The following is a 283,253-nucleotide window of genomic DNA, read 5'->3' as shown; positions in this document are numbered from 1 at the left end:
GAGCACCAGGAGAGGAAAAATGAGGTGCATTTTAGACACATCTCCCGATCACATGGTATACAGTCCTCTGGGTTTTCCATGCATGTTTTAGCTGTAGGAAGATCCCTTGAACCTGCAGATTTGGGACCCATTGAATGGGTACCAGGTAGTATTACTTTAAAGGGTGTGCATTTCCTCATCCAACCTCACATTTCTCTTAGCACGAACAGTTTCCAGCCTTATGTCTCATCCTGCTGTGGGTCTAGATGTGTTCAATCCATGTTGCATCACCATCCCTGAGGAAAAGTTGTAAGAGGTTTTCTCTGTCTCTCTGTTGTTTATTTTTTTCAATTTATTATTATATTGGTTACAGCTGATTTTCAAAGCTCTGTTTCTTGCTGCTGTCCATCCTCTTGATTCACGTACAGAGAGACATCGATAAATCCTTTTTCAGATTCTTACCAGTCGTATATATTCTTTTCCGGTGACTTGAGTGTGCTGAGTGCAGTTCTTTTAGCTACCCTGTAGGCCTTGTTGATTATCAATTTGGTATTTGGAATGGTATCTTTGCTAATTTCAACCTCCTGGATAATGCCTCACCGCTCCCCACCTTTCCCGTTTAGCAGCCTTATGCATGTTTTCTACATATTTGACTATGTTTTTGTTTTGTAAGTTATTTCATGTGTAGCCGTTTTGGATTCCATCTTTAAGTGATATCTTATGATATGTGTCTTTTTCTTTTTGAATTATGTCACTTAGAATGATCATACGTAACTCCTCCAGAGTTGTTACAACTGGCCATATTTCATTGATTTCCAGGCTGAGTAATATTCCTCTCTACATAAGTACCACATCTCTATCCATTTGTTCCCTCCAGAGACATTTAAGTTATATCTTAGTCGAGGATCTTTTAAACAGAGAGGCAGTAAACATTGGGCTACCTGTGTCCTCTCGATTTTTGTTTTTCCCAAGATATACGCCCATGAGTGCAAGTGCCCTATGCTCTGTAGCTCATTTTTTAGATGCTTTAGTAAACACAATACACTTCTCCAGAGTGGCTGTTGGCAATATACATTTCCACTATAAGCCTCACAGGGCTCCATTTTCTCTTGCCCTGTCCTGCATTTCTGGTGTTTACACTTTATGAGGACGGCTCTTCTGACTGATGCGAAGTGATGTCTTTTTTAGTATTGATTTCCAGTGCCCACCTGTTTGGTTGGCCAAAAAGTGTATGCCCTTTCCTTGAATATATACAGAAAAGACACATACACACTTTTTGGCCAACTGCAATGTTGGTAATGTTCAGCCCCTTTTCTTGTGCTTAATGGCGAGTCCTTTCTACCTCTTCAAATCCCTTTCCTGCCATTCTCCCTTGCTTACAAGTCCTTTACTCTGACTTTCCTCAAGACATTTTTCAGTGATAGATATTTTCAACTCTGCAGTTTCGTGAATTTTAGTGCCCCTGAGTTCTATTTTTCAACTTGTGTTTATGAGAACTGGCCAGAAAGCAGCGGGGTTTCCTCAAGCCCTATTCTGTTTCCATGGGCAACCCTAGCCTTTGGTCAATTCGTTTTCCTGATTGGAAATTAGAGTGACATGTGCCTGTCCGAACACCTAGGACTTGTCTCTCATTGCTCCTTTTCCTTCCGCTTCATCCTCTGGACAAATTCCAAACTGTATGCAACAGGATGTTGACAGTGCTGACATCTCCGAGTGGGGAGACTGTTAGTAAAGACGCTGGAGGGGTGAACCCGAGCACCAGGAGATGAGGAGATGAGATGCCTTTTCCAAACTCTTCCCGATCAGACGGTATACCATCCTCTGGGTTTGACAGGCATGTTTTAGCAGTAGAAAGGGTCCCATTCATGTAAGGAGAACACCAGGGCTTTTTCAAAATCAGTGTCTCCCCGAAACCCAAACTGGGGAATTTTTTAAGCTACGGCTACACATATGTTCATTAAGGGACTTGGGAAGTAGGCAGAGTCCAAACGTTAGACGATTGGAGTCCTCAGGTTCAGAAGCACTCACCACCGGTTTCCCTTAGGTTACATTTTAACTGTCATTGATAGATGATGTCAGTAAAAATATCTATTCTTTTTCAGATTATTTCCCCTTATAGGTTATTGCAAAATATTGAGCGTAGTTCCCTGTGCTACACAGTTGATACTTGTTGATGATCAATTTTATACATAGCAGTGTGTATGTGTTAATCCCAAACTGTTAATTAATCCCTCCTCCCACCTTTCCCCTTTGGTAATAATAAATTATAAGATTTTATACTTCTCAGAAATGGGGGAGCTGCAAGAGAGGTATCATTTTCAATGGAAAAGCATTGAAAAGAAGATTGAAGCTTTAACCGAGATTATTAGATGTACATCCTTGGAAAGAAATCACTTCGTTTCTCTAATATTGACCTGACAAATAAGACAAACCTTTTCACTGAACTTGCTTATAATAATAAAGTGATGGAAATATCAAATGGAAGTGTTAGAAACATCTTATTTTACCCGAGCCTTATACACTGTTCTATGTTAATTACAGTTTGGCTCACACATCTGTTCATTGAAGTTACAATATGCTCAATTTCTGTTACTGATCCTCCAGAGTGGACCCCAACAAGTGTTCCCCTGCCCAGTGTCTTTGGAGCCAACAGGTCGAGACTGAGATTGGTTCAGAAGCAAAGGAAACTTTATATTTTGATCAGAGAATGGAGAGGTGAGAGCATGCTCTACCCCGCGGGCTGTGGCCTGGGCTGCTGTGGAGAGATCCTGTCAGAGTCAGTGGGAGGGAGGGGGCGGAGCTCTCAAGAGCCAGGTTGGCTGCAGCTCAGGCTCTATATCGCAGAGTCTGCACTGGGCCCCAGGAGCTGAGGTGTTGAGCGGGTCATTCTGCACTAGGAAATCTGGTCTGAAGTGCCGGGTGTGGAACCTCTGCATGCGGGACCCTAGGAGCACGTGAAATTAGACAAAGCACAAAGGATAAAAAAGGTTAGACTTTATTTTATTGCCCAGATTCTATTTTTATCTCCCAGGGGTTTTTAATGGTCTTTGCCAGGGACAAACCCCTCCTCTGCCTTTTGTCCCGTTCCTCATTCTTGGAGTGCTGAGGGTGCAGACCCTTCTTCTCTATCTGCTGAGTGCTGAGTTGGGGGCCCGCATACCCGGGGGCGAGGGTCAGAACTTCTGCCCAGCAGCCTCCAGGTGACGTTGATTGTCCCCAGGCCCCGTGCCTCCCTGCTCGTCCGCCTGAGCACCAGCATTGGAAGTGTTATAGATTCTAATGGCTTTTAAGGGTTCAGGAAAGAGATGTGCAGAGACGCTGTGGGGACCGGTTTCACACCGCCCCACATTTGTTCGGCCATCTTAGGCTGACCGTTTCTGCCAGCCAAGATGCTCTGACCAGTAGTCTGTGCTTTCTTCTATTAGGCCCCTGAATTAACGTAAAAACAGCACCATGTGTCAGAGCCCTGCCTGCTCAGCTCCCAGACAGTCCAGGGTCAGTGGTGATCAAGGACCATGATGGCCACTGAGTCAACAGCCTTTTGAAGTAAACAGGAGTTCAGCCGGTCTTATTGGCCACCATCATCATGGTGTCTAGGCTTTTCTGTGGTGACAGCGTGATATACGGTTCCCCCGCCAAGTTTATTAGCGCCCTTCTGGGTGCAGTAAGTCCTGCAAGCAGTAGTCTACTCTTTTGGGACACACTCTTGTTGTTTCATGAGAGAAACTCCAGGTCAAGTGATGGTCACACGAGTCGTCATGGTGCCCCGTTGTCCCCGGTTATCTCTCTGGGGGTTGGAGTTGGAGGGCCTCCTCACTCGAGGTCAGTGTGCCCACGGAGCGACCCCTGCAATTTCAGGGCATGTTTGGTGGTTAGGATCACTACGTGGGGTCCTTTTCCCTTAGGAGGGAGGTGGCCTTTTGGGCTGCTGATTTCCAGGTTTTTAGTTACCGCCAATATCTTGGCCAGATATGGCGGTGGGCCAAGCCCCTTGGTGACCGTAGTTTATCCTACCTGGATGGCATTCTTGCGTTGTTTCATTTCAAGTGGCCCCAGTTTTTGCACTAATACTCCAATGGCGATTCACCTTTCACCGGGAGTGTAAAGGTCAAAGGGTTTAGCTAAATTAGGAAGTTCCAGGACAAGGGTCTGAATTGACTGCTCTTTCCATTCTTGAAAGGCCACTTCTGGATTCTATTTAAGAGGATCATCATCTTTTCCTTTCAGTGTTTCATATAGGGCCCAACTAGTAGACAGTAGTTAGGGATCCAGAAGCAGCAAACCCTGGTCTCTACAGGAACCCCTAAGCTGTCTTCTAGTTTTAGAAAGGGGTAAGGCTGCAAATGGTTTCTTCCCTTTCCTGGGATGGGCTTCTCCGACCTTCTGTGAGAATGAAGCCCAGGCAGGTCACCGTAGTCTGTGATATTTGAGCTTTTTCTTGGACAGCTTCTATCCTTTATTGGCTTGGTAGTTTAGAGGCCTCCTTAGTAGGGCTGGTGATCAGAATGTCGTCTGCATATTGAAGGAGGGTTTCCTTTTCCAGAGGTAGAACTTTTAGGTGTTTAGCTAACGTTTCCCCAAAGATGGTGTGGGAATTTTTGAACCCTTGTGGCAAGACGGCTCGGAAGTATTGTTTTAGTTGTATGTTGAGTTCTGCCACTCACAAGCCAAAATTTCTTGCGACTCTGGCACTAATGGAATACAAAAGAAGGCATCATTGAAGACTAATACAGAATACCATGTCCTGGTGGTTGGTAGGATGACCAGCAGTGTGTAGGAATTAGGAACTACTGGAGGTATATCCTCAGTGGCTTTACTGACTGTCCTGACATCCTTTACCAGGTCCCCAGCAGCCCATGGGGCTCTCGTTGTCTGGCCCCTCCCAGGATACAGAGCTACCCTTGCAGGTACCGTGGCAGGGCTGGGCACACAGGAACCATGCACATAGCTCTCATTGCAGAGCACCCCCAGCTCACCTGTCCCTCAGAGTTGACACAGAGCACCTCAGAGCATGACTTGAACTAACAAACAGCAGCTCCGACAGGTCTGTGACCCTGGGCATCACTCTGTGCGGCCTCCCTCCACCTGGTCTTCCAGAGACTTCCACTGCACCCGGGGCACCAGGCCTCTGTCTCCACCCACCACCCACCACCCACCCCTCCTCTCCCTGACTCCTGGTTTCCTCTCATTAGGAGAGGGTTTTCGTGAAGTTGTCTCCCACTCATGGGCCAGATAAAATGTTTAGAAAACAAACCAGAGCTGCTGCTCCTTGTGTATCCTGACTCTCAGGAGCCCACACCTATTCCTTGGACCTGGCCGGTTCAGCAAGTTCCATTTTCTGCAACTGTGAGCCCCTGAGGGGTGATGATTGGCTGACCTGGGCAGCCTTACCATGCCGGCCAGCCCTCCCCAGGTGTGCCTGGGTTGAGATCAATATAAACACCACTCCAGGCAGTAAGAGCCCCTCAAGCTGTGCCTGACGCCATTTCCTCTGTCCTGTCAGCAGTCTCGGGGCTGGGCTGGTGGGAGGGAGAGGCCATGGCTTTGTGGGTGACCAACTGTGAGTGGGCTCTCCTGGAATTTCTGCAGCAGTTGCCAGGCTGCCACCTGCTAAAGAAGAGGATGTGTCACCCATACCTGCTGCCGAATTTCTCCCTGGGCAGAGGTGAGGAAGGAAGAAAGCAGTGGGGGCCGGGACAGGAGGGGTATCTCAGGCAGGGAAATGGCAATCTTCCAGAAGAGCACCCAGTGCCAGGACCATCCTGGCTGGCCTGCAGGCACCAAGTCAGATGGCGTGCTGTCGCTCGTGTGGCTCCATGGCCCTTCCTCTAGGCTTTCAAGTCCTTGTACATATTCAGGTGTTTTACCTGGGAAAGGTGGGAACAGTTCAGCAGCAGCTGGTCTGGGGCTCAGCTCACGTTTACTCACAGCTGTCTCGGCACGGTACCCCAGCTTTGCAATGAGGACGCTTGTTGCGTGGGGGCTGCTGGCTGAATGGGAGACGATTTCCCACCACTGATGAACTTCAGAATTGTTTCCAACTGGAGCAAGTACCCTGATACGGTTTTCCTCTGTGTAACTGGTGGGTTCTGTTTTTTTTTTCTTGTTTTCGTTTTTGGTTCAAGGTAGATTTTATTCCTCTTTTTTGTATTTACAGATATAAGCATGGAAATAATTTATTCATATAAATACATGTATGTGAAGGGAAGAATTTTTTTGTTTTACTTTCTCTAAATTTATTTTTTAAAAGTTTGAATTTTATTTTATTTTTTTATACAGCAGGTTCTTATTGGTTATCTATCTTATACATATAAATGTATACCTGCCAATCCCAATCTCTCAACTCCTCCCACCACCACCCCACCAACAGCTTTCCCCCCTTGGTGTCCATACGATTGTTGTCTACATGTGTTGCTCTATTTCTGCCTTGCAAAACGGTTCATCCGTACAATTTTTCTAGGTTCCACATATATGCATTAATATACAAGATTTGTTTTCCTCTTTCTGACTTACTTCACTCTGTATGACAGTCTCTAGATCCTTCGACGTCTCTACAAATGACCCAATTTCATTCCTTTTTATGGCTTAGTACTATTGCATTTTATATATGTACCACATCTTTATGCATTCGTCTGTCTGTGGGCATTTAGGTTGCTTCCATTACCTGGATATTGTAAACAGTGAAGCAATGAACATTGCGGTGAATATCTCTTTTTGATTTATGGTTTTGTCTGGGTATATGCCCAGTAGTGGGATTGCTGTATCATATGGTAATTCTATTGTTAGTTTTTTGAGAAACTCCATATTGTTCTCCATAGTGACTGTATCTATTTACATTCCCAACAATAGTGGAAGAGGGTTCCTTCTCTCCACACCCTTTCCAGCATTAGTTGTTTGTAGATTTTCTGATGATACCCATTCTAACAGATGTAAGGTGATACCTCATTGTTGAGTCTATTTCTTGGAGCAAGGAGTAGGTGTTGTCTATTACGTATTTGGCTTATGGAACGGTATCTGTGCTAATCTCAATCTCTGGTTTTATACAGCACCCAAACTCAACTTTCCCCTTAAGCAAGCATAAGTTTTTTATCTAAATGTGAGACTCTGTTGGTTTTGTAATTCGGTTCATGTGTAGCCAAGTTTACACTCCCTCTATTAGTGATATCTTATGATAATTTTCTTTCTCTGTGTGACATATTTCTCTTAGAATCATCATACTTAAATCAACTCAATTTGCTGCTACAGGCCTGATGACATTGATTTCATTGCTGAGTGATATTCTATTTTACGAACGTAGCACAACTTCTTTTTCCATTTTTTCCTTTCTGGAATATTTAAGTTGTACTGGACTCGAGGCTCTTGTAAACACAGCAGCCCTAAATTTTGGGTTGGCGGTGTCTTGTTGATTTTAATTTTCCTAAGTTATAGGGCCATAAGTGGAAGTGCCCTAGGCGCTGTAGCTTTGTTTTTTAGACGTTTCAGGATACACCATACACTTCTCCAGAGTGGCTGTTGGCAATTTACATCCAGCCCATCAGCATAACAAGACTTTCTGTTCTCCATGACCTGTTCTGCATTTCTGGTTTTTACACTCTTTTAGATGGCCCTTTTGACCAATGGGAAATGAGACTTCACTGTAGTGCGGATTTCTATTGCATGCTTGCCTGGTTGGCCACAAAGGGCGTATGCGGTTTTTCCTGAATATATTCAGGAAAAACCGCATACGCCCTATTTGGCCAAGTGCATCGTTGTCCATGTTCTGCCTCTTTTCATATGCTTTAAATGCAATTCTAGTGTGCCTCCTGAAAGCGGTTTCCTGCAATTCTGCCCCGCTTTCAAGTCCTCTTCGCAGGCTTACTTCAATATATTTTTGGACGATAGCTGTCATTTATAACTCTTCAGGTTTGTGAATTACAGTGCCTCTGAGCTCCTTTCTTCAACTCCCTTTCTTGTGAGTTGGCCACAAAACCGCAGGATTGCTTCAGACCCTAATCTTGTTCCGGCAAGGCATGCGGAACCTTTGGTTAATTTCTATTCCTGGTGGGAAATGAGAGTTAAATTTGCCCGTGCAGAAACCTACAGCTAGTTTCTCATTGGTTCTCCCTATTCCTGTTCATCTGCAGAAATTGCAAACTGTCCCAAACAGGAGATTAAAGGCACTGACTCTCCGAATGAGGAGAGTGTTAGTAAAGCGTCTGGAATGGCGAACCCAAGTACCAGGGGACGAGCACTGAGGTGCATTTAAAAACGTTTCCTGATCACATGGTGCACTATACCCTGGGTTCCCCATGCATGTTTTAGCTGAAGGAAGAATGCCTTAAACCTGGAGAGTTGGGACCTATGGAATGGGGACCACCCTGTATGACTTCAGAGGGTCTGCATTTGCTCACCGAACCTCATCAGTCCTATCAGCCCCAAGTGTCCAGCCTAATGTCTCACCCAGCTCTGGGTGTAGATATGGTAAATCCAGGTTGCATCACAAGCCCAGAATGAATTATTTAAGAATTGCTCTGTATTTCACTGTCATTGTGTTTTGTTTTTGAAATTTATTTTTATAATGGGATTTTCTGATTTTCACTGCTGCGTTTATGCCACTGTACACACAATTGATTCTCTTACGGAGACATATATATCCATAGGTTTTAATGTCGTACTAGTCAGGTATATTCCTAGGCGTTGAATATTGGGTGTTGAGTCCATATCGCTGAGCAAGGAGTAGGTCTCTTCTAGTATATATTTGGGTAATGGAACGGTATCTGTGCTAATTTCAATCTGTGGTTTTATGCAGCACCACAACTCACCTCTACCCTTCAGCAAGCATAAGTTTTTTTTCTAAATTTGAGACCCTGTTCTGTTTTTTAACTTAGTTCATGTGTAGCCAGATTTACATTCCATGTATTAGTGATATCTTACGATGTTTCTTTTTCTGTGTGACTTATTTCACTTAGAATCATCGTACCTGAATCCACTCATTATGGTTCTACGGGCCTGATGACATAGATTTCATTGCTGCGTGATATTCCATTGTACCTATGTACCACAATTTCTTTATCCATTTTTTGCTTTCTGGGATATTTAACTTGTACCGTAGAGGAAGTTCTTGTAAACAGAGTCGTCCCAAACTTTTGGGTGGCTGTGTCTTTTTGATTTTAATTTCCCTAAGCTCTTGGACCATAAGTGGAAGTGCCCTAGGCTCTGTATCTTTGTTTTTTAGATGTTTCAGGAAACACCATACACTTCTCCAGCACGGCTGTTGGCAAATTACATCCCACCCATCAGCATAACATGGCTCCCTGTTCTCCATGGCCTGTTCTCCGTTTCTGGATTTTACACATTTTTCAGATGGCCCTTTTGACCGGCGGGAAGTGAGACTTCGTTGTAGTGCGGATTTCCATTGCACGCTTGCTTGGTTGGACAAAAAGGGCCTATGCGTTTTTTCCTGAATATATTCAGGAAAGAACGCATAGGTCCTTTTTGGCCAAGTGCATCATTTTCGACGTTCTGCCTCTTTTCCTATGCTTTAAATGCAATTGCAGTCTACTTCCTGAAATCGGTTTCCTGCAATTCTGTCCCGCTTTCAAGTCCTCTTCGCAGCCTTACTTCAGTATATTTTTGGACGATAGCTGTCATTTATAACTCTGCAGTTTTGTGATTTATAGTGCCTTAAGTTCCTTTCTTCAACTAGCTTTCTTGTGAGCTGGCCGCAAAACCACAGGATTGCTTCAGGCCCTAAAGTTTTTCCAGCATGGCACGCTGAGCCTTTGGTGAATTCCTCTTCCTGCTGGGAAATTAGAGTTAAATGTGCCCGTCCAGGCACCTACAGCTACTCTCTCATTGGTTTTCCCTATTCCTTTTCATCTTCCGCAGAAATTGCAAACTGTGCCCAACAGGAGGTTCAACGCACTGACTCTCCAAGTGGCGAGAGTGTTATTAAAGCGACTGGAATGGCGAACACGAGTACCAGGGGACGAAAACTGAGATGCATTTAAAATAGTTCCCCGATCACACGGTGGACCATACTCTGGGTTCTGCATGCATGTTTCAGGTGAAGGAGGAATCCCTTAAACCTGGAGAGTTGGGACTCATGGAATGGGTACAATGCAGTATGACTACAAAGGGTCTGCATTTGCTCACCGAACCTCACCAATCCTATCAGCCCCAAGTGTCCAGCCTTATGTCTCACCAAGCTGTGGGTTTAGATGTGGTAAATCCAGGTTTCATCACAAGCCCTGAATGAATTATCTAAGATTTGCTCTCTATTTCACTGTCATTGTGTTTTGTTTTTGAAAATAATTTTTATAATGGGATTTAGCTGATATTCACTGCTGCGTTTATGCTGCTGTACACACTCTTGATTCTCCTATGGAGACATATAAATACATAGGTTTTAAGATTCTTATAGGTCAGGTGTATTCCTAGTCGTTGAATATGGGGTGTTGAGTCCATTTCGTTGAGTAAGGAGTAGGTCTTTTCTATTACGTATTTGTCTTATGGAATGGTATTTGTGCTAATTTCAATCTCTGGTTTTATGCAGCACCCCAACTCACCCTTCCCCTTAAGCAAGCATAAGTTGGTTTTGTAAATTTGAGACCCTGTTCTGTTTTGTAATTCAGTTCATGTGTAGCCAAGTTTACACTCCGTGTATTAGTGATATCTTATGATGTTTCTTTTTCTGTGTGACTTATTTCACTTAGAATCATCGTACGTGAATCCACTTATTATGCTGCTATGAGCCTGATGGCATAGATTTCAATGCTGAGTGATATTCCATTGTACGTAAGTACCACAACTTCTTTATCCATTTTTCGCTTTCTGGGATATTTAACTTGTACCATAGATGAGGTTCTTGTCAACAGAGCCATCCCAAATTTTTGGGTGGCTGTGTCTTTCTGATTTTAAATTCCCTAAGCTCTAGGACCATAACTGGAAGTGCCCTAGGCTCTGTAGCTTTATTTTTTAGATGTTTCAGGAAACACCATACACTTCTCCAGAGTGGCTGTTGACAATTTACATCCCGCCCATCAGCATAACTAGGCTCCGTGTTCTCCCTGGCCTGTCCTGCCTTTCTAGATTTTACACTTTTTTCGGATGGCCCTTTTGACCGGGGGGAAGTGAGACTTCATTGTAGTGCGGATTTCCATTGCAGGCTTGCTTGGTTGGCCAAAAAGTGCCTATGCGTTTTTTCCTGAATATATTCAGGAAAAAACGCATACGCTCTTTTTGCCAAGTGCATCATTGTTGCCGTTCTGCCCCTTTTCATATACTTTAAATGCAATTGCAATCTACCTCCTGAAATTGGTTTCCTGCAATTCTGACCCGCTTTCAAGTGCTCTTCGCAGCTTTAGTTCAATATATTTTTGGACGATAGCTGTCATTTATAACTCTGCAGGTTTGTGAATTACAGTGCCCCTGAGCTCCTTTCTTGAGCTCACTTTCTTGTGAGCTGGCCGCAAAACTGTAGGATTGCTTCAGGCCCTTATCTGGTTCTGGCACGGCATGCTGAGCCTTTGGTTAATTCCTCTTCCTGGTGGGAAATTAGAGTTTAATATGCCCATTCACACACCTACAGCTAGTCTCTCATTGGTTCTCCCTATTCCTGCTCATTTTCCGCAGAATTTGCACTGTGCCAAACAGCAGGTTAAAGGCAATGACTGTCCAAGTGGGGAGAGTGTTAGTAAAGCGTCTGGAATGGCAAACCCGAGTACCAGTGGGCGAAAACTGAGATGCATTTAAATACGTTTCCTGATCACACGGTGGACCATACTCTGGGTTCCTCATGCATGTTTTAGCTGAAGGAGGAATCCCTTAAACCTGGAGAGTTGGGAGCCTTTGAATTTCTCCACAACCCCTTCAGCATTCATAGTTCGCAGCATTTTTGCTAAATGCCATTCAGACTGCTGTGACCTGATAGGTTTTTGTAATTTGTGTTTTCATGTCTTAAAAAATACCAAAAAATCATCATTTTCCACACCTTTTTCTTTTCTGTTGAAAATAAAATATGAGTACAATATATCCGTTGAAATTGTCTTCTTGGAAGTTTGCCCTCTTTTGTATTTTTAGTCGATATTCGACCCCAGGATTTTTTTGGAGGGTAGGTATCATTACAGAACTGCAGCTCTGTTGCATATTTAACGGCCGTTAGCACTGTGTTTAAAGCTGCTGTTGTAGGAAACGGCCAAAAGGAGGCAGCATTTCTCCATTCCCAAATTTGGTTACTCTGGCAGGACAGCCTTTCTGGAAGTCATGCTCCCATGTTGTAAATTAGAATGGAATGTGCCAGGGAAAATCCCCGTAATTATATATCCCATTATTTTTTGTTCGTCTTTTAATTTATTTAAATCGGGGTAATGATTAGAATATTGTTTATCTTATGTGTATACAATCTGGTTCATTTGTACATTACATATGTATGTATGTATGTGTGTGTGTATATATATATATATAATATATTTATGTACAGATACTCTTCTCATATAAATTATTGCAGAGTGTTCCGTTGGCCTCCCTTGCTATATGGCCGGTCTTTTTGATATACGTATTTAATGGGTATTTGTACACGTATGGTAACCTTAATCTTAATTTTCCATTTCCCCCACCTATCCTTTTAGATAAGAATAGTTTGTTTTCTAAGTATGTGAGTTTATTTCCTGTGAAAATACCATCATTTTTGTCAGTTGTTAGATAACGCCTATAAGTGATATCATAGTATATGTCTTTTACTTTCCGACTTACATCATGTTCTGTGATTATGTCTAGGTTCATATGTGGTGCCTGAAAGAGCAGTGTTTCACTGTTTTCCATGGCTAATAACCCATTGTGTACATGGAGCACTTCTTCTTTATCCATTCATCCATTGATGGACATTTTGGTTGCTTCCGTGTCCTGGGTATTGTGAAAACTCCTGCAATGAAGCTGTTGCAGCCTGTGCCTCCTTGACTCTGGTCTTCTGAGGTGAGAGGCTCAGCAGGGGGCCTGCTGAATGGAATGCTGGCTCAAATTTTACTTTTAAACGCAGCTCTTTTCTGTTCTCATTATTGGCTCTTACCACATTACATCTCACCAGCAGCTAGAGGGTACAAGGTTCTCTAAAACCCCATCAGCATTTATTGCTTGTAGACTTTTGGCTGATGGTCCTTTACTTGCGTGAGTTGAAACCTTTTTGTAGGCTAGATTTGCATGAGTCTAATCGTTCCTGATGTTGAGCTTTTACCCATTTTCCTTTTTTTTAAAAATAGTGAGTAAAAGTTGGCTCTTCATACTACCTCCTTGAAAAATTTTCCAGTTTTGAATTTTTTGGCCATTCCATACCTCTGCACCGTTCTTGAGGGCAATTGTCCTTTACAGTCCTGCGTCCTTGTGAATGTTAAGTGACCATTAGCTGTGGTTTTAAAGCCGCTCTTCCGGGAAACGGCCACAAGGCGGCAGTGTGTCTACATTTCCATCTCTGATATTTTGGGCAACAGAGCTTTCCTGGAAATCGTGTTTGTAGGCTGAAAATTAAAGTGGAATGTGCCAGGGAAAACCCCCAAGAGCTTATATCTGCTTACTTCTAGTTTGCTTTTTAAATATAATTTTTATTATTTATCAGAGCAAATTTGCGAAAAATGTGTGTGTTCTAGGTGTACAGAATCTGGTTCATTATATCTATGTATTGATCTATTTATCTTTGGATCCTTTCCCGTGTAGGTTATTACAGAGTTTTGAGTAGACCTCTCTTGGTATTCCATAGCTATTTTGTGATTATATATTTCATATATATTAGTACATGTCTGTTAACCCCCATATCCTAATTCATACATTCCTTACACCTTTCCATTTGGTTAAACATAATTTGGTTTTCTGAATCTGTGAGTGTCCTTCTGTTGGAAATTATTTCATGGGTATCAATTTTTATGTAACACCTGTAAGTGATGTAATAGGATATGTTTTTTTCGGTTTCTTTCTTACTTCAAGTTGGGTGACTATCTCTAGATTCTTCTATGGTGGTGCCAGTGGCACTGTTCCATGCTTTTCCATGGCTAATATTCCATTGTGTACATGGACGACTTCTTGGTGCCTATTTCTGTTGATGGACATTTTGGTTTCTTTCAGGTCTTGGCTCTGGTACATGTAGCTGCAGTGCAGGTTTGCCAGTCTGTGCCTTTTTGATTCAGGTCTACTCAGGTGATAGGCCCATTAATTGGCCTATCAGATCACATGGTATCTCAATTTTTACCTTTTAACAAACCTCCATTGTCCTTTCAGTACTGGCTTTTACCAGGTTCCATCCCACCAGCAGCTAGAGGGTACACATTTCTCTAAAACCCCTTCAGCATTTATATTTTGTAGCCTCTTTTTGCTGATGATCATTCTGACGACTGTGAGGTGAAAGTTTTTGTAGACTGGATTTGCATGGTTTTATTAATTCCTGGTGTTAAGCATTTTCCCATGCCGTTTTTTTTATAACAAAAGAAAAGAAAGAGAATACAAAATGTGCATAAAATAATGGCTCTTGAAATTGCCGTTTTAATATATGCACATCTTTGAGATTTTTGCTCGATTTACGACCCAAGGATTTGTTTTGAGGGTATGTGTCATTTACAGGCCTGCAATTATTTTGACTATCAAGTAACCATTAGCGCTGGGTTTAGAGCTGCTATTGTGTGAAACGGCCACAAGGCGGCAACAGTTCTCCTTTACCTATTCTGGTTACTAGAGCAAGAGTGCCTCAATGGAAGTCATGTTCTAGGTTCTAAATTAGAATGGAATGTGCCAGGAAAAAAACCCTTAAGTTTATATCTGACTACTTCTTGTCCGCTTTTTTAATTTAATTTTTTATCACAGCAAGGGTGATTACAATTTTTTGCTACTTTTAGGTGTGCAAGATGTTGTTTTACATATATACATATATCTATTGTTCTTTGGAGCCTTTTCCCATTGTAGGTTATGACACAATGTTGAGTAGTCTTCTCGTGGTATTCTGTAGGTCTATGGTGATTTTATACTTCACCTGTGTTTGTATATCTCTGTTTAACCCGGCATCCTAATGTATCCAATCCTCACACCTTTCCATTGGTTAACCATAAGTTTGTTTAATGAATCTATGATTGCCTTTCTCTGGAAATATCTTCACTGGTATCAATTTTTTGGTAACACCTCTAAGTGATATCATAGGATATGTGTCTTTCACTTTCTGACTTACTACAAGTTGTGTGATTACTTCTGGACTCATCTACTGTGCTGCAAATTGCATTGTGTCATTTTTTTCCTTGGCTAATATTCCATCTGTACGTGAACCAGTTCTTCTTTGTCCACTCATCTGTTGGTGGACTTTTTGGTTGCTTCTATGTCTTGGCTATTGTAGTAATGCTGCAACGCACACTTGCCTGTCTGTGTCTTTGCAATTCTGTCTTCTTCGGTTATACGTGCAGGAATGAGCCTGCTGGATCATATGGCAGACAAACGTTTACCTTGTAAAGGCACCTCCATTCTGTTCTCATTAGAGGTTTATACCAGGTTACGTCCCACTTAAAGATGAGGGTATGCACTTTTCCACAACCCATTCAGCATTTATTTTTTGTGGGTTTTCTGCTTATGTTTATTCTGACTGGTGTGAGCTGATACGTCTTTGTGGTTGGATTTGCATGCATCTCATAATCCCTTGAAATTGACCTTTCAGGCCTGTCCTGTTTTTCTTCAAACTGTGAGTACAGCTTACCTCTTCAAATGGTTTTCTTGAAGTATTTGCCTCATTTTGAAATATTTTGGCCATTACCTCCCTGTAGACATTTTGAGGGCAGGTTTCATTTACAGCCCTCCAGTACTTGTGCATAGGAAGTGATCATAAGCACAGGTTTTAAAGCTGCTGTGGCAGGTAACGGCCATTGGGTGGCAGCATGTGTGTTTTCCCACTCTGGTAACAAAGGAAACAGACCTTTTTGCCAGTGGTGTTCCTCGGTTATACATTAGAGTGGAATGTGCCCCGATCACTCCGCAAAAGTTGATTTTTCCTTACTTATGTTTGATTTCTAAATTGAATTTATATATTTTTAATTGGAGTAATATTCCATTGTGTACATGGACCACTACTTTGTGCATTCCTCAGTTGACGGACGTTTTTGTTGCTTCCAAGTGTTGGCTGTGGTAAATATTGCTGGAGTGCAGGATCACCAGCCTGTATCTTTTTGATTCTCATCCTCTCAGTCGATAGGCAGAGCAGTGGGTATAATTGATTGAATGGTAGCTCAATATCTACCTTTCCAAGGCACCTCGTTTGTGTTTTCATTACTGGCTCTTACCATGTCCCACTTTGAAGCGAGGGTACACATTTCTCCACAACCCCTTCAGCATTTATTTTTTGCAGAAGTTTTGCTGGTGGCCATTCTGACTAGTGTGAGCTGATAGGTTTTTGTAATTTGGATTTGCATGTCTTTAATAATTTCTAATGTGCAGCATTTTTCCATGTCTTGTTTTATTTCTGTTAAACAAAAACAGAAAAAAAACTGTGACTACAATAAACCTCTTAAAATTGTCTTCTGGGAAGGCAGCCCTCTTTTGAATTTTTTTGTTGATTTTCGACCCCAGGATTTTTTTGGGAGCAGGTGTCATTTACAGGCTTGCAATGAGTGTGAATATTTAGTGACCATTAGCACAGGCTTTAAAGTTGCTGTAGTGGGAAACGGCCACAAGGCAGCAGCATTTCTCCATTCCCAAATCTGGTTACTAGAGCGGCAAAGCCATCCTGGAAGTCGTGTTCCCAGGTTGTGAATTAGAATGGAATGTGCCAGGAATGTGCCAGGAATAAAACCTTAAGTTTATATCCCATTATTTCTTGTTCTTTTTAAAAAAATTTTTTTAAATCAGGGTAATGATTAGAATATTGTTTGTCCTAGGTATACACAATCTGGTTCATTTGTATATTACATATATATATATATAAATATATATATATACAAATATATAATATATTCATGTACAGAAATACTTCCCATGTAAATTCACATGTAAATTACTGTAGAGTGCTCTGTTGACCTCCAGTGCTATATGGTCAGTCTTTTTGATATATGTATTCAATAGGTATTTGTACACGTATGGTAAACCTAATCTTAATTTTCCATTCCCAGCACCCTTACATTTAGATAAGAATAGTGTGTTTTCTAACTCTGTGAAAATACAATCATGTGTGTTAGTTGTTAGCGTACGTGTTAGTGTACGGTTTAGTGGTAGTGTACGGGGTAGGATTGGGGACAGGTTACAGTAAGGATTCGGGTAAGGGTTAGGAACGGGGATGGTTTAGGGTACAGGTTAGGTACGACAATGGGTTAGGGTTACGTTGCGTTTTAGGTTACGGGCTAGCGTCAGTGTACGGGTTAGTATTTGGGTACAGCATAGGGCAAGGGTTAGGGTTAGTATTAGAGAACGGGTACGGTTTAGGGTACAGGTAAGGGTACAACAACGGGTTAGGGTACGGGTTAGGATGAGAGTAGGGGTTAGCGTAAGGTTTGGGTGGGGGGGCGGCACTTTGCTGAACATGCAAAGAACACATTGAAATAACAGTTTGGGCCTCATGTTCTGTTAAAGGTGTTTGACCAGAGTGCACTTTCAACTGGAGCTAAAGAAGAAATGTACAAACTGTATCCTAATGCCCGGAGGGCTCACCTGAAAAGAGGAGGCAATTTCCCTTACCTGTGCAGAAGTGCAGAGGTCAATCTCTATGTACAGGTAGGTCCGAGGTTGGATCCCAGGGCACTTTGAACACAGCGTCTGGTTGGAAACGTAAAGGTTTTTTGATTTTTTGGTCGTCGAGTAAGAGAACTACAGAATTCTCTGTAGGAATGAAGCACTGACTTGATCAATTGGTCCACATTAGTAACTTACAGGAGAATGCAAGCATATTAGAGCCACCTGAGGGACTCTATGCCCACTATCCCTTTTCTAAGAACCACAGGCCTGAACTCACACACTGAAGCAGCCGTTAGGTACAATGGGACCTCTGCTCCTGGACGCGATGAATTCAGCCAGAGCAGGACACCAGACTTAAATGGAGTCAAACTGAATCCCACGAAGTGACTTCTTGGTCTAATTTTAATGCATTAAAACACACGCACACAAACAAACACTACTTCTTCTAATACCTGCCTAAATGTATATTAGAATAGTGGTGAGAAATGGTTGCTTTGCAATTTGGCAAGTAGTACCAAGAGCCTTAAAAAAACAGGAAGCGTTGGTGGTAGTGTACGTGTTAGGATTAGGGGACGGGTTAGGGTAAGGCTTCGGGTGAGGGTTAGGAATGGGGACGGTTTAGGGTACGGGTTAGTGTATGGGTTAAGATTGGAGACCGGTTAGTGCAAGGCTTCGGGTTAGGGTGAGGGTTAGGAAAGGTGACGGTTCAGGGTACGGTGTAGTGTACAGGTTAGGATTAGGGTATAATTTGGGTAAGAGTTAGGGTAAGGGTTTTTGGTTAGGTTTAGGGTACAAGTTAGGGTACGACAACGAGTTAGGCTAAGAGTACTTGTAAGGGTACGGTTTAGCGTTAGTGTAAGGATTAGGATTACGGTTAGTGTTTAGGATACAGGTTAGTGTACGGCATGGCTTAGGGTTAGGGTATGTGTTAGGGTACGGGTTAGTTTTGGTGTACAGATTAGGATTAGTGCACGGGTAAGGGTTAGGAATCTGGTACGGTTTAGGTACGGGTTAGGCTTAGGGTATGGTTCGGGTAAGGGTAAGGGTTACAGTTAGTGTACGTATTAGGGTACGGGTTAGTGTTACCACACAGGTTAGTATTAGGTTATGGGTTAGAGTAAGGGTTAGGGCACGGGTGAGGTTTAGGTACGGGTTAGTGTACGCCAACAGCTTAGGGTTAGGGTATGTGTTAGGGTACGGGTTAGAAACGGGGACGCTTTAGCGTACGACAATGGTTTAGGGTTAGCGTACGTGTTAGGGTACGGGTTAGTGTTAGCGTGCGGGCTATTATTAGGGGACAGGTTAGGGTAAGGCTTCGGGTTAGGGTTAGGGGACGGGGACGGTTTACGGTACAGGTTAGGGTACGACAACGATTTAGGGTGAGCGTACGTGTTAGGGTACGGGTTATTGTTAGCCTACGGGTTAGGATTAGGGGACGGGTTAGGGTAAGGCTTTGGGTAAGGGTTAAGGTTAGGGGACGGGGACGGTTTAGGGTACAGGTTAGGGTACGACAAGGGTTTAGGGTGAGCGTACGTGTTAGGGTACGGGTTAGTGTTAGCGAACGGGTTAGGATTAGGGGACGGGTTAGGCTAAGGCTACGGGTAAGTGTTAGGGGACGGGGACGGGGATGGGTAGGGTACACGTTAGGGTACGACAACGGTTTAGGGTCAGCGTATGTGTTAGGGTATGGGTTAGTGTTAGCGTACGAGTTAGGATTAGGGGACGTGTTAGGGTAAGGCTTCGGGTAAAGGTTAGTGTTAGGGTTAGGGGACGGGGACGGGGACGGTTTAGGGTACAGATTAGAGTACAACAAAGGTTGAGGGTGAGCGTACGTGTTAGGGTACGGGTTAATGTTAGCGTACGGTTTAGGATTAGGGGACGGGTTAGGGTAAGGCTTCGGGTAAGGGTTAGGGTTAGGGTTAGGGTTAGGGGACGGGGACGGATTAGGGTACAGGTTAGGGTACGACAACGGTGTAGGGTGAGCGTACATGTTAGGGTACGGGTTAGTGTTAGCGTACGGGTTAGGATTAGGGGAAGGGTTAGGGTAAGGCTTCGGGTAAGGTTTAGAGTTAGGGTTAGGGTTAACGTTAGGGTTAGGGGATGGGGACGGTTTAGGGTACAGGTTAGGGTACGACAACGGTTTAGGGTGAGCGTACGTGTTAGGGTATGGTTTAGTGTTAGCGTACGGGTTAGGAATAGGTGACGGGTTAGAGTAAGGCTTCGGGTAAGGGTTAGGGTTAGTGTTAGGGTTAGCGTTAGAGTTAGGGGATGGGGACGGTTTAGGGTACAGGTTAGGGTACGACAACGGTTTAGGGTGAGCGTACGTATTAGGGTACGGGTTAGTGTTAGCGTACGGGTTAGGATTAGGGGACAGGTTGGGGTAAAGCGTCGGTTAATGGTTAGGGTTAGGGTTAGGGGACGGGGACGGGGACGGGGACGGGTACGGTTTAGTATTCAGGTTAGGGCACGACAACGGTTTAGGGTGAGCGTATGTGTTCGGGTAAGGGTTAGTGTTAGCGTACGGGTAAGAACTAGGGGACGGGTTAGGGTAAGGCTTCGGGTAAGGGGTAGGGTTAGGCTTAGGGTTACGGTTAGGGGACGGGGACGGTTTAGGGTACAGGTAAGGGTACAACAACGGTTTAGGGTGAGCGTACGTGTTAGGATACGGGTTAGTGTTAGCGTACGGGTTAGGATTATGGGACGGGTAGGGTAAGGCTTCGGGTAAGGGTTAGGGTTAGGGTTACGGTTAGGGGACGGGGACGGGGACGGTTTAGGGTACAGGTTAGAGTATGACAATGGTTTAGGATGAGCGTACGTGTTAGGGTACGGGTTAGTGTTAGCGTACGGGTTAGGATTAGGGGACGGGTTAGGGTAAGGCTTCGGGTAAGGGTTAGGGTTAGGGTTAGGGTTAGGGGATGGGGACGGTATAGGGTACAGGTTAGTGTACCACAACGGTGTAGGGTGAGCGTACGTGTTAGGGTACGGGTGTTAGCGTACGGGTTAGGATTGTGGATGGGTTAGGGTAAGGCTTCGGGTAACGGTTAGGGTTAGGGTTAGGGTTAGGGGACGGGGACGGTTTAGGGTACAGGTTAGAGTATGACAATGGTTTAGGGTGAGCGTACGTTTTAGGGTATGGGTTAGTGTTAGCGTACGGGTTAGGATTAGGGGACGGGTTAGGGTAAGGCTTCGTGTAAGGGTTAGGGTTAGGGTTAGGGTTAGGGTTAGGGGACGGGGACGGGGACGGTTTAGGGTACAGGTTAGGGTACGACAATGGTTTATGGTGAGCGTACGTGTTAGGGTATGGTTTAGTGTTAGCGTACGGGTTAGGATTAGGGGACGGGTTAGGGTAAGCCTTCGGGTAAGTGTTAGGGTTAGGGTTAAGGTTAGGGTTAGGGTTAGGGGACGGGGATGGTTTAGGATACGGTTTAGGGTACGACAACGGTTTAGGGTGAGCGTACGTGTTAGGGCATTGGTTAGGGTTAGCGTATGGTTTAGGATTAGGGGACGGGTTAGGTTAAGGCTTCGGGTAAGGGTTAGGGTTAGGGTTAGGGTTAGGGGACGGGGACGGTTTAGGGTACAGTTTAGGGTAAGGCAAAGGTTTAGGGTGAGCGTATATGTTAGGGTACGGTTCAGTGATAGCGTACCGTTTAGGATTAGGGGACGGTTTAGGGTAAGGCTTCGGATAGGGGTTAGGGTTAGGGTTAGGGTTAGGGGACGGGGACGGTTTAGGGTACAGGTTAGTGTACGACAACGGTTTAGGGTGAGCGTACGTGTTAGGGTACGGTTTAGTGTTAGCGTACGGGTTAGGATTAGGGGACGGGTTAGAGTAAGGCTTCGGGTAAGTGTTAGGGTTAGGGTTAGGGTTAGCGTTAGAGTTAGGGGACGGGGATGGTTTAGTGTATAGGTTAGGGTACGACAACGGTTTAGGGTGAGCGTACGTGTTAGGGTACAGATTAGTGTTAGCGTATGGGTTAGGATTAGGGGACGGGTTAGGGTAAGACTTCGGGTAAGTGTTAGGGTTAGGGTTAGGGGACGGGGACGGTTTAGTGTACAGGTTAGGGTAAGAAAACGGTTCAGGGTGCGCGTACGTGTTAGGGTATGGGTTAGTGTTAGGGTACGGGTTAGGATTAGGGGACGTGTTAGGGTAAGGCTTCGGGTAAGGGTTACCGTAAGGCTTAGGGTAAGGGTTAGGGGACAGGGACGGTTTAAGGTACAGGTTAGGGGACGACAACGGTTTAGGGTGAGCGTACATGTTAGGGTACGGGTTAGTGTTAGCGTACAGGTTAGGATTAGGGGACGGGTTAGGGTAAGGCTTCGGGTAAGGGTTACTGTTAGGGTTAGGGTTATGGTTAGGGGACGGGGACGGTTTAGGGTACAGGTTAGGGTACGACAACGGTTTAGGGTGAGCGTACGTGTTAGGGAACAGGATAGTGTTAGCGTACGGGTTAGGATTAGGGGACGGGTTAGGGTAAGGCTTCGGGTAAGGGTTAGGGTTAGGGTTAGGGTTAGGGTTAGGTGACGGGGACGGTTTAGGGTACAGGTTAGGGTACGTCAACGGTTTAGGGTGATCGTACGTGTTAGGGTACAGATTAGTGTTAGCGTACGGTTTAGGATTAGGGGGCGGGGTAGGGTAAGACTTCGGGCAAGTGTTAGGGTTACGGTTAGGGTTAGGGGACGGGGATGGTTTAGTGTATAGCTTAGGGTATGAAAAAGCTTCAGGGTGCGCGTACGTGTTAAGGTATGGGTTAGTGTTAGGGTACGGGTTAGGTTTAGGGGACGGGTTAGGGTAAGGCTTCGGGTAAGGGTTAGGCTTAGCTTTAGGTTTAGCGTTAGGCTTAGGGGACGGGGACGGTTTAGGGTACAGGTTAGTGTACGACAACAGTTTAGGGTGAGCGTATGTGTTAGGTTACGGGTTAGTGTTAGCGTACGGGTTAGGATTAGGGGACGGTTTAGGGTAAGGCTTCGGGTAAGGGTTAGGGTTAGGTTTGGGTTTAGCGTTAGGGTTAGGGGACGGGGACCGTTTAGGTTACAGGTTAGGGTACTACAACGGTTTAGGGTGAGCGTACGTGTTAGGGTACGGGTTAGGATTAGGGGCGGGTTAGGCTAAGGCTTCGGGTAAGGGTTAGGGTTAGGGTTAGGGTTAGGATTAGGGGACGAGACGGTTTAGGGTACAGGTTAGGGTACGACAACATTTTAGGGTGAGCGTATGTGTTAGGGTACGGGTTAGTGTTAGCGTACGGGTTAGGATTAGGGGACGGGTTAGGGTAAGGCTTCGGGTAAGTGTTAGGGTTAGGGTTAGGGTTAGGGTTTGGGTTAGGGGACGGGGAAGGTTTAGGGTACAGGTAAGCGTACGACAACAGTTTAGGGTGAGCCTACGTGTTAGGGTACGGGTTAGTGTTAGCGTACATGTTAGGATTAGGGGACAGGTTAGAGTAAGGCTTCGGGTAAGGGTTAGGGTTAGGGTTAGGGAACGGGGACGGTTTACGGTACAAGTTAGGGTTCGACAACGGTTTAGGGTGAGCGTACGTGTTAGGGTACAGATTAGTGTTAGCGTACGGGTTAGGATTAGGGGACGGGTTAGGGTAAGACTTCGGGTAAGTGTTAGGGTTAGGGTTAGGTTTAGGGGACGGGGACGGTTTAGTGTACAGGTTAGGGTAAGAAAACGGTTCAGGGTGCGCGTACGTGTTAGGGTATGGGTTAGTGTTAGGGTACGGTTTAGGATTAGGGGACAGGTTAGGGTAAGGCTTCGGGTAAGGGTTACCGTAAGGCTTAGGGTAAGGGTCAGGGGACAGGGACGGTTTAAGGTACAGGTTAGGGGATGACAACGGTTTAGGGTGAGCGTACATGTTAGGGTACGGGTTAGTGTTAGCGTACAGGTTAGGATTAGGGGACGGGTTAGGGTAAGGCTTCGGGTAAGGGTTACTGTTAGGGTTAGGGTTATGGTTAGGGGACGGGGACGGTTTACGGTACAGGTTAGGGTACGACAAAGGTTTATCATGTGCGTACGTGTTAGGGTACGGGTTAGTGTTAATGTACGGGTTAGGATTAGGGGACGGGTTAGGGTAAGGCTTCGGGTAGGGGTTAGGTTTAGGGTTAGGGTTAGGGGACGGGGATGGTTTAGGGTACAGTTTAGGGTACGACAAAGGTTTAGGGTGAGCGTACGTGTTAGGGTACGGGTTAGTGTTAGTGTACGGGTTAGGATTAGGGGACGGGTTAGGGTAAGACTTCGGGTAAGGGTCAGGGTTAGGGGACGGGGATGGGGATGGGGACGGTTTAGTGTTCAGGTTAGGGTACGAAAAATGTTTAGGGTGAGCGTACGTGTTAGGTTATAGGTTTGTGGTAGCGTATGGGTTAGGATTAGGGGACGGGTTAGGGTAAGGCTTTGGGTAAGGTTTAGTGTTAGGGTTAGGGTTATGGTTAGGGGACGGGGACGGTTTACGGTACACGTTAGGGTACGACAATGGTTTATCGTGTGCGTATGTATTAGGGTACGGGTTAGTGTTAACGTAGGGGTTAGGATTAGGGGACGGGTTAGGATAAGGCTTCGGGTAAGGGTTAGGCTTAGGCTTAGGGTTAGCATTAGGGTTAGGGGATGGGGACGGTTTAGGGTACAGGTTAGGGTACGAAAACGGTTTAGGGTGAGCGTAAGTGTTAGGTTATGGGTTAGTGTTAGTGTACGGGTTAGGATTAGGGGATGGGTAAGGGTAAGGCTTTGGGTAAGGCTTAGGTTTAGGGTTAGGGTTAGGGGACGGGGACGGTTTAGGGTACAGATTAGGGTACGACAACGGTTTAGGGTGAGCGTGTGTGTTAGGGCACGGGTTAGTGTTAGGTTACGGGTTAGGTTTAGGGGACGGGATAGGGTAAGGTTTCGGGTAAGGGTTAGGGTTAGGGTTAGCGTTAGCGTTAGGGTTACGGGACGGGGACGATTTAGGGTACAGGTTAGGGTAACAACGGTGTAGTGTGAGCGTACGTGTTAGGGTACGGGTTAGTGTTAGCGTACGGGTTAGGATTAGTGGACGGGTTAGAGGAAGGCTTCGGGTAAGGGTTAGGGTTAGGGTTAGGTTTAGCGTTAGGATTAGGGGACGGGGACTGTTTATGGTACAGGTTAGGGTAAGACAACGGCTTACGTTGAGCGTACGTGTTAGGGTACTGGTTAGTGTTAGCGTACGGTTTAGAATTATGGGAGGGTTTGGGTAAGGCTTCGGTACGGGTTAGGGTTAGGGTTAGGGGACGGGGACGGGGATGGGGACGGGGACGATTTAGTGTTCAGGTTAGGGTACGAAAACGGTTTAGGGTGAGCATACGTGTTAGGGTATGGGTTTGTGGTAGCGTACGGGTTAGGATTAGGGGACGGGTTAGGGTAAGGCTTCGGGTAAGGTTTAGTGTTAGGGTTATGGTTATGGTTAGGGGACGGGGACGGTTTACGGTACAGGTTAGGGTACGACAACGTTTTATCGTGTGCGTACGTATTAGTGTACGGGTTAGTGTAAACGTACGGGTTAGTATTAGGGGACGGTTTAGGGTAAGGCTTCTGGTAAGGGTTAGGGTTAGGGTTAGAGTTAGGGTTAGGGGACGGGGATGGTTTAGGGTACAGGTTAGGGTACGACAACGGTTTGGGGTGAGCGTACTTTTTAGGGTACGGGTTATGTTAGCGTACGGGTTAGGATTAGGGGACGGGTTAGGCTAAGGCTTCGGGTAAGGGTTAGGGTACGGGGACGGGGATGGGTAGGGTACACGTTAGGGTACGACAACGGTTTAGGGTCAGCGTACGTGTTAGGGTATGGGTTAGTGTTAGCGTACGAGTTAGGATTAGGGGACGTGTTAGGGTAAGGCTTCGGGTAAGGGTTAGGGTTAGGGTTAGGGTTAGGGTTAGGGGACAGGGACGGATTAGGGTACAGGTTAGGGTACGACAACGGTGTAAGGTGAGCGTACATGTTAGGGTACGGGTTAGTGTTAGTGTACGGGTTAGGATTAGGGGACAGGTTAGGTTAAGGCTTCGGGTAAGGGTTAGGGTTATTGTTAGGGTTAGGGTTAGGGGACGGGGACGGTTTAGGGTACAAGTTAGGGTACGACAGAGGTTTAGGGTGAGTGTACGTGTTAGGGTACGGGTTAGTGTTAGCGTACGTGTTAGGATTAGGGGATGGGTTAGGGTAAGGCTTCGGGTAAGGTTTAGAGTTAGGGTTAGGGTTAACGTTAGGGTTAGGGGATGGGGACGGTTTAGGGTACAGGTTAGGGTACGACAACGGTTTAGGGTGAGCGTACGTGTTAGGGTATGGTTTAGTGTTAGCGTACGGGTTAGGAATAGGTGACGGGTTAGAGTAAGGCTTCGGGTAAGGGTTAGGGATAGTGTTAGGGTTAGCGTTAGAGTTAGGGGATGGGGACGGTTTAGGGTACAGGTTAGGGTACGACAACGGTTTAGGGTGAGCATACGTATTAGGGTACGGGTTAGTGTTAGCGTACGGGTTAGGATTAGGGGACAGGTTGGGGTAAAGCTTCGGTTAATGGTTAGGGTTAGGGTTAGGGGACGGGGACGGGGACGGGGACGGGTACGGTTTAGTATTCAGGTTAGGGCACGACAACGGTTTAGGGTGAGCGTACGTGTTAGGGTATGGGTTAGTTTTAGCGTACGGGTTAGAACTAGGGGACGGGTTAGGGTAAGGCTTCGGGTAAGGGTTAGGGTTAGGCTTAGGGTTACGGTTAGGGGACGGGGACGGTTTAGGGTACAGGTAAGGGTACGACAACGGTTTAGGGTGAGCGTACGTGTTAGGATACGGGTTAGTGTTAGCGTACGGGTTAGGATTAGGGGACGGGTAGGGTAAGGCTTCGGGTAAGGGTTAGGGTTAGGGTTAGGGTTAGGGGACGGGGACGGGGACGGTTTAGGGTACAGGTTAGAGTATGACAATGGTTTAGGGTGAGCGTACGTGTTAGGGTACGGGTTAGTGTTAGCGTACGGGTTAGGATTAGGGGACGGGTTAGGGTAAGCCTTCGGGTAAGTGTTAGGGTTAGGGTTAAGGTTAGGGTTAGGGTTCGGGGACGGGGAAGGTTTAGGGTACAGGTTAGGGTACGACAACAGTTTAGTGTGAGCGTACGTGTTAGGGAACCGGATAGTGTTAGCGTACGGTTTAGGATTAGGGGACGGGTTAGGGTCAGGCTTTGGGTAAGGGTTAGGGTTAGGTTTAGGGTTAGGGTTAGGGGACGGGGACGGTTTAGGGTACAGTTTAGGTTAAGGCAACGGTTTAGGGTGAGCGTATATGTTAGGGTACGGTTTAGTGTAGGCGTACCGTTTAGGATTAGGGGACGGTTTAGGGTAAGGCTTCGGGTAGGGGTTAGGTTTAGGGTTAGGGTTAGGGGACGGGGACGGTTTAGGGTACAGGTTAGGGTACGACAACTGTTTAGGGTGAGCGTACATGTTAGGGTACAGGTTAGTGTTAGCGTATGGCTTAGGATTAGGCGACGGGTTAGGGTAAGGCTTCGGGTAAGGGTTAGGGTTAGGGTTAGGGTTAGCGTTAGGGTTAGAGGACGGGGACGGTTTAGGGTACAGTTTAGGGTACGACAACGGTTTAGGGTGAGCGTACGTGTTAGGATACAGCTTAGTGTTAGTGTACGGGTTAGGATTACGGGACCGGTTAGGGTAAGGCTTCGGGTAAGGGTTAGGGTTAGGGTTAAGGTTAGGTTTAGGGTTAGGTGACGGGGGCGGTTTAGGGTACAGGTTAGGGTACGACAACGGTTTAGGGTGAGCGTACGTGTTAGGGTACAGATTAGTGTTAGCGTACGGGTTAGGATTAGGGGACGGGTTAGGGTAAGACTTCGGGTAAGTGTTAGGGTTAGGGTTAGGGTTAGGGGACGGGGACGGTTTAGTGTACAGGTTAGGGTAAGAAAACGGTTCAGGTTGCGCGTACGTGTTAGGGTATGGGTTAGTGTTAGGGTACGGGTTAGGATTAGGGGACAGGTTAGGGTAAGGCTTCGGGTAAGGGTTACCGTAAGGCTTAGGGTTAGGGTTAGGGGACAGGGACGGTTTAAGGTACAGGTTAGGGGACGACAACCGTTTAGGGTGAGCGTACATGTTAGGGTATCGGTTAGTGTTAGCGTACAGGTTAGGATTAGGGGACGGGTTAGGGTAAGGCTTCGGGTAAGGGTTACTGTTAGGGTTAGGGTTATGGTTAGGGGACGGGGACGGTTTACGGTACAGGTTAGGGTACGACAAAGGTTTATCGTGTGCGTACGTGTTAGGGTACGGTTTAGTGTTAATGTACGGGTTAGGATTAGGGGACGGGTTAGGGTAAGGCTTCGGGTAGGGGTTAGGGTTAGGGTTAGGGTTAGGGTTAGGGTATGGGGACGGTTTAGGGTACAGATTAGGGTACGACAACGGTTTAGGGTGAGCGTACGCGTTAGGGTACGGGTTAGTGTTAGGTTACGGTTTAGGATTAGGGAACGGGTTAGGGTAAGGCTTCGGGTAAGGGTTAGGGTTAGGGTTAGCGTTAGCGTTAGTGTTACGGGACGGCGACGATTTAGGGTACAGGTTAGGGTAACAACGGTTTAGTGTGAGCGTACGTGTTAGGGTATGGGTTAGTGTTAGCATACGGGTTAGGATTAGCGGACGGGTTAGAGGAAGGCTTCGGGTAAGGGTTAGGGTTAGGGTTAGGGTTAGCGTTAGGATTAGGGGACGGGGACTGTTTATGGTACAGTTTAGGGTAAAACAACGGTTTAGGTTGAGCGTACGTGTTAGGGTACTGGTTAGTGTTAGCGTACGGGTTAGGATTAGGGGAGGGTTTGGGTAAGGCTTCGGGTATGGGTTAGGGTTAAGGTTAGGGTTAGGGGACGGGGACGGGGACGGGCGCGATTTAGTGTTCAGGTTAGGGTACGAAAACCTTTTAGGGTGAGCGTACGTGTTAGGGAATGGGTTTGTGGTAGCGTACGGGTTAGGATTAGGGGACGGGTTAGGGTAAGGCTTCGGGTAAGGTTTAGTGTTAGGGTTATGGTTATGGTTAGGGGATGCGGATGGTTTACCTTACAGGTTAGGGTACGACCACGGTTTATCGTGTGCTTACGTATTGGGGTATGGGTTAGTGTTAACCTACGGGTTAGGATTAGGGGACGGTTTAGTGTAAGGCTTCGTGTAAGTGTTAGGGTTTCCGTTAGGTTTAGGGTTAGGGTTAGGGGATGGTTTAGGGTACAGGTTAAGGTACGACAATGGTTTAGGGTGAGCGTACGTGTTAGGGTACGGGTTAGTGTTAGCGTACGGGTTAGGATTAGGGGACGGGTTACGATAAGGCTTCGGGTAAGGTTTAGGGTTAGGGTTAGGGTTAGCATTAGGGTTAGGGGACGGGGACGGTTTAGGGTACAGGTTAGGGTACGACAACGGTTTAGTGTGAGTGTACGTGTTAGGGTACGGGTTAGTGTTAGCCTACAGGTTAGGATTAGGGGACGGGTTAGTGTAAGGCTTCGGGTAAGGTTTAGGGTAAGGGTTAGGGTAAGCGTTAGGGTTAGGTGATGGGGACATTTTAGGGTACAGGTTAGGGTACGACAATGGTTTAGGGTGAGCGTACGTATTAGGGTACGGGTTAGTGTTAGCGTATGGCTTAGGATTAGGGGACAGGTTGGGGTAAAGCTTCGGTTAATGGTTAGGGATAGGGTTAGGGTTAGGGGACGGGGATGGGGACGGGTACAGTTTAGTATTCATGTTAGGGCACGACAACTGTTTAGGGTGAGCGTACGTGTTAGGGTATGGGTTAGTGTTAGCGTACGGGTTAGAACTAGGGGACGGGTTAGGGTAAGGCTTCGGGTAAGGGGTATGGTTAGGCTTAGGGTTAGGGTTAGGGGACGGGGACGGTTTAGGGTACAGGTAAGTGTACGCCAACGGTTTAGGGTGAGCGTACGTGTTAGGGTACGGGTTAGTGTAAGCGTACGGGTTAGGATTAGGGTACGGGTAGGGTAAGGCTTCGGGTAAGGTTTAGGGTTAGGGTTAGGGTTAGGGTTAGGGGACGGGGACGGTTTAGGGTAAAGGTTAGGGTAAGACAACGGTTTAGGGTGAGCGTACATGTTAGGGTATGGTTTAGTGTTAGCGTACGGGTTAGGATTAGGGGACGGTTTAGTGTAAGGCTTCAGGTAAGGGTTAGGTTTTGGGTTAGGTTTAGTGTTAGGGTTAGGGGACGGGGACGCTTTAGTGTACAGGTTAGGGTACGACAACGGTTTAGGGTGAGCGTACGTGTTAGGGTACGGGTTAGTGTTAGCGTACGGGTTAGGATTAGGGGACGGGTTAGGGTAAGGCTTCGGGTAAGAGTTAGGGTTAGGGTTAGGGGACGGGGACAGTTTAGGGTACAGATTAGGGTACGACAACGTTTTAGGGTGAGCGTACGTGTTAGGGTACGGGTTAGTGTTAGCGTACGGGTTAGGATTAGGGGACGGGTTAGGGTAAGGCTTCGGGAGAGGGTTAGGGTTAGGGGTAGGGTTAGGGTTAGGGTTAGTGGACGGGGACGGTTTAGGGTACAGTTTAGGATACGACAACGGTTTAGGGTGAGCGTACGTGTTAGGGTACGGGTTAGTGTTAGCGTACGGGTTAGGATTAGGTGACGGGTTAGGTTAAGGCTTCGGGTAGGGGTTAGGGTTAGGTTTAGGGTTAGGGTTAGGGGACGGGGACGGTTTAGGGTACAGGTTAGGGTACGACAATGGTTTAGGGTGAGCGTACGTGTTAGGGAACGGGATAGTGTTAGCGTACGGGTTAGGATTAGGGGACGGGTTAGGGTAAGGCTTCGGGTAAGGGTTAGGGTTTGGGTTAGGGTTAGGGTTAGGGTTAGTGTTAGGGGACGGTTTAGGGTACAGGTTAGGGTACGACAACGGTTTAGGGTGAGCGTACGTGTTAGGGTACGGCTTAGTGTTAGCGTACGGGTTAGGATTAGGGGACAGGTTAGGGTAAGGCTTCGGGTAAGGGTTATAGTTAGGGTTAGGGTTAGGGGACGGAGACGGTTTAGGGTACAGGTTAGGGTACGACAAAGTTTTAGGGAGAGCGTACGTGTTAGGATACGGGTTTGTGTTAGTGTACGGGTTAGGGTTAGGGGACGGGATAGGGTAAGGCTTCGGGTAAGTGTTAGTGTTATTGTTAGGGTTAGGGTTAGGGTTAGGGGACGGGGACAGTTTAGGGTACAGTTTAGGGTACGACAACGGTTTATGGTGAGCGTACGTGTTAGGGTATGGGTTAGTGTTAGCGTACGGATTAGGATTAGGCGACGGGTTAGGGTAAGACTTCGGGTAAGGGTTAGGGTTAGGGTTAGGGTTAGGGGACGGGGACGGTTTAGGGTACAGGTTAGGGTACAACGGTTTAGGGTGAGCGTACGTGTTAGGGTACGGGTTAGTGTTAGCGTATGTGTTAGGATTGGGGACGGCTTAGGGTAAGGCTTCGGGTCTGGGTTAGGGTTAGGGTTAGGGTTAGGGTTCGGGGACGGGGACGGTTTAGGGTATAGGTTAGGGTACAACAACGGTTTAGGGTGAGCATACGTGTTAGGGTACGGGTTAGTTTTAGCGTACGTGTTAGGAATAGGGGACGGGTTAGGGTAAGGCTTCGGGTAGGGTTAGGGTTAGCGTTAGGGTTAACATTAGGGTTAGGGGACGGGGACGGTTTAGGGTACAGGTTAGGGTACGACAATGGTTTAGGGTGAGCGTATATATTAGGGCACGGGTTAGTGTTAGCGTACGGGTTAAGATTAGGGGACAGGTTAGTGTATAGCTTCGGTTAATGGTTAGGGTTAGGGTTAGGGTTAGGGGACGGGGACGGTTTAGGGTACAGGTTAGGGTAAGACAACGGTTTAGTGTGAGTGTACGTGTTAGGGTACAGGTTAGTGTTAGCCTACAGGTTAGGATTAGGGGACGGGTTAGGATAAGGCTTCGGGTAAGGGTTAGGGTAAGGGTTAGGGTAAGCGTTAGGGTTAGGGGATGGGGACATTTTAGGGTACAGGTTAGGGTACGACAATGGTTTAGGGTGAGCGTACGTGTTAGGGTATGGTTTAGTGTTAGCGTACGGGTTAGGATTAGGGGACGGTTTAGTGTAAGGCTTCAGGTAAGGGTTAGTTTATGGGTTAGGTTTAGTGTTAGGGTTAGGGGACGGGGACGCTTTAGTGTACAGGTTAGGGTACAACAACGGTTTAGGGTGAGCGTACGTGTTAGGGTACGGGTTAGTGTTAGCGTACGGGTTAGGATTAGGGGACGGGTTAGGGTAAGGCTTCGGGTAAGAGTTAGGGTTAGGGTTAGGGTTAGGGGACGGGGACAGTTTAGGGTACAGATTAGGGTACGACAACGTTTTAGGGTGAGCGTATGTGTTAGGGTACGGGTTAGTGTTAGCGTACGGGTTAGGATTAGGGGACAGGTTAGGGTAAGGCTTCGGGAGAGGGTTAGGGTTAGGGGTAGGGGTAGGGTTAGGGTTAGTGGACGGGGACGGTTTAGGGTACAGTTTAGGATACGACAACGGTTTAGGGTGAGCGTACGTGTTAGGGTACGGGTTAGTGTTAGCGTACGGGTTAGGATTAGGTGACAGTTTAGGTTAAGGTTTCGGGTAGGGGTTAGGGTTAGGTTTTGGTTAGGGTTAGGGGACGGGGACGGTTTAGGGTACAGGTTAGGGTACGACAACGGTTTAGGTTGAGCATACGTGTTAGGGTAAGGGTTAGTGTTAGCGTACGGGTTAGGATTAGGGGACGGGTTAGGGTAAGCCTTCGGGTAAGTGTTAGGGTTTGGGTTAAGGTTAGGTTTAGGGTTAGGGGACGGGGATGGTTTAGGATACGGTTTAGGGTACGACAACGGTTTAGGGTGAGCGTAGGTGTTAGGGCATTGGTTAGGGTTAGCGTATGGTTTAGGATTAGGGGACGGGTTAGGTTAAGGCTTCGGGTAAGGGTTTGGGTTAGGGTTAGGGTTAGGGTTCGGGGACGGGGAAGGTTTAGGGTACAGGTTAGGGTACGACAACGGTTTAGGGTGAGCGTACGTGTTAGGGAACGGGATAGTGTTAGCGTACGGGTAAGGATTAGGGGATGGGTTAGGGTAAGGCTTCGGGTAAGAGTTAGGGTTAGGTTTAGGGTTAGGGTTAAGGGACGGGCACGGTTTAGGGTACAGGTTAGAGTACGACAACGGTTTAGGGTGACCGTACGTGTTAGGCTACGGGTTAATGTTAGCGTACGGGTTAGGATTAGGGGACGGGTTAGGGTATGGCTTCGGGTAAGTGTTAGGTTTAGGGTAAGGGTTTGGGTTAGGGTTAGGGGATGGGGCCGTTTTCGGGTACAGGTAAGCGTACGACAACGGTTTAGGGTGAGCGTACGTGATAGGGTATGGGTTAGTGTTAGCGTACGTGTTAGGATTAGGGGACGGGTTAGAGTAAGGCTTCGGGTAAGGGTTAGGGTTAGGGTTAGGGTTAGGGGACGGGGACGGTTTACGGTACAGGTTAGGGTACGAGAACGGTTTAGGGAGAGCGTACGTGTTAGGATACGGGTTAGTGTTAGCGTACGGGTTAGGATTACGGGACGGGTTATTGTAAGGCTTCGGGTAAGGGTTAGGGTTAGGGTTAGGGTTAGGGGACGGGGACGGTTTACGGTACAGGTTAGGGTACGACCACGGTTTAGGGTGAGCGTACGTGTTAGGATACTGGTTAGTGTTAGCGTATGGGTTAAGATTCGGCGACGGTTTAGGGTAAGGCTTCGGGTAAGGGTTAGGGTTAGGGTTAAGGTTAGGGTTAGGGGACGGGGACGGTTTAGGGTACAGGTTAGGGTATGACAACGTTTAGGGTGAGCGTACGTGTTAGGGTACAGTTTAGTGTTAGCGTATGGTTTAGGATTAGGGGACGGGTTAGGGTAAGGATTCGGGTAAGGGTTAGGGTTAGGGTTAAGGTTAGCGTTAGGGTTAGGGAACGGGGACGGTTTAGGGTACACGTTAGGGTACGACAATGGTTTAGGATGAGCGTACGTGTTAGGGTACGGTTTAGTGTTAGCGTACGGGTTAGGATTAGGGGATGGATTAGAGTAAGACTTCGTGTAAGGGTTAATATTAGGGTTAGGGTTAGCGTTAGAGTTAGGGGACGGGGACGGTTTAGGGTAAAGTTTAGTGTACGACAACGGTTTAGGGTAAGCGTACGTATTAGGGTATGGGTTAGTGTTAGCGTACGGGTTAGGATTAGGGGACGTGTTAGGGTTAGGGTTAGGGTTAGGGGACGGGGACGGGTACGGGGACGGTTTAGTATTCAGGTTAGCGTACGACAACGTTTTAGGGTGAGTGTACGTGTTAGGGTATGGGTTAGTGTTAGCGTACGGCTAGGATTAGGGGACGCGTTAGGGCAAGGCTTCGGGTAAGGGTTAGGGTTAGGGTTAGGGTTAGGGGACAGGGATGGTTTAGGGTACATGTTAGGGTAGGACAACCGTTTAGGGTGAGCGCACGTGTTAGGGTACAAGTTAGTGTTAGCGTACGGGTTAGGATTAGGGGACGGGTTAGGGTAAGGCTTCGGGTAAGGGTTAGGCTTAGGGTTAGGGTTAGGGGATGGGTACGGTTTAGGGTACAGGTTAGGGTACGACAACGGTTTAGGGTGAGCGTACGTGTTAGGGTACGGGTTAGTGTTAGCGTACGGGTTAGAATTAGGGGATGGTTTAGGGTAAGGATTCGGGTAAGCGTTAGGCTTAGGGTTAGGGTTAGGTTTAGAGTTAGGGGACGGGAAGGTTTAGGGTACAGGTTAGGATACGACAATGGTTTAAGGTGAGCGTACGTGTTAGGGTACGGGTTAGTGTTAGCGTACGGGTTAGGATTAGGGGACGGGTTAGGGTAAGTCTTCGGGTAGGGGTTAGGGTTAGGGTTAGGGTTAGCGTTAGGGGACGGGGACGGTTTAGGGTACAGGTTAGGGTACGACAACGGTTTAGGGTGAGCGTACGTGTTAGGGTATGGGTTAGTGTTAGGTTACGGGTTAGGATTAGGGGACGGGTTAGGGTAAGGCTTCGGGTAAGGGTTAGGGTTAGGGTTAGGGTTAGCGTTAGGGTTACGGGACGGGGACGATTTAGGGTACAGGTTAGGGTAACAACGGTTTAGTGTCAGCGTACGTGTTAGGGCATGGGTTAGTGTTAGTGTACGGGTTAGGATTAGCGGACGGGTTAGAGGAAGGCTTCGGGTAAGGGTTAGGGTTAGGGTTAGGGTTAGCGTTAGGATTAGGGGATGGGGACTGTTTATGGTACAGGTTAGGGTACGACAACGGTTTAGGTTGAGCATACGTGCTAGGGTACTGGTTAGTGTTAGCGTACGGGTTAGGATTAGGGGAGGGTCAGGGTAAGGCTTCGGGTAAGGGTTAGGGTTAGGGTTAGGGGACGGGGATGGGGACGGGGACGGTTTAGTGTTCAGGTTAGGGTACGAAAAGGGTTTAGGTGAGCGTACGTGTTAGGGTATGGGTTTGTGGTAGCGTATGGGTTAGGATTAGGGGACGGGTTAGGGTAAGGCTTCGGGTAAGGTTTAGTGTTAGGGTTAGGATTATGGTTAGGGGACGGGGACGGTTTACGGTACAGGTTAGGGTACGACAAAATTTTATGGTGAGCGTACGTGTTAGGATACGGGTTAGTGTTAGCGTACGGGTTAGGATTACGGGACGGGTTAGGGTAAGGCTTCGGGTAAGGGTTAGGGTTAGGGTTAGGGTTAGGGTTAGGGTTAGGCGACGGGGACAGTTTAGGGTACAGGTTAGGGTACGACAACGGTTTAGGGTGAGCGTACGTGTTAGGGTACAGATTAGTGTTAGCGTACGGGTTAGGATTAGGGGACGGGTTAGGGTAAGACTTTGGTAAGTGTTAGGGTTAGGGTTAGGGGACGGGGACGGTTTAGTGTACAGGTTAGGGTATGAAAACGGTTCAGGGTGCGCTTACGTGTTAGGTTATGGGTTAGTGTTAGCGTACGGGTTAGGATTAGGGGACTGGTAAGGGTAAGGCTTCGGGTAAGGGTTAGGCTTAGGGTTAGGGTTAGGGGACGGGTACGGTTTAGGGTACAGGTTAGGGTACGACAACTGTTTAGGGTGAGCGTACGTGTTAGGGTATGGGTTAGTGTTAGCGTACGGATTAGGATTAGGCGACGGGTTAGGGTAAGGCTTCGGGTAAGGGTTAGAGTTAGGGTTAGGGTTAGGGGACGGGGACGGTTTAGGGTACAGGTTAGGGTACAACGGTTTAGGGTGAGCGTACGTGTTAGGGTACGGGTTAGTGTTAGCGTATGTGTTAGGATTAGGGTACGGGTTAGGGTAAGGCTTCGGGTAAGGGTTAGGGTTAGGGTTAGGGTTAGGGGACGGGGACGTTTTAGGGTAAAGGTTAGGGTACAACAACGGTTTAGGGTGAGCATACGTGTTAGGGTACGGGTTAGTTTTAGCGTACGTGTTAGGATTAGGGGACGGGTTATTGTAAGGATTCGGGTAAGGGTTAGGGTTAGCGTTAGGGTTCACGTTAGGGTTAGGGGACGGGGACATTTTAGGGTACAGGTTAGGGTACGACAATGGTTTAGGGTGAGCGTATATATTAGGGCACGGGTTAGTGTTCGCGTACGGGTTAAGATTAGGGGACAGGTTAGTGTATAGCTTCGGTTAATGCTTAGGGTTAGGGTTAGGGTTAGGGGACGGGGACGGTTTAGGGTACAGGTTAGGGTAAGACAACGGTTTAGGGTGAGCGTACGTGTGAGGGTACGGTTTAGTGTTAGCGTACGGGTTAGGATTAGGGGACGGTTTAGTGTAAGGCTTCGGGTAAGTGTTAGGGTTTGGGTTAGGTTTAGGGTTAGGATTAGGGGATGGTTTAGGGTACAGGTTAAGGTACGACAATGGTTTAGGGTGAGCGTACGTGTTAGGGTACGGGTTAGTGTTAGCGTACGGGTTAGGATTAGGGGACGGGTTACGATAAGGCTTCGGGTAAGGTTTATGGTTAGGGTTAGGGTTAGCATTAGGGTTAGGGGACGGGGACGGTTTAGGGTACAGGTTAGGGTACGACAACGGTTCAGTGTGAGTGTACGTGTTAGGGTACGGGTTAGTGTTAGCCTACAGGTTAGGATTAGGGGACGGGTTAAGGTAAGGCTTCGGGTAAGGGTTAGGGTAAGCGTTAGGGTTAGGGGATGGTGACATTTTAGGGTACAGGTTAGGGTACGACAATGTTTTAGGGTGAGCGTACGTATTAGGGTACGGGTTAGTGTTAGCGTATGGCTTAGGATTAGGGGACAGGTTGGGGTAAAGCTTCGGTTAATGGTTAGGGATAGGGTTAGGGCTAGGGGACGGGGATGGGGACGGGTACGGTTTAGTATTCAGGTTAGGGCACAACAACTGTTTAGGGTGAGCGTACGTGTTAGGGTATGGGTTAGTGTTAGCGTACGGGTTAGAACTAGGGGACGGGTTAGGGTAAGGCTTCGGGTAAGGGGTACGGTTAGGCTTAGGGTTAGGGTTAGGGGACGGGGCCGGTTTAGGGTACAGGTAAGTGTACGCCAACGGTTTAGGGTGAGCGTACGTGTTAGGGTACGGGTTAGTGTAAGCGTACGGTTTAGGATTAGGGTACGGGTAGGGTAAGGCTTCGGGTAAGGTTTAGGGTAAGGGTTAGGTGTAGGGTTAGGGTTAGGGGACGGGGACGGTTTAGGGTAAAGGTTAGGGTAAGACAACGGTTTAGGGTGAGCATACATGTTAGGGTATGGTTTAGTGTTAGCGTACGGGTAAGGATTAGGGGACGGTTTAGTGTAAGGCTTCAGGTAAGGGTTAGGTTTTGGGTTAGGTTTAGTGTTAGGGTTAGGGGACGGGGACGCTTTAGTGTACAGGTTAGGATACGACAACGGTTTAGGGTGAGCGTACGTGTTAGGGTACGGGTTAGTGTTAGCGTACGGGTTAGGATTAGGGGACGGGTTAGGGTAAGGCTTCGGGTAGGGGTTAGGGTTAGGTTTAGGGTTAGGGTTAGGGGACGGGGACAGTTTAGGGTACAGGTTAGGGTACGACAACGTTTTAGGGTGAGCGTACGTGTTAGGGTACGGGTTAGTGTTAGCGTACGGGTTAGAATTAGGTGACGGGTTAGGGTAAGGCTTCGGGTAAGGATTAGTGTTAGGGTTAGGGTTAGGGTTAGGGATAGGTGACGGGGACGGTTTAGGGTACAGTTTAGGGTACGACAACGGTTTAGGGTGAGTGTACGTGTTAGGGTACGGGTTAGTGTTAGCGTACAGGTTAGGATTACTGGACGGTTTAGGGTAAGGCTTCGGGTAAGGGTTAGGGTTAGGGTTAGGGGACGGGGATGGTTTAGGTTACAGGTTAGGGTACGACAACGGTTTAGGATGAGCGTACGTTTTAGGGTACGGTTTAGTGTTAGCGTACGGGTTAGCATTACGGGACGGGTTAGGGTAAGGTTTCGGGTAAGGGTTAGGGTTAGGGTTAGGGTTAGGGTTAGGGGACGGGGACGGTTTAGGGTACATGTTAGGGTACGACAACGGTTTAGGGTGAGCGTTCGTGTTAGGGTATGGGTTAGTGTTAGCGTACGGGTTAGGATTATGGGACGGGTTAGGGTAAGGCTATGGATAAGGATTAGGGTTAGGGTTAGGGTTAGGGTTAGGGGACGGGGCCGGTTTAGGGTACAGGTAAGTGTACGCCAACGGTTTAGGGTGAGCGTACGTGTTAGGGTACGGGTTAGTGTAAGCGTACGGTTTAGGATTAGGGTACGGGTAGGGTAAGGCTTCGGGTAAGGTTTAGGGTAAGGGTTAGGTGTAGGGTTAGGGTTAGGGGACGGGGACGGTTTAGGGTAAAGGTTAGGGTAAGACAACGGTTTAGGGTGAGCATACATGTTAGGGTATGGTTTAGTGTTAGCGTACGGGTAAGGATTAGGGGACGGTTTAGTGTAAGGCTTCAGGTAAGGGTTAGGTTTTGGGTTAGGTTTAGTGTTAGGGTTAGGGGACGGGGACGCTTTAGTGTACAGGTTAGGATACGACAACGGTTTAGGGTGAGCGTACGTGTTAGGGTACGGGTTAGTGTTAGCGTACGGGTTAGGATTAGGGGACGGGTTAGGGTAAGGCTTCGGGTAGGGGTTAGGGTTAGGTTTAGGGTTAGGGTTAGGGGACGGGGACAGTTTAGGGTACAGGTTAGGGTACGACAACGTTTTAGGGTGAGCGTACGTGTTAGGGTACGGGTTAGTGTTAGCGTACGGGTTAGAATTAGGTGACGGGTTAGGGTAAGGCTTCGGGTAAGGATTAGTGTTAGGGTTAGGGTTAGGGTTAGGGATAGGTGACGGGGACGGTTTAGGGTACAGTTTAGGGTACGACAACGGTTTAGGGTGAGTGTACGTGTTAGGGTACGGGTTAGTGTTAGCGTACAGGTTAGGATTACTGGACGGTTTAGGGTAAGGCTTCGGGTAAGGGTTAGGGTTAGGGTTAGGGGACGGGGATGGTTTAGGTTACAGGTTAGGGTACGACAACGGTTTAGGATGAGCGTACGTTTTAGGGTACGGTTTAGTGTTAGCGTACGGGTTAGCATTACGGGACGGGTTAGGGTAAGGTTTCGGGTAAGGGTTAGGGTTAGGGTTAGGGTTAGGGTTAGGGGACGGGGACGGTTTAGGGTACATGTTAGGGTACGACAACGGTTTAGGGTGAGCGTTCGTGTTAGGGTATGGGTTAGTGTTAGCGTACGGGTTAGGATTATGGGACGGGTTAGGGTAAGGCTATGGATAAGGATTAGGGTTAGGGTTAGGGTTAGGGTTAGGGGACGGGGACGGTTTTGGGTACAGGTTAGGGTACGACAACGGTTTAGGGTGAGCGTACGTGTTAGGGTATGGGTTAGTGTTAGCGTACGTGTTAGGATTAGGGGACGGCTTAGGGTAAGGCTTCGGGTAACCGTTAGGGATAGGGTTAGGGTTAGGGGACGGGGACGGTTTAGGGTACAGGTAAGGGTACGACAACGGTTTAGGGTGAGCGTACGTGTTAGGGTTTGGGTTAGTGTTAGCGTACGTGTTAGGATTAGGGGAAGGGTTAGGGTAAGGCTTCGGGTAAGGGTTAGGGTTAGGGTTAGGGTTAGGAGACGGGGACGGTTTAGGGTAGAGGTTAGGGTAGACAACGATGAAGGGTGAGCGTACATGTTAGGGTACGGTTTAATTTTAGCGTACGTGTTAGGATTAGGGGACGGGTTAGGGTAAGGCTTCGGGTAAGGGTTAGGGTTTGGGTTAGGTTTAGGGTTAGGGTTAGGGACGGGGACGGTTTAGGGAACAGGTTAGGGTACAACAACGGTTTAGGGTGAGCATACGTGTTAGGGTACGTGTTAGTGTTAGCGTCCGGGTTAGGATTAGGGGACAGGTTAGGGGAAGGCTTCCGTTAAGGGTTAGGGTTAGGGTTAGGGTTAGTGTTAGGGGACAGGGACGGTTTAGGGTACAGTTTAGGGTATGACAACGGTTTAGGGTGAGCGTACGTGTTAGGGTATGGGTTAGTGTTAGCGTACGGGTTAGGATTAGGGGACGGGTTAGGGTAAGTCTTCGGGTAAGGGTTAGGGTTAGCGTTAGGGTTAGGGTAAGGGGACGGGGACGGTTTAGGGTACAGGTTTGTGTACGACAACGGTTTAGGGTGAGCGTACGTGTTAGGGTACATATTAGTGTTAGCGTAAGGGTTAGGAGTAGGGGACGGGTTAAGGTAAGGCTTCGGGTAAGGGTAAGGGTTAGGGTTATTTTTAGCGTTACGGTTAGGGGACGGGGACGGTTTAGGTTACAGGTTAGGGTTCAACAACGGTTTAGGGTGAGCGTACGTGTTAGGGTAGGGTTTAGTGTTAGCGTACGGGTTAGGATTAGGGGACGGGTTAGAGTAAGGCTTCGGGTAAGGGTTAGGGTTAGGGTTAGGGGACGGCGATGGGGAAGGTTTAGTATTCAGGTTCGCGTACGACAATGGTTTAGGGTGAGCGTACGTGTTAGGGTACGGGTTAGTGTTTAGCGTACGGGTTAGGATTAGGTGACGGGTTAGGTTAAGGCTTCGGGTAGGGGTTAGGGTTAGGGTTAGGGTTAGGGTTAGGGGACGGGGACGGTTTAGGGTACAGGTTAGGGTACGACAATGGTTTAGGATGAGCGTACGTGTTAGGGTATGTGTTAGTGTTAGCGTACGGGTTAGGATTAGGTGACGGGTTAGGGTAAGCCTTTTGGTAAGTGTAAGGGTTAGGGTTAAGGTTAGGGTTAGGGTTAGGGGTCGGGGATGGTTTAGGATATGGTTTAGGGTACGACAACAGTTTAGGATGAGCGTACGTGTTAGGGCATTGGTTAGGGTTAGCGTATGGTTTAGGATTAGGGGACGGGTTAGGTTAAGGCTTCGGGTAAGGGTTAGGGTTAGGGTTAGGGGACGGGGACGGTTTAGGGTACAGTTTAGGGTACGACAACGGTTTAGGGAGAGCGTATGTGTTAGGTTACGTGTTAGTGTTAGCGTAAGGGTTAGGAGTAGGGGATGGGTTAGGGTAAGGCTTCGGGTAAGAGTAAGGGTTAGGGTTAGGGTTAGCCTTAGGGTTAGGGGATGGGGAAGGTTTAGGGTACAGGTTAGGGTACGACAATGGTCTATGGTGAGCGTACGTGTTAGGGTACGGTTTAGTGTTAGCGTACGGTTTGAGATTAGGGGACGGGTTAGAGTAAGGCTTCGGGTAAGTGTTAGGGTTAGGGTTAGGGTTAGCGTTAGAGTTAGGGGACGGGGATGGTTTAGGGTATAGGTTAGGGTACGACAACGGTTTAGGGTGAGCGTACGTGTTAGAGTACGGGTTAGTGTTAGCGTACGGGTTAGGAATAGGGGACGGGTTAGGGTAAGGCTTCGGGTAAGGGTTAGGGTTAGGGTTAGGGTTAGCGTTAGGGTTAGAGGACGGGGACGGTTTAGAGTACAGATTAGGGTACGACAACGGTTTAGGATGAGCGTACGTGTTAGGGTACGGCTTAGTGTTAGCATACGGGTTAGGATTAGGGGACGGGTTAGGGTAAGGCTTCGGGTAAGGGTTAGGGTTAGGGTTAGGGTTAGTGGACCGAGACGGTTTAGGGTACAGGTTAGGGTACGACAAAGTTTTATGGTGAGCATACGTGTTAGGATAGGGGTTAGTGTTAGCGTACGGGTTAGGATTACGGGACGGGTTTGGGTAAGGCTTCGGGTAAGGGTTAGGGTTAGGGTTAGGGTTAGGGTTAGGGTTAGGCGACGGGGACGGTTTAGGGTACAGGTTAGGGTACGACAACGGTTTAGGGTGAGCGTACGTGTTAGGGTACAGATTAGTGTTAGCGTACGGGTTAGGATTAAGGGACGGGTTAGGGTAAGACTTTGGGTAAGTGTTAGGGTTAGGGTTAGGGGACGGGGACGGTTTAGTGTACAGGTTAGGGTATGAAAACGGTTCAGGGTGCGCTTACGTGTTAGGTTATGGGTTAGTGTTAGCGTACGGGTTAGGATTAGGGGACGGGTAAGGGTAAGGCTTCGGGTAAGGGTTAGGCTTAGGGTTAGGGTTAGGGGACGGGTACGGTTTAGGGTACAGGTTAGGGTACGACAACGGTTTAGAGTGAGCGTACGTGTTAGGGTATGGGTTAGTGTTAGCGTACGGATTAGGATTAGGCGACGGGTTAGGGTAAGGCTTCGGGTAAGGGTTAGGGTTAGGGTTAGGGGACGGGGACGGTTTAGGGTACAGGTTAGGGTACAACGGTTTCGGGTGAGCGTACGTGTTAGGGTACGGGTTAGTGTTAGCGTATGTGTTAGGATTAGGGGACGGGTTAGGGTAAGGCTTCGGGTAAGGGTTAGGGTTAGGGTTAGGGTTAGGGTTAGGGGACGGGGACGGTTCAGGGTATATGTTAGGGTACAACAACGGTTTAGGGTGAGCATACGTGTTAGGGTACGGGTTAGTTTTAGCGTACATGTTAGGATTAGGGGACGGGTTAGGGTAAGGCTTCGGGTAAGGGTTAGGTTTAGGGTTAGGGTTAGGGGACGGGGACAGTTTAGGGTACAGGTTAGGGTACGACAATGGTTTAGGGTGAGCGTATATATTAGGGTACGGGTTAGTGTTAGCGTACGGATTAAGATTAGGGGACAGGTTAGTGTATAGCTTCGGTTAATGGTTAGGGTTAGGGTTAGGGGACGGGGACGGTTTAGGGTACAGGTTAGGGTTAGACAACGGTTTAGGGTGAGCGTACGTGTTAGGGTACGGTTTAGTGTTAGCGTACGGGTTAGGATTAGGGGACGGTTTAGTGTAAGGCTTCGGGTAAGTGTTAGGGTTTGGGTTAGGTTTAGGGTTAGGGTTAGGGGATGTTTTAGGGTACAGGTTAAGGTACGACAATGGTTTAGGGTGAGCGTACATGTTAGGGTACGGGTTAGTGTTAGCGTACGGGTTAGGATTAGGGGACGGGTTACGATAAGGCTTCGGGTAAGGTTTAGGGTTAGGGTTAGGGTTAGCATTAGGGTTAGGGGACAGGGACGGTATAGGGTACAGGTTAGGGTACGACAACGGTTTAGAGTGAGTGTACGTGTTAGGGTACGGGTTAGTGTTAGCCTACAGGTTAGATTAGGGGACTTGTTAGGGTAAGGCTTCGGGTAAGGGTTAGGGTAAGGGTTAGGGTAAGCGTTACGGTTAGGGGATGGGGACATTTTAGGGTACATATTAGGGTACGACAATGGTTTAGGGTGAGCGTACGTATTAGGGTACGGGTTAGTGCTAGCGTATGGCTTAGGATTAGGGGACAGGTTGGGGTAAAGCTTCGGTTAATGGATCGGGATAGGGTTAGGGATAGGGGACGGGGATGGGGACGGGTACGGTTTAGTATTCAGGTTAGGGCACGACAACTGTTTAGGGTGAGCGTACGTGTTAGGGTATGGGTTAGTGTTAGCGTACGGGTTAGAACTAGGGGACGGGTTAGGGTAAGGCTTCGGGTAAGGGGTACGGTTAGGCTTAGGGTTAGGGGACGGGGCCGGTTTAGGGTACAGGTAAGTGTACGCCAACGGTTTAGGGTGAGCGTACGTGTTAGGGTACGGGTTAGTGTAAGCGTACGGGTTAGGATTAGGGTACGGGTAGGGTAAGGCTTCGGGTAAGGTTTAGGGTTAGGGTTAGGGTTAGGGTTAGGGTTAGGGGACGGGGACGGTTTAGGGTAAAGGTTAGGGTAAGACAACGGTTTAGGGTGAGCGTACATGTTAGGGTATGGTTTAGTGTTAGCGTACGGGTTAGGATTAGGGGACGGTTTAGTGTAAGGCTTCAGGTAAGGGTTAGGTTTTGGGTTAGGTTTAGTGTTAGGGTTGGGGACGGGGACGCTTTAGTGTACAGGTTAGGGTACGACAACGGTTTAGGGTGAGCGTACGTGTTAGGGTACGGGTTAGTGTTAGCGTACGGGTTAGGATTAGGGGACGGGTTAGGGTAAGGCTTCGGGTAAGAGTTAGGGTTAGGGTTAGGGTTAGGGGACGGGGACAGTTTAGGGTACAGATTAAGGTACGACAACGTTTTAGGGTGAGCGTATGTGTTAGGGTACGGGTTAGTGTTAGCGTACGGGTTAGGATTAGGGGACGGGTTAGGGTAAGGCTTCGGGAGAGGGTTAGGGTTAGGGGTAGGGTTAGGGTTAGGGTTAGTGGACGGGGACGGTTTAGGGTACAGTTTAGGATACGACAACGGTTTAGGGTGAGCGTACGTGTTAGGGTACGGGTTAGTGTTAGCGTACGGGTTAGGATTAGGTGACGGGTTAGATTAAGGCTTCGGGTAGGGGTTAGGGTTAGGTTTAGGGTTAGGGTTAGGGGACGGGGACGGTTTAGGGTACAGGTTACGGTACGACAACGGTTTAGGGTGAGCGTACGTGTTAGGGTATGGGTTAGTGTTAGCGTACGGGTTAGGATTAGGGGACGGGTTAGGGTAAGCCTTCGGGTAAGAATTAGGGTTAGGGTTAAGGTTAGGTTTAGGGTTAGGGGACGGGGATGGTTTAGGATACGGTTTAGGGTACGACAACGGTTTAGGGTGAGCGTACGTGTTAGGGCATTGGTTATGGTTAGCGTTTGGTTTAGGATTAGGGGACGGGTTAGGTTAAGGCTTCGGGTAAGGGTTAGGGTTAGGGTTAGGGTTAGGGGATGGGGACGGGGACGGGGACGGGGACGGGGACGGTTTATTATTCAGCTTAGCGTACGACAACTGTTTAGGGTGAGCGTACGTGTTAGGGTACGGGTTAGTGTTAGCGTACGGGTTAGGATTAGGGGACGGTTTAGGGTAAGGCTTCGGGTAAGGGTTAGGGTTAGGGTTAGGGTTAGGGGACGGGGATGGTTTAGGTTACAGGTTAGGGTACGACAACGGTTTAGGGTGAGCGTACGTTTTAGGGTACGGTTTAGTGTTAACGTACGGGTTAGCATTACGGGACGGGTTAGGGTAAGGTTTCGAGTAAGGGTTAGGGTTAGGGTTAGGGTTAGGGTTAGGGGACGGGGACAGTTTAGGGTACAGATTAGGGTACGACAACGTTTTAGGGTGAGCGTATGTGTTAGGGTACGGGTTAGTGTTAGCGTACGGGTTAGCATTAGGGGACGGGTTAGGGTAAGGCTTCGGGAGAGGGTTAGGGTTAGGGGTAGGGTTAGGGTTAGGGTTAGTGGACGGGGACGGTTTAGGGTACAGCTAAGGATACGATAACGGTTTAGGGTGAGCGTACGTGTTAGGGTACGGGTTAGTGTTAGCGTACGGGTTAGGATTAGGTGACGGGTTAGATTAAGGCTTCGGGTAGGGGTTAGGGTTAGGTTTAGGGTTAGGGTTAGGGGACGGGGACGGTTTAGGGTACAGGTTACGGTACGACAACTGTTTAGGGTGAGCGTACGTGTTAGGGTATGGGTTAGTGTTAGCGTACGGGTTAGGATTAGGGGACGGGTTAGTGTAAGCCTTCGGGTAAGAGTTAGGGTTAGGGTTAAGGTTAGGTTTAGGGTTAGGGGACGGGGATGGTTTAGGATACGGTTTAGGGTACGACAACGGTTTAGGGTGAGCGTACGTGTTAGGGCATTGGTTAGGGTTAGCGTATGGTTTAGGATTAGGGGACGGGTTAGGTTAAGGCTTCGGGTAAGGGTTTGGGTTAGGGTTAGGGTTAGGGTTCGGGGACGGGGAAGGTTTAGGGTACAGGTTAGGGTACGACAACGGTTTAGGGTGAGCGTACGTGTTAGGGAACGGGATAGTGTTAGCGTACGGGTTAGGATTAGGGGACGGGTTAGGGTAAGGCTTCGGGTAAGGGTTAGGGTTAGGGTTAGGGTTAGGGTTAGGTGACGGGGACGGTTTAGGGTACAGGTTAGGGTACGTCAACGGTTTAGGGTGAGCGTACGTGTTAGGGTACAGATTAGTGTTAGCGTACGGTTTAGGATTAGGGGGCGGGTTAGGGTAAGACTTCGGGCAAGTGTTAGGGTTACGGTTAGGGTTAGGGGACGGGGATGGTTTAGTGTATAGCTTAGGGTATGAAAAAGCTTCAGGGTGCGCGTACGTGTTAGGGTATGGGTTAGTGTTAGGGTACGGGTTAGGTTTAGGGGACGGGTTAGGGTAAGGCTTCGGGTAAGGGTTAGGCTTAGCTTTAGGTTTAGCGTTAGGCTTAGGGGACGGGGACGGTTTAGGGTACAGGTTAGTGTACGACAACAGTTTACGGTGAGCGTATGTGTTAGGTTACGGGTTAGTGTTAGCGTACGGGTTAGGATTAGGGGACGGTTTAGGGTAAGGCTTCGGGTAAGGGTTAGGGTTAGGTTTGGGTTTAGCGTTAGGGTTAGGGGACGGGGACGGTTTAGGTTACAGGTTAGGGTACTACAACGGTTTAGGGTGAGCGTACGTGTTAGGGTACGGGTTAGGATTAGGGGCGGGTTAGGCTAAGGCTTCGGGTAAGGGTTAGGGTTAGGGTTAGGGTTAGGATTAGGGGACGAGACGGTTTAGGGTACAGGTTAGGGTACGACAACATTTTAGGGTGAGCGTATGTGTTAGGGTACGGGTTAGTGTTAGCGTACGGGTTAGGATTAGGGGACGGGTTAGGGTAAGGCTTCGGGTAAGTGTTAGGGTTAGGGTTAGGGTTAGGGTTTGGGTTAGGGGACGGGGAAGGTTTAGGGTACAGGTAAGCGTACGACAACGGTTTAGGGTGAGCGTACGTGTTAGGGTACGGGTTAGTGTTAGCGTACGTGTTAGGATTAGGGGACGGGTTAGAGTAAGGCTTCGGGTAAGGGTTAGGGTTAGGGTTAGGGGACGGGGACGGTTTACGGTACAAGTTAGGGTTCGACAACGGTTTAGGGTGAGCGTACGTGATAGGATACGGTTTAGTGTTAGCGTACGGGTTAGGATTACGGGACGTGTTAGTGTAAGGCTTCGGGTAAGGTTTAGGGTTAGGGTTAGGGGACGGGGACGGGGACGGGGACGGTTTAGGGTACAGGTTAGGGTACGACAACGGTTTAGGGTGAGCGTACGTGTTAGGGTACAGGTTAGTGTTAGCGTATGGCTTAGGATTAGGCGACGGGTTAGGGTAAGGCTTCGGGTAAGGCTTAGGGTTAGGGTTAAGGTTAGCATTAGGGTTAGGGAACGGGGACGGTTTAGGGTACAGTTTAGTGTACGACAACGGTTTAGGATGAGCGTACGTGTTATGGTACTGGTTAGTGTTAGCGTACGGGTTAGGAATAGGGAAGGGTTAGGGTAAGGCTTCGGGTAAGGTTTAGGGTTAGGGTTAGGGTTAGGGGACGGGGACGGGGACGGGCACGATTTAGTGTTCAGGTTAGGGTACGAAAACGGTTTAGGGTGAGCGTACTTGTTATGGAATGGGTTTGTTGTAGCGTACGGGTTAGGATTAGGGGACGGGTTAGGGTAAGGCTTCGGGTAAGGTTTAGTGTTAGGGTTATGGTTATGGTTAGGGGACGGGGACGGTTTACGTTACAGGTTAGGGTACGACAACGGTTTATCGTGTGCTTACGTATTGGGTTACGGGTTAGTGTTAACGTACGGGTTAGTATTAGGGGACGGTTTAGGGTAAGGCTTCTGGTAAGGGTTAGGGTTAGGGTAGGGTTAGGGTTAGGGGACGCAGACTGTTTAGGGTACCGGTTAGGGTACGACAACGGTTTAGGGTGACCGTAAGTGTTAGGATACGGTTTAGTGTTAGCGTACGGGTTAAGATTAGGGGTCGGGTTACTGTAAGGCTTCGGGTAAGGGTTAGGGTTAGGGTTAGGGTTAGCGGACAGGGACGGTTTAGGGTACAGGTAAGTGTAGGACAATGGTTTAGGGTGAGCGTACGTGTTAGGGTACGGTTTAGTGTTAGCGTACGGGTTAGCATTAGGGGACGGGTTACGGTAAGCCTTCTGGTAAGTGTTAGGGTTTGGGTTAGGGTTAGGGTTAGTGTTAGGGGACGGTTTAGGGTACAGGTTAGGGTACGACAACGGTTTAGAGTGAGTGTACGTGTTAGGGTACGGGTTAGTGTTAGCCTACAGGTTAGATTAGGGGACTTGTTAGGGTAAGGCTTCGGGTAAGGGTTAGGGTAAGGGTTAGGGTAAGCGTTACGGTTAGGGGATGGGGACATTTTAGGGTACATATTAGGGTACGACAATGGTTTAGGGTGAGCGTACGTATTAGGGTACGGGTTAGTGCTAGCGTATGGCTTAGGATTAGGGGACAGGTTGGGGTAAAGCTTCGGTTAATGGATCGGGATAGGGTTAGGGATAGGGGACGGGGATGGGGACGGGTACGGTTTAGTATTCAGGTTAGGGCACGACAACTGTTTAGGGTGAGCGTACGTGTTAGGGTATGGGTTAGTGTTAGCGTACGGGTTAGAACTAGGGGACGGGTTAGGGTAAGGCTTCGGGTAAGGGGTACGGTTAGGCTTAGGGTTAGGGGACGGGGCCGGTTTAGGGTACAGGTAAGTGTACGCCAACGGTTTAGGGTGAGCGTACGTGTTAGGGTACGGGTTAGTGTAAGCGTACGGGTTAGGATTAGGGTACGGGTAGGGTAAGGCTTCGGGTAAGGTTTAGGGTTAGGGTTAGGGTTAGGGTTAGGGTTAGGGGATGGGGACGATTTAGGGTAAAGGTTAGGGTAAGACAACGGTTTAGGGTGAGCGTACATGTTAGGGTATGGTTTAGTGTTAGCGTACGGGTTAGGATTAGGGGACGGTTTAGTGTAAGGCTTCAGGTAAGGGTTAGGTTTTGGGTTAGGTTTAGTGTTAGGGTTGGGGACGGGGACGCTTTAGTGTACAGGTTAGCGTACGACAACGGTTTAGGGTGAGCGTACGTGTTAGGGTACGGGTTAGTGTTAGCGTACGGGTTAGGATTAGGGGACGGGATAGGGTAAGGCTTCGGGTAAGAGTTAGGGTTAGGGTTAGGGTTAGGGGACGGGGACAGTTTAGGGTACAGATTAGGGTACGACAACGTTTTAGGGTGAGCGTATGTGTTAGGGTACGGGTTAGTGTTAGCGTACGGGTTAGGATTAGGGGACGGGTTAGGGTAAGGCTTCGGGAGAGGGTTAGGGTTAGGGGTAGGGTTAGGGTTAGGGTTAGTGGACGGGGACGGTTTAGGGTACAGTTTAGGATACGACAACGGTTTAGGGTGAGCGTACGTGTTAGGGTACGGGTTAGTGTTAGCGTACGGGTTAGGATTAGGTGACGGGTTAGATTAAGGCTTCGGGTAGGGGTTAGGGTTAGGTTTAGGGTTAGGGTTAGGGGACGGGGACGGTTTAGGGTACAGGTTACGGTACGACAACGGTTTAGGGTGAGCGTACGTGTTAGGGTATGGGTTAGTGTTAGCGTACGGGTTAGGATTAGGGGACGGGTTAGGGTAAGCCTTCGGGTAAGAATTAGGGTTAGGGTTAAGGTTAGGTTTAGGGTTAGGGGACGGGGATGGTTTAGGATACGGTTTAGGGTACGACAACGGTTTAGGGTGAGCGTACGTGTTAGGGCATTGGTTATGGTTAGCGTTTGGTTTAGGATTAGGGGACGGGTTAGGTTAAGGCTTCGGGTAAGGGTTAGGGTTAGGGTTAGGGTTAGGGGATGGGGACGGGGACGGGGACGGGGACGGGGACGGTTTATTATTCAGCTTAGCGTACGACAACTGTTTAGGGTGAGCGTACGTGTTAGGGTACGGGTTAGTGTTAGCGTACGGGTTAGGATTAGGGGACGGTTTAGGGTAAGGCTTCGGGTAAGGGTTAGGGTTAGGGTTAGGGTTAGGGGACGGGGATGGTTTAGGTTACAGGTTAGGGTACGACAACGGTTTAGGGTGAGCGTACGTTTTAGGGTACGGTTTAGTGTTAACGTACGGGTTAGCATTACGGGACGGGTTAGGGTAAGGTTTCGAGTAAGGGTTAGGGTTAGGGTTAGGGTTAGGGTTAGGGGACGGGGACAGTTTAGGGTACAGATTAGGGTACGACAACGTTTTAGGGTGAGCGTATGTGTTAGGGTACGGGTTAGTGTTAGCGTACGGGTTAGCATTAGGGGACGGGTTAGGGTAAGGCTTCGGGAGAGGGTTAGGGTTAGGGGTAGGGTTAGGGTTAGGGTTAGTGGACGGGGACGGTTTAGGGTACAGCTAAGGATACGATAACGGTTTAGGGTGAGCGTACGTGTTAGGGTACGGGTTAGTGTTAGCGTACGGGTTAGGATTAGGTGACGGGTTAGATTAAGGCTTCGGGTAGGGGTTAGGGTTAGGTTTAGGGTTAGGGTTAGGGGACGGGGACGGTTTAGGGTACAGGTTACGGTACGACAACTGTTTAGGGTGAGCGTACGTGTTAGGGTATGGGTTAGTGTTAGCGTACGGGTTAGGATTAGGGGACGGGTTAGTGTAAGCCTTCGGGTAAGAGTTAGGGTTAGGGTTAAGGTTAGGTTTAGGGTTAGGGGACGGGGATGGTTTAGGATACGGTTTAGGGTACGACAACGGTTTAGGGTGAGCGTACGTGTTAGGGCATTGGTTAGGGTTAGCGTATGGTTTAGGATTAGGGGACGGGTTAGGTTAATGCTTCGGGTAAGGGTTTGGGTTAGGGTTAGGGTTAGGGTTCGGGGACGGGGAAGGTTTAGGGTACAGGTTAGGGTACGACAACGGTTTAGGGTGAGCGTACGTGTTAGGGAACGGGATAGTGTTAGCGTACGGGTTAGGATTAGGGGACGGGTTAGGGTAAGGCTTCGGGTAAGGGTTAGGGTTAGGGTTAGGGTTAGGGTTAGGGTTAGGTGACGGGGACGGTTTAGGGTACAGGTTAGGGTACGTCAACGGTTTAGGGTGAGCGTACGTGTTAGGGTACAGATTAGTGTTAGCGTACGGTTTAGGATTAGGGGGCGGGTTAGGGTAAGACTTCGGGCAAGTGTTAGGGTTACGGTTAGGGTTAGGGGACGGGGATGGTTTAGTGTATAGCTTAGGGTATGAAAAAGCTTCAGGGTGCGCGTACGTGTTAGGGTATGGGTTAGTGTTAGGGTACGGGTTAGGTTTAGGGGACGGGTTAGGGTAAGGCTTCGGGTAAGGGTTAGGCTTAGCTTTAGGTTTAGCGTTAGGCTTAGGGGACGGGGACGGTTTAGGGTACAGGTTAGTGTACGACAACAGTTTACGGTGAGCGTATGTGTTAGGTTACGGGTTAGTGTTAGCGTACGGGTTAGGATTAGGGGACGGTTTAGGGTAAGGCTTCGGGTAAGGGTTAGGGTTAGGTTTGGGTTTAGCGTTAGGGTTAGGGGACGGGGACGGTTTAGGTTACAGGTTAGGGTACTACAACGGTTTAGGGTGAGCGTACGTGTTAGGGTACGGGTTAGGATTAGGGGCGGGTTAGGCTAAGGCTTCGGGTAAGGGTTAGGGTTAGGGTTAGGGTTAGGATTAGGGGACGAGACGGTTTAGGGTACAGGTTAGGGTACGACAACATTTTAGGGTGAGCGTATGTGTTAGGGTACGGGTTAGTGTTAGCGTACGGGTTAGGATTAGGGGACGGGTTAGGGTAAGGCTTCGGGTAAGTGTTAGGGTTAGGGTTAGGGTTAGGGTTTGGGTTAGGGGACGGGGAAGGTTTAGGGTACAGGTAAGCGTACGACAACGGTTTAGGGTGAGCGTACGTGTTAGGGTACGGGTTAGTGTTAGCGTACGTGTTAGGATTAGGGGACGGGTTAGAGTAAGGCTTCGGGTAAGGGTTAGGGTTAGGGTTAGGGGACGGGGACGGTTTACGGTACAAGTTAGGGTTCGACAACGGTTTAGGGTGAGCGTACGTGATAGGATACGGTTTAGTGTTAGCGTACGGGTTAGGATTACGGGACGTGTTAGTGTAAGGCTTCGGGTAAGGTTTAGGGTTAGGGTTAGGGGACGGGGACGGGGACGGGGACGGTTTAGGGTACAGGTTAGGGTACGACAACGGTTTAGGGTGAGCGTACGTGTTAGGGTACAGGTTAGTGTTAGCGTATGGCTTAGGATTAGGCGACGGGTTAGGGTAAGGCTTCGGGTAAGGCTTAGGGTTAGGGTTAAGGTTAGCATTAGGGTTAGGGAACGGGGACGGTTTAGGGTACAGTTTAGTGTACGACAACGGTTTAGGATGAGCGTACGTGTTATGGTACTGGTTAGTGTTAGCGTACGGGTTAGGAATAGGGAAGGGTTAGGGTAAGGCTTCGGGTAAGGTTTAGGGTTAGGGTTAGGGTTAGGGGACGGGGACGGGGACGGGCACGATTTAGTGTTCAGGTTAGGGTACGAAAACGGTTTAGGGTGAGCGTACTTGTTATGGAATGGGTTTGTTGTAGCGTACGGGTTAGGATTAGGGAACGGGTTAGGGTAAGGCTTCGGGTAAGGTTTAGTGTTAGGGTTATGGTTATGGTTAGGGGACGGGGACGGTTTACGTTACAGGTTAGGGTACGACAACGGTTTATCGTGTGCTTACGTATTGGGGTACGGGTTAGTGTTAACGTACGGGTTAGTATTAGGGGACGGTTTAGGGTAAGGCTTCTGGTAAGGGTTAGGGTTAGGGTAGGGTTAGGGTTAGGGGACGCAGACTGTTTAGGGTACCGGTTAGGGTACGACAACGGTTTAGGGTGACCGTAAGTGTTAGGATACGGTTTAGTGTTAGCGTACGGGTTAAGATTAGGGGTCGGGTTACTGTAAGGCTTCGGGTAAGGGTTAGGGTTAGGGTTAGGGTTAGCGGACAGGGACGGTTTAGGGTACAGGTAAGTGTAGGACAATGGTTTAGGGTGAGCGTACGTGTTAGGGTACGGTTTAGTGTTAGCGTACGGGTTAGCATTAGGGGACGGGTTACGGTAAGCCTTCTGGTAAGTGTTAGGGTTTGGGTTAGGGTTAGGGTTAGTGTTAGGGGACGGTTTAGGGTACAGGTTAGGGTACGACAACGGTTTAGGGTGAGCGTACGTGTTAGGGTACGGCTTAGTGTTAGCGTACGGGTTAGGATTAGGAGACAGGTTAGGGTAAGGCTTCGGGTAAGGGTTATAGTTAGGGTTAGGGTTAGGGGACGGAGACGGTTTAGGGTACAGGTTAGGGTACGACAACGGTTTAGGGTGAGCGTACATGTTAGGATACGGGTTTGTGTTAGTGTACGGGTTAGGATTAGGGGACGGGATAGGGTAAGGCTTCGGGTAAGGGTTAGGGTTATTGTTAGGGTTAGGGTTAGGGTTAGGGGACGGGAACAGTTTAGGGTACAGGTTAGGTTACGACAACGGTTCATGGTGAGCGTACGTGTTAGGGTATGGGTTAGTGTTAGCGTACGGATTAGGATTAGGCGACGGGTTAGGGTAAGGCTTCGGGTAAGGGTTAGGTTTAGGGTTAGGGTTAGGGGACGTGGACGGTTTAGGATACATGTTAGGGTACAACGGTTTAGGGTGAGCGTACGTGTTAGGGTACGGGTTAGTGTTAGGTTACGGGTTAGGATTAGGGGACGAGTTAGGGTAAGGCTTCGGGTAAGGGTTAGGGTTAGGGTTAGGGATAGCGTTAGGGTTACGGGACGGGGACGATTTAGGGTACAGGTTAGGGTAACAACGGTTTAGTGTCAGCGTACGTGTTAGGGCACGGGCTAGTGTTAGTGTACGGGTTAGGATTAGCGGACGGGTTAGAGGAAGGCTTCGGGTAAGGGTTAGGGTTAGGGTTAGCGTTAGGATTAGGGGATGGGGACTGTTTATTGTACAGGTTAGGGTACGACAACGGTTTAGGTTGAGCATACGTGCTAGGGTACTGGTTAGTGTTAGCGTACGGGTTAGGATTAGGGGAGGGTCAGGGTAAGGCTTCGGGTAAGGGTTAGGGTTAGGGTTAGGGGACGGGGATGGGGACAGGGACGGTTTAGTGTTCAGGTTAGGGTACGAAAAGGGTTTAGGGTGAGCGTACGTGTTAGGGTATGTGTTTGTGGTAGCGTATGGGTTAGGATTAGGGGACGGGTTAGGGTAAGGCTTCGGGTAAGGTTTAGTGTTAGGGTTAGGGTTATGGTTAGGGGACGGGGACGGTTTACGGTACAGGTTAGGGTACGACAATGGTTTATCGTGTGCGTATGTATTAGGGTACGGGTTAGTGTTAAAGTACGGGTTAGGATTAGGGGACGGGTTAGGGTAAGGCTTCGGGTAAGGGTTAGGCTTAGGCTTAGGTTTAGCGTTAGGGTTAGGGGATGGGGACGGTTTAGGGTACAGGTTAGGGTTCGACAACGGTTTAGGGTGAGCGTACGTGTTAGGTTACGGGTTAGTGTTAGCGTACGGGTTAGGATTAGGGGATGGGTTAGGTTAAGGCTTTGGGTAAGGGTTAGGGTTAGGGTTAGGGTTAGGGTTAGGGTTAGGGTTATGGGACGGGGACGGTTTAGGGTACAGGCTAGGGTACGACAACGGTTTAGCGTGAGTGTACTTGTTAGAGTACGGGTTAGTGTTAATGTACGGGTTAGGATTAGGGGAAGGTTTAGGGTAAGGCTTCGGGTAGGGATTAGGGTAAGGGTTAGGGTTACGGTTAGGGGACGGGGACGGTTTAGGGTACAGGTTAGGGTACAACAAACGTTTAGGTGAGCGTACCTGTTAGGGTACGGGTTAGTGTTAGTGTACGGGTTAGGATTAGGGGACGGGTTAGGGTAAGGTTTCGGGGAAGGGTTAGGGTTAGGGTTAGGGTTAGGGTTAGGGTTATGGACGGGGACGGTTTAGGGTACAGGTTAGGGTACGACAACGGTTTAGGGTGAGCGTACGTGTTAGGGTACGGGTTAGTGTTAGCGTACGGATTAGGATTAGGCGACGGGTTAGCGTAAGGCTTCGGGTAAGGGTTAGGGTTAGGGTTAGGGTTAGGGGACGGGGACGGTTTAGGGTACAGGTTAGGGTACAACGGTTTAGGGTGAGCGTACGTGTTAAGGTACGGGTTAGTGTTAGCGTATGGGTTAGGATTAGGGGACGGGTTAGGGTAAGGCTTCGGGTAAGGGTTAGGGTTAGGGTTAGGGTTAGGGGACGGGGACGGTTTAGGGTACAGGTTAGGGTAGGACAACGGTTTAGGTTGATCATACGTGTTAGGGTATGTGTTAGTTTTAGCGTACGTGTTAGGATTAGGGGACGGGTTATGTTAAGGCTTCGGTTAAGGGTTAGGTTTAGCGTTAGGGTTAACGTTAGGGTTAGGGGACAGGGACGGTTTAGGGTACAGGTTAGGGTACGACAATGGTTTAGGGTGAGCGTATGTATTATGGTATGGGTTAGTGTTAGCGTACGGGTTAAGATTAGGGGACAGGTTAGTGTAAAGCTTCGGTTAATAGTTAGGGTTAGGGTTAGGGTTAGGGGACGGGGCAGTTTAGGGTACAGGTTAGGGTAAGACAACGGTTTAGGGTGAGCGTACGTGTTAGGGTACGGTTTAGTGTTAGCGTACGGGTTAGGATTAGGGGACGGTTTAGGGTACAGTTTAGGGTAAGACAATGGTTTAGGGTGAGCGTACGTGTTAGGGTACGGTTTAGTGTTAGCGTACGGGTTAGAACTAGGGGACGGGTTAGGGTAAGGCTTCGGGTAAGGGGTACGGTTAGGCTTAGGGTTAGTGTTAGGGGACGGGAATGGTTTAGGGTACAGGTAAGGGTACGACAACGGTTTAGGGTGAGCGTACGTGTTAGGGTACGGGTTACTGTTAGCGTACGGGTAAGGATTAGTGGACGGGTTAGGGTAAGGCTTCGGGAGAGGGTTATGGTTAGGGGTAGGGTTAGGGTTAGGGTTAGGGGACGGTTTAGGGTACAGGTTATGGTACGACAACGGTTTAGGGTGAGCGTACGTGTTAGTGTACGGGTTAGTGGTAGCGTACGAGTTAGGATTAGGGGACGGGTTAGGGTAAGGCTTCGGGTAAGGGTTAGGGTTAGGGTTAGGGTTAGGGGACGGGGACGGTTTAGGGTACAGGTTAGGGTACGACAATGGTTTAGGGTGAGCGTACGTGTTAGGGTACAGATTAGTGTTAGCGTACGGGTTAGGATTAGGGGATGGGTTAGCGTAAGGCTTTGGGTAAGGGTTAGGTTTAGGGTTAGGGTTAGCGTTAGGGTTAGGGGATGGGGACGATTTAGGGTACAGGTTAGGATTTGAAAACGGTTTCGGGTGAGTGTACGTGTTAGGGTACGGATTAGTGTTAGCGTACATGTTAGGATTAGGGGACGGGTTAGGGTAAGGCTTCGGGTAAGGGTTAGGGTTAGGGTTAGGGTTAGGGGACGGAGAGGGTTTAGGGTACAGGTTAGGGTACGACAACGGTTTAGGGTGAGCGTACGTGTTAGGATACGGGTTAGTGTTAGCGTACGGGTTAGGATTAAGGGACGGGTTAGGGTAAGGCTTCGGGTAAGGGTTAGCGTTAGGGTTAGGTTTAGGGTTAGGGTTAGGGTACGGGGACGCTTTAGGGTACAGGTTAGGGTATGACAATGGTATAGGGTGAGCGTACGAGTTAGGGTACGGGTTAGAGTTAGCGTACGGGTTAGGATTAGTGGACGGTTAAGGGTAAGGCTTCGGGTAAGGGTTAGGGTTAGGGTTAGGTTTAGGGTTAGGGTTCGGGGACGGGGACGCTTTAGGGTACAGGTTAGGTTACGACAACGGTTTAGTGTGAGCGTACGTGTTAGGGTACGGGTTAGTGTTAGCGTACGGGTTAAGATTACGGAACAGTTTAGGTTAAAGCTTCGGGTAATGTTTAGGGTTAGCGTTAGGGTTAGGGTTAGGGTTAGGGGACGGGGACAGGGACGGTTTAGGGTACAGGTTAGTGTATGACAACGGTGTAGGGTGAGCGTACGTGTTAGGGTACGGGTTAGTGTTAGCGTAAGGGTTAGGTTTAGGGGATGGGTTAGTGTAAGGCTATGGGTAAGTTTTAGGGTTAGAGCTAGGATTAGGGTTAGGGGACGGGGACGGTTTAGGGTACAGTTTAGGTTACGAAAACGGTTTAGAGTGAGCGTACGTGTTAGGGTACGGGTTAGTGTTAGCGTACGGTTTAGGATTAGGGAACAGGTTAGGGTAAGACTTCGGGTAAGGGTTAGGGTTAGGGTTAGGGTTAGTGTTAGGGGACGGGGACGGTTTAGGGTACAGGTTAGGGTATGAAAACGGTTTAGGGTTAGCGTACGTGTTAGGTTACGGGTTACTGTTAGCGTACGGGTTAGGATTAGGGGAGGGGTTAGGGTAAGGCTTCGGGTAAGGTTTCTGCTTACGGTTAGGGTTAGCGTAAGGGTTAGGGGACGGGGACGGTTTAGGGTACAGGTTAGGGTACGACAACGGTTTCGGGTGAGCGTACGTGTTAGGGTACGTGTTAGTGTTAACGTACGGGTTAGGATTAGGGGACGGGTTAGGGTAAGGCTTCGGATAGGGGTTAGTGTTAGGGTTAGGGTAAGCGTTAGGGTTAGGGGATGGGGACGGTTTAGGGTACAGGTTAGAGTACGACAACGGATTTGTGTGAGCGTACGTGTTAGGGTATGGGTTAGTATTAGCGTACGGGTTAGGATTAGGGGACGGGTTAGGGTAAGACTTCGTGTAAGTGTTAGGTTTAGGGTTAGGGTTAGGGTTAGGTTTAGGGTTAGGGGACGGGGATGCTTTAGGGTACGGGTTAGGGTAAGACAACGTTTTACGTTTAGCCTACGTGTTAGGGTACGGGTTAGGGTTAGCGTATGGTTTTGCATTAGGGGACGGGTTAGGGTAAGGCTTCGGGTAAGGGTTATAGTTAGGGTTAGGGTTAGGGGACGGGGACGGTTTAGGGTACAGGTTAGGGTATGACAACGTTTTATGTTGAGCGTACGTGTTAGGGTATGGGTTAGTGTTAGCATACGAGTTAGGATTAGGGGACGGGTTACGGTAAGGCTTCGGGTAAGGATTAGTGTTAGGGTTAGGGTTAGGGATAGGTGATGGGGACGGTTTAGGGTACAGGTTAGGGTACGACAACGGTTTCAGGTGCGTGTACGTATTAGGGTATGGGTTAGTGTTAGCGTACGGGTTAGGATTAGGGGACGGGTTAGGGTAAGGCTTCGGGTAAGGGTTAGGGTCAGAGTTAGGGTTAGCGTTAGGGTTCGGGGACGGGGAAGCTTTAGGGTACAGGATAGGGTACGACAAAGGTTTAGGGTGAGCGTACGTGTTAGGCTACGGGTTAGTGTTAGCGTACGGTTTAGGATTACGGGACAGGTTAGGGTAATGCTTCCGGTAAGGTTTAGGGTTAGGTTAGGGTTAGGGTTAGTTTTAGGTTTAGGGTTAGGTGACGGTGACGGTTTAGGATACAGTTTAGTGTACGACAACGGTGTAGGGTGAGCGTACGTGTTAGGGTACGGGTTAGTGTTAGCGTACGGGTTAGGATTAGGGGATGGGTTAGGGTAAGGCTATGGGTAAGGGTTAGGGTTAGGGTTAGGGTTAGGGTTAGGGGACGGGGACCGTTAGGGTACAGGTTAGGGTACGACAACGGTTTAGGGTGAGCGTACGTGTTTGGGTACGGGTTAGTGTTAGCGTACGGGTTAGGATTAGGGGACAGGTAAGGGTAAGACTTCGGGTAAGGGTTAGGGTTAGTGTTAGGGTTAGGGTTAGTGTTAGGGGACGGGGACGGTTTAGGGTACAGGTTAGGGTATAACAACGGTTTAGGGTGAGCGTACGTGTTAGGGTACGGGTTAGTGTTAGCGTACGGGTTAGGATTAGGGGAGGGTAAGGGTAAGGCTACGGGTAAGGGTTAGGCTTAGGGTTAAGGTTAGCGTTAGGGTTAGGGGACGGGGAGGGTTTCGGGTACAGGTTAGGGTACGACAACTGTTTCGGGTGAGCGTACGTGTTAGGGTACGGGTTAGTGTTAGCGTACGGGTTAGGATTAGGGGACGGGTTAGGGTAAGGCTTCGGGTAAGGGTTAGGGTTAGGGTTAGGGTTAGCGTTAGGGTTAGGGGATGGGGACGGTTTATGGTACAGGTTAGAGTACAACAACGATTTTGGGTGAGCGTACGTGTTACGGTATGGGTTAGTGTTAGCGTACGTGTTAGGATTAGCGGACGGGTTAGGGTAAGGCTTCGGGTAAGTTTTAGGGTTAGGGTTAGGGTTAGGGTTAGTGTTAGGGTTAGGGGACGGGGATGGTTTAGGGTACGGGTTAGGGTACTACTACGGTTTAGGGTGAGCGTACGTGTTATGGTACGGGTTAGGGTTAGCGTATGGTTTAGGATTAGGGGACGGGTTAGGTTACGGCTTTGGGTAAGGGTTAGGTTTAGGGTTAGGGTTAGGGTTCGGGGACGGGGACGCTTTAGGGTACAGATTAGGGTACGACAATGGTGTAGGGTGAGCGTACGTGTTAGGGTACGTGTTAGTGTTAGCGTACGGGTTAGGATTAGGGGTTGTTTTAGGGTAAGGCTATGGGTAAGGATTAGGGTTAGGGTTAGGCTTAGGGGACGGGGACGGTTTAGGGTAGAGGTTAGGGTACGACAACGGTGAAGGGTGAGCGTACATGTTAGGGTACGGTTTAGTGTTAGCGTACGTGTTAGGATTAGGGGACGGGTTAGGGCAAGGCTTCGGGTAAGGGTTAGGGTTTGGGTTAGGTTTAGGGTTAGGGTTAGGGGACAGGGACGGATTAGGGAACAGGTTAGGGTACAACAACGGTTTAGGGTGAGCGTACGTGTTAGGGTACGTGTTAGTGTTAGCGTACGGGTTAGGATTAGGGGACAGGTTAGGGGAAGGCTTCCGGTAAGGGTTAGGGTTACGGTTAGGGTTAGTGTTAGGGGACAGGGACAGTTTAGGGTACAGTTTAGGGTATGACAACGGTTTAGGGTGAGCGTACGTGTTAGGGTACGGGTTAGTGTTAGCGTACGGGTTAGGATTAGGGGACGGGTTAGGGTAAGTCTTCGGGTAAGGGTTAGGGTTAGCGTTAGGTTTAGGGTAAGGGGACGGGGACGGTTTAGGGTACAGGTTTGTGTAGGACAACGGTTTAGGGTGAGCGTACGTGTTAGGGTACATATTAGTGTTAGCGTAAGGGTTAGGAGTAGGGGACGGGTTAAGGTAAGGCTTCGGGTAAGGGTAAGGGTTAGGGTTATTGTTAGCGTTACGATTAGGGGACGGGGACGGTTTAGGGTACATGTTAGGGTACAACAACGGTTTAGGGTGAGCGTACGTGTTAGGGTAGGGTTTAGTGTTAGCGTACGGGTTAGGATTAGGGGACGTGTTAGAGTAAGGCTTCGGGTAAGGGTTAGGGTTAGGGTTAGGGGACGGGGACGGGGAAGCTTTAGTATTCAGGTTCGCGTACGACAATGGTTTAGGGTGAGCGTACATGTTAGGGTACGGGTTCGTGTTAGAGTACGGGTTAGGATTAGGTGACGGGTTAGGTTAAGGCTTCGGGTAGGGGTTAGGGTTAGGCTTAGGGGACGGGGACGCTTTAGGGTACAGGTTAGGGTACGACAACGGTTTAGGGTGAGCGTACGTGTTAGGGTATGTGTTAGTGTTAGCGTACGGGTTAGGATTAGGTGACGGGTTAGGGTAAGCCTTTGGGTAAGTGTTAGGGTTAGGGTTAAGGTTAGGGTTAGGGTTAGGGGACGGGGATGGTTTAGGGTATGGTTTAGGGTACGACAACAGTTTAGGGTGAGCGTACGTGTTAGGGCATTGGTTAGGGTTAGCGTATGGTTTAGGATTAGGGGACGGGTTAGGTTAAGGCTTCAGGTAAGGGTTAGGGTTTGGGTTAGGGATAGGGGACGGGGACGGTTTAGGGTACAGATTAGGGTACGACAACGGTTTAGGGAGAGCGTACGTGTTAGGTTACGTGTTAGTGTTAGCATAAGGGTTAGGAGTAGGGGACGGGTTAGGGTAAGGCTTCGGGTAAGAGTAAGGGTTAGGGTTAGGGTTAGCCTTAGGGTTAGGGGATGGGGACGGTTTAGGGTACAGGTTAGGGTACGACAACGGTTTATGGTGAGCGTACGTGTTAGGGTACGGTTTAGTGTTAGTGTACGGGTTAGGATTAGGGGACGGGTTAGAGTAAGGCTTCGGGTAAGTTTTAGGCTTAGGGTTAGGGTTAGCGTTAGAATTAGGGGATGGGGATGGTTTAGGGTATAGGTTAGGGTACGACAACGGTTTAGGGTGAGCGTACGTGTTAGAGTACGGGTTAGTGTTAGCGTACGGGTTAGGATTAGGGGACGGGTTAGGGTAAGGCTTCGGGTAAGGGTTAGGGTTAGGGTTAGGGTTAGTGGACGGAGACGGTTTAGGGTACAGGTTAGGGTACGACAAAGTTTTATGGTGAGCGTACGTGTTAGGATACGGTTTAGTGTTAGCGTACGGGTTAGGATTACGGGACGGGTTAGGGTAAGGCTTCGGGTAAGGGTTAGGGTTAGGGTTAGGGTTAGGGTTAGGGTTAGGCGACGGGGACGGTTTAGGGTACAGGTTAGGGTACGACAACGGTTTAGGGTGAGCGTACATGTTAGGGTACAGATTAGTGTTAGCGTACGGTTTAGGATTAGGGGACGGGTTAGGGTAAGACTTTGGGTAAGTGTTAGGGTTAGGGTTAGGGGACGGGGACTCTTTAGCGTACAGGTTAGGGTATGAAAACGGTTCAGGGTGCGCTTACGTGTTAGGTTATGGGTTAGTGTTAGCGTACGGGTTAGGATTAGGGGACGGGTAAGTGTAAGGCTTCGGGTAAGGGTTAGGCTTAGGTTTACGTTTAGCGTTAAGCTTAGGGGACGGGGACAGTTTAGGGTAGAGGTTAGGGTACGACAACAGTTTAGGTTGAGCCTATGTGTTAGGTTACGGGTTAGTGTTAGCGTACGGGTTAGGATTAGGGGACGGTTTAGGGTAAGGCTTCGGGTAAGGGTTAGGGTTAGGGTTAGGTTTAGGGTTAGCGGACGGGGACGGTTTAGGGTACAGGTAAGTGTACGACAATGGTTTAGGGTAAGCGTATGTGTTAGGGTACGGTTTAGTGTTAGCGTACGGGTTAGGATTAGGGGACGGGTTACGGTAAGCCTTGGGGTAAGTGTTAGGGTTTGGGTTAGGGTTAGGGTTAGGGTTAGTGTTAGGGAACGGTTTAGGGTACAGGTTAGGGTACGACAACGGTTTAGTGTGAGTGTACGTGTTAGGGTATGGGTTAGTGTTAGCCTACAGGTTAGGATTAGGGGACGGGTTAGGGTAAGGCTTCGGGTAAGTGTTAGGGTAAGGGTTAGGGTAAGCGTTAGGGTTAGGGGATGGGGACATTTTAGGGTACAGGTTAGGGTACGACAATGGTTTAGGGTGAGCGTACGTATTAGGGTACGGGTTAGTGTTAGCGTATGGCTTAGGATTAGGGGACAGGTTGGGGTAAAGCTTCGGTTAATGGTTAGGGATAGGGTTAGGGTTAGGGGACGGGGATGGGGACGGGTACGGTTTAGTATTCAGGTTAGGGCACGACAACTGTTTACGGTGAGCGTACGTGTTAGGGTATGGGTTAGTGTTAGCGTACGGGTTAGAACTAGGGGACGGGTTAGGGTAAGGCTTCGGGTAAGGGGTACGGTTAGGCTTAGTGTTAGGGTTAGGGGACGGGGCCGGTTTAGGGTACAGGTAAGTGTACGCCAACGGTTTAGGGTGAGCGTACGTGTTAGGGTATGGGTTAGTGTAAGCGTACGGATTAGGATTAGGGTACGGGTAGGGTAAGGCTTCGGGTAAGGTTTAGGGTTAGGGTTAGGGTTAGGGTTAGGGTTAGGGGACGGGGACGGTTTAGGGTAAAGGTTAGGGTAAGACAACGGTTTAGGGTGAGCGTACATGTTAGGGTATGGTTTAGTGTTAGCGTACGGGTTAGGATTAGGGGACGGTTTAGTGTAAGGCTTCAGGTAAGGGTTAGGTTTTGGGTTAGGTTTAGTGTTAGTGTTAGGGGACGGGGACGCTTTAGTGTACAGGTTAAGGTACGACAACGGTTTAGGGTGAGCGTACGTGTTAGGGTACTGGTTAGTGTTAGCGTACGGGTTAGGATTAGGGGACGGGTTAGGGTAAGGCTTCGGGTAAGAGTTAGGGTTAGGGTTAGGGGACGGGGACAGTTTAGGGTACGACAACGTTTTAGGGTGAGCGTACGTGTTAGGGTACGGGTTAGTGTTAGCGTACGGGTTAGGATTAGGGGACGCGTTAGGGTAAGGCTTCGGGAGAGCGTTAGGGTTAGGGGTAGGGTTAGGGTTAGGGTTAGTGGACGGGGACGGTTTAGGGTACAGTTTAGGATACGACAACGGTTTAGGGTGAGCGTACGTGTTAGGGTACGGGTTAGTGTTAGCGTACGGGTTAGGATTAGGTGACGGGTTAGGTTAAGGCTTCGGGTAGGGGTTAGGGTTAGGTTTTGGGTTAGGGTTAGGGGACGGGGACGGTTTAGGGTACAGGTTAGGGTACGACAACGGTTTAGGGTGAGCATACGTGTTAGGGTAAGGGTTAGTGTTAGCGTACGGGTTAGGATTAGGGGATGGGTTAGGGTAAGCCTTCGGGTAAGTGTTAGGGTTTGGGTTAAGGTTAGGTTTAGGGTTAGGGGATGGGGATGGTTTAGGATACGGTTTAGGGTACGACAACGGTTTAGGGTGAGCGTACGTGTTAGGGCATTGGTTAGGGTTAGCGTATGGTTTAGGATTAGGGGACGGGTTAGGTTACGGCTTCGGGTAAGGGTTTGGGTTAGGGTTAGGGTTAGGGTTCGGGGACGGGGAAGGTTTAGGGTACAGGTTAGGGTACGACAACGGTTTAGGGTGAGTGTACATGTTAGGGTACGGGTTAATGTTAGCGTACGGGTTAGGATTAGGGGACGGGTTAGGGTAAGGCTTCGGTTAAGGGTTATAGTTAGGGTTAGGGTTAGGGGACGGGGACGGTTTAGGGTACAGGTTAGGGTATGACAACGTTTTATGTTGAGCGTACGTGTTAGGGTATGGGTTAGTGTTAGCGTACGAGTTAGGATTAGGGGACGGGTTAGGGTAAGGCTTCGGGTAAGGATTAGTGTTAGGTTTAGGGTTAGGGATAGGTGATGGGGACGGTTTAGGGTACAGGTTAGGGTACGACAACGGTTTAAGGTGAGTGTACGTATTAGGGTACGGGTTAGTGTTAGCGTACGGGTTAGGATTAGGGGACGGGTTAGGGTAAGGCTTCGGGTAAGGGTTAGGGTTAGAGTTAGGGTTAGCGTTAGGGTTCGGGGACGGGGACGCTTTAGGGTACAGGTTAGGGTACGACAAAGGTTTAGGGTGAGCGTACGTGTTAGGGTACGGGTTAGTGTTAGCGTACGGTTTAGGATTATGGGACAGGTTAGGGTAAGGCTTCCGGTAAGGTTTAGGGTTAGGTTAGGGTTAGGGTTAGTTTTAGGTTTAGGGTTAGGGGACGGTGACGGTTTAGGATACAGGTTAGTGTACGACAACGGTGTAGGGTGAGCGTACGTGTTAGGGTACGGGTTAGTGTTAGCGTACGGGTTAGGATTAGGGGATGGGTTAGGGTAAGGCTATGGGTAAGGGTTAGGGTTAGGGTTAGGGTTAGGGGACGGGGACCGTTAGGGTACAGGTTAGGGTACGACAACGGTTTAGGGTGAGCGTACGTGTTTGGGTACGGGTTAGTGTTAGCGTACGGGTTAGGATTAGGGGACAGGTAAGGGTAAGACTTCGGGTAAGGGTTAGGGTTAGTGTTAGGGTTAGGGTTAGTGTTAGGGGACGGGGACGGTTTAGGGTACAGGTTAGGGTATAACAACGGTTTAGGGTGAGCGTATGTGTTAGGGTACGGGTTAGTGTTAGCGTACGGGTTAGGATTAGGGGAGGATAAGGGTAAGGCTACGGGTAAGGGTTAGGCTTAGGGTTAAGGTTAGCGTTAGGGTTAGGGGACGGGGAGGGTTTAGGGTACAGGTTAGGGTACGACAACGGTTTAGGGTGAGCGTACGTGTTAGGGTAAGGGTTAGTGTTAGCGTACGGGTTAGGATTAGGGGACGGGTTAGGGTAAGCCTTCGGGTAAGTGTTAGGGTTTGGGTTAAGGTTAGGTTTAGGGTTAGGGGACGGGGATGGTTTAGGATACGGTTTAGGGTACGACAACGGTTTAGGGTGAGCGTACGTGTTAGGGCATTGGTTAGGGTTAGCGTATGGTTTAGGATTAGGGGACGGGTTAGGTTAAGGCTTCGGGTAAGGGTTTGGGTTAGGGTTAGGGTTAGGGTTCGGGGACGGGGAAGGTTTAGCGTACAGGTTAGGGTACGACAACGGTTTAGGGTGAGCGTATGTGTTAGGGTACAGATTAGTGTTAGCGTACGGTTTAGGATTAGGGGACGGGTTAGGGTAAGACTTCGGGTAAGTGTTAGGGTTACGGTTAGGGTTAGGGGACGGGGACGGTTTAGTGTACAGGTTAGGGTATGAAAACGGTTCAGGGTGCGCGTACGTGTTAGGGTATGGGTTAGTGTTAGGTTACGGGTTAGGATTAGGGGACGGGTTAGGGTAAGGCTTCGGGTAAGAGTTAGACATAGGTTTAGGTTTAGCGTTATGCTTAGGGGACGGGGACGGTTTAGGGTACAGGTTAATGTACGACAACAGTTTAGGGTGAGCGTATGTGTTAGGTTACGGGTTAGTGTTAGCGTACGGGTTAGGATTAGGGGACGGTTTAGGGTAAGGCTTCGGGTAAGGGTTAGGGTTAGGTTTGGGTTTAGGGTTAGGGTTAGCGGATGGGGATGGTTTAGGTTACAGGTTAGGGTACTACAACGGTTTAGGGTGAGCGTACGTGTTAGGGTACGGGTTAGTGTTAGCGTACGGGTTAGGATTAGGGGCGGGTTAGGCTAAGGCTTCGGGTAAGGGTTACGGTAAGGGTTAGGGTTAGGGTTAGGGGGCAGGGATGGTTTAGGGTACAGGTTAGGGTACGACAACGGTTTAGGGTGAGCGTACATGTTAGGGTACGGGTTAGTGTTAGCGTATGGTTTAGGATTAGGGGACGGGTTAGGGTTAGGGTTAGGGTTAGGGGACGGGGACGGTTTAGTATTCAGGTTAGCGTACGACAACGGTTTAGGGTGAGCGTACGTGTTAGGGTATGGGTTAGTGTTAGCGTACGGGTAGGATTAGGGGACGCGTTAGGGCAAGGCTTCGGGTAAGGGTTAGGGTTAGGGTTAGGGTTAGGGGACAGGGATGGTTTAGGGTACATGTTAGGGTAGGACAACAGTTTAGGGTGAGCGCACGTGTTAGGGTACGAGTTAGTGTTAGCGTACGGGTTAGGATTAGGGGACGGGTTAGGGTAAGGCTTCGGGTAAGGGTTAGGCTTAGGGTTAGGGTTAGGGGACGGGTACGGTTTAGGGTACAGGTTAGGGTACGACAACGGTTTAGGGTGAGCGTACGTGTCAGGGTACGGGTTAGTGTTAGCGTACGGGTTAGAATTAGGGGATGGTTTAGGGTAAGGCTTCGGGTAAGGGTTAGGCTTAGGGTTAGGGTTAGGTTTAGGGTTAGGGGACGGGGACGGTTTAGGGTACAGGTTAGGATACGACAATGGTTTAAGGTGAGCGTACGTGTTAGGGTACGGGTTAGTGTTAGCGTACGGGTTAGGATTAGGGGACGGGTTAGGGTAAGTCTTCAGGTAGGGTTTAGGGTTAGGGTTAGGGTTAGCGTTAGGGGACGGGGACGGTTTAGGGTACAGGTTAGGGTACGACAACGGTTTAGGGTGAGCGTACGTGTTAGGGTACGGGTTAGTGTTAGGTTACGGGTTAGGATTAGGGGACGGGTTAGGGTAAGGCTTCGGGTAAGGGTTAGGGTTAGGGTTAAGGTTAGCGTTAGGGTTACGGGACGGGGACGATTTAGGGTACAGGTTAGGGTAACAACGGTTTAGTGTCAGCGTACGTGTTAGGGCACGGGTTAGTGCTGGTGTACGGGTTAGGATTAGCGGACGGGTTAGAGGAAGGCTTCGGGTAAGGGTTAGGGTTAGGGTTAGGGTTAGCGTTAGGATTAAGGGATGGGGACTGTTTATGGTACAGGTTAGGGTACGACAACGGTTTAGGTTGAGCATACGTGCTAGGGTACTGGTTAGTGTTAGCGTACGGGCTAGGATTAGGGGAGGGTCAGGGTAAGGCTTCGGGTAAGGGTTAGGGTTAGGGGACGGGGATGGGGACGGGGACGGTTTAGTGTTCAGGTTAGGGTACGAAAAGTGTTTAGGGTGAGCGTACGTGTTAGGGTATGGGTTTGTGGTAGCGTATGGGTTAGGATTAGGGGACGGATTAGGGTAAGGCTTCGGGTAAGGTTTAGTGTTAGGGTTAGGGTTATGGTTAGGGGACGGGGACGGTTTACGGTACAGGTGAGGGTACGACAAAGTTTTATGGTGAGCGTACGTGTTAGGATACGGGGTAGTGTTAGCGTACGGGTTAGGATTACGGGACGGGTTAGGGTAAGGCTTCGGGTAAGGGTTAGGGTTAGGGTTAGGGTTAGGGTTAGGCGACGGGGACGGTTTAGGGTACAGGTTAGGGTACGACAACGGTTTAGGGTGAGCGTACGTGTTAGGGTACAGATTAGTGTTAGCGTACGGGTTAGGATTAGGGGACGGATTAGGGTAAGACTTTGGGTAAGTGTTAGGGTTAGGGTTACGGGACGGGGACGGTTTAGTGTACAGGTTAGGGTATGAAAACGGTTCAGTGTGCGCTTACGTGTTAGGTTATGGGTTAGTGTTAGCGTACGGGTTAGGATTAGGGGACGGGTAAGGGTAAGGCTTCGGGTAAGGGTTAGGCTTAGGGTTAGGGTTAGGGGACGGGTACGGTTTAGGGTACAGGTTAGGGTACGACAACGGTTTAGGGTGAGCGTACGTGTTAGGGTATGGTTTAGTGTTAGCGTACGGATTAGGATTAGGCGATGGGTTAGGGTAAGGCTTCGGGTAAGGGTTAGGGTTAGGGTTAGGGTTAGGGGACGGGGACGGTTTAGGGTACAGGTTAGGGTACAACGGTTTAGGGTGAGCGTACGTGTTAGGGTACGGGTTAGTGTTAGCGTATGGGTTAGGATTAGGGGACGGGTTAGGGTAAGGCTTCGGGTAAGGTTTAGGGTTAGGGTTAGGGTTAGGGTTAGGGGACGGGGACGGTTTAGGGTATAGGTTAGGGTACAACAACAGTTTAGTGTGAGCATACGTGTTAGGGTACGGGTTAGTTTTAGCGTACGTGTTAGGATTAGGGGACGGGTTAGTGTAAGGCTTCCGGTAAGGGTTAGGGTTAGCGTTAGGGTTCACGTTAGGGTTAGGGGATGGGGACAGTTTAGGGTACAGGTTAGGGTACGACAATGGTTTAGGGTGAGCGTATATATTAGGGTACGGGTTAGTGTTAGCGTACGGGTTAAGATTAGGGGACAGGTTAGTGTACAGCTTCGGTTAATGGTTAGGGTTAGGGTTAGGGTTAGGGGACGGGGACGGTTTAGGGTACAGGTTAGGGTAAGACAACGGTTTAGGGTGAGCGTACGTGTTAGGGTACGGTTTAGTGTTAGCGTACGGGTTAGGATTAAGGGACGGTTTAGTGTAAGGCTTCGGGTAAGTGTTAGGGTTTGGGTTAGGTTTAGGGTTAGGGTTAGGGGATGGTTTAGGGTACAGGTTAAGGTACGACAATGGTTTAGGGTGAGCGTACGTGTTAGGGTACGGGTTAGTGTTAGCGTACGGGTTAGGATTAGGGGACGGGTTACGATAAGGCTTCGGGTAAGGGGTACGGTTAGGCTTAGGGATAGGGTTAGGGGACGGGGCCGGTTTAGGGTACAGGTAAGTGTACGCCAATGGTTTAGGGTGAGCGTACGTGTTAGGGTATGGGTTAGTGTAAGCGTACGGGTTAGGATTAGGGTAAGGGTTGGGTAAGGCTTCAGGTAAGGTTTAGGGTTAGGGTTAGGGTTAGGGTTAGGTGACGGGGACGGGGACGGTTTAGGGTAAAGGTTAGGGTAAGACAACAGTTTAGGGTGAGCGTACATGTTAGGGTATGTTTTAGTGTTAGCGTACGGGTTAGGATTAGGGGACGGTTTAGTGTAAGGCTTCAGGTAAGGGTTAGGTTTTGGGTTAGGTTTAGTGTTAGGGTTAGGGGACGGGGACGCTTTAGTGTACAGGTTAGGATACGACAACGGTTTAGGGTGAGCGTACGTGTTAGGGTACGGGTTAGTGTTAGCGTACGGGTTAGGATTAGGGGACGGGTTAGGGTAAGGCTTCGGGTAGGGGTTAGGGTTAGGTTTAGGGTTAGGGTTAGGGGACGGGGACAGTTTAGGGTACAGGTTAGGGTACGACAACGTTTTAGGGTGAGCGTACGTGTTAGGGTACGGGTTAGTGTTAGTGTACGGGTTAGGATTAGGGGACGGGTTAGGGTAAGGCTTCGGGTAAGGATTAGTGTTAGGGTTAGGGTTATGGTTAGGGATAGGGGACGGGGACGGTTTAGGGTACACTTTAGGGTACGACAACGGTTTAGGGTGAGTGTACGTGTTAGGGTACGGGTTAGGGTTAGCGTACAGGTTAGGATTACTGGACGGTTTAGGGTAAGGCTTCGGGTAAGGGTTAGGGTTAGGGTTATGGTTAGGGGACGGGGATGGTTTAGGTTACAGGTTAGGGTACGACAACGGTTTAGGGTGAGCGTACGTTTTAGGGTACGGTTTAGTGTTAGCGTACGGGTTAGCATTACGGGACGGGTTAGGGTAAGGTTTCGGGTAAGGGTTAGGGTTAGGGTTAGGGTTAGGGGACGGGGACGGTTTAGGGTACATGTTAGGGTACGACAACGGTTTAGGGTGAGCGTTCGTGTTAGGGTATGGGTTAGTGTTAGCGTACGGGTTAGGATTATGGGATGGGTTAGGGTAAGGCTATGGATAAGGATTAGGGTTAGGGTTAGGGTTAGGGTTAGGGGACGGGGACGGTTTAGGGTACAGGTTTGTGTACGACAACGGTTTAGGGTGAGCGTACGTGTTAGGGTACATATTAGTGTTAGCGTAAGGGTTAGGAGTAGGGGACGGGTTAGAGTAAGTCTTCGGGTAAGTGTTAGGGTTAGGGTTAGGGTTAGCATTAGAGTTAGGGGACGGGGATGGTTTAGGGTATAGGTTAGGGTACGACAACGGTTTAGGGTGAGCGTACGTGTTAGAGTACGGGTTAGTGTTAGCGTACGGGTTAGGAATAGGTGACGGGTTAGGGTAAGGCTTCGGGTAAGGGTTAGGGTTAGGGTTAGGGTTAGCGTTAGGGTTAGAGGACGGGGACGGTTTAGGGTACAGATTAGGTTACGACAGCGGTTTAGGATGAGCGTACGTGTTAGGGTACGGCTTAGTGTTAGCATACGGGTTAGGATTAGGAGACGGGTTAGGGTAAGGCTTCGGGTAAGGGTTAGGGTTAGGGTTAGGGTTAGTGGACAGAGACGGTTTAGGGTACAGGTTAGGGTACGACAAAGTTTTATGGTGAGCGTACGTTTTAGGATAAGGGTTAGTGTTAGCGTACGGGTTAGGATTACGGGACGGGTTAGGGTAAGGCTTCGGGTAAGGGTTAGGGTTAGGGTTAGGGTTAGGGTTAGGCGACGGGGACGGTTTAGGGTACAGGTTAGGGTACGACAAAGGTTTAGGGTGAGCGTACGTTTTAGGGTACAGATTAGTGTTATCGTACGGGTTAGGATTATGGGACGGGTTAGGGTAAGACTTTGGGTAAGTGTTAGGGTTAGGCTTAGGGGACGGGGACGGTTTAGTGTACAGGTTAGGGTATGAAAACGGTTCAGGGTGCGCTTACGTGTTAGGTTATGGGTTAGTGTTAGCGTACGGGTTAGGATTAGGGGACGGGTAAGGGTAAGGCTTCGGGTAAGGGTTAGGCTTAGGGTTAGGGTTAGGGGACGGGTACGGTTTAGGGTACAGGTTAGGGTACGACAACCGTTTAGGGTGAGCGTACGTGTTAGGGTATGGGTTAGTGTTAGCGTACGGATTAGGATTAGGCGACGGGTTAGGGTAAGGCTTCGGGTAAGGGTTAGGGTTAGGGTTAGGTGACGGGGACGGTTTAGGGTACAGGTTAGGGTATAACGGTTTAGGGTGAGCGTACGTGTTAGGGTACGGGTTAGTGTTAGCGTATGTGTTAGGATTAGGGAACGGGTTAGGGTAAGGTTTTGGGTAAGGTTTAGGGTTAGGGTTAGGGTTAGGGGACGGGGACGGTTTAGGGTATAGGTTAGGGTACAACAACGGTTTAGGGTGAGCATACGTGTTAGGGTACGGGTTAGTTTTAGCGTACGTGTTAGGATTAGGGGACGGGTTAGGGTAAGGCACCGGGTAAGGGTTAGGGTTAGCGTTAGGGTTCACGTTAGGGTTAGGGGACGGGGACAGTTTAGGGTACAGGTTAGGGTACGACAATGGTTTAGGGTGAGCGTATATATTAGGGTACGGGTTAGTGTTAGCGTACGGGTTAAGATTAGGGGACAGGTTAGTGTATAGCTTCGGTTAATGGTTATGGTTAGGGTTAGGGTTAGGGGACGGGGACGGTTTAGGGTACAGGTTAGGGTAAGACAACGGTTTAGTGTGAGCGTACGTGTTAGGGTACGGTTTAGTGTTAGCGTACGGGTTAGGATTAGGGGACGGTTTAGTGTAAGGCTTCGGGTAAGTGTTAGGGTTTGGGTTAGGTTTAGGGTTAGGGTTAGGGGATGGTTTAGGGTACAGGTTAAGATACGACAATGGTTTAGGGTGAGCGTACGTGTTAGGGTACAGGTTAGTGTTAGCGTACGGGTTAGGATTAGGGGACGGGTTACGATAAGGCTTCGGGTAAGGGTTAGGGTAAGGGTTAGGGTAAGCGTTAGGGTTAGGGGATGGGGACATTTTAGGGTACAGGTTAGGGTACGACAATGGTTTAGGGTGAGCGTACGTATTAGGGTACGTGTTAGTGTTAGCGTATGGCTTAGGATTAGGGGACAGGTTGGGGTAAAGCTTCGGTTAATGGTTAGGGATAGGGTTAGGGTTAGGGGACGGGGATGGGGACGGGTATGGTTTAGTATTCAGGTTAGGGCACGACAACTGTTTAGGGTGAGCGTACGTGTTAGGGTACGGGTTAGTGTAAGCGTACGGGTTAGGATTAGGGTACGGGTAGGGTAAGGCTTCGGGTAAGGTTTAGGGTTAGGGTTAGGGTTAGGGTTAGGGTTAGGGGACGGGGACGGTTTAGGGTACAGGTAAGTGTACGCCAACGGTTTAGGGTGAGCGTACGTGTTAGGGTACGGGTTAGTGTAAGCGTATGGGTTAGGATTAGGGTACGGGTAGGGTAAGGCTTCGGGTAAGGTTTAGGGTTAGGGTTAGGGTTAGGGTTAGGGTTAGGGGACGGGGACGGTTTAGGGTAAAGGTTAGGGTAAGACAACAGTTTAGGGTGAGCGTACATGTTAGGGTATGGTTTAGTGTTAGCGTACGGGTTAGGATTAGGGGACGGGTTAGGGTAAGGCTTCGGGAGAGGGTTAGGGTTAGGGGTAGGGTTAGGGTTAGGGTTAGTGGACGGGGACGGTTTAGGGTACAGTTTAGGATACGACAACGGTTTAGGGTGAGCGTACGTGTTAGGGTACGGGTTAGTGTTAGCGTACGGGTTAGGATTAGGTGACGGGTTAGATTAAGGCTTCAGGTAGGGGTTAGGGTTAGGTTTAGGGTTAGGGTTAGGGGACGGGGACGGTTTAGGGTACAGGTTACGGTACGACAACGGTTTAGGGTGAGCGTACATGTTAGGGTATGGGTTAGTGTTAGCGTACGGTTTAGGATTAGGGGACGGGTTAGGGTAAGCCTTCGGGTAAGAGTTAGGGTTAGGGTTAAGGTCAGGTTTAGGGTTAGGGGACGGGGATGGTTTAGGATACAGTTTAGGGTACGACAACGGTTTAGGGTGAGCGTACGTGTTAGGGCATTGGTTAGGTTTAGCGTATGGTTTAGGATTAGGGGACGGGTTAGGTTAAGGCTTCGGGTAAGGGTTAGGGTTAGGGTTAGGGTTAGGGGACGGGGACGGGGACGGGGTAGGGGACGGGGACGGTTTAGTATTCAGCTTAGCGTACGACAACGGTTTATGGTGAGCGTACGTGTTAGGGTACGGGTTAGTGTTAGCGTACGGGTTAGGATTAGGGGACGGGTTAGGGTAAGGCTTCGGGTAAGGGTTAGGCTTAGGGTTAGGGTTAGGGTTAGTGGACGGGGACGGTTTAGGGTACAGGTTAGGATACGACAACGGTTTAGGGTGACCGTACGTGTTAGGGTACGGGTTAGTGTTAGCGTACGGGTTAGGATTAGGGGACGGGTTAGGGTAAGGCTTCGGGTAGGGGTTAGGGTTAGGTTTAGGGTTAGGGTTAGGGGACGGGGACAGTTTAGGGTACAGGTTAGGGTACGACAACGGTTTAGGGTGAGCGTACGTGTTAGGGTACGGGTTAGTGTTAGCGTACGGGTTAGAATTATGTGACGGGTTAGGGTAAGGCTTCGGGTAAGGATTAGTGTTATGGTTAGGGTTAGTGTTAGGGATAGGGGACGGGGACGGTTTAGGGTACAGTTTAGGGTACGACAACGGTTTAGGGTGAGTGTACGTGTTAGGGTACGGGTTAGGGTTAGCGTAGAGGTTAGGATTACTGGACGGTTTAGCGTAAGGCTTCGGGTAAGGGTTAGGGTTAGGGTTAGGGTTAGGGGACGGGGATGGTTTAGGTTACAGGTTAGGGTACGACAACTGTTTAGGGTGAGCGTACGTTTTAGGGTACGGTTTAGTGTTAGCGTACGGGTTACCATTACGGGACGGGTTAGGGTAAGGTTTCGGGTAAGGGTTACGGTTAGGGTTAGGGTTAGGGTTAAGGGACGGGGACGGTTTAGGGTTAGGGTTAGGGTTAGGGTACGGGGACAGTTTAGGGTACAGATTAGGGTACGACAACGTTTTAGGGTGAGCGTATGTGTTAGGGTACGGGTTAGTGTTAGCGTACGGGTTAGCATTAGGGGACGGGTTAGTGTAAGGCTTCGGGAGAGGGTTAGGGTTAGGGGTAGGTTTAGGGTTAGGGTTAGTTGACGGGGACGGTTTAGGGTACAGTTTAGGATACGACAACGGTTTAGGGTGAGCGTACGTGTTAGGGTACGGTTTAGTGTTAGCGTACGGGTTAGGATTAGTTGACGGGTTAGATTAAGGCTTCGGGTAGGGGTTAGGGTTAGGTTTAGTGTTAGGGTTAGGGGATGGGGACAGTTTAGGGTACAGGTTACGGTACGACAACGGTTTAGGGTGAGCGTACGTGTTAGGGTATGGGTTAGTGTTAGCGTACGGGTTAGGATTAGGGGACGGGTTAGGGTAAGCCTTCGGGTAAGAGTTAGGGTTAGGGTTAAGGTTAGGTTTAGGGTTAGGGGACGGGGATGGTTTAGGATACGGTTTAGGGTACGACAATTGTTTAGGGTGAGCGTACGTGTTAGGGCATTGGTTAGGGTTAGCGTAAGGTTTAGGATTAGGGGACGGGTTAGGTTAAGGCTTCGGGTAAGGGTTTGGGTTAGGGTTAGGGTTAGGGTTCGGGGACGGGGAAGGTTTAGGGTACAGGTTAGGGTACGACAACGGTTTAGGGTGAGCGTACGTGTTAGGGAACGGGATAGTGTTAGCGTACGGCTTAGGATTAGGGGACGGGTTAGGGTAAGGCTTCGGGTAAGGGTTAGGGTTAGGGTTAGGGTTAGGGTTAGGGTTAGGTGACGGGGACGGTTTAGGGTACAGGTTAGGGTACGTCCACGGTTTAGGGTGAGCGTACGTGTTAGGGTACAAATTAGTGTTAGCGTACGGTTTAGGATTAGGGGACGGGTTAGGGTAAGACTTCGGGTAAGTGTTAGGGTTACGGTTAGGGTTAGGGGACGGGGATGGTTTAGTGTACAGCTTAGGGTATGAAAAAGGTTCAGGGTGCGCGTACGTGTTAGGGTATGGGTTAGTGTTAGGGTACGGGTTAGGTTTAGGGGACGGGTTAGGGTAAGGCTTCGGGTAAGGGTTAGGCTTAGCTTTAGGTTTAGCGTTAGGCTTAGGGGACGGGGAGGGTTTAGGGTACAGGTTAGTGTACGACAACAGTTTAGGGTGAGCGTATGTGTTAGGTTACGGGTTAGTGTTAGCGTACGGGTTAGGATTAGGGGACGGTTTAGGGTAAGGCTTCGGGTAAGGGTTAGTGTTAGGTTTGGGTTTAGCGTTAGGGTTAGGGGACGGGGACGGTTTAGGTTACAGGTTAGGGTACTACAACGGTTTAGGGTGAGCGTACGTGTTAGGGTACGGGTTAGTGTTAGCGTACGGGTTAGGATTAGGGGCGGGTTAGGCTAAGGCTTCGGGTAAGGGTTAGGGTTAGTGTTAGGCTTAGGGCACGAGACGGTTTAGGGTACAGGTTAGGGTACGACAACATTTTAGGGTGAGCGTATGTGTTAGGGGACGGGTTAGTGTTAGCGTACGGATTAGGATTAGGGGACGGGTTAGGGTAAGGCTTCGGGTAAGTGTTAGGGTTAGGGTTAGGGTTAGGGTTAGGGGACGGGGAAGGTTTAGGGTACAGGTAAGCGTACGACAACGGTTTAGGGTGAGCGTACGTGTTAGGGTACGGGTTAGTGTTAGCGTACGGGTTAGGATTAGCGGGCGGGTTAGAGGAAGGCTTCGGTAAGGGTTAGGGTTAGGGTTAGGGTTAGCGTTAGGATTAGGGGACGGGGATTGTTTATGGTACAGGTTAGGGTAAGGCAACGGTTTAGGTTGAGCGTACGTGTTAGGGTACTGGTTAGTGTTAGCGTACGGGTTAGGATTAGGGGAGGGTTTGGGTAAGGCTTCGGGTAAGGTTTAGGGTTAGGGTTAGGGTTAGGGTTAGGGGACGGGGACGGGCACAATTTAGTGTTCAGGTTAGGGTACGAAAACGGTTTAGGGTGAGCGTACATGTTAGGGAATGGGTTTGTGGTAGCATACGGGTTAGGATTAGGGGACGGGTTAGGGTAAGGCTTCGGGTAAGGTTTAGTGTTAGGGTTATGGTTATGGTTAGGGGACGGGGACGGTTTACGTTACAGGTTAGGGTACGACAACGGTTTATCGTGTGCTTACGTATTGGGGTACGGGTTAGTGTTAACGTACGGGTTAGTATTAGGGGACGGTTTAGGGTAAGGCTTCTGGTAAGGGTTAGGGTTAGGGTTAGGGTTAGGGTTAGGGGGCGCAGACGGTTTAGGGTACCGGTTAGGGTACGACAACGGTTTAGGGTGACCGTACGTGTTAGGGTACGGGTTAGTGTTAGCGTACGGGTTAAGATTAGGGGTCGGGTTACTGTAAGGCTTCGGGTAAGGGTTAGGGTTAGGGTTAGGGTTAGGGTTAGGGTTAGCGGACGGGGACGGTTTAGGGTACAGGTAAGTGTACGACAATGGTTTAGGGTGAGCGTACGTGTTAGGGTACGGTTTAGTGTTAGCGTACGGGTTAGGATTAGGGGACGGGTTACGGTAAACCTTCTGGTAAGTGTTAGGGTTTGGGTTAGGGTTAGGGTTAGGGTTAGTGTTAGGGGACGGTTTAGGGTACAGGTTAGGGTACGACAACGGTTTAGGGTGAGCGTACGTGTTAGGGTACGGCTTAGTGTTAGCGTACGGGTTAGGATTAGGGGACAGGTTAGGGTAAGGCTTCGGGTAAGGGTTATAGTTAGGGTTAGGGTTAGGGGACGGAGACGGTTTAGGGTACAGGTTAGGGTACGACAACGGTTTAGGGTGAGCGTACGTGTTAGGACACGGGTTTGTGTTAGTGTACGGGTTAGGATTAGGGGACGGGATAGGGTAAGGCTTCGGGTAAGGGTTAGGGTTATTGTTAGGGTTAGGGTTAGGGTTAGGGGACGGGGACAGTTTAGGGTACAGGTTAGGTTACGAAAACGGTTCATGGTGAGCATACGTGTTTTGGTATGGGTTAGTGTTAGCGTACGGATTAGGATTAGGCGACGGGTTAGGGTAAGGCTTCGGGTAAGGGTTAGGGTTAGGGTTAGGGTTAGGGGACGGGGACGGTTTAGGGTACAGGTTAGGGTACAACGGTTTAGGGTGAGCGTACGTGTTAGGGTACGGGTTAGTGTTAGCGTATGGGTTAGGATTAGGGGACGGGTTAGGGTAATGCTTCGGGTATGGGTTAGGGTTAGGGTTAGGGTTAGGGTTAGGGGACGGGGACGGTTTAGGGTATAGGTTAGGGTACAACAACGGTTTAGGGTGAGCATACGTGTTAGGGTACGGGTTAGTTTTAGCGTACGTGTTAGGAATAGGGGACGGGTTAGGGTAAGGCTTCGGGTAGGGTTAGGGTTAGCGTTAGGGTTAACGTTAGGTTTAGGGGACGGGGACGGTTTAGGGTACAGGTTAGGGTACGACAATGGTTTAGGGTGAGCGTATATATTAGGGTACGGGTTAGTGTTAGCGTACGGGTTAAGATTATGGGACAGGTTAGTGTATAGCTTCGGTTAATGGTTAGGGTTAGGGTTAGGGTTAGGGGACGGGGACGGTTTAGGGTACAGGTTAGGGTAAGACAACGGTTTAGGGTGAGCGTACGTGTTAGGGTACGGTTGAGTGTTAGCGTACGGGTTAGGATTAGGGCACGGTTTAGGGTAAGGCTTTGGGTAAGTGTTAGGGTTTGGGTTAGGTTTAGGGTTAGGGTTAGGGGATGGTTTAGGGTACAGGTTAAGGTACGACAATGGTTTTGGGTGAGCGTACGTTTTAGGGTATGGGTTAGTGTTAGCGTATAGGTTAGGATTAGGGGAAGGGTTATGATAAGGCTTCGGGTAAGGTTTAGGGTTAGGGTTAGGGTTAGCATTAGGGTTAGGGGACGGGGACGGTTTAGGGTACAGGTTAGAGTACGACAACTGTTTAGTGTGAGTGTACGTGTTAGGGTACGGGTTAGTGTTAGCCTACAGGTTAGGATTAGGGGACAGGTTAGGATAAGGCTTCGGGTAAGGGTTAGGGTAAGGGTTAGGGTAAGCGTTAGGGTTAGGGGATGGGGACATTTTAGGGTACAGGTTAGTGTACGACAATGGTTTAGGGTGAGCGTACGTATCAGGGTACGGGTTAGTGTTAGCGTACGGCTTAGGATTAGGGGACAGGTTGGGGTAAAGCTTCGGTTAATGGTTAGGGATAGGGTTAGGGCTAGGGGACGGGGATGGGGACGGGTACGGTTTAGTATTCAGGTTAGGGCACGACAACTGTTTAGGGTGAGCGTACGTGTTACGGTATGGGTTAGTGTTAGCGTACGGGTTAGAACTAGGGGAAGGGTTAGGGTAAGGCTTCGGGTAAGGGGTACGGTTAGGCTTAGGGTTAGGGTTAGGGGACGGGGACAGTTTAGGGTACAGGTAAGTGTACGCCAACGGTTTAGGGTGAGCGTACGTGTTAGGGTACGGGTTAGTGTAAGCGTACGGGTTAGGATTAGGGTACGGGTATGGTAAGGCTTCGGGTAAGTTTTAGGGTTAGGGTTAGGGTTAGGGTTAGGGTTAGGGGACGGGGACGGTTTAGGGTAAAGGTTAGGGTAAGACAACGGTTTAGGGTGAGCGTATATGTTAGGGTATGGTTTAGTGTTAGCGTACGGGTTAGGATTAGGGGACGGTTTAGTGTAAGGCTTCAGGTAAGGGTTAGGTTTTGGGTTAGGTTTAGTGTTAGGGTTAGGGGACGGGGACGCTTTAGTGTACAGGTTAGGGTACGACAACGGTTTAGGGTGAGCGTACGTGTTAGGGTACGGGTTAGTGTTAGCGTACGGGTTAGGATTAGGGGACGGGTTAGGGTAAGGCTTCGGGTAAGAGTAAGGGTTAGGGTTAGGGTTAGGGGACGGGGACAGTTTAGGGTACAGATTAGGGTACGACAACGTTTTAGGGTGAGCGTATGTGTTAGGGTACGGGTTAGTGTTAGCGTACGGGTTAGGATTAGGGGACGGGTTAGGGTAAGGCTTCGGGAGAGGGTTAGGGTTAGGGGTAGGGTTAGGGTTAGGGTTAGTGGACGGGGACGGTTTAGGGTACAGTTTAGGATACGACAACGGTTTAGGGTGAGCGTACGTGTTAGGGTACGGGTTAGTGTTAGCGTACGGGTTAGGATTAGGTGACGGGTTAGATTAAGGCTTCGGGTAGGGGTTAGGGTTAGGTTTAGGGTTAGGGTTAGGGGATGGGGACGGTTTAGGGTTCAGGTTACGGTACGACAACGGTTTAGGGTGAGCGTACGTGTTAGGGTATGGGTTAGTGTTAGCATACGGGTTAGGATTAGGGGACGGGTTAGGGTAAGCCTTCGGGTAAGAGTTAGGGTTAGGGTTAAGGTTAGGTTTAGGGTTAGGGGACGGGGATGGTTTAGAATACGGTTTAGGGTACGACAATGGTTTAGGGTGAGCGTACGTGTTAGGGCATTGGTTAGGGTTAGCGTATGGTTTAGGATTAGGGGACGGGTTAGGTTAAGGCTTCGGGTAAGGGTTTGGGTTAGGGTTAGGGTTAGGGTTCGGGGACGGGGAAGGTTTAGGGTACAGGTTAGGGTACGACAACGGTTTAGGGTGAGCGTACGTGTTAGGGAATGGGATAGTGTTAGCGTACGGCTTAGGATTAGGGGACGGGTTAGGGTAAGGCTTCGGGTAAGGGTTAGGGTTAGGGTTAGGGTTAGGGTTAGCGTTAGGTGACGGGGACGGTTTAGGGTACAGGTTAGGGTACGTCAACGGTTTAGGGTGAGCGTACGTGTTAGGGTACAAATTAGTGTTAGCGTACGGTTTAGGATTAGGGGACGGGTTAGGGTAAGACTTCGGGTAAGTGTTAGTGTTACAGTTAGGGTTACGGGACGGGGATGGTTTAGTGTACAGCTTAGGGTATGAAAAAGGTTCAGGGTGCGCGTACGTGTTAGGGTATGGGTTAGTGTTAGGGTACGGGTTAGGTTTAGGGGACGGGTTAGGGTAAGGCTTCGGGTAAGGGTTAGTCTTAGCTTTAGGTTTAGCGTTAGGCTTAGGGGACGGGGAGGGTTTAGGGTACAGGTTAGTGTACGACAACAGTTTAGGGTGAGCGTATGTGTTAGGTTACGGGTTAGTGTTAGCGTACGGGTTAGGATTAGGGGACGGTTTAGGGTAAGGCTTTGGGTAAGGGTTAGTGTTAGGTTTGGGTTTAGCGTTAGGGTTAGGGGACGGGGACGGTTTAGGGTACAGGTTTGTGTACAACAATGGTGTAGGGTGAGCGTACGTGTTAAGGTACGGGTTAGTGTTAGCGTACGGGTTAGGATTAGGGGATGCGTTAGCGTAAGGCTTCGGGTAAGGGTTAGGGTTAGGTTTAGGGTTAGTGTACGGGGACGGTTTAGGGTTAAGGTTAGGGTACGACAACGGTTTAGGTTGAGCGTACCTGTTAGGGTACGGGTTAGTGTTAGCGTACAGGTTAGGATTAGGGGACGGGTTAGGGTAAGGCTTCGGGTAAGTTTTAGGGTTAAGGTTAGGGTTAGGGGACGGGGTCGGGGACGGTTTAGGGTACAGGTAAGTGTACGACAACGGTTTAGGGTGTGCGTACGTGTTAGGGTACGGGTTAGTGTTAGCGTACGTGTTAGGATTAAGGGACGGGTTAGAGTAAGGCTTCGGGTAAGGGTTAGGGTTAGGGTTAGGGTTAGGGTTAGGGGACGGGGACGGTTTACGTTACAGGTTAGGGTACGACAACGGTTTAGGGTGAGCGTACGTGTTAGGGTACAGGTTAGTGTTAGCGTATGGGTTAGGATTAGGCGACGGGTTAGGGTAAGGCTTCGGGTAAGGGTTAGGGTTAGGGTTAGGGTTAAGGTTAGGGTTAGGGGATTCGGATGGTTTACGGTACAGGTTACTGTATGACAGCTGTTTAGGGTGAGCGTACATGTTAGGGTACACTTTAGTGTTAGCGTATGGTTTAGGATTAGCGGATGGGTTAGGGTAAGGCTTCGGGTAAGGGTTAGGGTTAGGGTTAAGGTTAGCGTTAGGGTTAGGGAACGGGGACGGTTTAGGGTACAGGTTAGGGTACGACAACGGTTTAGGATGAGCGTACGTGTTAGGGTACGGTTTAGTGTTAGCGTACGGGTTAGGATTAGGGGACGGTTTAGAGTAAGGCTTCGTGTAAGGGTTAATGTTAGGGTTAGGGTTAGCATTAAAGTTAGGGGACGGGGACGGTTTATGGTAAAGGTTAGGGTACAACAACGGTTTAGGGGGAGCGTACGTATTAGGGTACGGGTTAGTGTTAGCGTACGAGTTAGGATTAGGGGACGGGTTAGGGTTAGGTTTAGGGGACGTGGACGGGGACGGGGACGGGGACGGGGACGGTTTAGTATTCAGCTTAGCGTACCACAACGGTTTAGGGTGAGCGTACGTGTTAGGGTATGGGTTAGTGTTAGCGTACGGGTTAGGATTAGGGGACGGGTTAGGGTAAGGCTTCGGGTAAGGGTTAGGCTTAGGGTTAGGGTTAGGGTTAGTGGACGGGGACGGTTTAGGGTACAGGTTAGGATACGACAACGGTTTAGGGTGAGCGTACGTGTTAGGGTACGGATTAGTGTTAGCGTACTGGTTAGGATTAGGGGACGGGTTAGGGTAAGGATTCGGGTAAGGGTTAGGCTTAGGTTTAGGTTTAGCGTTAGGCTTAGGGGACGGGGACGGTTTAGGGTAGAGGTTAGTGTACGACAACAGTTTAGGGTGAGCCTATGTGTTAGGTTACGGGTTAGTGTTAGCGTATGGGTTAGGATTAGGTGTCGGGTTAGTGTAAGGCTTCGGGTAAGGGTTAGGGTTAGCATTAGGGTTAGGGTTAGCGTTAGCGGACGGGGACGGCTTAGGGTACAGGTAAGTGTACGACAATGGTTTAGGGTGAGCGTACGTGTTAGGGTACGGTTTAGTGTTAGCGTACGGGTTAGGATTAGGGGACGGGTTACGGTGAGCCTTCGGGTAAGTGTTAGGGTTTGGGTTAGGGTTAGGGTTAGTGTTAGGGGACGGTTTAGGGTACAGGTTAGGGTACGACAACGGTTTATGGTGAGCGTACGAGTTAGGGTATCGGTTAGTGTTAGCGTACGGATTAGGATTAGGCTACGGGTTAGGGTAAGGCTTCGGGTAAGGGTTAGGGTTAGGGTTAGGGTTAGTGTTAGGGGACGGGGACGGTTTAGGGTACAGGTTAGGATATGGCAATGATTTAAGGTCAGTGTACGTGTTAGGGTCTGGGTTAGTGTTAGCATACGGGTTAAGATTACGGGACGGGTTAGGGTAAGGCTTCGGGTAAGGGTTAGGGTTAGGGTTAGGGTTAGGGTTAGGGCACGAGACGGTTTAGGGTACAGGTTAGGGTACGACAACATTTTAGGGTGAGCGTATGTGTTAGGGTACGGGTTAGTGTTAGCGTACGGATTAGGATTAGGGGACGGGTTAGGGTAAGGCTTCGGGTAAGTGTTAGGGTTAGGGTTAGGGTTAGGGTTAGGGGACGGGGAAGGTTTAGGGTACAGGTAAGCGTACGACAACGGTTTAGGGTGAGCGTACGTGTTAGGGTACGGGTTAGTGTTAGCGTACGGGTTAGGATTAGCGGGCGGGTTAGAGGAAGGCTTCGGGTAAGGGTTAGGGTTAGGGTTAGGGTTAGCGTTAGGATTAGGGGACGGGGATTGTTTATGGTACAGGTTAGGGTAAGGCAACGGTTTAGGTTGAGCGTACGTGTTAGGGTACTGGTTAGTGTTAGCGTACGAGTTAGGATTAGGGGAGGGTTTGGGTAAGGCTTCGGGTAAGGTTTAGGGTTAGGGTTAGGGGACGGGGACGGGGACGGGCACAATTTAGTGTTCAGGTTAGGGTACGAAAACGGTTTAGGGTGAGCGTACGTGTTAGGGAATGGGTTTGTGGTAGCGTACGGGTTAGGATTAGGGGACGGGTTAGGGTAAGGCTTCGGGTAAGGTTTAGTGTTAGGGTTATGGTTATGGTTAGGGGACGGGGACGGTTTACGTTACAGGTTAGGGTACGACAACGGTTTATCATGTGCTTACGTATTGGGGTACGGGTTAGTGTTAACGTACGGGTTAGTATTAGGGGACGGTTTAGGGTAAGGCTTCTGGTAAGGTTTAGGGTTAGGGTTAGGGTTAGGGTTAGGGGACGCAGACGGTTTAGGGTACCGGTTAGGGTACGACAACGGTTTAGGGTGACCGTACGTGTTAGGGAACGGGTTAGTGTTAGCGTACGGGTTAAGATTAGGGGTCGGGTTACTGTAAGCATTCGGGTAAGGGTTAGGGTAAGGGTTAGGGTTAGGGTTAGCGGACGGGGACGGTTTAGGGTACAGGTAAGTGTACGACAATGGTTTAGGGTGAGCGTACGTGTTAGGGTACGGTTTAGTGTTAGCGTACGGGTTAGGATTAGGAGACGGGTTACGGTAAGCCTTCTGGTAAGTGTTAGGGTTTGGGTTAGGGTTAGGGTTAGGGTTAGTGTTAGGGGACGGTTTAGGGTACAGGTTAGGGTACGACAACGGTTTAGGGTGAGCGTACGTGTTAGGGTACGGCTTAGTGTTAGCGTACGGGTTAGGATTAGGGGACAGGTTAGGGTAAGGCTTCGGGTAAGGGTTATAGTTAGGGTTAGGGTTAGGGGACGGAGACGGTTTAGGGTACAGGTTAGGGTACGACAACGGTTTAGGGTGAGCGTACGTGTTAGGATACGGGTTTGTGTTAGTGTACGGGTTAGGATTAGGGGACGGGATAGGGTAAGGCTTCGGGTAAGGGTTAGGGTTATTGTTAGGGTAAGGGTTAGGGTTAGGGGATGGGGACAGTTTAGGGTACAGGTTAGGTTACGACAACGGTTCATGGTGAGCGTACGTGTTTGGGTATGGGTTAGTGTTAGCGTACGGATTAGGATTAGGCGACGGGTTAGGGTAAGGCTTCGGGTAAGGGTTAGGGTTAGGGTTAGGGTTAGGGGACGGGGACGGTTTAGGGTACAGGTTAGGGTACAACGGTTTAGGGTGAGCGTACGTGTTAGGGTACGGGTTAGTGTTAGCGTATGGGTTAGGATTAGGGGACGGGTTAGGGTAATGCTTCGGGTATGGGTTAGGGTTAGGGTTAGGGTTAGGGTTAGGGGACGGGGACGGTTTAGGGTATAGGTTAGGGTACAACAACGGTTTAGGGTGAGCATACGTGTTAGGGTACGGGTTAGTTTTAGCGTACGTGTTAGGAATAGGGGACGGGTTAGGGTAAGGCTTCGGGTAGGGTTAGGGTTAGCGTTAGGGTTAACGTTAGGTTTAGGGGACGGGGACGGTTTAGGGTACAGGTTAGGGTACGACAATGGTTTAGGGTGAGCGTATATATTAGGGTACGGGTTAGTGTTAGCGTACGGGTTAAGATTATGGGACAGGTTAGTGTATAGCTTCGGTTAATGGTTAGGGTTAGGGTTAGGGTTAGGGGACGGGGACGGTTTAGGGTACAGGTTAGGGTAAGACAACGGTTTAGGGTGAGCGTACGTGTTAGGGTACGGTTGAGTGTTAGCGTACGGGTTAGGCTTAGGGCACGGTTTAGGGTAAGGCTTTGGGTAAGTGTTAGGGTTTGGGTTAGGTTTAGGGTTAGGGTTAGGGGATGGTTTAGGGTACAGGTTAAGGTACGACAATGGTTTTGGGTGAGCGTACGTTTTAGGGTACGGGTTAGTGTTAGCGTATGGGTTAGGATTAGGGGAAGGGTTATGATAAGGCTTCGGGTAAGGTTTAGGGTTAGGGTTAGGGTTAGCATTAGGGTTAGGGGACGGGGACGGTTTAGGGTACAGGTTAGGGTACGACAACGGTTTAGTGTGAGTGTACGTGTTAGGGTACGGGTTAGTGTTAGCCTACAGGTTAGGATTAGGGGACGGGTTAGGATAAGGCTTCGGGTAAGGGTTAGGGTAAAGGTTAGGGTAAGCGTTAGGGTTAGGGGATGGGGACATTTTAGGGTACAGGTTAGTGTACGACAATGGTTTAGGGTGAGCGTACGTATTAGGGTACGGGTTAGTGTTAGCGTACGGCTTAGGATTAGGGGACAGGTTGGGGTAAAGCTTCGGTTAATGGTTAGGGATAGGGTTAGGGCTAGGGGACGGGGATGGGGACGGGTACGGTTTAGTATTCAGGTTAGGGCACGACAACTGTTTAGGGTGAGCGTACGTGTTAGGGTATGGGTTAGTGTTAGCGTACGGGTAAGAACTAGGGGACGGGTTAGGGTAAGGCTTCGGGTAAGGGGTACGGTTAGGCTTATGGTTAGGGTTAGGGGACGGGGACGGTTTAGGGTACAGGTAAGTGTACGCCAACGGTTTAGTGTGAGCGTACGTGTTAGGGTACGGGTTAGTGTAAGCGTACGGGTTAGGATTAGGGTACGGGTAGGGTAAGGCTTCGGGTAAGGTTTAGGGTTAGGGTTAGGGTTAGGGTTAGGGTTAGGGGACGGGGACGGTTTAGGGTAAAGGTTAGGGTAAGACAACGGTTTAGGGTGAGCGTACATGTTAGGGTATGGTTTAGTGTTAGCGTACGGGTTAGGATTAGGGGACGGTTTAGTGTAAGGCTTCAGGTAAGGGTTAGGTTTTGGGTTAGGTTTAGTGTTAGGGTTAGGGGACGGGGACACTTTAGTGTACAGGTTAGGGTACGACAACGGTTTAGGGTGAGCGTACGTGTTAGGGTACGGGTTAGTGTTAGCGTACGGGTTAGGATTAGGGGACGGGTTAGGGTAAGGCTTCGGGTAAGAGTTAGGGTTAGGGTTAGGGTTAGGGGACGGGGACGGTTTAGTATTCAGCTTAGCGTACGACAACGGTTTAGGGTGAGCGTACGTGTTAGGGTACGGGTTAGTGTTAGCGTACGGGTTAGGATTAGGGGACGGGTTAGGGTAAGCCTTCGGGTAAGGGTTAGGCTTAGGGTTAGGGTTAGGGTTAGTGGACGGGGACGGTTTAGGGTACAGGTTAGGATAGGACAACGGTTTAGGGTGAGCGTACGTGTTAGGGTACGGGTTAGTGTTAGCGTACGGGTTAGGATTAGGGGACGGGTTAGGGTAAGGCTTCGGGTAGGGGTTAGGGTTAGGTTTAGGGTTAGGGTTAGGTGACGGGGACAGTTTAGGGTACAGGTTAGGGTACGACAACGGTTTAGGGTGAGCGTACGTGTTAGGGTACGGGTTAGTGTTAGCGTACGGGTTAGAATTATGTGACGGGTTAGGGTAAGGCTTCGGGTAAGGATTAGTGTTAGGGTTAGGGTTAGTGTTAGGGATAGGGGACGGGGACGGTTTAGAGTACAGTTTAGTGTACGACAACGGTTTAGGGTGAGTGTACGTGTTAGGGTACGGGTTAGTGTTAGCGTACGGATTAGGATTAGGGGACGGGTTAGGGTAAGGCTTCGGGTAAGTGTTAGGGTTAGGGTTAGGGTTAGGGTTAGGGGACGGGGAAGGTTTAGGGTACAGGTAAGCGTACGACAACGGTTTAGGGTGAGCGTACATGTTAGGGTACGGGTTAGTGTTAGCGTACGGGTTAGGATTAGCGGGCGGGTTAGAGGAAGGCTTCGGGTAAGGGTTAGGGTTAGGGTTAGGGTTAGCGTTAGGATTAGGGGACGGGGATTGTTTATGGTACAGGTTAGGGTAAGGCAACGGTTTAGGTTGAGCGTACGTGTTAGGGTACTGGTTAGTGTTAGCGTACGAGTTAGGATTAGGGGAGGGTTTGGGTAAGGCTTCGGGTAAGGTTTAGGGTTAGGGTTAGGGGACGGGGACGGGGACGGGCACAATTTAGTGTTCAGGTTAGGGTACGAAAACGGTTTAGGGTGAGCGTACGTGTTAGGGAATGGGTTTGTGGTAGCGTACGGGTTAGGATTAGGGGACGGGTTAGGGTAAGGCTTCGGGTAAGGTTTAGTGTTAGGGTTATGGTTATGGTTAGGGGACGGGGACGGTTTACGTTACAGGTTAGGGTACGACAACGGTTTATCATGTGCTTACGTATTGGGGTACGGGTTAGTGTTAACGTACGGGTTAGTATTAGGGGACGGTTTAGGGTAAGGCTTCTGGTAAGGTTTAGGGTTAGGGTTAGGGTTAGGGTTAGGGGACGCAGACGGTTTAGGGTACCGGTTAGGGTACGACAACGGTTTAGGGTGACCGTACGTGTTAGGGAACGGGTTAGTGTTAGCGTACGGGTTAAGATTAGGGGTCGGGTTACTGTAAGCCTTCGGGTAAGGGTTAGGGTAAGGGTTAGGGTTAGGGTTAGCGGACGGGGACGGTTTAGGGTACAGGTAAGTGTACGACAATGGTTTAGGGTGAGCGTACGTGTTAGGGTACGGTTTAGTGTTAGCGTACGGGTTAGGATTAGGAGACGGGTTACGGTAAGCCTTCTGGTAAGTGTTAGGGTTTGGGTTAGGGTTAGGGTTAGGGTTAGTGTTAGGGGACGGTTTAGGGTACAGGTTAGCGTACGACAACGGTTTAGGGTGAGCGTACGTGTTAGGGTACGGCTTAGTGTTAGCGTACGGGTTAGGATTAGGGGACAGGTTAGGGTAAGGCTTCGGGTAAGGGTTATAGTTAGGGTTAGGGTTAGGGGACGGAGACGGTTTAGGGTACAGGTTAGGGTACGACAACGGTTTAGGGTGAGCGTACGTGTTAGGATACGGGTTTGTGTTAGTGTACGGGTTAGGATTAGGGGACGGGATAGGGTAAGGCTTCGGGTAAGGGTTAGGGTTATTGTTAGGGTAAGGGTTAGGGTTAGGGGACGGGGACAGTTTAGGGTACAGGTTAGGTTACGACAACGGTTCATGGTGAGCGTACGTGTTTGGGTATGGGTTAGTGTTAGCGTACGGATTAGGATTAGGCGACGGGTTAGGGTAAGGCTTCGGGTAAGGGTTAGGGTTAGGGTTAGGGTTAGGGGACGGGGACGGTTTAGGGTACAGGTTAGGGTACAACGGTTTAGGGTGAGCGTACGTGTTAGGGTACGGGTTAGTGTTAGCGTATGGGTTAGGATTAGGGGACGGGTTAGGGTAATGCTTCGGGTATGGGTTAGGGTTAGGGTTAGGGTTAGGGTTAGGGGACGGGGACGGTTTAGGGTATAGGTTAGGGTACAACAACGGTTTAGGGTGAGCATACGTGTTAGGGTACGGGTTAGTTTTAGCGTACGTGTTAGGAATAGGGGACGGGTTAGGGTAAGGCTTCGGGTAGGGTTAGGGTTAGCGTTAGGGTTAACGTTAGGTTTAGGGGACGGGGACGGTTTAGGGTACAGGTTAGGGTACGACAATGGTTTAGGGTGAGCGTATATATTAGGGTACGGGTTAGTGTTAGCGTACGGGTTAAGATTATGGGACAGGTTAGTGTATAGCTTCGGTTAATGGTTAGGGTTAGGGTTAGGGTTAGGGGACGGGGACGGTTTAGGGTACAGGTTAGGGTAAGACAACGGTTTAGGGTGAGCGTACGTGTTAGGGTACGGTTGAGTGTTAGCGTACGGGTTAGGCTTAGGGCACGGTTTAGGGTAAGGCTTTGGGTAAGTGTTAGGGTTTGGGTTAGGTTTAGGGTTAGGGTTAGGGGATGGTTTAGGGTACAGGTTAAGGTACGACAATGGTTTTGGGTGAGCGTACGTTTTAGGGTACGGGTTAGTGTTAGCGTATGGGTTAGGATTAGGGGAAGGGTTATGATAAGGCTTCGGGTAAGGTTTAGGGTTAGGGTTAGGGTTAGCATTAGGGTTAGGGGACGGGGACGGTTTAGGGTACAGGTTAGGGTACGACAACGGTTTAGTGTGAGTGTACGTGTTAGGGTACGGGTTAGTGTTAGCCTACAGGTTAGGATTAGGGGACGGGTTAGGATAAGGCTTCGGGTAAGGGTTAGGGTAAAGGTTAGGGTAAGCGTTAGGGTTAGGGGATGGGGACATTTTAGGGTACAGGTTAGTGTACGACAATGGTTTAGGGTGAGCGTACGTATTAGGGTACGGGTTAGTGTTAGCGTACGGCTTAGGATTAGGGGACAGGTTGGGGTAAAGCTTCGGTTAATGGTTAGGGATAGGGTTAGGGCTAGGGGACGGGGATGGGGACGGGTACGGTTTAGTATTCAGGTTAGGGCACGACAACTGTTTAGGGTGAGCGTACGTGTTAGGGTATGGGTTAGTGTTAGCGTACGGGTAAGAACTAGGGGACGGGTTAGGGTAAGGCTTCGGGTAAGGGGTACGGTTAGGCTTATGGTTAGGGTTAGGGGACGGGGACGGTTTAGGGTACAGGTAAGTGTACGCCAACGGTTTAGTGTGAGCGTACGTGTTAGGGTACGGGTTAGTGTAAGCGTACGGGTTAGGATTAGGGTACGGGTAGGGTAAGGCTTCGGGTAAGGTTTAGGGTTAGGGTTAGGGTTAGGGTTAGGGTTAGGGGACGGGGACGATTTAGGGTAAAGGTTAGGGTAAGACAACGGTTTAGGGTGAGCGTACATGTTAGGGTATGGTTTAGTGTTAGCGTACGGGTTAGGATTAGGGGACGGTTTAGTGTAAGGCTTCAGGTAAGGGTTAGGTTTTGGGTTAGGTTTAGTGTTAGGGTTAGGGGACGGGGACACTTTAGTGTACAGGTTAGGGTACGACAACGGTTTAGGGTGAGCGTACGTGTTAGGGTACGGGTTAGTGTTAGCGTACGGGTTAGGATTAGGGGACGGGTTAGGGTAAGGCTTCGGGTAAGAGTTAGGGTTAGGGTTAGGGTTAGGGGACGGGGACGGTTTAGTATTCAGCTTAGCGTACGACAACGGTTTAGGGTGAGCGTACGTGTTAGGGTACGGGTTAGTGTTAGCGTACGGGTTAGGATTAGGGGACGGGTTAGGGTAAGCCTTCGGGTAAGGGTTAGGCTTAGGGTTAGGGTTAGGGTTAGTGGACGGGGACGGTTTAGGGTACAGGTTAGGATACGACAACGGTTTAGGGTGAGCGTACGTGTTAGGGTACGGGTTAGTGTTAGCGTACGGGTTAGGATTAGGGGACGGGTTAGGGTAAGGCTTCGGGTAGGGGTTAGGGTTAGGTTTAGGGTTAGGGTTAGGTGACGGGGACAGTATAGGGTACAGGTTAGGGTACGACAACGGTTTAGGGTGAGCGTACGTGTTAGGGTACGGGTTAGTGTTAGCGTACGGGTTAGAATTATGTGACGGGTTAGGGTAAGGCTTCGGGTAAGGATTAGTGTTAGGGTTAGGGTTAGTGTTAGGGATAGGGGACGGGGACGGTTTAGAGTACAGTTTAGTGTACGACAACGGTTTAGGGTGAGTGTACGTGTTAGGGTACGGGTTAGGGTTAGCGTACAGGTTAGGATTACTGGACGGTTTAGCGTAAGGCTTCGGGTAAGGGTTAGGGTTAGGGTTAGGGTTAGGGGACGGGGATGGTTTAGGTTACAGGTTAGGGTACGACAACTGTTTAGGGTGAGCGTACGTTTTAGGGTACGGTTTAGTGTTAGCGTACGGGTTAGCGTTACGGGACGTGTTAGGGTAAGGTTTTGGGTAAGGGATAGGGTTAGGGTTAGGGTTAGGGGACGGGGAAGGTTTAGGGTTAGGGTTAGGGTTAGGGGACGGGGACAGTTTAGTGTACAGATTAGGGTACGACAACGTTTTAGGGTGAGCGTATGTGTTAGGGTACGGGTTAGTGTTAGCGTACGGGTTATCATTAGGGGACGGGTTAGTGTAAGGCTTCGGGAGAGGGTTAGGGTTAGGGGTAGGGTTAGGGTTAGGGTTAGTGGACGGGGACGGTTTAGGGTACAGTTTAGGATACGACAACGGTTTAGGGTGAGCGTACGTGTTAGGGTAAGGGTTAGTGTTAGCGTACGGGTTAGGATTAGGTGACGGGTTAGATTAAGGCTTCGGGTAGGGGTTAGGGTTAGGTTTAGGGTTAGGGTTAGGGGATGGGGACGGTTTAGGGTACAGGTTACGGTACGACAACGGTTTAGGGTGAGCGTACGTGTTAGGGTATGGGTTAGTGTTAGCGTACGGGTTAGGATTAGGGGACGGGTTAGGGTAAGCCTTCGGGTAAGAGTTAGGGTTAGGGTTAAGGTTAGGTTTAGGGTTAGGGGACGGGGATGGTTTAGGATACGGTTTAGGGTACGAGAACGGTTTAGGGTGAGCGTACGTGTTAGGGCATTGGTTAGGGTTAGCGTATGGTTTAGGTTTAGGGGACGGGTTAGGTTAAGGCTTCGGGTAAGGGTTTGGGTTAGGGTTAGGGTTAGGGTTCGGGGACGGGGAAGGTTTAGGGTACAGGTTAGGGTACGACAACGGTTTAGGGTGAGCGTACGTGTTAGGGAACGGGATAGTGTTAGCGTACGGGTTAAGATTAGGGGACGGGTTAGGGTAAGCTTCGGGTAAGGGTTAGGGTTAGGGTTAGGGTTAGGGTTAGGGTTAGGTGACGGGGACGGTTTAGGGTACAGGTTAGGGTACGTCAACGGTTTAGGGTGAGCGTACGTGTTAGGGTACAAATTAGTGTTAGCGTACGGTTTAGGATTAGGGGACGGGTTAGGGTAAGACTTCGGGTAAGTGTTAGGGTTACGGTTAGGGTTAGGGGACGGGGATGGTTTAGTGTACAGCTTAGGGTATGAAAAAGGTTCAGGGTGCGCGTACGTGTTAGGGTATGGGTTAGTGTTAGGGTACGGGTTAGGTTTAGGGGACGGGTTAGGGTAAGGCTTCGGGTAAGGGTTAGGCTTAGGTTTAGCGTTAGGCTTAGGGGACGGGGAGGGTTTAGGGTACAGGTTAGTGTACGACAACAGTTTAGGGTGAGCGTATGTGTTAGGTTACGGGTTAGTGTTAGCGTACGGGTTAGGATTAGGGGACGGTTTAGGGTAAGGCTTCGGGTAAGGGTTAGGGTTAGGTTTGGGTTTAGCGTTAGGGTTAGGGGACGGGGACGGTTTAGGTTACAGGTTAGGGTACTACAACGGTTTAGAGTGAGCGTACGTGTTAGGGTACGGGTTAGTGTTAGCGTACGGGTTAGGATTAGGGGCGGGTTAGGCTAAGGCTTCGGGTAAGGGTTAGGGTTAGGGTTAGGGGACGAGACGGTTTAGGGTACAGGTTAGGGTACGACAACATTTTAGGGTGAGCGTATGTGTTAGGGTACGGGTTAGTGTTAGCGTACGGGTTAGGATTAGGGGACGGGTTAGGGTAAGGCTTCGGGTAAGTGTTAGGGTTAGGGTTAGGGTTAGGGTTAGGGGACGGGGAAGGTTTAGGGTACAGGTAAGCGTACGACAACGGTTTAGGGTGAGCGTACGTGTTAGGGTACGGGTTAGTGTTAGCGTACGGGTTAGGATTAGCGGGCGGGTTAGAGGAAGGCTTCGGGTAAGGGTTAGGGTTAGGGTTAGGGTTAGCGTTAGGATTAGGGGACGGGGATTGTTTATGGTACAGGTTAGGGTAAGGCAACGGTTTAGGTTGAGGATACGTGTTAGGGTACTGGTTAGTGTTAGCGTACGGGTTAGGATTAGGGGAGGGTTTGGGTAAGGCTTCGGGTAAGGTTTAGGGTTAGGGTTAGGGTTAGGGGACGGGGACGGGGACGGGCACAATTTAGTGTTCAGGTTAGGGTACGAAAACGGTTTAGGGTGAGCGTACGTGTTAGGGAATGGGTTTGTGGTAGCGTACGGGTTAGGATTAGGGGACGGGTTAGGGTAAGGCTTCGGGTAAGGTTTATGGTTAGGGTTAGGGTTAGGGTTAGGGTTAGGGGACGGGGACGGTTTAGGGTAAAGGTTAGGGTAAGACAACGGTTCAGGGTGAGCGTACATGTTAGGGTATGGTTTAGTGTTAGCGTACGGGATAGGATTAGGGGACGGTTTAGTGTAAGGCTTCAGGTAAGGTTTAGGTTTTGGGTTAGGTTTAGTGTTAGGGTTAGGGGACGGGGACGCTTTAGTGTACAGGTTAGGGTACGACAACGGTTTAGGGTGAGCGTACGTGTTAGGGTAAGGGTTAGTGTTAGCGTACGGGTTAGGATTAGGGGACGGGTTAGGGTAAGCCTTCGGGTAAGTGTTAGGGTTTGGGTTAAGGTTAGGTTTAGGGTTAGGGGACGGGGATGGTTTAGGATACGGTTTAGTGTACGACAACGGTTTAGGGTGAGCGTACGTGTTAGGGAATTGGTTAGGGTTAGCGTATGGTTTAGGATTAGGGGACGGGTTAGGTTAAGGCTTCGGGTAAGGGTTTGGGTTAGGGTTAGGGTTAGGGTTCGTGGACGGGGAAGGTTTAGGGTACAGGTTAGGGTACGACAACGGTTTAGGGTGAGCGTACGTGTTAGGGAACGGGATAGTGTTAGCGTACGAGTTAGGATTAGGGGCCGGGTTAGGGTAAGGCTTCGGGTAAGAGTTAGGGTTAGGGTTAGGGTTAGGGTTAGGGTTAGGGTTAGGTGACGGGGACGGTTTAGGGTACAGGTTAGGGTACGACAACGGTTTAGGGTGAGCGTACGTGTTAGGGTACGGGTTAGTGTTAGCGTACGGGGTAGGATTAGGGGCTGGTTAGGCTAAGGCTTCGGGTAAGGGTTACGGTAAGGGTAAGGGTTAGGGTTAGGGGACAGGGACGGTTTAGGGTACAGGTTAGGGTACGACAACGGTTTAGGGTGAGCGTACATGTTAGGGTACGGGTTAGTGTTAGCGTATGAGTTAGGATTAGGGGACGGGTTAGGGTAAGGCTTCGGGTAAGGGATAGGGTTAGGGTTAGGGTTAGGGTTAGGGTTAGGCGACGGGGACGGTATAGGGTACAGGTTAGTGTACAACAACGTTGTAGGGTGAGCGTACGTGTTAGGGTACGGGTTAGTGTTAGCGTACGGGTAAGGATTAGGGTATGGGTTAGGGTAAGGCTTCGGGTAATGGTTAGGGTTAGGTTTAGGGTTAGGGTTAAGGGACGGGCACGGTTTAGGGTACAGGTTAGGGTACGACAACGGTTTAGGGTGAGCGTACGTGTTAGGCTACGGGTTAATGTTAGCGTACGGGTTAGGATTAGGGGACGGGTTAGGGTAAGGCTTCGGGTAAGTGTTAGGGTTAGGGTAAGGGTTAGGGTTAGGGTTAGGGGACGGGGACGGTTTCGGGTACAGGTAAGCGTACGACAACGGTTTAGGGTGAGCGTACGTGATAGGGTACGGGTTAGTGTTAGCGTACGTGTTAGGATTAGGGGACGGGTTAGAGTAAGGCTTCGGGTAAGTGTTAGGGTTAGGGTTAGGGTTAGGGGACGGGGACGGTTTACGGTACAGGTTAGGGTACGAGAACGGTTTAGGGTGAGCGTACGTGTTAGGATACGGGTTAGTGTTAGCGTACGGGTTAGGATTACGGGACGGGTTATTGTAAGGCTTCGGGTAAGGGTTAGGGTTAGGGTTAGGGGAAGGGGGCGGGGACGGGGACGGTTTAGGGCACAGGTTAGGGTACGACAACGGTTTAGGGTGAGCGTACGTGTTAGGATACTGGTTAGTGTTAGCGTATGGGTTAGGATTCGGCGACGGTTTAGGGTAAGGCTTCGGGTAAGGGTTAGGGTTAGGGTTAGGGTTAAGGTTAGGGTTAGGGAACGGGGACGGTTTAGGGTACAGGTTAGGGTACGACAACGGTTTAGGGTGAGCGTACGTGTTAGGGAACGGGATAGTGTTAGCGTACGGGTTAGGATTAGGGGACGGGTTAGTGTAAGGCTTCGGGTAAGGGTTAGGGTTAGGGTTAGGGTTAGGGTTAGGTGAACGGGACGGTTTAGGGTACAGGTTAGGGTACGTCAACGGTTTAGGGTGAGCGTACGTGTTAGGGTACAAATTAGTGTTAGCGTACGGTTTAGGATTAGGGGACGGGTTAGGGTAAGACTTCGGGTAAGTGTTAGGGTTACGGTTAGGGTTAGGGGACGGGGATGGTTTAGTGTACAGCTTAGGGTATGAAAAAGGTTCAGGGTGCGCTTACGTGTTAGGGTATGTGTTAGTGTTAGGGTACGGGTTAGGTTTAGGGGACGGGTTAGGGTAAGGCTTCGGGTAAGGGTTAGGCTTAGGTTTAGCGTTAGGCTTAGGGGACGGGGAGGGTTTAGGGTACAGGTTAGTGTACGACAACAGTTTAGGGTGAGCGTATGTGTTAGGTTACGGTTTAGTGTTAGCGTACGGGTTAGGATTAGGGGACGGTTTAGGGTAAGGCTTCGGGTAAGGGTTAGGGTTAGGTTTGGGTTTAGCGTTAGGGTTAGGGGACGGGGACGGTTTAGGTTACAGGTTAGGGTACTACAACGGTTTAGAGTGAGCGTACGTGTTAGGGTACGGGTTAGTGTTAGCGTACGGGTTAGGATTAGGGGCGGGTTAGGCTAAGGCTTCGGGTAAGGGTTAGGGTTAGGGTTAGGGTTAGGGTTAGGGGACGAGACGGTTTAGGGTACAGGTTAGGGTACGACAACATTTTAGGGTGAGCGTATGTGTTAGGGTACGGGTTAGTGTTAGCGTACGGGTTAGGATTAGGGGACGGGTTAGGGTAAGGCTTCGGGTAAGTGTTAGGGTTAGGGTTAGGGTTAGGGGACGGGGAAGGTTTAGGGTACAGGTAAGCGTACGACAACGGTTTAGGGTGAGCGTACGTGTTAGGGTACGGGTTAGTGTTAGCGTACGGGTTAGGATTAGCGGGCGGGTTAGAGGAAGGCTTCGGGTAAGGGTTAGGGTTAGGGTTAGGGTTAGCGTTAGGATTAGGGGACGGGGATTGTTTATGGTACAGGTTAGGGTAAGGCAATGGTTTAGGTTGAGCGTACGTGTTAGGGTACTGGTTAGTGTTAGCATACGGGTTAGGATTAGGGGAGGGTTTGGGTAAGGCTTCGGGTAAGGTTTAGGATTAGGGTTAGGGTTAGGGGACGGGGACGGGGACGGGCACAATTTAGTGTTCAGGTTAGGGTACGAAAACGGTTTAGGGTGAGCGTACGTGTTAGGGTACGGATTAGTGTTACCGTACATGTTAGGATTAGGGGACGGGTTAGGGTAAGGCTTCAGGTAAGGGTTAGGGTTAGGGTTAGGGTTAGGGGACGGAGACGGTTTAGGGTACATGTTAGTGTACGACAACGGTTTAGGGTGAGCGTACGTGTTAGGATACTGGTTAGTGTTAGCGTACGGGTTAGGATTAAGGGATGGGTTAGGGTAAGGCTTCGGGTAAGGGTTAGCGTTAGGGTTAGGGTTAGGGTTAGGGTTAGGGTACGGGGACGCGTTAGGGTACAGGTTTCTGTACGACAACGGTATAGGGTGAACGTACGAGTTAGGGTACGGGTTAGAGTTAGCGTACGGGTTAGGATTAGTGGACGGTTTAGGGTAAGGCTTCGGGTAAGGGTTAGGGTTAGGGTTAGGTTTAGGGTTAGGGTTCGGGTACGGGGACGCTTTAGGGTACAGGTTAGGTTACGACAACGGTTTAGCGTGACCGTACGTGTTAGGGTACGGGTTAGTGTTAGCGTACAGGTTAGGATTAGGGGACAGGTTAGGGTAAGACTTCGGGTAAGGGTTAGGGTTAGGGTTAGGGTTAGTGTTAGGGGGCGGGGATGGTTTAGGGTACAGGTTAGGGTATGACAACGGTTTAGGGTGAGTGTACGTGTTAGGTTACGGGTTACTGTTAGCGTAAAGGGTTAGGATTAGGGGAGGGGTTAGGGTAAGGCTTCGGGTAAGGTTTATGCTTAGGGTTAGGGTTAGCGTAAGGTTTAGGGGACGGGGACGATTTAGGGTACAGGTTAGGGTACGACAACGGTTTCGGGTAAGCGTACGTGTTAGGGTACGTGTTAGTGTTAACGTACGGGTTAGGATTAGGGGACGGGTTAGGGTAAGGCTTCGGGTAGGGGTTAGTGTTAGGGTTAGGGTAAGCGTTAGGGTTAGGGGATGGGGACGGTTTAGGGTACAGGTTAGAGTATGACAACGGTTTTGTGTGATCGTACGTGTTAGGGTATGGGTTAGTATTAGCGTACGGGTTAGGATTAGGGGACGTGTTAGGGTAAGGCTTCGTGTAAGTGTTAGGTTTAGGGTTAGGGTTAGGGTTAGGGTTAGGGTTAGGGTTAGGGGACGGGGATGCTTTAGGGTACGGGTTAGGGTACGACAACGGTTTACGGTTAGCCTACGTGTTAGGGTACGGGTTAGGGTTAGCGTATGGTTTTGGATTAGGGGACGGGTTAGGTTAAGGCTTCGGGTAAGGGTTAGGGTTAGGGTTAGGGTTAGGGTTAGGGGATGGGGAAGGTTTAGGGTACAGATTAGGGTACGACAATGGTTTAGGGTGAGCGTACGTGTTAGGGTACGGGTTAGTGTTAGCGTACGGGTTAGGATTAGGGGACGGGTTACGGTAAGCCTTCAGGTAAGGGTTAGGGATTGGGTTAGGCTTAGGGTTAGGGTTATGGTTAGGGGACGGTTTAGGGTACAGGTTAGGGTACGCCAACGGTTTAGGGTGAGCGTACGTGTTAGGGTACGGCTTAGTGTTAGCGTACGGGGTAGGATTAGGGGACGGGTTAGGGTAAGGCTTCGGTTAAGGGTTATAGATAGGTTTAGGGTTAGGGGACGGGGACGGTTTAGGGTACAGGTTAGGGTATGACAACGTTTTAGGTTGAGCGTACGTGTTAGGGTATGGGTTAGTGTTAGCGTACGAGTTAGGATTAGGGGACGGGTTAGGGTAAGGCTTCGGGTAAGGATTAGTGTTAGGGTTAGGGTTAGGGATAGGTGACGGGGACGGTTTAGGGTACAGGTTAGTGTACGTCAACGGTTTAAGGTGAGTGTACGTATTAGGGTACGGGTTAGTGTTAGCGCACGGGTTAGGATTAGGGGACGGGTTAGGGTAAGGCTATGGGTAAGGGTTAGGGTTAGGGTTAGGGTTAGGGGACGGGGACGGTTAGGGTACAGGTTAGGGTACTACAATGGTTTAGGGTGAGCGTACGTGTTTGGGTATGGGTTAGTGTTAGCGTACGGGTTAGGATTAGGGGACAGGTAAGGGTAAGACTTCGGGTAAGGGTTAGGGTTAGTGTTTGGGTTAGGGTTAGTGTTAGGGGACGGGGACGGTTTAGGGTACAGGTTAGGGTATAACAACGGTTTAGGGTGAGCGTACGTGTTAGGGTTCGGGTTAGTGTTACCGTACGGGTTAGGATTAGGGGAGGGTAAGGGTAAGGCTACGGGTAAGGTTTAGGCTTAGGGTTAAGGTTAGCGTTAGGGTAAGGGGACGGGGAGGGTTTAGGGTACAGGTTAGGGTACGACAATGGTTTCGGGTGAGCGTACGTGTTACGGTATGGGTTAGTGTTAGCGTACGTGTTAGGATTAGCGGACGGGTTAGGGTAAGGCTTCGGGTAAGTTTTAGGGTTAGGGTTAGGGTTAGGGTTAGTGTTAGGGTTAGGGGACGGGGATGGTTTAGGGTACGGGTTAGGGTACGACTACGGTTTAAGATGAGCGTACGTGTTAGGGTACGGTTTAGTGTTAGCGTACGGGTTAGGATTAGGGGATGGATTAGAGTAAGACTTCGTGTAAGGGTTAATATTAGGGTTAGGGTTAGCGTTAGAGTTAGGGGACGGGGACGGTTTAGGGTAAAGGTTAGGGTACGACAACGGTTTAGGGTAAGCGTACGTATTAGGGTACGGGTTAGTGTTAGCGTACGGGTTAGGATTAGGGGACGTGTTAGGGTTAGGGTTAGGGTTAGGGGACAGGGACGGGTACGGGGACGGTTTAGTATTCAGGTTAGCGTACGACAACGGTTTAGTGTGAGCGTACGTGTTAGGGCACGGGTTAGTGTTAGTGTACGGGTTAGGATTAGCGGACGGGTTAGAGGACGGCTTCGGGTAAGGGTTAGGGTTAGGGTTAGGGTTAGCGTTAGGATTAGGGGATGGGGACTGTTTATGGTACAGGTTAGGGCACGACAACGGTTTAGGTTGAGCATACGTGCTAGGGTACTGGTTAGTGTTAGCGTACGGGTTAGGATTAGGGGAGGGTCAGGGTAAGGCTTCGGGTAAGGGTTAGGTTTAGGGTTAGGGGACGGGGACGGGGACAGGGACGGGGACGATTTAGTGTTCAGGTTAGGGTACGAAAACGGTTTAGGGTGAGCGTACATGTTAGGGTATGGGTTTGTGGTAGCTTACGGGTTAGGATTAGGGGACGGGTTAGGGTAAGGCTTCGGGTAAGCTTTAGTGTTAGTGTTATGGTTATGGTTAGGGGACGGGGACGGTTTACGGTACAGGTTAGGGTACGACAACGGTTTATCGTGTGCCTACGTATTAGGGTACGGGTTAGTGTTAACGTACGGGTTAGGATTAGGGGACGATTTAGGGTAAGGCTTCTGGTAAGGGTTAGGATTAGGGTTAGGGTTAGTGTTAGGGGACGGGGATGGTTTAGGGTACAGGTTAGGGTATGACAACGGTTTGGGATGAGCGTACGTTTTAGGGTACGGGTTATGTTAGCGTACGGGTTATGTTTAGGGCAGGGGTTAGGGTAAGGCTTCGGGTAAGGGTTAGGGTTAGTGTTAGGGTTAGGGTTAGGGGTCGCAGACGGTTTAGGGTACAGGTTAGGGTACGACAAAGGTTTAGGGTGAGCGTACGTGTTAGGGTACGGGTTAGTGTTAGCGTACAGGTTAGGATAAAGGGACGGGTTAGTGAAAGCCTTCGGGTAAGGGTTAGGGTTAGGGTTAGGGTTAGGGTTAGGGTTAGGGAACGGGGACGGTATAGGGTACAGGTAAGTGTACGACAATGGTTTAGGGTGAGCGTACGTGTTAGGGTACGGTTTAGTGTTAGCGTACGGGTTAGGATTAGGTGACGGGTTACGGTAAGCCTTCGGGTAAGTGTTAGGGTTTGGGTTAGGGTTAGGGTTAGGGTTAGTGTTAGGGGACGGTTTAGGGTACAGGTTAGGGTACGACAACGGTTTAGGGTGAGCGTACGTGTTAGGGTACGGCTTAGTGTTAGAGTACGGGTTACGATTAGGGGACGGGTGAGGGTAAGGCTTCGGGTAAGGGTTAGAGTTAGGGTTAGGGTTAGGGGACGGAGACGGTTTAGGGTACAGGTTAAGGTATGACAACGGTTTAGGGTGAGCGTACGTGTTAGGGTACGGGTTAGTGTTAGTGTACGGGTTAGGATTAGGGGACGGGATAGGGTAAGGCTTCGGGTAAGGGATAGGGTTATTGTTAGTGTTAGGTTTAGGGTTAGGGGACGGGGACGGTTTAGGGTACAGGTTAGGGTACGACAACGGTTTAGGGTGAGCGTACGTGTTAGGGTACGGGTTAGTGTTAGCGTACGGATTAGGATTAGGCGACGGGTTAGGGTAAGGCTTCGGGTAAGGGTTAGGGTTAGGGTTAGGGTTAGGGGACGGGGACGATTTAGCGTACAGGTTAGGGCACAACGGTTTTGGGTGAGCGTACGTGTTAAGGTACGGGTTAGTGTTAGCGTATGGGTTAGGATTAGGGGACGGGTTAGGGTAAGGGTTAGGGTAAGGGTTAGGGTTAGGGTTAGGGTTAGGGTTAGGGGACGGGGACGGTTTAGGGTACAGGTTAGGGTACGACAACGGTTTAGGTTGAGCATACGTGTTAGGGTATGTGTTAGTTTTAGCGTACGTGTTAGGATTAGGGGACGGGTTATGTTAAGGCTTCGGGTAAGGTTTAGGTTTAGCGTTAGGGTTAACGTTAGGGTTAGGGGACGGGGACAGTTTAGGGTAAAGGTTAGGGTACGACAATGGTTTAGGGTGAGCGTATGTATTATGGTATGGGTTAGTGTTAGCGTACGGGTTAAGATTAGGGGACAAGTTAGTGTAAAGCTTCGGTTAATAGTTAGGGTTAGGGTTAGGGTTAGGGGACGGGGCGGTTTAGGGTACAGGTTAGGGTAAGACAACGGTTTAGGGTGAGCGTACGTGTTAGGGTACGGTTTAGTGTTAGCGTACGGGTTAGGATTAGGGTACGGTTTAGGGTACAGTTTAGGGTAAGACAATGGTTTAGGGTGAGCCTACGTGTTAGGGTACGGTTTAGTGTTAGCGTACTGGTTAGAACTAGGGGACGGGTTAGGGTAAGGCTTCGGGTAAGGGGTACGGTTAGGCTTAGGGTTAGTGTTAGGGGACGGGGATGGTTTAGGGTACAGGTAAGGGTACGACAACGGTTTAGGGTGAGCGTACGTGTTAGGGTACGGGTTACTGTTAGCGTACGGGTTAGGATTAGTGGACGGGTTAGGGTAAGGCTTCGGGAGAGTGTTATGGTTAGGGGTAGGGTTAGGGTTAGGGTTAGGGGACGGTTTAGGGTACAGGTTATGGTACGACAACGGTTTAGGGTGAGCGTACGTGTTAGTGTACAGGTTAGTGGTAGCGTACGGGTTAGGATTAGGGGATGAGTTAGCGTAAGGCTTCGGGTAAGGGTTAGGTTTAGGGTTAGGGTTAGCGTTAGGGTTAGGGGACGGGGACGGTTTCGGGTACAGGTTAGGATACGACAACGGTTTCGGGTGAGTGTACGTGTTAGGGTACGTGTTAGTGTTAACGTACGGGTTAGGATTAGGGGACGGGTTAGGGTAAGGCTTCGGGTAGGGGTTAGTGTTAGGGTTAGGGTAAGCATTAGGGTTAGGGGATGGGGACGGTTTAGGGTACAGGTTAGAGTACGACAACGGTTTTGTGTGAGCGTACGTGTTAGGGTATGGGTTAGTATTAGCGTACGGGTTAGGATTAGGGGACGGGTTAGGGTAAGGCTTCGTGTAAGTGTTAGGTTTAGGGTTAGGGTTAGGGTTAGGGTTAGGGGACGGGGATGCTTTAGGGTACGGGTTAGGGTACGACAACAGTTTACGGTTAGCCTACATGTTAGGGTACGGGTTAGGGTTAGCGTATGGTTTTGGATTAGGGGACGAGTTAGGTTAAGGCTTCGGGTAAGGGTTAGGGTTAGGGTTAGGGTTAGGGTTAGGGGATGGGGAAGGTTTAGGGTACAGGTTAGGGTACGACAATGGTTTAGGGTGAGCGTACGTGTTAGGGTACGGGTTAGTGTTAGCGTACGGGTTAGGATTAGGGGACGGGTTATGGTAAGCCTTCAGGTAAGGGTTAGGGTTTGGGTTAGGCTTAGGGTTAGGGTTATGGTTAGGGGACGGTTTAGGGTACAGGTTAGGGTACGACAACGGTTTAAGGTGAGTGTACGTATTAGGGTACGGGTTAGTGTTAGCGTACGGGTTAGGATTAGGGGACGGGTTAGGGTAAGGCTTCGGGTAAGGGTTAGGGTTAGAGTTAGGGTTAGCGTTAGGGTTAGGGGACGGGGACGCTTTAGGGTACAGGTTAGGGTACGACAAAGGTTTAGGGTGAGCGTACGTGTTAGGGTACGGGTTAGTGTTAGCGTACGGTTTAGGATTACGGGACAGGTTAGGGTAAGGCTTCCGGTAAGGTTTAGGGTTAGGTTAGGGTTAGGGTTAGGTTTAGGTTTAGGGTTAGGGGACGGGGACGGTTTAGGATACAGTTTAGGATACGACAACGGTGTAGGGTGAGCGTACGTGTTAGGGTACGGGTTAGTGTTAGCGTACAGGTTAGGATTAGGGGATGGGTTAGGGTAAGGCTATGGGTAAGGGTTAGGGTTAGGGTTAGGGTTAGGGTTAGGGGACGGGGACGGTTAGGGTACAGGTTAGGGTACGACAACTGTTTAGGGTGAGCGTACGTGTTTGGGTACGGGTTAGTGTTAGCGTACGGGTTAGGATTAGGGGACAGGTAAGGGTAAGACTTCGGGTAAGGGTTAGGGTTAGTGTTAGGGTTAGGGTTAGTGTTAGGGGACGGGGACGGTTTAGGGTACAGGTTAGGGTATAACAACGGTTTAGGGTGAGCGTACGTGTTAGGATACGGGTTAGTGTTAGCGTACGGGTTAGGATTAGGGGAGGGTAAGGGTAAGGCTACGGGTAAGGGTTAGGCTTAGGGTTAAGGTTAGCGTTAGGGTTATGGGACCGGGAGGGTTTAGGCTACAGGTTAGGGTACGACAACGGTTTCGGGTGAGCGTACGTGTTAGGGCACGGGTTAGTGTTAGCGTACGGGTTAGGCTTAGGGGACGGGTTAGGGTAAGGCTTCGGGTAAGGGTTAGGGTTAGGGTTAGCGTTAGGGTTAGGGGATGGGGACGGTTTAGGGTACAGGTTAGAGTACAACAACGGTTTTGGGTGAGCGTACCAGTTACGGTATGGGTTAGTGTTAGCGTACGTGTTAGGATTAGCGGACGGGTTAGGGTAAGGCTTCGGGTAAGTTTTAGGGTTAGGGTTAGGGTTAGGGTTAGTGTTAGGGTTAGGGGACGGGGATGGTTTAGTGTACAGTTTAGGATACGACAAAGGTTTAGGGTGAGCGTATATGTTAGGGTACGGTTTAGTGTTAGCGTACGGGTTAGGATTAGGGGACGGGTTAGGGTAAGGCTTCGGGTAAGGGTTAGGGTTTGGGTTAGGTTTAGGGTTAGGGTTAGGGGACGGGGACGCTTTAGTGTACACGTTAGGGTACGGCGATGTTTTAGGGTGAGTGTACGTGTTAGGGTACGGGTTAGTGTTAGCGTACGGGTTAGGATTACGGGACGGGTTAGTGTAAGGCTTCGGGTGAGGGTTAGGGTTAGGGTGAGGGTTAGGGTTAGGGTTAGGGGACGGTTTAGTGTACAGGTTAAGGTACGACAATGGTTTAGGGTGAGCGTACGTGTTAGGGTACGGGTTAGTGTTAGGTACGGCTTAGGAATAGGGGACGGGTTACCGTAAGGCTTCGGGTAAGGTTTAGGGTTAGGGTTAGGGTTAGCGTTAGGGTTAGGGGACGGGGACGGTTTAGTGTACAGTTTAGGATACGACAAAGGTTTAGGGTGAGCGTACGTGTTAGGGTACGGGTTAGTGTTAGCGTACGGGTTAGGATTAGGGGACGGGTTAGGGTAAGGTTTCGGGTAAGGGTTAGGCTTAGGGTTAGGGTTAGGGTTAGTGGACGGGGACGGTTTAAGGTACAGGTTAGTATACGACAACGGTTTAGGGTGAGCGTACGTGTTTGGGTATGGGTTAGTGTTAGCGTACGGGTTAGGATTAGGGGACGGGTTAGGGTAAGGCTTCGGGTAGGGGTTAGGGTTAGGGTTAGGGGACGGCGACAGTTTAGGGTACAGGTTAGGGTACGACAACGGTTTTGGGTGAGCGTACGTGTTAGGGTACGGGTTAGTGTTAGCGTACAGGTTAGAATTAGGTGACGGGTTAGGGTAAGGCTTCGGGTAAGTATTAGTGTTAGGGTTAGGGTTAGGGTTAGTGATATGGGACGGGGACAGTTTAGGGTACAGTTTAGGGTACGACAACGGTTTAGGGTGAGTGTACGTGTTAGCGTACGGGTTAGGGTTAGCGTACAGGTTACGATTACTCGACGGTTTAGGGTAAGGCTTCGGGTAGGGTTAGGGTTAGGGTTAGGGTTAGGGGACGGGGATGGTTTAGGGTACAGATTAGAGTACGACAACGTTTTAGGGTGAGCGTACGTGTTAGGGTACGGTTTAGTGTTAGCGTACGGGTTAGGATTACGGGACGGGTTAGGGTAAGGTTTCGGGTAAGGGTTAGGTTTAGGGTTAAGGGACGGGGACGGTTTAGGGTACAGGTTAGGGTACGACAACGGTTTAGGGTGAGCGTACGTGTTAGGGTATGGGTTAGTGTTAGCGTACGGGTTAGGATTATGGCATGGGTTAGGGTAAGGCTATGGATAAGGATTAGGGTTAGGGTTAGGGTTAGGGGACGGGGACGGTTTAGGGAACACGTTAGGGTACAACAACGGTTTAGCGTGAATGTACGTGTTAGGGTACGTGTTAGTGTTAGCGTACGGTTTAGGATTAGGGGACGGGTTAGGGTAAGACTTCGGGTAAGTGTTAGGGTTACGGTTAGGGTTAGGGGACGGGGATGGTTTAGTGTACAGCTTAGGGTATGAAAAAGGTTCAGGGTGCGCGTACGTGTTAGGGTATGGGTTAGTGTTAGGGTACGGGTTAGGTTTAGGGGACGGGTTAGGGTAAGGCTTCGGGTAAGGGTTAGGCTTAGGTTTAGCGTTAGGCTTAGGGGACGGGGAGGGTTTAGGGTACAGGTTAGTGTACGACAACAGTTTAGGGTGAGCGTATGTGTTAGGTTACGGGTTAGTGTTAGCGTACGGGTTAGGATTAGGGGACGGTTTAGGGTAAGGCTTCGGGTAAGGGTTAGGGTTAGGTTTGGGTTTAGCGTTAGGGTTAGGGGACGGGGACGGTTTAGGTTACAGGTTAGGGTACTACAACGGTTTAGAGTGAGCGTACGTGTTAGGGTACGGGTTAGTGTTAGCGTACGGGTTAGGATTAGGGGCGGGTTAGGCTAAGGCTTCAGGTAAGGGTTAGGGTTAGGGTTAGGGGACGAGACGGTTTAGGGTACAGGTTAGGGTACGACAACATTTTAGGGTGAGCGTATGTGTTAGGGTACGGGTTAGTGTTAGCGTACGGGTTAGGATTAGGGGACGGGTTAGGGTAAGGCTTCGGGTAAGTGTTAGGGTTAGGGTTAGGGTTAGGGTTAGGGGACGGGGAAGGTTTAGGGTACAGGTAAGCGTACGACAACGGTTTAGGGTGAGCGTACGTGTTAGGGTACGGGTTAGTGTTAGCGTACGGGTTAGGATTAGCGGGCGGGTTAGAGGAAGGCTTCGGGTAAGGGTTAGGGTTAGGGTTAGGGTTAGCGTTAGGATTAGGGGACGGGGATTGTTTATGGTACAGGTTAGGGTAAGGCAACGGTTTAGGTTGAGGATACGTGTTAGGGTACTGGTTAGTGTTAGCGTACGGGTTAGGATTAGGGGAGGGTTTGGGTAAGGCTTCGGGTAAGGTTTAGGGTTAGGGTTAGGGTTAGGGGACGGGGACGGGGACGGGCACAATTTAGTGTTCAGGTTAGGGTACGAAAACGGTTTAGGGTGAGCGTACGTGTTAGGGAATGGGTTTGTGGTAGCGTACGGGTTAGGATTAGGGGACGGGTTAGGGTAAGGCTTCGGGTAAGGTTTATGGTTAGGGTTAGGGTTAGGGTTAGGGTTAGGGGACGGGGACGGTTTAGGGTAAAGGTTAGGGTAAGACAACGGTTCAGGGTGAGCGTACATGTTAGGGTATGGTTTAGTGTTAGCGTACGGGATAGGATTAGGGGACGGTTTAGTGTAAGGCTTCAGGTAAGGGTTAGGTTTTGGGTTAGGTTTAGTGTTAGGGTTAGGGGACGGGGACGCTTTAGTGTACAGGTTAGGGTACGACAACGGTTTAGGGTGAGCGTACGTGTTAGGGTACGGGTTAGTGTTAGCGTACGGGTTAGGATTAGGGGACGGGTTAGGGTAAGGCTTCGGGTAAGAGTTAGGGTTAGGGTTAGGGTTAGGGGACGGGGACAGTTTAGGGTACAGATTAGGGTACGACAACGTTTTAAGGTGAGCGTATGTGTTAGGGTACGGGTTAGTGTTAGCGTACGGGTTAGGATAAGGGGACGGGTTAGGGTAAGGCTTCGGGAGAGGGTTAGGGTTAGGGGTAGGGTTAGGGATAGGGTTAGTGGACGGGGACGGTTTAGGGTACAGTTTAGGATATGACAACGGTTTAGGGTGAGCGTACGTGTTAGGGTACGGGTTAGTGTTAGCGTACGGGTTAGGATTAGGTGACGGGTTAGGTTAAGGCTTCGGGTAGGGGTTAGGGTTAGGTTTTGGGTTAGGGTTAGGGGACGGGGACGGTTTAGGGTACAGGTTAGGGTACGACAACGGTTTAGGGTGAGCGTACGTGTTAGGGTAAGGGTTAGTGTTAGCGTACGGGTTAGGATTAGGGGACGGGTTAGGGTAAGCCTTCGGGTAAGTGTTAGGGTTTGGGTTAAGGTTAGGTTTAGGGTTAGGGGACGGGGATGGTTTAGGATACGGTTTAGTGTACGACAACGGTTTAGGGTGAGCGTACGTGTTAGGGAATTGGTTAGGGTTAGCGTATGGTTTAGGATTAGGGGACGGGTTAGGTTAAGGCTTCGGGTAAGGGTTTGGGTTAGGGTTAGGGTTAGGTTTCGTGGACGGGGAAGGTTTAGGGTACAGGTTAGGGTACGACAACGGTTTAGGGTGAGCGTACGTGTTAGGGAACGGGATAGTGTTAGCGTACGAGTTAGGATTAGGGGCCGGGTTAGGGTAAGGCTTCGGGTAAGAGTTAGGGTTAGGGTTAGGGTTAGGGTTAGGGTTAGGGTTAGGTGACGGGGACGGTTTAGGGTACAGGTTAGGGTACGACAACGGTTTAGGGTGAGCGTACGTGTTAGGGTACGGGTTAGTGTTAGCGTACGGGGTAGGATTAGGGGCTGGTTAGGCTAAGGCTTCGGGTAAGGGTTACGGTAAGGGTAAGGGTTAGGGTTAGGGGACAGGGACGGTTTAGGGTACAGGTTAGGGTACGACAACGGTTTAGGGTGAGCGTACATGTTAGGGTACGGGTTAGTGTTAGCGTATGAGTTAGGATTAGGGGACGGGTTAGGGTAAGGCTTCGGGTAAGGGATAGGGTTAGGGTTAGGGTTAGGGTTAGGGTTAGGCGACGGGGACGGTATAGGGTACAGGTTAGTGTACAACAACGTTGTAGGGTGAGCGTACGTGTTAGGGTACGGGTTAGTGTTAGCGTACGGGTAAGGATTAGGGTATGGGTTAGGGTAAGGCTTCGGGTAATGGTTAGGGTTAGGTTTAGGGTTAGGGTTAAGGGACGGGCACGGTTTAGGGTACAGGTTAGGGTACGACAACGGTTTAGGGTGAGCGTACGTGTTAGGCTACGGGTTAATGTTAGCGTACGGGTTAGGATTAGGGGACGGGTTAGGGTAAGGCTTCGGGTAAGTGTTAGGGTTAGGGTAAGGGTTAGGGTTAGGGTTAGGGGACGGGGACGGTTTCGGGTACAGGTAAGCGTACGACAACGGTTTAGGGTGAGCGTACGTGATAGGGTACGGGTTAGTGTTAGCGTACGTGTTAGGATTAGGGGACGGGTTAGAGTAAGGCTTCGGGTAAGTGTTAGGGTTAGGGTTAGGGTTAGGGGACGGGGACGGTTTACGGTACAGGTTAGGGTACGAGAACGGTTTAGGGTGAGCGTACGTGTTAGGATACGGGTTAGTGTTAGCGTACGGGTTAGGATTACGGGACGGGTTATTGTAAGGCTTCGGGTAAGGGTTAGGGTTAGGGTTAGGGGAAGGGGGCGGGGACGGGGACGGTTTAGGGCACAGGTTAGGGTACGACAACGGTTTAGGGTGAGCGTACGTGTTAGGATACTGGTTAGTGTTAGCGTATGGGTTAGGATTCGGCGACGGTTTAGGGTAAGGCTTCGGGTAAGGGTTAGGGTTAGGGTTAGGGTTAAGGTTAGGGTTAGGGAACGGGGACGGTTTAGGGTACAGGTTAGGGTACGACAACGGTTTAGGGTGAGCGTACGTGTTAGGGAACGGGATAGTGTTAGCGTACGGGTTAGGATTAGGGGACGGGTTAGTGTAAGGCTTCGGGTAAGGGTTAGGGTTAGGGTTAGGGTTAGGGTTAGGGTTAGGTGAACGGGACGGTTTAGGGTACAGGTTAGGGTACGTCAACGGTTTAGGGTGAGCGTACGTGTTAGGGTACAAATTAGTGTTAGCGTACGGTTTAGGATTAGGGGACGGGTTAGGGTAAGACTTCGGGTAAGTGTTAGGGTTACGGTTAGGGTTAGGGGACGGGGATGGTTTAGTGTACAGCTTAGGGTATGAAAAAGGTTCAGGGTGCGCTTACGTGTTAGGGTATGTGTTAGTGTTAGGGTACGGGTTAGGTTTAGGGGACGGGTTAGGGTAAGGCTTCGGGTAAGGGTTAGGCTTAGGTTTAGCGTTAGGCTTAGGGGACGGGGAGGGTTTAGGGTACAGGTTAGTGTACGACAACAGTTTAGGGTGAGCGTATGTGTTAGGTTACGGGTTAGTGTTAGCGTACGGGTTAGGATTAGGGGACGGTTTAGGGTAAGGCTTCGGGTAAGGGTTAGGGTTAGGTTTGGGTTTAGCGTTAGGGTTAGGGGACGGGGACGGTTTAGGTTACAGGTTAGGGTACTACAACGGTTTAGAGTGAGCGTACGTGTTAGGGTACGGGTTAGTGTTAGCGTACGGGTTAGGATTAGGGGCGGGTTAGGCTAAGGCTTCGGGTAAGGGTTAGGGTTAGGGTTAGGGTTAGGGTTAGGGGACGAGACGGTTTAGGGTACAGGTTAGGGTACGACAACATTTTAGGGTGAGCGTATGTGTTAGGGTACGGGTTAGTGTTAGCGTACGGGTTAGGATTAGGGGACGGGTTAGGGTAAGGCTTCGGGTAAGTGTTAGGGTTAGGGTTAGGGTTAGGGGACGGGGAAGGTTTAGGGTACAGGTAAGCGTACGACAACGGTTTAGGGTGAGCGTACGTGTTAGGGTACGGGTTAGTGTTAGCGTACGGGTTAGGATTAGCGGGCGGGTTAGAGGAAGGCTTCGGGTAAGGGTTAGGGTTAGGGTTAGGGTTAGCGTTAGGATTAGGGGACGGGGATTGTTTATGGTACAGGTTAGGGTAAGGCAATGGTTTAGGTTGAGCGTACGTGTTAGGGTACTGGTTAGTGTTAGCATACGGGTTAGGATTAGGGGAGGGTTTGGGTAAGGCTTCGGGTAAGGTTTAGGATTAGGGTTAGGGTTAGGGGAAGGGGACGGGGACGGGCACAATTTAGTGTTCAGGTTAGGGTACGAAAACGGTTTAGGGTGAGCGTACGTGTTAGGGTACGGATTAGTGTTACCGTACATGTTAGGATTAGGGGACGGGTTAGGGTAAGGCTTCAGGTAAGGGTTAGGGTTAGGGTTAGGGTTAGGGGACGGAGACGGTTTAGGGTACATGTTAGTGTACGACAACGGTTTAGGGTGAGCGTACGTGTTAGGATACTGGTTAGTGTTAGCGTACGGGTTAGGATTAAGGGATGGGTTAGGGTAAGGCTTCGGGTAAGGGTTAGCGTTAGGGTTAGGGTTAGGGTTAGGGTTAGGGTACGGGGACGCGTTAGGGTACAGGTTTCTGTACGACAACGGTATAGGGTGAACGTACGAGTTAGGGTACGGGTTAGAGTTAGCGTACGGGTTAGGATTAGTGGACGGTTTAGGGTAAGGCTTCGGGTAAGGGTTAGGGTTAGGGTTAGGTTTAGGGTTAGGGTTCGGGTACAGGGACGCTTTAGGGTACAGGTTAGGTTACGACAACGGTTTAGCGTGACCGTACGTGTTAGGGTACGGGTTAGTGTTAGCGTACGGGTTAGGATTAGGGGACAGGTTAGGGTAAGACTTCGGGTAAGGGTTAGGGTTAGGGTTAGGGTTAGTGTTAGGGGGCGGGGATGGTTTAGGGTACAGGTTAGGGTATGACAACGGTTTAGGGTGAGTGTACGTGTTAGGTTACGGGTTACTGTTAGCGTAAAGGGTTAGGATTAGGGGAGGGGTTAGGGTAAGGCTTCGGGTAAGGTTTATGCTTAGGGTTAGGGTTAGCGTAAGGTTTAGGGGACGGGGACGATTTAGGGTACAGGTTAGGGTACGACAACGGTTTCGGGTAAGCGTACGTGTTAGGGTACGTGTTAGTGTTAACGTACGGGTTAGGATTAGGGGACGGGTTAGGGTAAGGCTTCGGGTAGGGGTTAGTGTTAGGGTTAGGGTAAGCGTTAGGGTTAGGGGATGGGGACGGTTTAGGGTACAGGTTAGAGTATGACAACGGTTTTGTGTGATCGTACGTGTTAGGGTATGGGTTAGTATTAGCGTACGGGTTAGGATTAGGGGACGTGTTAGGGTAAGGCTTCGTGTAAGTGTTAGGTTTAGGGTTAGGGTTAGGGTTAGGGTTAGGGTTAGGGTTAGGGGACGGGGATGCTTTAGGGTACGGGTTAGGGTACGACAACGGTTTACGGTTAGCCTACGTGTTAGGGTACGGGTTAGGGTTAGCGTATGGTTTTGGATTAGGGGACGGGTTAGGTTAAGGCTTCGGGTAAGGGTTAGGGTTAGGGTTAGGGTTAGGGTTAGGGGATGGGGAAGGTTTAGGGTACAGATTAGGGTACGACAATGGTTTAGGGTGAGCGTACGTGTTAGGGTACGGGTTAGTGTTAGCGTACGGGTTAGGATTAGGGGACGGGTTACGGTAAGCCTTCAGGTAAGGGTTAGGGATTGGGTTAGGCTTAGGGTTAGGGTTATGGTTAGGGGACGGTTTAGGGTACAGGTTAGGGTACGCCAACGGTTTAGGGTGAGCGTACGTGTTAGGGTACGGCTTAGTGTTAGCGTACGGGGTAGGATTAGGGGACGGGTTAGGGTAAGGCTTCGGTTAAGGGTTATAGATAGGTTTAGGGTTAGGGGACGGGGACGGTTTAGGGTACAGGTTAGGGTATGACAACGTTTTAGGTTGAGCGTACGTGTTAGGGTATGGGTTAGTGTTAGCGTACGAGTTAGGATTAGGGGACGGGTTAGGGTAAGGCTTCGGGTAAGGATTAGTGTTAGGGTTAGGGTTAGGGATAGGTGACGGGGACGGTTTAGGGTACAGGTTAGTGTACGTCAACGGTTTAAGGTGAGTGTACGTATTAGGGTACGGGTTAGTGTTAGCGCACGGGTTAGGATTAGGGGACGGGTTAGGGTAAGGCTATGGGTAAGGGTTAGGGTTAGGGTTAGGGTTAGGGGACGGGGACGGTTAGGGTACAGGTTAGGGTACTACAATGGTTTAGGGTGAGCGTACGTGTTTGGGTATGGGTTAGTGTTAGCGTACGGGTTAGGATTAGGGGACAGGTAAGGGTAAGACTTCGGGTAAGGGTTAGGGTTAGTGTTTGGGTTAGGGTTAGTGTTAGGGGACGGGGACGGTTTAGGGTACAGGTTAGGGTATAACAACGGTTTAGGGTGAGCGTACGTGTTAGGGTTCGGGTTAGTGTTACCGTACGGGTTAGGATTAGGGGAGGGTAAGGGTAAGGCTACGGGTAAGGTTTAGGCTTAGGGTTAAGGTTAGCGTTAGGGTAAGGGGACGGGGAGGGTTTAGGGTACAGGTTAGGGTACGACAATGGTTTCGGGTGAGCGTACGTGTTACGGTATGGGTTAGTGTTAGCGTACGTGTTAGGATTAGCGGACGGGTTAGGGTAAGGCTTCGGGTAAGTTTTAGGGTTAGGGTTAGGGTTAGGGTTAGTGTTAGGGTTAGGGGACGGGGATGGTTTAGGGTACGGGTTAGGGTACGACTACGGTTTAAGATGAGCGTACGTGTTAGGGTACGGTTTAGTGTTAGCGTACGGGTTAGGATTAGGGGATGGATTAGAGTAAGACTTCGTGTAAGGGTTAATATTAGGGTTAGGGTTAGCGTTAGAGTTAGGGGACGGGGACGGTTTAGGGTAAAGGTTAGGGTACGACAACGGTTTAGGGTAAGCGTACGTATTAGGGTACGGGTTAGTGTTAGCGTACGGGTTAGGATTAGGGGACGTGTTAGGGTTAGGGTTAGGGTTAGGGGACAGGGACGGGTACGGGGACGGTTTAGTATTCAGGTTAGCGTACGACAACGGTTTAGTGTGAGCGTACGTGTTAGGGCACGGGTTAGTGTTAGTGTACGGGTTAGGATTAGCGGACGGGTTAGAGGACGGCTTCGGGTAAGGGTTAGGGTTAGGGTTAGGGTTAGCGTTAGGATTAGGGGATGGGGACTGTTTATGGTACAGGTTAGGGCACGACAACGGTTTAGGTTGAGCATACGTGCTAGGGTACTGGTTAGTGTTAGCGTACGGGTTAGGATTAGGGGAGGGTCAGGGTAAGGCTTCGGGTAAGGGTTAGGTTTAGGGTTAGGGGACGGGGACGGGGACAGGGACGGGGACGATTTAGTGTTCAGGTTAGGGTACGAAAACGGTTTAGGGTGAGCGTACATGTTAGGGTATGGGTTTGTGGTAGCTTACGGGTTAGGATTAGGGGACGGGTTAGGGTAAGGCTTCGGGTAAGCTTTAGTGTTAGTGTTATGGTTATGGTTAGGGGACGGGGACGGTTTACGGTACAGGTTAGGGTACGACAACGGTTTATCGTGTGCCTACGTATTAGGGTACGGGTTAGTGTTAACGTACGGGTTAGGATTAGGGGACGATTTAGGGTAAGGCTTCTGGTAAGGGTTAGGATTAGGGTTAGGGTTAGTGTTAGGGGACGGGGATGGTTTAGGGTACAGGTTAGGGTATGACAACGGTTTGGGATGAGCGTACGTTTTAGGGTACGGGTTATGTTAGCGTACGGGTTATGTTTAGGGCAGGGGTTAGGGTAAGGCTTCGGGTAAGGGTTAGGGTTAGTGTTAGGGTTAGGGTTAGGGGTCGCAGACGGTTTAGGGTACAGGTTAGGGTACGACAAAGGTTTAGGGTGAGCGTACGTGTTAGGGTACGGGTTAGTGTTAGCGTACAGGTTAGGATAAAGGGACGGGTTAGTGAAAGCCTTCGGGTAAGGGTTAGGGTTAGGGTTAGGGTTAGGGTTAGGGTTAGGGAACGGGGACGGTATAGGGTACAGGTAAGTGTACGACAATGGTTTAGGGTGAGCGTACGTGTTAGGGTACGGTTTAGTGTTAGCGTACGGGTTAGGATTAGGTGACGGGTTACGGTAAGCCTTCGGGTAAGTGTTAGGGTTTGGGTTAGGGTTAGGGTTAGGGTTAGTGTTAGGGGACGGTTTAGGGTACAGGTTAGGGTACGACAACGGTTTAGGGTGAGCGTACGTGTTAGGGTACGGCTTAGTGTTAGAGTACGGGTTACGATTAGGGGACGGGTGAGGGTAAGGCTTCGGGTAAGGGTTAGAGTTAGGGTTAGGGTTAGGGGACGGAGACGGTTTAGGGTACAGGTTAAGGTATGACAACGGTTTAGGGTGAGCGTACGTGTTAGGGTACGGGTTAGTGTTAGTGTACGGGTTAGGATTAGGGGACGGGATAGGGTAAGGCTTCGGGTAAGGGATAGGGTTATTGTTAGTGTTAGGTTTAGGGTTAGGGGACGGGGACGGTTTAGGGTACAGGTTAGGGTACGACAACGGTTTAGGGTGAGCGTACGTGTTAGGGTACGGGTTAGTGTTAGCGTACGGATTAGGATTAGGCGACGGGTTAGGGTAAGGCTTCGGGTAAGGGTTAGGGTTAGGGTTAGGGTTAGGGGACGGGGACGATTTAGCGTACAGGTTAGGGCACAACGGTTTTGGGTGAGCGTACGTGTTAAGGTACGGGTTAGTGTTAGCGTATGGGTTAGGATTAGGGGACGGGTTAGGGTAAGGCTTAGGGTAAAGGTTAGGGTTAGGGTTAGGGTTAGGGTTAGGGGACGGGGACGGTTTAGGGTACAGGTTAGGGTACGACAACGGTTTAGGTTGAGCATACGTGTTAGGGTATGTGTTAGTTTTAGCGTACGTGTTAGGATTAGGGGACGGGTTATGTTAAGGCTTCGGGTAAGGGTTAGGTTTAGCGTTAGGGTTAACGTTAGGGTTAGGGGACGGGGACAGTTTAGGGTACAGGTTAGGGTACGACAATGGTTTAGGGTGAGCCTATGTATTATGGTATGGGTTAGTGTTAGCGTACGGGTTAAGATTAGGGGACAAGTTAGTGTAAAGCTTCGGTTAATAGTTAGGGTTAGGGTTAGGTTTAGGGGACGGGGCGGTTTAGGGTACAGGTTAGGGTAAGACAACGGTTTACGGTGAGCGTACGTGTTAGGGTACGGTTTAGTGTTAGCGTACGGGTTAGGATTAGGGTACGGTTTAGGGTACAGTTTAGGGTAAGACAATGGTTTAGGGTGAGCGTACGTGTTAGGGTACGGTTTAGTGTTAGCGTACGGGTTAGAACTAGGGGACGGGTTAGGGTAAGGCTTCGGGTAAGGGGTACGGTTAGGCTTAGGGTTAGTGTTAGGGGACGGGGATGGTTTAGGGTACAGGTAAGGGTACGACAACGGTTTAGGGTGAGCGTACGTGTTAGGGTACGGGTTACTGTTAGCGTACGGGTTAGGATTAGTGGACGGGTTAGGGTAAGGCTTCGGGAGAGTGTTATGGTTAGGGGTAGGGTTAGGGTTAGGGTTAGGGGACGGTTTAGGGTACAGGTTATGGTACGACAACGGTTTAGGGTGAGCGTACGTGTTAGTGTACAGGTTAGTGGTAGCGTACGGGTTAGGATTAGGGGATGAGTTAGCGTAAGGCTTCGGGTAAGGGTTAGGTTTAGGGTTAGGGTTAGCGTTAGGGTTAGGGGACGGGGACGGTTTCGGGTACAGGTTAGGATACGACAAAGGTTTCGGGTGAGTGTACGTGTTAGGGTACGTGTTAGTGTTAACGTACGGGTTAGGATTAGGGGACGGGTTAGGGTAAGGCTTCGGGTAGGGGTTAGTGTTAGGGTTAGGGTAAGCATTAGGGTTAGGGGATGGGGACGGTTTAGGGTACAGGTTAGAGTACGACAACGGTTTTGTGTGAGCGTACGTGTTAGGGTATGGGTTAGTATTAGCGTACGGGTTAGGATTAGGGGACGGGTTAGGGTAAGGCTTCGTGTAAGTGTTAGGTTTAGGGTTAGGGTTAGGGTTAGGGTTAGGGGACGGGGATGCTTTAGGGTACGGGTTAGGGTACGACAACAGTTTACGGTTAGCCTACATGTTAGGGTACGGGTTAGGGTTAGCGTATGGTTTTGGATTAGGGGACGAGTTAGGTTAAGGCTTCGGGTAAGGGTTAGGGTTAGGGTTAGGGTTAGGGTTAGGGGATGGGGAAGGTTTAGGGTACAGGTTAGGGTACGACAACGGTTTAGGGTGAGCGTACGTGTTAGGGTACGGGTTAGTGTTAGCGTACGGGTTAGGATTAGGGGACGGGTTATGGTAAGCCTTCAGGTAAGGGTTAGGGTTTGGGTTAGGCTTAGGGTTAGGGTTATGGTTAGGGGACGGTTTAGGGTACAGGTTAGGGTACGACAACGGTTTAAGGTGAGTGTACGTATTAGGGTACGGGTTAGTGTTAGCGTACGGGTTAGGATTAGGGGACGGGTTAGGGTAAGGCTTCGGGTAAGGGTTAGGGTTAGAGTTAGGGTTAGCGTTAGGGTTAGGGGACGGGGACGCTTTAGGGTACAGGTTAGGGTACGACAAAGGTTTAGGGTGAGTGTACGTGTTAGCGTACGGGTTAGGGTTAGCGTACAGGTTACGATTACTCGACGGTTTAGGGTAAGGCTTCGGGTAGGGTTAGGGTTAGGGTTAGGGTTAGGGGACGGGGATGGTTTAGGGTACAGATTAGAGTACGACAACGTTTTAGGGTGAGCGTACGTGTTAGGGTACGGTTTAGTGTTAGCGTACGGGTTAGGATTACGGGACGGGTTAGGGTAAGGTTTCGGGTAAGGGTTAGGGTTAGGGTTAGGTTTAGGGTTAAGGGACGGGGACGGTTTAGGGTACAGGTTAGGGTACGACAACGGTTTAGGGTGAGCGTACGTGTTAGGGTATGGGTTAGTGTTAGCGTACGGGTTAGGATTATGGCATGGGTTAGGGTAAGGCTATGGATAAGGATTAGGGTTAGGGTTAGGGTTAGGGGACGGGGACGGTTTAGGGAACACGTTAGGGTACAACAACGGTTTAGCGTGAATGTACGTGTTAGGGTACGTGTTAGTGTTAGCGTACGGTTTAGGATTAGGGGACGGGTTAGGATTAGTCTTCGGGTAAGGGTTAGGGTTAGGGTTAGGGGACGGGGACGGGGACGGTTTAGGGTACAGATTAGGGTACGACAACGGTTTAGGGTGAGCGTACGTGTTAGGGTTCGGGTTAGTGGTAGCATATGGGTTAGGATTAGGGGACGGTTTGGGGTAAGGCTTCGGGTAAGGGTTAGGGTTAGGGTTAGGGTAAGGGGACGGGGACGGTTTAGGGTACAGGTTTGTGTACGACAACGGTTTAGGGTGAGTGTACGTGTTAGGGTACATATTAGTGTTAGCGTAAGGGTTAGGAATAGGGGACGGGTTAAGGTAAAGCTTCGGGTAAGGGTAAGGGTTAGGGTTATTGTTAGCATTACGGTTAGGGGGCGGGGAAGGTTAGGGGACAGGTTAGGGTACAACAACGGTTTAGGGTGAGGGTACGTGTTAGTGTAGGTTTTAGTGTTAGCGTACGGGTTAGGATTAGGGGACGGGTTAGGGTAAGGCTTCGGGTAAGGGTTAGGGTTACGTTTAGGGGACGGGGACGGGGAAGGTTTAGTATTCAGGTTCGCGTACGTCAATTGTTTAGGGTGAGCGTAAGTGTTAGGGTATGGTTAGTGTTAGCGTACGGGTTAGGATTAGGGGACGGGTTCGGGCAAGGCTTCGGGTAGGGGTTAGTGTTAGGGTTAGCATTAGGGTTAGGGGACGGGGACGGTTTAGGGTACAGGTTAGGGTACGACAAGGGTTTAGGGTGAGCGTACGTGTTAGGGTATGGGTTACTGTTAGCGTACGTGTTAGGATTAGGGGACGGGTTAGGGTAAGCCTTCGGGTACGTGTTAGGGTTAGGGTTAGGGTTAGGGGACGGGGACGGTTTAGGGTACAGGTTAGGGTACGACAACGGTTTAGGGTTAGCGTACGTGTTAGGGTACGGGTTAGTGTTAGTGTACTGATTAGGATTAGGGAATGGGTTAGGGTAAGGTTTCGGGGAAGGTTTAGGGTTAGGGTTAGGGTTAGGGTTCGGGTTATGGACGGGGACGGTTTAGGGTACAGGTTAGGGTACGACAACGGTTTATGGTGAGCGTACATGTTAGTGTACGGGTTAGTGTTAACGTATGGGTTAGGATTAGGGGACGGGTTAGGGTAAGGCTTCGGGTAAGTGTTAGGGCTAGGGTTAGGGTTAGGGTTAGGGGACGGGGACGGTTTAGGGTACAGTTTAGGGTATGACAACGGTTTAGGGAGAGCGTACGTGTTAGGGTACGTGTTAGTGTTAGCGTAAGGGTTAAGAGTAGGGGACGGGTTAGGGTAAGGCTTCGGGTAAGGGTAAGGGTTAGGTTTAGGGTGAGCCTTAGGGTTAGGGGATGGGGACGGTTTAGGGTACAGCTTACGGTACGACAACGGTTTAGGGTGAGCGTACGTGTTACGGTACGGTTTAGTGTTAGCGTACGGGTTAGGATTAGGGGACGGGTTAGAGTAAGGCTTCGGGTAAGTGTTAGGGTTAGTGTTAGGGTTAGCGTTAGAGTTAGGGGACGGGGATGGTTTAGGGTACAGGTTAGTGTACAACAACGGTGTAGGGTGAGTGTACGTGTTAGGGTACGGGTTAGTGTTAGCGTACGGGTTAGGATTAGGGGATGGGTTAGGGTAAGGCGTCAGGTAAGGGTTAGGGTTAGGGTTAGGGTTAGGGGACGGGGCGGTTTAGGGTACAGGTTAGGGTACGACAACGGTTTAGGGTGAGCGTACGTGTTAGGGTACGTGTTAGTGTTAACGTACGGGTTAGGATTAGGGGACGGGTTAGGGTAAGGCTTCGGGTAGGGGTTAGTGTTAGGGTTAGGGTAAGCATTAGGGTTAGGGGATGGGGACGGTTTAGGGTACAGGTTAGAGTACGACAACGGTTTTGTGTGAGCGTACGTGTTAGGGTATGGGTTAGTATTAGCGTACGGGTTAGGATTAGGGGACGGGTTAGGGTAAGGCTTCGTGTAAGTGTTAGGTTTAGGGTTAGGGTTAGGGTTAGGGTTAGGGGACGGGGATGCTTTAGGGTACGGGTTAGGGTACGACAACAGTTTACGGTTAGCCTACATGTTAGGGTACGGGTTAGGGTTAGCGTATGGTTTTGGATTAGGGGACGAGTTAGGTTAAGGCTTCGGGTAAGGGTTAGGGTTAGGGTTAGGGTTAGGGTTAGGGGATGGGGAAGGTTTAGGGTACAGGTTAGGGTACGACAATGGTTTAGGGTGAGCGTACGTGTTAGGGTACGGGTTAGTGTTAGCGTACGGGTTAGGATTAGGGGACGGGTTACGGTAAGCCTTCAGGTAAGGGTTAGGGTTTGGGTTAGGCTTAGGGTTAGGGTTATGGTTAGGGGACGGTTTAGGGTACAGGTTAGGGTACGACAACGGTTTAAGGTGAGTGTACGTATTAGGGTACGGGTTAGTGTTAGCGTACGGGTTAGGATTAGGGGACGGGTTAGGGTAAGGCTTCGGGTAAGGGTTAGGGTTAGAGTTAGGGTTAGCGTTAGGGTTAGGGGACGGGGACGCTTTAGGGTACAGGTTAGGGTACGACAAAGGTTTAGGGTGAGCGTACGTGTTAGGGTACGGGTTAGTGTTAGCGTACGGTTTAGGATTACGGGACAGGTTAGGGTAAGGCTTCCGGTAAGGTTTAGGGTTAGGTTAGGGTTAGGGTTAGGTTTAGGTTTAGGGTTAGGGGACGGGGACGGTTTAGGATACAGTTTAGGATACGACAACGGTGTAGGGTGAGCGTACGTGTTAGGGTACGGGTTAGTGTTAGCGTACAGGTTAGGATTAGGGGATGGGTTAGGGTAAGGCTATGGGTAAGGGTTAGGGTTAGGGTTAGGGTTAGGGTTAGGGGACGGGGACGGTTAGGGTACAGGTTAGGGTACGACAACTGTTTAGGGTGAGCGTACGTGTTTGGGTACGGGTTAGTGTTAGCGTACGGGTTAGGATTAGGGGACAGGTAAGGGTAAGACTTCGGGTAAGGGTTAGGGTTAGTGTTAGGGTTAGGGTTAGTGTTAGGGGACGGGGACGGTTTAGGGTACAGGTTAGGGTATAACAACGGTTTAGGGTGAGCGTACGTGTTAGGATACGGGTTAGTGTTAGCGTACGGGTTAGGATTAGGGGAGGGTAAGGGTAAGGCTACGGGTAAGGGTTAGGCTTAGGGTTAAGGTTAGCGTTAGGGTTATGGGACCGGGAGGGTTTAGGCTACAGGTTAGGGTACGACAACGGTTTCGGGTGAGCGTACGTGTTAGGGCACGGGTTAGTGTTAGCGTACGGGTTAGGCTTAGGGGACGGGTTAGGGTAAGGCTTCGGGTAAGGGTTAGGGTTAGGGTTAGCGTTAGGGTTAGGGGATGGGGACGGTTTAGGGTACAGGTTAGAGTACAACAACGGTTTTGGGTGAGCGTACCAGTTACGGTATGGGTTAGTGTTAGCGTACGTGTTAGGATTAGCGGACGGGTTAGGGTAAGGCTTCGGGTAAGTTTTAGGGTTAGGGTTAGGGTTAGGGTTAGTGTTAGGGTTAGGGGACGGGGATGGTTTAGTGTACAGTTTAGGATACGACAAAGGTTTAGGGTGAGCGTATATGTTAGGGTACGGTTTAGTGTTAGCGTACGGGTTAGGATTAGGGGACGGGTTAGGGTAAGGCTTCGGGTAAGGGTTAGGGTTTGGGTTAGGTTTAGGGTTAGGGTTAGGGGACGGGGACGCTTTAGTGTACACGTTAGGGTACGGCAATGTTTTAGGGTGAGTGTACGTGTTAGGGTACGGGTTAGTGTTAGCGTACGGGTTAGGATTACGGGACGGGTTAGTGTAAGGCTTCGGGTGAGGGTTAGGGTTAGGGTGAGGGTTAGGGTTAGGGTTAGGGGACGGTTTAGTGTACAGGTTAAGGTACGACAATGGTTTAGGGTGAGCGTACGTGTTAGGGTACGGGTTAGTGTTAGGTACGGCTTAGGAATAGGGGACGGGTTACCGTAAGGCTTCGGGTAAGGTTTAGGGTTAGGGTTAGGGTTAGCGTTAGGGTTAGGGGACGGGGACGGTTTAGTGTACAGTTTAGGATACGACAAAGGTTTAGGGTGAGCGTACGTGTTAGGGTACGGGTTAGTGTTAGCGTACGGGTTAGGATTAGGGGACGGGTTAGGGTAAGGTTTCGGGTAAGGGTTAGGCTTAGGGTTAGGGTTAGGGTTAGTGGACGGGGACGGTTTAAGGTACAGGTTAGTATACGACAACGGTTTAGGGTGAGCGTACGTGTTTGGGTATGGGTTAGTGTTAGCGTACGGGTTAGGATTAGGGGACGGGTTAGGGTAAGGCTTCGGGTAGGGGTTAGGGTTAGGGTTAGGGGACGGCGACAGTTTAGGGTACAGGTTAGGGTACGACAACGGTTTTGGGTGAGCGTACGTGTTAGGGTACGGGTTAGTGTTAGCGTACAGGTTAGAATTAGGTGACGGGTTAGGGTAAGGCTTCGGGTAAGTATTAGTGTTAGGGTTAGGGTTAGGGTTAGTGATATGGGACGGGGACAGTTTAGGGTACAGTTTAGGGTACGACAACGGTTTAGGGTGAGTGTACGTGTTAGCGTACGGGTTAGGGTTAGCGTACAGGTTACGATTACTCGACGGTTTAGGGTAAGGCTTCGGGTAGGGTTAGGGTTAGGGTTAGGGTTAGGGGACGGGGATGGTTTAGGGTACAGATTAGAGTACGACAACGTTTTAGGGTGAGCGTACGTGTTAGGGTACGGTTTAGTGTTAGCGTACGGGTTAGGATTACGGGACGGGTTAGGGTAAGGTTTCGGGTAAGGGTTAGGGTTAGGGTTAGGTTTAGGGTTAAGGGACGGGGACGGTTTAGGGTACAGGTTAGGGTACGACAACGGTTTAGGGTGAGCGTACGTGTTAGGGTATGGGTTAGTGTTAGCGTACGGGTTAGGATTATGGCATGGGTTAGGGTAAGGCTATGGATAAGGATTAGGGTTAGGGTTAGGGTTAGGGGACGGGGACGGTTTAGGGAACACGTTAGGGTACAACAACGGTTTAGCGTGAATGTACGTGTTAGGGTACGTGTTAGTGTTAGCGTACGGTTTAGGATTAGGGGACGGGTTAGGATTAGTCTTCGGGTAAGGGTTAGGGTTAGGGTTAGGGGATGGGGACGGGGACGGTTTAGGGTACAGATTAGGGTACGACAACGGTTTAGGTTGAGCGTACGTGTTAGGGTTCGGGTTAGTGGTAGCATATGGGTTAGGATTAGGGGACGGTTTGGGGTAAGGCTTCGGGTAAGGGTTAGGGTTAGGGTTAGGGTAAGGGGACGGGGACGGTTTAGGGTACAGGTTTGTGTACGACAACGGTTTAGGGTGAGTGTACGTGTTAGGGTACATATTAGTGTTAGCGTAAGGGTTAGGAATAGGGGACGGGTTAAGGTAAAGCTTCGGGTAAGGGTAAGGGTTAGGGTTATTGTTAGCATTACGGTTAGGGGGCGGGGAAGGTTAGGGGACAGGTTAGGGTACAACAACGGTTTAGGGTGAGGGTACGTGTTAGTGTAGGTTTTAGTGTTAGCGTACGGGTTAGGATTAGGGGACGGGTTAGGGTAAGGCTTCGGGTAAGGGTTAGGGTTACGTTTAGGGGACGGGGAAGGGGAAGGTTTAGTATTCAGGTTCGCGTATGTCAATTGTTTAGGGTGAGCGTAAGTGTTAGGGTATGGTTAGTGTTAGCGTACGGGTTAGGATTAGGGGACGGGTTCGGGCAAGGCTTCGGGTAGGGGTTAGTGTTAGGGTTAGCGTTAGGGTTAGGGGACGGGGACGGTTTAGGGTACAGGTTAGGGTACGACAAGGGTTTAGGGTGAGCGTACGTGTTAGGGTATGGGTTAGTGTTAGCGTACGTGTTAGGATTAGGGGACGGGTTAGGGTAAGCCTTCGGGTAAGTGTTAGGGTTAGGGTTAGGGTTAGGGGACGGGGACGGTTTAGGGTAAAGGTTAGGGTACGACAACGGTTTAGGGTTAGCGTACGTGTTAGGGTACGGGTTAGTGTTAGTGTACGGATTAGGATTAGGGAATGGGTTAGGGTAAGGTTTCGGGGAAGGTTTAGGGTTAGGGTTAGGGTTAGGGTTCGGGTTATGGACGGGGACGGTTTAGGGTACAGGTTAGGGTACGACAACGGTTTATGGTGAGCGTACATGTTAGTGTACGGGTTAGTGTTAACGTATGGGTTAGGATTAGGGGACGGGTTAGGGTAAGGCTTCGGGTAAGTGTTAGGGCTAGGGTTAGGGTTAGGGTTAGGGGACGGGGACGGTTTAGGGTACAGTTTAGGGTATGACAACGGTTTAGGGAGAGCGTACGTGTTAGGGTACGTGTTAGTGTTAGCGTAAGGGTTAAGAGTAGGGGACGGGTTAGGGTAAGGCTTCGGGTAAGGGTAAGGGTTAGGGTTAGGGTGAGCCTTAGGGTTAGGGGATGGGGACGGTTTAGGGTACAGCTTACGGTACGACAACGGTTTAGGGTGAGCGTACGTGTTACGGTACGGTTTAGTGTTAGCGTACGGGTTAGGATTAGGGGACGGGTTAGAGTAAGGCTTCGGGTAAGTGTTAGGGTTAGTGTTAGGGTTAGCGTTAGAGTTAGGGGACGGGGATGGTTTAGGGTACAGGTTAGTGTACAACAACGGTGTAGGGTGAGTGTACGTGTTAGGGTACGGGTTAGTGTTAGCGTACGGGTTAGGATTAGGGGATGGGTTAGGGTAAGGCGTCGGGTAAGGGTTAGGGTTAGGGTTAGGGTTAGGGGACGGGGCGGTTTAGGGTACAGGTTAGGGTACGACAACGGTTTAGGGTGAGCGTACGTGTTAGGGTACGGGTTAGTGTTAGCGTACGGGTTAGGATTAGGGGACGGGTTAGGGTAAGGCTTCGGGTAAGTGTTAGGGTAAGGGTTAGGGTTAGGGTTAGGGTTAGGGGACGGGGACGGTTTAGGGTACAGGTAAGCGTACGACAACGGTTTAGGGTGAGTGTACGTGTTAGGGTACGGGTTAGTGTTAGCGTACGTGTTAGAATTAGGGCACGGGTTAGGGTAAGGCTTCGGGTAAGGGTTAGGGTTAGGTTTAGGGTTAGGGTTAGGGTTAGGGGATGCGGACGGTTTAGGGTACAGATTAGGGTATGACAACGGTTTAGGGTGAGCGTACGTGTTAGGGTACTGTTTAGTGTTAGTTTACGGGTTAGGATTAGGGGACGGGTTAGGGTAAGGCTTCGGGTAAGGGTTAGGGTTAGGGTTAGCGTTAGCGTTAGGGTTACGGGACGGGGACGATTTAGGGTACAGGTTAGGGTTACAACGGTTTAGGGTGAGCGTACGTGTTAGGGTACGGGTTAGTGTTAGCGTACGGGTTAGGATTAGCGGACGGGTTAGAGGAAGGCTTCGGGTAAGGGTTAGGGTTAGGGTTAGGGTTAGCGTTAGGATTAGGGGACGGGGACTGTTTATGGTACAGGTTAGGGTAAGACAACAGTTTAGGTTGAGCGTACGTGTTAGGGTACTGGTTAGTGTTAGCGTACGCGTTAGGATTAGGGGAGGGTTTTGGTAAGGCTTCGGGTAAGGGTTAGGGTTAGGGTTAGGTTTAGGGGACGGGGACGGGGACGATTTAGTGTGCAGGTTAGGGTACGAAAACGGTTTAGGGTGAGCGTACGTGTTAGGGTATGGGTTTGTGGTAGCGTACGGGTTAGGATTAGGGGACGGGTTAGGGTAAGGCTTCGAGTAAGGTTTACTTTTAGGGTTATGGTTATGGTTAGGGGACGGGGATGGTTTACGTTACAGGTTAGGGTACGACAAAGGTTTATCGTGTGCGTACGTATTAGTGTACGGTTTATTTTTAACATACGGGTTAGGATTAGGGGACGGTTTAGGATAAGGCTTCTGGTAAGGGTTAGGGTTAGGGTTAGGGTTAGGGGACGGGGATGGTTTAGGGTACAGGTTAGGGTACGACAACGGTTTGGGGTGAGCGTACGTTTTAGGGTACGGGTTAAGTTAGCGTACAGGTTAGGATTAGGGGAGGGGTTAGGGTAAGGCTTCGGGTAAGGGTTAGGGTTAGGGTTAGGGTTAGGGTTAGGGGACGCAGACGGTTTAGGGTACAGGTTAGGGTACGCAACGGTTTAGGATGAGCGTACGTGTTAGGGTACGGGTTATTGTTAGCGTACGGGTTAGGATTAGGGGACGGGTTAGTGTAAGGCTTCGGGTAAGGGTTAGGGTTAGGGTTAGGGTTAGGGGACGGGGACGGTTTAGGGTAAAGGTAAGTGTATGACAATGGTTTAGGGTGAGCGTACGTGTTAGGGTACGGTTTAGTGTTAGCGTACGTGTTAGGGTCAGGGGACGGGTTACGGTAAGCCTTCGGGTAAGTGTTAGGGTTTGGGTTAGGGTTAGGGTTAGTGTTAGGGGACGGTTTAGGGTACAGGTTAGGGTACGACAACGGTTTAGGGTGAGCGTACATGTTATGGTACGGCTTAGTGTTAGCGTACGGGTTAGGATTAGGGGACGGGTTAGGGTAAGGCTTCGGGTAAGGGTTAGAGTTAGGGTTAGGGTTAGGGGACGGAGACGGTTTAGGGTACAGGTTAGGGTACGACAACGGTTTAGGTTGAGCGTACGTGTTAGGATACGGGTTAGTGTTAGTGTACAGGTTAGGATTAGGGGACGGGATAGGGTAAGGCTTCCGGTAAGGGTTAGGGTTATTTTTAGGGTTAGGGGACAGGGACGGTTTAGGGTACAGGTTAGGGTACGACAACGGTTTAGGGTGAGCGTACGTGTTAGGGTACGGGTTAGTGTTAGCGTACGGATTAGGATTAGGCGACGGATTAGGGTAAGGCTTCGGGTAAGGGTTAGGTTTATGGTTAGAGTTAGGGGACGGGGACGGTTTAGGGTATAGGTTAGGGTACAACGGTTTAGAGTGAGCGTACGTGTTAGGGTATGGGTTAGTGTTAGCGTATGTTTTAGGATTAGGGGACGGGTTAGGGTAAGGCTTCCGTTAAGGGTTAGGGTTAGGGGACGGGGACGGGGACGGTTTAGGGTACAGGTTAGGGTACGACAACGGTTTAGAGTGAGCATACGTGTTAGGGTATGGGTTAGTTTTAGCGTACGTGTTAGGATTAGGGGACGGGTTAGGGTAAGGCTTCGGGTAAGGGTTAGGGTTAGGGTTAGGGTTAACATTACGGTTAGGGGACGGGGACGGTTTAGGGTACAGGTAAGTGTACGACAACGGTTTAGGGTGAGTGTACGTGTTAGGGTACGGTTTAGTGTTAGCGTACGGGTTAGGATTAGGGGACGGTTTAGGGTAAGGCTTCAGGTAAGTATTAGGGTTTGTGTTAGGTTTAGGGTTAGGATTAAGGGATGGTTTAGGGTACAGGTTAAGGTATGACAGTGGTTTAGGTTGAGCGTACGTGTTAGGGTACGGGTTAGTGTTAGCGTACGGGTTAGGATTAGGGGACGGGTTTGATAAGGGTTCGGGTAAAGTTTAGGGTTAGGGTTACGGTTAGCGTTAGGGTTAGGGGACGGGGACGTTTTAGGGTACAGGTTAGGGTACGACAACGGTTTAGTGTGAGTGTACGTGTTAGGGTACGGGTTAGTGTTAGCCTACAGTTTAGGATTAGGGGACGGGTTAGGGTAAGGCTTCGGGTAAGGGTTAGGGTAAGGGTTAGGGTAAGCGTTAGGGTTAGGGGATGGGGACATTTTAGGGTACAGGTTAGGGTGCGACAATGGTTTAGGGTGAGCGTACGTATTAGGGTACGGGTTAGTGTTAGCGTACGGCTTAGGATTAGGGGACAGGTTGGGGTAAAGCTTCGGTTAATGGTTAGGGTTAGGGTTAGGGGACGGGGACGGGGACGGGTACGGTTTAGTATTCAGGTTAGGGCACGACAACGGTTTAGGGTGAGCGTACGTGTTAGGGTACGGGTTAGTGTTAGCGTACGGGTTAGGATTAGGGGTCGTGTTAGGGTAAGGCTTCGGGTAAGGGTTAGGGTTAGGGTTAGGGTTAGGGTTAGGGTTAGGGGATGGAGACAGTTTAGGGTACAGGTTAGGGTACGACAACGGTTTAGGGTGAGCGTACGTGTTAGGGTACGGGTTAGTGTTAGCGTACGTGTTAGGATTAGGGGACGGGTTAGGGTAAGGCTTCAGGTAAGGGTTAGGGTTAGGGTTAGGTTTAGGGTTAGGGGACGGGGACGGGGACGCTTTAGGGTACAGGTTAGGGTACAACAACTGTTTAGGGTGAGCGTACGTATTAGGGTACGGCTTAGTGTTAGCGTACGGGTTAGGATTAGGGGAAGGGTAAGGGTAAGGCTTCGGGTAAGGTTTAGGTTTAGGGTTAGGGGACGGAGACGGTTTAGGGTATAGGTTAGGGTACGACAACGTTTTAGGGTGAGCGTACGTGTTAGGATATGGGTTAGTGTTAGCGTACGGTTTAGGATTATGGGACGGGTTAGGGTAAGGCTTCGGGTAAGGGTTAGGGTTAGGGTTAGGGTTAGGGTTAGTGTTAGGGGACGAGGACGGTTTAGGGTACAGGTTAGGGTATGACAATGGTTTAGGGTGAGCGTACATGTTAGGGTACAGGTTAGTGTTAGCGTACGGGTTAGGATTAGGGAACGGGTTAAGGTAAGACTTCGAGTAAGGGTTAGGTTTAGGTTTAGGGTTAGGGTTAGGGGACGGGGACGGTTTAGTGTAGAGCTTAGGGTACGAAAATGGTTTAGGTTGAGCGTACGTGTTAGGGTAATGGTTAGTGTTAGCGTACGGGTTAGGATTAGGGGACGGGTTAGGGTAAGGCTTTGGGTAAGTGTTAGGCTTAGGGTTAGGATTAGCGTTAGGGTTAGGGGACGGGGATGGTTTAGGGTACAGGTTAGTGTACGACAATGGTTTAGGGTGAGCGTACGTGTTACGGTGCGGGTTAGTGTTAGCGTACAGGTTAGGATTAGGGGACGTGTTAGGGTAAGGCTTCGGGTAAGGGTTACGGTTAGGGATAGCGTTAGGGTTAGGGTTAGGGTTAGGGAATGGGGACAGTTTAGGGTACAGCTTTGTGTACGACAACGGTTTTGGCTCAGCGTACGTGTTAGGATACGGGTTAGGGTTAGCGTATGGGTTAGGATTAGGGGACGGGTTAGCGTAAGGCTTCGGGTAAGGTTTACGGTTTGGGTTAGGGTTAGGGTTAGGGGACGGTTTAGGGTACAGGTTAGGGTACGACAACGGTTTAGGGAGAGCGTACGTATTAGGCTATGGGTTAGTGTTAGCGTACGGGTTAGGATTAGGGGACGGTTTAGGGAAAGGCTTCGGGTAAGGGTTAGAGTTAGGGTTAGGGTTAGGGTTAGGGTTCGGGGACGGGGACGCTTTAGGGTACAGGTTAGGTTACGACAACGGTTTAGCGTGAGCGTACGTGTTAGCGTACGGGTTAGTGTTAGCGTACGGGTTAGGATTACGGGACAGGTTAGGGTAAGGCTTCGGGTAAGGGTTAGGGTTAGTGTTAGGGTTAGGGTTAGGGTAAGGGTTAGGGTTAGGGGTTGGGGACGGTTTAGGGTACAGGTTAGTGTACGACAACGGTGTAGGGTGAGCGTACGTGTTAGGGTACGGGTTAGTGTTAGCGTACGCGTTAGGTTTAGAAGATGGTTTAGGGTAAGGCTATGGGTAAGGTTTAGGGTTAGGGCTAGGATTAGGGTTAGGGGACGGGGACGGTTTAGGGTACAGGTTAGGGTACGACAACGGTTTAGGGTGAGCGTACGTGTTAGGGTACGGGTTAGTGTTAGCGTACGGGTTAGGATTATGGGACAGGTTATGGTAAGACTTCGGATAAGGGTTAGGGTTAGGTTTAGGGTTAGGGTTAGTGTTAGGGGACGGGGACGGTTTAGGGTACAGGTTAGGGTACGACAACGGTTTCGGGTGAGCCTACGTGTTAGGGTACGGGTTAGTGTTAACGTACGGGTTAGGATTAGGGGATGGGTTAGGGTAAGGCTTCGGGTAAGGTTTAGGGTTAGGGTTAGCGTTAGGGTTAGGGGATGGGGACGGTTTAGGGTACAGGTTAGAGTACGACAACGGTTTTGGTTGAGCGTACGTGTTAGGGTATGGGTTAGTGTTAGCGTACGGTTTAAGGTTAGGGGACGGGTTAGGGTAAGGCTTCGTGTAAGTGTTAGGGTTAGGGTTAGGGTTAGGGGACGGGGATGCTTTAGGGTACGCGTTAGGGTACGACAACGGTTTACGGTGAGCCTACGTGTTAGGGTACGGGTTAGGGTTAGCGTATGGTTTTGGATTAGGGGACGGGTTAGTTTAAGGCTTCGGGTAAGGTTTAGGGTTAGGTTAGGGTTAGGGTTAGGTTTAGGTTTAGGGTTAGGGGACGGGGACGGTTTAGGATACAGGTTAGTGTACGACAACGGTGTAGGGTGAGCGTACGTGTTAGGGTACGGGTTAGTGTTAGCGTAAGGGTTAGGATTAGGGGATGGGTTAGGGTAAGGCTATGGGTAAGGGTTAGGGTTAGGGTTAGGGTTAGGGGACGGGGACGGGGACGGTTTAGGGTACAGGTTAGGGTACGACAACGGTTTGGGCGAGCGTACGTGTTTGGGTACGGGTTAGTGATAGCGTATGGGTTAGGATTAGGGGACAGGTTAGGGTAAGACTTCGGGTAAGGGTTAGGGTTAGTGTTAGGGTTAGTGTTAGGGTCGGGGACGGTTTAGGGTACAGGTTAGGGTATAACAACGGTTTAGGGTGAGCGTACGTGTTAGGGTACGGGTTAGTGTTAGCGTACGGGTTAGGATTAGGGGAGGGTAAGGGTAAGGCTTCGGGTAAGGGTTAGGCTTAGGGTTAGGGTTAGCGTTAGGGTTCGGGGACGGGGAGGGTTTAGGGTACAGGTTAGGGTACGACAACGGTTTCCGGTGAGCGTACGTGTTAGGGTACGGGTTAGTGTTAGCGTACGGGTTAGGATTAGGGGACGGGGTAGGGTAAGGCTTCGGGTAAGGGTTAGGGTTAGTGTTATGGTTAGCGTTAGGGTTAGGGGATTGGGACGGTTTAGGGTACAGGTTAGAGTACAACAACGGTTTTGGGTGAGCGTACGTGTTACGGTATGGGTTAGTGTTACCGTACGTGTTAGGATTAGGGCACGGGTTAGGGTAAGGCTTCGGGTAAGTGTTAGGGTTAGGGTTAGGGTTAGGGTTAGTGTTAGGGTTAGGGGACGGGGATGGTTTAGGGTACGGGTTAGGTTACGACTACGGTTTAGGGTGAACGTACGTGTTATGGTACGGGTTAGGGTTAGCGTATGGTTTAGGATTAGGGGACGGGTTAGGTTTCAGCTTCGGGTAAGGGTTAGGGTTAGGGTTAGGGTTAGGGTTCGGGGACGGGGACGCTTTAGTGTACAGGTTAGGGTACGACAACGGTTTAGGGTGAGCGTACGTGTTAGGGTACGGGTTAGTGTTAGCGTACGGGTTAGGATTAGGGGACGGGTTACTGTAAGCTTTCAGGTAAGGTTTAGGGTTTGGGTTAGGGTTAGGGTTAGGGTTAGGGTTAGGGGACGGTTTAGGGTACAGGTCAGGGTACGACAACGGTTTAGGGTGAGCGTACGTGTTAGTGTACGGGTTAATGTTAGCGTACGGGTAAGGATTAGGGGACGGGATAGGGTAAGGCTTCGGGTAAGGGTTAGGGTTAGGGTTAGGGTTAGGGGACGGGGACGGTTTAGGGTACAGGTTAGGGTACAACGGTTTAGGGTGAGCGTACGTGTTAGGGTATATATTAGTTTTAGCGAAAGGGTTAGGAGTAGGGGACGGGTTAGGGTAAGGCTTCGGGTAAGGGTAAGGGTTAGGGTTAGCGTTACCGTTACGGTTAGGGGACGGGGACGGTTTAAGGTACAGTTTAGTGTACGACAACGGTTTAGGGTGAGCGTACGTGTTAGGGTACGGTTTAGTGTTAGCGTACGGGTTGGGATTAGGTGACGGGTTAGTGTAAGGCTTCGGGTAACGGTTAGGGTTAGGGTTAGGGTTAGCTTTAGAGTTAGGGGACGGGGACGGTTTAGGGTACAGTTTAGGGTACGACAACGGTTTAGGGTGAGCGTAGGTATTAGGGTATGGGTTACTGTTTGCGTACGGGTTAGGATAAGGGAACGGGTTAGGGCAAGGTTTCGGGTAAGGTTTAGGGTTAGTGTTAGGGTTAGGGGACAGGGACGGTTTAGGGTACAGGTTAGGGTACGACAACGGTTTAGGGTGAGTGTACGTGTTAGGGTACGGGTTAGTGTTAGCGTACGGGTTAGGATTAGGGGACAGGTTAGTGTAAGGCTTCGGGTAAGGCTTAGGGTTAGGGTTAGGGTTAGGGGGCGGGGACAGTTTAAGGTACAGGTTAGGGTACGACAACGGTTTAGGGTGAGAGTATGAGTTAGGGTACGGTTTAGGGTTAGCGTACGGGTTAGTATTAGTGGACGATTTAGGGTAAGGCTTCAGGTAAGGTTTAGGGTTACGGTTAGGGTTAGGGTTAGGGTTAGGGTTCGGGGACGGGGACGCTTTAGGGTACAGGTTAGGGTACGACAACGGTTTAGGGTGAGCGTACGTGTTAGGGTACGGGTTAGTGTTACCGTACGGGTTAGGATTACGGGACAGGTTAGGGTAAGGCTTCGGGTAAGGGTTATGGTTAGTGTTAGGGTTAGGGTTAGGGTTAGGGTTAGGGTTAGTGGACGGGGACGGTTTAGGGTACAGTTTAGTGTACGACAACGGTGTAGGGTGAGCGTACGTGTTAGGGTACGAGTTAGTGTTAGCGTACGGGTTAGGATTAGGGGATGGGTTAGGGTAAGGCTATGGGTAAGGGTTAGCGTTAGGGTTAGGGTAAGGGTTAGTGTTAGGGAACGGGACGGTTTAGGGTACAGATTAGGGTATGACAACGGTTTAGGGTGAGCGTTCGTGTTAGGGTACGGGTTAGTGTTAGCGTACGGGTTAGGATTAGGTGACGGGTTAGGGTAAGGCTTCGGGTAGGGGTTAGGTTTAGTGTTAGGTTTAGGGGACGGGGACGGTTTAGGGTACAGGTTAGGGTACGAAAACGGTTTAGTGTGAGCGTACGTGTTAGGGTACGGCTTATTGTTAGCGTACGGGTAAGGATTAGGGGACGGGTTAGGATAAGGCTTTGGGTAGGGGTTAGGTTTAGGGTTAGGGTTAGGGGACGGGGACGATTTAGGGTACAGGTTAGGGTACGACAACGGTTTAGGGTGAGCGTACGTGTTAGGGTATGGGTTAGTGTTAGCGTACGGGTTAGGATTACGGGACGGGTAGGGTAAGGCTTCGGGTAAGGTTTAGGGTTAGGGTTAGGGTTATGGTTAGGGGATGGGGATGGTTTAGGGTACAGATTAGGGTACGACAACGGTTTAGGGTGAGCGTACGTGTTAGGGTACATGTTGGTGTTATCGTACGGGTAAGGATTAGGGGACGGGTTAGGGCAAGGCTTCGGGTAACAGTTAGGGTTAGGGTTAGGGTTAGGGGACGGGGACGGGGACGGTTTAGTGTACAGGTTAGGGTACGAGAACGGTTTAGGGTGAGCGTACGTGTTAGGGTACATGTTAGTGTTAGCGTATGGGGTAGGATTAGGGGACGGGTTAGGGCAAGGCTTCGGGTAAGGTTTAGGGTTAGGGTTGGGGTTAGGGTTAGGGTTAGGGTTAGGGGACGGGGACGGTTTAGGGTACAGGTTAGTGTACGACAACGGTGTAGGGTGAGCGTACTTGTTAGGGTACGGGTTATTGTTAGCGTACGGGTTAGGATTAGGGTATGGGTTAGGGTAAGGCTATGGGTAAGGATTAGGGTTAGGGTTAGTGTTAGGGTTAGGGGACGGGGACGGTTTAGGGTACAGATTAGGGTACGACAACGGTTTAGGGTGAGCGTACGTTTTAGGGTATGGGTTAGAGGTAGCGTATGGGTTAGGATTAGGGGACGGGTTAGGGTAAGGCTTCGGGTAAGGGTTAGGGTTAGGGTTAGGTGACGGGGACGGGGACGGTTTAGGGTACAGGTTACGGTACAACGGTTTAGGGTGAGCGTACGAGTTAGGGTACATGTTAGTTTTAGCGTAAGTGTTAGGAGTAGGGGACGAGTTAGGGTAAGGCTTCGGGTAAGGGTAAGTGTTAGGGTTAGCGTTACCGTTACGGTTAGGGGACGGGGACGGTTTAAGGTACAGGTTACGGTACGACAACGGTTTAGGGTGAGCGTACGTGTTAGGGTACGGTTTAGTGTTAGCGTACGGGTTAGGATTAGGGGACGGGTTAGAGTAAGGCTTCGGGTAAGGGTTAGGGTTAGGGTTAGGGTTAGGGTTAGGGTTAGGGTTTGGAGACGGGGACGGGGATGGTTTAGTATTCAGGTAAGGGTACGACAACGGTTTAGGGTGAGCCTACGTGTTAGGGTACGGGTTAGGGTTAGCCTATGGTTTAGGATTAGGTGACTGCTTAGGTTACGGCTTCGGGTAAGTGTTAGGGTTAGGGTTAGGGTTAGGGGTTGGGGAAGGTTTAGGGTACAGGTTAGGGTACGACAACGGTTTAGGGTGAGCGTACGTGTTAGGGTACGGGTTAGTGTTAGCGTACGGGTTAGGATTAGGGGACGGGTTAGGGTAAGGCTTCGGGTATGGGTTAGGGTTAGGTTTAGGGTTAGGGTTAGGGGACGGGGACGCTTTAGGGTACAGGTTAGGGTAAGACAACGGTTTAGGGTGAGCGTACATGTTAGGGTATGGTTTAGTGTTAGCGTACGGGTTAGGATTATGGGACGGTTTAGGGTAAGGCTTCGGGTAAGGGTTAGGGTTTGGGTTAGGTTTAAGGTTAGGGTTAGGGGACGGGGACGGTTTAGGGTACAGGTTAGCGTACGACAACGGTTTAGGGTGAGTGTACGTGTTAGGGTACGTGTTAGTGTTAGCGTACGGGTTAGGATTAGGGGACGGGTTACTTTAAGCCTTCGGGTAAGTTTTAGGGTTTGGGTTAGGGTTAGGGTTAGGGTTATGGTCAGGGGACGGTTTAGGATACAGGTTAGGGTACGCCAATGGTTTAGGGTGAGCGTACGTGTTAGGGTACAGATTAGTGTTAGCGTACGGGTTAGGATTAGGGGACGGGTTAGGTAAGACTTTGGGTAAGTGTTTGGGTTAGGGTTAGGGGACGGGGACGGTTTAGTGTACAGGTTAGGACATGAAAACGGTTCAGGGTGCGCTTACGTGTTAGGTTATGGGTTAGTGTTAGCGTACGGGTTAGGATTAGGGGACGGGTAAGGGTAAGGCTTCGGGTAAGGGTTAGGCTTAGGTTTCGGTTTAGCGTTAGGCTTAGGGGACGGGGAAGGTTTAGGGTAGAGGTTAGTGTACGACAACAGTTTAGGTTGAGCCTACGTGTTAGGTTACGGGTTAGTGTTAGCGTACGGGTTAGGATTAGGGGACGGTTTAGGGTAAGGCTTCGGGTAAGGGTTAGGGTTAGGATTGGGTTTAGTGTTAGGGTTAGGGGACGTGGACGGTTTAGGTTACAGGTTAGGGTACTACAACGGTTTAGGGTGAGCGTACGTGTCAGGGTACGGGTTAGTGTTAGCGTATGGGTTAGGATTATGGGCGGGTTAGGCTAAGGCTTCGGGTAAGGGTTATGGTAAGGGTGAGGGTTAGGGTTAGGGGACAGGAACGGTTTAGGGTACAGGTTAGGGTACGACTACAGTTTAAGGTGAGCATACATGTTAGGGTATGGGTTAGTGTTAGCGTACGGTTTAGGATTAGGGGACGGGTTAGGGTAAGGCTTCGGGTAAGGGATAGGGTTAGGCTTAGGGTTAGGGTTAGGGTTAGGCGACAGGGACGGTTTAGGGTACAGGTTAGTGTACAACAACGGTGTAGGGTGAGCGTACGTGTTAGGGTACGGGTTAGTGTTAGCTTACGGGTTAGGATTAGGGGATGGGTTAGGGTAAGGCTTCGGGTAAGGGTTAGGGTTAGGGTTAGGGTTAGGGATAGGGGACGGGGACGGTTTACGGTACAGGTTAGGGTACGACAATGGTTTAGGGTGAGCGTACGTGTTAGGATACGGGTTAGTGTTAGCGTACGGGTTAGGATTACGGGACGGGTTAGTGTAAGGCTTCGAGTAAGGGTTAGGGTTAGGGGACGGGGACGGGGACGGGGACGGGGACGGTTTAGGGTACAGGTTAGGGTACGACAACGGTTTAGGGTGAGCGTACGTGTTAGGGTACAGGTTAGTGTTAGCGTATGGCTTAGGATTAGGCGACGGGTTAGGGTAAGGCTTCGGGTAAGGGTTAGGGTTAGGGTTAGGGTTAAGTTTAGGGTTAGGGGACGGGGACGGTTTAGGGTACAGGTTAGGGTACGACAACGGTTTAGGGTGAGCGTACGTGTTAGGGTACAGTTTAGTATAAGCGTATGGTTTAGGATTAGGGGACGGGTTAGGGTAAGGCTTCGGGTAAGGCTTAGGGTTAGGGTTAAGGTTAGCGTTAGGGTTAGGGAAAGGGGACGGTTTAGGGTACAGGTTAGGGTACGACAACGGTTTAGGATGAGCGTAAGTGTTAGGGTACTGGTTAGTGTTAGCGTACGGGTTATGAATAGGGAAGGGTTAGGGTAAGGCTTCGGGTAAGGGTTAGGGTTAGGGTTAGGTGACGGGGACGGGGACGGTTTAGTGTTCAGGTTAGGGTACGACAACGGTTTAGGGTGAGTGTACGTGTTAGGGTATGGGTTTGTGTTAGCGTACGGGTTAGGATTAGGTGACGGGTTAGGGTAAGGCTTCGGTTAAGGGTTAGTGTTAGGGTTAGGGTTATGGTTAGGGGACCGGGACGGTTTATGGCACAGGTTAGCGTACGACAAAGGTTTATCGTGTGCGTACGTGTTAGGGTACGGTTTAGTGTTAATGTACGGGTTAGGATTAGGGGACGGGTTAGGGTAAGTCTTCGGGTAGGGATTAGGGTTAGGGTTAGGGTTAGGGTTAGGGTTAGGGGATGGGGACGGTTTAGGGTACAGATTAGGATACGACAACGGTTTAGGGTGAGCGTACGTGTTAGGGTACGGGTTAGTGTTAGGTTACGGGTTAGGATTAGGGAACGGGTTAGGGTAAGGCTTCGGGTAAGGGTTAGGTTTAGGGTTAGCGTTAGCGTTAGTGTTACGGGACGGGGACGATTTAGGGTACAGGTTAGGGTAACAACGGTTTAGTGTGAGCGTACGTGTTAGGGTATGGGCTAGTGTTAGCATACGGGTTAGGATTAGCGGACGGGTTAGAGGAAGGCTTCGGGTAAGGGTTAGGGTTAGGGTTAGGGTTAGCGTTAGGATTAGGGGACGGGGACTGTTTATGGTACAGGTTAGGGTAAGGAAACTGTTTAGGTTGAGCGTACGTGTTAGTGTACTGGTTAGTGTTAGCGTACGGGTTAGGATTAGGGGAGGGTTTGGGTAAGGCTTCGGGTATGGGTTAGGGTTAGGGTTAGGGCTAGGGGACGGGGTTGGGGACGGGCACGATTTAGTGTTCAGGTTAGGGTACGAAAACGTTTTAGGGTGAGCGTACGTGTTAGGGAATGGGTTTGTGGTAGCGTACGGGTTAGGATTAGGGGACGGGTTAGGGTAAGGCTTCGGGTAAGGTTTAGTGTTAGGGTTATGGTTATGGTTAGGGGATGGGGACGGTTTACATTACAGGTTAGGGTACAACAACGGTTTATCGTGTGCTTACGCATTGGGGTATGGGTTAGTGTTAACGTACGGGTTAGGATTAGGGGACGGTTTAGGGTAAGGTTTCTGGTGAAGGTTAGGGTTAGGGTTAGGGTTAGGGTTAGGGGACGGGGATGGTTTAGGGTACAGGTTAGTGTACGACAACGGTTTGGGGTGAGCGTACGTTTTAGGGTACGGGTTATGTTAGCGTACGGGTTAGGATTAGGGGAGGGGTTAGGGTAAGGCTTCGGGTAAGGGTTAGGGTTAGTGTTAGGGTTATGGTTAGGGGACGCAGACGGTTTAAGGTACAGGTTAGGGTACGACAACGGTTTAGGGTGAGCGTACGTGTTAGGGTACGGATTAGTGTTAGCGTACGGGTTAGGATTAGGGGTCGGGTTAGTGTAAGGCTTCGGGTAAGGGTTAGGGTTAGGGTTAGGGTTAGGGTTGGGTTTAGGGTTAGCGGACGGGGACTGCTTAGGGTACAGGTAAGTGTACGACAATGGTTTAGGGTGAGCGTACGTTTTAGGGTACGGTTTAGTGTTAGCGTACGGGTTAGGATTAGGGGACGGGTTACGGTAAGCCTTCGGGTAAGTGTTAGGGTTTGGGTTAGGGTTAGGGTTAGGGTTAGTGTTAGGGGACAGTTTAGGGTACAGGTTAGGGTACGACAACGGTTTAGGGTGAGCGTACGAGTTAGAGTATGGGGTAGTGTTAGCGTACGGATTAGGATTAGGCGACGGGTTAGGGTAAGGCTTCAGGTAAGGGTTAGGGTTAGGGTTAGGGTTATGGGACGGGGACGGTTTAGGGTACAGGTTAGGGTACAACGGTTTAGGGTGAGCGTACGTGTTAGGGTATGGGTTAGTGTTAGCGTATGTGTTAGGATTAGGGGACGGGTTAGGGTAAGGCTTCGGGTAAGGGTTAGGGTTAGGTTTAGGGTTAGGGTTAGGGAACGGGGATGGTTTAGGGTATAGGTTAGGGTACAACAACGGTTTAGGGTGAGCATACGTGTTAGGGTACGGGTTAGTTTTAGCGTACGTGTTAGGATTAGGGGACGGGTTAGGTTAAGGCTTCGGGTAAGGGTTAGGGTTAGCCTTAGGGTTCACGTTAGGGTTAGGGGACGGGGACAGTTTAGGGTACAGGTTAGGGTACGACAATGGTTTAGGGTGAGCGTATATATTAGGGTACGGGTTAGTGTTAGCGTACGGGTTAAGATTAGGGGACAGGTTAGTGTATAGCTTCGGTTAATGGTTATGGTTAGGGTTAGGGTTAGGCGACGGGGACGGTATAGGGTACAGATTAGTGTACAACAACGGTGTAGGGTGAGCGTACGTGTTAGGGTACGGGTTAGTGTTAGCGTACGGGTAAGGATTAGGGGATGGGTTAGGGTAAGGCTTCGGGTAAGGGTTAGGGTTAGGTTTAGGGTTAGGGTTAAGGGACGGGCACGGTTTAGGGTACAGGTTAGGGTACGACAACGGTTTAGGGTGAGCGTATGTGTTAGGCTACAGGTTAATGTTAGCGTACGGGTTAGGATTAGGGGACGGGTTAGGGTAAGGCTTCGGGTAAGTGTTAGGTTTAGGGTAAGGGTTAGGGTTAGGGTTAGGGGACGGGGACGGTTTCGGGTACAGGTAAGCGTACGACAACGGTTTAGGGTGAGCGTACGTGATAGGGTACGGGTTAGTGTTAGCGTACGTGTTAGGATTAGGGGATGGGTTAGAGTAAGGCTTCGGGTAAGGTTTAGGGTTAGGGTTAGGGTTAGGGGACGGGGACGGTTTACGGTACAGGTTAGGGTGCGAGAACGGTTTAGGGTGAGCGTACGTGTTAGGATACGGGTTAGTGTTAGCGTACGGGTTAGGATTACGGGACGGGTTATTGTAAGGCTTCGGGTAAGGGTTAGGGTTAGGGTTAGGGGAAGGGGACAGGGACGGGGACGGTTTAGGGCACAGGTTAGGGTACGACAAAGGTTTAGGATGAGCGTACGTGTTAGGGTACGGTTTAGTGTTAGCGTACGGGTTAGGATTAGAGGATGGATTAGAGTAAGACTTCGTGTAAGGGTTAATATTAGGGTTAGGGTTAGCGTTAGAGTTAGGGGACGGGGACGGTTTAGGGTAAAGGTTAAGGTATGACAACGGTTTAGGGTAAGCGTACGTATTAGGGTACGGGTTAGTGTTAGCGTACGGGTTAGGATTAGGGGACGTGTTAGGGTTAGGGTTAGGGTTAGGGGACGGGGACGGGTACGGGGACGGTTTAGTATTCAGGTTAGCGTACGACAACTGTTTAGGGTGAGCGTACGTGTTAGGGTATGGGTTAGTGTTATCGTACGGGTAGGATTAGGGGACGCGTTAGGGCAAGGCTTCGGGTAAGGGTTAGGGTTAGAGTTAGGGTTAGGGGACAGGGATGGTTTAGGGTACATGTTAGGGTAGGACAACCGTTTAGGGTGAGCGCACGTGTTAGGGTACGAGTTAGTGTTAGCGTACGGGTTAGGATTAGGGGACGGGTTAGGGTAAGGCTTCGGGTAAAGGTTAGGCTTAGGGTTAGGGTTAGGGGACGGGTACGGTTTAGGGTTCAGGTTAGGGTACGACAACGGTTTAGGGTGAGCGTACGTGTTAGGGTATGGGTTAGTGTTAGTGTACGGGTTAGAATTAGGGGATGGTTTAGGGTAAGGATTCGGGTAAGGGTTAGGCTTAGGGTTAGGGTTAGGTTTAGGGTTAGGGGACGGGGACGGTTTAGGGTACAGGTTAGGATACGACAATGGTTTAAGGTGAGCGTACGTGTTAGAGTACGGGTTAGTGTTAGCGTACGGGTTAGGATTAGGTGACGGGTTAGGGTAAGTCTTCGGGTAGGGATTAGGGTTAGGGTTAGGGTTAGGGTTAGGGGACGGGGACGGTTTAGGGTACAGGTTAGGGTATGACAACGGTTTAGGGTGAGCGTACGTGTTAGGGTACGGGTTAGTGTTAGGTTACGGGTTAGGATTAGGGGACGGGTTAGGGTAAGGCTTCGGGTAAGGGTTAGGGTTAGGGTTAGGGTTAGCGTTACAGTTACGGGACGGGGACGATTTAGGGTACAGGTTGGGGTAACAACGGTTTAGTGTCAGCGTACGTGTTAGGGCACGGGTTAGTGTTAGTGTACGGGTTAGGATTAGCGGACGGGTTAGAGGACGGCTTCGGGTAAGGGTTAGGGTTAGGGTTAGGGTTAGCGTTAGGATTAGGGGATGGGGACTGTTTATGGTACAGGTTAGGGTACGACAACGGTTTAGGTTGAGCATACGTTCTAGGGTACTGGTTAGTGTTAGCGTACGGGTTAGGATTAGGGGAGGGTCAGGGTAAGGCTTCGGGTAAGGGTTAGGTTTAGGGTTAGGGGACGGGGATGGGGACGGGGACGGTTTAGTGTTCAGGTTAGGGTACGAAAAGGGTTTAGGGTGAGCGTACGTGTTAGGGTATGGGTTTGTGGTAGCGTATGGGTTAGGATTAGGGGACGGGTTAGGGTAAGGCTTCGGGTAAGGTTTAGTGTTAGGGTTAGGGTTATGGTTAGGGGACGGGGACGGTTTACGGTACAGGTTAGGGTACGACAATGGTTTATCGTGTGCGTATGTATTAGGGTACGGGTTAGTGTTAAAGTACGGGTTAGGATTAGGGGACGGGTTAGGGTAAGGCTTAGGGTAAGGGTTAGGCTTAGGCTTAGGGTTAGCGTCAGGGTTAGGGGATGGGGACGGTTTAGGGTACAGTTTAGGGTACGACAACGGTTTAGGGTGAGCGTACGTGTTAGGTTACGGGTTAGTGTTAGCCTACGGGTTAGGATTAGGGGATGGGTTAGGTTAAGGGTTTGGGTAAGGGTTAGGGTTAGGGTTAGGATTAGGGTTAGGGTTAGGGGACGGGGACGGTTTAGGGTACAGGTTAGGGTACGACAACGGTTTAGGGTGAGCGTACGTGTTAGGGTACAGATTAGTGTTAGCGTACTGGTTAGGATTAGGGGATGAGTTAGCGTAAGGCTTCGGGTAAGGGTTAGGTTTAGGGTTAGGGTTAGCGTTAGGGTTAGGGGATGGGGACGGTTTAGGGTACAGGTTAGGATACGACAACGGTTTCGGGTGAGTGTACGTGTTAGGGTACGGATTAGTGTTAGCGTACATATTAGGATTAGGGGACGGGTTAGGGTAAGGCTTCGGGTAAGGGTTAGGGTTAGGGTTAGGGTTAGGGGACGGAGACGATTTAGGGTACAGGTTAGGGTACGACAACGGTTTAGGGTGAGCGTACGTGTTAGGATACGGGTTAGTGTTAGCGTACGGGTTAGGATTAAGGGACGGGTTAGGGTAAGGCTTCGGGTAAGGGTTAGCGTTAGGGTTAGGGTTAGGGTTAGGGTTAGGGGACGGGGACGCTTTAGGGTACAGGTTAGGGTACGACTACGGTATAGGGTGAGCGTACGAGTTAGGGTACGGGTTAGAGTTAGCGTAAGGGTTAGGATTAGTGGACGGTTTAGGGTAAGGCTTCGGGTAAGGGTTAGGGTTAGGGTTAGGTTTAGGGTTAGGGTTCGGGGACGGGGACGCTTTAGGGTACAGGTTAGGTTACGACAACGGTTTAGCGTGAGCGTACGTGTTAGGGTACGGGTTAGTGTTAGCGTACGGTTTAGGATTACGGAACAGGTTAGGTTAAAGCTTCGGGTAAGGGTTAGGGTTAGCGTTAGGGTTAGGGTTAGAGTTAGGGTTAGGGTTAGGGGACGGGGACGGTTTAGGGTACAGGTTAGTGTATGACAACGGTGTAGGGTGAGCGTACGTCTTAGGGTACGGGTTAGTGTTAGCGTACGGGTTAGGTTTAGGGGATGTGTTAGTGTAAGGCTATGGGTAAGTTTTAGGGTTAGGGCTAGGATTAGGGTTAGGGGACGGGGACGGTTTAGGGTGCAGGTTAGGGTACGAAAACGGTTTAGGGTGAGCGTACGTGTTAGGGTACGGGTTAGTGTTAGCGTACGGGTTAGGATTAGGGGACAGGTTAGGGTAAGACTTCGGGTAAGGTTTAGGGTTAGGGTTAGGGTTAGTGTTAGGGGACGGGGACGGTTTAGGGTACAGGTTAGGGTATGACAACGGTTTAGGGTGAGCGTACGTGTTAGGTTACGGGTTACTGTTAGCGTACGGGTTTTGATTAGGGGAGGGGTTAGGGTAAGGCTTCGGGTAAGGTTTATGCTTAGGGTTAGGGTTAGCGTAAGCGTTAGGGGACGGGGACGGTTTAGGGTACAAGTTAGGGTACGACAACGGTTTCGGGTGAGCGTACGTGTTAGGGTACGTGTTAGTGTTAACGTACGGGTTAGGATTAGGGGACGGGTTAGGGTAAGGCTTCGGGTAGGGGTTAGTGTTAGGGTTAGGGTAAGCGTTAGGGTTAGGGAATGGGGACGGTTTAGGGTCCAGGTTAGAGTACGACAACGGTTTTGTGTGAGCGTACGTGTTAGGGTATGGGTTAGTATTAGCGTACGGGTTAGGATTAGGGGACGGGTTAGGGTAAGGCTTCGTGTAAGTGTTAGGTTTAGGGTTAGGTTTAGGGTTAGGCTTAGGGTTAGGGTTAGGGTTAGGGGACGGGGATGCTTTAGGGTACGGGTTAGGGTACGACAACGGTTTACGGTTAGCCTACGTGTTAGGGTACGGGTTAGGGTTAGCGTATGGTTTTGGATTAGGGGACGGGTTAGGTTAAGGCTTCGGGTAAGGGTTAGGGTTAGGGTTAGGTTTAGGGGACGGGGACGGGGACGGTTAGGGTACAGGTTAGGGTACGACAACCGTTTAGGGTGAGCGTACGTGTTTGGGTACGGGTTAGTGTTAGCGTACGGGTTAGGATTAGGGGACAGGTAAGGGTAAGACTTCGGGTAAGGGTTAGGGTTAGTGTTAGGGTTAGGGTTAGTGTTAGGGGACGGGGACGGTTTAGGGTACAGGTTAGGGTATAACAACGGTTTAGGGTGAGCGTACGTGTTAGGGTACGGGTTAGTGTTAGCGTACGGGTTAGGATTAGGGGAGGGTAAGGGTAAGGCTACGGGTAAGGGTTAGGCTTAGGGTTAAGGTTAGCGTTAGGGTTAGGGGACGGGGAGGGTTTAGGGTACAGGTTAGGGTACGACAACGGTTTCGGGTGAGCATACGTGTTAGGGCACGGGTTAGTGTTAGCGTACGGGTTAGGATTAGGGGACGGGTTAGGGTAAGGCTTCGGGTAAGGGTTAGGGTTAGGGTTAGGCTTAGTGTTAGAGTTAGGGGATGGGGACGGTTTAGGGTACAGGTTAGAGTACAACAACGGTTTTGTGTGAGCGTACGTGTTACGGTATGGGTTAGTGTTAGCGTACGTGTTAGGATTAGCGGACGGGTTAGGGTAAGGCTTCGGGTAAGTTTTAGGGTTAGGGTTAGGGTTAGGGTTAGTGTTAGGGTTAGGGGACGGGGATGGTTTAGGGTACGGGTTAGGGTACGACTACGGTTTAGGGTGAGCGTACGTGTTATGGTACGGGTTAGGGTTAGCGTATGGTTTAGGATTAGGGGACGGGTTAGGTTACGGCTTTGGGTAAGGGTTAGGGTTAGGGTTAGGGTTAGGGTTCGGGGATGGGGACGCTTTAGGGTACAGGTTAGGGTACGACAATGGTGTAGGGTGAGCGTACGTGTTAGGGTACATGTTAGTGTAAGCGTACGGGTTAGGATTAGGGGATGTTTTAGGGTAAGGCTATGGGTAAGGATTAGGGTTAGGGTTAGGCTTAGGGGACGGCGACGGTTTAGGGTACAGGTTAGGGTACGACAACGGTTTAGTGTGAGCGTACGTGTTAGGGTACGGGTTAATGTTAGCGTACGGGTTAGGATTAGGGGATGGGTTAGTGTAAGGCTTCGGGTAAGTGTTAGGGTTAGGGTTAGGGTTAGGGTTAGGGGAGGGGGACGGTTTTGGGTACAGGTTAGGGTACGAAAACGGTTTAGGGTTAGCCTAAGTGTTAGGGTACGGGTTAGTGTTAGCGTACGTGTTAGGATTAGGGGACGGGTTAGGGTAAGGCTTCGGGTAAGGGTTAGGGTTAGGGTTAGGGTTAGGCGACGGGGACGGTTTAGGGTACAGGTTAGGGTATGACAACGGTTTAGGTTGAGCGTACGTGTTAGAGTACGGGTTAGTGTTAGCATACGGTTTAGGATTAGGGGACGGGTTAGGGTAAGACTTCGGGTAAGGGATAGGGTTAGGGTTAGGGTTAGTGTTAGGGGACGGGGACGGTTTAGGGTACAGGTTAGGATATGGCAATGATTTAAGGTGAGTGTACGTGTTAGGGTATGGGTTAGTGTTAGAGTACGGGTTAAGATTATGGGACGGGTTAGTGTAAGGCTTCGGGTAAGGGTTAGGCTTAGGGTTAGGGTTAGCGTTAGGGTTAGGGGACGGGGACGGTTTAGGGTACAGTTTAGGATATGGCAATGATTTAGGGTGAGCGTACGTGTTAGGGTACGGGTTGGTGTTAGCGTACGGGTTAGGATTAGGGGACGGGTTAGGGTAAGACTTCGGGTAAGGGTTAGGGTTAGGGTTAGGTTTTGCGTTAGCGTTAGGGGATGGGGACGGTTTAGGGTACAGGTTAGGGTACTACAACGGTTTAGGGTGAGCGTACGTGTTAGGGTACGGGTTAGTGTTAGCGTGCGGGTTAGGATTAGGGGACGGGTTTGGGTAAGGCTTTGGGCAAGGGTTAGGGTTAGGGTTAGGGTTAGGGGACGGGGACGGTTTAGGGAACAGGTTAGGGTAAGACAACGGTTTAGGGTGAGCGTATATGTTAGGGTACGGTTTAGTGTTAGCGTACGGGTTAGGATTAGGTACGGGTTAGGGTAAGGCTTCGTGTAAGGGTTAGGATTTGGCTTAGGTTTAGGGTTAGGGTTAGGGGACGGGGACGCTTTAGTGTACACGTTAGGGTACGGAAATGATTTAGAGTGAGTGTACGTGTTAGGGTACGGGTTAGTGTTAGCGTACGGGTTAGGATTACGGGACGGGTTAGTGTAAGGCTTCGGGTGAGGGTTAGGGTTAGGGTGAGGGTTAGGGTTAGGGTTAGGGGACGGTTTAGGGTACAGGTTAAGGTACGACAATGGTTTAGGGTGAGCGTACGTGTTAGGGTACGGGTTAGTGTTAGGTACGGCTTAGGAATAGGGGACGGGTTACGGTAAGGCTTCGGGTAAAATTTAGGGTTAGGATTAGGGTTAGCGTTAGGGTTTGGGGACGGGGACGGTTTAGGGTACAGTTTAGGATACGACAAAGGTTTAGGGTGAGCGTACGTGTTAGGGTACGGGTTAGTGTTAGCGTACGGGTTAGGATTAGGGGACGGGTTAGGGTAAGGTTTCGGGTAAGGGTTAGGCTTAGGGTTAGGGTTAGGGTTAGTGGACGGGGACAGTTTAAGGTACAGGTTAGGATACGACAACGGTTTAGGGTGAGCGTACGTGTTAGGGTATGGGTTAGTGTTAGCGTACGGGTTAGGATTAGGGGACGGGTTAGGGTAAGGCTTCGGGTAGGGGTTAGGGTTAGGGTTAGGGTTAGGGGACGGGGACAGTTTTGGGTACAGGTTAGGGTACGACAACGGTTTTGGGTGAGCGTACGTGTTAGGGTACGGGTTAGTGTTAGCGTACAGGTTAGAATTAGGTGACGGGTTAGGGTAAGGCTTCGGGTAAGTATTAGTGTTAGGGTTAGGGTTAGGGTTAGGGATATGGGACGGGGACGGTTTAGGGTACAGTTTAGGTTACGACAACGGTTTAGGGTGAGTGTACGTGTTAGGGTACGGGTTAGGGTTAGCGTACAGGTTAGGATTACTGGACGGTTTAGGGTAAGGCTTCGGGTAAGGGTTAGGGTTAGGGTTAGGGTTAGGGGACGGGGATGGTTTAGGGTACAGATTAGGGTACGACAACGTTTTAGGGTGAGCGTACGTGTTAGGGTATGGTTTAGTGTTAGCGTACGGGTTAGGATTACGGGACGGGTTAGGGTAAGGTTTAGGGTAAGGGTTAGGGTTAGGGTTAGGTTTAGGGTTAGGGGACGGGGACGGTTTAGGGTACAGGTTAGGGTACGACAACGGTTTAGGGTGAGCGTACGTGTTAGGGTATGGGTTAGTGTTAGCGTACGGGTTAGGATTATGGCATGGGTTAGGGTAAGGCTATGGATAAGGATTAGGGTTAGGGTTAGGGTTAGGGGACGGGGACGGTTTAGGGAACAGGTTAGGGTTCAACAACGGTTTAGGGTGACTGTACGTGTTAGGGTACGTGTTAGTGTTAGCGTACGGGTTAGGATTAGGGGACAGGTTAGGGTAAGACTTCGGTTAAGGGTTAGGGTTAGGGTTAGGGTTAGTGTTAGGGGACAGGGACAGTTTAGGGTACAGTTTAGGGTGTGACAATGGTTTAGGTTGAGCGTACGTGTTAGGGTATGTGTTAGTGTTAGCGTACGGTTTAGGATTAGGGGACGGGTTAGGATTAGTCTTCGGGTAAGGGTTAGGGTTAGGGTTAGGGTTAGGGGACGGGGACGGGGACGGTTTAGGGTACAGATTAGGGTACGACAACGGTTTAGGGTGAGCGTACGTGTTAGGGTTCGGGTTAGTGGTAGCATATGGGTTAGGTTTAGGGGACGGGTTAGGGTAAGGCTTCGCGTAAGGGTTAGGGTTAGGGTTAGGGTTAGGGTAAGGGGACGGGGACGGTTTAGGGTACAGGTTTGTGTACGACAAAGGTTTAGGGTGCTCGTACATGTTAGGGTACATATTAGTGTTAGCGTAAGGGTTAGGAGTAGGGGACGGGTTAAGGTAAAGCTTCGGGTAAGGGTAAGGCTTAGGGTTATTGTTAGCGTTACGGTTAGGGGGCGGGGAAGGTTAGGGGACAGGTTAGGGTACAACAACGGTTTAGGGTGAGGGTACGTGTTAGTGTAGGGTTTAGTGTTAGCGTACGGGTTAGGATTAGGGGACGGGTTAGGATAAGGCTTCGGGTAAGGGTTAGGGTTACGGTTAGGGGACGGGGACGGGGAAGGTTTAGTATTCAGGTTCGCGTACGTCAATTGTTTAGGGTGAGCGTAAGTGTTAGGGTATGGGTTAGTGTTAGCGTACGGGTTAGGATTAGGGGACGGGTTCGGGCAAGGCTTCGGGTAAAGGTTAATGTTAGGGTTAGGGTTAAGGTTATGGGACAGGGACTGTTTAGGGTACAGGTTAGGGTAGGACAACGGTTTAGGGGGAGCGTAGGTGTTAGGGTATGGGTTAGTGTTAGCGTACAGGTTAGGATTAGTGGACGGGTTAGGTTAAGGCTTCGGGTAAGGGTTAGGCTTACGGTTTGGGTTAGGGTTAGTGTTAGTGGACGGGGACGGTTTAGGGTACAGTTTAGTATACGACAACGGTTTAGGGTGAGCGTACGTGTTAGGGTACGGGTTAGTGTTAGCGTACGGGTTAGGATTAGGTGACGGCTTAGGTTAAGGCTTCGGGTAGGGGTTAGTGTTAGGGTTAGCGTTAGGGTTAGGGGACGGGGATGGTTTAGGGTACAGGTTAGGGTACGACAAGGGTTTAGGGTGAGCGTACGTGTTAGGGTATGGGTTAGTGTTAGCGTACGTGTTAGGATTAGGGGACGGGTTAGGGTAAGCCTTCGGGTAAGTGTTAGGGTTAGGGTTAGGGTTAGGGGACGGGGACGGTTTAGGGTACAGGTTAGGGTACGACAACGGTTTAGGGTTAGCGTACGTGTTAGGGTACGGGTTAGTGTTAGTGTACGGATTAGGATTAGGGAATGGGTTAGGGTAAGGTTTCGGGGAAGGTTTAGGGTTAGGGTTAGGGTTAGGGTTCGGGTTATGGACGCGGACGGTTTAGGGTACAGGTTATGGTACGACAACGGTTTATGGTGAGCGTACATGTTAGTGTACGGGTTAGTGTTAACGTATGGGTTAGGATTAGGGGACGGGTTAGGGTAAGGCTTCGGGTAAGTGTTAGGTTTAGGGTTAGGGTTAGGGTTAGGGGACGGGGACGGTTTAGGGTACAGTTTAGGGTATGAAAACGGTTTAGGGAGAGCGTACGTGTTAGGGTACGTGTTAGTGTTAGCGTAAGGGTTAAGAGTAGGGGACGGGTTAGGGTAAGGCTTCGGGTAAGGGTAAGGATTAGGGTTAGGGTTAGCCTTAGGGTTAGGGGATGGGGACGGTTTAGGGTACAGCTTACGGTACGACAACGGTTTAGGGTGAGCGTACGTGTTACGGTACGGTTTAGTGTTAGCGTACGGGTTAGGATTAGGGGACGGGTTAGAGTAAGGCTTCGGGTAAGTGTTAGGGTTAGGGTTAGGGTTAGCGTTAGAGTTAGGGGACGGGGATGGTTTAGGGTACAGCTTAGTGTACAACAACGGTGTTGGGTGAGCGTACGTGTTAGGGTACGGGTTAGTGTTAGCGTACGGGTTAGAATTAGGGGATGGGTTAGGGTAAGGCTTCGGGTAAGGGTTAGGGTTAGGGTTAGGGGACGGGGACGGGGACGCTTTAGGGTATAGGTTAGGGTACGACAACGGTTTAGGGTGAGCGTACGTGTTAGGGTACGGGTTAGTGTTAGCTTAGGGGTTAGGATTAGGGGACAGGTTAGGGTAAGGCTTCGGGTAAGTGTTAGGGTAAGGGTTAGGGTTAGGGTTGGGTTAGGGGACGGGGACGGTTTAGGGTACAGGTAAGCGTACGACAACGGTTTAGGGTGAGTGTACATGTTAGGGTACGGGTTAGTGTTAGCGTACGTGTTAGGACTAGGGCACGGGTTAGGGTAAGGCTTCGGGTAAGGGTTAGGGTTAGGTTTAGGGTTAGGGTTAGGGTTAGGGGATGCGGACGGTTTAGGGTACAGATTAGGGTATGACAACGGTTTAGGGTGAGCGTACGTGTTAGGGTACGGGTTAGTGTTAGGTTACGGGTTAGGATTAGGGGACGGGTTAGGGTAAGGCTTCGGGTAAGGGTTAGGGTTAGGGTTAGCGTAGCGTTAGGGTTACGGGACGGGGACGATTTAGGGTACAGGTTAGGGTTACAACGGTTTAGTGTGAGCGTACGTGTTAGGGTACGGGTTAGTGTTAGCGTACGGTTTAGGATTAGCGGACGGGTTAGAGGAAGGCTTCGGGTAAGGGTTAGGGTTAGGGTTAGGGTTAGCGTTAGGATTAGGGGACGGGGACTGTTTATGGTACAGGTTAGGGTAAGACAACGGTTTAGGTTGAGCGTACGTGTTAGGGTACTGGTTAGTGTTAGCGTACGCGTTAGGATTAGGGGAGGGTTTTGGTAAGGCTTCGGGTAAGGGTTAGGGTTAGGGTTAGGTTTAGGGGACGGGGACGGGGACGGGGACGATTTAGTGCGCAGGTTAGGGTACGAAAACGGTTTAGGGTGAGCGTACGTGTTAGGGTATGGGTTTGTGGTAGCGTACGGGTTAGGATTAGGGGACGGCTTAGGGTAAGGCTTCGAGTAAGGTTTACTGTTAGGGTTATGGTTATGGTTAGGGGACGGGGATGGTTTACGTTACAGGTTAGGGTACGACAAATGTTTATCGTGTGCGTACGTATTAGGGTACGGTTTATTTTTAACATACGGGTTAGGATTAGGGGACGGTTTAGGGTAAGGCTTCTGGTAAGGGTTAGGGTTAGGGTTAGGGTTAGGGGACGGGGATGGTTTAGGGTACAGGTTAGGGTACGACAGCGGTTTGGGGTGAGCGTACGTTTTAGGGTATGGGTTAAGTTAGCGTACGGGTTAGGATTAGGGGAGGGGTTAGGGTAAGGCTTCGGGTAAGGGTTAGGGTTAGGGTTAGGGTTAGGTTTAGGGGATGCAGACGGTTTAGGGTACAGGTTAGGGTACGACAACCGTTTAGGATGAGCGTACGTGTTAGGGTACGGGTTAGTGTTAGCGTACGGGTTAGGATTAGGGGACGGGTTAGTGTAAGGCTTCGGGTAAGGTTTAGGGTTAGGGTTAGGGTTAGGGGACGGGGACGGTTTAGGGTACAGGTAAGTGTATGACAATGGTTTAGGGTGAGCGTACGTGTTAGGGTACGGTTTAGTGTTAGCGTACGTGTTAGGATTAGGGGACGGGTTACGGTAAGCCTTCGGGTAATTGTTAGGGTTTGGGTTAGGGTTAGGGTTAGTGTTAGGGACGGTTTAGGGTACAGGTTAGGGCACGACAACGGTTTAGGGTGAGCGTACATGTTAGGGTATGGCTTAGTGTTAGCGTACGGGTTAGGATTAGCGGACGGGTTAGGGTAAGGCTTCGGGTAAGTGTTAGAGTTAGGGTTAGGGTTAGGGGACGGAGAGGTTTAGGGTACAGGTTAGGGTACGACAACGGTTTAGGGTGAGCGTACGTGTTAGGATACGGGTTAGTGTTAGTGTACAGGTTAGGATTAGGGGACGGGATAGGGTAAGGCTTCCGGTAAGGGTTAGGGTTATTTTTAGGGTTAGGGGACGGGGACGGTTTAGGGTACAGGTTAGGGTACGACAACGGTTTAGGGTGAGCGTACGTGTTAGGGTACGGGTTAGTGTTAGCGTACGGATTAGGATTAGGCGACGGGTTAGGGCAAGGCTTCGGGTAAGGGTTAGGGTTAGGGTTGGGGTTAGGGGACGGGGACGGTTTAGGGTATAGGTTAGGGTACAACGGTTTAGGGTGAGCGTACGTGTTAGGGTACGGGTTAGTGTTAGCGTATGTTTTAGGATTAGGGGACGGGTTAGGGTAAGGCTTCCGTTAAGGGTTAGGGTTAGGGGACGGGGACGGGGACGGTTTAGGGTACGACAACGGTTTAGAGTGAGCATACGTGTTAGGGTATGGGTTAGTTTTAGCGTACGTGTTAGGATTAGGGGACGGGTTAGGGTAAGGCTTCGGGTAAGGGTTAGGGTTAGGGTTAGGGTTAACATTAGTGTTAGGGGACGGGGACGGTTTAGGGTACAGGTAAGTGTACGACAACGGTTTAGGGTGAGCGTACGTGTTAGGGTACGGTTTAGTGTTAGCGTACGGGTTAGGATTAGGGGACGGGTTAGGGTAAGGCTTCGGGTAAAGTTTAGGGTTAGGGTTAGGAGACGGGGACGGGGACGGGGACGGTTTAGGGTACAGGTTAGTGTACGACAACAGTTTAGGGTGAGTGTACGTGTTAGGGTACGGGTTAGTGTTAGCGTACGGGTTAGGATTAGGGGACGGGTTAGGGTAAGACTTCGGGTAAGGGTTAGGTTTAGGGTTAGGGTTAGGGGATGTGGACGGTGTAGGGTACAGTTTAGGGTACGACAACGATTTAGGTTGAGCGTACGAGTTAGGGTACGGGTTAGGGTTAGCGTACGGGTAAGGATTAGGAGACGGGATAGGGTAAGGCTTCGGGTAAGGGTTAGTGTTAGTGTTAGGGTTAGGGTTAGGGGACGGGGACGGTTTAGGGTACACGTTAGGGTACGACAACGTTTAGGGTGAGCGTACGTGTTAGGTTACGGGTTAGTGTTAGCGTACGGGTGAGGATTAGGGGACGCGTTAGGGTAAGGCTTCGGGTAAGGGTTAGGGTTAGGGTTAGGGTTAGGGTTAGGGGACGGGGACATTTTAGGGTACAGATTAGGGTACGACAACGGTTTAGGGTGAGCGTACATGTTAGGGTACGTGTTAGCGGTAGCGTACGGGTTAGGATTAGGGGACGGGTTAGAGTAAGGCTTCGGGTAAGGGTTAGGGTTAGGGTTAGGGTTAGGGTTTGGGGACGGGGACGGGGATGGTTTAGTATTCAGGTTAGGGTACGACAACGGTTTAGGGTGAGCGTACGTGTTAGGGTACGGTTTACTGTTTGCGTACGGGTTAGGATTAGGGGACGGGTTAGGGCAAGGCTTCGGGTAAGGGTTAGGGTTAGGGTTAGGGTTAGGGGACAGGGACGGTTTTGGGTACAGGTTAGGGCACGACAACGGTTTAGGGTGAGTGTACGTGTTAGGGTACGGGTTAGTGTTAGCGTACGGGTTAGAATTAGGGGACGGGTTACGGTAAGGCTTCGGGTAAGGGTTAGGCTTAGGGTTAGAGGTAGGGGACGGGGACAATTTAGGGTACAGGTAAGGGTACGAAAACCATTTAGGGTGAGAGTACGAGTTAGGGTACGGTTTAGGGTTAGCGTACGGGTTAGTATTAGTATACGGTTTAGTGTAAGGCTTCAGGTAAGGTTTAGGGTTAGGGTTAGGTTTAGGGTTTGGGTTAGGGTTCGGGGACGGGGACGCTTTAGGGTACAGGTTAGGGTACGACAACAGTTTAGGGTGAGCGTACGTGTTAGGGTATGGTTTAGTGTTAGCGTACGGGTTAGGATGACGGGACAGGTTAGGGTAAGGCTTCGGGTAAGGGTTAGGGTTAGTGTTAGGGTTAGGGTTAGGGTTAGGGTTAGGGTTAGTGGACGGGGACGGTTTAGGGTCCAGTTTAGTGTACGACAACGGTGTAGGGTGAGCGTACGTGTTAGGGTACGGGTTAGTGTTAGCGTACGGGTTAGGATTAGGGGACGGGTTAGGGTAAGGTTTCGGGTAAGAGTTAGGGTTAGGGTTACGGGACAGGGACGGTTTAGGGTACGGGTTAGGGTACGACAACGGTTTAGGGTGAGCCTACGTGTTAGGGTACGGGTTAGGGTTAGCCTATGGTTTAGGATTAGGGGACGGCTTAGGTTACGGCTTCGGGTAAGGGTTAGGGTTAGGGTTAGGGTTAGGTGTTGGGGAAGGTTTAGGGTACAGGTTAGGGTACGACAACGGTTTAGGGTGAGCGTACGTGTTAGGGTACGGGTTAGTGTTAGCGTACGGGTTAGGATTAGGGGACGGGTTAGGTTAAGGCTTCGGGTATGGGTTAGTGTTAGGTTTAGGGTTAGGGTTAGGGGACGGGGACGCTTTAGGGTACAGGTTAGGGTAAGGCAACGGTTTAGGCTGAGCGTACATGTTAGGGTATGGTTTAGTGTTAGCGTACGGGTTAGGATTAGGGGACGGTTTAGGGTAAGGCTTCGGGTAAGGGTTAGGGTTTGGGTTAGGTTTAGGGTTAGGGTTAGGGGACGGGGACGGTTTAGGGTACAGGTTAGGGTACGACAACGGTTTAGGGTGAGCGTACGTGTTAGGGTACGTGTTAGTGTTAGCGTACGGGTTAGGATTAGGGGACGGGTTACTTTAAGCCTTCGGGTAAGGTTTAGGGTTTGGGTTAGGGTTAGGGTTAGGGTTATGGTCAGGGGACGGTTTAGGATACAGGTTAGGGTACGCCAATGGTTTAGGGTGAGCGTACGTGTTAGGGTACGGCTTAGTGTTAGCGTACGGGTTAGGATTAGGGGACGGGTTAGGGTAAGGCTTCGGGTAAGGGTTAGGGTTAGGGTTAGGATTAGGATTAGGGGAAGGGTCTGGTTCAGGGTACAGGTTTGGATACGACAACGGTTTAGGGTGAGCGTACGTGTTAGGGTATGGGTTAGTGCTAGCATACGGGTTAGGATTAGGGGACGGGTTAGTGTAAGGCTTCGGGTAAGGGTTAGGGTTAGGGTTAGGGTTAGGGTTAGGTGACGGGGACCGTTTTCAGTACAGGTTAGGGTACGACAAGAGTTGAAATTGAGCTTTAAGGCATGTCCTTTTTATTTTTCAAACTGTGATTACAGCTTAGCTCTTCAAAGTGTTTTCTTAAAGTATGTGTTACATTTTGAAATTTATTGGCCATTACCTCCCTCAAAACATTTTGAGGGCAGGTTTCATTTACAGCCCTGCAGTACTTGTTCACATGAAGTGACCATTAGCACAGGCTTAAAGCTGCTTTTGCAGGTAACGGCCAGATTGTGGCAGCCTTTCTTTGTTCCCCATGCTGATACTAGGGAAACAGACCTTCTGGCCAGTGGTCTTCCTCGGTTATAAATTAGAGTGGAATGTGCCCGGATAAACCCTAAAAGCTGATGTCTCCTTACTTTTGTTTGTTTTTTAAATTTAATTTATGTTTTTATTGGAGTAATATTCCATTGTGTATGTGGACCACTTCTTGCTGCATTCCTCTGTTGATGGACATTTTCGTTGCTTCCAAGTGTTGGCTATATTAAATATTGCTGGAGTGCAAGATTGCCAACCTGTGACTTTTTGATTCTCATTTTCTCAGGTGATAGGCCCAGCAGTGGGTGTGACTGATTGACTAGTAGCTCAATGTTTACCTTTTCAAATCACCTCCATTGTGTTTTCATTAGTGGCTCTTACCCTGTCTCCCTTAGAACCGAGGGTACGAACTTCTCCACAATCCCTTCAGCATTTATAGTTTGCAGCATTTTTGCTAATGGCCAATCTGACTGCTGTGGCCTGATAGGTTTTCGTAATTTGGGTTTGCATGACTTTAAAAATTCCTAAAATTCATCATTTTCCACGCCTTTTTCCTTTCTGTTAAAAGTAAAGTGTGAATAAAATATATCTCTTGAAGCTGTCTTCTTGGAAGGTTGCCTTCTTTTGAATTTTTGGTCGATATTCGACCCCAGGATTTTTTTGGAGGGCAGGTGTCATTACCGAACTGCAAGTTTGGTGAATATTTAGTGACCATTAGCACTGGGTTTAAAGCTGCTGTTGTGGGAAATGGCCACAAGGAGACAGCATTTGTCCTTTCCCAAATCTGGGTACTAGGGCAGCAGAGCCTTTCTGGAAGTCGTGGTCCTAGGTTGTAAGTTAGAATGGAATGTGCCAGGAGGAATGCTCATAAGTTTATGTCTCATTACTTCTTGGTTTTTAAAATTTACTTAATCGGGGTAATGATTAGATATTGTTTGTCCAGATGTACACAATCTAGTTCATTTGTACAATATATATGTCTATTCATGTTCAAATCCTTTTCCCATGTAAAATATTAGAGTGTTCCGTAGACCTCCCTTGCTGTATGGTCCGTGTTTTTGATATATGTTTATAATATGTATTTGCATACGTATGGTAACACTAATCTTAATTTATCCATTCTGCCCACCTTTCCTTTTAGATAAGCATACTTAATTTCTAAGTCTGTGAGTGTCTTTCTCTGTGGAACTATGTTCATTTGTGTTAGTTATTAGATAACGCCTATAAGTGATATCATAGGATATAGGTCTTTTGCTTTCTGACTTACCTCATATTCTGTGATTATCTCCAAGCTCATCTATGGCGCCTCAAATAGCGGTGTTTCATTGTCTTCCATGGCTAATATTCTATTATGAACGTGGACCACATCTTCGTCATCCATACATCTGTTAATGGACATTTTGGTTGCTTCACTGTCTTGGCTGCAGTGCAGCTTTTGTGAATTGTGAATAAAGCTGCAGTGCAGCTTTTGCAGCCCAGGTCTTCTCGACTCTGGTCTTCTCAGGTGAGAGGCCCAGTGGTGTGACTGCTGGATTGAATGGTACCTCAATTTTTACTTTTAATCGTAGCTCCTTTCTGTTCTCATTATTGGCTGTTACCACTTTACATTTCACCAGCAGCTAGACGGTACACAGTTCTCTAAAACCACTTCAGAATTTATTGTTTGTAGACTTTTTGCTGATGGTCAGTGAACTGGTGTGAGTTGAAACCTTTTTGTTAATTAGATTTGCATGAGTCTAATAATTCCTGAGGTTGAGCTTTCACCCATTTTCCTTTTTTTAAAAAAGAGAGTGAGTCAAACTTAACTCTTCATACTATCGTCTTGAAAAATTTGCCAGTTTTGAATTTTATTGTCCATTCCCTACCTCAGCACAGTTGTTTAAGGCAGGTGTCCTTTGCAGCCCTGAGTCCTTGTGAATGCTAAGAGACCATTAGCTGTGGGCTTAGAGCTGCTCTTGCGGAAAATGGCCACAAGGCAGCAGAATTTCTACATTTCCAACTCTGGGTTTTTGGGCAGCAGAGCCTTCCTGGAAATCGTGTTAGTAGGCTGCAAATTAGAGTGGAATGTGCCAGGGCACATCCCCAAGAGCTTATATCTCCTTACTTGTTGTTTGTTTCTTTAATTTAATTTTTATTAGGTATCAGAGCAAACTTGATAAAAATATTTTGTTTCTCCTAGGTGTACAGAATCTGGTTCATTTTATCAATGTATCTGTCATTTATCTCTGGATTCTTTACCATGTAAGTTATTACAGAGTGTTGCGTAGACCTCTCTTGGTATTCCATAGGTATTTTGTGATTATATACTTCATATGTATTAGTACATGTCTGTTAACCCCCATATCGTAATTCATTCATTCCTAACACCTTTCCAATTGGTTAAAGGTAATTTTATTTTCTTAGTCCATGCATTTCCTTCTCTTGGAAATAAGTTCATGGGTATCAATTTTTAGGTAACACCTAGAAGTGATGTCATAGGATATCTGTCTGTCAGTTTCTTTCTTACTTCAAGTTGGGTGATTATCTCTAGGTCTTTATATGGTGGTGCAAATGGCATTGTTTCATTGTTTTCCATGGCTGATATTCCATTGTGTACATGGACCACTTCCTCTTTGTGCATTTTTCTGTTGATGGACCTTTTGGTTTCTTCCAAGTCTTGGCTATGTTAAATGTTCCTGCAGTGCAGGTTTGCCAGCCTGTGTCTCTTCCATTCTGCTCTTCGCAGTTGATAGGCGCATCAAAGAACCTACCAGATCACATGGTAGCTCAGTTTTTACCCTTAAACGCACCTCCATTATGTTCTCACTACTGGCTGTTACCAGTTTACATCCCCCCAGCAGCTAGAGGGTACACAGTTCTCTGAAACCCCTTCAGCATTTATTCTTTGTAGACTTTTTGCTGAAGAACCTTCTGACAGCTGTGAGGTGAACATTTGTGTAATTGGATTTGCATGGCTTTATTCATTGCTGATGTTGCACATTTTTCAATTCCATTTTATTTTAAAGAGAAAAAAAAAGAAAAGACAAAATGTGCGTAAAGTATGCCTCTTGAAGTTGTCTTCTTGAAATGTTGACGTCTTTTGAATTTTCTGGTCGATTTACGACCCCAGGACATTTTTTGATGGCAGGTGTCATTTACCGGCCTGCAATTATTTTGAATATTAAATGACCATTACCGCTGTTGTGTGAAACTACCACAAGGCGGCAGCACTTCTCCTTACCAAATCTGTTTACTAGGGCAACAGAGCCATAATGGAAGTTGTGTTGTAGGTTGTAAATTAGAACGCAAAGGGCCAATGTGCCCCTTAAGATTATGTCTCATTACTTCTTGTTCGTTTCTTTAATTTAATTTTTATTCTTTATCACAGCAAATTAGATTACAATGTTTTGTTTGTTCTAGGTGTGCAAGATGTGGCTCTTTTACACATATACATATATCTATTCTTCTTCAGATCTTTTTCCCATGTAAGTTATGACACAATGTTGAGTAGTCTTCTCTTGGTATTCCGTAGGTCTTTGGTGATTATATATTTCACATGTGTTTGTATATCTCTGTTAACCCCAATATCGTAATGTATCCAATCCTCACACCTTTCTATTTGGTGAAACGTAAGTTGGTTTAATGAATCTGTGATTGCCTTTCTCTCTGGAAATATCTTCATTGGTATCAATTTTTAGGTAACACCCATAAGTGATATGACAGCATATGTGTCTTTCACTTTCTCACTTACTACCAGTTGCATGATTACCTCTAGATTCCTCTATGGCCCTGCAAATGGCATTGTTTCATTTTTTTCCTTGGCTAATATTCCATCTGTACATGTACCACTTCTTCTTTGTCCACTCACCTCTTGATGGACGTTTTGGTTGCTTCCATGTCTTGGCTATTGTAATACTTCTACAGTGCAGATTTGCCTGCCTGTGTCTTTCCAATTCTGTCTTCTTAGGATTGATCCACCAGGCCCACCCCCGAGAAGTGGGCCTGGTGGATCATATAGTAGCTCAAGATTTACCTTTTAAAGGCACCTCCATTCTGTTCCCATCAGTGGCTCTTACCAGGTTACATCCCACTTTAAATTGACGGTATGCATTTCTCCAAAACCTCTTGATCGTTTGTAATTTTTTTGCTGATGGTTATTCTGCTGATGGTTATTCTGAGTGGTGTGAGCTGATACCTCTTTGTGGTTGGATTTGCATGTGTCTCATACTCCCTTGAAATTGAGCTTTCAGGCATGTCCTTTTATTTTTCAAACTGTTATTACAGCTGACTTCTTCAAATTGTTTTCTTGAAGTATGTGCCACATTTTGAAAATTTTTGGCCTTTACCTGCCTCAAGACATTTTAAGGGCGGGTTTCATTTGCATCCCTGCAGTACTTGTGCATATGAAGTGCCCCTTACCACAGATTTCAAAGCTGCTGTTGCCGGTATCGGCCAGAGGGTGGCAGCATTTCTGCGTTCCCCACTCTGGCACCGAGGGAAACAGACCTTCCTGCCAGTGGTGTTCCTCAGTTATAAATTAGAGTGGAATATGCTCAGATAAACCCACCAAAGCTGATGTCTCCTTATTTTGTTTGTTTTTGAAATTTAATTTTTATTTTTTAGTGGAGTAATATTCCATTCTGTACATGGACCACTTCTTCTTTGTGCATTCCTCTGTTGATGGGCATTTTCATTGCTTCCAAGTGTTGCCCATGGTAAATATTGCTGGAGTGCAGTATTGCCAGCCTGTGACTTTTGATTCTCATTTTCTCAGGTGATAGGCCCAACAGTGGGTATGATTCATTGACTGATAGCTCAGTGTTTACCTTTTCAAAGTACCTGCATTGTGTTTTCGTTTGTTGATCTTGCCATGTCCCAATTAACACTGAGGGTACGCATTTTCCCACAACCCATTCAGCATTTATTGTTTTTAGAATGTTTGCTCATAGCCATTCTGACTGGTGTGAGCTAATAGGTTTTAGTAATTTGGATTTGCATGTCTTTAATTATTCCTTATATTCAGCATTTTCCCACACCTTTCTCTTTTATTTAGAAAAAAAAGTGTGAGTACAATATACCTCTTGAAATTGTCTTCTTGGAAGGTTGCCCCATTTTGAATTTTGTGGTCGATTTTCGACCCCAGTATTTATTTGGACAGCAGGTGTCATTTATAGGCCTGCAATGATTGTGAATATTTAGTGACCATTAGCACTGGGTTTAAAGCTGGTGTTGTGGGAAACTGTCACAAGGTGGCAGCATTTCTCCATTCCCAAATTTGTTTACTAGGGCAGCACAGCCTTTCTGGAAGTCCTGTTACTAGGCTGTAAATTAGAATGGAATGTGCCAGGAAAAAGCCCCTGAAGTTTATGTCTCATTACTTCGTGTTCGTTGTTTTAATTGTTTTAATCGGGGTAATGATTAGAATACAGTTTGTCCTAGGTGTACACAATCTGGTTCATTCGCACATCATATATATCTATTCATGTACAGATCCTTTTCCCATGTAAAGGATTACAGAGTGTTCTGTACACCTCCCTTGCTATGTGCTCGTGCTTTTTGATATATGTACTTAATCTGTATTTGTACAGGTATGGTCAACCTAATCTTAATTTATACATTGCCACCACCTTTCCTTTTAGATAAGCATAGTTTGTTTTCTAAGTCTGTGTGTGTCTTTCTTTGTGGAAATATGTCCATTTTTGTCAGTTGTTAGGTAACACCTGTAAGTGATATAATAGGATATATGTCTTTTTCTTTCCAACATACCTCATGTTCTGTGATTATCTCTAGGCTCATCTATGGTACCTCAAAGAGCAGTGTTTCATTGTTTTCCATGGTTAATATTCCATTGTGTACATGGACCACGTCTTTATCCTTTCATCTGTTGATGGACATTTAGGTTGCTTCCATGTCTTGGCTATTGTGAATAAGGCTGAAGTGCAGCTTTTGCAGCCTCTGTCTCCCGGATTCTGGTCTTCTCAGGTGAGAGGCTCAGTGGTGGGCCTGCTGCATCGAATGGTAGCTCAAATTTTACGTTTAAACGCAGCTCCTTTCTGTTCTCATTATTGGCTGTTATCACTTTACATCTCACCAGCAGCTAGAGGGTACACAGTTCTCAAAAACACTTCAGCACATTTATTATTTGTAGACTTTTTGTTGATGGTCAGTCGACCTGTGTGAGTTGAAATCTTTTTGCAGATTACATTTGCATGAGTGTAATAATTCCTGAAGTTGAGCTTCTATCCATTTTCCTCTTTTTTAGAAGGCAATGAGTAAAACTTACGTCTTCATACTATCTTCTTGAAAAATTTGCCTGTTTTGAATTTTTTTGGCCATTCCCTACCTCAGGACAGTTTTTGAGGGCAGCTGTCCTTTACCGGCCTGAGTCCTTGTGAATGTTAAGTGACCATTAGCTGTGGGCTTAAAACCACTCTTGCGGGAAACGGCCACAAGGCGGCAGCATTTCTACATTTCCAACTCTGGGTTTTTGGGCAACAGAGCCTTCCTGGAAATCCTGTTAATAGGCTGCAAATTAGAGTGGAATGTGCCAGCGCAAACCCCCAAGAGCTTATATCTCCTTACTTGTTGTTTGTTTCTTTAATTTAATTTTTATTAGGTATCAGAGCAAATTTGATAAAAATGTTGTTTCTCCTAGGTGTACAGAATCTGGTTCATCATATCAATGTATCTGTCTATTAATCTTTGGGTCCTTTCCCGTGTAGGTTATTACAGAGTGTTGAGTAGACCTCTCTTGGTATTCCATATGTATTTAGTGATTATATATTTCATATGTCTTAGTACATGTCTGTTAACCCCCATATCGTAATTCATTCATTCCTAACACCTTTCCAATTGGTTAAAGGTAATTTTATTTTCTTAGTCCATGCATTTCCTTCTCTTGGAAATAAGTTCATGGGTATCAATTTTTAGGTAACACCTAGAAGTGATGTCATAGGATATCTGTCTGTCAGTTTCTTTCTTACTTCAAGTTGGGTGATTATCCCTAGGTCTTTATATGGTGGTGCAAATGGCACTGTTTCATTGTTTTCCATGGCTGATATTCCATTGTGTACATGGACCACTTCCTCTTTGTGCATTTTTCTGTTGATGGACCTTTTGGTTTCTTCCAAGTCTTGGCTATGTTAAATGTTCCTGTAGTGCAGTTTTGACAGACTGTGTCTTTTACATTCGGGTCTGCTCAGGTGATAGGCACATCAAAGGACCTATCAGATCACATGGTAGCTTAATTTTTACCTTTAATCGCACCTCCATTATTTTCTCACTACTGACTCTTGCCAGTTTACATCCCCCCAGCAGCTAGAGTGTACACAGTTCTCTCAAACCACATCAACATTTATTCTTTGTAGACTTTTTGCTGATGGTCAGTCAACTGGTGTGAGTTGAAACCATTTTGTAGATTACATTTGCATGAGTCTAGTAATTCCTGAGGTTGAGCTTCTATCCATTTTCCTCTTTTTAACAAGAGAGTGAGTCAAACTTACCCCTTCATACTACCTTCTTGAAAATTTTGCCTTTTTTGAATTTTTTTGGCCATCCCTCACCTCAGTACATTTTTTGAGGGCAGGTGTCCTTTACAGCCCTGAGTCCTTGTGAATGTTAAGTGGCCATTAGCTGAGGGTTTAAAGACGCTCTTGCGGGAAACGGCCACAAGGCGGCAGCATTTCTACATTTCCAACTCTGGGTTTTTGGGCAACAGAGCCTTCCTGGCAATTGTGTTAGTAGGCTGCAAATTAGAGTGGAATGTGCCAGGGCACACCCCCAAGAGCTTATATCTCCTTACCTCTTGTTTGTTTTATAAATTTAATTTTTATTTATTTTCAGAGCAAATTTGATAAAAATGTTGTGTTTGTTCTAGGTGTATAGAATCTGGTTCATTATATCTATGTATCTATCTATTCATCTTTGGTTCCTTTCCCGTGTAAGTTATTACAGAGTGATGAGCTCAATTTTTAACTTTAAATGCACTGCCATTCTCTTCTCACTACTGGCTGTTACCAGTTTACATCCCAGCAGCAGCTAGAGGGTACAGAGTTCTCTAAAACCCTTTCAATATTCATGTTTTGTAGACTATTTTCCTGATTATCATTCTGACGGTGGTAAGGTGAACGTTTTTGTAGATTGCATTTGCATGGCTTTATTAGTTCCTGATATTGAGCATTATTCCATGCATTTTTTAAAACAAAAAGAAAAGACAAAATGTGTGCAAAATATGCCTCTTGACATTGTCTTTTTGAAATGTTGACGTCTTTTGAATTTTCTGGTCGATTTACGACCCCAGGAATTTTTTGAGGCCCGGTGTCCTTTACAGTGCTGCACATACTTTGAATATTAAGTGACCATTAACCTCTTGGTTTAAAGCTGCTGTTGTGTGAAACAGCCACAAGGCGGCAGCATTTCTCCTTTACCAAATCCGGTTACCAGGGTAACAGAGCCTTAATGGAAGTCCTGTTCTACGTAGAAAATTAGAATGGAATGTGCCAGGAAAACTTCCTTTATGTCTCATTATTTCTTGTTCATATTTTTAATTTAATTTTTATTTTTTATAGCAACAAATTGATTACAATGTTTTTTTTTTGTTCTATGTGTGCAAGATGTGGTTCTTTCACACGTATACATATATCTATTCTTCTTTGGAACCTTTACCCAGGTAGGTTATGACACAATGTTGAGTAGTCTTCTCTTGGTATTCCGTAGGTCTTTGGTGATTATATATTTCACATGTGTTTGTATATCTCTGTTAACCCCAATATCGTAATGTATCCAATCCTCACACCTTTCGATTTTGGGAACCATAAGTTTGTTCAATGAATCTGTGATTGTCTTTCTCTGTGGAAATGTCTTCATTGTTATCAATTTTTAGGTAACACCTATAGGTGATATACGTTAGGTGTCTTTCACTTTCTCACTTACTACAAGTTGCATGATTACCTCTAGACTCATCTACGGTGCTGCAAATGGCATTGTTTCATTTTTTTCCCGAGCTAATATGCCATCTCTACACGTACCAGTCCTTCTTTGTCCACTCATCTGTTGATGGACTTTTGGTTGCTTCCATGTCTTGGCTATTGTAATACTGCTGCAGTACAGATTTGCCTGTCTCTGTCTTTCCAATTATGTCTTCTTATGTTATAGGCCCAGGAGTGGGCCTGCTGGATCATATAGTAGCTCAATGTTTACCTTTTAAAGGCACCTCCACTCTGTTCCCATTAGTGGCTCTTACCAGGTTACATCCCACTTCAAATTAAGGGTATGCATTTCTCCACAGCCTCTTCAGCATTGATCGTTTGTAGTTTCTTTCCTAATGGATATTCTGAATGGTGTCAGCTGATACCTCTATGTGGTTGGATTTGCCTGTGTCTCATAATCCTTTGAAATTGAGCTTTCAGGCATGTCCTTTTATTTTTCAAACGGTTATTACAGCTTAGTTCTTCAAATGGTTTTCTTGAAATATGTGCCACATTTTGAAATACTTTGACCTTTACCTCCCTCAAGACATGAGGAGGGCAGGTTTCCTTTACAGCCCTGCAGGATTTGTTCATATGAAGTGACAGTTAGCATAGGTTTTAAAGCTGCTTTTGCAGGTAATGGCCAGAGGGTGGAGCATTTCATAATTCTATGAAATGTAACTGAACACAAAATATATATTTTTTATTTTAACTTTCCATTGTTACTTTTTAAAATTACAATTATAATTGAAGTTCTTTGTAACAAGTGAAATTTTAAAAAATTAAAGGAAAAGATAATATTTTACCACTTGCCATTGTTTCCCATTTACTGAAACGACCAGCATAATGTGTAGATTTCTCATTTTATCCAGGTGTTCTATACATCTGGAATATCATGCTTCTCACTGTAGATAAACAGTTACAGCTCTCACACTTTTTATAGGCTCCATAACAGTCCACAGATCAGAAGTACCAACTATTTCAGACTTAGCTTTTTGAGGGACACTGAGGTTACTTTCTGTTTTATTTTGTTGTTCTTTTTTTGGGGGGGTGTAGGAGTTTATTATTTATTTATTTATTTTTGTTGTGTTGGGTGTGAGTTTCCGTGTGAGGGCTTTCTCTAGTTGTGGTAAGTGGGGGACCACTCTTCATCTCAGTGCGTGGGCCTCTCACTATTGCGCCCTCTTGTTGCGGAGCACAGTCTCCAGATGCAAGGGCTCACTGGTTGTGGCTTATGGGCCTAGTTGCTCCAGGGCATGTGGGATCCTCCCAGACCACGGCTCGAACCTGTGTCCCCTGCATTAGCAGCAGATTCTCAACCACTGCACCACCAGGGAAGCCCCCTATTTTGTTGTTCTGTTAGTTTGTTTTAACCCAAGAAGATATTTTTTTAATACAAAAAAACAAAATTAAGCTAGGGATAAGGATTAGGGTTTAGGGTAAGGTTTAGGGTTAGGATACGGGTTAGGATTATTGTACAGCTTAGAGTATGGTTTAGAGTTAGCATTATGGTATGGGTTAGTTTTAAGGTACAGTTTATGGTATGGCTATGGTTTAGTGTTAGGGTACGGGTTAGGGTATGGGTTAGTGTTAGGGTATGGGTTTGGATTAGGGTATGGTTTATGTTCAGGGTTTTGGTAAGGTTTAGTGTATGGGTTAGTGTTAGGTACGGTTTAGGGTATGGGTAAGGGTTAGGGTTAGGTTTAGTGTTAAGGAACGGGTAGAGTTTAGGGTACAGGATAGGGAACAACAATGGGTTAGTGTTAGGGTACGTGTTAGGGTACATTTAGTGTTAGTGTACGGGTTAGGATTAGGGTACAGCTTAGGGTAAGGTTTAGGGTTACAGTTAGGGAACGGGTATGGTTTGGGGTACAGTTTAGTGTATGACCACGGGTTAGGAGTAGGGTAAGTGTTAGGGTATGGTTTAGTGTTAGTGTACAGGTTAGGATTATGGTACGGGATAGTGTAAGGGTTAGGGTTAGGGTTAGGGAATGGGTATGGATTAGGTTACAGGTTAGGGTGGTATGACAACGGGTTAGGGTTAGGGTACGTGTTAGTGTATGGGTTAGGTTATGGGTTAGTGTTAGGGGATGGGTTAGGATTAAGGTTTGGGTTATGGTACGGTTTAGGGAAAGGGTTAGGATACAGGGTAGGGTTAGGATAAATTTAGTGTATGGCTATGTGTTACTGTTAGGGTACATTATAGCGTATGGGTTAGTGTTCGTGTACAGCTTAGGGTAAGGGTTAGGTTTAGGGTTAGGTAACGGGTACGGCCTCTGGTACAGGTTAGGGTATGGTAGCGAGATAGGGTTAGGGTACACGTTAAGATGAGACTTCATTGTAGTGCAGATTTGAATTTCCCGCTTGCTTCGTTGGCCAAAATGTGCATATGCCTTTTATCCTGAATATTCAGGAAAAAACGCATATGCACTTTTTGGCCAACTGCATCATTGTCGAAGTTCTGCTGCTTTTCATGTGATTTAAATGTGACTCCAATCGACCTCTCGAAATCAGTTTCCTGCAATTCTGCCTTGCTTTCGAATTCTCTTCTTTGCCTTATCTCAATATATTTTTAACTGATAGTTGTCGTTTATGACTCTGCAGGTTTGTGAACTGCAGTGCCCCTGAGCTCCATTTTTCAACTCCCTTTTCTGTGGGCTGGCCACAAAACTGCAGGATTGCTTCAGGCCATATTCTAGTTCTGGGGTGGCAGGCTAAGCCTTTGGTTAATTCTTCTTCCTGTTGGGAAATTAGAGTGAAATGTGCCTGACTAAACACCTACACTGAATCTCTCATTTGCACCCCGTGTTTCATTTCATTCTCCGCACAACTTGCACACTGTGAGAAGTAGGAAATTAAAGGCGCTGACTCTCCAAGGGGCAAGGTTGTTAGTAAAGAGTTTGGAATGGTGAACACGAGCACCAGGAGAGGAAAAATGACGTGCATTTTAGAAACCTTTCCCGATCACACGGTGGACCATCCTCTGGCTTTCCCATGTATGTTTTAGCTGTAGGAAGATTCCCTTAAACCTGGAGAGTTGAGACCCATGGAATGGGTAGCATGCTTTATTACTTTAAAGGGTCTGCATTCGCTCACCCAGCCGCACCAATCCTCTCAGTCCCAAGTGTCCAGCCTTATGTCTCACCTGGCGGTGGGTGTAGATGTGGTCAATCCAGGTTGCATCACAACCCCTGAACGAATTTTGTAAGAATTTCTCTCTCTTTTGCAGTCTTGGTGTTTTTGTGTTTTTTTGGTTTTTGTTTTTTTGCGGTACGCGGGCCTCACACTGCTGCAGCCTCTCCCATTTCAGGGCACAGGCTCTGGATGCACAGGCCCAGCGGCCTTAGCTCACGGGCCCAGCCACTTCGCAGCACGTGGGATCTTCCCAGACCAGGGCACGAACCTGCGTCCCTAGCATTGGCAGGCAGACTCTCAACCACTGCGCCACAGGGAAGCCCCTGTGTTTTGTTTTTGAAATTTATTTTTATAATGGGGTTTAGCTGACTTTCACTGCTGTGTTTATGCCACTCTACACACCCTTGATTCTCTTATGAAGACATATAAATGCATAGGTTTTAAGATTCTTACTCGTCAGATATATTATTCTTCAGTGAATAGGGGAGGTTGAGTCTATTTCGTTGAGCAAGGAGTAGGTCTTGTCTATTACATATTTGGCTTATGGAACAGTATCTGTGCTAATTTCAGTCTCTGGTTTTATGCATCACCCAAACTCACCTGTCCCATTAAGCAGGCATAAGGTGTTTTCTAAATGTGAGACTCTGTTCTGTCTTGTAATTCAGATCATGTGTAGCCATGTTTACATTCCCTCTATAAGTGATATGTTATGACAAGTTCCTTTTTCTGTGGGACTTCTTTCACTTAGAATCATCGTATGAAATACCACTGATTATGCTGCTATGGACATGATGACTTTGATTTCATGGCTGAGTTATATTTCATTGTACATAAGTACAATTTCTTTATCAATTTTTCTATTTCGGGGATATTTAAGTTGTACAGTAGTCGAGGTTTTTGTAAACACAGCAGCCCTAAACTTTCGGCTGGCTGTGTCTTGTTGATTTTTAGTTTTCCAAAACTATAGGGCCATGAGAGGAAGTGCCCTAGGCTCTGAAGCTTTGTTTTTTAGATGTTTCAGGAAACACCATACACTTCTCCAGAGGGGCTGTTGGCAATTTACATCCCGCCCATCAGCATGACATGGCTCCCTTTTCTCCATGGCCTGTCCTGCCTTTCTGGATTTTACACTTTTTTCGGGTGTCCCTTTTGACCAGGGGGAAGTGAGATTTCATTGTAGTGTGGATTTCCATTGCACACATGCTTGGTTGGCCAAAAAGCGTGTATGCGTTTTTTCTTGAATATATTCAAGAAAAAAATGCATAGGCCCTTTTTGGCCAAGTGCATCATTGCCAAAGATCAGCTGCTTTTCCTATGCTTTAAATGCAATTCCAATCTACCTCCTGAAATCTCTTTCCTGCAATTGTGCCTTGCTTTCAAGTGCTCTTCGCAGCCTTACCTCAATATATTTTTGGACGATAGTTGTCCTTTATAACTCTGCAGGTTTTATGAAATGAAGTGCCCCTGAGATCCTTTTTTCAACTCACTTTTTGTGTGCTGGCCGCAAATCACCAGGATTGCTTCAGGCCCTATTCTGGTTCCAGCGCAGCACGCTGAGTGTTTGGTTAATTCTACATCCTGGTGGGAAAATAGAGTAAACTATGCCCGCCCAAACACCTACAGCTAGTCTCTCATTGGTTCTCACTCTTCCCTTTCATCCTCTGCAGAAATTGCAGAGTGTGCCAAACAGGAGGTTAAACGCACTGACTCTCCAATTGGGGAGATATTTAGTAAAGCGACTGAAATGGCGAACCCGAGTACCAGAGGATGAATAATGAGATGTGTTTTAGAAACCTTGCCCGATCACACTGTGGACCATCCTCTGAGTTTCCAACGCATGTTTTAGCTGTAGGAAGATTCCCTTAAACCTGGAGAGTTGGGACCCATAGAATGGGTACCATGCAGTATTACTTCAAAGGGTCTGCATTTGCTCACTGAACCTCACCAATCCTATCAGCCCCAAGTGTCCAGCCTTATTTCTAACCCAGCTGTGGGTATAGATGTAGTAAATCCAGGTTTCATCACAAGCCCTGAATGAATTACTTAAGAATTGCTCTCTATTTCACTGTCATTGTGTTTTGTTTTTGAAATTTATTTTTATAATGGGATTTAGCTGATTTTCACTGCTGCGTTTATGCTGCTGTACACACGCTTGATTCTCTTATGGAGACATATAAATACATAGGCTTTAAGATTCTTATAGGTCAGGTATATTTCTGGCGTTGAATATGGTGTATTGAGTCCATTTCGTTGAGCAAGCAGTAGGTCTTGTCTATAACATATTTGGATTATTTAACGGTATCTGTGCTAATTTCAATCTCTTGTTTTATGCAGCATCCCAACTCACCTTTCCCCGTAAGCAAGCATAAGTTGGTTTTCTGAATTTGACACCGTCTTCTGTTTTGTAGTTCAGTTCATGTGTAGCCAAGTTTACATTCCGTGTATTAGTGATATCTTATGATGTTTCTTTTTCTGTGTGACTTATTTCACTTAGAATCATCGTACCTGAATCCACTCATTATTCTGCTATGGGCCTGATGACATAGATTTCATTGCTGAGTGATATTCCATTGTACGTAAGTACCACAACTTCTTTATCCATTTTTCACTTTCCGGGATATTTAACTTGTACCTTAGACGAGGTTTTTGTAAACAGAGCCGTCCCAAACTTGGGGTGGCTGTGTCTTTTTGATTTTAATTTCCCTATGCTATAGGACCATAAGTGGAAGTGCGGTAGGCTCTGTAGCTTTGTTTTTTAGATGTTTCAGGAAACACCATACACTTCTCCAGAATGGCTGTTGGCAATTAACATCCCGCCCATCAGCATAACAAGGCTCCCTGTTCTCCCTGGCCTGTCCTGCCTTTCTGGATTTTACACTTTTTTCAGATGGCCCTTTTGACGCGGGGGAAGTGAGACTTCATTGTAGTGTGGATTTCCATTGCACACTTACTTGGTTGGCCAGAAGGGGCATATGCGTTTTTTCCTGAATATATACAGGAAAAAATGCATACGCCATTTTTGGCCAAGTGTATCATTGTTGACGTTCTGCCCCTTTTCCTATGCTTTAAATGGAATTCCAGTCTACCTCCTTAATCGGTTTCCTGCAATTCTGCCCCGCTTTCAAGTCCTCTTCGCAGCCTTACTTCAATATATTTTTGGACGATAGCTGTCATTTATAACTCTGCACGTTTGTGAATTACATTTCCCCTGAGCTCCTTTCTTCAACTCCCTTTCTTGTGAGCGGGCTGCAAAACCGCAGGATTGCTTCAGGCCCTTATCTTGTTCCAGCACGGCATGCTGAGTCTTTGGTTAATTCCTCTTCCTGGTGGGAAATGAGAGTTAAATGTGCCTGTCCAGACACGTACAGCTAATCTCTCATTGGTTCTCCCTAATCCTGTTCATCTTCCGCAGAAATTGCAAACTGTGCCTGACAGGAGGTTAAAGGCACTGACTCTCCACGTGGTGAGAGTGTTAGTAAAGCATCTGGAATGGCGAAACCGAGTACCAGTGGACGAAAACTGAGATGCATTTAAAAAACTTTCCCGATCACATGGAGGACCATACTCTGGGTTCCCCATCCATGTTTTGGATGAAGGAAGAATCCCTTAAACCTGGAGAGTTGGGACCCATGGAATGGGTACCATGCAGTATGACTACAAAGGGTCTGCATTTGCTCACCGAACCTCACCAATCCTATCAGCCACAAGTGTCCTGCCTTATGTCTCATCCAGCTGTGGGGAGAGATGTGGTATATCCAGATTACATCACAAGCCCTGAATGAATTATTTAAGAATTGCTCTCTATTTCACTGTCATTGTGGGTCTTTTTGAAATTTATTTTTATAATGGGATTTAGCTGATGTTCACTGCTCCGTTTATGCCACTGTACACACACTTGGTTCTCTTACGGAGGCATATAAATACATAGGTTTTAAGATTCTTACTAGTCAGGTATACTCCTAGGCGTTTAATATGGTGTGTTGAGTCCATTTCGTTGAGCAAGGCGTAGGACTTGGCTATTATATATTTGGCTTCTGGAACGATATCAGTGCTAATTTCAATCTCTGGTTTTATGCAGCAACCCATCTCACCTTTCCCCTTAAGCATGCATAAGTTTGTTTTCTGAATTTGAGACCCTGTTCTGTTTTGTAATTCAGTTCAGGTGTAGCCAAGTTTACATTCCGTGTATTAGTGATACCTTATGATATTTCTTTTTCTGTGTGACTTATTTCACTTAGAATCATCGTACTGAATCCACTCATTATGCTGCTAACGGCCTGATGACATAGATTTATTTGCTGAGTGATATTTCATTGTACATAAGTATCACAACTTCTTTATCCATGTTTCGCTTTCTGGGATATTTAACTTGTACCGTACACAAGGTTCTTGTAAACAGAGCTGTCCCAAATTTGGGGGTGGCTGTGTCTTTTTGGTTTAATTTCCCTAAACTATAGGACCATATGTGGAAGTGCCCTAGGCTCTGTAGCTTTCTCTTTCAGATGTTTCAGGAAACACCATACACTTCTCCAGAGTGGCTGTTGTCAATTTACATCTCGCCCATCAGCATAACAAGGCTCCCTGTTCTCCATGGCCTGTCCTGGCTTTCTGGATTTTACACTTTTTTCAGATGGCCCTTTTGACTGGGGGGAAGTGAGACTTCATTGTATTGCGGATTTCCATTGCACGCTTGCTTGGTTGGCCGGCCAAAAAGCACGTATGCGTTTTTTGCTGAACATATTCAGGAAAAAACGCATGCATGCTTTTTCGCCAAGTGCATCATTGTCGATGTTCTGCTGTTTTCCTATGCTTTAAATGGAATTCCAGTCTACCTCCTGAAATAGGTTTCCTGCAATTCTGCCCCGCTTTCAAGTCCTCTTCGCAGCCTTACTTCAATATATTTTTGGACGATAGCTGTCATTTATAACTCTGCACGTTTGTGAATTACAATTCCCCTGAGCTCCTTTCTTAAACTCGCTTTCTTGTGAGCTGGCCGCAAAACCACAGGATTGCTTCAGGCCCTAATCTGGTTCTGGCACGGCACGCTGAGCCTTCTGTTAATTCCTCTTCCTGGTTGGAAATGAGAGTTAAATGTGCCCGTCCAGACACCTACAGCTAGTCTCTCATTGGTTCTCCTTATTCCTGTTCATCTTCCGCAGAAATTGCAAAGCTGTGCCAAACAGGAGGTTAAGGGCTCTGACTCTCCAAGTGGTGAGAGTGTTAGTAAAGTGTCTGGAATGGTTAACCCGAGTACCAGCGGACGAAAACTGAGATGCATTTAAAAACGTTTCCCGCTCATACGGTGGACCATATTCTGCGTTGCCCATGCATGTTAAAGCTGAAGGAAGAATCCCTTAAACCTGGAGATTTGGGACCGTTGGAATGGGTACCATGCAGTATTACTTCAAAGGGTCTGCATTTGCTCACTGAACCTCACCAATCCTATCAGCCCCAAGGGTCCAGCCTTATGTCTCACCCAGCTTTGGGTGTAGATGTGGTAAATACAGGTTTCATCACAAGCCCTGAATGAATTATTTAAGAATTGCTCTCTATTTCACTGTCATTGTGTTTTGTGTTTGTAATTTATTTTTATAATGGGATTTAGCTGATTTTCACTGCTGCGTTTATGCCACTGTACACGCACTTGATTCTCTTATGGGGACATATAAATACATAGGTTTTAACATTTTTACTTGTCCGGTATATTCCTAGGCATTGAATATGGGGTGTTGAGTCCATTTCATTGAGCAAGGAGTAGGTCTTGTCTATTACGTATTTGGCTTATGGAACGGTATCTGTGCTAATTTCAATCTCTGGTTTTATGCAGCACCCCAACTCACCTTTCCCCTTAAGCAAGCATATGTTGGTTTTGTAAATTTGAGACCCTGTTCTGTCTTGTAATTCAGTTCATGTGTAGCCAAGTTTACATTCCGTGTATTAGTGATATCTTATGATGTTTCTTTTCCTGTGTGACTTATTTCACTTAGAATCATCATACCTGAATCCACACATTATGCTGCTATGGGCCTGATGACATTGATTTCATTGCTGAATGATATTGCATTGTATGTAAGTACCAGGACTTCTTTATCCATTTTTTGCTTTCTGCGATTTTTAACTAGTACCATAGACAAGGGTCTTGTAAACACAGCAGCCCCAAACTTTGGGTTGGTTGTGTCTTTTTGAGTTTAATTTTCGTAAGCTATAGGACCATAAGTGGAAGTGCCCTAGGCTCTGCAGCTTTGTTTTCTAGATATTTCATGAAGCTCCATAAACTTCTCCAGAGTGGCTGTTGGCAATTTACATCCCACCCATCAGCATAACAAGGCTCCCTGTTCTCCATGGCCTGTCCTGCCTTTCTGGATTTTACACTTTTCTCAGATGGCCCTTTTGACCAGGGGGAAGTGAGACTTCATTTTAGTGCGGATTTCCATTGCACACATGCTTGGTTGGCCAAAAAGGGCGTATGCGTTTTTTCCTGAATATATTCAGGAAAAAACGCATACGCCCTTTTTGGCCAAGTGCATCATTGTCAACGTTCAGCTTCTTTTCATATGCTTTAAAGGCAAATGCCATCTACCTCCTCAATCGGTTTCCTGCAATTCTGACCTGCTTTCAAGTCGTCTTCGCAGCCTTACTTCAATATATTTTTGGACGATATCTCTCAATTATAACTCTGCAGGTTTGGGAATTGCCGTGCCCCTGAGCTCCATTTTTCAGCTCTTATTTTTGTGATCTGGCCTCATAACCGCAGGATTGCTTCAGGCCATATTCTTGTTCTGGGGCGCCTTGCTGTGCCTTTGTTTAATTCTTCTTCCTGATGTGAGTTTAGAGTGACTTGTGCCCATCAAAACCCCTACAGCTTGTTTCTCGCTGGTTCCCCCTTTTTCCGTTCATCCTCCGCACTAACTGCTTACTGTGCGTTACAGGAACTTAAAGGCATTGACTCTCCAGGTGGGGATATTGTTAGTAAAGCTGCTGGAATGTCGATCCGGAGCCCCAGGAGAGGAAAAATGAGGTGCATTTTAGAAACCTTTCCCGATCACATGGTATACCATCTGCTGGGTTTCCCATGCATGGTTTAGCTGTAGGAAGATTCCCTTCCACCTGGAGTGTTGGGACCCTTGGAATGAGTAGCATGAAGTATTGCCTTAAAGGTTCGACAGTTGCTCAGCAAAGCTCACCAATCCACTCAGCCCCAAGTGTCCAGCCTTATGTCTTATCCAGCTGTGGGTTTATATGTGGTCAATCCAGGTTGCATCACAGCCCCTAAACAAATTTTGTAAGAATTTTTCTCTCTTTCCTTGTTTCTGTGTTTTGTTTTTAAATTTTATTTCTGTAATGGGGTTTAGCTCATTTTCACTGCTGTGTTTGTGCCGCTCTGCACACACTTGATTCCCTTATGGAGATATATCAATACACAGGTTTTAACATTCTTATTACTCAGATATATTCCTCTGCGGTGTATAGGGGTTGTTGAGGCCAGTTCATTGAGCAAGGTGTAGATCTTGTCTAATACCTATTTGGTTTATTGAACGGTATCTGTGCTAATTTCAAACTCTGGTTTTATGCATCACCCCACCTCTCCTTTCCCCTTAAGCTGACATAAGTGTGTTTTCTAAATGTGAGACACTGTTCTGTTTTGTAATTCATTTTTTGTGCAGCCATATTTACATTCCCTCTATAAGTGATATCTTATGATATGTTTCTTTTTCTGTTTGACTTATTTCAAGTAGTATTATCGGACCTAAATCCAGTCTTTATGCTACTACTAGCCTTATTACATTGATTTCATGGTGAAGAGATATTCCATTGTACATAAGTACCACATCTTCTTTATGCATTGTTCTCTTTCCTGGGATATTTAAGGTGTACTGAAGTCGAGGTTCTTGTAAACAGAGCAGCCCTAAACTGTGGTGTGCTTGTGTCTTGTTGATTTTTAGACTTCCCTAGATATACTCCCATGATTGGAAGTGCCCTATGCTCTGTAGCTCTCTTTTTTAGATGATTTAGGGACCACCATACATTTCTCCAGAGTGGCTCTCGGCAGTTCACACACCGCCCATCAGCGTATAAAGGCTCCCTGTTCTCCATGGCCTGTCCTGCATTTCTGGTTTTTACAATTTTTTCAGAGGGCCCTTTTGACCGTTGGGAAATGAGACTTCTTTTTTGTGTGCATTTGCATTGCTTGCTTGCTTGCTTGCCCATAAAGTGCGTATGCGTTTTATCCTGAATATATTCAGGAAAAAACGCATACGCCCTTTTCGGCCAACTGCATCATTGTCGAAATTCTGCCACTTTTCATGTGCTTTAAAGACGAGTCCAATCTATCTCTTGAAATCTGTTTCTTGCAATTCTGTCTTGCATTCAGATCCTCTTCTTTGCCTTACCTCAAGATATTCTTGGACGTTAGTTTTCATTGGTAACTCTGCAGGTTTGTGAATTACAGTGACCCTGAGCTCCACTTTTTAAGTTGCTCTTTTGTGATCTGGCCTCAAAACTGCAGGATTGCTTCGGGCCCTATTTTGGCACCGGCGAGGCGGGCTGAGCCTTTTTTAAACTCTTATTCTTAATGGGAAATTAGAGTGACATGTGCCCGTCCAAATCCTTACAACTATTCTCTCATTGGTTGGCCCTCTTCCCGTTCATCCTCCTCATAATTTGCAAAATGTGCGAAACAGAAGTTTAAATGTGCTGATTCTCCAAGTGGGGTGATTCTAAGTAACGTGGCTGGAATGGTGAACAGGAGCACCAGGAGAGGAAAAATGAGGTGCATTTTAGACACATCTCCCGATCACATGGTATACAGTCCTCTGGGTTTTCCATGCATGTTTTAGCTGTAGGAAGATCCCTTGAACCTGCAGATTTGGGACCCATTGAATGGGTACCAGGTAGTATTACTTTAAAGGGTGTGCATTTCCTCATCCAACCTCACATTTCTCTTAGCACGAACAGTTTCCAGCCTTATGTCTCATCCTGCTGTGGGTCTAGATGTGTTCAATCCATGTTGCATCACCATCCCTGAGGAAAAGTTGTAAGAGGTTTTCTCTGTCTCTCTGTTGTTTATTTTTTTCAATTTATTATTATATTGGTTACAGCTGATTTTCAAAGCTCTGTTTCTTGCTGCTGTCCATCCTCTTGATTCACGTACAGAGAGACATCGATAAATCCTTTTTCAGATTCTTACCAGTCGTATATATTCTTTTCCAGTGACTTGAGTGTGCTGAGTGCAGTTCTTTTAGCTACCCTGTAGGCCTTGTTGATTATCAATTTGGTATTTGGAATGGTATCTTTGCTAATTTCAACCTCCTGGATAATGCCTCACCGCTCCCCACCTTTCCCGTTTAGCAGCCTTATGCATGTTTTCTACATATTTGACTATGTTTTTGTTTTGTAAGTTATTTCATGTGTAGCCGTTTTGGATTCCATCTTTAAGTGATATCTTATGATATGTGTCTTTTTCTTTTTGAATTATGTCACTTAGAATGATCATACGTAACTCCTCCAGAGTTGTTACAACTGGCCATATTTCATTGATTTCCAGGCTGAGTAATATTCCTCTCTACATAAGTACCACATCTCTATCCATTTGTTCCCTCCAGAGACATTTAAGTTATATCTTAGTCGAGGATCTTTTAAACAGAGAGGCAGTAAACATTGGGCTACCTGTGTCCTCTCGATTTTTGTTTTTCCCAAGATATACGCCCATGAGTGCAAGTGCCCTATGCTCTGTAGCTCATTTTTTAGATGCTTTAGTAAACACAATACACTTCTCCAGAGTGGCTGTTGGCAATATACATTTCCACTATAAGCCTCACAGGGCTCCATTTTCTCTTGCCCTGTCCTGCATTTCTGGTGTTTACACTTTATGAGGACGGCTCTTCTGACTGATGCGAAGTGATGTCTTTTTTAGTATTGATTTCCAGTGCCCACCTGTTTGGTTGGCCAAAAAGTGTATGCCCTTTCCTTGAATATATACAGAAAAGACACATACACACTTTTTGGCCAACTGCAATGTTGGTAATGTTCAGTCCCTTTTCTTGTGCTTAATGGCGAGTCCTTTCTACCTCTTCAAATCCCTTTCCTGCCATTCTCCCTTGCTTACAAGTCCTTTACTCTGACTTTCCTCAAGACATTTTTCAGTGATAGATATTTTCAACTCTGCAGTTTCGTGAATTTTAGTGCCCCTGAGTTCCATTTTTCAACTTGTGTTTATGAGAACTGGCCAGAAAGCAGCGGGATTTCCTCAAGCCCTATTCTGTTTCCATGGGCAACCCTAGCCTTTGGTCAATTCGTTTTCCTGATTGGAAATTAGAGTGACATGTGCCTGTCCGAACACCTAGGACTTGTCTCTCATTGCTCCTTTTCCTTCCGCTTCATCCTCTGGACAAATTCCAAACTGTATGCAACAGGATGTTGACAGTGCTGACATCTCCGAGTGGGGAGACTGTTAGTAAAGACGCTGGAGGGGTGAACCCGAGCACCAAGAGATGAGGAGATGAGATGCCTTTTCCAAACTCTTCTCGATCAGACGGTATACCATCCTCTGGGTTTGACAGGCATGTTTTAGCAGTAGAAGGGGTCCCATTCATGTAAGGAGAACACCAGGGCTTTTTCAAAATCAGTGTCTCCCCGAAACCCAAACTGGGGAATTTTTTAAGCTACGGCTACACATATGTTCATTAAGGGACTTGGGAAGTAGGCAGAGTCCAAACTTTAGATGATTGGAGTCTTCAGGGTCAGAAGCACTCACCACCGGCTTCCCTTAGGTTACATTTTAACTGTCATTGATAGATGATATCAATAAAAATATCTATTCTTTTTCAGATTATTTCCCCTTATAGGTTATTGCAAAATATTGAGCGTAGTTCCCTGTGCTACACAGTAGGTCCTTGTTGAAGATCTATTTTATACATAGCAGTGTGTATGTGTTAATCCCAAACTGTTAATTTATCCCTCCTCCCACCTTTCCCCTTTGGTAATAATAAATTATAAGATTTTATACTCTCGGAAATGGGGGAGCTGCAAGAGAGGTATCATTTTCAATGGAAAAGCATTGAAAACAAGATTGAAGTTTTAACCGAGATTATTAGATGTACATCCTTGGAAAGAAATCACTTCGTTTCTCTAATATTGACCTGACAAATAAGACAAATCTTTTCACTGAACTTGCTTATAATAAAGTGATGGAAATATCAAATGGAAGTGTTAGAAACATCTTATTTTACCCGAGCCTTATACACTGTTCTATGTTAATTACAGTTTGGCTCACACATCTGTTCATTGAAGTTACAATGTTCTCAATTTCTGTTACTGATCCTCCAGAGTGGACCCCAACAAGTGTTCCCCTGCCCAATGTCTTTGGAGCCAACAGGTCGAGACTGAGATTGGTTCAGAAGCAAAGGAAACTTTATATTTTGATCAGAGAATGGAGAGGTGAGAGCATGCTCTACCCCGCGGGCTGTGGCCTGGGCTGCTGTGGAGAGATCCTGTCAGAGTCAGTGGGAGGGCGGGGGCGGAACTCTCGAGGGCCGGGTTGGCTGCAGCTCAGGCTCTATATCGCAGAGTCTGCACTGGGCCCCAGGAGCTGAGGTGTTGAGCGGGTCATTCTGCACTAGGAAATCTGGTCTGAAGTGCCGGGTGTGGAACCTCTGCATGCGGGACCCTAGGAGCACGTGAAATTAGACAAAGCACAAAGGATAAAAAAGGTTAGACTTTATTTTATTGCCCAGATTCTATTTTTATCTCCCAGGGGTTTTTAATGGGCTTTGCCAGGGATAAACCCCTCCTCTGCCTTTTGTCCCGTTCCTCATTCTTGGAGTGCTGAGGGGGCAGACCCTTCTTCTCTATCTGCTAAGTGCTGAGTTGGGAGCCCTCATACCCGGGGGCGAGGGTCAGAACTTCTCCCCAGTAGCCTCCAAGTGACGTTGACTGTCCCGAGGCCTCGTGCCTCCCTGCTCGTATGCCTGAGCACCAGCATTGGAAGTGTTATAGATTCTAATGACCTTTAAGCGTTCAGGAAAGAGATGTGCAGAGACGCTGTGGGGACCGGTTTCACACCGCCCCACATTTGTTCGGCCACCTTAGGCTGACCGTTTCTGCCAGTCAAGATGCTCTGACCAGTAGTCTGCGCTTTCTTCAATTAGGCCCCTGAATTAATATGAAAACATCACCAGGTGTCAGAGCCCTGCCTGCTCAACTCCCAGACAGTCCAGGGTCAGTGGTGATCAAGGACCATGATGGCCACTGAGTCAACAGCCTTTTGAAGTAAACAGGAGTTCAGCCGGTCTTATTGGCCACCATCATCATGGTGTCTAGGCTTTTCTGTGGTGACAGCGTGATATACGGTTCCCCCGTGAAGATTATTAGCTCCTCTCTGGGTGCAGTAAGTCCTGCAAGCAGTAGTCTACTCTTTTGGGACACACTCTTGTTGTTTCATGAGAGAAACTCCAGGTCAAGTGATGGTCACACGAGTCGTCATGGTGCCCCGTTGCCCCCGGTTATCTCTCTGGAAGTTGGAGTTGGAGGGCCTCCTCACTCGAGGTCAGTGTGCCCACGGAGCGACCCCTGCAATTTCAGGGCATGTTTGGTGTTTAGGATCACCACGTGGGGTCCGTTTCCCTTACGAGGGAGGTGGCCTTTTGGGCTGCTGATTTCCAGGTTTTTAGATACTGCCAGTATCGTGGCCAGATGTGGCAGTGGGCCAAGCCCCTTGGTGACCATAGTTTATCCTACCTGGATGGCATTCTTGCGTTGTTCCATTTCAAGTGGTCCCAGTTTTTGCACTAACACTCCAATGGCGATCCACCTTTCACCGGGAATGTAAAGGTCAAAGGGTTTAGCTAAATTAGGAAGTTCCAGGACAAGGGTCTGAATTGACTGCTCTTTCCATTCTTGAAAGGCCACTTCTGGATTCTATTCAAAAGGATCATCATCTTTTCCTTTCAGTGTTTCATATAGAGGCCCAGCTAGTAGACAGTAGTTAAGGATCCAGAAGCAGCAAACCCTGGCCTCCACAGGAACCCCTAAGCTGTCTTCTAGTTTTAGAAAGGGGTAAGGCTGCAAATTGTTTCTTCCCTTTCCTGGGATGGGCTTCTCTGACCTTCTGTGAGAATGAATCCCAGGCGGGTCACCGTAGTCTGTGATATTTGAGCTTTCTCTTGGACAACTTCTATCCTTTATTGGCTTGGTAGTTTAGAGGCCTCCTTAGTAGGGCTGGTGATCAGAATGTCGTCTGCATATTGAAGGAGGGTTTCCTTTTCCAGAGGTAGAACTTTTAGGTGTTTAGGTAGAACCTAATGTTTCCCCAAATATGGTGTGGGAACTTTTGAACCCTTGTGGCAAGACGGCCCAGAAGTATTGTTTTAGTTGTATATTGAGTCCTGCCACTCACAAGCCAAAATTTCTTGCGACTCTGGCACTAATGGAATGCAAAAGAAGGCATCATTGAAGATTAATACAGAATACCATGTCCTGGTGGTTGGTAAATAACCAGCAGGGTGCAGGAATTAGGAACTACTGGAGGTATATCCTCGGTGGCTTCACTGACTGTCCTGACATCCTTTACCAGGTCCCCAGAAGCCCATGGGGCTCTCGTGGTCAGGCCAATCCCAGGATATGGAGCTCACCTGGGCAGGTACCCCACCCGCACCCCAGCCCATGGGGCTCTCGTGGTCAGGCCCCTCCTAGGATATGGGTTTCCCTGGGCAGGTCCCCTGCAGCCCATGGGGCTCTTGTGGTCAGGCCCCTCCCAGGATACAGAGCTACCCTTGCAGGTACCGTGGCAGGGCTGGGCACACAGGAACCGTGCACATAGCTCTCATTGCAGAGCACCCCCAGCTCACCTGTTGCTCAGAGCTGACACAGAGCACCTCAGAGCAGGACTTGAACTAACAAACAGCAGCTCCGACAGGTCTGTGACCCTGGGCATCACTCTGTGCGGCCTCCCTCCACCTGGTCTTCCAGAGACTTTCACTGCACCCGGGGCACCAGGCCTCTGTCTCCACGAACCACCCCTCCTCTCCCTGACTCCTGGGTTCCTCTCATTAGGAGAGGGTTTTCTTGAAGTTGTCTCCCACTCATGGGCCAGATAAAATGTTTAGAAAAGAAGCCAGAGCTGCAGCCCCTTGTGTATCCTGACTCTCAGTAGCCCACACCTGTTCCTTGGACCTGGCCGGTTCAGCAAGTTCCATTTTCTGCAACTGTGAGCCCCTGAGGAGTGATGATTGGCTGACCTGGGCAGCCTTACCATGCCGGCCAGCCCTCCCCAGGTGTGCCTGTGTTGAGATCAATATAAAAACCGCTCCAGGCAGTAAGAGCCCCTGCAGCTGTGCCTGACGCCATTTTCTCTGTCCTCTTAGCAGTCTCGGGGCTGGGCTGGTGGGAGGGAGTGAGAGGTCACGGGTTTGTGGGTGGCCAAGTGTGAGTGGGGCTCTGCTGGACTTTCCGCAGCAGTTGCCAGGCTGCCACCTGCTAAAGAAGAGGATGTGTCACCCATACCTCCTGCTGCAATTTCTCCCTGGGCAGAGGTGAGGAAGGAAAAAAGCAGTGGGGGCCGGGACAGGAGGGGTATCTCAGGCAGGGAAATGGCAATCTTCCAGAAGAGCACCCAGTGCCAGGACCATCCTGGCTGGCCTGCAGGCACCAAGTCAGATGGCGTGCTGTCGCTCGTGTGGCTCCATGGCCCTTCCTCTAGGCTTTCAAGTCCTTGTACATATTCAGGTGTTTTACCTGGGAAAGGTGGGAACAGTTCAGCAGCAGCTGGTCTGGGGCTCAGCTCACGTTTACTCACAGCTGTCTCGGCACGGTACCCCAGCTTTGCAATGAGGACGCTTGTTGCGTGGGGGCTGCTGGCTGAGTGGGAGACGATTCCCCACCACTGACGAACTTCAGAAATGTTTCCAACTGGAGCAAGGGCCCTGATACAGTTTTCCTCTGTGTAACTGGTGGGTTCTGTTTTTTTTTTCTTGTTTTCGTTTTTGGTTCAAGGTAGATTTTATTCCTCTTTCTTGTATTTACACATATAAGCATGGAAATAATTTATTCATATAAATACATGTATGTGAAGGGAAGAATTTTTTTTCCGTTTTACTTTCTCTAAATTTATTTTTTAAAAGTTTGAATTTTATTTTATTTTTTTATACAGCAGGTTCTTATTGGTTATCTATCTTATACATATAAATGTATACCTGCCAATCCCAATCTCTCAACTCCTCCCACCACCACCCCACCAACAGCTTTCCCCCCTTGCTGTCCATACGATTGTTGTCTACGTGTTGCTCTATTTCTGCCTTGCAAAACGGTTCATCTGTACAATATTTCTAGGTTCCACATATATGCATTAATATACAAGATTTGTTTTCCTCTTTCTGACTTACTTCACTCTGTATGACAGTCTCTAGATCCATCGACGTCTCTACAAATGACCCAATTTCATTCCTTTTTATGGCTTAGTACTATTGCATTTTATATATGTACCACATCTTTATGCATTCGTCTGTCTGTGGGCATTTAGGTTGCTTCCATTACCTGGATATTGTAAACAGTGAAGCAATGAACATTGCGGTGAATATCTCTTTTTGATTTATGGTTTTGTCTGGGTATATGCCCAGTAGTGGGATTGCTGTATCATATGGTAATTCTATTGTTAGTTTTTTGAGAAACTCCATATTGTTCTCCATAGTGACTGTATCTATTTACATTCCCAACAATAGTGGAAGAGGGTTCCTTCTCTCCACACCCTTTCCAGCATTAGTTGTTTGTAGATTTTCTGATGATACCCATTCTAACAGATGTAAGGTGATACCTCATTGTTGAGTCTATTTCTTGGAGCAAGGAGTAGGTATTGTCTACATATTTGGCTTATGTGATGGTATCTGTACTAATTTCAATCTCTGGTTTTATACAGCACCCCAACTCAACTTTCCCCTTAAGCAAGCATAAATTTTTTATCTAAATGTGAGACTCTGTTGGTTTTGTAATTCGGTTCATGTGTAGCCAAGTTTACACTCCCTCTATTAGTGATATCTTATGATAATTCTCTTTATCTGTGTGACATATTTCTCTTAGAATCATCGTACTTAAATCAACTCAATTTGCTGCTACAGGCCTGATGACATTGATTTCATTGCTGAATGATATTCTATTGTAGATAAGTAGCACAACTTCTTTATCCACTTTTCTATTTTTTCTGGGATATTTAAGTTGTACTGGACTCGAGGTTCTTGTAAACACAGCAGCCCTAAATTTTGGGTTGGCGGTGTCTTGTTGATTTTAATTTTCCTAAGTTATAGGGCCATAAGTGGAATTGCCCTAGGTGCTGTAGCTTTGTTTTTTAGACGTTTCAGGATACACCATACACTTCTCCAGAGTGGCTGTTGGCAATTTACATCCAGCCCATCAGCATAACAAGGCTTTCTGTTCTCCCTGACCTGTCCTGCATTTCTGGTTTTTACACTCTTTTCAGATGTCCCTTTTGACCAATGGGAAATGAGACTTCACTGTAGTGCGGATTTCCATTGCATGCTTGCTTGGTAGGCCAAAAAGGGTGTATGCGTTTTATCCTGAATATATTAAGGAAAAAACGCATATGCCCTATTTGGCCAGGTGCATCATTGTCGACGTTCTGCCACTTTTCATATGCTTTAAATGCAATTCCAGTCTGCCCCAGAAATCAGTTTCTTGCTATTCTGCCCCACTTTCAAGTCCTCTTCACAGCCTTACTTCAATATATTTTTGGACGATAGCTGTCATTTATAACTCTTCAGGTTTGTGAATTACAGTGCCTCTGAGCTCCTTTCTTCAACTCCCTTTCTTGTGAGTTGGCCACAAAACCGCAGGATTGCTTCAGACCCTAATCTTGTTCCGGCACGGCACGCGAAACATTTGGTTAATTCCAATTCATGGTGGGAAATTAGAGTTAAATGTGCCCGTTCAGACACCTACAGCTACTCTCTCATTGGTTCTCCCTATTCCTGTTCATCTTCCGCAGAAATTGCAAACTGTCCCAAACAGGAGATTAAAGGCGCTGACTCTCCAAATGGGGAGAGTGTTAGTAAAGCGTCTGTAATGGCGAACCTGAGTACCAGGGGACGAAAACTGAGATGCATTTAAAAAAGTTTCCCGATCACAATGTGGACCATACTCTGGGTTCCCCATGCATGTTCTAGATGAAGGAAGAATCCCTTAAACCTGGAGAGTTGGGACCCATGATATGGGTACCATGCAGTATGAACACAAAGAGTCTGCATTTGCTCACCGAACCTCACCAATCCTATCAGCCCCAAGTGTCCAGCCTTATGTCTCACCAAGCTGTGGGTTTAGATGTGGTAAATCCAGGTTTCATCACAAGCCCTGAATGAATTATTTAAGATTTGCTCTCTATTTCACTGTCATTGTGTTTTGATTTTGTAATTAATTTATACAATGAGATTTAGCTGATATTCACTGCTGCGTTTATGCTGCTGTACACACTCTTGATTCTCCTATGGGACATATAAATATATAGGTTTTAAGATTCTTATAGGTCAGGTGTATTCCTAGTCATTGAATATGGGGTGTTGAGTCCATTTCATTGAGCAAGGAGTAGGTCTTGTCTATTACGTATTTGGCTTATGGAACGGTATCTGTGCTAATTTCAATCTCTGGTTTTATGCAGCACCCCAACTCACCTTTCCCCTTAAGCAGGCATAAGTTGGTTTTGTAAATTTGAGACCCTGTTCTGTTTTGTAATTCAGTTCATGTGTAGCCAAGTTTACATTCCGTGAATTAGTGATATCTTATGATGTTTCTTTCTCTGTGTGACTTATTTCACTTAGAATCATCATACCTGAATCCACTCATAATGCTGCTATGGGCCTGATGACATTGATTTCATTGCTGAATGATATTGCATTGTATGTAAGTACCAGAACTTCTTTATCCATTTTTTGCTGTCTGCGATTTTTAACTAGTACCATAGACAAGGGTCTTGTAAACACAGCAGCCCCAAACTTTGGGGTGGCTGTGTCTTTTTGAGTTTAATTTTCGTAAGCTATAGGACCATAAGTGGAAGTGCCCTAGGCTCTGCAGCTTTGTTTTCTAGATGTTTCATGAAGCTCCATAAACTTCTCCAGAGTGGCTGTTGGCAATTTACATCCCACCCATCAGCATAACAAGGCTCCCTGTTCTCCATGGCCTGTCCTGCCTTTCTGGATTTTACACTTTTCTCAGATGGCCCTTTTGACCAGGGGGAAGTGAGACTTCATTTTAGTGCGGATTTCCATTGCACACATGCTTGGTTGGCCAAAAAGGGCGTATGCTTTTTTTCCTGAATATATTCAGGAAAAAACGCATACGCCCTTTTTGGCCAAGTGCATCATTGTCAACGTTCTGCCTCTTTTCATATGCTTTAAAGGCAAATGACATCTACCTCCTCAATCGGTTTCCTGCAATTCTGACCCGCTTTCAAGTCCTCTTCGCAGCCTTACTTCAATATATTTCTGGATGATATCTCTCAATTATAACTCTGCAGGTTTGGGAATTGCCGTGCCCCTGAGCTCCATTTTTCAGCTCTTATTTTTGTGATCTGGCCTCATAACTGCAGGATTGCTTCAGGCCATATTCTTGTTCTGGGGCGCTTTGCTGTGCCTTTGTTTAATTCTTCTTCCTGATGTGAGTTTAGAGTGACTTGTGCCCATCAAAACCCCTACAGCTAGTTTCTCGCTGGTTCCCCCTTTTTCCGTTCATCCTCCGCACTAACTGCTTACTGTGCGTTAGAGGAACTTAAAGGCATTGACTCTCCAGGTGGGGATATTGTTAGTAAAGCAGCTGGAATGTCGATCCGGAGCCCCAGGAGAGGAAAAATGAGGTGCATTTTAGAAACCTTTCCCGATCACATGGTATACCATCTGCTGGGTTTCCCATGCATGGTTTAGCTGTAGGAAAATTCCCTTCCACCTGGAGTGTTGGGACCCTTGGAATGAGTAGCATGAAGTGTTGCATTAAAGGTTCAGCAGTTGCTCAGCAAAGCTCACCAATCCACTCAGCCCCAAGTGTCCAGCCTTATGTCTTATCCAGCTGTGGGTTTATATGTGGTCAATCCAGGTTGCATCACAGCCCCTGAACAAATTTTGTAAGAATTTTTCTCTCTTTCCTTGTTTCTGTGTTTTGTTTTTAAAATTTATTTCTGTAATGGGGTTTAGCTCATTTTCACTGCTGTGTTTGTGCCGCTCTGCACACACTTGATTCCCTTATGGAGATATATCAATACACAGGTTTTAAGATTCTTATTACTCAGATATATTCCTCTGCGGTGTATAGGGGTTGTTGAGGCCAGTTCATTGAGCAAGGTGCAGATCTTGTCTAATACCTATTTGGTTGCCCATAAAGTGCGTATGCGTTTTATCCTGAATATATTCAGGAAAAAACGCATACGCCCTTTTCGGCCAACTGTATCATTGTCGAAATTCTGCCACTTTTCATGTGCTTTAAAGACGAGTCCAATCTATCTCTTGAAATCTGTTTCTTGCAATTCTGTCTTGCATTCAGATCCTCTTCTTTGCCTTACCTCAAGATATTCTTGGACGTTAGTTTTCATTGGTAACTCTGCAGGTTTGTGAATTACAGTGACCCTGAGCTCCACTTTTTAAGTTGCTCTTTTGTGATCTGGCCTCAAAACTGCAGGATTGCTTCGGGCCCTATTTTGGCACCGGCGAGGCGGGCTGAGCCTTTTTTAAACTCTTATTCTTAATGGGAAATTAGAGTGACATGTGCCCGTCCAAATCCTTACAACTATTCTCTCATTGGTTGGCCCTCTTCCCGTTCATCCTCCTCATAATTTGCAAAATGTGCGAAACAGAAGTTTAAATGGGCTGATTCTCCAAGTGGGGTGATTCTAAGTAACGTGGCTGGAATGGTGAACAGGAGCACCAGGAGAGGAAAAATGAGGTGCATTTTAGACACATCTCCCGATCACATGGTATACAGTCCTCTGGGTTTTCCATGCATGTTTTAGCTGTAGGAAGATCCCTTGAACCTGCAGATTTGGGACCCATTGAATGGGTACCAGGTAGTATTACTTTAAAGGGTGTGCATTTCCTCATCCAACCTCACATTTCTCTTAGCACGAACAGTTTCCAGCCTTATGTCTCATCCTGCTGTGGGTCTAGATGTGTTCAATCCATGTTGCATCACCATCCCTGAGGAAAAGTTGTAAGAGGTTTTCTCTGTCTCTCTGTTGTTTATTTTTTTCAATTTATTATTATATTGGTTACAGCTGATTTTCAAAGCTCTGTTTCTTGCTGCTGTCCATCCTCTTGATTCACGTACAGAGAGACATCGATAAATCCTTTTTCAGATTCTTACCAGTCGTATATATTCTTTTCCGGTGACTTGAGTGTGCTGAGTGCAGTTCTTTTAGCTACCCTGTAGGCCTTGTTGATTATCAATTTGGTATTTGGAATGGTATCTTTGCTAATTTCAACCTCCTGGATAATGCCTCACCGCTCCCCACCTTTCCCGTTTAGCAGCCTTATGCATGTTTTCTACATATTTGACTATGTTTTTGTTTTGTAAGTTATTTCATGTGTAGCCGTTTTGGATTCCATCTTTAAGTGATATCTTATGATATGTGTCTTTTTCTTTTTGAATTATGTCACTTAGAATGATCATACGTAACTCCTCCAGAGTTGTTACAACTGGCCATATTTCATTGATTTCCAGGCTGAGTAATATTCCTCTCTACATAAGTACCACATCTCTATCCATTTGTTCCCTCCAGAGACATTTAAGTTATATCTTAGTCGAGGATCTTTTAAACAGAGAGGCAGTAAACATTGGGCTACCTGTGTCCTCTCGATTTTTGTTTTTCCCAAGATATACGCCCATGAGTGCAAGTGCCCTATGCTCTGTAGCTCATTTTTTAGATGCTTTAGTAAACACAATACACTTCTCCAGAGTGGCTGTTGGCAATATACATTTCCACTATAAGCCTCACAGGGCTCCATTTTCTCTTGCCCTGTCCTGCATTTCTGGTGTTTACACTTTATGAGGATGGCTCTTCTGACTGATGCGAAGTGATGTCTTTTTTAGTATTGATTTCCAGTGCCCACCGGTTTGGTTGGCCAAAAAGTGTATGCCCTTTCCTTGAATATATACAGAAAAGACACATACACACTTTTTGGCCAACTGCAATGTTGGTAATGTTCAGCCCCTTTTCTTGTGCTTAATGGCGAGTCCTTTCTACCTCTTCAAATCCCTTTCCTGCCATTCTCCCTTGCTTACAAGTCCTTTACTCTGACTTTCCTCAAGACATTTTTCAGTGACAGATATTTTCAACTCTGCAGTTTCGTGAATTTTAGTGCCCCTGAGTTCCATTTTTCAACTTGTGTTTATGAGAACTGGCCAGAAAGCAGCGGGGTTTCCTCAAGCCCTATTCTGTTTCCATGGGCAACCCTAGCCTTTGGTCAATTCGTTTTCCTGATTGGAAATTAGAGTGACATGTGCCTGTCCGAACACCTAGGACTTGTCTCTCATTGCTCCTTTTCCTTCCGCTTCATCCTCTGGACAAATTCCAAACTGTATGCAACAGGATGTTGACAGTGCTGACATCTCCGAGTGGGGAGACTGTTAGTAAAGACGCTGGAGGGGTGAACCCGAGCACCAGGAGATGAGGAGATGAGATGCCTTTTCCAAACTCTTCCCGATCAGACGGTATACCATCCTCTGGGTTTGACAGGCATGTTTTAGCAGTAGAAAGGGTCCCATTCATGTAAGGAGAACACCAGGGCTTTTTCAAAATCAGTGTCTCCCCGAAACCCAAACTGGGGAATTTTTTAAGCTACGGCTACACATATGTTCATTAAGGGACTTGGGAAGTAGGCAGAGTCCAAACGTTAGACGATTGGAGTCCTCAGGTTCAGAAGCACTCACCACCGGTTTCCCTTAGGTTACATTTTAACTGTCATTGATAGATGATGTCAGTAAAAATATCTATTCTTTTTCAGATTATTTCCCCTTATAGGTTATTGCAAAATATTGAGCGTAGTTCCCTGTGCTACACAGTTGATACTTGTTGATGATCAATTTTATACATAGCAGTGTGTATGTGTTAATCCCAAACTGTTAATTAATCCCTCCTCCCACCTTTCCCCTTTGGTAATAATAAATTATAAGATTTTATACTTCTCAGAAATGGGGGAGCTGCAAGAGAGGTATCATTTTCAATGGAAAAGCATTGAAAAGAAGATTGAAGCTTTAACCGAGATTATTAGATGTACATCCTTGGAAAGAAATCACTTCGTTTCTCTAATATTGACCTGACAAATAAGACAAACCTTTTCACTGAACTTGCTTATAATAATAAAGTGATGGAAATATCAAATGGAAGTGTTAGAAACATCTTATTTTACCCGAGCCTTATACACTGTTCTATGTTAATTACAGTTTGGCTCACACATCTGTTCATTGAAGTTACAATATGCTCAATTTCTGTTACTGATCCTCCAGAGTGGACCCCAACAAGTGTTCCCCTGCCCAGTGTCTTTGGAGCCAACAGGTCGAGACTGAGATTGGTTCAGAAGCAAAGGAAACTTTATATTTTGATCAGAGAATGGAGAGGTGAGAGCATGCTCTACCCCGCGGGCTGTGGCCTGGGCTGCTGTGGAGAGATCCTGTCAGAGTCAGTGGGAGGGAGGGGGCGGAGCTCTCAAGAGCCAGGTTGGCTGCAGCTCAGGCTCTATATCGCAGAGTCTGCACTGGGCCCCAGGAGCTGAGGTGTTGAGCGGGTCATTCTGCACTAGGAAATCTGGTCTGAAGTGCCGGGTGTGGAACCTCTGCATGCGGGACCCTAGGAGCACGTGAAATTAGACAAAGCACAAAGGATAAAAAAGGTTAGACTTTATTTTATTGCCCAGATTCTATTTTTATCTCCCAGGGGTTTTTAATGGGCTTTGCCAGGGACAAACCCCTCCTCTGCCTTTTGTCCCGTTCCTCATTCTTGGAGTGCTGAGGGTGCAGACCCTTCTTCTCTATCTGCTGAGTGCTGAGTTGGGGGCCCGCATACCCGGGGGCGAGGGTCAGAACTTCTGCCCAGCAGCCTCCAGGTGACGTTGATTGTCCCCAGGCCCCGTGCCTCCCTGCTCGTCCGCCTGAGCACCAGCATTGGAAGTGTTATAGATTCTAATGGCTTTTAAGGGTTCAGGAAAGAGATGTGCAGAGACGCTGTGGGGACCGGTTTCACACCGCCCCACATTTGTTCGGCCATCTTAGGCTGACCGTTTCTGCCAGCCAAGATGCTCTGACCAGTAGTCTGTGCTTTCTTCTATTAGGCCCCTGAATTAACGTAAAAACAGCACCATGTGTCAGAGCCCTGCCTGCTCAGCTCCCAGACAGTCCAGGGTCAGTGGTGATCAAGGACCATGATGGCCACTGAGTCAACAGCCTTTTGAAGTAAACAGGAGTTCAGCCGGTCTTATTGGCCACCATCATCATGGTGTCTAGGCTTTTCTGTGGTGACAGCGTGATATACGGTTCCCCCGCCAAGTTTATTAGCGCCCTTCTGGGTGCAGTAAGTCCTGCAAGCAGTAGTCTACTCTTTTGGGACACACTCTTGTTGTTTCATGAGAGAAACTCCAGGTCAAGTGATGGTCACACGAGTCGTCATGGTGCCCCGTTGTCCCCGGTTATCTCTCTGGGGGTTGGAGTTGGAGGGCCTCCTCACTCGAGGTCAGTGTGCCCACGGAGCGACCCCTGCAATTTCAGGGCATGTTTGGTGGTTAGGATCACTACGTGGGGTCCTTTTCCCTTAGGAGGGAGGTGGCCTTTTGGGCTGCTGATTTCCAGGTTTTTAGTTACCGCCAATATCTTGGCCAGATATGGCGGTGGGCCAAGCCCCTTGGTGACCGTAGTTTATCCTACCTGGATGGCATTCTTGCGTTGTTTCATTTCAAGTGGCCCCAGTTTTTGCACTAATACTCCAATGGCGATTCACCTTTCACCGGGAGTGTAAAGGTCAAAGGGTTTAGCTAAATTAGGAAGTTCCAGGACAAGGGTCTGAATTGACTGCTCTTTCCATTCTTGAAAGGCCACTTCTGGATTCTATTTAAGAGGATCATCATCTTTTCCTTTCAGTGTTTCATATAGGGCCCAACTAGTAGACAGTAGTTAGGGATCCAGAAGCAGCAAACCCTGGTCTCTACAGGAACCCCTAAGCTGTCTTCTAGTTTTAGAAAGGGGTAAGGCTGCAAATGGTTTCTTCCCTTTCCTGGGATGGGCTTCTCCGACCTTCTGTGAGAATGAAGCCCAGGCAGGTCACCGTAGTCTGTGATATTTGAGCTTTTTCTTGGACAGCTTCTATCCTTTATTGGCTTGGTAGTTTAGAGGCCTCCTTAGTAGGGCTGGTGATCAGAATGTCGTCTGCATATTGAAGGAGGGTTTCCTTTTCCAGAGGTAGAACTTTTAGGTGTTTAGCTAACGTTTCCCCAAAGATGGTGTGGGAATTTTTGAACCCTTGTGGCAAGACGGCTCGGAAGTATTGTTTTAGTTGTATGTTGAGTTCTGCCACTCACAAGCCAAAATTTCTTGCGACTCTGGCACTAATGGAATACAAAAGAAGGCATCATTGAAGACTAATACAGAATACCATGTCCTGGTGGTTGGTAGGATGACCAGCAGTGTGTAGGAATTAGGAACTACTGGAGGTATATCCTCGGTGGCTTTACTGACTGTCCTGACATCCTTTACCAGGTCCCCAGCAGCCCATGGGGCTCTCGTTGTCTGGCCCCTCCCAGGATACAGAGCTACCCTTGCAGGTACCGTGGCAGGGCTGGGCACACAGGAACCATGCACATAGCTCTCATTGCAGAGCACCCCCAGCTCACCTGTCCCTCAGAGTTGACACAGAGCACCTCAGAGCATGACTTGAACTAACAAACAGCAGCTCCGACAGGTCTGTGACCCTGGGCATCACTCTGTGCGGCCTCCCTCCACCTGGTCTTCCAGAGACTTCCACTGCACCCGGGGCACCAGGCCTCTGTCTCCACCCACCACCCACCACCCACCCCTCCTCTCCCTGACTCCTGGTTTCCTCTCATTAGGAGAGGGTTTTCGTGAAGTTGTCTCCCACTCATGGGCCAGATAAAATGTTTAGAAAACAAACCAGAGCTGCTGCTCCTTGTGTATCCTGACTCTCAGGAGCCCACACCTATTCCTTGGACCTGGCCGGTTCAGCAAGTTCCATTTTCTGCAACTGTGAGCCCCTGAGGGGTGATGATTGGCTGACCTGGGCAGCCTTACCATGCCGGCCAGCCCTCCCCAGGTGTGCCTGGGTTGAGATCAATATAAACACCACTCCAGGCAGTAAGAGCCCCTCAAGCTGTGCCTGACGCCATTTCCTCTGTCCTGTCAGCAGTCTCGGGGCTGGGCTGGTGGGAGGGAGAGGCCATGGCTTTGTGGGTGACCAACTGTGAGTGGGCTCTCCTGGACTTTCTGCAGCAGTTGCCAGGCTGCCACCTGCTAAAGAAGAGGATGTGTCACCCATACCTGCTGCCGAATTTCTCCCTGGGCAGAGGTGAGGAAGGAAGAAAGCAGTGGGGGCCGGGACAGGAGGGGTATCTCAGGCAGGGAAATGGAAATCTTCCAGAAGAGCACCCAGTGCCAGGACCATCCTGGCTGGCCTGCAGGCACCAAGTCAGATGGCGTGCTGTCGCTCATGTGGCTCCATGGCCCTTCCTCTAGGCTTTCAAGTCCTTGTACATATTCAGGTGTTTTACCTGGGAAAGGTGGGAACAGTTCAGCAGCAGCTGGTCTGGGGCTCAGCTCACGTTTACTCACAGCTGTCTCGGCACGGTACCCCAGCTTTGCAATGAGGACGCTTGTTGCGTGGGGGCTGCTGGCTGAATGGGAGACGATTTCCCACCACTGATGAACTTCAGAATTGTTTCCAACTGGAGCAAGTACCCTGATACGGTTTTCCTCTGTGTAACTGGTGGGTTCTGTTTTTTTTTTCTTGTTTTCGTTTTTGGTTCAAGGTAGATTTTATTCCTCTTTTTTGTATTTACAGATATAAGCATGGAAATAATTTATTCATATAAATACATGTATGTGAAGGGAAGAATTTTTTTGTTTTACTTTCTCTAAATTTATTTTTTAAAAGTTTGAATTTTATTTTATTTTTTTATACAGCAGGTTCTTATTGGTTATCTATCTTATACATATAAATGTATACCTGCCAATCCCAATCTCTCAACTCCTCCCACCACCACCCCACCAACAGCTTTCCCCCCTTGGTGTCCATACGATTGTTGTCTACATGTGTTGCTCTATTTCTGCCTTGCAAAACGGTTCATCCGTACAATTTTTCTAGGTTCCACATATATGCATTAATATACAAGATTTGTTTTCCTCTTTCTGACTTACTTCACTCTGTATGACAGTCTCTAGATCCTTCGACGTCTCTACAAATGACCCAATTTCATTCCTTTTTATGGCTTAGTACTATTGCATTTTATATATGTACCACATCTTTATGCATTCGTCTGTCTGTGGGCATTTAGGTTGCTTCCATTACCTGGATATTGTAAACAGTGAAGCAATGAACATTGCGGTGAATATCTCTTTTTGATTTATGGTTTTGTCTGGGTATATGCCCAGTAGTGGGATTGCTGTATCATATGGTAATTCTATTGTTAGTTTTTTGAGAAACTCCATATTGTTCTCCATAGTGACTGTATCTATTTACATTCCCAACAATAGTGGAAGAGGGTTCCTTCTCTCCACACCCTTTCCAGCATTAGTTGTTTGTAGATTTTCTGATGATACCCATTCTAACAGATGTAAGGTGATACCTCATTGTTGAGTCTATTTCTTGGAGCAAGGAGTAGGTGTTGTCTATTACATATTTGGCTTATGGAACGGTATCTGTGCTAATCTCAATCTCTGGTTTTATACAGCACCCAAACTCAACTTTCCCCTTAAGCAAGCATAAGTTTTTTATCTAAATGTGAGACTCTGTTGGTTTTGTAATTCGGTTCATGTGTAGCCAAGTTTACACTCCCTCTATTAGTGATATCTTATGATAATTTTCTTTCTCTGTGTGACATATTTCTCTTAGAATCATCATACTTAAAGCAACTCAATTTGCTGCTACAGGCCTGATGACACTGATTTCATTGCTGAGTGATATTCTATTTTACGAACGTAGCACAACTTCTTTATCCATTTTTTCCTTTCTGGAATATTTAAGTTGTACTGGACTCGAGGCTCTTGTAAACACAGCAGCCCTAAATTTTGGGTTGGCGGTGTCTTGTTGATTTTAATTTTCCTAAGTTATAGGGCCATAAGTGGAAGTGCCCTAGGCGCTGTAGCTTTGTTTTTTAGACGTTTCAGGATACACCATACACTTCTCCAGAGTGGCTGTTGGCAATTTACATCCAGCCCATCAGCATAACAAGACTTTCTGTTCTCCATGACCTGTTCTGCATTTCTGGTTTTTACACTCTTTTAGATGGCCCTTTTGACCAATGGGAAATGAGACTTCACTGTAGTGCGGATTTCTATTGCATGCTTGCCTGGTTGGCCACAAAGGGCGTATGCGGTTTTTCCTGAATATATTCAGGAAAAACCGCATACGCCCTATTTGGCCAAGTGCATCGTTGTCCATGTTCTGCCTCTTTTCATATGCTTTAAATGCAATTCTAGTGTGCCTCCTGAAAGCGGTTTCCTGCAATTCTGCCCCGCTTTCAAGTCCTCTTCGCAGGCTTACTTCAATATATTTTTGGACGATAGCTGTCATTTATAACTCTTCAGGTTTGTGAATTACAGTGCCTCTGAGCTCCTTTCTTCAACTCCCTTTCTTGTGAGTTGGCCACAAAACCGCAGGATTGCTTCAGACCCTAATCTTGTTCCGGCAAGGCATGCGGAACCTTTGGTTAATTTCTATTCCTGGTGGGAAATGAGAGTTAAATTTGCCCGTGCAGAAACCTACAGCTAGTTTCTCATTGGTTCTCCCTATTCCTGTTCATCTGCAGAAATTGCAAACTGTCCCAAACAGGAGATTAAAGGCACTGACTCTCCGAATGAGGAGAGTGTTAGTAAAGCGTCTGGAATGGCGAACCCAAGTACCAGGGGACGAGCACTGAGGTGCATTTAAAAACGTTTCCTGATCACACGGTGCACTATACCCTGGGTTCCCCATGCATGTTTTAGCTGAAGGAAGAATGCCTTAAACCTGGAGAGTTGGGACCTATGGAATGGGGACCACCCTGTATGACTTCAGAGGGTCTGCATTTGCTCACCGAACCTCATCAGTCCTATCAGCCCCAAGTGTCCAGCCTAATGTCTCACCCAGCTCTGGGTGTAGATATGGTAAATCCAGGTTGCATCACAAGCCCAGAATGAATTATTTAAGAATTGCTCTGTATTTCACTGTCATTGTGTTTTGTTTTTGAAATTTATTTTTATAATGGGATTTTCTGATTTTCACTGCTGCGTTTATGCCGCTGTACACACAATTGATTCTCTTACGGAGACATATATATCCATAGGTTTTAATGTCGTACTAGTCAGGTATATTCCTAGGCGTTGAATATTGGGTGTTGAGTCCATATCGCTGAGCAAGGAGTAGGTCTCTTCTATTATATATTTGGGTAATGGAACGGTATCTGTGCTAATTTCAATCTGTGGTTTTATGCAGCACCACAACTCACCTCTACCCTTCAGCAAGCATAAGTTTTTTTTCTAAATTTGAGACCCTGTTCTGTTTTTTAACTTAGTTCATGTGTAGCCAGATTTACATTCCATGTATTAGTGATATCTTACGATGTTTCTTTTTCTGTGTGACTTATTTCACTTAGAATCATCGTACCTGAATCCACTCATTATGGTTCTACGGGCCTGATGACATAGATTTCATTGCTGCGTGATATTCCATTGTACCTATGTACCACAATTTCTTTATCCATTTTTTGCTTTCTGGGATATTTAACTTGTACCGTAGAGGAAGTTCTTGTAAACAGAGTCGTCCCAAACTTTTGGGTGGCTGTGTCTTTTTGATTTTAATTTCCCTAAGCTCTTGGACCATAAGTGGAAGTGCCCTAGGCTCTGTATCTTTGTTTTTTAGATGTTTCAGGAAACACCATACACTTCTCCAGCACGGCTGTTGGCAAATTACATCCCACCCATCAGCATAACATGGCTCCCTGTTCTCCATGGCCTGTTCTCCGTTTCTGGATTTTACACATTTTTCAGATGGCCCTTTTGACCGGCGGGAAGTGAGACTTCGTTGTAGTGCGGATTTCCATTGCACGCTTGCTTGGTTGGACAAAAAGGGCCTATGCGTTTTTTCCTGAATATATTCAGGAAAGAACGCATAGGTCCTTTTTGGCCAAGTGCATCATTTTCGACGTTCTGCCTCTTTTCCTATGCTTTAAATGCAATTGCAGTCTACTTCCTGAAATCGGTTTCCTGCAATTCTGTCCCGCTTTCAAGTCCTCTTCGCAGCCTTACTTCAGTATATTTTTGGACGATAGCTGTCATTTATAACTCTGCAGTTTTGTGATTTATAGTGCCTTAAGTTCCTTTCTTCAACTAGCTTTCTTGTGAGCTGGCCGCAAAACCACAGGATTGCTTCAGGCCCTAAAGTTTTTCCAGCATGGCACGCTGAGCCTTTGGTGAATTCCTCTTCCTGCTGGGAAATTAGAGTTAAATGTGCCCGTCCAGGCACCTACAGCTACTCTCTCATTGGTTTTCCCTATTCCTTTTCATCTTCCGCAGAAATTGCAAACTGTGCCCAACAGGAGGTTCAACGCACTGACTCTCCAAGTGGCGAGAGTGTTATTAAAGCGACTGGAATGGCGAACACGAGTACCAGGGGACGAAAACTGAGATGCATTTAAAATAGTTCCCCGATCACACGGTGGACCATACTCTGGGTTCTGCATGCATGTTTCAGGTGAAGGAGGAATCCCTTAAACCTGGAGAGTTGGGACTCATGGAATGGGTACAATGCAGTATGACTACAAAGGGTCTGCATTTGCTCACCGAACCTCACCAATCCTATCAGCCCCAAGTGTCCAGCCTTATGTCTCACCAAGCTGTGGGTTTAGATGTGGTAAATCCAGGTTTCATCACAAGCCCTGAATGAATTATCTAAGATTTGCTCTCTATTTCACTGTCATTGTGTTTTGTTTTTGAAAATAATTTTTATAATGGGATTTAGCTGATATTCACTGCTGCGTTTATGCTGCTGTACACACTCTTGACTCTCCTATGGAGACATATAAATACATAGGTTTTAAGATTCTTATAGGTCAGGTGTATTCCTAGTCGTTGAATATGGGGTGTTGAGTCCATTTCGTTGAGTAAGGAGTAGGTCTTTTCTATTATGTATTTGTCTTATGGAACGGTATTTGTGCTAATTTCAATCTCTGGTTTTATGCAGCACCCCAACTCACCTTTCCCCTTAAGCAAGCATAAGTTGGTTTTATAAATTTGAGACCCTGTTCTGTTTTGTAATTCAGTTCATGTGTAGCCAAGTTTACACTCCGTGTATTAGTGATATCTTATGATGTTTCTTTTTCTGTGTGACTTATTTCACTTAGAATCATCGTACGTGAATCCACTTATTATGCTGCTATGAGCCTGATGGCATAGATTTCAATGCTGAGTGATATTCCATTGTACGTAAGTACCACAACTTCTTTATCCATTTTTCGCTTTCTGGGATATTTAACTTGTACCATAGATGAGGTTCTTGTCAACAGAGCCATCCCAAATTTTTGGGTGGCTGTGTCTTTCTGATTTTAAATTCCCTAAGCTCTAGGACCATAACTGGAAGTGCCCTAGGCTCTGTAGCTTTATTTTTTAGATGTTTCAGGAAACACCATACACTTCTCCAGAGTGGCTGTTGACAATTTACATCCCGCCCATCAGCATAACTAGGCTCCGTGTTCTCCCTGGCCTGTCCTGCCTTTCTAGATTTTACACTTTTTTCGGATGGCCCTTTTGACCGGGGGGAAGTGAGACTTCATTGTAGTGCGGATTTCCATTGCAGGCTTGCTTGGTTGGCCAAAAAGTGCCTATGCGTTTTTTCCTGAATATATTCAGGAAAAAACGCATACGCTCTTTTTGCCAAGTGCATCATTGTTGCCGTTCTGCCCCTTTTCATATACTTTAAATGCAATTGCAATCTACCTCCTGAAATTGGTTTCCTGCAATTCTGACCCGCTTTCAAGTGCTCTTCGCAGCTTTAGTTCAATATATTTTTGGACGATAGCTGTCATTTATAACTCTGCAGGTTTGTGAATTACAGTGCCCCTGAGCTCCTTTCTTGAGCTCACTTTCTTGTGAGCTGGCCGCAAAACTGTAGGATTGCTTCAGGCCCTTATCTGGTTCTGGCACGGCATGCTGAGCCTTTGGTTAATTCCTCTTCCTGGTGGGAAATTAGAGTTTAATATGCCCGTTCACACACCTACAGCTAGTCTCTCATTGGTTCTCCCTATTCCTGCTCATTTTCCGCAGAATTTGCACTGTGCCAAACAGCAGGTTAAAGGCAATGACTGTCCAAGTGGGGAGAGTGTTAGTAAAGCGTCTGGAATGGCAAACCCGAGTACCAGTGGGCGAAAACTGAGATGCATTTAAATACGTTTCCTGATCACACGGTGGACCATACTCTGGGTTCCTCATGCATGTTTTAGCTGAAGGAGGAATCCCTTAAACCTGGAGAGTTGGGAGCCTTTGAATTTCTCCACAACCCCTTCAGCATTCATAGTTCGCAGCATTTTTGCTAAATGCCATTCAGACTGCTGTGACCTGATAGGTTTTTGTAATTTGTGTTTTCATGTCTTAAAAAATACCAAAAAATCATCATTTTCCACACCTTTTTCTTTTCTGTTGAAAATAAAATATGAGTACAATATATCCGTTGAAATTGTCTTCTTGGAAGTTTGCCCTCTTTTGTATTTTTAGTCGATATTCGACCCCAGGATTTTTTTGGAGGGTAGGTATCATTACAGAACTGCAGCTCTGTTGCATATTTAACGGCCGTTAGCACTGTGTTTAAAGCTGCTGTTGTAGGAAACGGCCAAAAGGAGGCAGCATTTCTCCATTCCCAAATTTGGTTACTCTGGCAGGACAGCCTTTCTGGAAGTCATGCTCCCATGTTGTAAATTAGAATGGAATGTGCCAGGGAAAATCCCCGTAATTATATATCCCATTATTTTTTGTTCGTCTTTTAATTTATTTAAATCGGGGTAATGATTAGAATATTGTTTATCTTATGTGTATACAATCTGGTTCATTTGTACATTACATATGTATGTATGTATGTGTGTGTGTATATATATATATATAATATATTTATGTACAGATACTCTTCTCATATAAATTATTGCAGAGTGTTCCGTTGGCCTCCCTTGCTATATGGCCGGTCTTTTTGATATACGTATTTAATGGGTATTTGTACACGTATGGTAACCTTAATCTTAATTTTCCATTTCCCCCACCTATCCTTTTAGATAAGAATAGTTTGTTTTCTAAGTATGTGAGTTTATTTCCTGTGAAAATACCATCATTTTTGTCAGTTGTTAGATAACGCCTATAAGTGATATCATAGTATATGTCTTTTACTTTCCGACTTACATCATGTTCTGTGATTATGTCTAGGTTCATATGTGGTGCCTGAAAGAGCAGTGTTTCACTGTTTTCCATGGCTAATAACCCATTGTGTACATGGAGCGCTTCTTCTTTATCCATTCATCCATTGATGGACATTTTGGTTGCTTCCGTGTCCTGGGTATTGTGAAAACTCCTGCAATGAAGCTGTTGCAGCCTGTGCCTCCTTGACTCTGGTCTTCTGAGGTGAGAGGCTCAGCAGGGGGCCTGCTGAATGGAATGCTGGCTCAAATTTTACTTTTAAACGCAGCTCTTTTCTGTTCTCATTATTGGCTCTTACCACATTACATCTCACCAGCAGCTAGAGGGTACAAGGTTCTCTAAAACCCCATCAGCATTTATTGCTTGTAGACTTTTGGCTGATGGTCCTTTACTTGCGTGAGTTGAAACCTTTTTGTAGGCTAGATTTGCATGAGTCTAATCATTCCTGATGTTGAGCTTTTACCCATTTTCCTTTTTTTTAAAAATAGTGAGTAAAAGTTGGCTCTTCATACTACCTCCTTGAAAAATTTTCCAGTTTTGAATTTTTTGGCCATTCCATACCTCTGCACCGTTCTTGAGGGCAATTGTCCTTTACAGTCCTGCGTCCTTGTGAATGTTAAGTGACCATTAGCTGTGGTTTTAAAGCCGCTCTTCCGGGAAACGGCCACAAGGCGGCAGTGTGTCTACATTTCCATCTCTGATATTTTGGGCAACAGAGCTTTCCTGGAAATCGTGTTTGTAGGCTGAAAATTAAAGTGGAATGTGCCAGGGAAAACCCCCAAGAGCTTATATCTGCTTACTTCTAGTTTGCTTTTTAAATATAATTTTTATTATTTATCAGAGCAAATTTGCGAAAAATGTGTGTGTTCTAGGTGTACAGAATCTGGTTCATTATATCTATGTATTGATCTATTTATCTTTGGATCCTTTCCCGTGTAGGTTATTACAGAGTTTTGAGTAGACCTCTCTTGGTATTCCATAGCTATTTTGTGATTATATATTTCATATATATTAGTACATGTCTGTTAACCCCCATATCCTAATTCATACATTCCTTACACCTTTCCATTTGGTTAAACATAATTTGGTTTTCTGAATCTGTGAGTGTCCTTCTGTTGGAAATTATTTCATGGGTATCAATTTTTATGTAACACCTATAAGTGATGTAATAGGATATGTTTTTTTCGGTTTCTTTCTTACTTCAAGTTGGGTGACTATCTCTAGATTCTTCTATGGTGGTGCCAGTGGCACTGTTCCATGCTTTTCCATGGCTAATATTCCATTGTGTACATGGACGACTTCTTGGTGCCTATTTCTGTTGATGGACATTTTGGTTTCTTTCAGGTCTTGGCTCTGGTACATGTAGCTGCAGTGCAGGTTTGCCAGTCTGTGCCTTTTTGATTCAGGTCTACTCAGGTGATAGGCCCATTAATTGGCCTATCAGATCACATGGTATCTCAATTTTTACCTTTTAACAAGCCTCCATTGTCCTTTCAGTACTGGCTTTTACCAGGTTCCATCCCACCAGCAGCTAGAGGGTACACATTTCTCTAAAACCCCTTCAGCATTTATATTTTGTAGCCTCTTTTTGCTGATGATCATTCTGACGACTGTGAGGTGAAAGTTTTTGTAGACTGGATTTGCATGGTTTTATTAATTCCTGGTGTTAAGCATTTTCCCATGCCGTTTTTTTTATAACAAAAGAAAAGAAAGAGAATACAAAATGTGCATAAAATAATGGCTCTTGAAATTGCCGTTTTAATATATGCACATCTTTGAGATTTTTGCTCGATTTACGACCCAAGGATTTGTTTTGAGGGTATGTGTCATTTACAGGCCTGCAATTATTTTGACTATCAAGTAACCATTAGCGCTGGGTTTAGAGCTGCTATTGTGTGAAACGGCCACAAGGCGGCAACAGTTCTCCTTTACCTATTCTGGTTACTAGAGCAAGAGTGCCTCAATGGAAGTCATGTTCTAGGTTCTAAATTAGAATGGAATGTGCCAGGAAAAAAACCCTTAAGTTTATATCTGACTACTTCTTGTCCGCTTTTTTAATTTAATTTTTTATCACAGCAAGGGTGATTACAATTTTTTGCTACTTTTAGGTGTGCAAGATGTTGTTTTACATATATACATATATCTATTGTTCTTTGGAGCCTTTTCCCATTGTAGGTTATGACACAATGTTGAGTAGTCTTCTCGTGGTATTCTGTAGGTCTATGGTGATTTTATACTTCACCTGTGTTTGTATATCTCTGTTTAACCCGGCATCCTAATGTATCCAATCCTCACACCTTTCCATTGGTTAACCATAAGTTTGTTTAATGAATCTATGATTGCCTTTCTCTGGAAATATCTTCACTGGTATCAATTTTTTGGTAACACCTCTAAGTGATATCATAGGATATGTGTCTTTCACTTTCTGACTTACTACAAGTTGCGTGACTACTTCTGGACTCATCTACTGTGCTGCAAATTGCATTGTGTCATTTTTTTCCTTGGCTAATATTCCATCTGTACGTGAACCAGTTCTTCTTTGTCCACTCATCTGTTGGTGGACTTTTTGGTTGCTTCTATGTCTTGGCTATTGTAGTAATGCTGCAACGCACACTTGCCTGTCTGTGTCTTTGCAATTCTGTCTTCTTCGGTTATACGTGCAGGAATGAGCCTGCTGGATCATATGGCAGACAAACGTTTACCTTGTAAAGGCACCTCCATTCTGTTCTCATTAGAGGTTTATACCAGGTTACGTCCCACTTAAAGATGAGGGTATGCACTTTTCCACAACCCATTCAGCATTTATTTTTTGTGGGTTTTCTGCTTATGTTTATTCTGACTGGTGTGAGCTGATACGTCTTTGTGGTTGGATTTGCATGCATCTCATAATCCCTTGAAATTGACCTTTCAGGCCTGTCCTGTTTTTCTTCAAACTGTGAGTACAGCTTACCTCTTCAAATGGTTTTCTTGAAGTATTTGCCTCATTTTGAAATATTTTGGCCATTACCTCCCTGTAGACATTTTGAGGGCAGGTTTCATTTACAGCCCTCCAGTACTTGTGCATAGGAAGTGATCATAAGCACAGGTTTTAAAGCTGCTGTGGCAGGTAACGGCCATTGGGTGGCAGCATGTGTGTTTTCCCACTCTGGTAACAAAGGAAACAGACCTTTTTGCCAGTGGTGTTCCTCGGTTATACATTAGAGTGGAATGTGCCCCGATCACTCCGCAAAAGTTGATTTTTCCTTACTTATGTTTGATTTCTAAATTGAATTTATATATTTTTAATTGGAGTAATATTCCATTGTGTACATGGACCACTACTTTGTGCATTCCTCAGTTGACGGACGTTTTTGTTGCTTCCAAGTGTTGGCTGTGGTAAATATTGCTGGAGTGCAGGATCACCAGCCTGTATCTTTTTGATTCTCATCCTCTCAGTCGATAGGCAGAGCAGTGGGTATAATTGATTGAATGGTAGCTCAATATCTACCTTTCCAAGGCACCTCGTTTTTGTTTTCATTACTGGCTCTTACCATGTCCCACTTTGAAGCGAGGGTACACATTTCTCCACAACCCCTTCAGCATTTATTTTTTGCAGAAGTTTTGCTGGTGGCCATTCTGACTAGTGTGAGCTGATAGGTTTTTGTAATTTGGATTTGCATGTCTTTAATAATTTCTAATGTGCAGCATTTTTCCATGTCTTGTTTTATTTCTGTTAAACAAAAACAGAAAAAAAACTGTGACTACAATAAACCTCTTAAAATTGTCTTCTGGGAAGGCAGCCCTCTTTTGAATTTTTTTGTTGATTTTCGACCCCAGGATTTTTTTGGGAGCAGGTGTCATTTACAGGCTTGCAATGAGTGTGAATATTTAGTGACCATTAGCACAGGCTTTAAAGTTGCTGTAGTGGGAAACGGCCACAAGGCAGCAGCATTTCTCCATTCCCAAATCTGGTTACTAGAGCGGCAAAGCCATCCTGGAAGTCGTGTTCCCAGGTTGTGAATTAGAATGGAATGTGCCAGGAATGTGCCAGGAATAAAACCTTAAGTTTATATCCCATTATTTCTTGTTCTTTTTAAAAAAATTTTTTTAAATCAGGGTAATGATTAGAATATTGTTTGTCCTAGGTATACACAATCTGGTTCATTTGTATATTACATATATATATATATAAATATATATATATACAAATATATAATATATTCATGTACAGAAATACTTCCCATGTAAATTCACATGTAAATTACTGTAGAGTGCTCTGTTGACCTCCAGTGCTATATGGTCAGTCTTTTTGATATATGTATTCAATAGGTATTTGTACACGTATGGTAAACCTAATCTTAATTTTCCATTCCCAGCACCCTTACATTCAGATAAGAATAGTGTGTTTTCTAACTCTGTGAAAATACAATCATGTGTGTTAGTTGTTAGCGTACGTGTTAGTGTACGGTTTAGTGGTAGTGTACGGGGTAGGATTGGGGACAGGTTACAGTAAGGATTCGGGTAAGGGTTAGGAACGGGGATGGTTTAGGGTACAGGTTAGGTACGACAATGGGTTAGGGTTACGTTGCGTTTTAGGTTACGGGCTAGCGTCAGTGTACGGGTTAGTATTTGGGTACAGCATAGGGCAAAGGTTAGGGTTAGTATTAGAGAACGGGTACGGTTTAGGGTACAGGTAAGGGTACGACAACGGGTTAGGGTACGGGTTAGGATGAGAGTAGGGGTTAGCGTAAGGTTTGGGTGGGGGGGCGGCACTTTGCTGAACATGCAAAGAACACATTGAAATAACAGTTTGGGCCTCATGTTCTGTTAAAGGTGTTTGACCAGAGTGCACTTTCAACTGGAGCTAAAGAAGAAATGTACAAACTGTATCCTAATGCCCGGAGGGCTCACCTGAAAAGAGGAGGCAATTTCCCTTACCTGTGCAGAAGTGCAGAGGTCAATCTCTATGTACAGGTAGGTCCGAGGTTGGATCCCAGAGCACTTTGAACACAGCGTCTGGTTGGAAACATAAAGGTTTTTTGATTTTTTGGTCGTCGAGTAAGAGAACTACAGAATTCTCTGTAGGAATGAAGCACTGACTTGATCAATTGGTCCACATTAGTAACTTACAGGAGAATGCAAGCATATTAGAGCCACCTGAGGGACTCTATGCCCACTATCCCTTTTCTAAGAACCACAGGCCTGAACTCACACACTGAAGCAGCCGTTAGGTACAATGGGACCTCTGCTCCTGGACACGATGAATTCAGCCAGAGCAGGACACCAGACTTAAATGGAGTCAAACTGAATCCCACGAAGTGACTTCTTGGTCTAATTTTAATGCATTAAAACACACGCACACAAACAAACACTACTTCTTCTAATACCTGCCTAAATGTATATTAGAATAGTGGTGAGAAATGGTTGCTTTGCAATTTGGCAAGTAGTACCAAGAGCCTTAAAAAAACAGGAAGCGTTGGTGGTAGTGTACGTGTTAGGATTAGGGGACGGGTTAGGGTAAGGCTTCGGGTGAGGGTTAGGAATGGGGACGGTTTAGGGTACGGGTTAGTGTATGGGTTAGGATTGGAGACCGGTTAGTGCAAGGCTTCGGGTTAGGGTGAGGATTAGGAAAGGTGACGGTTCAGGGTACGGTGTAGTGTACAGGTTAGGATTAGGGTATAATTTGGGTAAGAGTTAGGGTAAGGGTTTTTGGTTAGGTTTAGGGTACAGGTTAGGGTACGACAACAAGTTAGGCTAAGAGTACTTGTTAGGGTACGGTTTAGCGTTAGTGTAAGGATTAGGATTACGGTTAGTGTACGGGTTAGCGTAAGGTTTAGGGTTCTGGTTAGGATTAGGGAACAGGTACGGTTTAGTGTACAGTTTCGGGTACAACACGGGGTTTGGGCTAGGGTACGTGTTAGGGTATGGGGTAGTATTTGTATATTGGTTAGGATTAGAATACAGGTTAGGGTAAGGACTAGGGTACAGGTTAGTGTTAGTGTATGGGTTAGATTTAGGGTACGAGTAAGGGTTAGGATAACGTTTAGGGTTAGGGAATGGGTACGTTTTAGGCTACGGGTTAGTGTTAGTGTGTGGGTTACAATTAGGGTATGGGTTAGGGCAAGGGTTAGGGGTACGGTTTAAGGTACTGATTAGGGTACAATGGTTTAGGGTTAGGTTAAGGGTTAGTGTACTGCTTACGACTAGGATACAAGTTAGGGTCAGGGTTAGGGTATCGTTTAGGGTACAGGTAAGGGTTAGGATACGTGTAAGGGTATGGGTTATTTTTAGGTTAAGGGTTGGGATAAGGGTTAGAGAATGGGTTAGTGTTAGTGTACGCATTAGGATTAGGGTACAGTTTGGTTAAGGGTAAGGGTTATGGTTAGGATTAGGGAATGGGTAGAGTTTAGGATACAGGTTAGTGTACAACATGGCTTAGGGTTAGGGTATGTGTTAGGGTACGGGTTAGTTTTGGTGTACAGATTAGGATTAGTGCACGGGTAAGGGTTAGGAATCGGGTACGGTTTAGGTACGGGTTAGGCTTAGGGTATGGTTCGGGTAAGGGTTACAGTTAGGGTACGTATTAGGGTACGGGTTAGTGTTACCGCACAGGTTAGTATTAGGTTACGGGTTAGAGTAACGGTTAGGGCACGGGTGAGGTTTAGGTACAGGTTAGTGTACGCCAACAGCTTAGGGTTAGGGTATGTGTTAGGGTATGGGTTAGGAACGGGGACGCTTTAGCGTACGACAACGGTTTAAGCTTAGCGTACGTGTCGGGACGGGTTAGGGTACATGTTAGTGTATGAATTAGTATTGGGGTACAGGTTGCGGTAAGGATTAGGGTATGGTTTAGGGTACAGGTTAGGTTACGGGTTAGGGTATGAAGGGTTAGGATGAGGCTTAGGGAATGGGTATGGTGTAGGGTACAGTTTAGGGTATGACAATGGGTTAGGGTTACGTTGCGTTTTAGGTTACGGGCTAGCGTCAGTGTACGGGTTAGTATTAGGGTACAGCTTAGGGCAAGAATTAGGGTGTTACGCTTAAGGTAAGGGTCAGCATTAGGCTTCCAGTTAGGGAACGGGTATGGCTTAAGGTACAGGTTAGCGTGCGTACAACAACAGTTTAGGGTACATGTTACGGTATGTGTTAGTGTTAGTGTACTAGTTACGATTAGGATACGAGTTAGGGTAAGGGTTAGCATTAGGGTTAGTGTTAGAGAACGGGTACGGTTTAGGGTACAGGTAAGGGCACGACAACGGGTTAGGGTACGGGTTAGGATGAGAGTAGGGGTTAGCATAAGGTGTGGGCGGGGCGGCGGAACTTTGCTGAACATGCAAAGAACACATTGAAATAACAGTTTGGGCCTCATGTTCTGTTAAAGGTGTTTGACCAGAGTGCACTTTCAACTGGAGCTAAAGAAGAAATGTACAAACTGTATCCTAATGCCCGGAGGGCTCACCTGAAAAGAGGAGGCAATTTCCCTTACCTGTGCAGAAGTGCAGAGGTCAATCTCTATGTACAGGTAGGTCCGAGGTTGGATCCCAGGGCACTTTGAACACAGCGTCTGGTTGGAAACATAAAGGTTTTTTGATTTTTTGGTCGTCGAGTAAGAGAACTACAGAATTCTCTGTAGGAATGAAGCACTGACTTGATCAATTGGTCCACATTAGTAACTTACAGGAGAATGCAAGCATATTAGAGCCACCTGAGGGACTCTATGCCCACTATCCCTTTTCTAAGAACCACAGGCCTGAACTCACACACTGAAGCAGCCGTTAGGTACAATGGGACCTCTGCTCCTGGACGCGATGAATTCAGCCAGAGCAGGACACCAGACTTAAATGGAGTCAAACTGAATCCCACGAAGTGACTTCTTGGTCTAATTTTAATGCATTAAAACACACGCACACAAACAAACACTACTTCTTCTAATACCTGCCTAAATGTATATTAGAATAGTGGTGAGAAATGGTTGCTTTGCAATTTGGCAAGTAGTACCAAGAGCCTTAAAAAAACAGGAAGCGTTGGTGGTAGTGTACGTGTTAGGATTAGGGGACGGGTTAGGGTAAGGCTTCGGGTGAGGGTTAGGAACGGGGACGGTTTAGGGTACGGGTTAGTGTATGCGTTAGGATTGGAGACCGGTTAGTGCAAGGCTTCGGGTTAGGGTGAGGGTTAGGAAAGGTGACGGTTCAGGGTACGGTGTAGTGTACAGGTTAGGATTAGGGTATAATTTGGGTAAGAGTTAGGGTAAGGGTTTTTGGTTAGGTTTAGGGTACAAGTTAGGGTACGATAACGAGTTAGGCTAAGAGTACTTGTTAGGGTACGGTTTAGCGTTAGTGTAAGGATTAGGATTACGGTTAGTGTTTAGGATACAGGTTAGTGTACGGCATGGCTTAGGGTTAGGGTATGTGTTAGGGTACGGGTTAGTTTTGGTGTACAGATTAGGATTAGTGCACGGGTAAGGGTTAGGAATCTGGTACGGTTTAGGTACGGGTTAGGCTTAAGGTATGGTTCGGGTAAGGGTAAGGGTTACAGTTAGTGTACGTATTAGGGTACGGGTTAGTGTTACCACACAGGTTAGTATTAGGTTATGGGTTAGAGTAAGGGTTAGGGCACGGGTGAGGTTTAGGTACGGGTTAGTGTACGCCAACAGCTTAGGGTTAGGGTATGTGTTAGGGTACGGGTTAGAAACGGGGATGCTTTAGCGTACGACAACGGTTTAGGGTTAGCGTACGTGTTAGGGTACGGGTTAGTGTTAGCGTACAGGCTATTATTAGGGGACAGGTTAGGGTAAGGCTTCGGGTTAGGGTTAGGGGACGGGGACGGTTTACGGTACAGGTTAGGGTACGACAACGATTTAGGGTGAGCGTACGTGTTAGGGTACGGGTTAGTGTTAGCCTACGGGTTAGGATTAGGGGACGGGTTAGGGTAAGGCTTTGGGTAAGGGTTAAGGTTAGGGGACGGGGACGGTTTAGGGTACAGGTTAGGGTACGACAAGGGTTTAGGGTGAGCGTACGTGTTAGGGTACGGGTTAGTGTTAGCGAACGGGTTAGGATTAGGGGACGGGTTAGGCTAAGGCTTCGGGTAAGGGTTAGGGGACGGGGACGGGGATGGGTAGGGTACACGTTAGGGTACGACAACGGTTTAGAGTCAGCGTATGTGTTAGGGTATGGGTTAGTGTTAGCGTACGAGTTAGGATTAGGGGACGTGTTAGGGTAAGGCTTCGGGTAAAGGTTAGTGTTAGGGTTAGGGGACGGGGACGGGGACGGTTTAGGGTACAGATTAGAGTAAAACAAAGGTTGAGGGTGAGCGTACGTGTTAGGGTACGGGTTAATGTTAGCGTACGGTTTAGGATTAGGGGACGGGTTAGGGTAAGGCTTCGGGTAAGGGTTAGGGTTAGGGTTAGGGTTAGGGGACGGGGACGGATTAGGGTACAGGTTAGGGTACGACAACGGTGTAGGGTGAGCGTACATGTTAGGGTACGGGTTAGTGTTAGCGTACGGGTTAGGATTAGGGGACGGGTTAGGTTAAGGCTTCGGGTAAGGGTTAGGGTTATTGTTAGGGTTAGGGTTAGGGGACGGGGACGGTTTAGGGTACAGGTTAGGGTACGACAGAGGTTTAGGGTGAGTGTACGTGTTAGGGTACGGGTTAGTGTTAGCGAACGTGTTAGGATTAGGGGAAGGGTTAGGGTAAGGCTTCGGGTAAGGTTTAGAGTTAGGGTTAGGGTTAACGTTAGGGTTAGGGGATGGGGACGGTTTAGGGTACAGGTTAGGGTACGACAACGGTTTAGGGTGAGCGTACGTGTTAGGGTATGGTTTAGTGTTAGCGTACGGATTAGGAATAGGTGACGGGTTAGAGTAAGGCTTCGGGTAAGTGTTAGGGTTAGTGTTAGGGATAGCGTTAGAGTTAGGGGATGGGGACGGTTTAGGGTACAGGTTAGGGTACGACAACGGTTTAGGGTGAGCGTACGTATTAGGGTATGGGTTAGTGTTAGCGTACGGGTTAGGATTAGGGAACAGGTTGGGGTAAAGCTTCAGTTAATGGTTAGGGTTAGGGTTAGGGGACGGGTACGGTTTAGTATTCAGGTTAGGGCACGACAACGGTTTAGGGTGAGCGTATGTGTTAGGGTATGGGTTAGTGTTAGCGTACGGGTAAGAACTAGGGGACGGGTTAGGGTAAGGCTTCGGGTAAGGGGTAGGGTTAGGCTTAGGGTTATGGTTAGGGGATGGGGACGGTTTAGGGTACAGGTAAGGGTACGACAACGGTTTAGGGTGAGCGTACGTGTTAGGATATGGGTTAGTGTTAGCGTACGGGTTAGGATTATGGGACGGTTAGGGTAAGGCTTCGGGTAAGGGTTAGGGTTAGGGTTACGGTTAGGGGATGGGGACGGGGACAGTTTAGGGTACAGGTTAGAGTATGACAATGGTTTAGGATGAGCGTACGTGTTAGGGTACGGGTTAGTGTTAGCGTACGGGTTAGGATTAGGGGACGGGTTAGGGTAAGACTTCGGGTAAGGTTTAGGGTTAGGGTTAGGGTTAGGGGATGGGGACGGTATAGGGTACAGGTTAGTGTACCACAACGGTGTAGGGTGAGCGTACGTGTTAGGGTACGGGTGTTAGCGTACGGGTTAGGATTGTGGATGGGTTAGGGTAAGGCTTCGGGTAAGGGTTAGGGTTAGGGTTAGGGTTAGGGTTAGGGAACGCAGACGGTTTAGGGTACAGGTTAGGGTACGACAATGGTTTAGGGTGAGCGTACGTGTTAGGGTACGGGTTAGTGTTAGCGTACGGGTTAGGATTAGGGGACGGGTTAGGGTAAGGCTTCGTGTAAGGGTTAGGGTTAGGGTTAGTGTTAGGGTTAGGGTTAGGGGACGGGGACGGTTTAGGGTACAGGTTAGGGTACGACAACGGTTTATGGTGAGCGTACGTGTTAGGGTATGGTTTAGTGTTAGCGTATGGGTTAGGATTAGGGGACGGGTTAGGGTAAGCCTTCGGGTAAGTGTTAGGGTTAGGGTTAAGGTTAGGGTTAGGGTTAGGGGACGGGGATGGTTTAGGATACGGTTTAGGGTACGACAACGTTTTAGGGTGAGCGTACGTGTTAGGGCATTGGTTAGGGTTAGCGTATGGTTTAGGATTAGGGGACGGGTTAGGTTAAGGCTTCGGGTAAGGGTTAGGGTTAGGGTTAGGGTTAGGGTTCGGGGACGGGGAAGGTTTAGGGTACAGGTTAGGGTACGACAACGGTTTAGTGTGAGCATATGTGTTAGGGAAAGGGATAGTGTTAGCGTACGGTTCAGGATTAGGGGACGGGTTAGGTTCAGGCTTCGGGTAAGGGTTAGGGTTAGGTTTAGGGTTAGGGTTAGGGGACGGGGACGGTTTAGGGTACAGTTTAGGGTAAGGCAACGGTTTAGGGTGAGCGTATATGTTAGGGTACGGTTTAGTGTTAGCGTACCGTTTAGGATTAGGGGACGGTTTAGGGTAAGGCTTCGGGTAGGGGTTAGTGTTAGGGTTAGGGTTAGGGGACGGGGACGGTTTAGGGTACAGGTTAGGGTACGACAACGGTTTAGGGTGAGCGTACGTGTTAGGATACGGCTTAGTGTTAGTGTACGGGTTAGGATTACGGGACCGGTTAGGGTAAGGCTTCGGGTAAGGGTTAGGGTTAGGGTTAAGGTTAGGTTTAGGGTTAGGTGACGGGGACGGTATAGGGTACAGGTTAGGGTACGACAACGGTTTAGGCTGAGCGTACGTGTTAGGGTACAGATTAGTGTTAGCGTACGGGTTAGGATTAGGGGACGGGTTAGGGTAAGACTTCGGGTAAGTGTTAGGGTTAGGGTTAGGGTTAGGGGACGGGGACGGTTTAGTGTACAGGTTAGGGTAAGAAAACGGTTCAGGGTGCGCGTACGTGTTAGGGTATGGGTTAGTGTTAGGGTACGGTTTAGGATTAGGGGACAGGTTAGGGTAAGGCTTCGGGTAAGGGTTACCGTAAGGCTTAGGGTTAGGGTTAGGGGACAGGGACGGTTTAAGGTACAGGTTAGGGGACGACAACGGTTTAGGGTGAGCGTACATGTTAGGGTACGGGTTAGTGTTAGCGTACAGGTTAGGATTAGGGGACGGGTTAGGGTAAGGCTTCGGGTAAGGGTTACTGTTAGGGTTAGGGTTATGGGTAGGGGACGGGGACGGTTTACGGTACAGGTTAGGGTACGACAAAGGTTTATCTTGTGCGTACGTGTTAGGGTACGGGTTAGTGTTAATGTACGGGTTAGGATTAGGGGACGGGTTAGGGTAAGGCTTCGGGTAGGGGTTAGGGTTAGGGTTAGGGTTAGGGGACGGGGATGGTTTAGCGTACAGTTTAGGGTACGACAAAGGTTTAGGGTGAGCGTACGTGTTAGGGTACGGGTTAGTGTTAGTGTACGGGTTAGGATTAGGGGACGGGTTAGGGTAAGACTTCGGGTAAGGGTTACGGTTAGGGTTAGGGGACGGGGATGGGGATGGGGACGGTTTAGTGTTCAGGTTAGGGTACGAAAAAGATTTAGGGTGAGCGTACGTGTTAGGGTATAGGTTTGTGGTAGCGTATGGGTTAGGATTAGGGGACGGGTTAGGGTAAGGCTTCGGGTAAGGTTTAGTGTTAGGGTTAGGGTTATGGTTAGGGGACGGGGACGGTTTACGGTACAGGTTAGGGTACGACAATGGTTTATCATGTGCGTATGTATTAGGGTACGGGTTAGTGTTAACGTAGGGGTTAGGATTAGGGGACGGGTTAGGGTAAGGCTTCGGGTAAGGGTTAGGCTTAGGCTTAGGGTTAGCATTAGGGTTAGGGGATGGGGACGGTTTAGGGTACAGGTTAGGGTACGAAAACGGTTTAGGGTGAGCGTAAGTGTTAGGTTATGGGTTAGTGTTAGTGTACGGGTTAGGATTAGGGGATGGGTTAGGGTAAGGCTTTGGGTAAGGCTTAGGTTTAGGGTTAGGGTTAGGGGACAGGGACGGTTTAGGGTACAGGTTAGGGTACGACAACGGTTTAGGGTGAGCATACGTGTTATGGTACGGGTTAGTGTTGGCGTACGGGTTAGGATTAGGGGACGGGTTTGGGTAGGGTTCGCGTAAGGGTTAGGGTTAGGGTTAGGGTTAGGGTTAGGGGATGGGGACGGTTTAGGGTACAGATTAGGGTACGACAATGGTTTAGGGTGAGCGTACGTGTTAGGGTATGGGTTAGTGTTAGGTTACGGGTTAGGTTTAGGGGACGGGATAGGGTAAGGCATCGGGTAAGGGTTAGGGTTAGGGTTAGCGTTAGCGTTAGGGTTACGGGACGGGGACGATTTAGGGTACAGGTTAGGGTAACAACGGTGTAGTGTGAGCGTACGTGTTAGGGTACGGGTTAGTGTTAGCGTACGGGTTAGGATTATGGGAGGGTTTGGGTAAGGCTTCGGGTACGGGTTAGGGTTAGGGTTAGGGGACGGGGACGGGGACGGGGACGGGGACGATTTAGTGTTCAGGTTAGGGTACGAAAACGGTTTAGGGTGAGCATACGTGTTAGGGTATGGGTTTGTGGTAGCGTACGGGTTAGGATTAGGGGACGGGTTAGGGTAAGGCTTCGGGTAAGGTTTAGTGTTAGGGTTATGGTTATGGTTAGGGGACGGGGACGGTTTACGGTACAGGTTAGGGTACGACAACGGTTTATCGTGTGCGTACGTATTAGTGTACGGGTTAGTGTTAACGTACGGGTTAGTATTAGGGGATGGTTTAGGGTAAGGCTTCTGGTAAGGGTTAGGGTTAGGGTTAGAGTTAGAGTTAGGAGACGGGGATGGTTTAGGGTACAGGTTAGGGTACAACAACGGTTTGGGTTGAGCGTACGTTTTAGGGTACGGGTTATGTTAGCGTACAGGTTAGGATTAGGGGACGGTTTAGGCTAAGGCTTCGGGTAAGGGTTAGGGGACGGGGACGGGGATGGGTAGGGTACACGTTAGGGTACGACAACGGTTTAGGGTCAGCGTACGTGTTAGGGTATGGGTTAGTGTTAGCGTACGAGTTAGGATTAGGGGACGTGTTAGGGTAAGGCTTCGGGTAAGGGTTAGGGTTAGGGTTAGGGTTAGGGGACGGTGACGGATTAGGGTACAGGTTAGGGTACGACAACGGTGTAGGGTGAGCGTACATGTTAGGGTACGGGTTAGTGTTAGCGTACGGGTTAGGATTAGGGGACGGGTTAGGTTAAGGCTTCAGGTAAGGGTTAGGGTTATTGTTAGGGTTAGGGTTAGGGGACCGGGACGGTTTAGGGCACAGGTTAGGGTACGACAGAGGTTTAGGGTGAGTGTACGTGTTAGGGTACGGGTTAGTGTTAGCGTACGTGTTAGGATTAGGGGAAGGGTTAGGGTAAGGCTTCGGGTAAGGTTTAGAGTTAGGGTTAGGGTTAACGTTAGGGTTAGGGGATGGGGACGGTTTAGGGTACAGGTTAGGGTACGACAATGGTTTAGGGTGAGCGTACGTGTTAGGGTATGGTTTAGTGTTAGCGTACGGGTTAGGAATAGGTGACGGGTTAGAGTAAGGCTTCGGGTAATGGTTAGGGTTAGTGTTAGGGTTAGCGTTAGAGTTAGGGGATGGGGACGGTTTAGGGTACAGGTTAGGGTACGACAACGGTTTAGGGTGAGCGTACGTATTAGGGTACGGGTTAGTGTTAGCGTACGGGTTAGGATTAGGGGACAGGTTGGGGTAAAGCTTCGGTTAATGGTTAGGGTTAGGGTTAGGGGACGGGGACGGGGACGGGGACGGGTACGGTTTAGTATTCAGGTTAGGGCACGACAACGGTTTAGGGTGAGCGTACGTGTTAGGGTATGAGTTAGTGTTAGCGTACGGGTTAGAACTAGGGGACGGGTTAGGGTAAGGCTTCGGGTAAGGGGTAGGGTTAGGCTTAGGGTTACGGTTAGGGGACGGGGATGGTTTAGGGTACAGGTAAGTGTACGACAACGGTTTAGGGTGAGCGTACGTTTTAGGGTACGGGTTAGTGTTAGCGTACGTGTTAGGATTAGGGGACGGGTTAGGGTAAGGCTTCGTGTAAGGGTTAGGGTTAGGGTTAGGGTTAGGGTTAGGGTTAGGGGACGGGGACGGTTTAGGGTACAGGTTAGGGTACGACAACGGTTTATGGTGAGCGTACGTGTTTGGGTATGGTTTAGTGTTAGCGTACGGGTTAGGATTAGGGGACGGGTTAGGGTAAGCCTTCGGGTAAGTGTTAGGGTTAGGGTTAAGGTTAGGGTTAGGGTTAGGGGACGGGGATGGTTTAGGAAACGGTTTAGGGTACGACAACGGTTTAGGGTGAGCGTACGTGTTAGGGCATTGGTTAGGGTTAGCGTATGGTTTAGGATTAGGGGACGGGTTAGGTTAAGGCTTCGGGTAAGGGTTAGGGTTAGGGTTAGAGTTCGGGGACGGGGAAGGTTTAGGGTACAGGTTAGGGTACGACAACGGTTTAGTGTGAGCGTACGTGTTAGGGAACGGGATAGTGTTAGCGTACGGTTCAGGATTAGGGGACGGGTTAGGGTCAGGCTTCGGGTAAGGGTTAGGGTTCGGTTTAGGGTTAGGATTAGGGGACGGGGACGGTTTAGGGTACAGTTTAGGGTAAGGCAACGGTTTAGGGTGAGCGTATATGTTAGGGTACGGTTTAGTGATAGCGTACCGTTTAGGATTAGGGGACGGTTGAGGGTAAGGCTTCGGGTAGGGGTTAGGGTTAGGGTTAGGGTTAGGGGACGGGGACGGTTTAGGGTACAGGTTAGTGTACGACAACGGTTTAGGGTGAGCGTACGTGTTAGAGTACGGGTTAGTGTTAGCGTACGGGTTAGGATTAGGGGACGGGTTAGAGTAAGGCTTCGGGTAAGTGTTAGGGTTAGGGTTAGGGTTAGCATTAGAGTTAGGGGACGGGGATGGTTTAGGGTATAGGTTAGGGTACGACAACGGTTTAGGGTGAGCGTACGTGTTAGAGTACGGGTTAGTGTTAGCGTACGGGTTAGGTTTAGGGGACGGGTTAGGGTAAGGCTTCGGGTAAGGGTTAGGGTTAGGGTTAGGGTTAGCGTTAGGGTTAGAGGACGGGGACGGTTTACGGTACAGTTTAGGGTACGACAACGGTTTAGGGTGAGCGTACGTGTTAGGATACGGCTTAGTGTTAGTGTACGGGTTAGGATTACGGGACCGGTTAGGGTAAGGCTTCGGGTAAGGGTTAGGGTTAGGGTTAAGGTTAGGTTTAGGGTTAGGTGACGGGGACGGTTTAGGGTACAGGTTAGGGTACGACAACGGTTTAGGGTGAGCGTACGTGTTAGGGTACAGATTAGTGTTAGCGTACGGGTTAGGATTAGGGGACAGGTTAGGGTAAGGCTTCGGGTAAGTGTTAGGGTTAGGGTTAGGGTTAGGGGACGGGGACGGTTTAGTGTACAGGTTAGGGTAAGAAAACGGTTCAGGGTGCGCGTACGTGTTAGGGTATGGGCTAGTGTTAGGGTACGGGTTAGGATTAGGGGACAGGTTAGGGTAAGGCTTCGGGTAAGGGTTATCGTAAGGCTTAGGGTAAGGGTCAGGGGACAGGGACGGTTTAAGGTACAGGTTAGGGGACGACAACGGTTTAGGGTGAGCGTACATGTTAGGGTACGGGTTAGTGTTAGCGTACAGGTTAGGATTAGGGGACGGGTTAGGGTAAGGCTTCGGGTAGGGGTTAGGGTTAGGGTTAGGGTTAGGGGACGGGGATGGTTTAGGGTACAGTTTAGGGTACGACAAAGGTTTAGGGTGAGCGTACGTGTTAGGGTACGGGTTAGTGTTAGTGTACGGGTTAGGATTAGGGGACGGGTTAGGGTAAGACTTCGGGTAAGGGTTAGGGTTAGGGGACGGGGATGGGGATGGGGACGGTTTGGTGTTCAGGTTAGGGTACGAAAAAGGTTTAGGGTGAGCGTACGTGTTAGGGTATAGGTTTGTGGTAGCGTATGGGTTAGGATTAGGGGACGGGTTAGGGTAAGGCTTCGGGTAAGGTTTAGTGTTAGGGTTAGGGTTATGGTTAGGGGACGGGGACGGTTTACGGTACAGGTTAGGGTACGACAATGGTTTATCGTGTGCGTATGTATTAGGGTACGGGTTAGTGTTAACGTAGGGGTTAGGATTAGGGGACGGGTTAGGGTAAGGCTTCGGGTAAGGATTAGGCTTAGGCTTAGGGTTAGCATTAGGGTTAGGGGATGGGGACGGTTTAGGGTACAGGTTAGGGTACGAAAACGGTTTAGGGTGAGCGTAAGTGTTAGGTTATGGGTTAGTGTTAGTGTACGGGTTAGGATTAGGGGATGGGTTAGGGTAAGGCTTTGGGTTAGGCTTAGGTTTAGGGTTAGGGTTAGGGGACGGGGACGGTTTAGGGTACAGATTAGGGTACGACAACGGTTTAGGGTGAGCGTGCGTGTTAGGGTACGGATTAGTGTTAGGTTACGGGTTAGGTTTAGGGGACGGGATAGGGTAAGGCTTCGGGTAAGGGTTAGGGTTAGGGTTAGCGTTAGCGTTAGGGTTACGGGACGGGGACGATTTAGGGTACAGGTTAGGGTAACAACGGTGTAGTGTGAGCGTACGTTTTAGGGTACGGGTTAGTGTTAGCGTACGGGTTAGGATTAGTGGACGGGTTAGAGGAAGGCTTCGGGTAAGGGTTAGGGTTAGGTTTAGCGTTAGGATTAGGGGACGGGGGCTGTTTATGGTACAGGTTAGGGTAAGACAACGGCTTACGTTGAGCGTACGTGTTAGGGTACTGGTTAGTGTTAGCGTACGGGTTAGGATTATGGGAGGGTTTGGGTAAGGCTTCGGGTACGGGTTAGGGTTAGGGTTAGGGGACGGGGACGGGGATGGGGACGGGGACGATTTAGTGTCCAGGTTAGGGTACGAAAACGGTATAGGATGAGCATACGTGTTAGGGTATGGGTTTGTGGTAGCGTACGGGTTAGGATTTGGGGACGGGTTAGGGTAAGGCTTCGGGTAAGGTTTAGTGTTAGGGTTATGGTTATGGTTAGGGGACGGGGACGGTTTACGGTACAGGTTAGGGTACGACAACGTTTTATCGTGTGCGTACGTATTAGTGTACGGGTTAGTGTTAACATACGGGTTAGTATTAGGGGACGGTTTAGGGTAAGGCTTCTGGTAAGGGTTAGGGTTAGGGTTAGAGTTAGGGTTAGGGGACGGGGATGGTTTAGGGTACAGGTTAGGGTACGACAACGGTTTGGGGTGAGCGTACGTTTTAGGGTACGGGTTATGTTAGCGTACGGGTTAGGATTAGGGGACGGGTTAGGCTAAGGCTTCGGGTAAGGGTTAGGGGACGGGGACGGGGATGGGTAGGGTACACGTTAGGGTACGACAACGGTTTAGGGTCAGCGTACGTGTTAGGGTATGGGTTAGTGTTAGCGTACGAGTTAGGATTAGGGGACGTGTTAGGGTAAGGCTTCGGGTAAAGGTTAGTGTTAGGGTTAGGGGACGGGGACGGGGACGGTTTAGGGTACAGATTAGAGTACAACAAAGGTTGAGGGTGAGCGTACGTGTTAGGGTACGGGTTAATGTTAGCGTACGGTTTAGGATTAGGGGACGGGTTAGGGTAAGGCTTCGGGTAAGGGTTAGGGTTAGGGTTAGGGTTAGGGGACGGGGACGGATTAGGGTACAGGTTAGGGTACGACAACGGTGTAGGGTGAGCGTACATGTTAGGGTACGGTTAGTGTTAGCGTACGGGTTAGGATTAGGGGACAGGTTAGGTTAAGGCTTCGGGTAAGGGTTAGGGTTATTGTTAGGGTTAGGGTTAGGGGACGGGGACGGTTTAGGGTACAAGTTAGGGTACGAGAGAGGTTTAGGGTGAGTGTACGTGTTAGGGTATGGGTTAGTGTTAGCGTACGTGTTAGGATTAGGGGAAGGGTTAGGGTAAGGCTTAGGGCAAGGTTTACAGTTAGGGTTAGGGTTAACGTTAGGGTTAGGGGATGGGGACGGTTTAGGGTACAGGTTAGGGTACGACAACGGTTTAGGGTGAGCGTACGTGTTAGGGTATGGTTTAGTGTTAGCGTACGGGTTAGGAATAGGTGACGGGTTAGAGTAAGGCTTCGGGTAAGGGTTAGGGATAGTGTTAGGGTTAGCGTTAGAGTTAGGGGATGGGGACGGTTTAGTATTCAGGTTAGGGCACGACAACGGTTTAGGGTGAGCGTACGTGTTAGGGTATGGGTTAGTGTTAGCGTACAGGTTAGAACTAGGGGACGGGTTAGGGTAAGGCTTCGTGTAAGGGGTAGGGTTAGGCTTAGGGTTATGGTTAGGGGACGGGGACGGTTTAGGGTACAGGTAAGGGTACGACAACGGTTTAGGGTGAGCGTACGTGTTAGGATACGGGTTAGTGTTAGCGTACGGGTTAGGATTAGGGGACGGGTAGGGTAAGGCTTCGGGTAAGGGTTAGCGTTAGGGTTAGGGTTAGGCGACGGGGACGGGGACGGTTTAGGGTACAGGTTAGAGTATGACAATGGTTTAGGGTGAGCGTACGTGTTAGGGTACGGGTTAGTGTTAGCGTACGGGTTAGGATTAGGGGACGGGTTAGGGTAAGCCTTCGGGTAAGTGTTAGGGTTAGGGTTAAGGTTAGGGTTAGGGTTAGGGGACGGGGATGGTTTAGGATACGGTTTAGGGTACGACAACGGTTTAGGGTGAGCGTACGTGTTAGGGCATTGGTTAGGGTTAGCGTATGGTTTAGGATTAGGGGACGGGTTAGGTTAAGGCTTCGGGTAAGGGTTAGGGTTAGGGTTAGGGTTAGGGTTCGGGGACGGGGAAGGTTTAGGGTACAGGTTAGGGTACGACAACGGTTTAGTGTGAGCGTACGTGTTAGGGAACGGGATAGTGTTAGCGTACGGTTCAGGATTAGGGGACGGGTTAGGGTCAGGCTTCGGGTAAGGGTTAGGGTTAGGTTTAGGGTTAGGGTTACGGGACGGGGACGGTTTAGGGTACAGTTTAGGGTAAGGCAACGGTTTAGGGTGAGCGTATATGTTAGGGTACGGTTTAGTGTAGGCGTACCGTTTAGGATTAGGGCACGGTTTAGGGTAAGGCTTCGGGTAGGGGTTAGGTTTAGGGTTAGGGTTAGGGGACGGGGACGGTTTAGGGTACAGGTTAGGGTACGACAACGGTTTAGAGTGAGCGTACGTGTTAGGGTACGGGTTAGTGTTAGCGTATGGCTTAGGATTAGGCGACGGGTTAGGGTAAGGCTTCGGGTAAGGTTTAGGGTTAGGGTTAGGGTTAAGTTTAGGGTTAGGGGACGGGGACGGTTTAGGGTACAGTTTAGGGTACGACAACGGTTTAGGGAGAGCGTACGTGTTAGGGTACGTGTTAGTGTTAGCGTAAGGGTTAGGAGGAGGGGACGGGTTAGGGTAAGGCTTCGGTTAAGTGTAAGGGTTAGGGTTAGGGTTCGCCTTAGGGTTAGGGGATGGGGACGGTTTAGGGTACAGGTTAGTGTACGACAACGGTTTAGGGTGAGCGTACGTGTTAGGGTACGGTTTAGTGTTAGCGTACGGGTTAGGATTAGGGGACGTGTTAGAGTAAGGCTTCGGGTAAGTGTTAGGGTTAGGGTTAGGGTTAGCGTTAGAGTTAGGGGACGGGGATGGTTTAGGGTATAGGTTAGGGTACGACAACGGTTTAGGGTGAGCGTACGTGTTAGGATACAGCTTAGTGTTAGTGTACGGGTTAGGATTACGGGACCGGTTAGGGTAAGGCTTCGGGTAAGGGTTAGGGTTAGGGTTAAGGTTAGGTTTAGGGTTAGGTGACGGGGACGGTTTAGGGTACAGGTTAGGGTACGACAACGGTTTAGGGTGAGCGTACGTGTTAGGGTACAGATTAGTGTTAGCGTACGGGTTAGGATTAGGGGACGGGTTAGGGTAAGACTTCGGGTAAGTGTTAGGGTTAGGGTTAGGGTTAGGGGACGGGGACGGTTTAGTGTACAGGTTAGGGTAAGAAAACGGTTCAGGTTGCGCGTACGTGTTAGGGTATGGGTTAGTGTTAGGGTACGGGTTAGGATTAGGGGACAGGTTAGGGTAAGGCTTCGGGTAAGGGTTACCGTAAGGCTTAGGGTTAGGGTTAGGGGACGGGGATGGTTTAGGGTACAGTTTAGGGTACGACAAAGGTTTAGGGTGAGCGTACGTGTTAGGGTACGGGTTAGTGTTAGTGTACGGGTTAGGATTAGGGGACGGGTTAGGGTAAGACTTCGGGTAAGGGTTAGGGTTAGGGGACGGGGACGGGGATGGGGATGGGGATGGTTTAGTGTTCAGGTTAGGGTACGAAAAACGTTTAGGGTGAGCGTACGTGTTAGGGTATAGGTTTGTGGTAGCGTATGGGTTAGGATTAGGGTACGGGTTAGGGTAAGGTTTCGGGTAAGGTTTAGTGTTAGGGTTAGGGTTATGGTTAGGGGACGGGGACGGTTTACGGTACAGGTTAGGGTACGACAATGGTTTATCGTGTGCGTATGTATTAGGGTATGGTTTAGTGTTAACGTAGGGGTTAGGATTAGGGGACGGGTTAGGGTAAGGCTTCGGGTAAGGGTTAGGGTTAGGGTTAGGGTTAGCGTTAGGATTAGGGGAAGGGGACTGTTTATGGTACAGGTTAGGGTAAAGCAACGGTTTAGGTTGAGCGTACGTGTTAGGGTACTGGTTAGTGTTAGCGTACGGGTTAGGATTAGGGGAGGGTTTGGGTAAGGCTTCGGGTATGGGTTAGGGTTAAGGTTAGGGTTAGGGGACGGGGACGGGGACGGGCACGATTTAGTGTTCAGGTTAGGGTGCGAAAACGTTTTAGGGTGAGCGTACGTGTTAGGGAATGGGTTTGTGGTAGCGTACGGGTTAGGGTTAGGGGACAGGTTAGGGTAAGGCTTCGGGTAAGGTTTAGTGTTAGGGTTATGGTTATGGTTAGGGGATGGGGACGGTTTACCTTACAGGTTAGGGTACGACAACGGTTTATCATGTGCTTACGTATTGGGGTATGGGTTAGTGTTAACGTACGGGTTAGGATTAGGGGACGGTTTAGGGTAAGGCTTCTGGTGAGCGTTAGGGTTAGGGTTAGGGTTAGGGTTAGGGGACGGGGATGGTTTAGGGTACATGTTAGGGTACGACAACGGTTTGGGGTGAGCGTACGTTTTAGGGTTCGGGTTATGTTAACGTACGGGTTAGGATTAGGGGAGGGGTTAGGGTAAGGCTTCGGGTAAGGGTTAGGGTTAGGGTTAGGGTTAGGGTTAGGGGACGCAGACGGTTTAGGGTACAGGTTAGGGTACGACAACGGTTTAGGGTGAGCGTACGTGTTAGGGTACGGATTAGTGTTAGCGTACGGGTTAGGATTAGGGGTCGGGTTACTGTAAGGCTTCGGGTAAGGCTTAGGGTTAGGGTTAGGTTTAGGGTTAGGGTTAGCGGACGGGGACGGTTTAGGGTACAGGTAAGTGTACGACAATGGTTTAGGGTGAGCGTACGTGTTAGGGTACGGTTTAGTGTTAGCGTACGGGTTAGGATTAGGGGACGGGTTACGGTAAGCCTTCGGGTAAGTGTTAGGGTTTGGGTTAGGGTTAGGGTTAGGGTTAGTGTTAGGGGACGGTTTGGGGTACAGGTTAGGGTACGACAACGGTTTAGGGTGAGCGTACTTGTTAGGGTACGGCTTAGTGTTAGCGTACGGGTTAGGATTAGGGGACGGGTTAGGGTAAGGCTTCGGGTAAGGGTTATAGTTAGGGTTGGGTTACGGGACGGAGACGGTTTAGGGTACAGCTTAGGGTACGAAAACAGTTTAGGGTGAGCGTACGTGTTAGGATACGGGTTAGTGTTAGTGTACGGGTTAGGATTAGGGGACGGGATAGGGTAAGGCTTCGGGTAAGGGTTAGGGTTATTGTTAGGGTTAGGGTTAGGGTTAGGGGACGGGGACAGTTTAGGTTACAGGTTAGGGTACAACGGTTTAGGGTGAGCGTACGTGTTATGGTACTGGTTAGTGTTAGCGTATGTGTTAGGATTAGGGGACGGGTTAGGGTAAGGCTTCGGGTAAGGGTTAGGGTTAGGGTTAGGGTTAGGGTTAGGGAACGGGGACGGTTTAGGGTATAGGTTAGGGTACAACAACGGTTTAGGGTGAGCATACGTGTTAGGGTACGGGTTAGTTTTAGCGTACGTGTTAGGATTAGGGGACGGGTTAGGGTAAGGCTTCGGGTAAGGGTTAGGGTTAGCGTTAGGGTTCACGTTAGTGTTAGGGGACGGGGACAGTTTAGGGTACAGGTTAGGGTACGACAGTGGTTTAGGGTGAGCGTATATATTAGGGTACGGGTTAGTGTTAGCGTACGGGTTAAGATTAGGGGACAGGTTAGTGTATAGCTTCTGTTAATGGTTAGGGTTAGGGTTAGGGTTAGGGGACGGGGACGGTTTAGGGTACAGTTTAGGGTACGACAACGGTTTAGGGAGAGCGTACGTGTTAGGTTACGTGTCAGTGTTAGCGTAAGGGTTAGGAGTAGGGGACGGGTTAGGGTAACGCTTCGGGTAAGAGTAAGGGTTAGGGTTAGGGTTAGCCTTAGGGTTAGGGGATGGGGACGGTTTAGGGTACAGGTTAGGGTACGACAACGGTTTATGGTGAGCGTACGTGTTAGGGTACGGTTTAGTGTTAGCGTACGGTTTAGGATTAGGGGACGGGTTAGAGTAAGGCTTCGGGTAAGTGTTAGGTTTAGGGTTAGGGTTAGCGTTAGAGTTAGGGGACGGGGATGGTTTAGGGTATAGGTTAGGGTACGACAACGGTTTAGGGTGAGCGTACGTGTAAGAGTACGGGTTAGTGTTAGCGTACGGGTTAGGAATAGGGGACGGGTTAGGGTAAGGCTTCGGGTAAGGGTTAGGGTTAGGGTTAGGGTTAGCGTTAGCGTTAGAGGACGGGGACGGTTTAGGGTACAGATTATGGTACGACAACGGTTTAGGATGAGCGTACGTGTTAGGGTACGGCTTAGTGTTAGCATACCGGTTAGGATTAGGGGACGGGTTAGGGTAAGGCTTCGGGTAAGGGTTAGGGTTAGGGTTAGGGTTAGTGGACGGAGACGGTTTAGGGTACAGGTTAGGGTACGACAAAATTTTATGGTGAGCGTACGTGTTAGGATACGGGTTAGTGTTAGCGTACGGGTTAGGATTACGGGACGGGTTAGGGTAATGCTTCGGGTAAGGGTTAGGGTTAGGGTTAGGGTTAGGGTTAGGGTTAGGCGACGGAGACGGTTTAGGGTACAGGTTAGGGTACGACAATGGTTTAGGGTGAGCGTATGTATTATGGTATGGGTTAGTGTTAGCGTACGGGTTAAGATTAGGGGACAAGTTAGTGTAAAGCTTCGGTTAATAGTTAGGGTTAGGGTTAGGGTTAGGGGACGGGGCGGTTTAGGGTACAGGTTAGGGTAAGACAACGGTTTAGGGTGAGCGTACGTGTTAGGGTACGGTTTAGTGTTAGCGTACGGGTTAGGATTAGGGGACGGTTTAGGGTACAGTTTAGGGTAAGACAATGGTTTAGGGTGAGCCTACGTGTTAGGGTACGGTTTAGTGTTAGCGTACTGGTTAGAACTAGGGGACGGGTTAGGGTAAGGCTTCGGGTAAGGGGTACGGTTAGGCTTAGGGTTAGTGTTAGGGGACGGGGATGGTTTAGGGTACAGGTAAGGGTACGACAACGGTTTAGGGTGAGCGTACGTGTTAGGGTACGGGTTACTGTTAGCATACGGGTTAGGATTAGTGGACGGGTTAGGGTAAGGCTTCGGGAGAGTGTTATGGTTAGGGGTAGGGTTAGGGTTAGGGTTAGGGGACGGTTTAGGGTACAGGTTATGGTACGACAACGGTTTAGGGTGAGCGTACGTGTTAGTGTACGGGTTAGTGGTAGCGTACGGGTTAGGATTAGGGGATGAGTTAGCGTAAGGCTTCGGGTAAGGGTTAGGTTTAGGGTTAGGGTTAGCGTTAGGGTTAGGGGACGGGGACGGTTTAGGGTACAGGTTAGGATACGACAACGGTTTCGGGTGAGTGTACGTGTTAGGGTACGTGTTAGTGTTAACGTACGGGTTAGGATTAGGGGACGGGTTAGGGTAAGGCTTCGGGTAGGGGTTAGTGTTAGGGTTAGGGTAAGCATTAGGGTTAGGGGATGGGGACGGTTTAGGGTACAGGTTAGAGTACGACAACGGTTTTGTGTGAGCGTACGTGATAGGGTATGGGTTAGTATTAGCGTACGGGTTAGGATTAGGGGACGGGTTAGGGTAAGGCTTCGTGTAAGTGTTAGGTTTAGGGTTAGGGTTAGGGTTAGGGTTAGGGGACGGGGATGCTTTAGGGTACGGGTTAGGGTACGACAACAGTTTACGGTTAGCCTACATGTTAGGGTACGGGTTAGGGTTAGCGTATGGTTTTGGATTAGGGGACGAGTTAGGTTAAGGCTTCGGGTAAGGGTTAGGGTTAGGGTTAGGGTTAGGGTTAGGGGATGGGGAAGGTTTAGGGTACAGGTTAGGGTACGACAATGGTTTAGGGTGAGCGTACGTGTTAGGGTACGGGTTAGTGTTAGCGTACGGTTTAGGATTAGGGGACGGGTTACGGTAAGCCTTCGGGTAAGGGTTAGGGTTTGGGTTAGGCTTAGGGTTAGGGTTATGGTTAGGGGACGGTTTAGGGTACAGGTTAGGGTACGACAACGGTTTAAGGTGAGTGTACGTATTAGGGTACGGGTTAGTGTTAGCGTACGGGTTAGGATTAGGGGACGGGTTAGGGTAAGGCTTCGGGTAAGGGTTAGGGTTAGAGTTAGGGTTAGCGTTAGGGTTAGGGGACGGGGACGCTTTAGGGTACAGGTTAGGGTACGACAAAGGTTTAGGGTGAGCGTACGTGTTAGGGTACGGGTTAGTGTTAGCGTACGGTTTAGGATTACGGGACAGGTTAGGGTAAGGCTTCCGGTAAGGTTTAGGGTTAGGTTAGGGTTAGGGTTAGGTTTAGGTTTAGGGTTAGGGGACGGGGACGGTTTAGGATACAGTTTAGGATACGACAACGGTGTAGGGTGAGCGTACGTGTTAGGGTATGGGTTAGTGTTAGCGTACAGGTTAGGATTAGGGGATGGGTTAGGGTAAGGCTATGGGTAAGGGTTAGGGTTAGGGTTAGGGTTAGGGTTAGGGGACGGGGACGGTTAGGGTACAGGTTAGGGTACGACAACTGTTTAGGGTGAGCGTACGTGTTTGGGTACGGGTTAGTGTTAGCGTACGGGTTAGGATTAGGGGACAGGTAAGGGTAAGACTTCGGGTAAGGGTTAGGGTTAGTGTTAGGGTTAGGGTTAGTGTTAGGGGACGGGGACGGTTTAGGGTACAGGTTAGGGTATAACAACGGTTTAGGGTGAGCGTACGTGTTAGGATACGGGTTAGTGTTAGCGTACGGGTTAGGATTAGGGGAGGGTAAGGGTAAGGCTACGGGTAAGGGTTAGGCTTAGGGTTAAGGTTAGCGTTAGGGTTATGGGACCGGGAGGGTTTAGGCTACAGGTTAGGGTACGACAACGGTTTCGGGTGAGCGTACGTATTAGGGCACGGGTTAGTGTTAGCGTACGGGTTAGGTTTAGGGGACGGGTTAGGGTAAGGCTTCGGGTAAGGGTTAGGGTTAGGGTTAGCGTTAGGGTTAGGGGATGGGGACTGTTTAGGGTACAGGTTAGAGTACAACAACGGTTTTGGGTGAGCGTAAGAGTTACGGTATGGGTTAGTGTTAGCGTACGTGTTAGGATTAGCGGACGGGTTAGTGTAAGGCTTCGGGTAAGTTTTAGGGTTAGGGTTAGGGTTAGGGTTAGTGTTAGGGTTAGGGGACGGGGATGGTTTAGTGTACAGTTTAGGATACGACAAAGGTTTAGGGTGAGCGTATATGTTAGGGTACGGTTTAGTGTTAGCGTACGGGTTAGGATTAGGGGACGGGTTAGGGTAAGGCTTCGGGTAAGGGTTAGGGTTTGGGTTAGGTTTAGGGTTAGGGTTAGGGGACGGGGACGCTTTAGTGTACACGTTAGGGTACGGCAATGTTTTAGGGTGAGTGTACGTGTTAGGGTACGGGTTAGTGTTAGCGTACGGGTTAGGATTACGGGACGGGTTAGTGTAAGGCTTCGGGTGAGGGTTAGGGTTAGGGTGAGGGTTAGGGTTAGGGTTAGGGGACGGTTTAGTGTACAGGTTAAGGTACGACAATGGTTTAGGGTGAGCGTACGTGTTAGGGTACGGGTTAGTGTTAGGTACGGCTTAGGAATAGGGGACGGGTTACCGTAAGGCTTCGGGTAAGGTTTAGGGTTAGGGTTAGGGTTAGCGTTAGGGTTAGGGGACGGGGACGGTTTAGTGTACAGTTTAGGATACGACAAAGGTTTAGGGTGAGCGTACGTGTTAGGGTACGGGTTAGTGTTAGCGTACGGGTTAGGATTAGGGGACGGGTTAGGGTAAGGTTTCGGGTAAGGGTTAGGCTTAGGGTTAGGGTTAGGGTTAGTGGACGGGGACGGTTTAAGGTACAGGTTAGTATACGACAACGGTTTAGGGTGAGCGTACGTGTTTGGGTATGGGTTAGTGTTAGCGTACGGGTTAGGATTAGGGGACGGGTTAGGGTAAGGCTTCGGGTAGGGGTTAGGGTTAGGGTTAGGGTTAGGGTTAGGGGACGGCGACAGTTTAGGGTACAGGTTAGGGTACGACAACGGTTTTGGGTGAGCGTACGTGTTAGGGTACGGGTTAGTGTTAGCGTACAGGTTAGAATTAGGTGACGGGTTAGGGTAAGGCTTCGGGTAAGTATTAGTGTTAGGGTTAGGGTTAGGGTTAGTGATATGGGACGGGGACAGTTTAGGGTACAGTTTAGGGTACGACAACGGTTTAGGGTGAGTGTACGTGTTAGCGTACGGGTTAGGGTTAGCGTACAGGTTACGATTACTCGACGGTTTAGGGTAAGGCTTCGGGTAGAGTTAGGGTTAGGGTTAGGGTTAGGGGACGGGGATGGTTTAGGGTACAGATTAGAGTACGACAACGTTTTAGGGTGAGCGTACGTGTTAGGGTACGGTTTAGTGTTAGCGTACGGGTTAGGATTACGGGACGGGTTAGGGTAAGGTTTCGGGTAAGGGTTAGGGTTAGGGTTAGGTTTAGGGTTAGGGGACGGGGACGGTTTAGGGTACAGGTTAGGGTACGACAACGGTTTAGGGTGAGCGTACGTGTTAGGGTATGGGTTAGTGTTAGCGTACGGGTTAGGATTATGGCATGGGTTAGGGTAAGGCTATGGATAAGGATTAGGGTTAGGGTTAGGGTTAGGGGACGGGGACGGTTTAGGGAACAGGTTAGGGTACAACAACGGTTTAGCGTGAGTGTACGTGTTAGGGTACGTGTTAGTGTTAGCGTACGGTTTAGGATTAGGGGACGGGTTAGGATTAGTCTTCGGGTAAGGGTTAGGGTTAGGGTTAGGGGAGGGGGACGGGGACGGTTTAGGGTACAGATTAGGGTACGACAACGGTTTAGGGTGAGCGTACGTGTTAGGGTTCGGGTTAGTGGTAGCATATGGGTTAGGATTAGGGGACGGTTTAGGGTAAGGCTTCGGGTAAGGGTTAGGGTTAGGGTTAGGGTAAGGGGACGGGGACGGTTTAGGGTACAGGTTTGTGTACGACAACGGTTTAGGGTGAGTGTATGTGTTAGGGTACATATTAGTGTTAGCGTAAGGGTTAGGAGTAGGGGACGGGTTAAGGTAAAGCTTCGGGTAAGGGTAAGGGTTAGGGTTATTGTTAGCATTACGGTTAGGGGGCGGGGAAGGTTAGGGGACAGGTTAGGGTACAACAACGGTTTAGGGTGAGGGTACGTGTTAGTGTAGGTTTTAGTGTTAGCGTACGGGTTAGGATTAGGGGACGGGTTAGGGTAAGGCTTCGGGTAAGGTTTAGGGTTACGTTTAGGGGACGGGGACGGGGAAGGTTTACTATTCAGGTTCGCGTACGTCAATTGTTTAGGGTGAGCGTAAGTGTTAGGGTATGGTTAGTGTTAGCGTACGGGTTAGGATTAGGGGACGGGTTCGGGCAAGGCTTCGGGTAGGGGTTAGTGTTAGGGTTAGCGTTAGGGTTAGGGGACGGGGACGGTTTAGGGTACAGGTTAGGGTACGACAAGGGTTTAGGGTGTGCGTACGTGTTAGGGTATGGGTTAGTGTTAGCGTACGTGTTAGGATTAGGGGACGGGTTAGGGTAAGCCTTCTGGTAAGTGTTAGGGTTAGGGTTAGGGTTAGGGGACGGGGACGGTTTAGGGTACAGGTTAGGGTACGACAACGGTTTAGGGTTAGCGTACGTGTTAGGGTACGGGTTAGTGTTAGTGTACGGATTAGGATTAGGGAATGGGTTAGGGTAAGGTTTCGGGGAAGGTTTAGGGTTAGGGTTAGGGTTAGGGTTCGGGTTATGGACGGGGACGGTTTAGGGTACAGGTTAGGGTACGACAACGGTTTATGGTGAGCGTACATGTTAGTGTACGGGTTAGTGTTAACGTATGGGTTAGGATTAGGGGACGGGTTAGGGTAAGGCTTCGGGTAAGTGTTAGGGCTAGGGTTAGGGTTAGGGTTAGGGGACGGGGACGGTTTAGGGTACAGTTTAGGGTATGACAACGGTTTAGGGAGAGCGTACGTGTTAGGGTACGTGTTAGTGTTAGCGTAAGGGTTAAGAGTAGGGGACGGGTTAGGGTAAGGCTTCGGGTAAGGGTAAGGGTTAGGGTTAGGGTGAGCCTTAGGGTTAGGGGACGGGGACGGTTTAGGATACAGCTTACGGTACGACAATGGTTTAGGGTGAGCGTACGTGTTACGGTACGGTTTAGTGTTAGCGTACGGGTTAGGATTAGGGGACGGGTTAGAGTAAGGCTTCGGGTAAGTGTTAGGGTTAGTGTTAGGGTTAGCGTTAGAGTTAGGGGACGGGGATGGTTTAGGGTACAGGTTAGTGTACAACAACGGTGTAGGGTGAGTGTACGTGTTAGGGTACGGGTTAGTGTTAGCGTACGGGTTAGGATTAGGGGATGGGTTAGGGTAAGGCGTCGGGTAAGGGTTAGGGTTAGGGTTAGGGTTAGGGGACGGGGCGGTTTAGGGTACAGGTTAGGGTACGACAACGGTTTAGATTGAGCGTACGTGTTAGGGTACGGGTTAGTGTTAGCGTACGGGTTAGGATTAGGGGACGGTTTAAGGTAAGGCTTCGGGTAAGTGTTAGGGTAAGGGTTAGGGTTAGGGTTAGGGTTAGGGGACGGGGACGGTTTAGGGTACAGGTAAGCGTACGACAACGGTTTAGGGTGAGTGTACGTGTTAGGGTACGGGTTAGTGTTAGCGTATGTGTTAGGATTAGGGCACGGGTTAGGGTAAGGCTTCGGGTAAGGGTTAGGGTTAGGTTTAGGGTTAGGGTTAGGGTTAGGGGATGCGGACGGTTTAGGGTACAGATTAGGGTATGACAACGGTTTAGGGTGAGCGTACGTGTTAGGGTACTGGTTAGTGTTAGTTTACGGGTTAGGATTAGGGGACGGGTTAGGGTAAGGCTTCGGGTAAGGGTTAGGGTTAGGGTTAGCGTTAGCGTTAGGGTTACGGGACGGGGACGATTTAGGGTACAGGTTAGGGTTACAACGGTTTAGGGTGAGCGTACGTGTTAGGGTACGGGTTAGTGTTAGCGTACGGGTTAGGATTAGCGGATGGGTTAGAGGAAGGCTTCGGGTAAGGGTTAGGGTTAGGGTTAGGGTTAGCGTTAGGATTAGGGGACGGGGACTGTTTATGGTACAGGTTAGGGTAAGACAACAGTTTAGGTTGAGCGTACGTGTTAGGGTACTGGTTAGTGTTAGCGTACGCGTTAGGATTAGGGGAGGGTTTTGGTAAGACTTCGGGTAAGGTTTAGGGTTATGGTTAGGTTTAGGGGACGGGGACGGGGACGATTTAGTGTGCAGGTTAGGGTACGAAAACGGTTTAGGGTGAGCGTACGTGTTAGGGTATGGGTTTGTGGTAGCGTACGTGTTAGGATTAGGGGACGGGTTAGGGTAAGGCTTCGAGTAAGGTTTACTTTTAGGGTTATGGTTATGGTTAGGGGACGGGGATGGTTTACGTTACAGTTTAGGGTACGACAAAGGTTTATCGTGTGCGTACGTATTAGTGTACGGTTTATTTTTAACATACGGGTTAGGATTAGGGGACGGTTTAGGATAAGGCTTCTGGTAAGGGTTAGGGTTAGGGTTAGGGTTAGGGGACGGGGATGGTTTAGGGTACAGGTTAGGGTACGACAACGGTTTGGGGTGAGCGTACGTTTTAGGGTACGGGTTAAGTTAGCGCACAGGTTAGGATTAGGGGAGGGGTTAGGGTAAGGCTTCGGGTAAGGGTTAGGGTTAGGGTTAGGGTTAGGGTTAGGGGACGCAGACGGTTTAGGGTACAGGTTAGGGTACGCAACGGTTTAGGATGAGCGTACGTGTTAGGGTACGGGTTAGTGTTAGCGTACGGGTTAGGATTAGGGGACGGGTTAGTGTAAGGCTTCGGGTAAGGGTTAGGGTTAGGGTTAGGGTTAGGGGACGGGGACGGTTTAGGGTAAAGGTAAGTGTATGACAATGGTTTAGGGTGAGCGTACGTGTTAGGGTACGGTTTAGTGTTAGCGTACGTGTTAGGGTCAGGGGACGGGTTACGGTAAGCCTTCGGGTAAGTGTTAGGGTTTGGGTTAGGGTTAGGGTTAGTGTTAGGGGACGGTTTAGGGTACAGGTTAGGGTACGACAACGGTTTAGGGTGAGCGTACATGTTAGGGTACGGCTTAGTGTTAGCGTACGGGTTAGGATTAGGGGACGGGTTAGGGTAAGGCTTCGGGTAAGTGTTAGAGTTAGGGTTAGGGTTAGGGGACGGAGACGGTTTAGGGTACAGGTTAGGGTACGACAACGGTTTAGGGTGAGCGTACGTGTTAGGATACGGGTTAGTGTTAGTGTACAGGTTAGGATTAGGGGACGGGATAGGGTAAGGCTTCCGGTAAGGGTTAGGGTTATTTTTAGGGTTAGGGGACGCGGACGGTTTAGGGTACAGGTTAGGGTACGACAACGGTTTAGGGTGAGCGTACGTGTTAGGGTACGGGTTAGTGTTAGCGTACGGATTAGGATTAGGCGACGGATTAGGGTAAGGCTTCGGGTAAGGGTTAGGTTTATGGTTAGAGTTAGGGGACGGGGACGGTTTAGGGTATAGGTTAGGGTACAACGGTTTAGAGTGAGCGTACGTGTTAGGGTATGGGTTAGTGTTAGCGTATGTTTTAGGATTAGGGGACGGGTTAGGGTAAGGCTTCCGTTAAGGGTTAGGGTTAGGGGACGGGCACGGGGACGGTTTAGGGTACAGGTTAGTGTACGACAACGGTTTAGAGTGAGCATACGTGTTAGGGTATGGGTTAGTTTTAGCGTACGTGTTAGGATTAGGGGACGGGTTAGGGTAAGGCTTCGGGTAAGGGTTAGGGTTAGGGTTAGGGTTAACATTACGGTTAGGGGACGGGGACGGTTTAGGGTACAGGTAAGTGTACGACAACGGTTTAGGGTGAGTGTACGTGTTAGGGTACGGTTTAGTGTTAGCGTACGGGTTAGGATTAGGGGACGGTTTAGGGTAAGGCTTCGGGTAAGTATTAGGGTTTGTGTTAGGTTTAGGGTTAGGATTAGGGGATGGATTAGGGTACAGGTTAAGGTATGACAATGGTTTAGGTTGAGCGTAGGTGTTAGGGTACGGGTTAGTGTTAGCGTACGGGTTAGGATTAGGGGACGGGTTACGATAAGGGTTCGGGTAAAGTTTAGGGTTAGGGTTACGGTTAGCGTTAGGGTTAGGGGACGGGGACGTTTTAGGGTACAGGTTAGGGTACGACAACGGTTTAGTGTGAGTGTACGTGTTAGGGTACGGGTTAGTGTTAGCCTACAGTTTAGGATTAGGGGACGGGTTAGGGTAAGGCTTCGGGTAAGGGTTAGGGTAAGGGTTAGGGTAAGCGTTAGGGTTAGGGGATGGGGACATTTTAGGGTACAGGTTAGGGTGCGACAATGGTTTAGGGTGAGCGTACGTATTAGGGTACGGGTTAGTGTTAGCGTACGGCTTAGGATTAGGGGACAGGTTGGGGTAAAGCTTCGGTTAATGGTTAGGGTTAGGGTTAGGGGACGGGGACGGGGACGGGTACGGTTTAGTATTCAGGTTAGGGCACGACAACGGTTTAGGGTGAGCGTACGTGTTAGGGTACTGGTTAGTGTTAGCGTACGGGTTAGGATTAGGGGTCGTGTTAGGGTAAGGCTTCGGGTAAGGGTTAGGGTTAGGGTTAGGGTTAGGGTTAGGGTTAGGGGATGGAGACGGTTTAGGGTACAGGTTAGGGTACGACAACGGTTTAGGGTGAGCGTACGTGTTAGGGTACGGGTTAGTGTTAGCGTACGTGTTAGGATTAGGGGACGGGTTAGGGTAAGGCTTCAGGTAAGGGTTAGGGTTAGGGTTAGGTTTAGGGTTAGGGGACGGGGACGGGGACGCTTTAGGGTACAGGTTAGGGTACAACAACTGTTTAGGGTGAGCGTACGTATTAGGGTACGGCTTAGTGTTAGCGTACGGGTTAGGATTAGGGGAAGGGTAAGGGTAAGGCTTCGGGTAAGGTTTAGGTTTAGGGTTAGGGGACGGAGACGGTTTAGGGTATAGGTTAGGGTACGACAACGTTTTAGGGTGAGCGTACGTGTTAGGATATGGGTTAGTGTTAGCGTACGGTTTAGGATTATGGGACGGGTTAGGTTAAGGCTTCGGGTAAGGGTTAGGGTTAGGGTTAGGGTTAGGGTTAGTGTTAGGGGACGAGGACGGTTTAGGGTACAGGTTAGGGTATGACAATGGTTTAGGGTGAGCGTACATGTTAGGGTACAGGTTAGTGTTAGCGTACGGGTTAGGATTAGGGAACGGGTTAAGGTAAGGCTTCGAGTAAGGGTTAGGTTTAGGTTTAGGGTTAGGGTTAGGGGACGGGGCCGGTTTAGTGTAGAGCTTAGGGTACGAAAATGGTTTAGGTTGAGCGTACGTGTTAGGGTAATGGTTAGTGTTAGCGTACGGGTTAGGATTAGGGGACGGGTTAGGGTAAGGCTTTGGGTAAGTGTTAGGCTTAGGGTTAGGATTAGCGTTAGGGTTAGGGGACGGGGATGGTTTAGGGTACAGGTTAGTGTACGACAATGGTTTAGGGTGAGCGTACGTGTTACGGTGCGGGTTAGTGTTAGCGTACAGGTTAGGATTAGGGGACGTGTTAGGGTAAGGCTTCGGGTAAGGGTTACGGTTAGGGATAGCGTTAGGGTTAGGGTTAGGGTTAGGGAATGGGGACAGTTTAGGGTACAGCTTTGTGTACGACAACGGTTTTGGCTGAGCGTACGTGTTAGGATACGGGTTAGGGTTAGCGTATGGGTTAGGATTAGGGGACGGGTTAGCGTAAGGCTTCGGGTAAGGTTTAGGGTTTGGGTTAGGGTTAGGGTTAGGGGACGGTTTAGGGTACAGGTTAGGGTACGACAACGGTTTAGGGAGAGCGTACGTATTAGGCTATGGGTTAGTGTTAGCGTACGGGTTAGGATTAGGGGACGGTTTAGGGAAAGGCTTCGGGTAAGGGTTAGAGTTAGGGTTAGGGTTAGGGTTAGGGTTCGGGGACGGGGACGCTTTAGGGTACAGGTTAGGTTACGACAACGGTTTAGCGTGAGCGTACGTGTTAGCGTACGGGTTAGTGTTAGCGTACGGGTTAGGATTACGGGACAGGTTAGGGTAAGGCTTCGGGTAAGGGTTAGGGTTAGTGTTAGGGTTAGGGTTAGGGTAAGGGTTAGGGTTAGGGGTTGGGGACGGTTTAGGGTACAGGTTAGTGTACGACAACGGTGTAGGGTGAGCGTACGTGTTAGGGTACGGGTTAGTGTTAGCGTACGCGTTAGGTTTAGAAGATGGTTTAGGGTAAGGCTATGGGTAAGGTTTAGGGTTAGGGCTAGGATTAGGGTTAGGGGACGGGGACGGTTTAGGGTACAGGTTAGGTTACGACAACGGTTTAGGGTGAGCGTACGTGTTAGGGTACGGGTTAGTGTTAGCGTACGGGTTAGGATTATGGGACAGGTTATGGTAAGACTTCGGATAAGGGTTAGGGTTAGGTTTAGGGTTAGGGTTAGTGTTAGGGGACGGGGACGGTTTAGGGTACAGGTTAGGGTACGACAACGGTTTCGGGTGAGCCTACGTGTTAGGGTACGGGTTAGTGTTAACGTACGGGTTAGGATTAGGGGATGGGTTAGGGTAAGGCTTCGGGTAAGGTTTAGGGTTAGGGTTAGCGTTAGGGTTAGGGGATGGGGACGGTTTAGGGTACAGGTTAGAGTACGACAACGGTTTTGGTTGAGCGTACGTGTTAGGGTATGGGTTAGTGTTAGCGTACGGTTTAGGGTTAGGGGACGGGTTAGGGTAAGGCTTCGTGTAAGTGTTAGGGTTAGGGTTAGGGTTAGGGGACGGGGATGCTTTAGGGTACGCGTTAGGGTACGACAACGGTTTACGGTGAGCCTACGTGTTAGGGTATGGGTTAGGGTTAGCGTATGGTTTTGGATTAGGGGACGGGTTAGGTTAAGGCTTCGGGTAAGGTTTAGGGTTAGGTTAGGGTCAGGGTTAGGTTTAGGTTTAGGGTTAGGGGATGGGGACGGTTTAGGATACAGGTTAGTGTACGACAACGGTGTAGGGTGAGCGTACGTGTTATGGTACGGAGTAGTGTTAGCGTAAGGGTTAGGATTAGGGGATGGGTTAGCGTAAGGCTATGGGTAAGGGTTAGGGTTAGGGTTAGGGTTAGGGTTAGGGGACGGGGACGGTTTAGGGTACAGGTTAGGGTACGACAACGGTTTGGGAGAGCGTACGTGTTTGGGTACGGGTTAGTGTTAGCGTACGGTTTAGGATTAGGGGAGGGTAATGGTAAGGCTTCGGGTAAGGGTTAGGCTTAGGGTTAGGGTTAGCGTTAGGGTTCGGGGACGGGGAGGGTTTAGGGTACAGGTTAGGGTACGACAACGGTTTCCGGTGAGCGTACGTGTTAGGGTACGGGTTAGTGTTAGCGTACGGGTTAGGATTAGGGGACGGGGTAGGGTAAGGCTTCGGGTAAGGGTTAGGGTTAGTGTTATGGTTAGCGTTAGGGTTAGGGGATTGGGACGGTTTAGGGTACAGGTTAGAGTACAACAACGGTTTTGGGTGAGCGTACGTGTTACGGTATGGGTTAGTGTTACCGTACGTGTTAGGATAAGGGCACGGGTTAGGGTAAGGCTTCGGGTAAGTGTTAGGGTTAGGGTTAGGGTTAGGGTTAGTGTTAGGGTTAGGGGACGGGGATGGTTTAGGGTACGGGTTAGGTTACGACTACGGTTTAGGGTGAACGTACGTGTTATGGTACGGGTTAGGGTTAGCGTATGGTTTAGGATTAGGGGACGGGTTAGGTTTCAGCTTCGGGTAAGGGTTAGGGTTAGGGTTAGGGTTAGGGTTCTGGGACGGGGACGCTTTAGTGTACAGGTTAGGGTACGACAACGGTTTAGGGTGAGCGTACGTGTTAGGATACGGGTTAGTGTTAGCGTACGGGTTAGGATTAGGGGACGGGTTACTGTAAGCTTTCAGGTAAGGTTTAGGGTTTGGGTTAGGGTTAGGGTTAGGGTTAGGGTTAGGGGACGGTTTAGGGTACAGGTCAGGGTACGACAAAGGTTTAGGGTGAGCGTACGTGTTAGTGTACGGGTTAATGTTAGCGTACGGGTAAGGATTAGGGGACGGGATAGGGTAAGGCTTCGGGTAAGGGTTAGGGTTAGGGTTAGGGTTAGGGGACGGGGACGGTTTAGGGTACAGGTTAGGGTACAACGGTTTAGGGTGAGCGTACGTGTTAGGGTATATATTAGTTTTAGCGTAAGGGTTAGGAGTAGGGGACGGGTTAGGGTAAGGCTTCGGGTAAGGGTAAGGGTTAGGGTTAGCGTTACCGTTACGGTTAGGGGACGGGGACGGTTTAAGGTACAGTTTAGTGTACGACAACGGTTTAGGGTGAGCGTACGTGTTAGGGTACGGTTTAGTGTTAGCGTACGGGTTGGGATTAGGTGACGGGTTAGTGTAAGGCTTCGGGTAACGGTTAGGGTTAGGGTTAGGGTTAGCTTTAGAGTTAGGGGACGGGGACGGTTTAGGGTACAGTTTAGGGTATGACAACGGTTTAGGGTGAGCGTAGGTATTAGGGTATGGGTTACTGTTTGCGTACGGGTTAGGATTAGGGAACGGGTTAGGGCAAGGCTTCGGGTAAGGTTTAGGGTTAGTGTTAGGGTTAGGGGACAGGGACGGTTTAGGGTACAGGTTAGGGTACGACAACGGTTTAGGGTGAGTGTACGTGTTAGGGTACGGGTTAGTGTTAGCGTACGGGTTAGGATTAGGGGACAGGTTAGTGTAAGGCTTCGGGTAAGGCTTAGGGTTAGGGTTAGGGTTAGGGGGCGGGGACAGTTTAAGGTACAGGTTAGGGTACGACAACGGTTTAGGGTGAGAGTACGAGTTAGGGTACGGTTTAGTGTTAGCGTACGGGTTAGTATTAGTGGACGATTTAGGGTAAGGCTTCGGGTAAGGTTTAGGGTTACGGTTAGGGTTAGGGTTAGGGTTAGGGTTCGGGGACGGGGACGCTTTAGGGTACATGTTAGGGTACGACAACGGTTTAGGGTGAGCGTACGTGTTAGGGTACGGGTTAGTGTTACCGTACGGGTTAGGATTACGGGACAGGTTAGGGTAAGGCTTCGGGTAGGGGTTAGTGTTAGGGTTAGGGTAAGCGTTAGGGTTAGGGAATGGGGACGGTTTAGGGTCCAGGTTAGAGTACGACAACGGTTTTGTGTGAGCGTACGTGTTAGGGTATGGGTTAGTATTAGCGTACGGGTTAGGATTAGGGGACGGGTTAGGGTAAGGCTTCGTGTAAGTGTTAGGTTTAGGGTTAAGTTTAGGGTTAGGCGTAGGGTTAGGGTTAGGTTTAGGGGACGGGGACGGGGACGGGGACGATTTAGTGCGCAGGTTAGGGTACGAAAACGGTTTAGGGTGAGCGTACGTGTTAGGGTATGGGTTTGTGGTAGCGTACGGGTTAGGATTAGGGGACGGGTTAGGGTAAGGCTTCGAGTAAGGTTTACTGTTAGGGTTATGGTTATGGTTAGGGGACGGGGATGGTTTACGTTACAGGTTAGGGTACGACAAATGTTTATCGTGTGCGTACGTATTAGGGTACGGTTTATTTTTAACATACGGGTTAGGATTAGGGGACGGTTTAGGGTAAGGCTTCTGGTAAGGGTTAGGGTTAGGGTTAGGGTTAGGGGACGGGGATGGTTTAGGGTACAGGTTAGGGTACGACAACGGTTTGGGGTGAGCGTACGTTTTAGGGTACGGGTTAAGTTAGCGTACGGGTTAGGATTAGGGGAGGGGTTAGGGTAAGGCTTCGGGTAAGGGTTAGGGTTAGGGTTAGGGTTAGGTTTAGGGGATGCAGACGGTTTAGGGTACAGGTTAGGGTACGACAACCGTTTAGGATGAGCGTACGTGTTAGGGTACGGGTTAGTGTTAGCGTATGGGTTAGGATTAGGGGACGGGTTAGTGTAAGGCTTCGGGTAAGGGTTAGGGTTAGGGTTAGGGTTAGGGGACGGGGACGGTTTAGGGTACAGGTAAGTGTATGACAATGGTTTAGGGTGAGCGTACGTGTTAGGGTACGGTTTAGTGTTAGCGTACGTGTTAGGATTAGGGGACGGGTTACGGTAAGCCTTCGGGTAATTGTTAGGGTTTGGGTTAGGGTTAGGGTTAGTGTTAGGGACGGTTTAGGGTACAGGTTAGGGCACGACAACGGTTTAGGGTGAGCGTACATGTTAGGGTATGGCTTAGTGTTAGCGTACGGGTTAGGATTAGCGGACGGGTTAGGGTAAGGCTTCGGGTAAGTGTTAGAGTTAGGGTTAGGGTTAGGGGACGGAGAGGTTTAGGGTACAGGTTAGGGTACGACAACGGTTTAGGGTGAGCGTACGTGTTAGGATACGGGTTAGTGTTAGTGTACAGGTTAGGATTAGGGGACGGGATAGGGTAAGGCTTCCGGTAAGGGTTAGGGTTATTTTTAGGGTTAGGGGACGGGGACGGTTTAGGGTACAGGTTAGGGTACGACAACGGTTTAGGGTGAGCGTACGTGTTAGGGTACGGGTTAGTGTTAGCGTACGGATTAGGATTAGGCGACGGGTTAGGGCAAGGCTTCGGGTAAGGGTTAGGGTTACGGTTGGGGTTAGGGGACGGGGACGGTTTAGGGTATAGGTTAGGGTACAACGGTTTAGGGTGAGCGTACGTGTTAGGGTACGGGTTAGTGTTAGCGTATGTTTTAGGATTAGGGGACGGGTTAGGGTAAGGCTTCCGTTAAGGGTTAGGGTTAGGGGACGGGGACGGGGACGGTTTAGGGTACGACAACGGTTTAGAGTGAGCATACGTGTTAGGGTATGGGTTAATTTAGCGTACGTGTTAGGATTAGGGGACGGGTTAGGGTAAGGCTTCGGGTAAGGGTTAGGGTTAGGGTTAGGGTTAACATTAGGGTTAGGGGACGGGGACGGTTTAGGGTACAGGTAAGTGTACGACAACGGTTTAGGGTGAGCGTACGTGTTAGGGTACGGTTTAGTGTTAGCGTACGGGTTAGGATTAGGGGACGGGTTAGGGTAAGGCTTCGGGTAAAGTTTAGGGTTAGGGTTAGGGGACGGGGACGGGGACGGGGACGGTTTAGGGTACAGTTTAGTGTACGACAACGGTGTAGGGTGAGCGTACGTGTTAGGGTACGAGTTAGTGTTAGCGTACGGGTTAGGATTAGGGGATGGGTTAGGGTAAGGCTATGGGTAAGGGTTAGCGTTAGGGTTAGGGTAAGGGTTAGTGTTAGGGAACGGGACGGTTTAGGGTACAGATTAGGGTATGACAACAGTTTAGGGTGAGCGTACGTGTTAGGGTACGGGTTAGTGTTAGCGTACGGGTTAGGATTAGGTGACGGGTTAGGGTAAGGCTTCGGGTAGGGGTTAGGTTTAGTGTTAGGTTTAGGGGACGGGGACGGTTTAGGGTACAGGTTAGGGTACGAAAACGGTTTAGTGTGAGCGTACGTGTTAGGGTACGGCTTAGTGTTAGCGTACGGGTAAGGATTAGGGGACGGGTTAGGATAAGGCTTTGGGTAGGAGTTAGGTTTAGGGTTAGGGTTAGGGGACGGGGACGATTTAGGGTACAGGTTAGGGTACGACAACGGTTTAGGGTGAGCGTACGTGTTAGGGTATGGGTTAGTGTTAGCGTACGGGTTAGGATTACGGGACGGGTAGGGTAAGGCTTCGGGTAAGGTTTAGGGTTAGGGTTAGGGTTATGGTTAGGGGATGGGGATGGTTTAGGGTACAGATTAGGGTACGACAACGGTTTAGGGTGAGCGTACGTGTTAGGGTACATGTTGGTGTTATCGTACGGGTAAGGATTAGGGGACGGGTTAGGGCAAGGCTTCGGGTAACGGTTAGGGTTAGGGTTAGGGTTAGGGGACGGGGACGGGGACGGTTTAGTGTACAGGTTAGGGTACGAGAACGGTTTAGGGTGAGCGTACGTGTTAGGGTACATGTTAGTGTTAGCGTATGGGGTAGGATTAGGGGACGGGTTAGGGCAAGGCTTCGGGTAAGGTTTAGGGTTAGGGTTGGGGTTAGGGTTAGGGTTAGGGGACGGGGACGGTTTAGGGTACAGGTTAGTGTACGACAACGGTGTAGGGTGAGCGTACTTGTTAGGGTACGGGTTAGTGTTAGCGTACGGGTTAGGATTAGGGTATGGGTTAGGGTAAGGCTATGGGTAAGGATTAGGGTTAGGGTTAGTGTTAGGGTTAGGGGACGGGGACGGTTTAGGGTACAGATTAGGGTACGACAACGGTTTAGGGTGAGCGTACATTTTAGGGTACGGGTTAGTGGTAGCGTATGAGTTAGGATTAGGGGACGGGTTAGGGTAAGGTTTCGGGTAAAGTTTAGGGTTAGGGTTAGGGGACGGGGACGGGGACGGGGACGGTTTAGGGTCCAGGTTAGCGTACGACAACGGTTTAGGGTGAGTGTACGTGTTAGGGTACGGGTTAGTGTTAGCGTACGGGTTAGTATTAGGGGACGGGTTAGGGTAAGACTTCGGGTAAGGGTTAGGTTTAGGGTTAGGGTTAGGGGATGTGGACGGTGTAGGGTACAGTTTAGGGTACGACAACGATTTAGGTTGAGCGTACGAGTTAAGGTACGGGTTAAGGTTAGCGTACGGGTAAGGATTAGGAGACGGGATACGGTAAGGCTTCGTGTAAGGGTTAGTGTTAGTGTTAGGGTTAGGGTTAGGGGACGGGGACGGTTTAGGGTACACGTTAGGGTACGACAACGGTTTAGGGTGAGCGTACGTGTTAGGTTACGGGTTAGTGTTAACGTACGGGTGAGGATTAGGGGACGGGTTAGGTTAAGGCTTCGGGTAAGGGTTAGGGTTAGGGTTAGGGTTAGGGTTAGGGGACGGGGATGGTTTAGGGTACAGATTAGGGTACGACAACGGTTTAGGGTGAGCGTACGTTTTAGGGTATGGGTTAGCGGTAGCGTATGGGTTAGGATTAGGGGACGGGTTAGGGTAAGGCTTCGGGTAAGGGTTAGGGTTAGGGTTAGGTGACGGGGACGGGGACGGTTTAGGGTACAGGTTACGGTACAACGGTTTAGGGTGAGCATACGTGTTAGGGTACATGTTAGTTTTAGCGTAAGTGTTAGGAGTAGGGGACGGGTTAGGGTAAGGCTTCGGGTAAGGGTGTTAGGGTTAGCGTTACCGTTACGGTTAGGGGACGGGGACGGTTTAAGGTACAGGTTAGGGTACGACAACGGTTTAGGGTGAGCGTACGTGTTAGGGTACGGTTTAGTGTTAGCGTACGGGTTAGGATTAGGGGACGGGTTAGAGTAAGGCTTCGGGTAAGGGTTAGGGTTAGTGTTAGGGTTAGGGTTAGGGTTAGGGTTTGGGGACGGGGACGGGGATGGTTTAGTATTCAGGTTAGGGTACGACAACGGTTTAGGGTGAGCCTACGTGTTAGGGTACGGGTTAGGGTTAGCCTATGGTTTAGGATTAGGTGACGGCTTAGGTTACGGCTTCGGGTAAGTGTTAGGATTAGGGTTAGGGTTAGGGGTTGGGGAAGGTTTAGGGTACAGGTTAGGGTACGACAACGGTTTAGGGTGAGCGTACGTGTTAGGGTACGGGTTAGTGTTAGCGTACGGGTTAGGATTAGGGGACGGGTTAGGGTAAGGCTTCGGGTATGGGTTAGGGTTAGGTTTAGGGTTAGGGTTAGGGGACGGGGACGCTTTAGGGTACAGGTTAGGGTAAGACAACGGTTTAGGGTGAGCGTACATGTTAGGGTATGGTTTAGTGTTAGAGTACGGGTTAGGATTAGGGGACGGTTTAGGGTAAGGCTTCGGGTAAGGGTTAGGGTTTGGGTTAGGTTTAAGGTTAGGGTTAGGGGACGGGGACGGTTTAGGGTACAGGTTAGCGTACGACAACGGTTTAGGGTGAGTGTACGTGTTAGGGTACGTGTTAGTGTTAGCGTACGGGTTAGGATTAGGGGACGGGTTACTTTAAGCCTTCGGGTAAGGTTTAGGGTTTGGGTTAGGGTTAGGGTTAGGGTTTTGGTCAGGGGACGGTTTAGGATACAGGTTAGGGTACGCCAATGATTTAGGGTGAGCGTACGTGTTAGGGTACAGATTAGTGTTAGCGTACGGGTTAGGATTAGGGGACGGGTTAGGTAAGACTTTGGGTAAGTGTTAGGGTTAGGGTTAGGGGACGGGGACGGTTTAGTGTACAGGTTAGGACATGAAAACGGTTCAGGGTGCGCTTACGTGTTAGGTTATGGGTTAGTGTTAGCGTACGGGTTAGGATTAGGGGACGGGTAAGGGTAAGGCTTCGGGTAAGGGTTAGGCTTAGGTTTCGGTTTAGCGTTAGGCTTAGGGGACGGGGAAGGTTTAGGGTAGAGGTTAGTGTACGACAACAGTTTAGGTTGAGCCTATGTGTTAGGTTACGGGTTAGTGTTAGCGTACGGGTTAGGATTAGGGGACGGTTTAGGGTAAGGCTTCGGGTAAGGGTTAGGGTTAGGATTGGGTTTAGTGTTAGGGTTAGGGGACGTGGACGGTTTAGGTTACAGGTTAGGGTACTACAACGGTTTAGGGTGAGCGTACGTGTCAGGGTACGGGTTAGTGTTAGCGTACGGGTTAGGATTATGGGCGGGTTAGGCTAAGGCTTCGGGTAAGGGTTATGGTAAGGGTGAGGGTTAGGGTTAGGGGACAGGGACGGTTTAGGGTACAGGTTAGGGTACGACTACGGTTTAAGGTGAGCATACATGTTAGGGTACGGGTTAGTGTTAGCGTACGGTTTAGGATTAGGGGACGGGTTAGGGTAAGTCTTCGGGTAAGGGATAGGGTTAGGCTTAGGGTTAGGGTTAGGGTTAGGCGACGGGGACGGTTTAGGGTACAGGTTAGTGTACAACAACGGTGTAGGGTGAGCGTACGTGTTAGGGTACGGGTTAGTGTTAGCTTACGGGTTAGGATTAGGGGATGGGTTAGGGTAAGGCTTCGGGTAAGGGTTAGGGTTAGGGTTAGGGTTAGGGATAGGGGACGGGGACGGTTTACGGTACAGGTTAGGGTACGACAATGGTTTAGGGTGAGCGTACGTGTTAGGATACGGGTTAGTGTTAGCGTACGGGTTAGGATTACGGGACGGGTTAGTGTAAGGCTTCGAGTAAGGGTTAGGGTTAGGGTTAGGGGACGGGGACGGGGACGGGGACGGTTTAGGGTACAGGTTAGGGTACGACAACGGTTTAGGGTGAGCGTACGTGTTAGGGTACAGGTTAGTGTTAGCGTATGGCTTAGGATTAGGCGACGGGTTAGGGTAAGGCTTCGGGTAAGGTTTAGGGTTAGGGTTAGGGTTAAGTTTAGGGTTAGGGGACGGGGACGGTTTAGGGTACAGGTTAGGGTACGACAACGGTTTAGGGTGAGCGTACGTGTTAGGGTACAGTTTAGTATAAGCGTATGGTTTAGGATTAGGGGACGGGTTAGGGTAAGGCTTCGGGTAAGGCTTAGGGTTAGGGTTAAGGTTAGCGTTAGGGTTAGGGAAAGGGGACGGTTTAGGGTACAGGTTAGGGTACGACAACGGTTTAGGATGAGCGTAAGTGTTAGGGGACTGGTTAGTGTTAGCGTACGGGTTATGAATAGGGAAGGGTTAGGGTAAGGCTTCGGGTAAGGGTTAGGGTTAGGGTTAGCTGACGGGGACGGGGACGGTTTAGTGTTCAGGTTAGGGTACGACAACGGTTTAGGGTGAGTGTACGTGTTAGGGTATGGGTTTGTGTTAGCGTACGGGTTAGGATTAGGTGACGGGTTAGGGTAAGGCTTCGGTTAAGGTTTAGTGTTAGGGTTAGGGTTATGGTTAGGGGACCGGGACGGTTTATGGCACAGGTTAGCGTACGACAAAGGTTTATCGTGTGCGTACGTGTTAGGGTACGGTTTAGTGTTAATGTACGGGTTAGGATTAGGGGACGGGTTAGGGTAAGTCTTCGGGTAGGGATTAGGGTTAGGGTTAGGGTTAGGGTTAGGGGATGGGGACGGTTTAGGGTACAGATTAGGATACGACAACGGTTTAGGGTGAGCGTACGTTTTAGGGTACGGGTTAGTGTTAGGTTACGGGTTAGGATTAGGGAACGGGTTAGGGTAAGGCTTCGGGTAAGGGTTAGGTTTAGGGTTAGCGTTAGCGTTAGTGTTACGGGACGGGGACGATTTAGGGTACAGGTTAGGGTAACAACGGTTTAGTGTGAGCGTACGTGTTAGGGTATGGGTTAGTGTTAGCATACGGGTTAGGATTAGCGGACGGGTTAGAGGAAGGCTTCGGGTAAGGGTTAGGGTTAGGGTTAGGGTTAGCGTTAGGATTAGGGGAAGGGGACTGTTTATGGTACAGGTTAGGGTAAGGCAACGGTTTAGGTTGAGCGTACGTGTTAGTGTACTGGTTAGTGTTAGCGTACGGGTTAGGATTAGGGGAGGGTTTGGGTAAGGCTTCGGGTATGGGTTAGGGTTAGGGTTAGGGCTAGGGGACGGGGTCGGGGACGGGCACGATTTAGTGTTCAGGTTAGGGTACGAAAACGTTTTAGGGTGAGCGTACGTGTTAGGGAATGGGTTTGTGGTAGCGTACGGGTTAGGATTAGGGGACGGTTTAGGGTAAGGCTTCGGGTAAGGTTTAGTGTTAGGGTTATGGTTATGGTTAGGGGATGGGGACGGTTTACATTACAGGTTAGGGTACGACAACGGTTTATCGTGTGCTTACGCATTGGGGTATGGGTTAGTGTTAACGTACGGGTTAGGATTAGGGGACGGTTTAGGGTAAGGTTTCTGGTGAAGGTTAGGGTTAGGGTTAGGGTTAGGGTTAGGGGACGGGGATGGTTTAGGGTACAGGTTAGGGTACGACAACGGTTTGGGGTGAGCGTACGTTTTAGGGTACGGGTTATGTTAGCGTACGGGTTAGGATTAGGGGAGGGGTTAGGGTAAGGCTTCGGGTAAGGGTTAGGGTTAGTGTTAGGGTTATGGTTAGGGGACGCAGACGGTTTAAGGTACAGGTTAGGGTACGACAACGGTTTAGGGTGAGCGTACGTGTTAGGGTACGGATTAGTGTTAGCGTACGGGTTAGGATTAGGGGTCGGGTTAGTGTAAGGCTTCGGGTAAGGGTTAGGGTTAGGGTTAGGGTTAGGGTTAGGTTTAGGGTTAGCGGACGGGGACTGCTTAGGGTACAGGTAAGTGTACGACAATGGTTTAGGGTGAGCGTACGTTTTAGGGTACGGTTTAGTGTTAGCGTACGGGTTAGGATTAGGGGACGGGTTACGGTAAGCCTTCGGGTAAGTGTTAGGGTTTGGGTTAGGGTTAGGGTTAGGGTTATTGTTAGGGGACAGTTTAGGTTACAGGTTAGGGTACGACAACGGTTTAGGGTGAGCGTACGAGTTAGGGTATGGGGTAGTGTTAGCGTACGGATTAGGATTAGGCGACGGGTTAGGGTAAGGCTTCGGGTAAGGGTTAGGGTTAGGGTTAGGGTTACGGGACGGGGATGGTTTCGGGTACAGGTAAGCGTACGACAACGGTTTAGGGTGAGCGTACGTGATAGGGTACGGGTTAGTGTTAGCGTACGTGTTAGGATTAGGGGACGGGTTAGAGTAAGGCTTCGGGTAAGGTTTAGGGTTAGGGTTAGGGTTAGGGGACGGGGACGGTTTACGGTACAGGTTAGGGTACGAGAACGGTTTAGGGTGAGCGTACGTGTTAGGATACGGGTTAGTGTTAGCGTACGGGTTAGGATTACGGGACGGGTTATTGTAAGGCTTCGGGTAAGGGTTAGGGTTAGGGTTAGGGGAAGGGGACACGGACGGGGACGGTTTAGGGCACAGGTTAGGGTACGACAAAGGTTTAGGATGAGCGTACGTGTTAGGGTACGGTTTAGTGTTAGCGTACGGGTTAGGATTAGCGGATGGATTAGAGTAAGACTTCGTGTAAGGGTTAATATTAGGGTTAGGGTTAGCGTTAGAGTTAGGGGACGGGGACAGTTTAGGGTAAAGGTTAAGGTATGACAACGGTTTAGGGTAAGCGTACGTATTAGGGTACGGGTTAGTGTTAGTGTACGGGTTAGGATTAGGGGACGTGTTAGGGTTAGGGTTAGGGTTAGGGGACGGGGACGGGTACGGGGACGGTTTAGTATTCAGGTTAGCGTACGACAACTGTTTAGGGTGAGCGTACGTGTTAGGGTATGGTTTAGTGTTAGCGTACGGGTAGGATTAGGGGACGCGTTAGGGCAAGGCTTCGGGTAAGGGTTAGGGTTAGAGTTAGGGTTAGGGGACAGGGATGGTTTAGGGTACATGTTAGGGTAGGACAACCGTTTAGGGTGAGCGCACGTGTTAGGGTACGAGTTAGTGTTAGCGTACGGGTTAGGATTAGGGGACGGGTTAGGGTAAGGCTTCGGGTAAGGGTTAGGCTTAGGGTTAGGGTTAGGGGACGGGTACGGTTTAGGGTACAGGTTAGGGTACGACAACGGTTTAGGGTGAGCGTACGTGTTAGGGTATGGGTTAGTGTTAGCGTACGGGTTAGAATTAGGGGATGGTTTAGGGTAAGGATTCGGGTAAGGGTTAGGCTTAGGGTTAGGGTTAGGTTTAGGGTTAGGGGACGGGGACGGTTTAGGGTACAGGTTAGGATACGACAATGGTTTAAGGTGAGCGTACGTGTTAGGGTACGGGTTAGTGTTAGCGTACGGGTTAGGATTAGGTGACGGGTTAGGGTAAGTCTTCGGGTAGGGATTAGGGTTAGGTTTAGGGTTAGGGTTAGGGGACGGGGACGGTTTAGGGTACAGGTTAGGGTATGACAACGGTTTAGGTTGAGCGTACGTGTTAGGGTACGGGTTAGTGTTAGGTTACGGGTTAGGATTAGGGGACGGGTAAGGGTAAGGCTTCGGGTAAGGGTTAGGGTTAGGGTTAGGGTTAGCGTTACAGTTACGGGACGGGGACGATTTAGGGTACAGGTTAGGGTAACAACGGTTTAGTGTCAGCGTACGTGTTAGGGCACGGGTTAGTGTTAGTGTACGGGTTAGGATTAGCGGACGGGTTAGAGGACGGCTTCGGGTAAGGGTTAGGGTTAGGGTTAGGGTTAGCGTTAGGATTAGGGGATGGGGACTGTTTATGGTACAGGTTAGGGTACGACAACGGTTTAGGTTGAGCATACGTTCTAGGGTACTGGTTAGTGTTAGCGTACGGGTTAGGATTAGGGGAGGGTCAGGGTAAGGCTTCGGGTAAGGGTTAGGTTTAGGGTTAGGAGACGGGGATGGGGACGGGGACGGTTTAGTGTTCAGGTTAGGGTACGAAAAGGGTTTAGGGTGAGCGTACGAGTTAGGGTACGGGTTAGAGTTAGCGTAAGGTTTAGGATTAGTGGACGGTTTAGGGTAAGGCTTCGGGTAAGGGTTAGGGTTAGGGTTAGGTTTAGGGTTAGGGTTCGGGGACGGGGACGCTTTAGGGTACAGGTTAGGTTACGACAACGGTTTAGCGTGAGCGTACGTGTTAGGGTACGGGTTAGTGTTAGCGTACGGTTTAGGATTACGGAACAGGTTAGGTTAAAGCTTCGGGTAAGGGTTAGGGTTAGCGTTAGGGTTAGGGTTAGAGTTAGGGTTAGGGTTAGGGGACGGGGACGGTTTAGGGTACAGGTTAGTGTATGACAACGGTGTAGGGTGAGCGTACGTCTTAGGGTACGGGTTAGTGTTAGCGTACGGTTTAGGTTTAGGGGATGTGTTAGTGTAAGGCTATGGGTAAGTTTTAGGGTTAGGGCTAGGATTAGGGTTAGGGGACGGGGATGGTTTAGGGTGCAGGTTAGGGTACGAAAACGGTTTAGGGTGAGCGTACGTGTTAGGGTACGGGTTAGTGTTAGCGTACGGGTTAGGATTAGGGGACAGGTTAGGGTAAGACTTCGGGTAAGGTTTAGGGTTAGGGTTAGGGTTAGTGTTAGGGGACGGGGACGGTTTAGGGTACAGGTTAGGGTATGACAACGGTTTAGGGTGAGCGTACGTGTTAGGTTACGGGTTACTGTTAGCATACGGGTTAGGATTAGGGGAGGGGTTAGGGTAAGGCTTCGGGTAAGGTTTATGTTTAGGGTTAGGGTTAGCGTAAGCGTTAGGGGACGGGGACGGTTTAGGGTACAAGTTAGGGTACGACAACGGTTTCGGGTGAGCGTACGTGTTAGGGTACGTGTTAGTTTTAACGTACGGGTTAGGATTAGGGGACGGGTTAGGGTAAGGCTTCGGGTAGGGGTTAGTGTTAGGGTTAGGGTAAGCGTTAGGGTTAGGGAATGGGGACGGTTTAGGGTCCAGGTTAGAGTACGACAACGGTTTTGTGTGAGCGTACGTGTTAGGGTATGGGTTAGTATTAGCGTACGGGTTAGGATTAGGGGACGGGTTAGGGTAAGGCTTCGTGTAAGTGTTAGGTTTAGGGTTAAGTTTAGGGTTAGGCGTAGGGTTAGGGTTAGGTTTAGGGGACGGGGACGGGGACGGGGACGATTTAGTGCGCAGGTTAGGGTACGAAAACGGTTTAGGGTGAGCGTACGTGTTAGGGTATGGGTTTGTGGTAGCGTACGGGTTAGGATTAGGGGACGGGTTAGGGTAAGGCTTCGAGTAAGGTTTACTGTTAGGGTTATGGTTATGGTTAGGGGACGGGGATGGTTTACGTTACAGGTTAGGGTACGACAAATGTTTATCGTGTGCGTACGTATTAGGGTACGGTTTATTTTTAACATACGGGTTAGGATTAGGGGACGGTTTAGGGTAAGGCTTCTGGTAAGGGTTAGGGTTAGGGTTAGGGTTAGGGGACGGGGATGGTTTAGGGTACAGGTTAGGGTACGACAACGGTTTGGGGTGAGCGTACGTTTTAGGGTACGGGTTAAGTTAGCGTACGGGTTAGGATTAGGGGAGGGGTTAGGGTAAGGCTTCGGGTAAGGGTTAGGGTTAGGGTTAGGGTTAGGTTTAGGGGATGCAGACGGTTTAGGGTACAGGTTAGGGTACGACAACCGTTTAGGATGAGCGTACGTGTTAGGGTACGGGTTAGTGTTAGCGTATGGGTTAGGATTAGGGGACGGGTTAGTGTAAGGCTTCGGGTAAGGGTTAGGGTTAGGGTTAGGGTTAGGGGACGGGGACGGTTTAGGGTACAGGTAAGTGTATGACAATGGTTTAGGGTGAGCGTACATGTTAGGGTACGGTTTAGTGTTAGCGTACGTGTTAGGATTAGGGGACGGGTTACGGTAAGCCTTCGGGTAATTGTTAGGGTTTGGGTTAGGGTTAGGGTTAGTGTTAGGGACGGTTTAGGGTACAGGTTAGGGCACGACAACGGTTTAGGGTGAGCGTACATGTTAGGGTATGGCTTAGTGTTAGCGTACGGGTTAGGATTAGCGGACGGGTTAGGGTAAGGCTTCGGGTAAGTGTTAGAGTTAGGGTTAGGGTTAGGGGACGGAGAGGTTTAGGGTACAGGTTAGGGTACGACAACGGTTTAGGGTGAGCGTACGTGTTAGGATACGGGTTAGTGTTAGTGTACAGGTTAGGATTAGGGGACGGGATAGGGTAAGGCTTCCGGTAAGGGTTAGGGTTATTTTTAGGGTTAGGGGACGGGGACGGTTTAGGGTACAGGTTAGGGTACGACAACGGTTTAGGGTGAGCGTACGTGTTAGGGTACGGGTTAGTGTTAGCGTACGGATTAGGATTAGGCGACGGGTTAGGGCAAGGCTTCGGGTAAGGGTTAGGGTTACGGTTGGGGTTAGGGGACGGGGACGGTTTAGGGTATAGGTTAGGGTACAACGGTTTAGGGTGAGCGTACGTGTTAGGGTACGGGTTAGTGTTAGCGTATGTTTTAGGATTAGGGGACGGGTTAGGGTAAGGCTTCCGTTAAGGGTTAGGGTTAGGGGACGGGGACGGGGACGGTTTAGGGTACGACAACGGTTTAGAGTGAGCATACGTGTTAGGGTATGGGTTAATTTAGCGTACGTGTTAGGATTAGGGGACGGGTTAGGGTAAGGCTTCGGGTAAGGGTTAGGGTTAGGGTTAGGGTTAACATTAGGGTTAGGGGACGGGGACGGTTTAGGGTACAGGTAAGTGTACGACAACGGTTTAGGGTGAGCGTACGTGTTAGGGTACGGTTTAGTGTTAGCGTACGGGTTAGGATTAGGGGACGGGTTAGGGTAAGGCTTCGGGTAAAGTTTAGGGTTAGGGTTAGGGGACGGGGACGGGGACGGGGACGGTTTAGGGTACAGTTTAGTGTACGACAACGGTGTAGGGTGAGCGTACGTGTTAGGGTACGAGTTAGTGTTAGCGTACGGGTTAGGATTAGGGGATGGGTTAGGGTAAGGCTATGGGTAAGGGTTAGCGTTAGGGTTAGGGTAAGGGTTAGTGTTAGGGAACGGGACGGTTTAGGGTACAGATTAGGGTATGACAACAGTTTAGGGTGAGCGTACGTGTTAGGGTACGGGTTAGTGTTAGCGTACGGGTTAGGATTAGGTGACGGGTTAGGGTAAGGCTTCGGGTAGGGGTTAGGTTTAGTGTTAGGTTTAGGGGACGGGGACGGTTTAGGGTACAGGTTAGGGTACGAAAACGGTTTAGTGTGAGCGTACGTGTTAGGGTACGGCTTAGTGTTAGCGTACGGGTAAGGATTAGGGGACGGGTTAGGATAAGGCTTTGGGTAGGAGTTAGGTTTAGGGTTAGGGTTAGGGGACGGGGACGATTTAGGGTACAGGTTAGGGTACGACAACGGTTTAGGGTGAGCGTACGTGTTAGGGTATGGGTTAGTGTTAGCGTACGGGTTAGGATTACGGGACGGGTAGGGTAAGGCTTCGGGTAAGGTTTAGGGTTAGGGTTAGGGTTATGGTTAGGGGATGGGGATGGTTTAGGGTACAGATTAGGGTACGACAACGGTTTAGGGTGAGCGTACGTGTTAGGGTACATGTTGGTGTTATCGTACGGGTAAGGATTAGGGGACGGGTTAGGGCAAGGCTTCGGGTAACGGTTAGGGTTAGGGTTAGGGTTAGGGGACGGGGACGGGGACGGTTTAGTGTACAGGTTAGGGTACGAGAACGGTTTAGGGTGAGCGTACGTGTTAGGGTACATGTTAGTGTTAGCGTATGGGGTAGGATTAGGGGACGGGTTAGGGCAAGGCTTCGGGTAAGGTTTAGGGTTAGGGTTGGGGTTAGGGTTAGGGTTAGGGGACGGGGACGGTTTAGGGTACAGGTTAGTGTACGACAACGGTGTAGGGTGAGCGTACTTGTTAGGGTACGGGTTAGTGTTAGCGTACGGGTTAGGATTAGGGTATGGGTTAGGGTAAGGCTATGGGTAAGGATTAGGGTTAGGGTTAGTGTTAGGGTTAGGGGACGGGGACGGTTTAGGGTACAGATTAGGGTACGACAACGGTTTAGGGTGAGCGTACATTTTAGGGTACGGGTTAGTGGTAGCGTATGAGTTAGGATTAGGGGACGGGTTAGGGTAAGGTTTCGGGTAAAGTTTAGTGTTAGGGTTAGGGGACGGGGACGGGGACGGGGACGGTTTAGGGTCCAGGTTAGCGTACGACAACGGTTTAGGGTGAGTGTACGTGTTAGGGTACGGGTTAGTGTTAGCGTACGGGTTAGTATTAGGGGACGGGTTAGGGTAAGACTTCGGGTAAGGGTTAGGTTTAGGGTTAGGGTTAGGGGATGTGGACGGTGTAGGGTACAGTTTAGGGTACGACAACGATTTAGGTTGAGCGTACGAGTTAAGGTACGGGTTAAGGTTAGCGTACGGGTAAGGATTAGGAGACGGGATACGGTAAGGCTTCGTGTAAGGGTTAGTGTTAGTGTTAGGGTTAGGGTTAGGGGACGGGGACGGTTTAGGGTACACGTTAGGGTACGACAACGGTTTAGGGTGAGCGTACGTGTTAGGTTACGGGTTAGTGTTAACGTACGGGTGAGGATTAGGGGACGGGTTAGGTTAAGGCTTCGGGTAAGGGTTAGGGTTAGGGTTAGGGTTAGGGTTAGGGGACGGGGATGGTTTAGGGTACAGATTAGGGTACGACAACGGTTTAGGGTGAGCGTACGTTTTAGGGTATGGGTTAGCGGTAGCGTATGGGTTAGGATTAGGGGACGGGTTAGGGTAAGGCTTCGGGTAAGGGTTAGGGTTAGGGTTAGGTGACGGGGACGGGGACGGTTTAGGGTACAGGTTACGGTACAACGGTTTAGGGTGAGCATACGTGTTAGGGTACATGTTAGTTTTAGCGTAAGTGTTAGGAGTAGGGGACGGGTTAGGGTAAGGCTTCGGGTAAGGGTGTTAGGGTTAGCGTTACCGTTACGGTTAGGGGACGGGGACGGTTTAAGGTACAGGTTAGGGTACGACAACGGTTTAGGGTGAGCGTACGTGTTAGGGTACGGTTTAGTGTTAGCGTACGGGTTAGGATTAGGGGACGGGTTAGAGTAAGGCTTCGGGTAAGGGTTAGGGTTAGGGTTAGGGTTAGGGTTAGGGTTAGGGTTTGGGGACGGGGACGGGGATGGTTTAGTATTCAGGTTAGGGTACGACAACGGTTTAGGGTGAGCCTACGTGTTAGGGTACGGGTTAGGGTTAGCCTATGGTTTAGGATTAGGTGACGGCTTAGGTTACGGCTTCGGGTAAGTGTTAGGATTAGGGTTAGGGTTAGGGGTTGGGGAAGGTTTAGGGTACAGGTTAGGGTACGACAACGGTTTAGGGTGAGCGTACGTGTTAGGGTACGGGTTAGTGTTAGCGTACGGGTTAGGATTAGGGGACGGGTTAGGGTAAGGCTTCGGGTATGGGTTAGGGTTAGGTTTAGGGTTAGGGTTAGGGGACGGGGACGCTTTAGGGTACAGGTTAGGGTAAGACAACGGTTTAGGGTGAGCGTACATGTTAGGGTATGGTTTAGTGTTAGAGTACGGGTTAGGATTAGGGGACGGTTTAGGGTAAGGCTTCGGGTAAGGGTTAGGGTTTGGGTTAGGTTTAAGGTTAGGGTTAGGGGACGGGGACGGTTTAGGGTACAGGTTAGCGTACGACAACGGTTTAGGGTGAGTGTACGTGTTAGGGTACGTGTTAGTGTTAGCGTACGGGTTAGGATTAGGGGACGGGTTACTTTAAGCCTTCGGGTAAGGTTTAGGGTTTGGGTTAGGGTTAGGGTTAGGGTTTTGGTCAGGGGACGGTTTAGGATACAGGTTAGGGTACGCCAATGATTTAGGGTGAGCGTACGTGTTAGGGTACAGATTAGTGTTAGCGTACGGGTTAGGATTAGGGGACGGGTTAGGTAAGACTTTGGGTAAGTGTTAGGGTTAGGGTTAGGGGACGGGGACGGTTTAGTGTACAGGTTAGGACATGAAAACGGTTCAGGGTGCGCTTACGTGTTAGGTTATGGGTTAGTGTTAGCGTACGGGTTAGGATTAGGGGACGGGTAAGGGTAAGGCTTCGGGTAAGGGTTAGGCTTAGGTTTCGGTTTAGCGTTAGGCTTAGGGGACGGGGAAGGTTTAGGGTAGAGGTTAGTGTACGACAACAGTTTAGGTTGAGCCTATGTGTTAGGTTACGGGTTAGTGTTAGCGTACGGGTTAGGATTAGGGGACGGTTTAGGGTAAGGCTTCGGGTAAGGGTTAGGGTTAGGATTGGGTTTAGTGTTAGGGTTAGGGGACGTGGACGGTTTAGGTTACAGGTTAGGGTACTACAACGGTTTAGGGTGAGCGTACGTGTCAGGGTACGGGTTAGTGTTAGCGTACGGGTTAGGATTATGGGCGGGTTAGGCTAAGGCTTCGGGTAAGGGTTATGGTAAGGGTGAGGGTTAGGGTTAGGGGACAGGGACGGTTTAGGGTACAGGTTAGGGTACGACTACGGTTTAAGGTGAGCATACATGTTAGGGTACGGGTTAGTGTTAGCGTACGGTTTAGGATTAGGGGACGGGTTAGGGTAAGTCTTCGGGTAAGGGATAGGGTTAGGCTTAGGGTTAGGGTTAGGGTTAGGCGACGGGGACGGTTTAGGGTACAGGTTAGTGTACAACAACGGTGTAGGGTGAGCGTACGTGTTAGGGTACGGGTTAGTGTTAGCTTACGGGTTAGGATTAGGGGATGGGTTAGGGTAAGGCTTCGGGTAAGGGTTAGGGTTAGGGTTAGGGTTAGGGATAGGGGACGGGGACGGTTTACGGTACAGGTTAGGGTACGACAATGGTTTAGGGTGAGCGTACGTGTTAGGATACGGGTTAGTGTTAGCGTACGGGTTAGGATTACGGGACGGGTTAGTGTAAGGCTTCGAGTAAGGGTTAGGGTTAGGGTTAGGGGACGGGGACGGGGACGGGGACGGTTTAGGGTACAGGTTAGGGTACGACAACGGTTTAGGGTGAGCGTACGTGTTAGGGTACAGGTTAGTGTTAGCGTATGGCTTAGGATTAGGCGACGGGTTAGGGTAAGGCTTCGGGTAAGGGTTAGGGTTAGGGTTAGGGTTAAGTTTAGGGTTAGGGGACGGGGACGGTTTAGGGTACAGGTTAGGGTACGACAACGGTTTAGGGTGAGCGTACGTGTTAGGGTACAGTTTAGTATAAGCGTATGGTTTAGGATTAGGGGACGGGTTAGGGTAAGGCTTCGGGTAAGGCTTAGGGTTAGGGTTAAGGTTAGCGTTAGGGTTAGGGAAAGGGGACGGTTTAGGGTACAGGTTAGGGTACGACAACGGTTTAGGATGAGCGTAAGTGTTAGGGGACTGGTTAGTGTTAGCGTACGGGTTATGAATAGGGAAGGGTTAGGGTAAGGCTTCGGGTAAGGGTTAGGGTTAGGGTTAGCTGACGGGGACGGGGACGGTTTAGTGTTCAGGTTAGGGTACGACAACGGTTTAGGGTGAGTGTACGTGTTAGGGTATGGGTTTGTGTTAGCGTACGGGTTAGGATTAGGTGACGGGTTAGGGTAAGGCTTCGGTTAAGGTTTAGTGTTAGGGTTAGGGTTATGGTTAGGGGACCGGGACGGTTTATGGCACAGGTTAGCGTACGACAAAGGTTTATCGTGTGCGTACGTGTTAGGGTACGGTTTAGTGTTAATGTACGGGTTAGGATTAGGGGACGGGTTAGGGTAAGTCTTCGGGTAGGGATTAGGGTTAGGGTTAGGGTTAGGGTTAGGGGATGGGGACGGTTTAGGGTACAGATTAGGATACGACAACGGTTTAGGGTGAGCGTACGTTTTAGGGTACGGGTTAGTGTTAGGTTACGGGTTAGGATTAGGGAACGGGTTAGGGTAAGGCTTCGGGTAAGGGTTAGGTTTAGGGTTAGCGTTAGCGTTAGTGTTACGGGACGGGGACGATTTAGGGTACAGGTTAGGGTAACAACGGTTTAGTGTGAGCGTACGTGTTAGGGTATGGGTTAGTGTTAGCATACGGGTTAGGATTAGCGGACGGGTTAGAGGAAGGCTTCGGGTAAGGGTTAGGGTTAGGGTTAGGGTTAGCGTTAGGATTAGGGGAAGGGGACTGTTTATGGTACAGGTTAGGGTAAGGCAACGGTTTAGGTTGAGCGTACGTGTTAGTGTACTGGTTAGTGTTAGCGTACGGGTTAGGATTAGGGGAGGGTTTGGGTAAGGCTTCGGGTATGGGTTAGGGTTAGGGTTAGGGCTAGGGGACGGGGTCGGGGACGGGCACGATTTAGTGTTCAGGTTAGGGTACGAAAACGTTTTAGGGTGAGCGTACGTGTTAGGGAATGGGTTTGTGGTAGCGTACGGGTTAGGATTAGGGGACGGTTTAGGGTAAGGCTTCGGGTAAGGTTTAGTGTTAGGGTTATGGTTATGGTTAGGGGATGGGGACGGTTTACATTACAGGTTAGGGTACGACAACGGTTTATCGTGTGCTTACGCATTGGGGTATGGGTTAGTGTTAACGTACGGGTTAGGATTAGGGGACGGTTTAGGGTAAGGTTTCTGGTGAAGGTTAGGGTTAGGGTTAGGGTTAGGGTTAGGGGACGGGGATGGTTTAGGGTACAGGTTAGGGTACGACAACGGTTTGGGGTGAGCGTACGTTTTAGGGTACGGGTTATGTTAGCGTACGGGTTAGGATTAGGGGAGGGGTTAGGGTAAGGCTTCGGGTAAGGGTTAGGGTTAGTGTTAGGGTTATGGTTAGGGGACGCAGACGGTTTAAGGTACAGGTTAGGGTACGACAACGGTTTAGGGTGAGCGTACGTGTTAGGGTACGGATTAGTGTTAGCGTACGGGTTAGGATTAGGGGTCGGGTTAGTGTAAGGCTTCGGGTAAGGGTTAGGGTTAGGGTTAGGGTTAGGGTTAGGTTTAGGGTTAGCGGACGGGGACTGCTTAGGGTACAGGTAAGTGTACGACAATGGTTTAGGGTGAGCGTACGTTTTAGGGTACGGTTTAGTGTTAGCGTACGGGTTAGGATTAGGGGACGGGTTACGGTAAGCCTTCGGGTAAGTGTTAGGGTTTGGGTTAGGGTTAGGGTTAGGGTTATTGTTAGGGGACAGTTTAGGTTACAGGTTAGGGTACGACAACGGTTTAGGGTGAGCGTACGAGTTAGGGTATGGGGTAGTGTTAGCGTACGGATTAGGATTAGGCGACGGGTTAGGGTAAGGCTTCGGGTAAGGGTTAGGGTTAGGGTTAGGGTTACGGGACGGGGATGGTTTCGGGTACAGGTAAGCGTACGACAACGGTTTAGGGTGAGCGTACGTGATAGGGTACGGGTTAGTGTTAGCGTACGTGTTAGGATTAGGGGACGGGTTAGAGTAAGGCTTCGGGTAAGGTTTAGGGTTAGGGTTAGGGTTAGGGGACGGGGACGGTTTACGGTACAGGTTAGGGTACGAGAACGGTTTAGGGTGAGCGTACGTGTTAGGATACGGGTTAGTGTTAGCGTACGGGTTAGGATTACGGGACGGGTTATTGTAAGGCTTCGGGTAAGGGTTAGGGTTAGGGTTAGGGGAAGGGGACACGGACGGGGACGGTTTAGGGCACAGGTTAGGGTACGACAAAGGTTTAGGATGAGCGTACGTGTTAGGGTACGGTTTAGTGTTAGCGTACGGGTTAGGATTAGCGGATGGATTAGAGTAAGACTTCGTGTAAGGGTTAATATTAGGGTTAGGGTTAGCGTTAGAGTTAGGGGACGGGGACGGTTTAGGGTAAAGGTTAAGGTATGACAACGGTTTAGGGTAAGCGTACGTATTAGGGTACGGGTTAGTGTTAGTGTACGGGTTAGGATTAGGGGACGTGTTAGGGTTAGGGTTAGGGTTAGGGGACGGGGACGGGTACGGGGACGGTTTAGTATTCAGGTTAGCGTACGACAACTGTTTAGGGTGAGCGTACGTGTTAGGGTATGGTTTAGTGTTAGCGTACGGGTAGGATTAGGGGACGCGTTAGGGCAAGGCTTCGGGTAAGGGTTAGGGTTAGAGTTAGGGTTAGGGGACAGGGATGGTTTAGGGTACATGTTAGGGTAGGACAACCGTTTAGGGTGAGCGCACGTGTTAGGGTACGAGTTAGTGTTAGCGTACGGGTTAGGATTAGGGGACGGGTTAGGGTAAGGCTTCGGGTAAGGGTTAGGCTTAGGGTTAGGGTTAGGGGACGGGTACGGTTTAGGGTACAGGTTAGGGTACGACAACGGTTTAGGGTGAGCGTACGTGTTAGGGTATGGGTTAGTGTTAGCGTACGGGTTAGAATTAGGGGATGGTTTAGGGTAAGGATTCGGGTAAGGGTTAGGCTTAGGGTTAGGGTTAGGTTTAGGGTTAGGGGACGGGGACGGTTTAGGGTACAGGTTAGGATACGACAATGGTTTAAGGTGAGCGTACGTGTTAGGGTACGGGTTAGTGTTAGCGTACGGGTTAGGATTAGGTGACGGGTTAGGGTAAGTCTTCGGGTAGGGATTAGGGTTAGGTTTAGGGTTAGGGTTAGGGGACGGGGACGGTTTAGGGTACAGGTTAGGGTATGACAACGGTTTAGGGTGAGCGTACGTGTTAGGGTACGGGTTAGTGTTAGGTTACGGGTTAGGATTAGGGGACGGGTAAGGGTAAGGCTTCGGGTAAGGGTTAGGGTTAGGGTTAGGGTTAGCGTTACAGTTACGGGACGGGGACGATTTAGGGTACAGGTTAGGGTAACAACGGTTTAGTGTCAGCGTACGTGTTAGGGCACGGGTTAGTGTTAGTGTACGGGTTAGGATTAGCGGACGGGTTAGAGGACGGCTTCGGGTAAGGGTTAGGGTTAGGGTTAGGGTTAGCGTTAGGATTAGGGGATGGGGACTGTTTATGGTACAGGTTAGGGTACGACAACGGTTTAGGTTGAGCATACGTTCTAGGGTACTGGTTAGTGTTAGCGTACGGGTTAGGATTAGGGGAGGGTCAGGGTAAGGCTTCGGGTAAGGGTTAGGTTTAGGGTTAGGAGACGGGGATGGGGACGGGGACGGTTTAGTGTTCAGGTTAGGGTACGAAAAGGGTTTAGGGTGAGCGTACGTGTTAGGGTATGGGTTTGTGGTAGCGTATGGGTTAGGATTAGGGGACGGGTTAGGGTAAGGCTTCGGGTAAGGTTTAGTGTTAGGGTTAGGGTTATGGTTAGGGGACGGGGACGGTTTACGGTACAGGTTAGGGTACGACAATGGTTTATCGTGTGCGTATGTATTAGGGTACGGGTTAGTGTTAAAGTACGGGTTAGGATTAGGGGACGGGTTAGGGTAAGGCTTCGGGTAAGGGTTAGGCTTAGGCTTAGGGTTAGCGTTAGGGTTAGGGGATGGGGACGGTTTAGGGTACAGTTTAGGGTACGACAACGGTTTAGGGTGAGCGTACGTGTTAGGTTACGGGTTAGTGTTAGCCTACGGGTTAGGATTAGGGGATGGGTTAGGTTAAGGCTTTGGGTAAGGGTTAGGGTTAGGGTTAGGATTAGGGTTAGGGTTAGGGGACGGGGACGGTTTAGGGTACAGGTTAGGGTACGACAACGGTTTAGGGTGAGCGTACGTGTTAGGGTACAGATTAGTGTTAGCGTACTGGTTAGGATTAGGGGATGAGTTAGCGTAAGGCTTCGGGTAAGGGTTAGGTTTAGGGTTAGAGTTAGCGTTAGGGTTAGGGGATGGGGACGGTTTAGGGTACAGGTTAGGATACGACAACGGTTTCGGGTGAGTGTACGTGTTAGGGTACGGATTAGTGTTAGCGTACATATTAGGATTAGGGGACGGGTTAGGGTAAGGCTTCGGGTAAGGGTTAGGGTTAGGGTTAGGGTTAGGGGACGGAGACGGTTTAGGGTACAGGTTAGGGTACGACAACGGTTTAGGGTGAGCGTACGTGTTAGGATACGGGTTAGTGTTAGCGTACGGGTTAGGATTAAGGGACGGGTTAGGGTAAGGATTCGGGTAAGGGTTAGCGTTAGGGTTAGGGTTAGGGTTAGGGTTAGGGGACGGGGACGCTTTAGGGTACAGGTTAGGGTACGACTACGGTATAGGGTGAGCGTACGAGTTAGGGTACGGGTTAGAGTTAGCGTAAGGTTTAGGATTAGTGGACGGTTTAGGGTAAGGCTTCGGGTAAGGGTTAGGGTTAGGGTTAGGTTTAGGGTTAGGGTTCGGGGACGGGGACGCTTTAGGGTACAGGTTAGGTTACGACAACGGTTTAGCGTGAGCGTACGTGTTAGGGTACGGGTTAGTGTTAGCGTACGGTTTAGGATTACGGAACAGGTTAGGTTAAAGCTTCGGGTAAGGGTTAGGGTTAGCGTTAGGGTTAGGGTTAGAGTTAGGGTTAGGGTTAGGGGACGGGGACGGTTTAGGGTACAGGTTAGTGTATGACAACGGTGTAGGGTGAGCGTACGTCTTAGGGTACGGGTTAGTGTTAGCGTACGGTTTAGGTTTAGGGGATGTGTTAGTGTAAGGCTATGGGTAAGTTTTAGGGTTAGGGCTAGGATTAGGGTTAGGGGACGGGGATGGTTTAGGGTGCAGGTTAGGGTACGAAAACGGTTTAGGGTGAGCGTACGTGTTAGGGTACGGGTTAGTGTTAGCGTACGGGTTAGGATTAGGGGACAGGTTAGGGTAAGACTTCGGGTAAGGTTTAGGGTTAGGGTTAGGGTTAGTGTTAGGGGACGGGGACGGTTTAGGGTACAGGTTAGGGTATGACAACGGTTTAGGGTGAGCGTACGTGTTAGGTTACGGGTTACTGTTAGCATACGGGTTAGGATTAGGGGAGGGGTTAGGGTAAGGCTTCGGGTAAGGTTTATGTTTAGGGTTAGGGTTAGCGTAAGCGTTAGGGGACGGGGACGGTTTAGGGTACAAGTTAGGGTACGACAACGGTTTCGGGTGAGCGTACGTGTTAGGGTACGTGTTAGTTTTAACGTACGGGTTAGGATTAGGGGACGGGTTAGGGTAAGGCTTCGGGTAGGGGTTAGTGTTAGGGTTAGGGTAAGCGTTAGGGTTAGGGAATGGGGACGGTTTAGGGTCCAGGTTAGAGTACGACAACGGTTTTGTGTGAGCGTACGTGTTAGGGTATGGGTTAGTATTAGCGTACGGGTTAGGATTAGGGGACGGGTTAGGGTAAGGCTTCGTGTAAGTGTTAGGTTTAGGGTTAAGTTTAGGGTTAGGCGTAGGGTTAGGGTTAGGTTTAGGGGACGGGGACGGGGACGGGGACGATTTAGTGCGCAGGTTAGGGTACGAAAACGGTTTAGGGTGAGCGTACGTGTTAGGGTATGGGTTTGTGGTAGCGTACGGGTTAGGATTAGGGGACGGGTTAGGGTAAGGCTTCGAGTAAGGTTTACTGTTAGGGTTATGGTTATGGTTAGGGGACGGGGATGGTTTACGTTACAGGTTAGGGTACGACAAATGTTTATCGTGTGCGTACGTATTAGGGTACGGTTTATTTTTAACATACGGGTTAGGATTAGGGGACGGTTTAGGGTAAGGCTTCTGGTAAGGGTTAGGGTTAGGGTTAGGGTTAGGGGACGGGGATGGTTTAGGGTACAGGTTAGGGTACGACAACGGTTTGGGGTGAGCGTACGTTTTAGGGTACGGGTTAAGTTAGCGTACGGGTTAGGATTAGGGGAGGGGTTAGGGTAAGGCTTCGGGTAAGGGTTAGGGTTAGGGTTAGGGTTAGGTTTAGGGGATGCAGACGGTTTAGGGTACAGGTTAGGGTACGACAACCGTTTAGGATGAGCGTACGTGTTAGGGTACGGGTTAGTGTTAGCGTATGGGTTAGGATTAGGGGACGGGTTAGTGTAAGGCTTCGGGTAAGGGTTAGGGTTAGGGTTAGGGTTAGGGGACGGGGACGGTTTAGGGTACAGGTAAGTGTATGACAATGGTTTAGGGTGAGCGTACGTGTTAGGGTACGGTTTAGTGTTAGCGTACGTGTTAGGATTAGGGGACGGGTTACGGTAAGCCTTCGGGTAATTGTTAGGGTTTGGGTTAGGGTTAGGGTTAGTGTTAGGGACGGTTTAGGGTACAGGTTAGGGCACGACAACGGTTTAGGGTGAGCGTACATGTTAGGGTATGGCTTAGTGTTAGCGTACGGGTTAGGATTAGCGGACGGGTTAGGGTAAGGCTTCGGGTAAGTGTTAGAGTTAGGGTTAGGGTTAGGGGACGGAGAGGTTTAGGGTACAGGTTAGGGTACGACAACGGTTTAGGGTGAGCGTACGTGTTAGGATACGGGTTAGTGTTAGTGTACAGGTTAGGATTAGGGGACGGGATAGGGTAAGGCTTCCGGTAAGGGTTAGGGTTATTTTTAGGGTTAGGGGACGGGGACGGTTTAGGGTACAGGTTAGGGTACGACAACGGTTTAGGGTGAGCGTACGTGTTAGGGTACGGGTTAGTGTTAGCGTACGGATTAGGATTAGGCGACGGGTTAGGGCAAGGCTTCGGGTAAGGGTTAGGGTTACGGTTGGGGTTAGGGGACGGGGACGGTTTAGGGTATAGGTTAGGGTACAACGGTTTAGGGTGAGCGTACGTGTTAGGGTACGGGTTAGTGTTAGCGTATGTTTTAGGATTAGGGGACGGGTTAGGGTAAGGCTTCCGTTAAGGGTTAGGGTTAGGGGACGGGGACGGGGACGGTTTAGGGTACGACAACGGTTTAGAGTGAGCATACGTGTTAGGGTATGGGTTAATTTAGCGTACGTGTTAGGATTAGGGGACGGGTTAGGGTAAGGCTTCGGGTAAGGGTTAGGGTTAGGGTTAGGGTTAACATTAGGGTTAGGGGACGGGGACGGTTTAGGGTACAGGTAAGTGTACGACAACGGTTTAGGGTGAGCGTACGTGTTAGGGTACGGTTTAGTGTTAGCGTACGGGTTAGGATTAGGGGACGGGTTAGGGTAAGGCTTCGGGTAAAGTTTAGGGTTAAGGTTAGGGGACGGGGACGGGGACGGGGACGGTTTAGGGTACAGGTTAGTGTACGACAACGGTTTAGGGTGAGTGTACGTGTTAGGGTACGGGTTAGTGTTAGCGTACGGGTTAGGATTAGGGGACGGGTTAGGGTAAGACTTCGGGTAAGGGTTAGGTTTAGGGTTAGGGTTAGGGGATGTGGACGGTGTAGGGTACAGTTTAGGGTACGACAACGATTTAGGTTGAGCGTACGAGTTAGGGTACGGGTTAGGGTTAGCGTACGGGTAAGGATTAGGAGACGGGATAGGGTAAGGCTTCGGGTAAGGGTTAGTGTTAGTGTTAGGGTTAGGGTTAGGGGACGGGGACGGTTTAGGGTACACGTTAGGGTACGACAACGGTTTAGGGTGAGCGTACGTGTTAGGTTACGGGTTAGTGTTAGCGTACGGGTGAGGATTAGGGGACGCGTTAGGGTAAGGCTTCGGGTAAGGGTTAGGGTTAGGGTTAGGGTTAGGGGACGGGGACATTTTAGGGTACAGATTAGGGTACGACAACGGTTTAGGGTGAGCGTACATGTTAGGGTACGGGTTAGCGGTAGCGTATGGGTTAGGATTAGGGGACGGGTTAGAGTAAGGCTTCGGGTAAGGGTTAGGGTTAGGGTTAGGGTTAGGGTTTGGGGACGGGGACGGGGATGGTTTAGTATTCAGGTTAGGGTACGACAACGGTTTAGGGTGAGCGTACGTGTTAGGGTGCGGGTTACTGTTTGCGTACGGGTTAGGATTAGGGGACGGGTTAGGGCAAGGCTTCGGGTAAGGGTTAGGGTTAGGGTTAGGATTAGGGGACAGGGACGGTTTTGGGTACAGGTTAGGGCACGACAACGGTTTAGGGTGAGTGTACGTGTTAGGGTACGGGTTAGTGTTAGCGTACGGGTTAGGATTAGGGGACGGGTTACGGTAAGGCTTCGGGTAAGGGTTAGGCGTAGGGTTAGAGGTAGGGGACGGGGACAATTTAGGGTACAGGTTAGGGTACGAAAACCATTTAGGGTGAGAGTATGAGTTAGGGTACGGTTTAGGGTTAGCGTACGGGTTAGTATTAGTATACGGTTTAGTGTAAGGCTTCAGGTAAGGTTTAGGGTTAGGGTTAGGTTTAGGGTTAGGGTTAGGGTTCGGGGACGGGGACGCTTTAGGGTACAGGTTAGGGTACGACAACAGTTTAGGGTGAGCGTACGTGTTAGGGTATGGGTTAGTGTTAGCGTACGGGTTAGGATGACGGGACAGGTTAGGGTAAGGCTTCGGGTAAGGGTTAGGGTTAGTGTTAGGGTTAGGGTTAGGGTTAGGGTTAGGGTTAGTGGACGGGGACGGTTTAGGGTCCAGTTTAGTGTACGACAACGGTGTAGGGTGAGCGTACGTGTTAGGGTACGGGTTAGTGTTAGCATACGGGTTAGGATTAGGGGACGGGTTAGGGTAAGGTTTCGGGTAAGAGTTAGGGTTAGGGTTACGGGACAGGGACGGTTTAGGGTACGGGTTAGGGTACGACAACGGTTTAGGGTGAGCCTACGTGTTAGGGTACGGGTTAGGGTTAGCCTATGGTTTAGGATTAGGGGACGGCTTAGGTTACGGCTTCGGGTAAGGGTTAGGGTTAGGGTTAGGGTTAGGTTTTGGGGAAGGTTTAGGGTACAGGTTAGGGTACGACAACGGTTTAGGGTGAGCGTACGTGTTAGGGTACGGGTTAGTGTTAGCGTACGGGTTAGGATTAGGGGACGGGTTAGGTTAAGGCTTCGGGTATGGGTTAGTGTTAGGTTTAGGGTTAGGGTTAGGGGACGGGGACGCTTTAGGGTACAGGTTAGGGTAAGACAACGGTTTAGGCTGAGCGTACATGTTAGGGTATAGTTTAGTGTTAGCGTACGGGTTAGGATTAGGGGACGGTTTAGGGTAAGGCTTCGGGTAAGGGTTAGGGTTTGGGTTAGGTTTAGGGTTAGGGTTAGGGGACGGGGACGGTTTAGGGTACAGGTTAGGGTACGACAACGGTTTAGGGTGAGCGTACGTGTTAGGGTACGTGTTAGTGTTAGCGTACGGGTTAGGATTAGGGGACGGGTTACTTTAAGCCTTTGGGTAAGGTTTAGGGTTTGGGTTAGGGTTAAGGTTAGGGTTATGGTCAGGGGACGGTTTAGGATACAGGTTAGGGTACGCCAATGGTTTAGGGTGAGCGTACGTGTTAGGGTACGGCTTAGTGTTAGCGTACGGGTTAGGATTAGGGGACGGGTTAGGGTAAGGCTTCGGGTAAGGGTTAGGGTTAGGGTTAGGATTAGGATTAGGGGAAGGGTCTGGTTCAGGGTACAGGTTAGGATACGACAATGGTTTAGGGTGAGCGTACGTGATAGGGTACGGGTTAGTGTTAGCGTACGGTTTAGGATTAGGGGACGGGTTAGGGTAAGGCTTCGGGTAAGGGTTAGGGTTAGGGTTAGGGTTAGGGGACGGTGACGGATTAGGGTACAGGTTAGGGTACGACAACGGTGTAGGGTGAGCGTACATGTTAGGGTACGGGTTAGTGTTAGCGTACGGGTTAGGATTAGGGGACGGGTTAGGTTAAGGCTTCGGGTAAGGGTTAGGGTTATGGTTAGGGTTAGGGTTAGGGGACCGGGACGGTTTAGGGCACAGGTTAGGGTACGACAGAGTTTTAGGGTGAGTGTACGTGTTAGGGTACGGGTTAGTGTTAGCGTACGTGTTAGGAATAGGGGAAGGGTTAGGGTAAGGCTTCGGGTAAGGTTTAGAGTTAGGGTTAGGGTTAACGTTAGGGTTAGGGGATGGGGACGGTTTAGGGTACAGGTTAGGGTACGACAACGGTTTAGGGTGAGCGTACGTGTTAGGGTATGGTTTAGTGTTAGCGTACGGGTTAGGAATAGGTGACGGGTTAGAGTAAGGCTTCGGGTAATGGTTAGGGTTAGTGTTAGGGTTAGCGTTAGAGTTAGGGGATGGGGACGGTTTAGGGTACAGGTTAGGGTACGACAACGGTTTAGGGTGAGTGTACGTATTAGGGTACGGGTTAGTGTTAGCGTACGGGTTAGGATTAGGGGACAGGTTGGGGTAAAGCTTCGGTTAATGGTTAGGGTTAGGGTTAGGGGACGGGGACGGGGACGGGGACGGGTACGGTTTAGTATTCAGGTTAGGGCACGACAACGGTTTAGGGTGAGCGTACGTGTTAGGGTATGGGTTAGTGTTAGCGTACGGGTTAGAACTAGGGGACGGGTTAGGGTAAGGCTTCGGGTAAGGGGTAGGGTTAGGCTTAGGGTTACGGTTAGGGGACGGGGATGGTTTAGGGTACAGGTAAGGGTACGCCAACGGTTTAGGGTAAGCGTACTTGTTAGGATACGGGTTAGTGTTAGCGTACGGGTTAGGAGTAGGGGACGGGTAGGGTAAGGCTTCGGGTAAGGGTTAGTGTTAGGGTTAGTGTTAGGGGACGGGGACGGGGACGGTTTAGGGTACAGGTTAGAATATGACAATGGTTTAGGGTGAGCGTACGTTTTAGGGTACGGGTTAGTGTTAGCGTACGTGTTAGGATTAGGGGACGAGTTAGGGTAAGGCTTCGTGTAAGGGTTAGGCTTAGGGTTATGGTTAGGGTTAGGGTTAGGGGACGGGGACGGTTTAGGGTACAGGTTAGGGTACGACAACGGTTTATGGTGAGCGTACGTGTTTGGGTATGGTTTAGTGTTAGCGTACGGGTTAGGATTAGGGGACGGGTTAGGGTAAGCCTTCGGGTAAGTGTTAGGGTTAGGGTTAAGGTTAGGGTTAGGGTTAGGGGACGGGGATGGTTTAGGAAACGGTTTAGGGTACGACAACGGTTTAGGGTGAGCGTACGTGTTAGGGCATTGGTTAGGGTTAGCGTATGGTTTAGGATTAGGGGACGGGTTAGGTTAAGGCTTCGGGTAAGGGTTAGGGTTAGGGTTAGAGTTCGGGGACGGGGAAGGTTTAGGGTACAGGTTAGGGTACAACAACGGTTTAGTGTGAGCGTACGTGTTAGGGAACGGGATAGTGTTAGCGTACGGTTCAGGATTAGGGGACGGGTTAGGGTCAGGCTTCGGGTAAGTGTTAGGGTTAGGTTTAGGGTTAGGATTAGGGGACGGGGACGGTTTAGGGTACAGTTTAGGGTAAGGCAACGGTTTAGGGTGAGCGTATATGTTAGGGTACGGTTTAGTGATAGCATACCGTTTAGGATTAGGGGACGGTTGAGGGTAAGGCTTCGGGTAGGGGTTAGGGTTAGGGTTAGGGTTAGGGGACGGGGACGGTTTAGGGTACAGGTTAGTGTACGACAACAGTTTAGGGTGAGCGTACGTGTTAGGGTATGGTTTAGTGTTAGCGTACGGGTTAGGATTAGGGGACGGGTTAGAGTAAGGCTTCGGGTAAGTGTTAGGGTTAGGGTTAGGGTTAGCATTAGAGTTAGGGGACGGGGATGGTTTAGGGTATAGGTTAGGGTACGACAACGGTTTAGGGTGAGCGTACGTGTTAGAGTACGGGTTAGTGTTAGCGTACGGGTTAGGATTAGGGGACGGGTTAGGGTAAGGCTTCGGGTAAGGGTTAGGGTTAGGGTTAGGGTTAGCGTTAGGGTTAGAGGACGGGGACGGTTTACGGTACAGTTTAGGGTACGACAACGGTTTAGGGTGAGCGTACGTGTTAGGATACGGCTTAGTGTTAGTGTACGGGTTAGGATTACGGGACCGGTTAGGGTAAGGCTTCGGGTAAGGGTTAGGGTTAGGGTTAAGGTTAGGTTTAGGGTTAGGTGACGGGGACGGTTTAGGGTACAGGTTAGGGTACGACAACGGTTTAGGGTGAGCGTACGTGTTAGGGTACAGATTAGTGTTAGCGTACGGGTTAGGATTAGGGGACAGGTTAGGGTAAGACTTCGGGTAAGTGTTAGGGTTAGGGTTAGGGTTAGGGGACGGGGACGGTTTAGTGTACAGGTTAGGGTAAGAAAACGGTTCAGGGTGCGCGTACGTGTTAGGGTATGGGCTAGTGTTAGGGTACGGGTTAGGATTAGGGGACAGGTTAGGGTAAGGCTTCGGGTAAGGGTTATCGTAAGGCTTAGGGTAAGGGTCAGGGGACAGGGACGGTTTAAGGTACAGGTTAGGGGACGACAACGGTTTAGGGTGAGCGTACATGTTAGGGTACGGGTTAGTGTTAGCGTACAGGTTAGGATTAGGGGACGGGTTAGGGTAAGGCTTCGGGTAGGGGTTAGGGTTAGGGTTAGGGTTAGGGGACGGGGATGGTTTAGGGTACAGTTTAGGGTACGACAAAGGTTTAGGGTGAGCGTACGTGTTAGGGTACGGGTTAGTGTTAGTGTACGGGTTAGGATTAGGGGACGGGTTAGGGTAAGACTTCGGGTAAGGGTTAGGGTTAGGGGACGGGGATGGGGATGGGGACGGTTTGGTGTTCAGGTTAGGGTACGAAAAAGGTTTAGGGTGAGCGTACGTGTTAGGGTATAGGTTTGTGGTAGCGTATGGGTTAGGATTAGGGGACGGGTTAGGGTAAGGCTTCGGGTAAGGTTTAGTGTTAGGGTTAGGGTTATGGTTAGGGGACGGGGACGGTTTACGGTACAGGTTAGGGTACGACAATGGTTTATCGTGTGCGTATGTATTAGGGTACGGGTTAGTGTTAACGTAGGGGTTAGGATTAGGGGACGGGTTAGGGTAAGGCTTCGGGTAAGGGTTAGGCTTAGGCTTAGGGTTAGCATTAGGGTTAGGGGATGGGGACGGTTTAGGGTACAGGTTAGGGTACGAAAACGGTTTAGGGTGAGCGTAAGTGTTAGGTTATGGGTTAGTGTTAGTGTACGGGTTAGGATTAGGGGATGGGTTAGGGTAAGGCTTTGGGTTAGGCTTAGGTTTAGGGTTAGGGTTAGGGGACGGGGACGGTTTAGGGTACAGATTAGGGTACGACAACGGTTTAGGGTGAGCGTGCGTGTTAGGGTACGGGTTAGTGTTAGGTTACGGGTTACGTTTAGGGGACGGGATAGGGTAAGGCTTCGGGTAAGGGTTAGGGTTAGGGTTAGCGTTAACGTTAGGGTTACGGGACGGGGACGATTTAGGGTACAGGTTAGGGTAACAACGGTGTAGTGTGAGCGTACGTGTTAGGGTACGGGTTAGTGTTAGCGTACGGGTTATGATTAGTGGACGGGTTAGAGGAAGGCTTCGGGTAAGGGTTAGGGTTAGGTTTAGCGTTAGGATTAGGGGACGGGGGCTGTTTATGGTACAGGTTAGGGTAAGACAACGGCTTACGTTGAGCGTACGTGTTAGGGTACTGGTTAGTGTTAGCGTACGGGTTAGGATTATGGGAGGGTTTGGGTAAGGCTTCGGGTACGGGTTAGGGTTAGGGTTAGGGGACGGGGACGGGGATGGGGACGGGGACGATTTAGTGTCCAGGTTAGGGTACGAAAACGGTATAGGATGAGCATACGTGTTAGGGTATGGGTTTGTGGTAGCGTACGGGTTAGGATTTGGGGACGGGTTAGGGTAAGGCTTCGGGTAAGGTTTAGTGTTAGGGTTATGGTTATGGTTAGGGGACGGGGACGGTTTACGGTACAGGTTAGGGTACGACAACGTTTTATCGTGTGCGTACGTATTAGTGTACGGGTTAGTGTTAACGTACGGGTTAGTATTAGGGGACGGTTTAGGGTAAGGCTTCTGGTAAGGGTTAGGGTTAGGGTTAGAGTTAGGGTTAGGGGACGGGGATGGTTTAGGGTACAGGTTAGGGTACGACAACGGTTTGGGGTGAGCGTACGTTTTAGGGTACGGTTTATGTTAGCGTACGGGTTAGGATTAGGGGACGGGTTAGGCTAAGGCTTCGGGTAAGGGTTAGGGGACGGGGACGGGGATGGGTAGGGTACACGTTAGGGTACGACAACGGTTTAGGGTCAGCGTACGTGTTAGGGTATGGGTTATTGTTAGCGTACGAGTTAGGATTAGGGGACGTGTTAGGGTAAGGCTTCGGGTAAAGGTTAGTGTTAGGGTTAGGGGACGGGGACGGGGACGGTTTAGGGTACAGATTAGAGTACAACAAAGGTTGAGGGTGATCGTACGTGTTAGGGTACGGGTTAATGTTAGCGTACGGTTTAGGATTAGGGGACGGGTTAGGGTAAGGCTTCGGGTAAGGGTTAGGGTTAAGGTTAGGGTTAGGGGACGGGGACGGATTAGGGTACAGGTTAGGGTACGACAACGGTGTAGGGTGAGCGTACATGTTAGGGTACGGGTTAGTGTTAGCGTACGGGTTAGGATTAGGGGACAGGTTAGGTTAAGGCTTCGGGTAAGGGTTAGGGTTATTGTTAGGGTTAGGGTTAGGGGACGGGGACGGTTTAGGGTACAAGTTAGGGTACGAGAGAGGTTTAGGGTGAGTGTACGTGTTAGGGTACGGGTTAGTGTTAGCGTACGTGTTAGGATTAGGGGAAGGGTTAGGGTAAGGCTTCGGGCAAGGTTTACAGTTAGGGTTAGTGTTAACGTTAGGGTTAGGGGATGGGGACGGTTTAGGGTATAGGTTAGGGTAAAGCAACGGTTTAGGTTGAGCGTACGTGTTAGGGTACTGGTTAGTGTTAGCGTACGGGTTAGGATTAGGGGAGGGTTTGGGTAAGGCTTCGGGTATGGGTTAGGGTTAAGGTTAGGGTTAGGGGACGGGGACGGGGACGGGCACGATTTAGTGTTCAGGTTAGGGTACGAAAACGTTTTAGGGTGAGCGTACGTGTTAGGGAATGGGTTTGTGGTAGCGTATGGGTTAGGATTAGGGGACGGGTTAGGGTAAGGCTTCGGGTAAGGTTTAGTGTTAGGGTTATGGTTATGGTTAGGGGATGGGGACGGTTTACCTTACAGGTTAGGGTACGACAACGGTTTATCGTGTGCTTACGTATTGGGGTATGGGTTAGTGTTAACGTACGGGTTAGGATTAGGGGACGGTTTAGGGTAAGGCTTCTGGTGAGCGTTAGGGTTAGGGTTAGGGTTAGGGTTAGGGGACGGGGATGGTTTAGGGTACAGGTTAGGGTACGACAACGGTTTGGGGTGAGCGTACGTTTTAGGGTTCGGGTTATGTTAGCGTACGGGTTAGGATTAGGGGAGGGGTTAGGGTAAGGCTTCGGGTAAGGGTTAGGGTTAGGGTTAGGGTTAGGGTTAGGGGACGCAGACGGTTTAGGGTACAGGTTAGGGTACGACAACGGTTTAGGGTGAGCGTACGTGTTAGGGTACGGATTAGTGTTAGCGTACGGGTTAGGATTAGGGGTCGGGTTAGTGTAAGGCTTCGGGTAAGGCTTAGGGTTAGGGTTAGGGTTAGGGTTAGGGTTAGCGGACGGGGACGGTTTAGGGTACAGGTAAGTGTACGACAATGGTTTAGGGTGAGCGTACGTGTTAGGGTACGGTTTAGTGTTAGCGTACGGGTTAGGATTAGGGGACGGGTTACGGTAAGCCTTCGGGTAAGTGTTAGGGTTTGGGTTAGGGTTAGGGTTAGGGTTAGTGTTAGGGGACGGTTTCGGGTACAGGTTAGGGTACGACAACGGTTTAGGGTGAGCGTACTTGTTAGGGTACGGCTTAGTGTTAGCGTACGGGTTAGGATTAGGGGACGGGTTAGGGTAAGGCTTCGGGTAAGGGTTATAGTTAGGGTTAGGGTTACGGGACGGAGACGGTTTAGGGTACAGCTTAGGGTACGAAAATAGTTTAGGGTGAGCGTACGTGTTAGGATACGGGTTAGTGTTAGTGTACGGGTTAGGATTAGGGGACGGGATAGGGTAAGGCTTCGGGTAAGGGTTAGGGTTATTGTTAGGGTTAGGGTTAGGGTTAGGGGACGGGGACAGTTTAGGTTACAGGTTAGGGTACAACGGTTTAGGGTGAGCGTACGTGTTAGGGTACTGGTTAGTGTTAGCGTATGTGTTAGGATTAGGGGACGGGTTAGGGTAAGGCTTCGGGTAAGGGTTAGGGTTAGGGTTAGGGTTAGGGTTAGGGAACGGGGACGGTTTAGGGTATAGGTTAGGGTACAACAATGGTTTAGGGTGAGCATACGTGTTAGGGTACGGGTTAGTTTTAGCGTACGTGTTAGGATTAGGGGACGGGTTAGTGTAAGGCTTCGGGTAAGGGTTAGGGTTAGCGTTAGGGTTCACGTTAGTGTTAGGGGACGGGGACAGTTTAGGGTACAGGTTAGGGTAAGACAGTGGTTTAGGGTGAGCGTATATATTAGGGTACGGGTTAGTGTTAGCGTACGGGTTAAGATTAGGGGACAGGTTAGTGTATAGCTTCTGTTAATGGTTAGGGTTAGGGTTAGGGTTAGGGGACGGGGACGGTTTAGGGTACAGTTTAGGGTACGACAACGGTTTAGGGAGAGCGTACGTGTTAGGTTACGTGTCAGTGTTAGCGTAAGAGTTAGGAGTAGGGGACGGGTTAGGGTAACGCTTCGGGTAAGAGTAAGGGTTAGGGTTAGGGTTAGCCTTAGGGTTAGGGGATGGGGACGGTTTAGGGTACAGGTTAGGGTACGACAACGGTTTATGGTGAGCGTACGTGTTAGGGTACGGTTTAGTGTTAGCGTACGGTTTAGGATTAGGGGACGGGTTAGAGTAAGGCTTCGGGTAAGTGTTAGGGTTAGCGTTAGAGTTAGGGGACAGGGATGGTTTAGGGTATAGGTTAGGGTACGACAACGGTTTAGGGTGAGCGTACGTGTTAGAGTACGGGTTAGTGTTAGCGTACGGGTTAGGAATAGGGGATGGGTTAGGGTAAGGCTTCGGGTAAGGGTTAGGGTTAGGGTTAGGGTTAGCGTTAGGGTTAGAGGACGGGGACGGTTTAGGGTACAGATTAGGGTACGACAACGGTTTAGGATGAGCGTACGTGTTAGGGTACGGCTTAGTGTTAGCATACGGGTTAGGATTAGGGGACGGGTTAGGGTAAGGCTTCGGGTAAGGGTTAGGGTTAGGGTTAGGGTTAGTGGACGGAGACGGTTTAGGGTACAGGTTAGGGTACGACAAAGTTTTATGGTGAGCGTACGTGTTAGGATACGGGTTAGTGTTAGCGTACGGTTTAGGATTACGGGACGGGTTAGGGTAATGCTTCGGGTAAGGGTTAGGGTTAGGGTTAGGGTTAGGGTTAGGCGACGAAGACGGTTTAGGGTACAGGTTAGGGTACGACAACGGTTTAGGGTGAGCGTACGTGTTAGGTTATGGGTTAGTGTTAGCGTACGGGTTAGGATTAGGCGACGGGTAAGGGTAAGGCTTCGGGTAAGGGTTAGGCTTAGGGTTAGGGTTAGGGGACGGGTACGGTTTAGGGTACAGGTTAGGGAACGACAACGATTTAGGGTGAGCGTACGTGTTAGGGTATGGGTTAGTGTTAGCGTACGGATTAGGATTAGGCGACGGGTTAGGGTAAGGCTTCGGGTAAGGGTTAGGGTTAGGGTTAGGGTTAGGGTTAGGGTTAGGGGACGGGGACGGTTTAGGGTATATGTTAGGGTACAACAACGGTTTAGGGTGAGCATACGTGTTAGGGTACGGGTTAGTTTTAGCGTACATGTTAGGATTAGGGGACGGGTTAGGGTAAGGCTTCGGGTAAGGGTTAGGCTTAGGGTTAGGTTTAGGGGACGGGGACAGTTTAGGGTACAGGTTAGGGTACGACAATGGTTTAGGGTGAGCGTATATATTAGGGTACGGGTTAGTGTTAGCGTACGGGTTAAGATTAGAGGACAGGTTAGTGTATAGCTTCGGTTAATGGTTAGGGTTAGGGTTAGGGGACGGGGACGGTTTAGGGTACAGGTTAGGGTAAGACAACCGTTTAGGGTGAGTGTACGTGTTAGGGTACGGTTTAGTGTTAGCGTACGGGTTAGGATTAGGGGACGGTTTAGTGTAAGGCTTCGGGTAAGTGTTAGGGTTTGGGTTAGGTTTAGGGTTAGGGTTAGGGGATGGTTTAGGGTACAGGTTAAGGTACGACAATGGTTTAGGGTGAGCGTACGTGTTAGGGTACGGGTTAGTGTTAGCGTACGGGTTAGGATTAGGGGACGGGTTACGATAAGGCATCGGGTAAGATTTAGGGTTAGGGTTAGGGTTAGCATTAGGGTTAGGGGACAGGGACGGTTTAGGGTACAGGTTAGGGTACGACAACGGTTTAGAGTGAGTGTACGTGTTAGGGTACGGGTTAGTGTAAGCGTACGGGTTAGGATTAGGGTACGGGTAGGGTAAGGCTTCGGGTAAGGTTTAGGGTTAGGGTTAGGGTTAGGGTTAGGGTTAGGGGACGGGGACGGTTTAGGGTAAAGGTTAGGGTAAGACAACGGTTTACGGTGAGCGTACATGTTAGGGTATGGTTTAGTGTTAGCGTACGGGTTAGGATTAGGGACGGTTTAGAGTAAGGCTTCAGGTAAGGGTTAGGTTTTGGGTTAGGTTTAGTGTTAGGGTTAGGGGACGGGGACGCTTTAGTGTACAGGTTAGGGTACGACAACGGTTTAGGGTGAGCGTACGTGTTAGGGTACGGGTTAGTGTTAGCATACGGGTTAGGATTAGGGGACGGGTTAGGGTAAGGCTTCGGGTAAGAGTTAGGGTTAGGGTTAGGGTTAGGGGATGGGGACAGTTTAGGGTACAGATTAGGGTACGACAACGTTTTAGGGTGAGCGTATGTGTTAGGGTACGGGTTAGTGTTAGCGTACGGGTTAGGATTAGGGGACGGGTTAGGGTAAGGCTTCGGGAGAGGGTTAAGGTTAGGGGTAGGGTTAGGGTTAGGGTTAGTGGACGGGGACGGTTTAGGGTACAGTTTAGGATACGACAACGGTTTAGGGTGAGCGTACGTGTTAGGGTACGGGTTAGTGTTAGCGTACGGGTTAGGATTAGGTGACGGGTTAGATTAAGGCTTCGGGTAGGGGTTAGGGTTAGGTTTAGGGTTAGGGTTAGGGGACGGGGATGGTTTAGGGTACAGGTTAGGGTACGACAACGGTTTAGGGTGAGCGTACGTGTTAGGGTATGGGTTAGTGTTAGCGTACGGGTTAGGATTAGGGGACGGGTTAGGGTAAGCCTTCGGGTAAGAGTTAGGTTTAGGGTTAAGGTTAGGTTTAGGGATAGGGGACGGGGATGGTTTAGGATACGGTTTAGGGTACGACAACGGTTTAGGGTGAGCGTACGTGTTAGGGCATTGGTTAGGGTTAGCGTATGGTTTAGGATTAGGGGACGGGTTAGGTTAAGGCTTCGGGTAAGGGTTAGGGTTAGGGTTAGGGTTAGGGTTAGGGGATGGGGACGGGGACGGGGACGGGGACGGGGACGGTTTAGTATTCAGCTTAGCGTACGACAACGGTTTAGGATGAGCGTACATGTTAGGGTACGGGTTAGTGTTAGCGTACGGGTTAGAATTAGGTGACGGGTTAGGGTAAGGCTTCGGGTAAGGATTAGTGTTAGGGTTAGGGTTAGGGTTAGGGATAGGGGATGGGGACGGTTTAGGGTACAGTTTAGGGTACGACAATGGTTTAGGGTGAGTGTACGTGTTAGGGTACGGGTTAGGGTTAGCGTACAGGTTAGGATTACTGGACGGTTTAGGGTAAGGCTTCGGGTAAGGGTTAGGGTTAGGGTTAGGGTTAGGGGACGGGGATGGTTTAGGTTACAGGTTAGGGTACGACAACGGTTTAGGGTGAGCGTAGGTTTTAGGGTACGGTTTAGTGTTAGCGTACGGGTTAGCATTACGGGACGGGTTAGGGTAAGGTTTCGGGTAAGGGTTAGGGTTAGGGTTAGGGTTAGGGTTAGGGGACGGGGACGGTTTAGGGTTAGGTCTAGGGTTAGGGGACGGGGACAGTTTAGGGTACAGATTAGGGTACGACAACGTTTTAGGGTGAGCGTATGTGTTAGGGTACGGGTTAGTGTTAGCGTACGGGTGAGCATTAGGGGACGGGTTAGGGTAAGGCTTCAGGAGAGGGTTAGGGTTAGGGGTAGGGTTAGGGTTAGGGTTAGTGGACGGGGACGGTTTAGGGTACAGCTTAGGATACGACAATGGTTTAGGGTGAGTGTACGTGTTAGGGTACGGGTTAGTGTTAGCGTACGGGTTAGGATTAGGTGACTGGTTAGATTAAGGCTTCGGGTAGGGGTTAGGGTTAGGTTTAGGGTTAGGGTTAGGGGACGGGGACGGTTTAGGGTACAGGTTACGGTACGACAACGGTTTAGGGTGAGCGTACGTGTTAGGGTATGGGTTAGTGTTAGCGTACGGGTTAGGATTAGGGGACGGGTTAGGGTAAGTCTTCGGGTAAGGGTTAGGGTTAGGGTTAGGGTTAGGGGACGGGGACGGTTTAGTGTACAGATTAGGGTACGACAACGGTTTAGCGTGAGCGTACGTGTTAGGGTTCGGGTTAGTGGTAGCATATGGGTTAGGATTAGGGGACGGGTTAGGGTAAGGCGTCGGGTAAGGTTTAGGGTTAGGGTTAGGGTTAGGGTAAGGGGACGGGGACGGTTTAGGGTACAGGTTTGTGTACGACAACGGTTTAGGGTGAGCGTACGTGTTAGGGTACATATTAGTGTTAGCGTAAGGGTTAGGAGTAGGGGACGGGTTAAGGTAAGGCTTCGGGTAAGGGTAAGGGTTAGGGTTATTGTTAGCGTTACGGTTAGGGGACGGGGACGGTTTAGGGTACAGGTTAGGATACAACAATGGTTTAGGGTGAGCTTACGTGTTAGGGTAGGTTTTAGTGTTAGCGTACGGGTTAGGATTAGGGGACAGGTTAGAGTAAGGCTTCGGATAAGGGTTAGGGTTAGCGTTAGGGTTAGCGTTAGAGTTAGGGGACGGGGACGGTTTAGGGTACAGGTTAGGGTACGACAACGGTTTAGGGTGAGCGTAGGTATTAGGGTTCGTGTTAGTGTTAGCGTACGGGTTAGGATTAGGGGACGGGTTAGGGTAAGGCTTCGGGTAAGGGTTAGGGTTAGGGATAGGGGACGGGGACGGGGAAGGTTTAGTATTCAGGTTAGGGTACGACAACGGTTTAGGGTGAGCGTACGTGTTAGGGTATGGGTTAGTGTTACCGTACGGGTTAGGATTAGGGGACGGGTTCGGGCAAGGCTTCGGGTAAGGTTTAATATTAGGGTTAGGGTTAGGGTTAGGGGACAAGGACGGTTTAGGCTACAGGTTAGGGTAGGAAACGGTTTAGGGGGAGCGTACATGTTAGTGTACGGGTTAGTGTTAGCGTACAGGTTAGGATTAGGGGACGGGTTAGGTTAAGGCTTCGGGTAAGTGTTAGGCTTACGATTAGGTTTAGGGTTAGGGTTAGTGGACGGGGACGGTTTAGGGTACAGTTTAGGATACGACAACGGTTTAAGGTGAGCGTACATGTTAGGGTACGGGTTAGTGTTAGCGTACGGGTTAGGATTAGGTGACGGGTTAGGTTAAGGCTTCGGGTAGGGGTTAGGGTTAGGGTTAGGGTTAGGGGATGGGGACGGTTTAGGGTACAGGTTAGGGTACGACAACGGTTTAGGGTGAGCGTACGTGTTAGGGTATGCGTTAGTGTTAGCGTACGAGTAAGGAATAGGGGACAGGTTAGGGTAAGCCTTCGAGTAAGTGTTAGGGTAAGGGTTAAGGTTAGGTTTAGGGTTAGGGGACGCGGATGGTTTAGGAAACGGTTTAGGGTACGACAACGGTTTAGGGTGAGCGTACGTGTTAGGGCATTGGTTAGGGTTAGCGTATGGTTTAGGATTAGGGAACGGGTTAGGTTAAGGCTTCGGGTAAGCGTTACGGTTAGGGTTAGGGTTAGTGTTCGGGGACGGGGAAGGTTTAGGGTACAGGTTAGGGTACGACAACGGTTTAGGGTGAGCGTACGTGTTAGGGAACGGGATAGTGTTAGCGTACGGATCAGGATTAGGGGACGGGTTAGTGTAAGGCTTCGGGTAAGGGTTAGGGTTAGGTTTAGGGTTAGGGTTAGGGGACGGGGATGGTTTAGGGTACAGTTTAGGGTAAGGCAACTGTTTAGAGTGAGCGTATATGTTAGGGTACGGTTTAGTGTTAGCGTACCGTTTAGGATTAGGGGACGGTTTAGGGTAAGGCTTCGGGTAGGGTTTAGGGTTAGGGTTAGCGGACGGGGATGATTTAGGGTACAGGTTAGGGTACGACAACGGTTTAGGGTGAGCGTACGTGTTAGGGTACGGGTTAGTGTTAGTGTACGGGTTAGGATTAGGGGACGGGTTAAGGTAAGGTTTCGGGGAATGGTTAAGGTTAGGGTTAGGGTTAGGGTTAGGGTTATGGACGGGGACGGTTTAGGGTACAGGTTAGGGTACGACAACGGTTTAGGGTGAGCGTACGTGTTAGGGTACGGGTTAGTGTTAGCGTATGGGTTAGGATTAGGGGACGGGTTAGGGTAAGGCTTCGGGTAAGTGTTAGGGTTAGGGTTAGGGTTAGGGTTAGGGGACGGGGACGGTTTAGGGTACAGTTTAGGGTACGACAACGGTTTAGGGAGAGCGTACGTGTTAGGGTACGTGTTAGTGTTAGCGTAAGTGTTAGGAGTAGGGGACGGGTTAGGGTAAGGCTTCGGGTAAAGGTAAGGGTTAGGGTTAGGGTTAGCCTTAGGGTTAGGGGATGGGGACGGTTTAGGGTACAGGTTAGGGTACGACAACGGTTTAGGGTGAACGTACGTGTTACGGTACGTGTTAGTGTTAGCGTACGGGTTAGGATTAGGGGACAGTTTAGGGTAAGGCTTCGGGTAAGGGTTAGGGATAGGGTTAGGGTTAGTGTTAGGGGACAGGAACAGTTTAGCGTACAGTTTAGGGTATGACAACGGTTTAGGGTGAGCGTACGTGTTAGGGTATGGGTTAGTGTTAGGGTACGGGTTAGGATTAGGGGACGGGTTAGGGTAAGCCTTCGGGTAAGTGTTAGGGTTAGGGTTAAGGTTAGGGTTAGGGTTAGGGGACGGGGATGGTTTAGTATACGGTTTAGGGTACGACAACGGTTTAGGGTGAGCGTACGTGTTAGGGCATTGGTTAGGGTTAGCGTATGAATTAGGATTAGGGGACGGGTTAGGTTAAGGCTTCGGGTAAGGGTTAGGGTTAGGGTTAGGGTTAGGGTTCGGGGACGGAGAAGGTTTAGGGTACAGGTTAGGGTACGACAACGGTTTAGGGTGAGCGTACGTGTTAGGGAACGGGATAGTGTTAGCGTACGGTTCAGGATTAGGGGACGGGTTAGTGTAAGGCTTCGGGTAGGGTTAGGGTTAGGTTTAGGGTTAGGGTTAGGGGACGGGGACAGTTTAGGGTACAGTTTAGGGTAAGGCAACGGTTTAGGGTGAGCGTATATGTTAGGGTACGGTTTAGTGTTAGCGTACCGTTTAGGATTAGGGGACGGTTTAGGGTAAGGCTTCGGGTAGGGGTTAGGGTTAGGGTTAGGGGACGGGGACGGGGACGGTTTAGGGAACAGGTTAGGGTACTACAACGGTTTAGGGTGAGCGTACGTGTTAGGGTACATGTTAGTGTTAGCTTACGGGTTAGGATTAGGGGACAGGTTACGGGAAGGCTTCCGGTAAGGGTTAGGGTTAGGGTTAGGGTTAGTGTTAGGGGACAGGGACGGTTTAGGGTACAGTTTAGGGTATGACAACGGTTTAGGGTGAGCGTACGTGTTAGGGTACGGGTTAGTGTTAGCGTACGGGTTAGGATTAGGGGACGGGTTAGGGTAAGTCTTCGGGTAAGATTTAGGGTTAGCGTTAGGGTTAGGGTAAGGGGACGGGGACGGTTTAGGGTACAGGTTTGTGTACGACAACGGTTTAGGGTGAGCGTACGTGTTAGGGTACATATTAGTGATAGCGTAAGGGTTAGGAGTAGGGGACAGGTTAAGGTAAGGCTTCGGGTAAGGGTAAGGGTTAGGGTTATTGTTAGCGTTACGGTTAGGGGACGGGGACGGTTTAGGTTACAGGTTAGGGTACAACAACGGTTTAGGGTGAGCGTACGTGTTAGGGTAGTGTTTAGTGTTAGCGTACGGGTTAGGATTAGGGGACGGGTTAGAGTAAGGCTTCGGGTAAGGGTTAGGGTTAGGGTTAGGGGACGGGGACGGGGAAGGTTTAGTATTCAGGTTAGGGTACGACAACGGTTTAGGGTGAGTGTACGTGTTAGGGTATGGGTTAGTGTTACCGTACGGGTTAGGATTAGGGGACGGGTTCGGGCAAGGCTTCGGGTAAGGTTTAATGTTAGGGTTAGGGTTAGGGTTAGGGGACAAGGACGGTTTAGGGTACAGGTTCGGGTAGGAAACGGTTTAGGGGGAGCGTACATGTTAGTGTACGGGTTAGTGTTAGCGTACAGGTTAGGATTAGGGGACGGGTTAGGTTAAGGCTTCGGGTAAGTGTTAGGCTTACAATTAGGTTTAGGGTTAGGGTTAGTGGACGGGGACGGTTTAGGGTACAGTTTAGGATAAGACAACGTTTTAAGGTGAGCGTACATGTTAGGGTACGGGTTAGTGTTAGCGTACGGGTTAGGATTAGGTGACGGGTTAGGTTAAGGCTTCGGGTAGGGGTTAGGGTTAGGGTTAGGGTTAGGGGATGGGGACGGTTTAGGGTACAGGTTAGGGTACGACAACGGTTTAGGGGGAGCGTACGTGTTAGGGTACGTGTTAGTGTTAGCGTAAGGGTTAGGAGTAGGGGACGGGTTAGGGTAAGGCTTCGGGTAAAGGTAAGGGTTAGGGTTAGGGTTAGCCTTAGGGTTAGGGGATGGGGACGGTTTAGGGTACAGGTTAGGGTACGACAACGGTTTAGGGTGAGCGTACGTGTTATGGTACGTGTTAGTGTTAGCGTACGGGTTAGGATTAGGGGACAGGTTAGGGTAAGGCTTCGGGTAAGGGTTAGGGATAGGGTTAGGGTTAGTGTTAGGGGACAGGGACAGTTTAGCGTACAGTTTAGCGTATGACAACGGTTTAGGGTGAGCGTACGTGTTAGGGTATGGGTTAGTGTTAGCGTACGGGTTAGGATTAGGGGACGGGTTAGGGTAAGTCTTCGGGTAAGGGTTAGGGTTAGGGTTAGGGTTAGGGGACGGGGACGGTTTACTGTACAGATTAGGGTACGACAACAGGTTAGCGTGAGCGTACGTGTTAGGGTTCGGGTTAGTGGTAGCATATGGGTTAGGATTAGGGGACGGGTTAGGGTAAGGCTTCGGGTAAGGGTTAGGGTTAGGGTTAGGGTTAGGTTAAGGGGACGGGGACGGTTTAGGGTACAGGTTTGTGTACGACAACAGTTTAGGGTGAGCGTACGTGTTAGGGTACATATTAGTGTTAGCGTAAGTGTTAGGAATAGGGGACGGGTTAAGGTAAGGCTTCGGGTAAGGGTAAGGGTTAGGGTTATTGTTAGCGTTACGGTTAGGGGACGGGGACGGTTTAGGGTACAGTTTAGAGTACAACAAGGCTTTAGTGTGAGTGTACGTGTTAGGGTAGGGTTTAGTGTTAGCGTACGGGTTAGGATTAGGGGAAGGGTTAGAGTAAGGCTTCGGGTAAGGGTTAGGGTTAGCGTTAGGGTTAGCGTTAGAGTTAGGGGAGGGGGACGATTTATGGTACAGGTTAGGGTACGACAACGGTTTAGGGTGAGCGTAGGTATTAGGGTATGTGTTAGTGTTAGCGTACGGGTTAGGATTAGGGGACGGGTTAGGGTAAGGCTTCGGGTAAGGGTTAGGGTTAGGGATCGGGGACGGGGACGGGGAAGGTTTAGTATTCAGGTTCGCGTACGACAACGGTTTAGGGTGAGCGTACGTGTTAGGGTATGGGTTAGTGTTAGCATACGGGTTAGGATTAGGGGACGGGTTCGGGCAAGGCTTCGGGTAATGGTTACTGTTAGGGTTAGGGTTAGGGGACAGGGACGGTTTAGGGTACAGGTTAGGGTACGACAACGGTTTAGGGGGAGCGTACGTGTTAGGGTACGGGTTAGTGTTAGCGTACAGGTTAGGATTAGGGGACGGGTTAGGTTAAGGCTTCGGGTAAGGGTTAGGCTTATGGTTAGGGTTAGGGTTAGGGTTAGTGTACGGGGACGGTTTAGGGTACAGTTTAGGATACGACAACGGTTTAGGGTGAGCGTACGTGTTAGGGTACGGGTTAGTGTTAGCGTACGGGTTAGGATTAGGGGACGGGTTTGGTTAAGGCTTCGGGTAGGGGTTAGGGTTAGGGTTAGGGTTAGGGTAGGGGACGGGGACAGTTTAGGGTACAGGTTATGGTACGACAACGGTTTAGGTTGAGCGTACGTGTTAGGGTATGGGTTAGTGTTAGCGTACGGGTTAGGATTAGGGGACGGGTTAGGGTAAGCCTTCGGGTAAGTGTTAGGGTTAGGGTTAAGGTTAGGGTTAGGGTTAGGGGACGGGGATGGTTTAGTATACGGTTTAGGGTACGACAACGGTTTAGGGTGAGCGTACGTGTTAGGGCATTGGTTAGGGTTAGCGTATGAATTAGGATTAGGGGACGGGTTAGGTTAAGGCTTCGGGTAAGGGTTAGGGTTAGGGTTAGGGTTAGGGTTTGGGGACGGAGAAGGTTTAGGGTACAGGTTAGGGTACGACAACGGTTTAGGGTGAGCGTACGTGTTAGGGAACGGGATAGTGTTAGCGTACGGTTCAGGATTAGGGGACGGGTTAGTGTAAGGCTTCGGGTAGGGTTAGGGTTAGGTTTAGGGTTAGGGTTAGGGGACGGGGACAGTTTAGGGTACACTTTAGGGTAAGGCAACGGTTTAGGGTGAGCGTATATGTTAGGGTACGGTTTAGTGTTAGCGTACCGTTTAGGATTAGGGGACGGTTTAGGGTAAGGCTTCGGGTAGGGGTTAGGGTTAGGGTTAGGGGACGGGGACGGGGACGGTTTAGGGAACAGGTTAGGGTACTACAACGGTTTAGGGTGAGCGTACGTGTTAGGGTACGTGTTAGTGTTAGCGTACGGGTTAGAATTAGGGGGCAGGTTACGGGAAGGCTTCCGGTAAGGGTTAGGGTTAGGGTTAGGGTTAGTGTTAGGGGACAGGGACGGTTTAGGGTACAGTTTAGGGTATGACAACGGTTTAGGGTGAGCGTACGTGTTAGGGTACGGGTTAGTGTTAGCGTACGGGTTAGGATTAGGGGACGGGTTAGGGTAAGTCTTCGGGTAAGATTTAGGGTTAGCGTTAGGGTTAGGGTAAGGGGACGGGGACGGTTTAGGGAACAGGTTTGTGTACGACAACGGTTTAGGGTGAGCGTACGTGTTAGGGTACATATTAGTGTTAGCGTAAGGTTTAGGAGTAGGGGACGGGTTAAGGTAAGGCTTCGGGTAAGGGTAAGGGTTAGGGTTATTGTTAGCGTTACGGTTAGGGGACGGGGACGGTTTAGGTTACAGGTTAGGGTACAACAACGGTTTAGGGTGAGCGTACGTGTTAGGGTAGTGTTTAGTGTTAGCGTACGGGTTAGGATTAGGGGACGGGTTAGAGTAAGGCTTCGGGTAAGGGTTAGGGTTAGGGTTAGTGGACGGGGACGGGGAAGGTTTAGTATTCAGGTTCGCGTACAACAATGGTTTAGGGTGAGCGTACGTGTTAGGGTACGGGTTAGTGTTAGCGTACGGGTTAGGATTAGGTGACGGGTTAGGTTAAGGCTTCGGGTAGGGGTTAGGGTTAGGGTTAGGGTTAGCGTTAGGGTTAGAGGACGGGGACGGTTTAGGGTACAGGTTAGGGTACGACAACGGTTTAGGGTGAGCGTACGTGTTAGGGTATGGGTTAGTGTTAGCGTACGGGTTAGGATTAGGTGACGGGTTAGGGTAAGCCTTTGGGTAAGTGTTAGGGTTAGGGTTAAGGTTAGGGTTAGGGTTAGGGGACGGGGATGGTTTAGGATATGGTTTAGGGTACGACAACAGTTTAGGGTGAGCGTACGTGTTAGGGTATGGGTTAGTGTTAGTGTACGGATTAGGATTAGGCGACGGGTTAGGGTAAGGCTTCGGGTAAGGGTTAGGGTTAGGGTTAGGGTTAGGGGACGGGGATGGTTTAGGGTACAGGTTAGGGTACAACGGTTTAGGGTGAGCGTACGTGTTAGGGTACGGGTTAGTGTTAGCGTATGTGTTAGGATTAGGGGACGGGTTAGGGTAAGGCTTCGGGTAAGGGTTAGGTTTAGGGTTAGGGTTAGGGTTAGGGGATGGGGACGGTATAGGGTATAGGTTAGGGTACAACAACGGTTTAGGGTGGGCATACATGTTAGGGTACGGGTTAGTTTTAGCGTACGTGTTAGGATTAGGGGACGGGTTAGGGTAAGGCTTCGGGTAAGGGTTAGGGTTAGCGTTAGGGTTCACGTTAGGGTTAGGGTTCGGGGACAGTTTAGGGTACAGGTTAGGGTACGACAATGGTTTAGGATGAGCGTATATATTAGGGTACGGGTTAGTGTTAGCGTACGGGTTAAGATTAGGGGACAGGTTAGTGTATAGCTTCGGTTAATGGTTAGGGTTAGGGTTAGGGTTAGGGGACGGGGACGGTTTAGGGTACAGTTTACGGTACGACAACGGTTTAGGGTGAGCGTACGTGTTAGGGTATGTGTTAGTGTTAGCGTACGGGTTAGGATTAGGGGACGGGTTAGGGTAAGCGTTCGGGTAAGAGTTAGGGTTAGGGTTAAAGTTAGGTTTAGGGTTAGGGGACGGGGATGGTTTAGGATACGGTGTAGGGTACGACAATGGTTTAGGGTGAGCGTATGTGTTAGGGCATTGGTTAGGGTTAGCGTATGGTTTAGGATTAGGGGACGGGTTAGGTTAAGGCTTCGGGTAAGGGTTAGAGTTAGGGTTAGGGTTAGGGTTAGGGGACAGGGATGGGGATGGGGACGGGGACGGGGACGGTTTAGTATTCAGCTTAGCGTACGACAACGGTTTAGGGTGAGCGTACGTGTTAGGGTACGGGTTAGTGTTAGCGTACAGGTTAGGATTAGGGGACGGGTTAGGTTAAGGCTTCGGGTAAGTGTTAGGCTTACGATTAGGTTTAGGGTTAGGGTTAGTGTACGGGGACGGTTTAGGGTAGAGTTTAGGATATGACAACGGTTTAGGGTGAGCGTACATGTTAGGGTACGGGTTAGTGTTAGCGTACGGGTTAGGATAGGGTGACGGGTTAGGTTAAGGCTTCGGGTAGGGGTTAGGGTTAGGGTTAGGGTTAGGGTTAGGGTTAGGGGATGGGGACGGTTTAGGGTACAGGTTAGGGTACGACAACGGTTTAGGGTGAGCGTACGTGTTAGGGTATGCGTTAGTGTTAGCGTACGGGTTAGGAATAGGGGACAGGTAAGGGTAAGCCTTCGGGTAAGTGTTAGGGTAAGGGTTAAGGTTAGGGTTAGGGTTAGGGGACGCGGATGGTTTAGGAAACGGTTTAGGGTACGACAACGGTTTAGGGTGAGCGTACGTGTTAGGGCATTGGTTAGGGTTAGCGTATGGTTTAGGATTAGGGGACGGGTTAGTGTAAGGCTTCGGGTAAGGGTTAGGGTTAGGTTTAGGGTTAGGGTTAGGGGACGGGGATGGTTTAGGGTACAGTTTAGGGTAAGGCAACGGTTTAGAGTGAGCGTATATGTTAGGGTACAGTTTAGTGTTAGCGTACCGTTTAGGATTAGGGGACGGTTTAGCGTAAGGCTTCGGGTAGGGTTTAGGGTTAGGGTTAGGGGACGGGGATGATTTAGGGTACAGGTTAGGGTACGACAACGGTTTAGGGTGAGCGTACGTGTTAGGGTACGGGTTAGTGTTAGTGTACGGGTTAGGATTAGGGGACGGGTTAGGGTAGGGTTTCGGGGAATGGTTAAGGTTAGGGTTAGGGTTAGGGTTAGGGTTATGGACGGGGACGGTTTAGGGTACAGGTTAGGGTACGACAACGGTTTAGGGTGAGCGTACGTGTTAGGGTATGGGTTAGTGTTAGCGTATGGGTTAGGATTAGGGGACGGATTAGGGTAAGGCTTCGGGTAAGTGTTAGGGTTAGGGTTAGGGTTAGGGTTAGGGGACGGGGACGGTTTAGGGTACAGTTTAGGGTACGACAACGGTTTAGGGAGAGCGTACGTGTTAGGGTACGTGTTAGTGTTAGCGTAAGGTTTAGGAGTAGGGGACGGGTTAGGGTAAGGCTTCGGGTAAAGGTAAGGGTTAGGGTTAGGGTTAGCCTTAGGGTTAGGGGATGGGGACGGTTTAGGGTACAGGTTAGTGTACGACAACGGTTTAGGGTGAGCGTACGTGTTATGGTACGTGTTAGTGTTAGCGTACGGGTTAGGATTAGGGGACAGGTTAGGGTAAGGCTTCGGGTAACGGTTAGGGATAGGGTTAGGGTTAGTGTTAGGGGACAGGGACAGTTTAGCGTACAGTTTAGGGTATGACAGCGGTTTAGGGTGAGCGTACGTGTTAGGGTATGGGTTAGTGTTAGCGTACGGGTTAGGATTAGGGGACGGGTTAGGGTAAGTCTTCGGGTAAGGGTTAGGGTTAGGGTTAGGGTTAGGGGACGGGGACGGTTTACTGTACAGATTAGGGTACGACAACGGTTTAGCGTGAGCGTACGTGTTAGGGTTCGGGTTAGTGGTAGCATATGGGTTAGGATTAGGGGACGGGTTAGGGTAAGGCTTCGGGTAAGGGTTAGGGTTAGGGTTAGGGTTAGGTTAAGGGGACGGGGACGGTTTAGGGTACAGGTTTGTGTACGACAACGGTTTAGGGTGAGCGTACGTGTTAGGGTACATATTAGTGTTAGCGTAAGTGTTAGGAATAGGGGACGGGTTAAGGTAAGG

The sequence above is a fragment of the Delphinapterus leucas genome, chromosome 4, assembly GCF_059928025.1.
Source record: "Delphinapterus leucas isolate spDelLeu-1000000601 "Yukka" chromosome 4, BTC_Dleu_Yukka2, whole genome shotgun sequence".
Taxonomy (NCBI): Eukaryota; Metazoa; Chordata; class Mammalia; order Artiodactyla; family Monodontidae; genus Delphinapterus; species Delphinapterus leucas.
The sequence above is the reverse complement of the archived record's forward strand: the minus strand, read 5'-3'. Positions refer to the sequence as shown.